This window comes from Bos taurus, chromosome 18 (genome assembly GCF_002263795.3).
Source record: "Bos taurus isolate L1 Dominette 01449 registration number 42190680 breed Hereford chromosome 18, ARS-UCD2.0, whole genome shotgun sequence".
Classification (NCBI taxonomy): domain Eukaryota; kingdom Metazoa; phylum Chordata; class Mammalia; order Artiodactyla; family Bovidae; genus Bos; species Bos taurus.
Genome location: NC_037345.1, coordinates 54,721,926 through 54,990,234, shown reverse-complemented (window position 1 = coordinate 54,990,234; position 268,309 = coordinate 54,721,926). Strand labels below are relative to the sequence as shown.

General features: G+C 45.9%; 12 protein-coding genes, 2 long non-coding RNA genes and 3 pseudogenes across 38 annotated transcripts; 9 read left to right on the top strand and 8 right to left on the bottom strand.

Annotated features, from left to right (window-relative positions):
* The first annotated feature begins 7,541 nt into the window (after nt 1–7,541).
* On the top strand, nt 7,542–8,164 carry LOC112442347 (large ribosomal subunit protein uL5-like; annotated as a pseudogene). Its single transcript, XR_009491446.1, has one exon. The product of XR_009491446.1 is annotated as a large ribosomal subunit protein uL5-like (transcript).
* Nucleotides 8,165–23,433: 15,269 nt separating this feature from the next.
* On the top strand, nt 23,434–24,405 carry BOSTAUV1R404 (vomeronasal 1 receptor bosTauV1R404). The gene has a single exon (XM_002695192.3). It carries the CDS (start codon nt 23,455–23,457, stop codon nt 24,403–24,405), a length of 951 nt encoding a protein of 316 aa, XP_002695238.3. The 5' UTR covers nt 23,434–23,454.
* Nucleotides 24,406–33,176: 8,771 nt separating this feature from the next.
* Nucleotides 33,177–35,166, bottom strand: LOC100847353 (vomeronasal type-1 receptor 2-like; annotated as a pseudogene).
* Nucleotides 35,167–42,775: 7,609 nt separating this feature from the next.
* On the bottom strand, nt 42,776–43,778 carry BOSTAUV1R403 (vomeronasal 1 receptor bosTauV1R403). The gene has a single exon (XM_002695191.3). It carries the CDS (start codon nt 43,724–43,726, stop codon nt 42,776–42,778), a length of 951 nt encoding a protein of 316 aa, XP_002695237.2. The 5' UTR covers nt 43,727–43,778.
* A 14,273-nt stretch (nt 43,779–58,051) lies between these two features.
* Nucleotides 58,052–58,979, top strand: BOSTAUV1R-PS405 (vomeronasal 1 receptor bosTauV1R-ps405 pseudogene; annotated as a pseudogene).
* Nucleotides 58,980–60,529: 1,550 nt separating this feature from the next.
* On the bottom strand, nt 60,530–69,568 carry LOC510613 (zinc finger protein 664). 7 transcript variants are annotated; one of them, XM_005219475.4, is made up of 4 exons: nt 69,489–69,568; nt 65,010–65,224; nt 63,539–63,937; nt 60,530–62,576 (listed from the first exon to the last, which is right to left on the bottom strand). In XM_005219475.4, the coding sequence occupies exons 2-4, from the start codon at nt 65,118–65,120 to the stop codon at nt 61,875–61,877; spliced, it is 1,212 nt and encodes a 403-aa protein (XP_005219532.1). In that variant the 5' UTR covers nt 65,121–65,224; nt 69,489–69,568; the 3' UTR covers nt 60,530–61,874. The 7 variants fall into 7 exon arrangements, with proteins under 7 accessions (XP_005219532.1, XP_005219533.1, XP_024834976.1 ...); XM_005219476.5 differs by having other exon boundaries at nt 65,010–65,200; nt 69,489–69,562; XM_024979208.2 differs by lacking the exon at nt 69,489–69,568 and adding an exon at nt 66,396–66,562.
* A 3,719-nt stretch (nt 69,569–73,287) lies between these two features.
* On the bottom strand, nt 73,288–96,978 carry ZSWIM9 (zinc finger SWIM-type containing 9). 2 transcript variants are annotated; one of them, XM_010815196.3, is made up of 4 exons: nt 96,932–96,978; nt 95,543–95,818; nt 87,391–87,703; nt 73,288–76,268 (listed from the first exon to the last, which is right to left on the bottom strand). In XM_010815196.3, the coding sequence occupies exons 2-4, from the start codon at nt 95,806–95,808 to the stop codon at nt 74,085–74,087; spliced, it is 2,763 nt and encodes a 920-aa protein (XP_010813498.1). In that variant the 5' UTR covers nt 95,809–95,818; nt 96,932–96,978; the 3' UTR covers nt 73,288–74,084. The 2 variants fall into 2 exon arrangements, with proteins under 2 accessions (XP_010813498.1, XP_010813497.1); XM_010815195.4 differs by having other exon boundaries at nt 96,936–96,978.
* Nucleotides 96,979–97,272: 294 nt separating this feature from the next.
* LIG1 (DNA ligase 1) lies at nt 97,273–124,554 on the top strand. Of its 5 annotated transcripts, none has more exons than XM_005219131.5 (28): nt 97,273–97,369; nt 100,754–100,821; nt 101,890–101,979; nt 103,180–103,318; nt 104,682–104,808; nt 106,053–106,148; nt 107,574–107,678; nt 108,110–108,223; nt 108,438–108,513; nt 111,113–111,193; nt 111,513–111,569; nt 112,362–112,534; nt 113,175–113,341; nt 113,734–113,810; nt 114,479–114,570; nt 114,763–114,862; nt 115,386–115,471; nt 116,012–116,127; nt 117,129–117,224; nt 119,404–119,514; nt 120,051–120,122; nt 120,496–120,640; nt 120,799–120,881; nt 121,589–121,741; nt 121,847–121,900; nt 122,469–122,612; nt 124,063–124,155; nt 124,315–124,554. In XM_005219131.5, exons 2-28 carry the CDS (start codon nt 100,805–100,807, stop codon nt 124,396–124,398), a joined length of 2,748 nt encoding a protein of 915 aa, XP_005219188.2. In that variant the 5' UTR covers nt 97,273–97,369; nt 100,754–100,804; the 3' UTR covers nt 124,399–124,554.
* A 3,796-nt stretch (nt 124,555–128,350) lies between these two features.
* CABP5 (calcium binding protein 5) lies at nt 128,351–137,602 on the top strand (the record flags this gene model as incomplete). Its single annotated transcript, NM_174728.2, is given in 6 exon segments — nt 128,351–128,519; nt 130,533–130,563; nt 131,067–131,210; nt 132,144–132,253; nt 134,684–134,831; nt 136,988–137,602. Coding segments are annotated over 6 exon segments (522 nt in total). The 5' UTR covers nt 128,351–128,456.
* Nucleotides 137,603–141,439: 3,837 nt separating this feature from the next.
* Nucleotides 141,440–165,136, bottom strand: ELSPBP1 (epididymal sperm binding protein 1). 4 transcript variants are annotated; one of them, XM_015458167.3, is made up of 7 exons: nt 164,939–165,136; nt 152,570–152,658; nt 147,447–147,584; nt 145,408–145,554; nt 144,888–145,046; nt 143,600–143,764; nt 141,440–141,856 (listed from the first exon to the last, which is right to left on the bottom strand). In XM_015458167.3, the coding sequence occupies exons 2-6, from the start codon at nt 152,637–152,639 to the stop codon at nt 143,607–143,609; spliced, it is 672 nt and encodes a 223-aa protein (XP_015313653.1). In that variant the 5' UTR covers nt 152,640–152,658; nt 164,939–165,136; the 3' UTR covers nt 141,440–141,856; nt 143,600–143,606. The 4 variants fall into 4 exon arrangements, with proteins under 4 accessions (XP_015313653.1, XP_024834057.1, XP_024834058.1 ...); XM_024978289.2 differs by lacking the exon at nt 164,939–165,136 and adding an exon at nt 164,335–164,595; XM_024978290.2 differs by lacking the exon at nt 164,939–165,136 and adding an exon at nt 155,076–155,162.
* Nucleotides 165,137–165,712: 576 nt separating this feature from the next.
* LOC100847317 (binder of sperm protein homolog 1) lies at nt 165,713–175,446 on the top strand. 8 transcript variants are annotated; one of them, XM_024979192.2, is made up of 7 exons: nt 165,713–165,924; nt 166,083–166,161; nt 168,140–168,250; nt 171,542–171,608; nt 172,600–172,629; nt 173,534–173,665; nt 174,056–174,634. In XM_024979192.2, the coding sequence occupies exons 3-7, from the start codon at nt 168,248–168,250 to the stop codon at nt 174,196–174,198; spliced, it is 375 nt and encodes a 124-aa protein (XP_024834960.1). In that variant the 5' UTR covers nt 165,713–165,924; nt 166,083–166,161; nt 168,140–168,247; the 3' UTR covers nt 174,199–174,634. The 8 variants fall into 8 exon arrangements, with proteins under 8 accessions (XP_024834960.1, XP_024834963.1, XP_024834958.1 ...); XM_024979190.2 differs by lacking the exons at nt 165,713–165,924; nt 166,083–166,161; nt 168,140–168,250 and adding exons at nt 166,199–166,487; nt 174,662–175,201 and having other exon boundaries at nt 171,588–171,608; nt 174,056–174,200; XM_024979189.2 differs by lacking the exons at nt 165,713–165,924; nt 166,083–166,161; nt 168,140–168,250 and adding exons at nt 166,202–166,487; nt 175,219–175,446 and having other exon boundaries at nt 171,588–171,608; nt 174,056–174,200.
* A 7,094-nt stretch (nt 175,447–182,540) lies between these two features.
* LOC132342872 (uncharacterized) lies at nt 182,541–186,306 on the bottom strand. Its single transcript, XR_009491445.1, has 3 exons — nt 186,221–186,306; nt 184,348–185,565; nt 182,541–183,800 (listed from the first exon to the last, which is right to left on the bottom strand). It is a non-coding gene; the product is annotated as an uncharacterized lncRNA (long non-coding RNA).
* Nucleotides 186,307–188,235: 1,929 nt separating this feature from the next.
* On the top strand, nt 188,236–198,701 carry LOC112442345 (binder of sperm protein homolog 2-like). The gene is made up of 5 exons (XM_024979187.2): nt 188,236–188,341; nt 194,166–194,198; nt 195,750–195,890; nt 196,350–196,497; nt 198,593–198,701. Exons 1-5 carry the CDS (start codon nt 188,284–188,286, stop codon nt 198,597–198,599), a joined length of 387 nt encoding a protein of 128 aa, XP_024834955.1. The 5' UTR covers nt 188,236–188,283; the 3' UTR covers nt 198,600–198,701.
* A 9,512-nt stretch (nt 198,702–208,213) lies between these two features.
* On the top strand, nt 208,214–237,094 carry LOC514658 (sulfotransferase 2A1). Of its 2 annotated transcripts, none has more exons than XM_005219462.5 (6): nt 208,214–208,395; nt 222,340–222,548; nt 223,071–223,197; nt 225,737–225,831; nt 234,955–235,132; nt 236,335–237,090. In XM_005219462.5, exons 1-6 carry the CDS (start codon nt 208,305–208,307, stop codon nt 236,448–236,450), a joined length of 816 nt encoding a protein of 271 aa, XP_005219519.1. In that variant the 5' UTR covers nt 208,214–208,304; the 3' UTR covers nt 236,451–237,090. The 2 variants fall into 2 exon arrangements, with proteins under 2 accessions (XP_005219519.1, XP_002695235.1); XM_002695189.6 differs by lacking the exon at nt 208,214–208,395 and adding an exon at nt 219,065–219,328 and having other exon boundaries at nt 236,335–237,094.
* LOC112442344 (uncharacterized) lies at nt 235,127–243,800 on the bottom strand. The gene is made up of 3 exons (XR_009491444.1): nt 243,609–243,800; nt 236,260–236,435; nt 235,127–235,752 (listed from the first exon to the last, which is right to left on the bottom strand). It is a non-coding gene; the product is annotated as an uncharacterized lncRNA (long non-coding RNA).
* Nucleotides 239,997–258,404, top strand: SULT2A1 (sulfotransferase family 2A member 1). 2 transcript variants are annotated; one of them, XM_015458172.3, is made up of 7 exons: nt 240,053–240,233; nt 241,416–241,493; nt 249,445–249,653; nt 250,706–250,832; nt 253,976–254,070; nt 256,214–256,391; nt 257,974–258,404. In XM_015458172.3, the coding sequence occupies exons 1-7, from the start codon at nt 240,098–240,100 to the stop codon at nt 258,084–258,086; spliced, it is 936 nt and encodes a 311-aa protein (XP_015313658.1). In that variant the 5' UTR covers nt 240,053–240,097; the 3' UTR covers nt 258,087–258,404.
* Nucleotides 258,405–262,703: 4,299 nt separating this feature from the next.
* On the bottom strand, nt 262,704–264,386 carry LOC132342752 (tetrapeptide repeat homeobox protein 2-like). The gene is made up of 3 exons (XM_059877328.1): nt 263,743–264,386; nt 262,915–263,256; nt 262,704–262,850 (listed from the first exon to the last, which is right to left on the bottom strand). The coding sequence occupies exons 1-3, from the start codon at nt 264,046–264,048 to the stop codon at nt 262,704–262,706; spliced, it is 795 nt and encodes a 264-aa protein (XP_059733311.1). The 5' UTR covers nt 264,049–264,386.
* Between the last annotated feature and the right edge of the window lie 3,923 nt (nt 264,387–268,309).

Genomic DNA, 268,309 nt, shown 5'->3' with positions numbered 1-268,309 from the left:
TTTGTGTTGTCCAGGAGGCCCTGTTTCATGAAGTTAGTTAGAGCTTCTACTTCAGTCATAGTATCTGTTGTTCCTATAGATGGTATGAACAAGGCAGCTATGTAATCATACCATTGAAACACGGACCTTGCCCGCCGTGCATGTAAATAAGGCAAATTTACTGGAGCTTGTTGTAAGGATGGCTTAATACTTCCCTGAGCAAAGGCAAATCCTAAAGTGCAGCGGCTGACCCAACAGACTGGAAGCCAAGGACACAAATTCAATCCACGCTGCCATTGGGTACCGTTAGGTACCACTGATCGGATCCCAGGGTTGTTCTTCCAGTCTGAACCTGGCCAGCGATAGGTGACCTTTAATATTTGTGCACATTGCTCAGAGGAAAAGTATCCCACATATTTTAATTCTTTTGGATCTACAGGATGGTCACCAAATCCAATATTCTGTTCCCTTTGCTCCCAACAGATAGGGGCAGGGACAATAGGCTGGCTTTGATCTGGAGTCCTTCAAAAATATTCGTCTCATATCTGGTCAAATTGTTCAAAGTACCTGATGGACTGGCCCTTTTTACTGGCCCTAGAGTTCTCATCCTTTTTTATTTTTAAGTAAAAAGTATAGGCTTTTGTTACTTCTGTAAAGCTTGCATTTACTTCAAATCTCACCCCATGGCCTTGATCAGTCTGATTAGAGTCCACTTTACACCAAGAAAGAAGCGACAGGTTGTGAATAACCAAAGAAAGAAATGTTTCTCGTTGTTGTCTCAAAAAGGAACAAAGGGGGCTAAAATCTCCCTTATGGAGAGGAGACACCCACCAAGGAAGTCCGTCCATCACTGACAAAGGCATGGCTCCACAAACCCAACAGTTAGACATGTTATCAAAGTCTGCATAAGAATGTGCCCACGAGATGAAAATGTTCTCTTGTGCTGAAACTGTGGCGAGTCTCAGGATGATGCCGGCAAGCCCATGTAGCAGAAGTTGATTGCAGAGCTTCATTTCTGCTTCCTCTTTTTTAAGATGATCTGGGTTTCACAGGGATCAGCAGGGTCCCTTTGTGTAGTCCACTCGGCATCCTCAGGGTCTGCTTGGTATGTCTTCTTCACCCTTCTGTGATGCCTCCAGGGAGGGACACCTGCAACTTTAACTGCTGTAGGCGTAGTTAGAACAGCAGTGTATGGGCCTCTCCACTGTGGGGCCAAGGAGTCACATTTCCAGTCCTTGACCCACACCTGATCCCCTCATGAAACTCATGAATCTGTTTCTCAAGGGGGAATGGCACCCTTTCTTGGACAAACTTAGTTCCCTGGTTTATTACCTTACCTAATTGTTCCATTTGCTGTGAAATCCCATCTCCTCTTACCTGTGGCAAATTTGCCAACACCTGTCTTACTATGGGAGGGGGTCTCCCATAGACAATTTCATAAGGAGAATAACCGTGGGAATGCAGGGTCACTCTTAATTTGAGCAAGGCCACTGGAAGTAAGTCCATCCATAAACAGTCAGTCTCTATGATACATTTTGAAAGTGTTTCTTTAAGGGTTTGGTTAGTTCTCGGCACCATTCCGGAACTCTGGGGCCAATATGGTGTATGTAATTTCCTTTTGACATTTAGAGCTTTACATACCTGTTGAATTAAATCGTCTATGAAAGCAGGGCCGTTGTCTGATCCTATACTGGTCAGGAACCCAAATCTGGGGATTATTTCTCGAATCAGACAGCGAGCCACTTCATTTGCTTTTTCAGTTCGGGTGGGGAAGGCCTCTACCTATCCTGAGAAGGTACATACCATGACCAGTAAATAACGATAGTGTCTGTAGGGTTTCATCTCAGTAAAGTCCACTTCTGAATGTTCAAAGGGAAGGGTGCTCTTTAACTGTATTCCTGGAGTTTTCTGTTTATGTCCGGGAGCAGCACTGACCTGTGAGCAAGCAGAACAGTTCTGGGATTCCATTTTACACAGGGAAGAAAGCTGTGGTATTAAGAAATATTTCCAAATTAACTTTTCCATTTTGTCACATCCCAAGTGGGTAGTCTGCTTTACCCTAGACACTGATGAAGGGGCCAATGCCTTGGGAACTAGCAGCCTGCCATATGGCAGCTCCCACCAACCCTTTTCATTCTTGGTGGCCCTTTCTGTTTCAGACAGCTGGTCTTGGGCCGGGGTACACTGTGGGAGAGTTGTTAAGCACAAAAGTCTTAACAATCCCACCCCCAGCACCTCCAAACTCCTCAATCGCTCGTTTTGCGGCTCTATCTGCCAGCTGGTTTCCCCAGCTGCGGGCTGTCCTCTTTTTGGTGACCCCGGCAATGTATCACTGCTATTTTTTCAGGTTCCCATACAGCATCTAGTAGGGTCAAGATTTCTTCCTTGTTTTTAATGTCTTGTATAGGGCCCCATGCACATGCAGAGTAGCGGTAGCATACCTGGAGTCAGAGTAAATGTTTGCCTTACCTTTTGACAACTGGAGGGCCTGCATTAGAGCCCATAATTCGGCCCGTTGAGCAGACGAGTGGGATGGCTGAGAGCCAGCCTCGACGCCGGTCTTCTCTGTGACTACCGCGTGCCCCGACAGCCGCTGTCCTTGTTTCACCAGTCCGGTGCCATCGGCGTACGGGGCCCAGTCTGCATCCGGGATTGGCTGGTCCCTCAGGTCAGGTGTGCTAGCATAAACTTCTTCCAGGATTGCTTCACGATTATGTGAAGGTCCACCTTTCCCCACAGGAAGGAGTGTAGCCGGATTTAAGGCCTGACAGAGCTCAATAGTAACATGGGGGTTCTCTCATAAAAGTCCCTGGTATTGGGTAATCCAGGACGTTGACAACCATTTGTGGGGACCCCCTCGTAGTGAAGGAGGAAACAGAACAGGCTCTATCTTGAAAGCAGGACTCCATCTTGGGCAGGACTGTGGACTTTGAGCTATATGCCCAGTATCTATGGAAACGACATACCCCCAGAAGGAAGAGCCCCAGGGCTCTCCATTGCCTAAAAGAATATCCTAGTTATCTGTGTAACTGAATAGAATCAAACATTCTATTATGCTTATTGGGGTATGACCACAGGCCTATTGATAACTGCCCACTGTTAACTACGTAGGCTTAAGGCATATGATCACAGGTTAACTTTGATTGTATCTTTTTCCTTTGTTCAGACTAGTTTCAGGGAACCTTATACACTTAGGGTATATAAGGTTTTCACAAAAACTGGTGGGGTCCTTGGCTAAGAGGAGACTGCCTTGGGCCCGCCAGTGTAATAAACTGCACTCCACTATCTGCAATGTCCTTCTGAGTTTGTTTCCCAGAATGTGTGGCTACAATAGTGGGAGAGCGTTGACCTCATGGGGGACTTTTACGGTTAAGTTTTGGCCCAAAGTCAGCTTGGTCGCTTCTCGGACCAGTAAGGCAACCGCGGCAATTGCCCATAAGCACCCAGGCCACCCGGTAGTAACGTTGTCCAGCCGTTTTGAGAGATAGGCCACCGGTCGGTCCCATGTCCCCACAGTCTGGATTAACACCCCCATAGCCACGTTGTCCTTTTCAGTTACATAAACAGCAGCAAATGGCTTAGTAAGTTCTGGCAGACCCTACGTGGGTGTCGATGTAATAGCCAATTTTTACTTTTCAAAGGCTTGTTATTGCCTCTCTGTCCAATTTAGTGAATCCCCTTCTGGCCCTGCCAGTTCATATAAGGGCTGGGCCATCTGAGAGTATCCTGGGATCCAAATTCTACAGAACCCAGTGGCTTCCCAAAAGTCTCGGACCTGTCGTAGGGTTTTTGGTCGTGGGATTCTCAAGACTACTTCTTTCCTAGACTGGTCCAACAGTCTTGTGCCCCTTCTCAGGACAACCCCAAAATATCTTACCTCCTCCTTGCAGATCTGTGCCCTTTCCCTCGAGACTTGGTAGCCTGCTTCCATCAACATCTCTAGCAAAGCCTTAGTTCCTTCCCAGCAGTCCTCTTTATTCTCAGCAGCCAACAGCAAGTCATCCCCATACTGTAGCAGCCAGCATCAAAACTGTTCTGGCTGGAATGAGTTCAGGTCGGAAGCCAAGGCTTCCCAGAAAATGGTCAGGGAATTCTTAAATCCTTGTGGGAGGTGAGTCCAAGTGAGCTGTTGTTTAGTGCCCCCTGCTGGATCTTCCCATTCAAAAGCAAAAATGGGTTGAGATACTGGAGCAATAGTCATGTATTTTTCCAGTAGTCATGTTATGGATGTGAGAGTTGGACTATAAAGAAAGCTGAGTGCAGAAGAATTGATGCTTTTGAACTGTGGTGTTGGAGAAGACTCTGGAGAGTCCCTTGGACTGCAAGGAGATCCAACCAGTCCATCCTAAAGGAGATCAGTCCTGGGTATTCATTGGAAGGACTGATGTTGAAGCTGAAACTCCAATCCTTTGGCCACCTGATGCGAAGAGCTGACTCACTGGAAAAGACTCTGATGCTGGGAAAGATTGGGGGCAGGAGGAGAAGGGAACGACAGAGGGTGAGATGGTTGGATGGCACCACCGACTCAATGGACATGAGTTTGAGTGAACTCCGGAGTTGGTGATGGACAGGGAGGCCTGGCGTGCTGCGGTTCATAGGGTCACAAAGAGTCGGATACGACTGAGCAACTGAACTGAACTGAACCAAAGCAATGTGGATACAAAACAAAATGCGTCCTTCAAATCTAGGAAAGTATAGATCTTAGCACTCGGTGGGAGGAGGCTGGCAAGGTGTAGGGGTTAGGAACTGTGGGGGTGGAGTTACGGCTGCTTGGTTGACTAATCTGAGGTCCTGCACAGGCCTGTAGTCCTGTCCCCCTTCCTTCTTAACTGGCTGATCGGTGTGTTCCAGGCTGACTGGACTTCAATCCGGATGCCCGCCTGCCGTAGCCTATTTCTATGTCACAAGATGCCAACTCAGGCCTCCAGTAGTAGCGGGTACTGATGTTTTCTGACTGGTATAGCACCGGGTTTGAGTTCTATTATCACTGGAGCTTGCTGCTTGGTGAGTCCAGGGGTTGGGGGAAGGTTATCTTCTGCCCAAACCTCAGGGAATTGTTGGATCGGCTCTCTCTCTTGATCATTTAACCCATCTGGCTTCCCTTCTGGAGGGTCATGCCACCTCCATTCATCTTGAGGGGTTACCGAGAAGGAGAGTAAATAAGTGGTCGAGCCCTAGGTGGGTCTTTCTTGGGGGTAAAGGGTCACTTGTGCCCCCAATTTAGACAAATCTCTTCTCAACAGGCATTCAGGAATATACAGGAATTCATGAGTCACTTCCAGGCCAGTCCCCCATCTGGCATTTCCGGGGTAGATGGAATGGTCTGATCAGCTTTTCCCCAGTTATTCCTCCTATAGCAGTGGCCTTCTCTGAGAGGAGTGCCACCAGTTTGGTCACCGCTGACATTTCTGCTCCTGTACCCACCACAAAGTCAATCATTTGGTCCCCAACTTTTAGTTTTACCATGGGCTCTCGGGGACCTTTTGTCTTTGAGCCCCGGTACCCCTTTTCAGTCTCTAGTCTGGCCAGCCCTATAACAGCTGATGCCAGTTCTTCCCCCTACTGCCCCCGCCCCACTATTCTGGGGGCATTCATTTTTCCAATGGCCAAAGCCCCATCATCCGGTGCCTTGATTTGGTTGCAGGGTGGTCCTGGGCTTCCTTGTAGGAGGCTTGCTGGGAGACTGACCCCGATTTAGAGGGGGTGGAGGTTTTGGGGAAGGCCCAGGGAGGGGCCTTCCCTCGATCCTCTGATCTGTTGTCTTGTTATCTTCCTTCCGTTATTTTTTCTCAGCCTCCTTTTTCTGCCTCCACGTCTCTGTTTCAGAACACCTTACCAGCAATCTCAATTATTTGTGAGCTGGTCTTGGCTAATACTCCGTCTACCTTTTGGAGCTTGCATCTGATATCAGGGTAGGCTTGAGATACAAAGCCTGTATTTATCACAATTTGAGGCCCAGCTGCCTCCGGATCTACTGGTGTATAAAGTCTACAGGTCTCGCAATATTTTGTAAAGCTCAGTAGGTGTTTCAGTTTCCTTTTGGACTACTTCGGTAGGTTTTGCCATGTTCATAGGCTTGCGGGGCCCCCCTCTTGAGACCTTGTAAAATAGACGCCCGATATTTCTCAAGGTGGGCCCTTTCTTCCTCTGTGTTATAGTCCCAGTCGGGCCTTCCATCAGGGGTGGCTAACTCTGCCCACCGCTGTGAGTTCAAGGTACCCTCGGGGGCCATTTCTTGGAGCCATTTTCTAGCCTCAGTGTGGACCCTGTGTTTTTCTTCAGTGCTGAAGAGGGAGACTAGCAGCTGGATTATGTTATCCCACCTAGAACGGTAGGTTCGAAAAATAATCTCCATCAGCCTGATCATGCCCTGTGGCTCTTCCAAGTACGGTGGACTGTGTTTTTGCCAATTTAGTATGTCCATAGAGGAAAACGGTTGGTAATAGTAGGCTACGTGAGGCCTGAACCGGGGGCTGTTGTAGCTGAGGGACATTGGTAGTGGGGCCCTTTTCCCCAGCTCACTGGCGGAGCGCAGCCTGTCTAATTCCTGGGTGTCCTTTCCTCTTTCTGTCAGTACTCACTGGGAGAGGCAGGTACAATTTAGGAAGTTCGGCTGGGGCTGAATCCTGTGGACTTTGACCAGAGGTTCCTACCGCTGGGATCTGAGCCTGATGAGGTGGCGTCTCTACGACCTCCCGGGGGGCAGGTAGGAGAGCAGCGGCTGCTGGATCGGGCATTCAGATGGCCCCCGGTCCCGGTGGAGCATTGGGTGGCAGGCGTGTCATCCAGCATGGGGGGAAAGGGGGCAGATCGTCCCTGTCGGAATCCTGTAGAATTTCCTTTTTGTCATCAGTCAATTATTGTGCCTTGAATATTTTTCCTTTCCATTTCTGAATATAGAATCTTGCCCAAGGGGGAGGATCTTGAGCCAGCCATAACCATGAATCAATATAGAGATATTGATCTGAGTGTCCTGGCTCTCCTGGGACCACTGCATAGACTGCTTTTACTCTATTTAAGTCCATGGGGCCCTCTGGTGGCCATCCAACTCCCAGAGAGCGCCATTCAACCTCACAGAGTACACGGAGCAGGTTAGGCGTCATCTTCACCCCGTAATCTCCTCCAAATCACTTCTTAAAATTCTTAATCATGCACTCCACTACAGTTGCCTCAGATTCACTTCCTCCCATTTTGCTTACCTCCTGGGATATTCTTCTCTCTTCCCTTTTCGTTCTATTTCCACTCAATGAAACATTTAAATTGCCATTCTGCCTCCTTCTTAATTGGGGTGAGAAGAGCCTTACCTGCCAGATCCCAGAGGGAGAAGGGGGATAGGCGTATCTTCACCTGCCGGCCGGCACGGCCGAACCAGAACACCACGTGGTCCAAGACTGTTTCTCCTCTGATTTTGGAAGTCGGTTCTGCCTTGGTGGGCTTGATCGGGTGCGGATGAAAACACAGATGGGTTAAGTATCCCATGTCCCAGGCCATCTCTGGAAAGGCCAATTCGTATTCACTTGTGTCCTTCTAGCCTGATAACCCTGAGGGGATCAAGAATTCCACAGCAGCTCTTCCTGTTTCCCGTCATGGCGCAGGATCAAGGTGAGAAGGAGAACCCCATGCGGGAACTTCGCATCCGCAAGCTCTGCCTCAACATCTGCGTTGGGGAGAGCGGAGACAGGCTGACCCGGGCAGCCAAGGTGCTGGAGCAGCTCACGGGCCAGACCCCAGTGTTCTCCAAAGCTAGATACACTGTCAGGTCCTTCGGCATCAGGAGAAACGAAAAGATCGCCGTCCACTGCACCGTCCGTGGGGCCAAGGCGGAAGAAATCCTGGAGAAAGGTCTAAAGGTGCGAGAGTACGAGTTAAGAAAAAATAACTTCTCAGATACTGGAAACTTTGACTTTGGGATCCAAGAACATCGACCTGGGGATCAAGTATGACCCGAGCATCGGTATCTACGGCCTGGACTTCTACGTGGTGCTGGGTAGGCCAGGTTTCAGCATCGCAGACAAGAAGCGCAGGACAGGCTGCATTGGGGCCAAACACAGAATCAGCAAAGAGGAGGCCATGCGCTGGTTCCAGCAGAAGTATGATGGGATCATCCTTCCTGGCAAATAAATTCCCGTTTCTATCCAAAAGGTCAATAAAACATTTTCAATGAAATGAAAAAAAAAAAAAAGAATTCCACAGCAGATGGGACACCTCCTCGGGGAGGGCAGAATACGAGCACACAAAGACCAAGTTTCTTCTCCCAAAGCCCTCTCTCAATCGCCTGGTAATAATTTACCCCAAGACGGCGCAGACACCACCTCTTTTGTGACATTCACCGTCAGTGTGTGTCCCCTATTCCCTCCCATGGGGTTGATCAGGACGGTGGGAACCTCCTTCCCTGAGTGCTCAACACCCCTGCTGCCGTCCACTACCCACTAATGTTAAAAATCCGGGCATCAAGAAATGGAATCTTTCCAGAAGGGTGAGGCGCCTTCCCCCCTCTAGAAGATGCGAGTCGTGAAGCCTCGGAGTAGCCCCAAACGGGACTTGTCTCCTTACAGTGAGGAGCTTCCCGGCCAAGGCACCAAATGTCATAGCCAAACGCCCCCAGAAGCAAAACTCACTCAGAACGACAGCGTGGATAGTGGAGTGCAGTTTATTACACCGGCGGGTCCCAGACAGAGTTTCCTCCTTAGCCAAGGACCCCGACTGATCTTTGTGACAACAGCCTTTTATACCTGAAGTGTACATGCCCAAGCCCACATCCCCAGATTTCTCAAGTCTGCTCTGGAAAATGTTAGAAAGAGATACAAACAGGTTGTAGTCATGATTCATCTTCTAAAGGTCATCTAGTCATGCAGTGTAGCCCACATCAATGGGCATTATTAGAACTACAGAAAGTGATTGATTACGAGGATTATGGTGTTCTTTTGGCTCTGGGGAGTCTAGGTATGAGGTCAGCCTTGTCTGGTGCTTATCCGTTGGGGAGGCTTGCTAGGTGTTGGTATGTTATCTCCATGGTTACCAGATATGTAGTTCAAAGTTCACGGAGAGTGCAAGATGGAGTTTCCTTCCCTTTAAAACAGAGTCAGTTTAGTCAGGGCAACCCGCTCCTTTCCTCCTTCAGTATGGGGAAGTCATTTTGGCTTATTGATAGGGTCTCTGTGGGGACTCCTGGTTGAAATGGTCAAGATGTTGACCTCGGAAACAGAATAAAATCCCAGTGACCCTTGACTGACCACATTGTCCAAATGACATTCTGTTTTCTCGCTGGCGCCTACCTGCTCAAGGCTACGAGACCATCAGATTCCAGACCTCCTGCTATGTGACCACAGGACTCAGCTACGGGCTAAAAATTAACCATCCCTTCAAATAATATTTCATTGGCGGGGTATAAGAAGGACCCCGTCAGAAAGGGAGGACGCAGGTTCTCCTTAAGGGCCAGTCACCCTCTCATTTCCCTTTAATAAATGTCCCTTTTCTTGCCTGACTGCCCGGCTCGCTCTCTTTTTCTCTGCACTTGCCTTGCATTCGGGTGTCAGCCCGGGAGGAAAGATCCACCTCAACTGGGTGGGCTCCCAGCCCACCTGAGGTGATCCCCTCCTTTGGACCTTGCGGAGAAACTGAGAGGAGCCCTGGACCGGGACTCTCCACGTGCCTTGCTGGACTGACGTCCACACACCCACACCGGCCCACGTTTCATCCATGAGTTACAAGGATGAGTGAAATCCCATCCTCTAGGCGGGAGGATCTCCACAGCCCTCGGCCTCTCCGCCTTGTGCCGTCTGACTTTGAAATAGGGGATGCCCATTTTCAAGCCAACTATTATATTACTCTTTGAGAAAGTCCTGAGAACAGGGAACGCCTTTTCTCTCGACCTTTCTCCTGGCTTTCCCGCGCCCTTGTACCCTTTCTGTTCGGCTGCAACGGGAAATTCTCAATCCCAGACTGCAAAATCTACTCCTCTAGGATGGCTTCTCCGAAACCTAAAAGCCTTGGGCTCCAAGGGGAGATAAGACCAAAAAGACTTACTCTTCTAGCGCTGTCTGGCCGCAATGCAGACTTGATAACAGGTCCCAATGACCAGAAAATGGAACTCCCGATTATAATATTCTACCGGACTTCCATAACTTCTGCCGCCGCAAGGGCAAGTGGTTAGAAATCCCTCCAGTCCAGGCTTCTTCGCTCTTCGCTCTCGACCCTCCCGCTGTGAATCCTGTTCTGCTTCTCAAATACTCTTAGCCCACTCTGGGCCACATCCTCCTAATACAAGGTCTGCCGATCCCTGTTCAGACTTTTCTTCTTCCTTTGACCCTTCTGACCACAGCCCGCTCCCTAGCGCTCCCAATCCCCTTGCAGCCGCTCCAGATCGTTTCACAACCTCCAACCTAACGCCCCCTGCTCCCTCCCTCCTTCTCAAGCGCAGGCCACCGCCGCGGCTCCCAGCCCCCCTCCCCAGTCGGTGCGAGGCAAGCTCTCTCAGCCCCACCCTCTACCCCTACGGACCCAGGGCTTTACCCCGATCTCTCTAGATCCTCCCCATACCGGGTCCCGAACAACTTTGAAACGGGAGACTTCGCAGAGGACCCCGCTCCTTCCCCCGCTCCACTCCTCCCTTCACGGGAAGCAGCTGGAGCAGAAGGCATTGTTCGGGTTCGCGTCCCATTCTCCCTCGACGATCTATTTCAAATCGAAAAGCTGCTTGGCTCCTTCTCTTCAGACCCGGGTAATTATTTTAAAAGAATTCAAGTATCCTACTCAGTCTTACAACTTAACCTGGCATGATATTTACATCATCCTTTCCTCCACTCTTCTCCCGGAAGAGAAGGAACCAGGATGGGCAGCCTCTCCCGCTCACGCTGATGAGGTACACAGGACAGATGACAGTAAGCCCGTAGGGGCCGTGGCTGTCCCCTGAGATGATCCCAACTGGGATCATCAGGAAGGGGGACCTGGATGAGCAGCCTGTAATCATATGGTTACTTGTTTCATTGTGGGCCTTCAAAAGGCAGGGCATAAAGCCGTCAACTTTGATAAGCCCCAGCTGATAACTGGCACCCCACTCCAGTACTCTTGCCTGGAAAATCCCATGGATGGAGGAGCTTGATGGGCTGCAGTCCATGGGGTCGCAAAGAGTCGGACACGACTGAGTGGCTTCACTTTCACTTTCCACTTTCATGCATTGGAGAAGGAAATGGCAACCCACTCCAGTGTTCTTGCCTAGAGAATCCCAGGGACGGGAGAGCCCGGTGGGCTGCTGTCTATGGGGTCACACAGAGTCAGACACGACTGAAGTGACTTAGCAGCTGATAACTCAAGGACTTAGACGAAAACTGGGGAACAATTTCTAGCTAGGTTAACAGAAGCCCTACAAAAATATACAAGATAGACCCCGCTTCAACAGAACACCATTGTCCTTAACACCCATTTTATCTCCCAGTCGTCCCCAGACATCCGAAAGAAATGAAACAAGGCAGAAGCCATTCAGACCCCTCAGTGAGACCTTTTAAATTTAGCCTTTAAGATTTTCAATAACCAGGAAAAACAGGCAAAGCTAGAGAAGACGCAATGAGATCAGGCCAAATGCCACCTTTTAGCCACTGCCCTACCTGGCCCAAACCTCCATCAACCAACAAAGACAGGAAGCCACCCGGCCTTGCTTCAAATGTGGCAAAAGAAGGCCACTGGGCCCACTTGTGCCTAAAGCCAAGGCGCCTTCCAGGTCTGTGTCCCAGCTGTGGGAAAAAGGGACATTGGAAGGTCGACTGCCCAAATCCCCCTTTCGGGATCCAGACATCCCCTCCTGGTCCCTGGCAGGAGTCCTCCAACCTAGCTCTGCCCAGCCTCTTCCTCCTTCAGTCGCTGAAGACTGAAGGTGCCCAGGGCTCCAGGCTCTGACCCTCATCTCCTCTAAGGAGCCCAGTGGCAGGTAAGCCGATCTCTTTTCTCTTTGACTCAGGGGCCACTTATTCTGCTATGCCTGCCGACTCTGGAAAAACCAAGATGTCCCAGGTTTCTGTTATGGGTTTGATGGTTTAATATCTATGCCATGAATAACTGAGCCCCTACCTTGCACACTTCAAGATACCCCATTTTCCCATTCTTTTCTCATACTCCCAAAATGCCCCACGCCTATTCCTGGGAAAGACCTTCTCTCAAAATTCAAAGCCTCTATTACTATCCAAGCCCATCTTCTGATCTAACCTGGTTATTGCTCCTTAACACCCACCACCTCTGACATTTGTCTACAACAAGCTCCTTTCTGTTTTCAGACAAAACTCTATAAACAATTCTTACCCCCCAACTAAGAACTGTACCATCGCACCTCTGTAATCACACTTTGCATCTCTTCTTCCCTTCAGGCAGATCTATCATGTCTCAGGAACTGCAGGACATTCTCTTACTTTCTCAGGGAGGCTCCCTTCTGCCTATGGTGTAAATACTCCTCTTGTAGGGCCTATGCTATGCTATGCTAAGTTACTTCAGTCGTGTCCGACTGTGTGTGACCCCATAGACGGCAGCCACCAGGCTCCCCCATCCCTGGGATTCTCTAGGGAAGAACACTGGAGTGGGTTGCCATTTCCTTCTCCAATGCATGAAAGTGAAAAGTGATAGCGAAGTCGATCAGTCGTGTCCGACTCTCAGCGACCCCATGGACTGCAGCCTACCAGGCTCCTCCATCCATGGGATTTTCCAGGCAAGAGTACTAGAGTGGGGTGCCATTGCCTTCTCCGCTTGTAGGGCCTACACTGGCCAAATTCACTGCCTGTCTCAGAGACTCCTAAGGAGTTCCCAGAAAGACTCCTATTTGCTATCGATTTCAGCTGTTGTCTTCTTACTCCTGGAATATTTTTCTTATGTGGAACCAGCACCTATTTATGTCTTCCCACTAATGGACAGGAACATGCACCCTGCTATATCTGCCCCAGATATTTCTATTGCTCCTAACAATCAGACCCTCCCTATCCCACTAACTCATAAGCGACCCAGATGGGCAATTCAATTTATTCCTCTATTGATCAGTTTAGGAATAGCCGCTGGAAACAGAAAGGATTGGGACAGGGACTGCAGGACTCACAACCTGTTTAAATTACTACCAAAGCCTTTCTAAAGACCTCACTGACAGCCTAGAAGAAATAGCTACTAGCCTTATCACTACCCCAAACCAGTTAGATCCCCTGGTATACAGGGTCCTCCAAACAGAAGAGGGTTAGACCTCCTCACAGCAGAAACAGGAGGCCTATGTCTGTTTTTGGAGGAAGTCTGCCGCTTCTACACCAACAAATTGGGTGTTGAAAGGAAGCAGCAAGAACCATGACAAACAAGGCCTTGAGAACACGTCCACGTCTCAGTAAGTCATGGGAAAACTGACGGAGGAGTTGGAATTGGATGCCCTGGATCCCACCTTTCCTAGGTCTTCTCATTCTACTTACCCCCATTCTAACTTTTGGCCCATTTTTAATGCGTCTTTTGCAAAATTTCTTCCGGACCACTTACAAGCCTTCACCAACCGAACTATCCATGAGCTACTTCTATCTCGCTCAAATTATCAAAAACTTCGACCCCACACAAATCCCCTTGATCCACATTCCAGGCTTTTCTCATTTCTTCCTGCCCCCCACAATGCCTCTGTCCTGCAGGAAGCAGTTAGGGAAGACTGACCTTCGGCCCTTATCCTAAATCAAAAAGGCTGGAATGATAAGGCCTCCGTGGGAGCTCATGGTAGAAATGGCTCATGATGCTGACCTCGCAAACAAAGAATAAAATCACAGTGACCCTTGAGACTGACCAAATTGACCTGCTGACACCTACCTGCTCAAGGCTTTGGGACCACCAGATTGCAGACCTCTGGCAATGTGACCGCAGGACTCAGCTACAGGCTAAAAATTAACCATCCCTGCAGAGAATTTTTCATTTGCAGGGTATAAGAAAGACCCCATCAGAAAGGGAGGAGGCTGGTTCTCCTCAAGGGCCAGTCACCCTCTCTTTTCCCTCTAATAAATTTCCCTTTTCTTTGGCTAACTGCCCAGCTCACTTTCATTTTCTTCACATTTGCCTTGCACTTAGAGGTGATTTAGTTTGAATTGCACACTAATCCTGTTTATGGTCTATTAGATCTATAGATCATCCTGTTTATGGCCTATTAGACATACAGTGTATATCTGCTTTAATCATTCAAGAAAAGGGTGAATTGGCCATAAGTAATGGAGAAGGGCATGGCAACCCACTACAGTATTGCTGGGAGAAATCCATGAACAGAGGAGCCTGTCAGGCTACCATCCATAGGACTGCAGAGTTGGGACACAACTGGAGCAACTTAGCATGCCTGACCATAAGTATACAACATCCTTTTCAAAGATAAAGATGCGTGAATATTCAATCTGAGCCTGTTTTTCACGGCCCATGACCCAAAAGTGAGAAAGCAGCTTTTTAAACAGAGATTTTCATGCCATAAATCTGCAGGCATTTGGAGGCCCCAAGCGTTTTGCTGTAATTGCAGTGGAACAAAAATAATTTACAAGTTGTGTGTGTGTATTCAATGTATGGACAGAATTTTAATATGAGAAAGGCTCTTGCCTGCAGGAGCCCATGTGGCCATTTATCCATAGAGACCTGGCAGTGGAAAGGAATTAAACTCTTGTTAGTCCTTGATCAAGGGGGGATGCAAGCCAGTGAGTGTAAGTCCCAAAGTCTTGTTCTTGGTTGGTACTGTTCTGGGTACATCCTACGTGATTTCTCAAAAGATTCCTTCTCCCCCCTCCCCTCAATTAGTATTGCACCATTGTTTTGTGGTGCTGGAGAAGACTCTTGAGAGTCCCTTGGACTGCAAGGAGATCCAACCAGTCCATCCTAAAGGAAATCAACTCTGAATGTTCATTGGAAGGACTGATGCTGAAGCTGAAGCTCCAATACTTTGGCCAATACTGCTGCAAAAAGCCGACTCATTGGAAAAGATCCTGATGCTGGGAAAGACTGAAGACAGGATGCGAAGAGGGAGACAGAGGAAGAGATGGTTGAGTGACTTCACTGAGTCGATGGACGTGAGTTTGAGCAAGCTCTGGGAGATGGTGAAGGACAGGGAAGCCTGGTGTGCTGCAGTCCATGGGGTCATAAAGAGTCGTACATGACTTAGCAACTAAATGACAACAACATTGGGCCAACAAGAATCAGGAAATCAAGCATCATCCTTCACTTCATCGTGTGTACGAAGACGGATTGTGGGTTAATGGCTTAGCGTTGAAACGCACTCTGTCACCACTTACTGTGATGAGCTGTCATAAGTCTTGTGCTTTGATTTTTGCCATAGAAGCAAGTCAAGATAAAACTCTGAATTCTATACCCAGCACCACACACACACACACACACACACACACACACATGCACGCGTGCATACCCATGGCAGACAGGACCACATATTTAAGCAGTTACCCCTCCAATCGCCAACATTTTCTCTTCCATCTCCATCTCTTCTTCCGCATCTTGGGCAGCACAAATCATGCCTAATTCAGGAGTCAAAAGTTGAACATTCTTCGCAATGTAAGTTACTCCTCACTTTTCTTCAGCATCTGTGAATTTGTTGTTGGTTGGCAGGAAGCCTAACTGCTTGACTTGTGTGTTGATGTGGCATATTATGACTGGCTTGTACATACCTGCTCATAAGTCATCTTACAAATAAACAAATAACCCAATTAAAAAATGGGCAGAGGACCTCAACAGACATCTTTCCAAAGAAGACACACACATGCCACAGGAATAGGAAAAGGTGCCCAACATCACCAACCATCAGGAGAATGCCAATCAAAGCCACAATGAGCTATCATCTCACACCTCTGAGGATGGTTATTATCAAAAGGTCAAGTGATAAGAAGGATGGGTGAGGAGGTGGAGAGAAACAGGACCTTTGCACACAGTCTGTGGGTTGGCAGCTGTGAGTCTGAAAGTAGCATTTTAGAAATGGGTCCTGTTTTGTTATTGAATCCTTAAGTGAACCATGCATACCAATTAGCAAGGGAGATGTTAAGAGCAGTGATATTTTCAGTTCTCCTCCTCAACTTTCAGTGTTTGGAAAATCAACATAAAGAATGTAGCTAGCCATTCCTGGGTCCTTTCTTTAGTTTGGTCAAGTGATCTATGCTTCCTTTTAAATGATTTGGTTTTCAGTCGTCTGCCTTAATTGCTACAAGTGTGTGTCCATTGAAGCATAACTTTTGGTAGTCCATTCTGAAAGAGATCAGCCCTGGGATTTCTTTGGAAGGAATGATGCTAAAGCTGAAACTCCAGTACTTTGGCCACCTCATTCGAAGAGTTGACTCATTGGAAAAGACTCTGATGCTGGGAGGGATTGGGGGCAGGAGGAGAAGGGGACAATAGAGGATGAGATGGCTGGATGGCATCACTGACTCGATGGACATGAGAAGAGTGAACTCCAGGAGCTGGTGATGGACAGGGAGGCCTGGTGTGCTGTGATTCATGGGGTTGCAAAGAGTCGGACACAACTGAGCGAGTGAACTGAACTGAACACAAATCAGGTTACCTTGACATCATGTTACCTCATCCAAGCCTGTCCTACGCACTGTACAAGTCAATAAATCGAGAGGTGAGATGTTAGGGCAAGAAACAGTGACTTTATTCAGAAATCCAGCAGACCAAGAAGATGGTAGACTAGTGTTCCAAAGAACCATCTTCTCTGAGTTAGAATTCAGGTTTCTCTTATACTAGAAGTGAAGGGGTTGAAATCCTGGATCTTGGATGTGTTAATTTCTTCCTTCCTGCAGCCTGTTTCACGGGCTTGGTCAGGAGGTTTCCTGTGAGCTAAAGAAAGGTATTTTAGCTTAATGTTCATTACATGGGAGGCAGGGTTCGCAGAACTGGACTATTATGTATGTTGTTTAGTTGCTAAGTGGTGTCTAACTCTTTGTGACCCCACGGACTGTAGCTCACCTGGCTCCTTTGTCCATGGGATTTCCCAGGCAAGAATACTGGAGTGGGTTGTCATTTCCTTCTCCAGGGGGCTCTTCCTGACCTGAGGAGTTCATAATTAAATAATAATAGCAGCCAAAAATCTGACCAGTGCTCTTAAAGACACATATTTTCATGGTACCAAAGAAACATCAATTATTTCTAAGAGGGGAAAGAGTGTTTCTCAAAGTAGTGGGGACAAAATTGGTTTTAAAAAATGAACAAAAGGTATCCTTGTTGAAATAATACAGAAAGAAAATCTTCACGGTTCTGGATGTGAAAAGGGGTGCCATTCAAGATATGAGGTCACATATTACTGGGCAACTGATCCCATTAAGATGTTTCTTATTTTAAGTGCAAGTGGCTCTAAGTTACAGAGAAATATGTCTAATGTTTATGTTTTGGAAATGATCTTCTAGGGTCATTTTGTCAATTTTCTATTGATGTATAGTTGATTTACAATGCTGTGTTAATTTCTGTTGTACAGCAAAGTGATTCAGTTACACATGTATATTTTCTTTTAAAAATATTCGCCATTTTGGTTTATCATAGGATATTGAATATAGTTCTCGTGCTATCCAGTAGCACTTTGTTGCTATCCATTTTATATATAAAAGCTTACATCTGCTTACTTCATTTTGTATTATGGTTTGCAATCAAAGCCTAGTAGCTAGTAGCTCAGTCGTGTCCGACTCTTTGTGACCCCATGGACTGTAGCCTATCAGGCTCCTCTGTCCATGGGATTTTCCAGGCAAGAGTGCTGAAGTGGATTGCCATTTCCTTCTCCAGGGGATCTTCCCAACCCAGGAATCAAACCCAGGTCTCCCGCATTGCAGGCAGACGCTTTACCTTCTGAGCCACCAGGGAAGCCCCTAAAACTCTGGATCAACAGAAAAATGTCCACGAGACTCTGAACAAGAGCTGTGAGGTTGGGGGTGGAGGGCTCTGATGTGATGGTGGATGATGCACTTGAGATGCATAAATCAGAAATAAGATTCTAAAAGAAAAAAGAACAAAGAGAAGGAAAAAAAGAAAAAAAAGCAAGCTGTACCTTAGAAAACTCCAGTCATCCTGTGGTCAAGCAGAAGCCATGATGTAATCAGCTTTAAGCTTGGCAAAGCAATGACAAACGATAAGTATAAGACTTTGAAATACTGAAATGACCTCACCAGAAACCATTGACTTTCCCACTCTGGGCCATGAACTCATACTTCCACAGTTATATCACTTACATCCATTCACTGATGATCTTTTTGAGTTGCGTTTCCAATACCTTGTTCCCACCTTGGGTGTCTTTGCAAGAAAGAAATGATTATCAATATTTTTGCTGCTAAATCCCATCTGGAGACGTTGGCACATGATTTTATGAGTCATTTTTGTTGCCCATGGCACCTCACATTATTACACAGAAGCACTCACAATGTCTATGTATAACTGGATCTTCAATAACCTCCAGAAAACCAAGACTCTCCCTGTTGGCTATTTATTCAACATCCATTTTCTCCTTTTGCCTTACTGTTTGACTTCTGAGATTTTGGAGGCAGTCCATTGTTTTTAGCAACATCCCAGGCTGAGAAAACTGACTTTTCCCAGCCTTCCCCGTGGTGGGATGGTAGTGTAATTAGATCATGGCAAATGACAGATACTGCATAAACAAATACTATTACATTCTTTCAAAGAAGTGCTGACTTGGCTGGCGTATGCTTTCAAGTCTTGGCCTTTCTTTTTCAGTAACTGAAACGTAGACACTTTAGTTAGAACTCTATCACTGAATATGGAGATAACAAGGGCACCCCCAGTGAATCTCCTGGTTCCAAGACAGCATAGCATTCTGTGCTCCCAGTGGTAATGGCTAGTTAAGTAAGTAAGTAAGTGTTAGCCGCTCAGTCGTGCCTGACTCTGCAACCCCATGGACTGCAGCCCAGCAGGTTCCTCTGTCCATGAGATTTTCCAGGCAAGGATACTGGAGTGGGTTGCCATTTCCTTCTCCAGAGGATCTTCCCAACCCAGGGATCGAACCCGGGTCTCCTGCACTGCAGGCAGATTCTTCACTGACTGAGCTACAAGGGAAGCCCATCTCACATTTTAATAAATTATAAAAAACAAACAAAAGTACCTCTGTCCCAGGACAGAGTAAGAGACCTATTGTGTGTTTTGGCCCATAGAAATTGTGGCACTCTGGGCCACAGAAAGAAGTCAAAAGAGCCAATATCTATCAACTTGAGAATGAATGAAAAATGATGCTATAGTAATAAATTGGAATATGGAGCAACGGGAAAAATACATTAACTTCAGCTACCAATCTAAACTTCTATAATTCCACAAATATATCTTTGAGGTTAAAAAAGAATCCAAGTTCAATAACAATGTGTGTGTTAGTCAATCAATTGTGTCTGACTCTTTGTGACCCCATGGACTGTAGCCTGCCGGGCTCCTCTGTCCATGAAATTCTCCAGGCAAGAATACTGGAGTGGGTTGCCATTTCCTCCTCCAGGGGATCTTCCCGACCCAGGGATCAAACCCTGGTCTTCTGCATTGCAGGCAGATTCTTTACCGTCTGAGCTACCAGAATAAGACCACTGACAGAAAGTGAAACCGAATAGTATTTTCACAAAACACATGCAGGTTTTAAATTTGTAAGGAAAAGCAAAGGGATGATAAACAAAACATAAAATTATGAAACCTAGAGCTGAGGATCTATAGTAAGGAATGGTGACTGTAGTTGATAATTTTGTATTGTGTACTTGAATCTGCTGAAAGAGTAGATCTTGTGTTCTCACCAAAAATAAAGGAAAAAAAAAGAAATATGCTATGTGCGGTGATCAATGTGTTAATTAACTTGATTGTGGGAATCAGGTCACAATGTATATGATTATCAAACCATCACACTGTACACTTTAAATACATTACAATTTTATTTTTCAATTATACCTCAATTAAGCTGGGGGGAAAAATACCCACAATGGTTAACCCTGAGGGGAAGAGAAGACTATGATGATTTATAGAAGCATACTCAAATGTTCAGAGTTATTGCTAATTTTCTATCTGTTAAGCTGTGTTGTATGTGTGTATGCATTCTTTTCCCATTTTTATATTTTACATACAAAGAAAGGGAAAAGACTCCGATGCTGGGAAAGATTGAACGCAGGAGGAGAAGGGGATGACAGAGGATGAGATGGTTGGATGGCATCACCATCTCACGGTGATGGACGTGAGTTTGAGCAAACTCCAGGAGACGGTGAAGGACAGGGAAGCCTGGCCCTGCTGCAGCCCATGGGGTCGCAGAGTCTGACACGACTCAGCGACTGAACAACAACATCTTACATGTGTTATGAATGAAATATTGAGCAGTACAACTTTTTATTTAAGATGTAAATAAAAAAACATTTAAATCTTATTCTGCGGCTTTAAAATGAGCACTAGAGAGACCTCCTTGGCAGTCCTATGGTTAAGACTCTGCCCTTCTGCAGGGGGCGTGGGTTTAATCCCTGATTGGGAACTAAGATGCTGCATCCCCTGAGAGGTGGCCAAGGAAAAAGGAAAGAAAAAAGGGAGTCCACAGCACACTCTGTATGTTATACTCTTGAGTGATGCCTGTGTTAGTTGGATTACGATAAAACTCACTGCGCTGCATTATGCTCGCCCTTTATAGAATGTAAAGGAGCTGAAACACGCACAATGGACTCAGGAAGAAAAGTGAACGTGTCCTCTGAGGAGCTGCTCTGGAGGTCACCTTTTATCAGGTCCTAGGGGAATTTCCATCAGCGGAGTGGAAACTAACTTTGATCACTTGTCTAGATTCTGAAGTTTACTTTTTTGTTTACTTAATGATGTAGATCAACCTGGGAAAAGTACGTCCCCAGATCGTGCCTTTGCCCCCTTGTCAGTAAACCTAATAAGTTTACCAGGAGAATCATTTTGCATGTGGGAGAGCAATTTGCTGCCCCTCTGGGCGCATCAGGATGACCCCAACAGACAAGGTGCTAGAGACAGCAGGCGACAAGGGGGCCCGCTGGGAGGACACGCTCTGCCATCTGGTCCCTGATATACAGTCTTTGCGGGTCAGACCCGGCCTTTCCAAGGTGCTTCCACCTTCTTGGGGAATCTGACTGCTTTCCTTAAGGATCTAAAACACAGCCTCAAGAAAGAGACCGCGGTATGCAGACCTTTCCAGTATTCCCATCCCCCATCGGAAGCTTCCTTACTTTTTGTTTCAGATTTAATTTCCTGTTAATTTTCTGTTTGACAGAAATTATACTTCACCTTCTTCCTTACTTTATTGTCCCGCTTTCTCTTTTCTTCCATATATGCTGTTTTTACTTTCCTTTATTCTCTTGTTTCTGGGTATCTCATCGCTTTCCACTCTTATTTCATTGTCTCAGTTATGCTTCATTTAAAAACTGTATCAGATTTCTTCACTGTATTTTGACTTTGCAGTTTATTATTCACAATGATTTAAAAACTCCATACATTCCATGTATTGGCTATACCTCACCTTACTTATGTTTTCATTCTTTTTATTCTCTACACTTTATTTGCTTTTCATATACACTTGATATAATTTGATTCAGTGTCACTTTACTTCTTTTCTGTTTTTTGTAATTAAAAATTTTAATTGAAGTGTAGTTGATTTACCATGCTTCAGCTATATGGAAGAGTGACTCAGCTATACATATGTATATATATATATTCACATATATATATTTATTCTTTATCAAGTTCTTTTTCATTACAACTTATTATAAGATGTTGAATGAAGGTCCCTGTACTATGAAGTAGAACCTTGTTGTTTAGCTATTTAATATATAGTACGCATTTTATTTCTTTTTTAATCACCCGTTAATCTCACTTTTTACTGTATTGTCATAGATAATATACTTAATCTCAAATTATCATACCTTGTTTTCAAAATGCTTTATTCACAGACTAATTATAGCATTGTTTTTTAAGAGGTTTTACATGTTGTTATTGTATTCCTAGATTGAACAAATTTTTATATTTAAATGGTATCATTTTTTCAGATGTATTTTAAATTTCTTTTTACATTGGCATATAGAAATCCAAATGATCCTTACCCTCCCTTCCTTTCAGTAACCTTGAAAATCACTCTTTAAGAGTCTAATAAATAGGCCAATGATTTTATTGTTTTCCTAAAGTTTATATAATCTGTCAAAGATTAGATAGTGTCACTTTCTTTCCTACTATTATACATTTTACTTTCTTTAGTATAAAGTCCAGGAAAGAGTCATAAAATCACCATGAAATATAGAAATGGTGATAGCAGATAATTTTACTTACAGCCAATCTCAGTGGAAAAGCTTTCAATATTGAACACTTACTATGACACTGTAGACATTGTAGCTATTATCATCAAGGTAAAAATATACCTTTTTCTTTCTATGTAATTAAATATCTTTATCATCACTATAGGTTGCATTTTATTACATGATCTGATGCATATATTAAAGCCATCCTACATGTCTTGTGCCTTTAGTAGTCTGGATAATCATGCAGATAAGGTTTCCGATGTTAAACTTAATATCCGTGTTTGAGAGAATTATTTGGTCAAATGCTTGATTCTTTTTACACGTGGTGGACACAATTTTCCAGTTATTTTGTGTAGCTCTGTATTTCCTTTGGTTCTTGAAACAGTTCTGTAACTGTGGTTTTCACATTATCTTTGTTCAGTGTTGCTACCAAGCTTATGCCAACCTCATAATGTGACTAACGGCATGTTCTCCCTTCTGCCCTTAGCAGTGGTTCACCAGTACGATTTGTATCTGATGTGTTTGGCATGCTTCAACACTGAGATGTTTGAGAATTCGTCTGGAACAATTTTTGCTACTGTTCAATTTTATAATGACAAGGATTGCATATTTATGCTTTTCTATTATTCCAGTATCTTTGTTTGGTAAGTTAGGTCTTCTAGAAAGTTGCCCACAAATTTCTTAAATTTCCAATAATCACAGTATCGTGTTATTTTCTAATATTGACAACTTCTCCAGCACTCTCTTTAGAAAAATTTAATCTTGACATCATTTGTGCTTTCCCTAAGGGAAATGTTACAGTACCCCATAGATTTGTTGATTTTATGATTGTTCTGAAGGATCTAACTTTTCTATATGTTTTTACTTTCCATATGAAGTTTGTGATCAATTAACTTCTGCTTTTGCTTGTGTTGATTCCATTTATTTCTTTGTAGGATTAATTTGCTACTTCTTTGCTAGTGTCATTCTTTCTTCCTTCCTCCCTCCCCACATTTGAAATAGTCATTTGAATCCTATTCTCTTTACAAACCTAATTCTGTACTCTCAGACTTTTAAGAAACCCTGGAATTTAATCCCTGGAAATGACACATCTTGGCCTGAAACATGGAAGAGTTGAAACTACGAACTCCCTCTCCTTATGCTGAACCATCAGATACCATATTCTTTAAGAGGCTCTATTATTTATAATTTCAAAATATAATTGATTTTGCTTTCTTTGAAACCTGGCGAATCGAAGGAAAACATATAAAACAATATGAAGATAATGTTTTCAAGTGATGCAATCTTGGGGTTTTTCTTCATATCTCTGATTTGTATTGGGCTCATGGGGAACTTGGTGCTCTTCATACTATATATAGACACTTTCTTAACTCAGTCTTGCCTGAAAAAGCCCATTGATGTCATATTCATACACCTGACCTTGGTCAATGTTTTGACTATCTTGTTCAAGTTGATACCAGACGTCATGCCATCCTTTGGAGAAAGATATTTTCTGGACGATGTTGGTTGTAAGACAACTTTGTACATATATAGAGTTACCCGGGGTCTTTCCATCTGTACTACTGCTTTCCTGAGTGTGTTCCAAGCTATCACCATCAATCCTCTTAACTCTAAGTGGGCGTGGCTTAGATCTAAACTCTCGATGTGCATTTACCCCTCTTTCCTTTTCTTCTGGGTCATCAACTTGCTCATCTATATCCACATCATTGAAACTGTAAGGGCAAGGAACAATTTCACAACTGCTGGTCTTGGGTATTATACCATATACTGTCAAAGCAACCAGTTGCAACACCACTATTCAATGGCATTTTTGAATGCCATGGTGCTTCGAGATCTCCTCTTTGTGATCCTCATGATGTGGTCCAGCGTCTACATGGTGACCCTCCTCTACAAACACCGCCAGAGAGTCCAGCATATTCACAGCCTCAGCCTCTCTCTCCAGTCATCTCCTGAAATCAAAGCCACCCACACTATTCTTTTGCTGGTAGGTTGCTTTGTTTTCTTTTATTGCTTAAACAACTTTATGGCCTTCTACTTGCTTTATTTACCCACGAAAAAACCGGAAATGGAGAGAATTACTGGGATAATTTCCTCCTGCTACCCATCCCTGTGCCCTTTTGTGCTGATGAAAAATAAAATTTCCAAAATGACTTCCTTCCTTTCACGGGGGACAATTACCTTTTCTCAAAGAACATTTAGTAGATGATCTGATGCTTGTATCTTTCCACAACAGAGCACTCTCCAGCATGGACTGTTGAGCACTTAATTTGGGGTTAGTATAATTCCCATTGAGGTGGAAACTTAGAAATACCCTCGCATTTGAAATCTTCCAATGAAGAAGAGTACATAAATGTGAAATTAATAATTTTCATATAGATTCCTTAGTTAAATATACTATTATGTATAAATTAAAAGTATTGTAAATATGTCATTGAAACTAACTTTATCTGCTTGGTTTTGCTGTTTTCTGAAATGTGGCTGCTTAGAAATTTAAAATTACATGGTGATTGAGTTAATTTCTATTCAACACTGTTGCTCTGGGAAAAGTCATTTATGTATTCATTAAACATATAATTGCATGGTTTACTTTTTCCCAGCACTATTTTAGAGGTTGGGCATATGTTGATGAGTAACATAGGCCATATAGAGAATATTTATAGTATAGGAAAAGTATAAGGGTGTATGACAGAGCTTTAGAAAGACAGCAGGTTAGGAGAGCTGAGAAGGATAGGAATTTTACTCTTTTGCGTAGTTAAATGCCAGTGTTTGCTTTTCAACGTCTGCATATATTTATACATAATAATAGCTCCACTTATGTTATTGTGCGTGTATCATACTTCAATCCAATCTCTTATGAGAATTTTAATGAAATGTGTTCCTTCATTTTCAATAACTTTTCTTCAGGAAACAAGGCCCTTTGCGGAGTACTACACTATATTTGTTTTAAATAAATATAATTTGGCGAACTATTTCCTCAGCATCTGTTTATCATTTTCAGATTCTGCAATTTTGAGGTCTTTTATTTAATTCACTGTTCCATTTAAGTACCCAGAGATATGTAAGTGAAACGGTAACTTAAAATTTTGCATAATGACTTTTCATCATGGCTGATGGATTCTACATCGTCCAGACATCAGATTCTTCAGCTGAACCCTTTTCATTCAGTGGGTCACTTATATTTTATTTCCAGCTTCCCATGGTGCAGACAAGATATCAAACACCACGTTGATGGGTGCTTTTCCTCTGAAGAGATTTCGTTTTCTCCATGAGCTTTAAAATTAGTGCTTCATCCTTAAAGTCTCATAGGGTTTAAACTCTCTATGTAGTTTAAAATAGGTGTGTTTTTCATTGCTGCTTCTGATAGCCAGGAAGTTAGCTGAGAGTAACCGAGAAGCGGCCTGCTGCTGCTAAGTCGCTTCGGTCGTGTCCGACTCTGTGCGACCCCATAGACGGCAGCCCACCAGGCTCCTCCGTCCTTGGGATTCTCCAGGCAAGAACACTGGAGTGGGTTGCCATTTCCTTCTCCAATGCAGGAAAGTGAAAAGTGAAATTGAAGTCGCTCAGTCGTGTCCGACTATTCGCGACCCCATGGACTGCAGCCTACCAGGCTCCTCCGTCATGGGATTTTCCAGGCAAGAGCACTGGAGTGGGTTGCCATTGCCGTCTCCCGAAAAGCGGCCTAATAGCCGCCGAATCCCACCAAGCAATTTACCAGCCCTGCCCCTAATATTGGAGAAGGAAATGGCAACCCACTCCAGTATTCTTGCCTGGGGAGTCCCAGGGACAAAGGAGCCTGGTGGGCTGCCGTCTATGGGGTCGCACAGAGTCGGACAAGACTGAAGAGACTTAGCAGCAGCCGCAGCAGCCCCTAATATGTTCCCACCAGTTATCAAAAAAGTCAGGGGCAAGTAAAACAAAACAAAACAAAACAAAACAAAAACCCACCTGGAGAATGGTGGACCTTCCCTCCTCAGCACATGCACACACTTCACACCATTCTGTACTAAAGCAAGCTTGGTGGCCATTGGACTCACTACTTATAAATATTCTATGAATACTGAATACATGCATCTAATTGTAACAGACTGAATCATGAGAAGGACATGCACGGTAGAGCATCTTGGTATATAACCTGCAACTGTCAATCAAGGCTGTCAATCAGCGACACTCCCCCCCTCCCCCCCTCCCCCCCAGATTATTCAAATGATCCTGCCTTAAAACCTCGGTGACCCAGGGCCGTTTGCCTCCCTTTGCCTGGCCTACCTCTCTCTTGAGGTGTCCTCTCTTTCTTTGTTTGTGTGGGCTCAGTCGCTCAGTCCTGTCTGACTCTTTGCCGCCCGTTCTTTTTTTCCTTATAGTTAGTAAACTTTCTTGCTAGGGTAAGACCTTAGATTCTTCCTTGCGTCCTTACCAAGAACTGAGGCCCACAGGAGGGAGGGTCTCCAGACCCTCCTTCCACTAACACTTCTAACCAAGATGTGGTTTGGACATGCGTGTCAGATGAACTTCAAGTTAGGAAGTTGTCTTCCATTTTTAAATGATGGTCTCTTCTCCACCAGCTGTGTTATATCTCTGTGGAATTGTTACCCTCATTTAGCACAAGTGTTATTCCTCCTTAAAGGTCTCCACACCCTTTCTGTGACTTGTCTCCATTATAGTGCTTACCTCTTTGGTCATCACAATGTGATATTTTTTTCTTTGGCTTTGATCTACCAAACTCAACTGAGCATCTGGCATCTTCTTCATGTATCTACTAATTTTTTCCTTAATTTTTGTAATGAAATTAACATGCCAACGATTATGCCCTGCTATGAATTTTCAAAATAGACACAGCCAATGTAACCAGCACGCAGATCAAGAAACAGAACACTCATGCTCCCAGAAACCTTGGCATGCCCCTTCCCAGTCATTACCCGATAAGGGTAGCTACTAACTATCTGGAACTAATAACACCATCTACTGTAACATTTTTAGGTTAAATTCTCCTCATTTATTCTATAAACTTTTTTTTTTAAGCTGTATTTGAGTCTTTTCAAATACTACCTTAGATGGAATTCCATTCGGTGTCTTGGTTCCACCATGTGCATCAGCAAATCTCACCCCACATGCAACCCCAGAACTTTGGTTCCCATTATATTGTGTCTGGTTCTGCTTCCCTGGAGGTAACACCTAAGGTCAATAAATTCTAAATGTAACTCTGAAGGTTTCAAAGTATTCTGTACTATCAAAACAAATAGTTTTTTGGACTTCCATGGTGGTTCAGTGGATAGGAATCTGCCTGACTGCCAATGCAGGAGACATAGGTTTGATCCCTGGTTCCGGAAGAATCCACAGGCCTCTGGACAACTAAGCCTGTGTGCCACCTCTATTGAACCTGCGCTCTAGAGCTGGAGAGCTGCAGCTGCTGAGCCCATGTGTCCTAGAGTGCACTCCCCACAGCTAGAGAAGCAACTGCAGTGAGAAGCCCTCATTGGGCAACTAGAGAAAGTCCACACACAGCAACAAAGACCCAGCACAGCCAAAATAAATAAATATTAGAAACAGATTGCTGTCTTCCTAAAAAAGCAAGCAAAAACCCAAATGGTTTCTTGGCAAAGGGCAGTATTTTTACTTATTAATCCCCAACAACACCATTGAAAAATATTTAACTTGGCTTTATTTTTGTTGCAAAATATGATAAATCCTCCAAAAGTAGAATTCCAATCATCAGAACTGAAAATTTTACTGAGCAGTCTCTTGAAACTGGTTTACTTTTCAATCCATGACACAAAACTTTCTCAACAGTGGCTAAGTTAAATTGTATGCATCAAAAAAATAAATAAATAAATTGTATGCATCAGGCAACAGGCAGCTTTGCCATAAAAGCAGCAAAGTTGCTTACAACTAAAACAATTTTTTGTTTATATTTTCTTGGCTCATTTAAATTATATCTACTAAGTGAGTAAAGTGAAACAAAGATAAATAGCATATGATAATGTGGATGTAGAATCTAAAAAAAGTGATACAAATGAATTCATTTACAAAAGAGAAACAGACTCACAGACATAGAAAGCAAACTTGCCGTTACCAAAGGGGAAAGGTAGGGGGAGGGATAAATCAGGGTGTTGAGATTAGCATATATACACCACTCTACATAAAATGATAATCAACAAGGACCTATTGTATGGAACATTAACTCTACTATACATACATACATATATAAAAAATATATATATAACTGAATCACTTTGCTGTTAACAGCTTAAACATAGCATTGTAAATCAGCTATCTCCAAAGCAAAACAAAAATTAAATAAAAAATCATATTACACCTTAAAGCTGGAAGGTATTAATTATGTATGCTTTAAAAATACAGATAACATAAACAGTACAGAAAACTTTGGTGGAATATACATTTTTGTCTCAATACACTATCTAAATAAATCTATTTTCTTAAAATGAGACTATTAATCTCAAAATTATTTAAAATCAGCAACGCAAAAAATAGTATTAAACATATCTTTCTAAGAGACAAATAGCACAAGTAAAGTAAACATTTTGGCATTAAGTGTTTTCATTTGGTGGGGCATAAGATGTTGCATAGAGAAAACTTTAAATCTATTGTAAGCAGCCCACTATTACCCAGCAATTATTCACTTCTGATTTCTTATTAGTGGTGCCCTGAAAGTAAATATTTTCGTGGATGGACTTTTATATTTTACCTGTTGGTGCAGACTACTTTTTTTTTTTTTTGGTGTAGACTACTCTTGACATGACAAATAGACTAGGAGGCATTTGTTTCTCCAGCAAATATGGATTAATTTGGGACCATGCAACCATGGCGAGTCATGATAAGTTCTCGAATGGCAGGGAAAGTAGAGTACTTTCTAGAGAGGAAAAAGAAGTTGGTGTGGGGAGCGGGGGGTGGGCTACAGTCAACAAAGACTCTGCTGCTTTCATTGGCTGAGTCTTTACCTTTTTTTCTCATTGGGCTCTGCTATCTTTTTAGGGTGTGAGAGAGTCCCCTTCAGGTCCCCCGACTCTATTTAGTTGAGGTTGCTGTTTATTCTTTGTAACATTTCCCATTTTGATCAAGATCTTTCTTGGCTCTTGATGGATGGATGGATGAGAGGTAGAAACGTCTAGCTATGAAGTAAATATATATCCTAGGGATGTCATGTACAGCCTGGCAACTCTTATCAATAAGATTATACTGTACATTTGAATATTGCTGTGCTGTGCTTAGTCGCTCAGTCGTGTCCAACTCTTTGCAACACTATGAACTGCAGCCCACTAGGCTCCTTTGTCTATGGGATTTTCCAGGCAAGAATACTGGAGTGGGTTGCCATGCCCTTCCTTCTCCAGGGGATCTTTGTGACCTAGGGATTGAAGCCACATCTCCTACATTGCAGGTGGATTCTTCACCTGTTGAGCCATCAGGGAAGCCCACTGGCAGATATCTAGAAACCAAATAATTTAAAAGGAAATATAAATAGATCATTTGACCAAACTAAAGAAAGAACACAGAGATGGTTAGCTACATTCTTTATGTTGACTTTCCAAATACTAAATGTTGAGGAGAACTGAAAATATCATTGTTCTTAACATCTCATTTGTTAATTGGTATACATGGTTCACTTTAGAATCCAGCGACAAAATTGGACCCATTTCTAGATGTTACTTTTAGATTCACAGCTGCCAACCCACAGACTGTGTGCAAAGGTCTCCATTCTTCCACCCCCTCAACAATCCTTCTTATCTCTCACCATTTGATAATGGCTATCCTCAGAGGTGTGAGCTGATAGCTCATTGTGGTTTTGATTGGCATTTTTCTGATGGTTAGTGATGTTGAGTACCTTTTCTTGTTCCTGTTGGCATGTGTATGTCTTCTTTGGAAAGATGTCTATTGAGGCCCTCTGCCCATTTTTTAATTGGGTTATTTGTTTATTTGTAAGAAGCCTTTGACTGTGTGTATCACAATAAACTGTGGAAAATTCTGAAAGAGATGGGAATACCAGACCACCTGACCTGCCTCTTGAGAAACCTATATGCAGGTCAGAAAGCAACAGTTAGAACTGGACATGGAACAACAGACTGGTTCCAAATAGGAAAAGGAGTACGTCAAGGCTGTATATTGTCACCCTGCTTATTTAATTTATATGCAGAGTACATCATGAGAAACGCTGGGCTGGAAGAAGCACAAGCTGGAATCAAGATTGCCGGGAGAAATATCAATAATCTCAGATATGCAGATGACACTACTTTCATGGCAGAATGTGAGGAGGAACTAAAAAGCCTCTTGATAAAAGTGAAAGAGGAGAGTGAAAAAGTTGGCTTAAAGCTCAACATTCAGAAAACTAAGATCATGGCATCTGGTCCCATCACTTCATGGGCAATAGATGGGGAAACAGTGGAAACAGTGTCAGACTTTTTCTGGGCTCCAAAATCACTGCAGATGGTGATTGCAGCCATGAAATTAAAAGACACTTTACTCCTTGGAAGGAAGTTATGACCAACCTAGATAGCATGTTGAAAAGCAGAGACATTACTTTGCCAACAAAGGTCTGTCTAGTCAAGGCTCTGGTTTTTCCAGTGGTCATGTTGGATGTGAGAGTTGGACTGTGAAGAAAGCTGAGTGCTGAAGAATTGATGCTTTTGAACTGTGGTGTTGGAGTAGACTCTTGAGAGTCCCTTGGCCTGCAAGGAGATCCAACCGGTCCATTCTGAAGATCAGCCCTGGGTGTTCTTTGGAAGGACTGATGCTAAAGCTGAAACTCATGCGAAGAGTTGACTCATTGGAAAAGACTCTGATGCTGGGAGGGATTGGGGGCAGGAGGAGAAGGGGACCACAGAGGATGAGATGGCTGGATGGCATGACTGACTCGACGGACGTGAGTCTGAGTGAACTCCGGGAGTTGGTGATGGACAGGGAGGCCTGGCGTGCTGCAATTCATGGGGTCGCAAAGAATCAGACATGACTGAGCCACTGAACTGACTGACTGACTGAAGATGACTTATAAGCAGGTACATACAAGCCAGTCATAATATGCCACATCAACACACAATTCTTATAAAAACAAGTCAGGGAGTCAGGTTTTCTACCAACTAACAACAAATTCACAGATGCTGAAGATAAGTGAGGAATAATTTACATCAGGATGGATGTTCTACTTTTGACTCTTGCATTAGGCATGATCTGTGCTGCCCAAGATGAAGGAGACATACCTGGAAAGGAATATGTGGGCACTTGGAGAGGTAACTGTTTAAATATATGTGGCATTGTCTGCTGTGGACATGCAGGTGTATGTGTGTGTAGTGTTGGGTATAAAATTCAGAGTTTTATCTTGACTTGCCTCTATGGCAAAAATCAAAGCACTAGATTTGTGATTGAGCTCATCATGGCTTCCCTAGTAGCTCAGTTGGTAAGACCCAGGTTTGATTCCTGGGTCAGGAAGATCCCCTGGAGAAGGGATAGGCTACCCACTCCAGTATTCTTGGGCTTTCCTGGTGGCTCAGCTGGTGAAGAATCCTTCTGCAAGGCGGGAGACCTGGCTTTGATCCCTGGGTTGGGAAGATCCCCTGGAGAAGGGAAAAGCTACCCACTCCAGTATTCTGGCCTGGAGAATTCCATGGAGTGTATAGTCCATGGGGTCACAAAGAGTCGGACAGGACTGAGTGACTTTCGCTTTCACTTTCATCATAGTAAGTGGTGATGGAGTTTCAACTCTAAGCCACTAACTCACAATCCTTCATCCTATAGGAGCTTCCCTGGTGGCTCAGTGGTAAAGAATCTGCCTGCCAATGCAGGAGACATAGGTTTAATCCCTGGATCAGAAAGATTCCATGGAGAAGGAAATGGCAACCCACTCCAGTATTCTTGCTTGGAAAATCCCATAGACAAAGGAGCCTAGTGGGTTGCCGGTTCGTAGTGTTGCAAAGAGTTGGACACGACTGAGCATGCGTGCATGCAAATTCCATTCTACATGTAAGTGTAGAATCTTGCTTAATTTCCTGATCCTTGTTGTATTTTTAGCTTTGCTCCTGAGTAATGCAATGAAACAAAGTCTTTTCTTATTCCATGGTTGGGGTTGAGGAGTTTCCTGCAAAGAAGTGTGCACAGAGCAAAGGGTTTCCTAATATGAGTCAATATAAATGTTCTTTTTAGTGGGCTGGAAACTGGAGTACCATTTACTTGGCTGCCAACAATAAAAACATGGTAAGTGAAAATGGATTACTTAAGAATGGACTTCCGTTATATTATGGTGTCATCCAATGGTGATCTCAGAATCACCTTTTATCGAAGGTGGGTAGTTCATTGCAGAGATCAAAATGCAAAATAGTTTCAAGAGGCAAGAAGAGATAGAAACACACAGCTATGAAGGTCTGGAAACAAGGAAGATAGCTTTTGGGTTGAGATTTTCATTTTTCAGACTGAGAATCAGTGTGTGTGAGGACAAATGTGCAAAGATGCCAAAATGGGAAATCACATAGTCTGTTTTTGTCAACACTGAGTTCTTCCTTATGACTGGCCAGAGAGTATGGAGACAGAAATTGAAGCATGAGTTATGCTGTGACAGGGACATAGGATATTATGAGAATAACCATGGAGAGCTTCATTCATGTGAAGAAAACTCTTGTGGGTTTGAACAGAGGATTGAGACAATGTGGAAATCAAAAGAGAAACCCGGAAGGAGAACAAGGAAAGGCTATTGTTCAGAGCTGGCTCTAGCAAGGGAGTCAGCCACCATCACCAGCATTTAGCAGAGACTCAAAGGCAGGCAGAGTGGGAGAGCTCCTTAAAAGAAAAATAGGGAAGGCTTCAGGTAAGCCATGATGGGAGGCTGTTGGCCTGGGGCACTAAAATGGGTCAGCAGGTGAACTAGAAGGGGAGGGGGGTGAATATCTGGCTTTCTCCAGTTGATACTAAGTGGGAAGTCAAGGAAAAAATGATCAAATTATTAATCAAATCCTGGCAGTTTGGGGCCAATTATTCCAGACTTTATTGTTGGCTTCCTGCACTGGTTACTAGAGATGGTGGTAGAGACATGTAGAGACTGGACCATATCACGAGGAACACGAAGAGGAGATCTCAAATCACCATGACGCTCAAAAATTCCATTGAATTGTGTGGTGTGGCTTGCATAGGTTGACAGCAAATTTGGAAAACTCAGCAGTGGCCACAGGACTGGAAAAGGTCAGTTTTCATTCCAATCCCAAAGAAAGGCAATGCCAAAGAATGCTCAAACTACCACACAATTGCACTCATCTCACATGCTAGTAAAGTAATGCTCAAAATTCCCCAAGCCAGGCCTCAGCAATACATGAACCGTGAACTTAGATGTTCAAGCTGGTTTTAGAAAAGGCAGAGGAACCAGAGATCAAATTGCCAACATCCACTGGATCATGGAAAAAGCAAGAGAGTTCCAGAAAAACATCTATTTCTGCTTTATTGACTATGCCAAAGCCTTTGACTGCATGGATCACAATAAACTGTGGAAAATTCTGAAAGAGATGGGAATACCAGACCACCTGATCTGCCTCTTGAGAAACCTATATGCAGGTCAGGAAGCAACAGTTAGAACTGGACATGGACCAACAGACTGGTTCCAAATAGGAAAAGGAGGACGTCAAGGCTGTATATTGTCACCCTGCTTATTTAACTTCTATGCAGAAACGCTAGGCTGGAAGAAGCACAAGCTGGAATCAAGATTTCTGGGAGAAATACCAATAACCTCAGGTATGCAGATGACACTACCCTTATGGCAGAAAGTGAAGAGGAACTCAAAATCCTCTTGATGAAGGTGAGAGTGGAGAGTGAAAAAGTTGGCTTAAAGCTCAACATTCAGAAAACAAAGATCATGGCATCTGGTCCCATCATTTCATGGGAAATAGATGGGGAAACAGTGGAAACAGTGTCAGACTTTATTTTTTGGGCTCCAAAATCACTGCAGATGGTGACTGCAGCCATGAAGTGGCTTTCTCCTTGGAAGAAAAGTTATGATCAATTTAGATAACACATTGAAAAGCAGAGACATTACTTTGCCAACAAAGGTCCGTCTAATCTAGACTATGGTTTTTCTGTCGTCATGTATGGATGTGAGAGTTGGACTGTGAAGAAGGCTGAGTGCTGAAGAATTGATGCTTTTGAACTGTGGTGTTGGAGAACACTCTTGAGAGTCCCTTGGACGGCAAGGAGATCCAACCAGTCCATTCTGAAGGAGATCAGCCCTGGGATTTCTTTGGAAGGAATGATGCCAAAGCTGAAACTTCAGTACTTTGGCCACCTCATGCGAAGAGTTGATTCATTGGAAAAGACCCTGATGCTGGGAGGGATTGGGGGCAGGAGGAGAAGGGGACGACAGAGGATGAGATGGCTGGATGGCATCACCGACTCGATGGACATGAGTTTGAGTGAACTCCGGGAGTTGGTGATGGACAGGGAGGCCTGGCGTGCTGCGATTCATGGGGTCGCAAAGAGTTGGACACGACTGAGCGACTGAACTGAACTGAACTATTGCGAAATTGCGTCTGGCTTCTACAGTTTTAATGATGTGGATATAGATGAGCATGTTGATGACCCAGAAGAAAAGGAAAGAAGGGTAAACACACGTAGAGAGTTTTGATTTAAGCCATGCCCAATTAGACTGAATAGGACTGATGGTGATGGCTTGGTAGGCACTCAGGAGAGTGGTGGTACAGATGGAAAGACCCTGGGTAACTCTGTATGTATACAAAGTTGCCTTACAACCTATATCATCCAGAAAATATCTGTCTCCAAAGGATGACATGAAATGTTGTATCAAGTTAAACATGATATTCAAAATGTTGACCAAGGTCAAGTGTATGAATATTAAATCTATTGGATTTTTCATGTGATAATGAGTTAAGAAGGTGTACATATAGAACATGAAAAGCAATGAATTTCCCATGAACCTGACACAAATTTGAAACATATGGAAAAAACCCCAAATTTCATCACTTGTAAACATATCTTATTGATTTTAAATATATTAATTAGGTTTACCTGGTTTGTACTGAAACAAAATAGAGTATATTGGGAAATTATAATGGAGCTTGTTAAAGAAATTAATGACTGACAGTTCAGGAGGAGGACAGGGTGCGAAATGTTCCACTCTTCTGTATTTCAGGCCCCAATACGGAACTTTCAGAGACTGGATTCTTGAGAATTCTTGAGAACCTTAGAGAATTAGGTTTTATGAAGCAGGTGGAATTCAAATACTAACACCCTATTTCTAGTATATTGGGACTTCCTTGGTGGTGCAGTGGTTAAGATTCCATGCTGCCAATGCAGGGGGCGTGGGTTCAATCCCTCGTCAGAGACCAAAAGTTTAAAATAATAATAATAATATAATAATAATAACTTATATAGTATGTTACCTAGAACATATTGGGCCTATATGAAATTTGCATGTTAGAGGGCATTTTTTCTTAAAAGTATTAGATCCCAGCTTGTTTATCCCCCCAAATGGCCACAAGCCAACAACCATGCACTTGGCTTCAGCTTCCTCAGGTTTGGTAGACTCCATAGACATCCCCTGGAGAAGGAAATGGCAACCCACTTCAGTATCCTTGCCTAGAGAATTCCATAGACAGAGCTGGAGCTTGGCAGGCTACAGTCTATGGGGTCACAAAGAGCTGGATGGGACTGACTAACACACACATGCATAGATATCTACACAGGTTACCGCTTCACAAACTGACCTGGTTGACCAGATGTCCATAGATTCCTTTTTAATATCTGGATCAATATGTTTTAATATTCTAAATTTTCTGTAGAACACTGTATTCAACAGTTCTGGTGCATAAAAAGAATTGTGTGTGCATACAGTACATGTGTGCATGCTAACTCATTTCAGTTGTGTCTGACTCTATGCAACCCCATGGACTGTAGCCCACCAGGCTCCTCTGTCCAATGGGATTCTCCACGCAAGAATCCTGGAATGGGTTATCATGCCCTTCTCCAGGGGATCTTTCCGATCCAGGGACTGAATCTGCATCCCTTATGCCTCCTGCATTGGCGGGTCGGTTCTTTACCACTAGCGCCATCTGGGAAGCCCCATATAGTACATACATAAATGTAAAAATATAAGCACAAGGCCATATGGGCTTCCCTGGTGGCTCAGATGGTAAAGAATTTGCCTGCAATGCAGAAGACCTGGGTTCGATCCCTGGGGCAGGAAGATTCCTTGGGGCAGGAAGATCCTCTGGAGAAGGAAATGGCAACCCACTCCAGTATTCTTGCCTGGAGAATTCCTTGGACAGAGGAGCCTGACCGGCTATAGTCCATGGGGTTACAAAGAGTCAGACATGACTGAGTGACTAACACTTTTCACTTTTCAGTGAGACTGTTCCACTTTCCTCAGTTCAGTTCAGTCGCTCAGTCGTGTCCAACTCTTCGAAACCCCATGAATCGCAGCACGCCAGGCCTCCCTGTCCATCACCAACTCCCGGAGTTCACTCAAACTCATGTCCATCGAGTCGGTGATGCCATCCAGCCATCTCATCCTCTGTCGTCCCCTTCTCCTCCTGCCCCCAATCCCTCCCAGCATCAGAGTCTTTTCCAGTGAGGCAACTCTTCGCATGAGGTGGCCAAAGTATTGGAGTTTCAGCTTTAGCATCATTCCTTCCAAAGAAATCCCAGGGCTGATCTCCTTCAGAATGGACTGGTTGGATCTCCTTGCAGGCCAAGGGACTCTCAAGAGTGTTCTCCAACACCACAGTTCAAAAGCATCAATTCTTCGGCGCTCAGCCTTCTTCACAGTCCAACTCTCACATCCATACATGACCACAGGAAAAACCATAGCCTGGACTAGACGGACCTTTGTTGGCAGAGTAATGTCTCTACTTTAGAATATGCTATCTAGGTTGGTCATAACTTTCCTTCAAGGTAAGCACAAATACTATCAGGATTTAAAACGTTAAATGGATAGCAACACAGAAGCTGCAAATACTAGAAAATAATATGAAAGTATGATTAACTCTGTCAATAAATTTGGAAGTTTGGGAGATATGGACGAATACCTAGGAGTTAACTTACCAAAAGAAAGACATTTGTGTCATAGAAGGTCATACGTAGACAATGCTCCTCATGATCAAATTGAAGAGTGGGTAAAAATCATTCCATAAGAAATTCTAAAGAATGCTTGATGGTGAAGTATGGCAAACACTTCAGAAACAAATAATATATACAAACAACTGCTGAGGATAAAAAAATGGAGAACCTTCCATTAATCACATTATGAGATTAGCATGACCCTGGTAGCAAAACATAACTTATAATGAAAAGGACAATAATATGAGATTATTTCAGAAACCAAATTAAAAGCAATCCATCAAAATGATTGTAAAAATTGAGTCCACAATATGCAAAAAGAATCAAGCACTTTGCCATAGAATTATCCCTAACTGGAAGGTAATTTTAACATTTGAAACTTCATCTGTATGATTGCTCACAAGGAACAAAAATATATTGTCACTTCAGTGTATGTAAAAAAATCATGTGACAAAATTCAGTATGTACTTAGGATAAAAATGTTTAGTTATGTAGCACTAGGAAGGAATGATCTTGTACCCAGACAAAAATATTTACAATGGCAGTTGTTGCTCAGTTGTTAAGTCATGTCACACTCTCTGTGACCCCATGGACTGCAGCACAGCAGGCTCCTCTGTCCTTCACTATCTCCTGGAGTTTGCTCAAATTCATGTCCATTGAGTTGGTGATGCTATCTAACAGCAGCAGTAGTATTACATTAAAGGCTGTGTACTGAAAGCTTTTCCTTTGAGATCGGCTGTGAGTAAAAATATCTGCTTCATCACTTCTATTTTTCATGTTTCCAGGTTCCCTGAACTTTTTTTTTTTTTTTTGCCCAGCAGCATGGCTTTTGAGATCTTAGTTCTCTGACCAAGGATCAAACCCATGTCCCCAGCCATGGAAGCACAGAGTCCTAACCACTGGACCACGAGGGAAATCCCTCCCTGGGCTTTTTGGTAAAGAAAGAAGCAAAAAATTAGAAAGAATTATTTACCACTATCTTTTATCATTAAAATATTCTGTAAATTTTAAGAAGGGAACTGATATAATCATTGGTTAAATGATTAGAATTTTTAAGAACAATTTTCAAGAGTCCTGAAGAGTCAGAACAAAAATCATTTGGATTTCTATATGCCAGCATGAAAATTTTTAAATGCAATTTAAAAAATAGCATCGTTCACAAACCATGAAAATTTGTTGAACCTAGGAATTAGTACATAATAAGAAATGTATTGGAGAAGGAAATGGTAACCCACTTCAGTATTCTTGCCTGGGAAATTCCATGGACAGAGGAGTCTGGCAGGCTATTGCCCATGAGGTCGTAAAAGAATTGGACATGACTTAGCGACTAAATAACAAGAAATGTACAAAACCTCTAAGAAGAAACGATGTTATCAATTAATGTAAATGTGACTCAAGTACTCTAAAAATAAAATTAGCATATTATAATTTGAAATAAAGGGTATTATAAAAATAGAGTGATGCGGGGGAAAACAAAAGCAGGTATAACAGAAGATTGTAAAAATGAGAAATTAAATGAACCTGAGAGGCATGACATGATATCAAATATAGATAAATATCAACTAAGGTGTAGAGTATAAAGGTGAAAAGTGAAAGTAAAGCATAAAATAAGGAGCAGTATTAGCCAATACATGGAATGGTTTGGAAATTTCAAATGTCAAAATACAATGTAGGAAGTGTGATAGATATAGTTTTAAAGTAAAATATATTGTGAATAATAAAATAATACAGGGCAGGTATAGGAAATACTAAAGAAAAAGAATGAAGAAATGAAAAGTAATATCTATGGAGGAAAGGAGAGATAGTGACAATATCATGAGAAAAAAGATAAAATACAATCATATCAAACAGAAAATTGATGGAGGATTAAATTTGAAATTTAAAAGAAAGGCAGTCTCTGTAAGGAAGCTTAGGATGGGGAATGGGAATCTTGAAAAGATTTTCGTGCCTCTCTCTTGTCAAAACTGAGTATCTCAGATCCTTATTAAAAGCAGCCAGCCTCTGCAAAAAACAAGAGGCTTCTTGGAAAGGCTGGGTCTGACCTGCAAAGCCTCTCAGGGGTTCCCCTTGTCACCTGCTGTCTCCAGCATCTTGTTGGGGTCATCCTGATGTGCCCAGAGGGGCAGCAAATTGCTCTCCCAGATGCAAAATGATTCTCATGGTAAACTTAATAGGATTATTGATGAGGAGACAAAGTCATCATCTGAGGATGTAATTTTCCCCCCAGTTGAACTGCATTAAAAAGTAAACTTTAGAAAATTAGAAATCAAAGTTAGTTGCCACTCCACTGATAGAAACTCCCCGAGGACTTGATAAAACCTGACCTCAGAGCAGCTCTTCAGAGCAGAAGTTCACTTTTCCAATTCCCTTGTTGTGCTTCCTCTTTTAAGGCTTTCTCCCCGCCAAGAGCTGCTAGCTCTTGTGAAGTGTAATTGGCACTGTGTAAGTTTAACTCTGTAAAGTCTGCGATCCACGGGGTCGAGAAGAGTCGGACACAACTTGGCGACTAAATCCCAACAACAAAAATTTAAGGTCTACAGTGTGTTGTTTTGATGCAAGTGTTCATTGCAAAATGATTCCCATAATAAAGTTAGCTAGCATCTCAATACCTCACAGAATTAGCATACTGTTAATAATGAGAACATTGGAGACCCACTCTCTTAGCCACTTTCACATATACAGTACAGTATTGTTAACTATAGTAAACTCCAATACTTTGGCCACCTGATGTGAAGAGCCGACTCATTGGAAAAGACCCTGATGCTGTGAAAGACTGAGTCCAGAAGAAGGGGGCGATAGAGATGAGCTAGTTGGATGGCATCATCGACTCAATGGACCTGAGTTTGAACAAACTCCAGGAGATAGTGAAGGACAGGGAAGCCTGGTGTGCTGCAGTCCCTGAGGTTGCAAAGAGTGGGACATGACTTAGCAACTGAACAACATGTACTATAGTAACCATGCTGCCCTTTAAGCTCCCCAGAATCTATTCATCTAAGAAATGGAAGCTCATACTCTTCAACTCAGATATCCCCATTTCCCCCACACCCCAGCCCCAAACAACCACCAGTCTGATCTCTGCTTTTATGAGTTTGGCATATTTAAATTCCACATATAAGTGAGATCATACAGTATTTGTTTTTCTCTGCCTAGTTTGTTTCACATAGTATAATGCCCTCAAGGTCCATCCACACTGTGGCAAGATTTTCTTCATTTAAAAAAAAATTTTTTTTATTGAAGTATAGTTGATTTACACTGTTGCATTAATTTCTGGTGTATAGCTAAGCGATTCAGTTATATACATACATACTTTCTTTTTTATATTGTTTTCCATTACGGTTTATCCCAGGATATTGAACCCAGTTCCCTGTGCTCTACAAAAAACCTCGTTTACCCATGATATATGTGATAATTTGCATCTACAAACCCCAACTGTCAGTTCATCCCTCCCCTTCTTCAGTTTTTAATAACTGATAATATTTCAATATAGAGACAGGAAAAATATATATATACGTATACCACATTTTATCCACACATTCATCCACTGATTAACACAGAGCTTGTTTTGATATCTTGTTGTTCAGTTGCTAAGTCATGTCCGACTCTTTTCGACCCAATGGACTGCAGCACACCAGGCTTCCCTGTCCTTCACTATCTCCCAGAGTTTGCTCAAACTCATGTCCATTAAATCAGGGATGCCATCCAATCATCTCATCCTCTATTGTTCCCTTCTCTTCCTGCCTTCGATCTTTTCCAGCATCAGGGTCTTTTCCAGTGAATTGACTCTTTGCACCAGGTGGCCAAAATATTGGAGCTTCAGCTTCAGTATCAGTCCTTCCAAAGAATATTCAGGATTGATTTCCTTTAGGATGGACTGGTTTGATCTCCTTGCTTTTCAAGAGTCTCTTGGGTATATGAATAATGCTACAAAAATGGGGTACATACATCTCTTAAAGATGGTAATTTCATTGCCCTCAAAATAAACCCCAAAGTGGGGTTAGTGTATTCTGTGGTGCGTGTTTGCTCAGTCTGACTCTTTGAGACCCTATGGACTGTAGCCCTCCAGGCTCCTCTGCCCATGGAATTTCCCAGGCAAAATTACTGCAGTGGGTTGCCATTTCCTACTCCAGGGAATCTTTCTGACCGAGGGATTGAGCCCACATCTCTAGGGATTGAGCCCACATCTCTCGCATCTCCTGCATTGGCAGGTGGATTCTTTTCTACTAGTGCTGCCCTGGGAAGCCCTCTGTCTTATACATAGTAGTGTGCATATGTTAATCTTATTCTCCTAATTTATCCACTCTCTCCCTCCCCTTTGGTAATCATAAGTTTTATTTCTATGTTAAAGTTCAATTTTAAAAGCTCATAGAGAACATGAAATTTCTTCAAAGGAAAAGAATCACTCATTTCATTTGCACCAGGGAAAATTGGAAGTCGGGGGAAAGTGAACTATTATGGGTTAAGCCCATAATCCTATGCCTGGGCAAAGCAGAATACATCAAACATTCTGAACAAAGATTCAAAGTCTATGTCACTTTCATCATAACCCTGAGGACTTAAAGCAAACAAGGAATTGACTGAACAAAGGCTTCAAAACCACACAAGCTGAAGATGAAGAAAAATGCTGCAGAACAAAGAAATGTGCAAACTCCATCTATTTAAAGCAAATGTTGCAGCAGAGTAGATAGGAAAGTGTCAGGCTGTGTTTAATAAAGAATTATTGAAAAGGGAGGGACACATTTCATTGACGTTATCATCACATAGCGTATTGAAAACTGCAAATACATGAGCACAGCATTCGCGGGATTATTTTCGTGGATAGATTCCCACAGACACTGAAAGACACATCCTGCAGGGCGCTGTGCGTTAGGGTGACAGCCCCAGCACTCCCGATTCATTTATCCTGCTCAAATTATTGCTTTCCTTTTAAGAAAGATTTATTTTAGTGAAATATTGTTAACTTACAATGTTGTGTTAGCTGCTTGAATAATTTATAGCTCTATCACGTGGATTTACATTTTTTAGAGAGCATTGCATATAATCTCCCCAGTAATTATATTTTGCCTGTGTTAATCACCCATGCATGCCCCACTCTTTTGAGAGCTTAGAACATGTCTAATGCCTAAACATGCTATATCTATTTGTTAAATAGACAAATGACTTTCCCTAGAGCAGTGCACATTAATAGAAATATAAGGTGGGTCCCAAATGTAATTTTAAACCTTCTAGTAGCTGCAGTTTAAAAAAAAGTAAAACAAAGCAGATTATTTAATGATATGACTATACTACATTTTGCTTAACCCAATTATTATAATAGAAACAAGTAATCCATATGAAATAGGAAAATTATTAACGGGATGTTTATGTCCTCTTCTTCCTTGTGAGATTCAAATCTGTGTGTATTTTTAATTTACATTTCATCTCATTTTAGCCGACTAGCCCCATTTTAAGGGTTCAAGAGCCATGTGGCATTTTCTTCTTTATATAAATTATTCCAGAGACCCCCTACATTGCCTGCGGGTATCAGGTCATCTCTTCACTGTTCTTCGAGAAAAGGTCATTCTCATCTTTGAAATGGAAGAAATACATTTGGAAACAATTTTATTATTTTTCATCAGCACAAAAGGGCAGATCACTGGATAGCAGGAAGAAATTATTCCATTCATTCTCTTCAGTCTCCAATTTTTCTCATGTCTATAAAACAGATAAAGGGTAATAAAATTGTCTGAGAAATAAAAGAAGACAAAGCAGCTGACTAGGAGAAGAATGATGTGGGTGGCTTGGATTTCAGGAGAGGGCCGGGGAGAGAGGGTGGGGCTGTGAATATGCAGGGCTCTCCGGCGGTGTTTGTAGAGAAGGGTCACCATGTAGAGACTGGACCACGCCATGAGGCTCACAAAGAGGAGATCTCGAATCAAGATGACACTCAAAAATGCCATTGAATAGTAGTGGTGTTCCAACTGGTTAGTTTGGCAATATAGTGTGGAATACCCAGAACCAACAATTGTGAAGTTGAGATTGGCTACTACTGTTTTGATGATGTGGATATAGATAAGCATGTTGATGACCCAGAAGAAAAGGAAAGAGGGGTAAATACACGTAGAGAGTTTCAATTTAAGCCACGCCCATTTAGAATGAACAGGACTGATGGTGATGGCTTGGTAGGCACTCAGGAGAGCGGTGGTACAGATGGAAAGACCCCGTGTAACTCTGTGTGTGAACAAAGTCGCTTTACAACCAACGTCGTCTAGAAAGTGTCGTACTCCAAAGGATGACATGACATCTGGTATCAACTTGAACATGATGGTCAAGACATTGACCAAAGTCAGGTGTATGAATATGACATCAATGGGCTTTTTCAGGTGAGACCGAGTTATGAAAGTGCACATTTTTAACTTGAAGAGGACCGAGTTCCCCATGAGCCCAATACAGATCTGAGATATGAAGAAAAATTCCAAAATTGCATCACTCGCAAGCATTATCTTAATCCCGTTTTATGGCTGTCATTAGGTCAACCAGACTTCAAACAAAGCAAAATAGATTATATTCTGAAATTATAAATTATAGGGTCTGTTCAACTTTTCTGTATTTCAGACCCACATATGGTGCTTTCAGAACTGGACTACAAGGATTCTTGAGAATCTTTGAGTACAGAATTCAGTTTCATGAAGAGGGTGTAATTCAAATACTAACATTAATTCTAGTATATTACCTATGGCATGTTGGGCATATTAAAAAAAAAGACAAATTTTAATTTGCATCTTAGAAGGCATTTTAAAGAACATTGATTTACTTGGCTGCACTGGATCTTAGCTGCGGCACGTGGGATCTAGTTTCCTGACCAGGGATTGAACCCAGGCCCACTGCATTGGGAGCATGGAGTCTTAGCCACCGGAGCACTAGAGAAGTCTCTAGAAGGCATTTTTGGCACATATATACAATAGAATTCTTTTTGTGTGCATGCTAAGTAGCTTCAGTCGAGTCTGACTCTTTGCCACCCATGAACTGTAGCCCACCAGGTTTCTCTATCCTTGGGATTCTCCAGGCAGAATACTGGAATGGCTTGCCCATGCCCTACTCCAGGGGATCTTCCCTACCCGGGGATCAAACCAGTGTCTCTTTGTCTTTTGCATTGCAGGTGGGTTCTTTACCACTAATGCCACCTGGGAAGCCCCAGTAGAATACTACTCGGTCATGAAAAAGAACTGCAGCAACATAGATGGATCTAGAGAAGTAAGTGAAGTAAGTGAGAAAGAGAAAGACAAATAACCACCTGACCTCACTTACCTGTGGAATGTAGAACATGCAAAATCCAATCTGTCTATGAAACATACACCGACTCAGAGACATAGGGAACAGCTTGTAGTTGCCAAGGGCTGGGGGACAGGAATGGATTGGGGGTTTGAGATTAGCAGATGGAAACGGTTAAATATGGATGGATAAACAAGGTCCTACTGGATAGCACAGGCAACTGTATTCAATATTCCAGGCTAAACCATAATGGAAAAGAATGCAAAAAAGAATGTTTAAAAGATGATATGGGGAATGCAAATGAGAGACAATCGTAAGGCAGGAAAGCTGTGTACAGACTGGTTCCAATTTGGGAGGAATCACTCATAGAAAGAGCAAAAAACAGAGGTGTAGTGAGTGTTTCTCTGCTAACAAGATTCCCACCAGGAAGTGGGATTCAAGAATTATTTTTAACTCTCCAAGTTTTTTCTGTTTTTAATTGACCAAATACAATGAATGTGCTAGCCACAGGGACTTCCCTGGTGGTCCAGTGGTTAAAGAACTTCACCTTCCAGTTCAGGAGGTCGGGGTTCAATCCCTGATCAGGGAGCTAAAAGCCCACATGCCTAATGGCCAAAAAAACCCAAAGTATAAAACAGAAGCAATGTCATAACAAATTCAATGAAGACTTTAAAAATGGTCCACACACACACACAAATCTTAAAAAAAGAAAATGTATGCACAAATCTATATAATATTTCTTGAAAAAAGAAAACATTTTTCCTAAGAGTATCAAATTGCATTTTGTATCTGAACCCATATGTTTCAATAGTCTGACATTTCTAGAGAATGTTACACTTCTAAAACCTAAAGAGAATCATATGTATTTGAAGTTCGTGTTTAGAATTTTAACTACATTATACAATACCCCAAAGCAATTACCACTTAAGAATTCAACTCAGAGTCTTCCCTGGCATTCCAGTGGTTAACACTCTATGCTTTCAATGTAGGGGATGCAGGTTCAATCCTTGGTCCCAGAACTAAGATCCTACATGCAGCGCTGCATGGCTTCCCACTCCCAACACAAATCATCTCATATAGAACTTTCCAAGTGGACAATTTACCTCATGCTGCCTTTGTCCCACTGGTCAATTGCATTTTTCAGTGACATTTTCTGTTCTTAATAGTAAGCACTACAGAGTTTTGGCATCTAATGGCTAATGGTCATGGATGCTGCTAAACATTTTACAATATAAGGGTCTGTTCCCACAACATGGAATGTTTTTTTTAGCCATAAATAGCAGTCATACTGTGGCTGATAAAACCCAAACTAATCAATATTCCATGTGTATTGCTGACTGCAAAATATCTCCAACCCATATCTTCTTGTAAACAATTTTATGTGCTTGTTACAAAACCAGAATTAGTCAGCTTACAGATAGAGTGTAAGAATGGTATGACCTCCATTAAGGCTGACATTGAAATTCACAAGGTTATTACCTCATCCATGTTTCTTGGAATTTGGAGTTTTCATGATTTCCGATTTCCTAGGCTTTGTAATAAAGTAAGAAGAAAATTAGAAAGAATTTTTTATCACTATCTTTAATCATTAACAGAATCTATACATGTTAAAAAGGAAACTGGTAGAATCATCAGCTTCATTTTTAGAATTTTAAAAACTGACATACAAGTTTACTGGAAGCAAAGTCAGTATAAAAATCATCTGAATTTCTGTATTCCAGTAGGATATTTGTTTTAAAATAAAATTTAAGGAATTATACATCTCAACAGCATAAAAATTTCTTGAACCCAGGAATTAATATATATTTAATAGAAAATATGTAAAGCCTCTAAGATAAATGATGTTATCGAGCATTTTTTAATGAAAATGAGTGTACTGTAATTCAATTTGAGATAAGAACTTATATACATAAAAATAGAAAGATGCTGGGAAAAACAAAAGTAAAGACAAAATTATAAAATAGTAATTAAATGAAACTGAGAGGCATTGCATTATATCAAATGTAAATAAATATCAGTTAGGGTGTAGACTATAAAGAGACCCAAAAAAACGTTAAAAAAGAGGAGGCATTTGTCAAGTGAAATTCTTTGGAATTTTAAATAGCTTTTAAGAAACAAAAAAGTCAAAAGTACAATGTAGAAAATACGATAGAGTTTTAAAAGGAAAATGAATTGAAGACAGTGAAAGAGTAATAAACACCTGTTCATTATTTAAGTAATTTAAGAAATTTAAGAAACATTATTTAAGAAATACTAAAAAAGGAAAAGAATAAAGTATAAAAAGCAACATACCTGAAGGAAAAGAAATCATGACAATATTGTGAGAAAGAAGATAAATATATTCATATCAAAAAATTAGCAGATTATATCTGAGCAAATAATGAAGTCTCTGTAAGGAAGCTTGGGATTGGGAGTGAAAATATTGAAAAGATTTTTAGGGACTTCCCTGGTAGTCCAGTGGTTAAGACTCTGCGCTTCCCATTGCAGAGGGCATGGGTTTGATTTCTGGCGGTGGAACTAGGCTTCCGCCTCCTCCTCAATGAAAGTTAAAAAAGGATTTTATACCTCTTTCTGGCTCTCAAACCGCAGTGTCTCAGATCCTTACAGAAAGCAATTGGCTTCCCCAGGAAGGTGGGGCATCTTGGAAAGGCCGGGTCTGACCCGCAAAGACTGTATATGAGGGATGGGATGGCAGAGCGTCTCCTCCCAGCGGGTCCCCTTTGTCACCTGCGGTCTCCAGCACCTTGTTTGTTGAAGTCATCCTGATGCACCCAGAAGGACAGCAAGTTGCTCTCCCAGAAGCAGAATGATTCTCCTGGTAAACTTATTAGGTTTATTGACAAGAAAGCAAAGGCAGGATCTGGGGATGTACTTTTCCCAGGTTGATCTACATCATTAAGTAAACGTCAGAATCTAGACAAGTGATCAAAGTTAGTTTCCACTCCCTGATGGAAATTCCCCCAGGACCTGATAAAAGCCTACCTCAGAGCAGCATCTCAGAGGATATGTTCACTTTTCCAGCTCAGCCTCCTCTTCTGAAGCTTATTTTTTAAAACATCTTTTCTGACACAAAGCAATATATAACATGGGCTTCTCCAGGGGTGGTAGTGGTAAAGAACCTGCCTGCCAATGCAGGAGACATAAGAGAGCCGGGTTCGATCCCTGGGTCGGGAAGAGCCCCTCCAGGAGGGCATGGCAACCCACTCCAGTATTCTTGCCTGGAGAATCCCATGGACAGTGAAGTCTGGCAGGCAACCGTCCATGGGGTCGCAAAGAGTCAGACATGACTGAGCTGACTTAGCACAGCAGCACAATATATAACATTGAGTAAATTTAAGGTGTGATGATTTGAAGCAGGTATATATTGCAAAGCGATTATCATAATAAAAGTTGGTTAACCTCTCAATACTTCACATAATTACCATCGTTTTTTTGTGTGATAAGAATATATTTAAGTCAGCTCTCTTAGCAACTTTCAAGTGAACAATACAGTATTGTTAAGTATACTTTACTGTATACTGTATACTGTATACTAAGCTGTCCCTTAGATTCCTCCAAACCATTTATCTTAGAACCAGAGATGTATGGCCTTTGACTAAGATCTCTCCATTTCCCCCACACCCCAGTCCCTGACAGCTGCCCTTCTGCTGTTTCTATGAGTTTGGATGTTTTGGATATCACTTGTAAGTGAGATCATACAGCATTTGTCCTTCACTGTCTAACTTACACCGTTTAATGCTCTCAAGGTCCAGCCAAGGTCTTATAAGTTTCTTTTTAAATTTTTAATATTTATTTATTTTTGGCCATGTTGCATGTTGGATCTTAGTTCCTCAATTAGGGATGGCCTGAGCCCCCTGCAGTGGAAGCTCGGAGTGTTAACCAGTGGTGGTATTGTTCAGTCATTCAGTCGTCTCTGACTCTCTTCGACCCCATGGACTGCAGCCCGCTAGGCTCCTCTGTCCATGGGATTCTTCAGGCAAGAATACTGGAGTTGGTTACCATTTCCTTCTCCAGGGGATCTTCCTGGCCCAGGGATCAAACCTGAGTCTCCTGCATTGCAGGCAGACTACCTTCTGAGCCACCAGGGAAGCCCCCAATATCTAAAGTAAATTGATGCAAAACTGGAATTTGGTTTTCTATCTATTGAGAGGACAATTTTAAAAAAAATTGATCTGCACTTGATTGCTGTTGCTGTTGTTCAGTCCCTAAGTCCCATCTAACTTTTTTCGATCCCATGGACTGTCACCTGCCAGGCTCCCCTGTCCATGGGATTTCCCAGGCAAAGATACTGGAGTAGGTTGCCATTTTCTTCTCCAGGGGATCTTCCCTGACCCAGGGGTCGAACCTGCGTCTCCTGCACTGGCAGTTGAATTCTGAGCCACCAGGATTTCTAATAAACTTTTTCCTTACCTTTAAGTCATTTGCCTAAATAAATAAATGAAGATCTTGTGCCGGGTCAAATTAGTTATGCTCTATGTTATCTTCATCATGTCTTTGTTTTTTAAGTAGATCTGGTCTTGATAGCATTAAAAGATCTACATTTTCCCTTAGCTTCTGTATTTGCCTACGAAATCTTTGTAATTTTGGTTAAATGGATAACTAAGCATTGTTTCCAACTGACCTATTTGACTAAGTGTTTTAAAACCCTTTAATCTTTTTTACAAACTTCTAGAACATTAAGTTAAATTCTAAACAAGGTCTTCTTGACTTTGGACTAACTTTAAGATATTCAGAGGCCCCTGAAATATCTCAAAGATTTGTTTTCTCTCCTTATTGAGAAAAAAGAGATTAAACTAACTAGGTATATTTGATATATTAAATTACATGGGAAGCATTGTCAAATAAATAACATTAACAGTTTATTAACAATGTGTCTATAGAGGCTCAGACACATTGTTATAAGTGTCCCAGAAATTGTAGGAAATTCCTAGAAGCCGTATAGGTCCTGCCATGAAATTTTATCTGTCATCAAAATTAAGGCTCATACAAAAAGACTGAATTAGAATATCAAGAAAATACCCTGGGCTTCCCTGGTGGCACAGTGGATAAAAATCTGCCTGGCAGTGCAGGAGACATGGGTTTGATCCCTGGTCTGGGAAGATCCCACATACCATGGAGCAACTAAGCCCTTGAGCCACAACTGCTGAAGCCTGTGCACCTAGAAACCCATGCTCTGCAACAGGAGAAGTCTCCGCAATGAGAAGCCCAAGTACTGCAATTAAAGAGTAGCCCCTGTTTGCCACAACTAGAGAAAAGCCCTAGGAGCAATGAAGACTCAGCACAGTCAAAAGGAAATGAATAAACAGTTTAAATACCCTAAATGACTTTTATGAAAACATATATACACAGTCACCCTTCTTAATTTGGGGTGTCATATCCTTCAGACAACCTGATGAATATTCTTATAAAATGTTTTATCTATTTACATAAACTCAACATCATAAACATGATTTCATCAAGATGAGATATACCCCCTGATATAGGTCAGAAGATCTATAGGTTATCAAATCCCTGGATGCTGGATATAAAAAAAAATCTGCAATACAACATCTTTTGTAAAGGACTTTCTCTATTTGATACTTACAAAGACTCAGAAAGGAATGTCTTCAAGAGTAGAAATTCATCACCTCGGGCAATATTATGCAAAGAACCATTTATATAAGACTTTATAAGATGAAACTAGTAGAGGAGCTATGAACTGCCTTAAACTTTTTGAATAGTGTGGAAACATAAGTTAAAATTTTGAATTGTCACTTGACCCCAAAAGCCACCTTTAGAAATCAGTTCTATAACATAAGAGCACCTATACGCAGAGAAAGAATATGGAAAGATATTCCCTGAACTGTTATATGTAGTGGGGAAAAATAAAACCAACTGAATTCCTGGGAATAGTGGAATAGTTGAAACCAATGTGGGAGAATCCATATCATGAAACAATCTCTGACTCTTTCATTGAGTTTTGTCTGTATGTGCCAATGTGTTTTGTTAGGATGGGGTGACTTTGTCACACTGTTGGTGGAGCTGACCCTGTCATTTTGGGGTCCTCAGCTACTGGTCATCCTTCTTCTACTGAATCTTCACCGTGTCATCTCATCTCCTGCCCCACGATACTGTCCAGAGATTCAAGGTCACCTGCATGATGAATCTCCTCTTGCCCAGGCAGGTTACCATCTTGCTTGGGTCCTGTCTATGTGTTTGGGACTTCAAGCCTGCAGTCACATTCCAGGGCAGCCGGACACTTGCATCTCCAGGTCTTGGCATACCTGGTCCTGCTTCCAGGTAAATGTCTGATCATTCAGATAATAAGAGTCTTTGGGTTTCTTGGTGTGATTTTTTTGTCCAGTATAGGAAGGGGCAATGCATATGTCTCCTTCGTCATTGCCAGCATCCTAGATGGCTGGACTCATGTCTAGCCCATATAGACACCCAAGGAATATTGTGATAAAGGAATGTTGCCACGCTCTCCATTACTCTTAAAGATCAAACTATTTTCTCTTGTGTAGTTGTCTTTCATTTGAAAAAGATTTTTTTTGCCTAGCCAATAGCATCCTAAAACCTTAACAGGCATAATGTCTGGCAACAATATTTCAGTTAAAAAAAAAAAAAACTTTTAATAGGCAAAGCCTGGATAAAATACGGCAATTATGAATGGCTGGGTTTTTGGATTGGTGAATATCAATAGGATGCAATTAAAAAAAAAAACAAAAACAGGTGGGACTTGCCTGGTGGCCCAGTGGCTAAGACTGTGCTCCCAATGCCAGGGGCCTGGGTTTGATCCCTGGTCAGGGACCGACATCCCACATGCACCAACTAAAGATCCCAAGAGCCACAACTGAGACACAGTGTAACCAAAATAAATAAAAAGAAATATTTTTTTTTAAAAGGAAAACCTGCCATTTGGAACAATTTGGGAAACTGGGGATTATTATGCTTTTCGAGATAAGTCAGACAGAGAAAGGCAAGCCAAATGATCTCATTTATATGTGGAATCTAAAAAAGCCTAATTCAGGATAAATATCCAATGGTGTTGCTTATATGTGGTGTCGAAGAAAGTCATACAAATGAACTTGTTTACAAAACAGAAAGAGAATCACAGGTGTAGAAAACAGCCTTATGATTAAAAGCAGGGGTGGGGAGGAGGGTAAAGTGGGAGATTGGGATTGACATATACCCAATGCTGTATATAAAAGAGACAACTAATAAGGACCTACTTATAGCACAGGGAACTCTACTCAATACTCTGTAACGGCCTATATGGGAAAAGAATCTAAAAAAGAGTATATTTATGTATATGTATAACTGAATCTCTAGTCTTTCCCATTCTGTTGTTTTCCTCTATTTCTTTGCATTGATCACTAAGGAAGGCTTTCTTGTCTCTTCTTGCTGTTCTTTGGAACTCTGCATTCAGATGCTTATATCTTTCCTTTTCTCCTTTGCTTTTCAATTCTCTTCTTTTCACAGCTATTTGTAAGGCCTCCCCAGACAGCCATTTTGCTTTTTTGCATTTCTTTTCCATGGGGATGGTCTTGATCCCTGTCTCCTGTACAATGTCACAAACCTCATTCCATAGTTCATCAGGCACTCTATCAGATCTATCAGATCTAGGCCTTTAAATCTATTTCTCACTTCCACTGTATAATCATAAGGGATTTGATTTAGGTCATACCTGAATGGTCTAGTGGTTTTCCCTACTTTCTTCAATTTCAGTCTGAATTTGGCAATAAGGAGTTCATGATCTGAGCCACAGTCAGCTCCTGGTCTTGTTTTTGTTGACTGTATAGAGCTTCTCCATCTTTGGCTGCAAAGAATATAATCAATCTGATTTTGGTGTTGACCATCTGGTGATGTCCATGTGTAGAGTCTTCTCTTGTGTTGTTGGAAGAGGGTGTTTGTTATGACCAGTGTATTTTCTAACATTTCTTCTAACAGAAGCAGAAGATATTAAGAAGAGATGGAAAGAATACACAGAAGAACTGTACAAAAAAGATCTTCATGACCCAGATAATCATGATGGTATGATCACTCATCTAGAGCCAGACATTCTGGAATGTGAAGTCAAGTGGGCCTTAGAAAGCATCACTACAAACAAAGCTAGTGGAGGTGATGGAATTCCAGTGGAGCTATTTCAAATCCTGAAAGATGATGCTGTGAAGGTGCTGCACTCAATGTGCCAGCAAATTTGGAAAACTCAGCAGTGGCCACAGGACTGGAAAAGGTCAGTTTTCATTCCAATCCCAAAGAAAGGCAATGCCAAAGAATGCTCAAACTACCGCACAATTGCACTCATCTCACACGCTAGTAAAGTAACGCTCAAAGTTCTCCAAGCCAGGCTTCAGCAATATGTGAACTGTGAACTTCCTGATGTTCAAGCTGGTTTTAGAAAAGGCAGAGGAACCAAAGATCAAATTGCCAACATCCGCTGGATCATGGAAAAAGCAAGAGAGTTCCAGAAAAGCATCTATTTCTGCTTTATTGACTATGCCAAAGCCTTTGACTGCATGGATCACAATAAACTGTGGAAAATTCTGAAAGAGATGGGAATACCAGAGCACCTGACCTGCCTCTTGAGAAACCTATATGCAGGTCAGGAAGCAACAGTTAGAACTGGACATGAAACAACAGACTTGTTCCAAATAGGAAAAGGAGTACGTCAAGGCTGTATATTGTCACCCTGTTTATTTAACTTCTATGCAGAGTACATCATGAGAAACGCTGGGCTGGAAGAAACACAAGCTGGAATCAAGATTGCCGGGAGAAATATCAATAACCTCAGGTATGCAGATGACACCACCCTTATGGCAGAAAGTGAAGAGGAACTCAAAAGCCTCTTGATGAAAGTGAAAGTGGAGAGTGAAAAAGTTGGCTTAAAGCTCAACATTCAGAAAACTAAGATCATGGCATCTGGTCCCATCACTTCATGGGAAATAGATGGGGAAACAGTGGAAACAGTGTCAGACTTTATTTTGGGGGGCTCCAAAATCACTGCAGATGGTGACTGCAGCCATGAAATTAAAAGACACTTACTCCTTGGAAGCAAAGTTATGACCAACCTAGATAGCATATTCAAAAGCAGAGACATTACTCTGCCAACAAAGGTTCGTCTAGTCAGGGCTATGGTTTTTCCTGTGGTCATGTATGGATGTGAGAGTTGGACTGTGAAGAAGGCTGAGTGCTGAAGAATTGATGCTTTTGAACTATGGTGCTGGAGAAGACTCTTGAGAGTCCCTTGGACTGCAAGGAGATCCAACCAGTCCATTCTGAAGGAGATCAGCCCTGGGATTTCTTTGGAAGGAATGATGCTAAAGCTGGAACTCCAGTACTTTGGGCACCTCATGCGAAGAGTTGACCCATTGGAAAAGACTCTGATGCTGGGAGGGATTGGGGGCAGGAGGAGAAGGGGACGACAGAGGATGAGATGGCTGGATGGCATCACTGACTCGATGGACGTGAGTCTGGGTGAACTCCGGGAGTTGGTGATGGACAGGGAGGCCTGGCGTGCTGCGATTCATGGGGTCGCAAATAGTTGGACACAACTGAGTGACTGAATTGAACTGAACTGATAACTGAATCACCTTGCTGTACACCTGAAACAAACACAACGTAATTTCAATAAAAATTTTAAAAATAATAAAAGATACCATAATTTAAAATTTTTAAATGAAAATTAAGAAAGGCTGACTCCTAGAAACAGACAGCAGAATGTGATTGTCAGGGGCTGGACAATGGGGGAAATTGAGAGATCTTGGTCAAAGGACACAAACTGCCATTTCTAAAACGAATAATTTCTGGGACTCTAGTCAATAGCCTGGTTACTCTAGTTAACACTAATTAACAAGACTGCACTGTATACTTGAGAGTTACCGGGAGTGTCGATCTTGAATGTCCTACACACGCAGAGAGACACAGGCACACAGGTAATCATGTGAGATGGCTGAGACATTGCCTGTATTATGGTAGTCATTTTGCAATATCAGTTGACTAACAACACGAAGGTTAGGGGCTCTGATGCCCGCACAATTGAAAATCCAGTGAGCCCTCTGTATTTGTGGTCTTGGATCAGTGAATTCAGTCAACCGTGGATCGTGTAGAACTGCAGTACATAATTAGTGGGAAAAATGATCCATGTATAAGTGGATCCGCTCATTTGCAAACCCATGCAGTTCAGTGTATCAAATCACCACATTATACTCCTTAAACTTACACAGTGTTACATGTCAACTCTATTTCAACAAAACTGCATGAAAAGTAAACAATAAAAGCAGGAGGCATATGTGGAATTTAGAAAGATGGTAACGATGACCCTACATACGAGACAGCAAAAGAGACACAGATGTAAAGAACAGACTTTTGGATTCTGTGGGAGAAGGCGAGGGTGGGATGATTTGAGAGAATAGCATTGAAACATGTATATTATCATATGTGAAACAGATTGCCAGTCCAGGTTTGATGCTTGAGGCAGGGTGCTCAGGGCTGGTGCACTGGGATGACCCAGAAGGATGGGACGGGGAGGGAGGTGGGAACGGGGTTTCAGGATGGGGAACACATGTACACCCATGGCTGATTCATGTCAATGTATGGCAAAACCACTACAATATTGTAAAGTAATTAGCCTCCAATTAAAATTAATTAATTAATTAAAAAAAAAAAGCAGGAGGCATAAAAGGCTAAAGAGGGAAAGTGAACCGTGATTTCTGAGGAGCTGCTCTGAAGTCAGAGTTTAACAAGTCTTGGGGGAATTTCCATCAGCGAAGTGAAAACTGACTTTGATCACGTCTCTCAATTCTGAAGTTCATGATGTAGATCTATTGGGAAAATGTACCTCCCCAGATGGTGCCTTTGCCTCCTCGTCAATAAATCTAATAAGTTTACCAGGAGAATCACTTTGCATCTGGGAGAGCAATTTGCTCCCCTCTGGGTGCATCAGGATGACCCCAGCAAACAAGGTGCTGGAGACAGCAGGTGATAAGGGGGTCCCCTGGGAGGAGAAGCCCTGCTATCTGGTCTCCCATATACACTCTTTGTGGGTCAGACCCAGCCTGTCCAAGATGCTTCCGCCTTCTTGGGAAATCTGACTGCTTTCCTTAAGGATCTGAGACTCTCAGCCTCAAGAAAGGGACAGTGGTATGGAGACCTTTCCAGTATTCCCTTTCCCCATTCAAAACTTCCTTATGGAGTCTGCCATTTTTTTCAGACTTAACCTTCAGTTAATTTTCTGTTCAATAGAAGCGTATTTTATCTTCTTTCTTCTAATATTGCCCCCATTCTCTTTTCTATTGCTCTGCTTTCTTCTTTCTTTCATTTCTTTTACTCATTAGTATCACTTATCGCTCTCCAATACTGTTTCACTGTCCCTCTTTTTGTTTACATTTAAAACCATATCACATTTTCTTTAGTGTATTTTGACTTTCAGTGTATTATTAGCAGCTATTTGAAAATTCCATATGGTCCATGTGTCAGCTAATATCACCCTTTATTTACGTTTTCTTTGGTCTCTGTTCTCTACATTTGGGTTGTGCTTCATCACTCAGTCGTGTCCAACTCTGTGAGACCCCATGGACTGTAGCCCGCCAGACTCCTCTGTCCCTGGAATTCTCCAGGCAAGAATACTGGAGTGGGTTGCCATTTCCTTCCTCCAGGAGATCTTCCCAAACCCAGGGATCGAACACACATCTCCCGTGTCTCCTGCATTTGCAGACAGGTTCTTTACTGAACCAGGGGGGAAGCCCTTTCTCTACATTTAGTTGCTATAAATTTACATGTGATAAAATTTGCCTCTTAGTTTCACTTCATTCCTTTTCCAGCCATCAGTATGTCTCACCTTTGTTTTTCTATTTTAAGATTTTATTTTTAATAGATAATACCTTTTGTTATTGTATTTTTATGGATAATGTCATTTATCTCAAATTATTTTACATCATTTTCCATTAAAATGCTTTAATCACATGTAGACAAATATACACCATTGTTTCCTCTTAGAAGTTTTACATATTTCTAATCACACATTAACTCCTAGATTTAACAGATTTTATGCTATATTAATAACACTTTAAATTGCACTTAAAAACTATTTTTATGTTGGCACATAGAAATCCAAAAAAAATTTTTTTACTGACTTTGCTTTCAGTAATCCTGAAAATCACTCTTGAATAGTCCAATAATTCAATAATAACCAATAATATTGGTTTCCTTCTTTAAATTTATATATTGTCAATGACAAAAAGTCTTCCTTCTTCACTTTCTTTCTTTACAGTAAAGGCCATGAAATCTGAAAAAATGAGGAATAGAAGGAGTGAGAGAAAATATTTTTACTTAGTGCCGATCTCAAATGTAAAGCTTTTCTTATGTAGCCTGAATTAGGAGTCTTGTCATTGTTGATGCTTTTGTCAGGGTAAGATTATTCCTTTCCATTGTTAATACCTAAATATTTCTATCATAAATATATGTTGAATATCTTAAATTTTATCATATGATCTTCTGCATATATTAAAGTGATCATCTACTTTTGTTCTTTTAGCCTACTAGTTTGGGTAATCATGCAGATGAAGTTTCAACTGTTCAGCTTATCTTTATGTTCAGATAAACCTTTGATTAAGTGCTTGCTGTTTTAATGCACTGTAAACATAATTTTACAGTTATTCTGTAACTTTTTTTGAAGTTTTTGCTTATGTAATAGAGTTGGCATTGTCTTTTTCATACTTTGTTATTTTTTTGCTTCCAAAGTTATGTTAAGCCCATAATATGATTGATGGAATATTCTGTTATTCTCCCCTTAGCAGTGGTTCATAGATGTTATTTATATCTGCTGTGTTTGGCACACGTCAACATCGAAACATTCTTCGGTATATCTTCTGGATGAATTTTTCCTACTGATCAGTGTTATCATGAGGAACTTTATACACTTATGTCTTTCTATTATGTCAATATATTTGGGGGGTAAGTTAAAGTCTTCTGGAATTTTGTCCCCCAGTCTCCTAAATTTCCAAATTTACTGGCATAGATAATGGTGTCGTTGTTGTTCCGTTGCTAAGTCACGTTGGACTCTTTGAGACCTCCTGGACTGCAGCACGCCAGGCTCCCCTGTCCTTCACCATCTCCCAGAGCTTGCTCAAACTCCTGTCCACTCAGTCCGTGATGCCTTCCAACCACCTCTTCCTCTGTCACCCTCTTCTCCTTTGGCTTTCAATCTTTCTCAGCATCAGGGTCTTTTCCAGTGAGTTGGCTCGATGATTGTAATATCATGTTATTTTTCTAGTATTTGTCAACTTCTCCGTCCTAGCAACATTTTTTAATTCTAATATTATTTGTGAATTCTCCATTTTTTAGACCTAATTCTATATCAGAGATTCTCAAGAATTCCTGGAATTGAGGGTCTGGAAGTGACACATCTTGGCCTGAAATACAGAAGAGTTAAACATTCCTACCCCTTACCTTGACACTGAACTGTCAATCCTTATATCCTTTCACAGCCTCCATTATGTATAACTTCACAATATAATTGATTTTATTTTAAACCTGGTTGACCCCACTATAGTGTATAAAACATCCATCTCATAATGTTTCCAAGTGAAGTGATCTGGGGACTTTTCTTCATATTTCAAATTAGTATTGGGTTCATGGGGAACTCATTGCTTTTCATGCTTTGTGTGTGTATCTTCTTAGATAAAAATCACCTGAAAAAACCCATAGATTTGATCTGTATACATCTGACCTCGGTCAATGCTTTGACCATCTTGTTCAAGTTGATACCAGACATTGTGTCATCCTTCGGAGTAAAACATTTTCTGGATGACGTTGGCTGTAAGGCCACTTTGTACATATATAGAGTTACCCGGGGTCTTTCCATCTGTGCCACTGCTCTCCTGAGTGGGTACCAAGCCATCACTATCAGTCCTATTCATTCGAGGTGGGCGTGGCTTAGATCTAAACTCTACGTGCGTTTACTCCTCTTTCCTTTTCTTCTGGATCACCAACATGCTCATCTATAGCTACATCATTGAAACTGTAGAAGCCAATCACAATGTCACGATTGTTGGTTTGGAGTATTCGACACTACACTGCCAAACGAGTCAGTTGAGACAGAATCATTCGGTTGCATTTGGAAGTGTCGTAATAATTCGAGATCTCCTCTTTGTGATCCTCATGCTGTGGTCCAGTCTCTACACCGTGAATCTCCTCTACAAACACCGCCAGAGGGCCCAGCACATTCACAGCCCCAGCCTCTCTCCCCAGTCATCTCCTGAAATCAAAGCCACCCACACTATTCTTTTGCTGGTAAGTTGCTTCGTTTTCTTCCATTGCTCAAACAACTTCATTGTCTTCTATGTGTTTCATAAACCTGAGAAAGATTCAAGACTGAAGAGAATTACTGGGATATTTTCATCCTGCTACCCAACCGTCTGCCCTTTTGTGCTGCTGAAAAACAGTAAGATTACTTCCAAATTGACTTCTTCCCTCTCCAAGCTGAGAATCATCTTTTCTTGAAAGATATCCAATAGATGGTCTCATATCCACAACTTCCTGTGACAACCAAAGAGTCTCTATAATTTACAGAAGGAAAAAAAATGCTGTGTGGCTCTTGAACTCTGAAATGCGGCTGAGTATGAATTCAGACAAGTTCTCCATTAAAAAATACATACAGACTGGAAGTCTTATAATGAAAAAGAGCACATCAATATGAAATTAATAATTTCCATACTGACTACTTGTTTACAATGCTGCTGCTAAGTCACTTCAGTCGTGTCCGACTTTGTGTGACTCCAGAGCCGGCAGCCCACCCCCCCCCCCGCCACGTCCCTGGGATTCTCCAGGCAAGAACACTGGAGTGGGTTGCCATTTCCTTCTCCAATGCATGAAAGTGAAAACTGAAAGTGAAGTCGCTCAGTCGTGTCCGACTCTAGCGACCCCATGGACTGCAACCTACCAGGCTCCTCCGTCCATGGGATTTTCCAGGCAAGAGTACTGGAGTGGGGTGCCATCGCCTTCTCCGCTTGTTTACAATATTTTGAGTTAAAATGCATATTACAATGTGATTAAAACTAACTTTATCTGCTTAATTTTGCTCTATTGAAAATGTGGCTGCTACCTTGCTCAACCAACTCTGGGAATACAGTAAGTCGCCTACATACGAAACCTGCATGTTGTGAACTCTCAAAGATGTGGGTGTTGTTTGTAATCATGTCCAATCACATAAGTTAGTTCACATAGCTAGAGTACATTGTCTCTTGCACACATTCTCTGTAAGTGGTTGTGTTTTGCGTCCTTTACTGGACAGTACTACGTAGAGTTCTGTGGTACAGTACCTTTAATTCAAGCCAGATCTACAAGAGGCTGACTTCACTGAACTCCCTGGTGTGCCACGAGGAGCTTACTAATGAAACTGATGAAGACCTGATGGAATCAGAAGCCCGGAGAAAGGACAACGAGAGACAAGAGGAAGAAGAACTCACTGAAGAACCAAAGAGATTCACGATGCAGGAAAGGGGAAGGGGATTTTCTTCATTCCAGGAGGCACTGTTTGTGTTTTGAAGCACGGGACCTGAACGGAGAATGGTACAGGGAGGTTGCGTCAGCCGTTCAGAATGCAATCCAGTACTGCCGTGTCATCTATGAGGAGAAAAAAAAGAGAGAGAGCTGCGAACCAGACACCACCAGATCGTTTCTTCATGGGAGTAGATAAAATTGAATCCAGCAAGGAACCAGAATCTGTGCCATCAACGTCAGGAGTGGGTGAATTTGTGGCTTGCCCTCTGTCTCCTATTGCTGATGACCCTTCAGCTCTGCCATCCCCCACCACGTCTCTCTCCTCCTGTTAGTGATTCTTCTGTCCTGTTCACTCGGTGCCAGCCCCTGTATGCCGGCTGCTGTACTGCACTACTGTACTTTTTGAGGTTCTCTAAGATTAAAAATGTTTTCTGTATTTTTAGTGTCTGGTTTTTTATGTATTATTTGTGTGAAAAGTATTATAGATCTATTATGGCACAGTACTACACAGACAATTGCATCGTCGACTTAAAAAAAAAACAGTCACCAACTAAAAGTTGACAGTTATGTTTTATTCGGTGGGAATTCTTAGGACTTCAAGCCTGGGAGGCAGCATCTCAAATGACACTGAGAGAACTGCTCTGAGGAGGCAAGGGGACGACCCAGGTCATACAGAGGTTTTGCAACAAAGGGCAGGTAGTCAGAACATCAAATGATTATTGTTATTTAAGGAAAACCAGATATTCCAAGTGAAGGAATTCAGCGCTTTTTTATGCATGGGAAGACACAAGATGACCACATGACCTCATTACCACACTGATGTTTTAGTTATAAGGAAAGCCGAAACAGCCAAAGGGCCACCTAAGAGGCTACACCTGGGAGCAGCTGTGATTTGGTCAAAGTTATTACCATGTAAATTTACACCACATAATACCAGTGTGTTGGGTTTCAATGTGGGCACTTTCTGCCCTGGAATGAGATTTATAAACTTTCCTCTTGGCTTTGAAAGGGAAAAAAAAAAAAAAAAGGCTCTGTTAAAGGTCCTCTGAAAAGTCCTTCTCAAGAATATTAAGTGGCTCACATGGGCATGTACAACAATTCTTCAAATGTCACAGCCACTGCCCAGCACCCCTCATGCCTTCAGGCCTTAGACTTGCACTGTACAGGATGGCAGCAAGTAGACACCGGTGGCTATTTAAATGGAAATTGACTTAAATTCAGTGAGCTTAAATAGTCACTCATGTTTTGGTGATCTCTGAGTAAGATCTGTACCTGAGTTAACAGAATCTTATGAGAATCAATTTCCTGGTTATTGGGAGTATGCTGAGCCTTCCCAGGTGGCTCAGTGGTAAAAACAAAAACAAAAACCCTGCCTGCCAGTGCAGGAGACACAGGTTCAATCTCTGGGTCGGGGAGATCCCCTGGAGAAGAAAATGGAAACCCACTCAGTATTCTTGCCTGGGAAACCCTATGGACAAAGGAGCCTGGCAGGCTACAGTCCAGGGGGTCGCAAAGAATCGGACAGGACTGAGCATGCACGCAGGTACATGGTGCCAGGAAGGCTAAGATGGTATCCATGGCAGGGAGCTGGGTGAAGGGTACATGGGAAAGTTCTGTGCTAATCTTTGCAACTTCTTGTGAGTCTAAAGGACTGCAAACTAAAAAGTTACACCCCTCCAAAAAAAATCATGTCCACAGGGGCACTAACCAGGTTTCAAACACTCAAAGGAACCACAGGGGCCTGGTGCTAAGATACTGGACCACCTAGATGCACAGTGTTTCTGCAGAGATGCTATTGGACGGCGCTGTCCGAAACCCGGCGTCCACTGGACCGGGTTCCCTCCCATTCCAGCTCTGGAGCCCTCGTTGGCCTCCTCGCGGCCCCACACCCCACCCTCACCCATCCGGGTGCACGCTCTGATGCTGCAGCAGGTTGCTGGGATGCGCGAAGCCCTTGCCACAGAGACCACACTTGTAGGGCGTGTCTCCCGTGTGCAGCCTCTCGTGGACTGCGCGGTAGTTCAGGTCCTTGAAGTGCCTGGGGCAGAAGCGACAGGCGTGGGGGCGCACGGGGCTGTGCACCCGGCGATGCTGCAGGAGCAGCGAGGGCCTGGAGAAGGCTTTGCCGCAGGCGTCGCAGGGGTAGGGCCGCTCGCCTGTGTGCGTGCGCCGGTGGATGGCAAGGTAGGACGATTGCTTGAAAGCCTTGCCGCACGTGGCGCACCGGTAGGGCCGCTCCCCCGAATGCACGCGGCGGTGAGAGGCCAGCGCGTTGGACTGCTTGAAGGCCTTGGCGCACAGCGGGCACACGAAGGGCCGATCGCCCGTGTGCACACGCTCGTGCACCCGCAGGCTGTGACTGTGGGTGAAGCGCTTGCCGCACACCCCGCACGCGTGCGGCTTGTCTACGCAGTGCTGCCGCCGGTGGAGAAGCAGGGCCGGCCCTGCCGCGAAGGCCTTGCCGCAGTCCGGGCAGGGGAAGGGCCTCGAGGGAGCGTGCAGCGGCTCGTGGCGATGCAGCTCATAGGGGGTCTTGAAGCGCTTTGGGCAGGACTGGCAGGGGAAGGGACGCTCGCCCGTGTGGATGCGGCGGTGCTCCTAGGGACGGGGAGAGCATAGGGAGTGAGGACACGCATCTCTGCACGACACTCCTCTCCAGACAGATTCACCCCTAGTCCTCGTAGGTCTCTGGGAAAGAGACTAGGTTAAAGTATACATTTGTTGTGGTTTAGTTGCTGATTCACGCCCGACTCTTTGGCGACCCCATGGACTGTAGCCCGCACGCTCCTCTGTCCATGGGATTTCCCAGGCAAGCATACTGGAGCGGGTTGCCATTCCCTTCTCCAGGGGCTCTTTCTTCCCAACCCAACTGAACTCCCGCCTCCTGTTTGGCAGGTGAATTCTTTCCCACTGAGCCATCAGGGAAGCCCATGAAGGTACACATACCAATTGTTTAAGCATTTTTAAAAACTACAAATCAAACTATCAAATAAAATAGGTTCTTCCTTCTCCTTAACAAATAGACCTTCACCATGATCTAGAAGCCTAGGTTCGAATTCACAATTTTTGGAATCCTCAGAATTGCACACTAGAACTTGGTGGCCCAGGTCAGCTGGCAGGGGCTTCTCAGGCCTCAGGGGATATTGCACCCACAGATGGACAGCCCTGCCCAGATGCCCAAGCCTCCCTGCCTCCCTTCCAGGCTAGAGGGTTATTCCTGCTAGAGGGGGGCAAAGTGCACCTGGGGATGGTGGATCTGGAGAGAGCCCTGGAAGCAGCCTTAGGGCTCCTTGGGCAAAGAATTTCAGGGTCCCTGGACTCAATGGACGTCAGTTTGAGCAAACTCCGGAAGATAGTGAAGGACGGGGAAGCCTGGCGTGCTGCACTCCATGGAGTCGCAGAGTCAGACGCGACGAGCAGCTGAACAACATCTGGTTCAACACCCTGCCCCGCCCCTTTCTACAGGCCCCGCCCATCTCTGGACACCTCACCCATCCCCGTTCAGCCCTACCCCTTTTCTGCAGGCCCCGCCTCCTTTGGCCCCGCCCCGCGGACCGCACCTGTAGGTTGCTGGCTCGCTTGAAGCGCTTGCCGCAGGCGTCGCAGCCGTGCGGCCGCTCGTCGCTGTGCACCAGCCGGTGACTCTTGCAGTCCGAGTGGCGTTTGAAGGCGGCCGCGCACAGACCACAGCGGAAGGGCCGCGCGACCGTGTGCACCACCTCGTGGCTCAGCAGCTCCCACGCGCGCTTGAAGGCCTTCCCGCAGGCGGCGCAGCTGAATCGCCTGGGCCGTGCCAGCCCCTCCCAGCCCTCAGAGCCGGCGCCGAGCAAGCCTGGCCCCCTCTTCTCGGAGCGCTCCTCCACGGAACCGTCGGGCACCAGGCGCGCGGTCGAGTACGCCCCGTGCTCGTCGATGAGCTGCACCAGGGTCCCCGACTCCGCCTCGGCTCCTCCGGGCGCCTGGGAGAGGTGGAGAGAGGGCACAGTCCTAGGGTCATCCGCCCCCTCTCCCCCGATTCCACAGCTGCCTAGGCATGGCCATGGCTTGAAACTGCAACTGTCTGATCTGCAAAATGGGCAGATAACGGGACCTCCCTCCTGGAGCGGCGGCGATGCGGATCAAACGGGTTATGATTGAAGTCCTGTCCCCTCACTCCACGCCTGGCCCTTCTGATACCTTCATCTGAGGAAAAGACAGCTTCTTCCCTTCCAAGTGCTCGGGGCAAAAACCTGCCACCTCTTTCTCACACACCTTCATCTAATCCCTTATTAAGCCTGTTGGCGCCAACTTGAAAATACATCCAGAATCGGACCACATCTCATCACCTCCACAGACAGCACCCTCTTATGAGCCCAATCACCTCTTGCCCGTGCGGCGTGCTCAGTCGTGTCCGACTCTTTGTGACCCTATGGACCGTAGCCCGCCAGGCTTCTCTGTCCATGGGATTCTCCTGGCAAGAATACTGGAGTGGGTTGCCGTGCCCTCCTCCAAGGGATCTTCCCGACCCAGGGATCGAACTCGCGTCTCTTATGTCTTCTGCACTCGCAGGCGGGCTCTTTACCGCTGGTGCCACCTGGGAAGCCCCATCTCTTGCCCGGGTTACTGCAATTGTCTGCTCTCTCGAATCCCTGCCTCAAACCCCAATCCCCAGGTCTGTTCCCCACGCGGCCGCCAGAGGGCGCCTGTTAACACCTACGTGAGCTCACGTCGGTTCTCCGCTCAGTGCCCTGAAGAGTCCTCACCAAGACCCAGGAGGCCCTGCACGACCCGCCTGCGTTCCCCCTTTGACCTCATCTCTCCTGTCTCCCCTAGGCCCACCAGGCTCTGGCCACACCCAAAGCCTCCTCAAGGGAGTTGGTGCCTGGGACCCTTTTCCCCTCCCTCACCTTGATCGAGTCTTTGGTCTAATGTCACTTCCCCCCGAGACCTTTCCTTCTCATCAAGCCAGGAGGTGATAGACCTGGGGATCAAACTCATAGCTGCTTGAACCTCTATGCAGACTGAGACCCAGCCCCTGCGGTGGGGTCTCACCTCTTCTTCTGGGTCCTCAGCATCCTCAGGGTGTGTCCTCAGGTGAGATGGATCAAACCCCAGACAGTCTGGGGGTTCTCCGGGATCCACTTCTCCATCTCCCGGCTTCATGAGGTGGAGTCTATCCCTGATCAGCTCTTGGGCTCTGGGTGCTGAAGGGAGGGTGAGGCAGGCCTGCTACAGGTCAACTCCTAGTGGTGAGGAGGCAAAGGGGGCTGAGGAAGAAAGAAGGGAGGTGACAGGGAGGGTTTTCTCCACGCCGCTGGTGTTGAAAGGGAGAACTCAGAGTTCTCATGTGCTTTTGGCGGGGGGGGGGGGGGGGGGTGGAGGCGCGTGGCAAGGAAGGCCTTTTCTCTCCAAGACCCTCCTCGGAACAACGGCAGACATTCCCATGGCCTCCTCCACCAGCTACACACTGTACTCTCCCTCGCCACAGCCCTGAAACCGGTGTCTTCGCCCAGCCTAGCTCCCGGGCCTCCCTGCTTCCAGTCTCTCCTCTCCAGTCCATTTCGCACACGGCCCCAGGCAGGTCTTTCTACACCCAGAGCTGATCTTGCCTGTCTCCGGCTCACAACCCGCCCATGGCTCCGCAGTACCGTGGGACGGCGTCAGGCCCCTCAGCCTGACCGTCCAGGCCCCTCTGATATGTCCCCCGCATCCTCTCCAGCATCACTCTCCATATGTTTGCCCGCGGACCTTACATTCCATAACTGGCAGACCCTCCTTCTGCAAGTAGGTCCTTGACTCTTCCGTCAATAGGGCGTTTGCACCTGTTGTTCACCCACATCTCAGAGCCTCTGTTCTCTGTCAGAATTCAACTCCTGCCTCGAAGCACAATTCAAACCTGTTACCTGCACATCCATTCACCCTGACCCTCCCCATTCATACACGCAGAGGTCACTCCCAAACATTGCCCAAATTTCTCCAAACAATGGTCTCTCCCAACCATTCATTCCCCTCATTCGGACACACAATGAACTCGCCCACCCCAACTCCCACCTTCGCACCCAATAAACTCGCCCATCCAGAGGCCCCGCCTGCTTTTTTTGACAAAGGTCTTCCGGGCCCCGCCCCCTTGACACAGTCTCCTGAAGGCCTCCCCGCTCCTCCTCCGTATGGTCCCCCTTTTCCCCCTCCCCCCATTTTTTCTTGACCTGGGAAACAAGGGTCTCGTCTGCTGAATGGTCCCTACTACCCCACCCCTCTGCTGGAAACTTGGTATGTCCTGGAGTGGTGGAAGAGAACGAGAATCGGGCGAGACCATTACCCGAGCGGGGAGGGGTGCGAAATATAAAGGGAGTCCCTTCAACTAGGACTGAGCGGACCTCGGGCTCCCCCAGTGCCTTTCAGATTCGACCCGTATCTTCCCAAACTTCGTCGGCTCACCTTTCGGTTCAGGTATATTGCGGATTCACAGGAGTCTGCATCCACAATAGGAATGGAGGCAGCGGCCCATCCCCCACCCGAATGCGCATGCGCAGTGCATTTCTGGCACAGTGGCTAGTTTTTATCTGGAGATTAACAAGGGGTTTTTCTCTCCCTCAGTAACTTCACTGCTGCTAAGTCACTTCAGTCGTGTCCGACTCTGTGCGACACCATAGACGACAGCCCACCCGGCTCTGCCGTCCCTGGGATTCTTCAGGCAAGAACACTGGAGTGGGTTGCCATTTCCTTCTCCATTGCGTGAAAGTGAAGTCGCTCAGTCGCGTCCGACTCGTAGCGACCCCATGGACTGCAGCCTACCAGGCTCCTCCATCCATGGGATTTTCTAGGCAAGAGTACTGGAGTGGCTTGCCATTGCCTTCTCCGAGTAACTTCACTAATCTCCACTTAACATCAAACCACTGCTTCAGTCTCTCAAAAAGAAACGGGGAGGGCAGATATATAGTAATAACCAATTACTGATGTGCTTAACATCCGCTAAATAAAAGCACAGCATTCTCATTTTTCAAAACAGCCGTGGTGCATTACTATTAGCCCCATTTTCCACATGAAGAAACTGAGGCTCACATAGAAGGAGCCTCAACAAATGCGTGACAGCCGTATTGGTGGCCTGCTGTGTATGACTCCATTCAGACATTCTTTGCTAAAATGAGAGCCATTGAAAGTGCAGGGGTGGAGGTTGAGCAGGGAACTACCCTCCTCTCTGCTGTGTGTCCTTAGGAAAGTCACTGAACCTCTATGATTTAATTTCCCCAGCTGGAAAGCCATCACGATAGCCACCTCCTTGAGTGTTTGGGGTGATCTTGTAGGTAAACCACCTGGCACAATGAGGGCTGATTAAATATCGGCATGGGGGCAGGCACAGGATTTTGATGAGGGAAGAAGGCCAACTGTGAAGAGAGGTCTGTACTATCTACACAGAGAAGAGTTACTGCTACCCTTTCTTTACTACAAAGAACACAGGCCCACAGTCTCAAATGGCCTTCTTCAGCAGACTGGGTTTCAAACCATATTTTTGGAACCCTAGGGTTCTTCCCGGGTTCATGAGACCAAGCTTGGGGGTGGAGCAAGGGGGCAGGACCCTGTGTATACCAACTCCTGCTTTAACTTCAGTGATAATTTTGATGATGACAGGCAGTCTTCCAAACATATTGCATGTATTATTCCTTAGTTATTCTTCAAACTTATCAGATGGATACTACTATTATTTCCATTTACAGATGAGGAGACTGAGGCACTGGGCATTTAATAATCCTGCAAATAGCAATGAGTTCCAGGGAACATCCCAAGTCCTCCTCTACCACCCCCATATTTGTGTGTCTTTTTGTTTGTTTGCTTTGTTCATACATTTTCTTTTAAAAGTTTTTTATTTTTACTTTTCAGTTGGAGCACACATTCATTTTCTAATGTAACACTCATGTCCCAATTCCTTAACACTTGAATTCCTGGTATCAGTTCCTCTTCTATGTCCCCCAACTCTACCATGACTCTAACACTCCTAATCATCCCTGTAATACCACAGCTCTCAAATTCTGAATCGCCTCCATTCGTTTAATCAACAAAATTTATGGAGTGTCCCCTTTGTGCCAGGCACTCTTCTGGGCACTGGAATTTTTCATGGTAAATAGCACAAGACCTCCCCCTAGTGGGGAAGATGAGCAATTAAAAGATAAATGCTGCTGCTGCTGCTGCTAAGTCGCTTCAGTCGTGTCCGACTCTGTGCGACCCCAGAGACGGCAACAATATACTTTTTTAGATTCTGATAAAGCTTCTGTAAGAAATAATACAGGGAGATAGGATAGTTGCTGGTGGTAGGAAGAGGGTGGTGGGCTACTTTAAATAGGGCTGTCCAGGGCATCCTCTCCTGGGAGGCCTGAAAGGCAAAGAGTTGGATGAGCAATACAGGAAAGGGACTGGAAGGGGCAAACAATGAATTAAGCTGGTTCTGTTTTTGCAAAGGGATGGAGCCCGCTGTAGGTGAGGCAGGATGGCAAGTGATAAGAGATATGTCCGGACAGTCAGGAGTCAGGAAACTCCAGTTCCCTTTAACATCCCAGTTCACCCTGTATATCCGCGCCGGCCAACAGAACTTTCTTTGATAATGGAAATGTTCTACATCATCAGTGTCCAAAACAGTATTTGCAATGGAGTGAGTGTGGCTGAAGAACTGAATTTTTAATTATATTTCACTGTAAGTTAGCCACATGCGGGTACCTGCTACAATATTGGACAACCTAGCTGTACAGTGTGAGCCGCTCAGTCATGTCGAACTCTTGTGATCCCATGGACTGTCGCCTGCCAGGTTCCTCTGTCCATGGAATTCTCCAGGCAAGAATCCTGGAGTGGGTAGCCATTCTCTTCTCCAGGGGATCTTCCCGACCCGAGAAGGGGATCCAACCCGGGTCTCCTGCACTGCAGGCAGATTCTTCACCGTTTGAGCCACCAGTGAAGCCCATACAACTTCTGATTACACCTCAACATCAAACTCTTCCTGTAACTCCCCCCCCCCAATCCCAAACATTCCAGTGCTCCCTACAAGCCTCCACTCGTCTCTATAAGAATCCTGTAACAACCGCACAAACAACCCTATTCTCGTTCCGATCTTTTTACATAAGAATTCGTTAAAACAGTCCCACTCCCCTAGTATCTCATAACGCCCCCAATTTCACACCCGATTCCCCATCACACCCTCCGTTCCTCCGAGCATCTCAGTTAGTTCCTCGGGCTGTTATTCTATTTTCTCCCATGACAACCCTTAAATCCCTTCATCTCACCCCCATCTTCGTCTGCCCCAGGGTTGCCATGGCAACGCCAGTCTCTGATCTCTCTCTACCCGCAGTCCCCCGTAGCAACCCTCCGCGCACCTAGCCAGGCTCATTACTATGGAAACCGGAGCAGTCTCCTCCACCCACCTCACGGTGAGATGTTCTGAGACCCAGACCCTTTAGACCCGAGAGAGCCAGAAGAAACTAGGGGGCCCCACAATGCTCAGCGAGCAAAGGGTTCCCCCCCTCCCCCGCCCGCCCCCAACCTCACCCATTCTTCTGCTTCCATCCGACCCTGCGCCCGGAACCGCTCTAGTAAAACTCCGGGCGGCAGATTCTACTGCGCAGGCGCCCACGCTTAGCGGTCGGAGCTGGAGGCGCTCAGCTTGCCGGGAGTTGTAGTTTTCTGGCTGCTACAGCGGAGACACCGGTGGCCAATGGGTGAGCCGGATAAAAACAGTTACTGAAGCTGAGAATCTTCTGGCAGTCTCCAATGTCACCATAGCAACAATGAGGCATGATGAAGCACTAGCCCTGCAAGCCAGGCTGCCATTTTTATTCTTTCATCTTTCTTGTTCAGTGCTCACTTTGCGCTGGACACTGTTCTAAGCACTGGAGATACAGTGGGAAACAAAATAGAGCTTATACTTTGACGGGGAAAGATGGACTATTAATAACAAGGAGGAACACATTGTTAGAGCAAATCGATAGAGCAAACGGTATATTAATAGGTAATTGAAATGCTTTGGGAGAAGAGGGAATGCAGATTATGTGAGAACATCCGTACACACCCTAATTCATCTATTTCACAAAGCCCTGTGAGAGAGGTACCGCTGTCCCCAATCAGTAACAAACAGAGATTAAGCTACAGAAACAGAGATTAAGCAACAGAAGGGCACATGGCAAGGAGTGGAGCAGGGATGTTAACCAAGACCAGTGCTGACCTGGTAGAGATGTATGGCACAATTTCAGGCAGTGATAGCGCCTGTGAAAAATAGAGCAGAGAAAGGGGGTGGAATGGCTCTTTAAATGGACAGTTTAGGGATGGCTTTTAGAAGAAGGTGACATTTGAGCAGAGGCCTGAAGGGATTGTGCTGGGCATGTAGAGCGTGTAGAGGTCCAAGGGTCACTGAACTTTAGAGTTTTCTCTTGCCTTCCCCAAGGGAAAACTGTTACACACCCTGTTCCCTCTGCAGAGAATGCACTTCCCCATTTTTACCCTGTCAAATGCATCCTTCAAGATCTAGTTCTCTGAAGAAACTTTTGCTCTGTCCCGTTTTGCTGACCATAAACCTCTTCTTCCTCTGCACTCACATCCAATCCATTTGTCACAAGAAAGCTGCCAGGGGTAATTTTATTTCTGTACATCCAGTCGAGCCATTGGGTGTGTGTGTGTCATTCACTCAATCGTGTCAGATTCTTTTCGACCCCATGGACTGTAGCCCGCCAGGCTCCTCTGTCCATGGAATTCTCCAGGCAAGAATACTGGAGTGGATTGCCATTTCCTTCTCCAAGGGGATCTTCCCAACCCAGGGATCGAACCTGGATCTTCTGCATTGCAAGCAGATTCTTTACTGTCTGAACCACCAGGGGCGCCCCATCAAGCCATGCCCTTGTGTGAAAAAAAATTTTTTGTGAGATTTTACCCCATCTCTTTTTAAAAAATTAATTTATTTTGCTGCATCGCGGGGCACCGACTCTTTAGTTGTGCTGTCTGGGCTTTAGTGGTTGTGGCGTGTGGGCTTAGCTTCTCCTCAGCATGTGGGATCTTAGTTCCCCCAAACAGGGATGGAACCCACATCCCTGCATTGCAAAGCAGATTCTTAATAACTGGACCACCAGGGAGCACCCCCCCCCACCCCACATGAAAAACTGAATGGCTTCCCACTGCTCCCAGAATGAAGACTCATCTCCTGTTCCTCCTGTATGTTTAAGGTCCTGATGTCACTATCCACATCTCTGCCTTTCTCATACCCTGACCCTCTTCTACTGGCCCTTCTTCAATTTACAGTACAGCTGAGCTCTTTCCCTCCTAGGACTCTCCCTAACCCACGTCCAAGAATCTAAGTATAAAACAGTTAAGTGGGGAGGTTTGGGACATTGATGTGCACTGGACTGCGGTGGGGTTTGCCTGCTCAGAATTCTTACTGCCTCCTTTCTTGAACAACCCTCCCTCTTTGGAACTTCCCTGGTGGTCCAGTGGCTAAGACTCCATGCTCCCAATGCAGGGGCCTGGGTCCAATCCCTGGTCAGGGAACTAGATCCCGCATGCTGCAATGAAGACCCAGTGGAGCCAAATAAATAATAAATATAAAAATCCCCCAAACTCCTCAATCTTTGTGATCCTGTACATTCTGTCTGCCCCGTCGTCCTATTATAGGAATAAGCAGGTGTCCAGGCTGACTGATCAGAACAGTGATTCTCCGAGCATGGTCTTTAAACCAGGTGCGTCAGCATCATTAGACATGTAAATTCTCAGGCCCTTCCTCAGACCTACTCAATCAGAAATTCAGGGCGATGTCTATGTCTTAACAAGGTCTCTGGGTAATCAATTTCCTGAGGCTTGCTCAAGTTTTTGAGTAACACATAAACAAGAGACAATGAAAGACAAAAACAATCAATGCTTATCATTAAATAGCTTTGAAGTGTCATGGTTGTTACACAGTATTAATGCAACCATAGATAACTGATACTGATACTCTTGGTACATCTGAACAGTTTCTTCTTTGAGACTTGATACAGGGATGCTGATGGAAAGGGGACCAAAATCTGAGGATATGAGATTAGGGCTCCAAGTCACTATCTTTCTCAGCCAAAGGAGATTGCCTTCTTTTGAAAGAACCCACACACAAAAGGCAGAAGCACAGAGGAGAAACCTGACATTATCTGAGCTCCTGGATTCAGCTGCACTTGAAGCCTCTGATTTCCCAGTGATGTGACTGGCTGGACCCCCTTTTATATCAAGCTCCTTTGTTGCTACTCAAAGTGTGCTCCACAGTCCAGCAGCAACCGCATCATTGGAGAACCTTATACAATCTTGGGGGCTTCCCTGGTGGCTCAGTGGTAAAGATTCTGCCTGCCAATGCAGGAAATGCCAGTTCCCTCCCTGGGTTGGGAAGATCCCCTGGAGAAGGAAATGGCAACCCACTCCAGTATTCTTGCCTGGGAAATCCAACAGACAGAGGAGCCTGGCTGGCTACAGTCCATGGGGTGTTGAAAGAGTCAGACATGACTTAGCGACTAAACGACAACAATGATAAAATATCGGGCCCCATTTAGACTGACTGGTGATTCATCCATTCGTAAAATTTGAGAAGTGCTGTGCTATTTCTGCCTGGATTTCTATCACCTGCAGGAGAATTCAGTCCCCCACATCACCTACAATAACAGAAACCCCAACTCCAGCTGCCATTAAGTATTAACTTATCTTTATCCTATTTGGAAGCTCCCCAGTAGGCAGACTCCAGATACAGGTTTTTTCTTTCTTTCTTTCCTTTTGGCCACACAGTTTACAGGATTTTAGATCCCTGACCAGGGATTGAACCCTTGCCCTCGGTAGTGAGAATGCAGAGTTCTAACCACTGGACTACCAGGGAATTCCCCAGATTTTCTTCCTCTCTTAGCTCTGTCATCGTCAATGATATCCTTCATTCTCACATTTTATTAAGAGGCTTGTAAGCAGCTCTAGGCCTAACCATTGCATTCCGGGCTTCTCCTTAGGACTGAGAGAACTTTTAGAAGTCTCCTACCCTAAGCAGACCCACTGGCCTGGATCAGGGCACACGCCCCATCTTAAACCAATCACTGGCATGGACTAGTCATTGGTGGAAAGCATCCACAGGTGTTGGCAAGCTGTCCCCATGGCCCACTGGCCCAGGCAAGGGAAGATGGGGCCTGAGCTGCCATGGAGATGGATTCATTTTGGGTCCCCACATTTCATCAAGCCCCTGTAGGGCCTGTTGATAGGAGAAAAAAAAAAAAAAATGAGGAGGAACACTGGACCTTTTCAACTGTCCTCTGGGTCTCGGCCTCCCACCCACCCCCAACAAGCCAAGAACTCAGCACAAAAACCAAAATAGTACTGTTTTATTCCAATCTTGAAGCGCCAGAGTCCAGACGGTTACCCTCCCCTGCTGGAGAGCCCCCCAGCCCATCCCATCCCATCAGACCCCCGGGGCCCCCCTCTAATTTTGTCTCTTCTGGGAATGACCAACAAGTAGGCAAAGGCGATCCAAGACTCCAGGCCTCAGAGAAATCCCAAATCAAACCCCTCCCATTTCTTTTCTCCCCTTCCTTTCTTTTGCCGGTTCCTTTTCCCCTTCCCTCTGCTTCATCCTCATCTCCTCATCTCCTCATCTCCTCCTCCCCTCCCCCACCCTCTCCAACCTCCTCTTGCTTGTCTCCATTTCTTCGTCATTTCTGCCTCTTCCCTTGTCCTCTCTCCTCCACGTCTCCTTTGTCCTGTCTCCCCTCCCCTCTCCTTCATCCCCCTTTGCTTTTCTCCCTCCTCCTGCCAGGCTCTCCCCACATCCTGGTGTCCTCCCCTCCCCCAGCTCTATCCCCTTCCTTCTCCTGTCCCGACCTGACCCTGTCTACACTCTCTTACCCCAACTTTCCTCTCCGAAGGAGAATCCCTTGGCTACCACCATCTGCCACGGAACCTCAGAGACCACACTGTCGGCTCCCCCCTCGGATCCAGAGAGGCCAGCTGCCAAGATCGGGCCCCTGGGTACCCCAGGAGGTGGCCGGGGACAGAATGGGGTGGCCCTCTTGGCCTCAGCCCTGTTATCTTTGGGATCGAAGCGTGCCCTCCCGCCCCCACCCTCCCGCTCCCACCGTGGAGGGTCACGGGCAGGGGCCGGCAGGCTCAGGGCTCGGGGGCCCTCCCCCAGCAATCCCTGAGCAGGTCCATGTGGAATAAGGCTGCCCCGGTGAGGAGGCGTGCGGCGAACACGTGGCGGCAGGGCAGGCGGCGCGCCGCGTGGATGGAGCAGGAGCAGCGCGTCAGCGCTCCGTCCAGGAAGAAGTCCGAGGCGCCGTCCTGCAGGGCGAAGCCAGCCCCCGTCCAGTGGAAACCGCGGGTCCCGTGCTGCCGGGCGAAGGCCAGCTCTTCGGCCACCAGCTCTGCCAGTTCTGGCCCGCAGGCTGCTCGGAACTTGGCCAGCGGCTCCCAGTCCACCTCCTCGTCCCCTGAAGGGCAGCACGGCCTCTTTGGTTCCCTTGGGCCTTCTCCGCCACTTCCTTCCTGCGAGCTCTCCCCTGGCGCCGGGTACCTCCTCCTTCTGGCTGCCCGCTCTGGGTCACCCTCTGACACGGTCCCCACTGGGGCGCTGCACGTGACTCCATCCCCCAGCCCTAGACAGCCCCCTCCTGGGTCCCCACACTCCCTGCCCTGCCCGCCTCTGCTCTTGGGGCTGCCAGCCTGGGCACCCCCTCCGTCTCCATTCTCCAGGCCTGCCCCCCTAGGGTCCCCCAGCTGGATCAGAACTACATCCTCCAGGCCCCTTCTTCTTTTGACACCCAACCTCGCTCCTCCTTCTCTAGTCTCTGGCCCTCTCTGCCTCCCATCTCCCCACTGGGGCCCCCTGGGGTCTCCATTCTCGGGGACCAGTTCCAGGGCCTTCTCCACAGGGACCCCCCTCCAGTTTCTGACCTCCAGCCCCCTCTCCTTCTCGGCTTCCAAGTGCAGCCCCTTCCAGTCCCTGGTTTTCAGGCCACTTACCCGCTCATCGTGCAACTTGGGCCCCCTCCAGGAGCTCCCATCATGACTCCTGACTCTCTCGCAATCAAACTGGGTCCCCCTCCCGTCTGCGGTCTCCAGCACCCTAACCTTTCGATCCTCCAGCTGCGCCAGCCTCCAGGTATACCCTTCCAGTCCTCTCAACCTCTGGTCCTCCACCTGGGCCCCCCTCCAGATATAACCTTCCAGCCCCCAATCTTTCTCACCCTCCAACGGGCCCCCCCTCCAGTCTCGGATCTCGGGAGCTCTCAAGCGCTCCTTCTCCAACTGGGACCCTCTCCAGACACTCCCCTCTAGCTCTCTCACCTGGTTTTCCAACTGGACCCCTCTCCAGTCACGGATTTGCAACCCTCTCCCCTTCTCACTTTCCACCTGAGCCCCTCCCCGGTCTCTGGTCTCCAGCCCTCGGGCCCACTCCTTCTCCACCTGAGCTTCTCTCCAAAAACTTCCCTCCTTCCACGCCCCTCCCCAGTCTCTGGTTTCTAGGCCCTTCAACCTCTGGTTTTCCACCTGTGCTCCCCTCCCTGGCTCCCCCTCCGGCCAAGGGCCCGCGTCGTCGGAGATGTCGGGCGCCGCCTCCCCAGCCGCGTCGGCCCACTGCATGGCCACCAGATCGCGTAGGCACTGCGCCACGCTGCGCGAGGGGCTCAGGCGACGCAGCAAACGCCGGCGGTGGCCGCGCACCAAGGCGCACGCGTCCAGGTCGCGGGCGGCTTCGAAGGCGCGGAAGCGCACCCACATGTCCCGGCGTGGCGCCCAGTTGCGCTCAAAGTAATCGACGAAGGCGGCCGGGCCGTGGGCCCGCAGCTCGGCCAGGGCCTCGGCATAGGCGGCGGGGGACGACGCGCCCGCCAGGCGACACAGGCGGGGCCACAGGCCCGGGTCCTCGCGGCCCGCGCCGCCAAGCTCCTGCGCCTTGCTGAAGAGTGTCTCCAGGCCCTGCGCCCTGCAGATCTGGACGCGAGCGCCGGGCAGGAGCTGGCGCACGGCTGGCAGCTGCGCCGCCACCTCGGGCCCGGCAGTCAGGCAGCGCACGCGGCCCTTGACATCCGGCGCGCTCTGCAGCAACGAGGCCAGCGCGAAGCGCAGCAGGCTCGGCGTGCCCGGGCGCGCCACGCAGCACGCGGCCTGACGCGCGCGGCCCGCGCCGTCCACGCACAGGACCGCCAGCAGATCCAGCGCGCCTTGCAGCCCCGGCAGCCGGTCCACCAGAAGCATGCGTGGGAAGCGCCGCAGCAGCGCCCGGGTGCGTGACGTCAGGAAGAACACGGTCTCCACCACCGCCTGGTCCTCCACGAACACCAGCTTCACCTGCGGGCGTGGGAGGAGAGGCAGGGAGAGCTGTCAAGAGGCTCAGGGGTCGTCGCCCTGCCCACGATTCCCCCCCTCGGCGGGAATTGGGACTCCATCCATTCATTCATTGCTGCTGTTCTTGTTCAGTGCCCAAGTCGTGTCCCTGTCTTTGAGACCCCATGGACTGTAGCACTCCAGGCTTCCCTGTCCTTCACTATTTCCCGGAGTTTGCTCAAATTCGTGTCCATTGAGTCTGTGATGCTCTCCAACCATTCATTCATTCATCCGTTTGACCAGCAGGAGGCAGTGCAGGGGAATGGTTTAAAACCCGACTCCAGATTGTCTGGGGGCTTCCCAGGTGGAGCCACGGTAAAGAATCCACCTGCCAGTGCAGGAAACACAGGAGATGTGGGTTCGATCCCTGGATGGGGAAGAGCCCCTGGAGTAGGAAATGGCAAACCACTCCAGTATTCTTGCCTGGCAAATTCCATGGACAGAGGATCCTGGCGGGCTACAGTCCATGGGGTCACACAGAACGGGACACGATTGAGACATTGAGCACACAGGCCAGATTGCCTGGATTTGCGATTCTGGCATTACCATCTAAGAGCTGTGTGGTTTTTGCCCACTAGACAGCGTCTCTGAACCTCAGTTCCCCCTAATAGAAACTGGGTATTCATTCCTTCCTACACTCAAAGGCAGCTAGGGTAGTGGTTCTCAAAGTGTAAGTCCTGGATCAGCAGCATCAGCATCACCTATTGATTCTTTGACAGAAATGCATATTCCCAGGCCCTCTGCAGCCCCGTTGAGTCAGAAGTTCAGGGGGAGGGGCCCAGCAATCTGTCTTGACAAGCTCTCCCAGGGTTTCCAGGGCTTCCCTGGTGGCTCAGTGGTATAAGAATATGCCTGCAATGCAGGACACACGGGTTTGATCCCTGGGTTGGCAAGATCCCCTGGAGGAGGGCATGGCAACCCACTCTAGTATTCTTGCCTGGAGAATCCCATGGACAGAAGAGCCTGATGGGCTATAGTCCATGGGGTCACAAAGAGTCGGACACAACTGAAGCGACTGAGCACGCATGCATACACCCGGGGTTCCCATGCATGCTCAAGTCTGAGAGCCACTGGTCTAGAATTCAAGGGCATAGACTGTGGGGCCAATTTGCCTGGCTTTGAGTCCCTGCACCACCACTTCCTAACCTTGTGACTCAGGCTCTCTGTGCCCAGCTTCCTCCTTAACCCCCTCGTTTCCCAGTTCCCCCTTCTGGGAAATGAAGAGTCATTCCTTCATGCATGGATGGTCAGGTTTAGCATAGCGTCTGGAGCCAGATGGCCTGAGCTGAGACCCTGGAGCCCCCACTTCCTGGCTGTGTGTAGCTTCTGGCCACTTCCCTGACCTCTATCATTTGCAAAATGATGATGATGAGAGTGTGACTAGGCAGATGAAATGAATGGAAGTATTTAGAACATCTCAGGGCACAAGTGGGTTTCCTTGGTGGCTCAGTGGTAAAGAATCCGCCGGCCAGTGCAGAAGATCCAGGTTCAATCTCTGAGTCAGGAAGATCCACTGGAGAAGGAAATGGCAACTCACTCCAGTATTCTTTCCTGGGAAATCCCATGGACAGAGGAGGCTGGCCAGTAGTCCATGGGGTCGCAAAGAGTCGGACATGACTTAGCGACTGAGCATGCATGCATGCAGCACTGACAAATAATATCACTATTATTCAACAATACTCACTCAATAACCAGTAAGTGCTCTTGAAGTGTTTCTTATTATCATAACTATCATCCATGCTTAAAGACCAGGTGCTCACAAAGGTCTTCTCTGAACACCCCATTTAAGCCAACACCCATCTCTCTCCAGCCACTTCTCTCCACACTTACCCCCTGAAGCGTGTTACATTTTTATTTGCTGTTTCACTTGCTGCCTGTTTGCCCTCCCTAGGATGTCAGCATCACAAGGATACTGTTTCATTTCACTTTTGCAGCCGTTGGTGCTCTGAATGGCACCTGGCCTGAGCCACAGCTCAATACATCCCTAGTGAGTGAGTGAATGAATGCTAGTGTGTAGCAATTGCCACTATCTCTGGAGTGGAAGTTCAGGGAATGCTGGTTTTGAATCCTGGTTTCGAATCCACCATCCACTTTATAGCTCAGTCCCCAGCACTCAAGGCTGACTCTTAGCTCCTCTGTTTCTTCACCCTCCACATGCAGTTCACCCCCTAGGGACTTCCCTGGGGGCCCAGTGGCTAAGACTCCTTGCTCCCAATGCAAGGGGCATGGGTTCGATCTGTGGTCAGGGAACTAGATCCCACGTGCTACAACTAAGAGTTCACATGCCGCAACTAAAGATTCTTCTGTGTGCTGCAACGAAGACCTGGTGCAAGCAAATAAATGTATTTTTAAAAATTTGACCCATCCCCAAATCTAGCAGCAACCTTCAAAATAAGTCCAGGATCTGACCCCATCTCCCCACCCCTATGGCCACTGGTCAGAACCATCACCATCTCCCACCTGGATTACTGTAGCCACTTCCACTAGGCTCCCTGTCTCTCCCAGTCCCCCACAGAGCTGCCAGGGGGCATTTTCAAGATCAGATCACCCCCTCCTCTGCTTGAAAACCTTTCCCAGAAATTCCAATCACACTTCAAGTCAAATCCAGAGTTCACCCCACAGCTATCCAGCTGGATGCTCAGGCCCTTGGACCTCATCTCCTGTCCCTTTTGTCTGCCTTGGCCTCAGCCACTCTGGCCTCATTATTTTTGCACGAAAGTCACTTAATGGGGTAGGGAGATTAGTGGCAATGAGCTTAGGTCCCCTCTACCAGGCAGGCAGCTAGGCTGTTTCAGCCAGGCCCTGCAGAGCTGACCCACAGCTGAAGAATCAGGGTTGGAATATAAGTTAAGCATAGATCTCTCCACAAACTATTCTGCCATAATCTGACCTCATCCCTCAAAACGGGTTAAAAAGCAATGCACAGTTCTCCACTTTCAAAGTAAAAGAAAAAAACAAAAACAAACACCAAAACAGTAACAACAACAAAAAATTCTATTAAAAATAAAGCCTGCTGCTGCTGCTAAGTCGCTTCAGTCGTGTCCGACTCTGTGTGACCCCATAGATGGCAGCCCACCAGTCTGCCCTGTCCCTGGGATTCTCCAGGCAAGAACACTGGAGTGGGTTGCCATTTCCTTCTCCAATGCATGAAAGTGAAAACTGAAAGTGAAGTCGCTCAGTCGTGTCCAACCCTCATCGACCCCATGGACTGCAGCCTACCAGGCTCCTCCGTCCATGGGATTTCCAGGCAAGAGTACTGGAGTGGGGTGCCATTGCCTTCTCTGAAAAGCCTGCTGCTGCTGCTAGGTCGCCTCAGTCGTGTCTGACTCTGTGCAACCCCACAGATGGCAGCCCACCAGGCTCCCCAATCCCTGGGATTCTCCAGGCAAGAACACTGGAGTGGGTTGCCATTTCCTTCTCCAATGCATGAAAGTGAAAACTGAAAGTGAAGTCGCTCAGTCGTGTCTGACTCTTCGTGACCCCATGGACTGCAGCCTACCAGGGTCCTCTGTCCATGGGATTTTCCAGGCAAGAGTACTGGAGGGGGGTGCCATTGCCTTCTCCACTGAAAAGCCTAGCAGAGTCCAAAAAGAACACGGAAATTGCCTCCCCCACCCTAAAATTGTACATTCAGCATCTTAAGGAGTAGAGGCATTTGATACATTTTATGGAAAAGCCTAGTCGGCTTACCACTGAGCCAGTTACAGCACCACAATCAGTTTTTTCAACCGTCATTAATTTTTATACCTACCATTACTTTATGATTTAATTTATCCTAGCAGATGTTTCGATCTAGGACAGCTCTGTTCAATACAGTAGCAATTTACATTTAAATGAAGACTTAAAAAGATGTACAAATTCACTTGCTCGGTCACACCGGTCATATTTCACTGCTCAGCAGCCGGGCGAGGTTCATGTCTGCTCTGTGGGTTGGGGCCGACAGGACATTGCATCAACACAAAAAGTCTTATTCGATGGAGCTGGTGTAGAAACCAACGTAAAGATACAAGTTGTCAGATGCTAACTAGACTTACTGAGGTGATCATTTCACAATATATACAAATATCAAAACCCTTATGGGGACTTCCCTGGTGGTCCAGGGGTTAAGAACCCACCTTGCAATGCAGGGGATGTGGGTTAGAACCCTGATTGGGGAACTAAGATCCCACATGTTTTGGAGCAACTAAGCCCAGCGCTGTAACTTCTGAGCCCGACACGCTCTGGAGTCTGGGCGCCACAACTAGAGAGTCATTGTTCCCAAGGAAGATCTTGCATGCCATAGCTAAGACCAGACACAGCCAAGTAAATAAATAAAAATAAGTAAATATTAAAAAAAACCCTTATGTTGTATACCTGAAACTAACAGAATGTTATATGTCAATTACATCTCAAAAAAAGAAAAAAAAAAAGGATAAATGACAAGGTCCTACTGTATAGCACGGGCTTCCTGGGTGGCTCAGACGGTAAAGAATCCTCTTGCAATGCAGGAGACCTGGGTTAGAGCCCTGGGTTGGGAAGATCCCCTGGAGGAGGGCATGGCAACCCACTCCAGTATTCTTGCCTGGAGAATCCGCATGGACAGAGGAGCCTGGTGGGCTACAGTCCATGGGATCGCAAAGAGTCAGACACGCTGAGTGACTAAGCACAGCACTGAATAGCACAGGAAACTATTCAGTATCCTGTGACAAACCATAATGGAAATAATGGGAAAAAGAACGTATATGCATGTACAACTGAATCACTTTGCTGTACAGCAGAAAGTAACACAGCATTGCAAATCAACTATACTTCTGTTACAAAACAGAAACGAAAAGAAAATATTAATAGATATAACGGGTTAAAAAAAACCTCCAGAACAACTTTACACGTGTCCACTGTATTAAGTAAGCTTCTTATCTTTTTCTCCTTGTGAAAAGGAATAAGAGAAAAGCAAACAGAGCAAAGGGCTTCCCAGGTGGCACTAGAGGTAAAGAACCCGCCTGCCAATGCCGGAGACGTAAGAGACGTCAGTTTGATACCTGGGTTGAGAGGATCCCCTGGAGGGGGGCACGGCAACCCACTCCAGTATTCTTGCCTGGAGAATCCCATGGATAGTGAAGCCTGGCGGGCTACCAGTCCATGGGGTGGCAAAGAGTCAGATATGACTGAAGAGAAGCGACTTAATACACATATGCAAACTGCTGGGAAAAACTATCTCCACAGTTCTGCGGCATTAACTCTTTCAACTCCCACAACAATCCTGAACATCAGGGCCTGTTACTACCATCCCATTTTTCACATGGGGAAACTGAGGCACAGAGCAGTTCAGTTGCTTGTCTGGGGTCACACAGGTAGTAAGCAGCAGAGCTGGGATTTGAACTCAGGCATTTTGGGCCCAGGGTCCATGCTTCTGACCATTAGACCCTTCACAGAAGTGATCGGGCCTGCCTCCCAGGCTTCCAGGGTGAGGTGCATGGTGGATGGTAGGGCACAAGGGTGGATGGAGTGGCCGGGGGAGGAGCAGCTGGGAGGATGCGAATGAGCGTGGGTACCATCTCAGACCCACAGATCGGTGGCCCTGGGATGCAACATCCGTAGACCAGATTCCACATCAGAATGTGATGTGAATATTGGAAACCATACCACTTAACACTCCTCACCACACATCTTCCTATATTCAGGCACACAGCCTCCTTTTTCACATGCACAGAATAACATGTGGACAGTGTCCAGACTGTCCCCACCTCCCCAAAAATAGGAAGGGATAAAAATAATAGCTAAATAGCCAAATCATATAGGGCTTCCAACTTTCTGGGCACTGTTCCTTACACACACACACACACACACACACACCCCTACAAAAACAACAACCCTAAACCCTATGAAAGTGTTAGTTGCTCACTCATGTTTGACTCTTTGCGGCCTCATGGACTGCAGCCTGCCAGGCTCCTTGGTCCATGGGATTCTCCAGGCAAGAATACTGGAGTGGGCAGCCATTCCCTTCTCCAGGGGAATCTTCCTGATCCAGAGATCAAACCCAGGTCTCCCACATTGCAGGCAGATTCTTTACGGTCTGAGCCACCAGACCCTAAACCAAGCCCCCAAACCCTATGAAGTAGTATCTTTGATTATCTCCATTCTACAGATGAACAAACCAAGGTCCAAAGAGGTTGTGTATTAATAACTTGTGTTCACAACTTACTGGATGTTCCCCAGCCAGGAAATGGTTCAGCTAGAATGTATATCACGTTTTTAGTGTATGTCCACATAAAAGCAAATTTCTAGCTGTTACCATATCACTCCCCGAATGACTAGCCTGATGTAAAAAACAGGACACAGAGAAGATTCGCTTTGGGAGCCAACAAGAGGTAGAAAGGCTGAGACTGAGCCGTGAGAGACCAGGGGGTGCACCAGCTCCAGGTTCAGATAGGGCTCTGGGATACCCTCGGTGAAACGGCTCTGTAAGCCTATGGTTGTCTTTTTTTACCCTCCAGCCAGCCAAGTGGTTGGAGTTTTCTCAGGGGGATTTGAGCGGCCCCAGGGGAAGAACAAAAGATGCTAACGTCTGGCAGGTCCCAGCATACAAAGCAAGATGCAGAAAAGTGGGTGTGATGCGCTGCCTTGCTGGGGGAGGGGGGAGGGCAAAGAAGATTAAAAAGAAACACATGCAAATGTTATCTGTGCAGAGAGCTGTGCCGTTCCGTTCAGAAGCCACTAGCGACATGGGGCTACTGAAATTTCCGTTCGTGTAATTCAGTGAAGAATTCAAGGGACTTCCCTGGCAGCGCAGTGGTTAAGACTCCACACTTCCACTCCAGCGGGGCATGTATTGGTTCCTTGGTGGGGGAACTAAGGTCCTGCAAGTCACAACTTAAAAATCCGGCACAGCACAGCCAAATAAAATAATTCAGTTCCTCAGTCAGACTGGCCATATTTCAAGCACTCAATAGCCACATGAGCTAGCCTACTGGACAGCAAGACACAAATCATTTCTAGCATCACAGAAAGTTCTGTGGGACAGCGCTGGGCTATAAAACAGAAAGATAGAAATGATGGATAAGCCACTGAATACTCCAGAAGCCTCTGAGGAGGAGCCCCGAGGGACAGGATATGTCAAGGGGACTTGTCACTACATACCCTTCGTACCTCTTGAATTTAGGACATGTGACCGTCTTACATATTCAAAACACCAGTATTTAAATTTTTTTTTTTAAAGGAAGAGCCCTTTCACTAGTCTGTGTCTTGGTTTTCTAGAACTTCTTCATTTCTTTCAAAAGTATTAAGGCAAGTCGACATATAATCCTGCAATCCCACTCCTGGGCATATATCCAAAGAAAACTCTTAATTTGAAGAGACACATGCAGCCCAAGTTCACAGCCGCACTATTCACAAGAGCCAAGACATGGAAGCAACCTAAGTGTCCATGGACAGAAGATGAATGGACAAAGATGTGGGGTGTGTGTGTGTGTGTGTGTGTGTGTGTATGTAATGGGGTTCCCAGGTGGCACCAGTGGTAAAGAACCTGCCTGCCAATGCAGGTAGACATAATATACCCAGGTTCAGTCCCTGGGTTGGGAAGACCCCCTGGAGGAGACCACAGCAACCCACTCCAGTGTTCTTGCCTGGAGAATCCCATGGACAGAGGAGCCTGGAAGGCTACAGTCCATAGGGTGGGAAAGAGTCGGACACGACAAAGCGACTTAGCGTACACACACACACACACACACACACACACACACACACACACACACACCGGAACACTACTCAGCCATGAAAAAGAAGGAAGTAACGCCATTTGTAGCGTCACAGATGGACCTAGAGATTATCATCCTAAGTGAAGTAAGCCAGACAGAGAAAGACAAATATCATATGATAATGCTTATATGTGGAATCTGAAAAAAGTATACAAACGAACTTATTCACACAACAGACATAAACTCAAAGACTTAGAAACGAAAAGATTTATGGTTATCAAAGGGAAAAGGCAGGGGCAGGGATAAACTAAGAACTTGGGATGAACATATACACGCCGTGCTGTGCTGTGCTTAGTCGCTCAGTCGTGTCTGACTGCGACACCATGGACTGTAGCCCACCAGGCTCCTCTGTCCATGGGGATTCTCCAGGTAAGAATACTGGAGTGGGTTGCCATGCTCTCCTCCAGGAACATATACACATTACTATATATAATAGATAAGCACCAACGTTGAGTATAGCACAGGGAACTAAACTCAACATTTTGTGATAACCGATAAGGAAAAAGAATAGATGTATGTATATGCATAACAGAATCACTTTGCTGTATACTTGAAACTAACACAACACTGTAAATCAACTATACTTCAATTGAAAAAAATTAAGGCAGGGCAAGTCACAGACCCAGGACCAACTTCAGTTGAGGGTGGATTTCATGACAGCCTCCAGACTGGGAGCTAGAAGGATGATCCACTGACTTTGGAGTCTTTCCAATATGAACATGCTGCTTCTTGCAGGGGTGAGCCTACTCAGGGTGTTTCCAGGAAAGAGCTGGAACTGACAAGGAAGCGCAGGAACCTCATTTTCAAACTGAGGAATATACAGAGTGGTAAAGAGCATGTCCTTGGATCCAGACTGTGTGGGTCTGAAGTCCAGCTCTGTCGCTAAGTAGCGGTGTGACCTCCAGCCAGTTACTTGCCCTCTCTGTGCTTCAGTTTCCTTATTTGCCAAATGAAAATGAGAATGGTGGACTCCTTCCTTGTAGTGTGCTGGTGAGATTTGAAACAAATCACCATTTATAAAGCACTTAGGGCAGTGCCCGCAACATAGTAAGTGCCCGATAAACGTTAGTGAAATTGTCAATATTATGTGTGGATAGGGGGCTGGGTGTGAAAGAGGGCTTGTTACTGGGCATGAGGTGGAGATGGGAAGAGTGCTTGGACTTGATTCTAGAGAGTGGGTTTGTTACTGGGAAGGGTTAATTTTGACTCCTTGCTGTTTCTATGGCTTTAACCCTCGTGGTTTTTGTGTGTGTGTGTGTGCTGTTTTTGTTGTTATAATCATACATAATGGCCTGCCTCAGAGAACCCTGCCCCCTCTGCCTGACCCTTAAGCTAAAGTGCCTTTGTTTAGCTCACAGGGAGATAATCTGACCCTACCCACCTACGAATGATTGTAAAGAAAAACTAACACATTCCCCTGCCTGAGACTTGCCATTCTAGGAGGTATTTTCAAAAATTAAATGGTCTTTTTAACTTGTTTTCTCACCTCCCTCCATCTCCTATCCATAAAAGAACCTGGCATCCAGGCCCTGAGAATGTTACTGAGTCCAAGCTCGTTCTCCTCGCTGCACAATAGGCCAATGAATCTGAGAGACGAGGTGAGGTCTCTCGGAAGGCAAGGAAGACACTTTAATCGGGGAGCTGGCAGACCGAGAAGATGGCAGGCTAGCACCTCAAAATAACCATCTTATTGGGGTCTGGACGCCAGGTTGTTTTATAGATCAGAGAGAAAGAGGCAATGAGGAACTAAAGTCAAAAGGCAGAACAGAGAGGGAGATGCAGTGGGGAAGTAAAGTGAAAGGGTCTTCAGTCTTGCAAAACATCTCCAAGGGAATGTCCAACCTTCAGAAGGGGTGTGTTACTCTCTTCTATTCACAGGGGGGCAAGCACAAACTATCTCTCCAGGAGATGAACAAAGGAACTTTAGTTTACAGTCAAGCAGAGGGGCAGGGTCCTCCCAGGTAAGCCCTTGAGTATGATTATAATAATAAAAGCAAGTCAAAGAAACAGTTTCCAACATGGAGTCAGAACTGGCTTCCTCCCGGCAACAAGAAGATAGTTATTTTGAGACGTTAGTCTGCCATCTTCTGGGTCAGCTGGCTTTCTGCATAAAGTCATATTCCTTCCTTCAACACCTCGGCCCTTGGATTTATTGGCCTCTCATGCAGCAAGTAGAGTGAGCTTGGAGTTGGTAACAGGTTCACACCTCATCTTTATCCTGAGTCGGGACCTCTTCCATGCATGAAAGCACAGCCAGAAGGAGAAAGGAGAAACCAGTTTTCTCTCCTCCCTCCTTCTCTTCTTCCCTCCCTCCCTTCCTTCTTTCCCTTTAAATCCTCCCTGGCTCTGAAGTCAGATCAAACCAGCAGAAAGATTCCTCACAGAGAGGCAGTATTCTCGCCATTCTTCCAGCACCTCGATCTCCCCCCAGCCTCAGAGCCTCTACAATGACTCTTCCCTCTGCCTGGAATCCATTTCCTTTCAAAGACAAAATGATTGGGGGGGGGGGGGGGTGTCCCTTCCCTCCAGTCTGTCTCCTCAGCTTCACCATCATGTCCTCATAGAGGCCTTCCCTGACCACTCACATTAAAATAGCACCCTTACAACGGGCCCTGTCCACACTCTTGCCCTATTCTCCTTTAGGATTCTTCCCCTACCCCTCCAACCCCCATTCATCTCATTATATCATGGCGTACCCTCCCTACTAAGATGTGATCTGGTTGACCGGGGTGTTTTTACTTTGCGAATACTCATCAAATTCCATACTTATCATTTGTGCATTTTCTATTTGTGTAGTTCAGTTAAAAAAATTTTTTAATAGCACCGTCCATCACTCCGGATACTTTTCTACCTAGCCCCAACTCTATTGACCTGATACCACATTTGGACATGCCTGTCTGTGGTTTCTCCCGCGACCACTGCACGGTAGCAGTAGCCAATCACCACAGGTGGCTATTTAAATTTCAATTCGTGAAAACGAAGTAATATTTAAAAATTGGGTTCCTCAGTCCGACTGGCCACATGACAAGCACGCAACAACCACATGTGGTTGCGGGGCTAACATAGTGGGCGGCGTGGGATCATAAGGCATTCCCATCCCGGCAGAAAGTTCTACTGCAGGGCGCGGCCCTAGAGGATGAGTTCTCTGAGGGACTGTGCGTGTCTTGCTGGCGGCCGCCTCTCACCCCCATCCCATGCCTCCATAAGTGCTGAATGAATGTGGAAAGGAATGAATGAAAGGCGAGAATGATGAATGGGAGGATGGATTGATGGACGAAATGAAAGACCCGCGAGACTTGGGCGTGGCTCTCCCCCATACCCCCGCTCCCCGCCTGCCTCTCGCGAGACCCCACCTTGGCCTCGGGGTCGGTGCGGAAGAGCCCTTCGAGCACGTGCAGGGCGTCCAGAACGCCGTGGTCGCGGCCCTTGCAGTAGGAGAGCAGGCGGCGCACGTCGGCCGGGGCCACGAACTGCTTGGAGATCTTGTTGGTGGTGCGCACAGGTAGGCAGGCGTTGGCCAGCAGGTGGCCCGGGCGGAAGTAGTAGGCGAACTCGAGCGGGCAGGCCGGGTGCGAGTGAGTCAGCTGGCACTCCGTCACCACAAGGCGGTCCCGCAGCGGACTCAGCTTGACGATGATGAAGGCCGGGCAGCCAGGCTGGGGGGGCCTGCGGAAGGAAGGATCACGGCTGCCAGTCACATCACCCCACTGCCCGCCCTCTTCTGCCTTCTCTCTCTCTCCTTTATTCTTAGGTTTTAACATTAAGAATTGTTTCAAGGTGGGGGAGGGATCCATTCATTATGAGTTCCGGATTAAAACATACACACTACTAAAATAAAATAAACACACTACTATATAGAAACTAGATAACCAACAAGAACCTACTGTATGTGCAGGGACCTATACTCAATACCCTGTCATAACCCACAATGGAAAAGAATCTAAAAAGAATATATGTCTTAACTGAATCGCTTTGCTGCACACCCGAAACTGACATAACATTGTTAATCAACTCTCAGTAAAATTGTTTTAAAAAGAATTGTTTTGAGCACAGAGAAGAGTAGAGGGCCTTAAGAATATGCTGGCTGTGTGACCTTGGGCAGGTTGCTTCAGGTCTCCGGGCCTCAGTTTCCTCTTAAAAGGGAGGTGACAATCATCATACGTTTCTCATAGGGTTGTTGTGAGGATTAAAAGAGTTGCTACCTGGAAAGTACTGGAAAACAGTGTCTGGAACATGGGGGAGGGCTGTATGTGTGCTAGAATTCTGTATCCACCACCCCCAGCTCTATTAAAAGTGAATGCATGGTTTATCATACTTACCTTAATCAATTTGAAGAAATAAAATGTTTCATATACTCCTGTATCTGCTTCTGACTTAGCAATAACAACACTGCAAGCCGAGGCCTTCTGTGAACTCTGTCCCAACTAAATCCCCTCCCTCCTTCTGCCCCCAGAGGTAGCCACTCCCAAAAGGGGGTACTGAGCATTCCCACATGTGTTTTTATGTATTCATAAGCAATGAAAATGATTTTACAAGGTTTCAAAACTTTGTATACATGAAAAGGTGCTCAAACTGATGAGGTATCAAAGGAACACAAAGCCTTATGGTGAGATATCTGTATTATATACAGATGTAGACACAGATATGGTAGAATATTACTCAACCATAAAAATAAAATAATGCCATTTGCAGCAATACAAATGTACTTAGAGACTACCATACCAAGTGATTTTAAGTCAAAGACAAATATACGATACTGCTTATACATGGAACTGAAAAAAATGACACAAATAAACTTACAAAACAGACTCAAAGACATATAAAACAAACTTATGGCTACCATAAGGGGAAGGGGTGGGATTAGAAGTTTGGGATTAAAATATACACACTTCTATATATAAAATGGGCTTCCCTGTTGGCTCAGTGGTAAATGTCCTGCAATGCAGGACACATGGGTTTGATCCCTGGGTCGGGAAGATCCCCTGGAGAAGGAAATGGCAACCCACTCCAGTATTCTTGCCTGGGAAATCCCATGGACAGAGGAGCCTGGGGGGGCTATGGTCCATAGCGTCACAAAGAGTCAGACACGACTGAAGCAACTTTGCACGCACGCATACACACAAAGATAGTCACACCTTAGTTGAAGGAGCCATGCAAATGTTATTGTACAGGGCAAACAGACTTTTGCAAATATGATTAAATTCAGATTTGAGGTGAGGAGATGATACTAGGTTATCCAGACGGGCCCAGTGGAATCACAAGGGTCCTTAAATAAGGGGAAAAAGGAAAGAGGAGCATCAAAGTCAGAGACAGATTGAAAGATGCTATGCTGTTGGCTTTGAAAATGGAGGAAGAGGCTGCAAACCAAGGAATGGGGGTGGGCTCTAGAAGCTGGAAAAGGCAACGAAACAGATTCTCCCCTGCAGCCTCCTGAAGCACAACCCTGCAGACAACTTGATTTAGCCCACTGAGACCCGTGTTGGACTTCTGACCTTCAGCAGCGTAAGATCACACATCTGTATGATGTGTGTGGTAAGCCACAATGTTTGTGGTAATTTGTTGCAGCAGCAACTAGAAACTAATACAAACATCACACTCTATATAACATTTTGTAGCTTGCTTTTTCACTCGTTAGCTCTCCAAGACTTTCTGTTTCATTGTTTGCTGCCTAATATTCCACTCCACAACTATGCCAACTGTTAGGTTGTCTCCAGTTCTCCCTTACAGACAACACGTGAGCTAACATGCCCTTATACATCTCTATGTGTGTGAGCAAAAGCCTGTCTCAGACAGTGGTTTTCAAACTGCAGGGCATGGCCCATCACCTGGCATCAACTTAGGGAATGACATCCAGCACGGTGAAAAAGAGAATGCTGCTGCTAAGTCACTTCAGTCGTGTCCAACTCTGCGTGACCCCATAGACGGCAGCCCACCAGGCTCCCCCGTCCCTGGGACTCTCCAGGCAAGAACAATGGAGTGGGTTGCCATTTCCTTCTCCAATGCATGAAAGTGAAAAGTGAAAGTGAAGTCGCTCAGTCATGCCTGACTCTTAGCGACCCCATGGACTGCAGCCCACCAGGCTCCTCCATCCATGGGATTTTCCAGGCAAGAGTACTGGAGTGGGGTGCGGGAAAAGAAAACCAGAGTACAAAAAGAAAAACATCAGAGTATATATTTCTCTGATAATGTTTAAATTGACATCTGTTGTCCGAAAAGGGGACTGTGTTTCTCCATGGGGAGGTGAGATTGGCATTTTTTGGTAGATTTCACATTTATAGAGCAGGGGTCAGCAAACTTACAGGTCCTGTTGCTATACCATAGACACAGCCATGGATGATATGTAACTGAATGGGTGTATCTGTGTGTCAATAAAACTTTATTTACAATGATGAGCTGCAGGTTGCACTTGGCCCCAGGGCTCCTAGTCTGCCAACCCTTCTAACATAGACCATCTGGGGTCTGGTAGAGTTAAGAAGGCTTCCGGGTGGTAAATGCCAATAGCACACCCCAGCCCCTAAAGGCTCCCACATTCTTTCTAAACAGTCCTTGAGGAGGGTGATCCTTCTCAGGATCCACCCGAGAAACCTTCAGTCTAAATACTTGGAATTGTCTCTGTTAAATCAGAGACAATTCTTTTTTTCCCTCTATGCACAAAGTAAAACCCAAGAGTTTAACAGATTTTAAAAATCCACAAAAAGCATTTGAGACTTTTTGCTTAAAGTAACAGAAAGAATGCAAATTTAGAAAAATCTTCAGTGTACAAATCATTCTAAATAGAAGAAAAATGTGAAGCCGCTCTGAGGGGCTTCCCTGGTGGCTCAGATGGTGAAGAATCTATCTGCAATGTGGGAGACCTGGGTTTGATCCCTGGGTTGCGAAGATCCTCTGGAGGAGGGCATCGCAACCCATTCCAGTATTCTTGCCTGGAGAATCCCCATGGACAGAGGAGTCTGGTGGGCTACAGTCCATGGGGTCACAAAGAGTCAGACATGACTGAGTGACTAAGCACAGCACAGTGGAGCTGCCACGATGGTATCAGATGAAGCTCAAGAGAATTTCCAACATGCAGCCATTTCTGATCTAACCAAATGACAAGTTCATGGGGTTCTACCCCATACATTTATCTAGAAAAATTCATGGGCTTTCTCTCTGGTCTGACCTCTTTGGGCCTGGGTGTTTCAGCCTCTAGAACAAGCCCCAACTCCAGGGGAAGCCATGCATCCAGAAGAATGGACGTACCAGAGGATGGCACGTGCCCTCTCTGGGGTCACATTATGTCACACAATGGTCTATGGCAGCCTCCACATGCCACTTCTCTCCATCTAACTGGGATAACAATACCACAAGCCCCTCTCACTGTCAGCTCCACATGGGCAGGAATTTTAGTCTGTTTTGTCTACTGCTGGATCTTCAACACCTAGAACAGCTCCAGCCTCTGGGAGGTGCTCAGTAAATATATGAGTGAATGACTATATGCCACTGTCTGAACCCCAGGTACACCACTTATTACTCATCCCACCGAAATCACCCACCACCAAGTCCTGCCTATCACACCTTCTAAACTCTCGAAACCATTCATTTCCCCCCCTATTTCAATTGCAACCAACCTACCATAAGTTCTTTCCCTCTTCATGTAACATCCTTCTCCCTTCTTTTCATCTAGATAACTCCTACTCATCCTTCACAACTCAGAGCCAGCACCACCTCCTCCAGGAAGCCCTCCCTGACCATCCCTGGGCAGATTCCATCACAATACTGGCATGATGATTTGATTGATGCACATCTGCAATGAATGCTCCCCGCTGAAATCACAGCACCTAAGACACATACATCCTGCATATAGTAGATGCTCAATACAAACCTCTTGATGAAACGAACAAATGCATGATACCTAGGACCAAAATATCCTTAGGGTGTTAGCACATTGAACTCTCACATTAAAATGATCCATGATTGAAATAAAGGTGAGGGAGATAGGATGGTAATTAAAAGCCTGGGTTTTATGGTCAAATTGTGTGGGTCTAAATTCTGGTTTTCCCTCTTAGCAGCTGTGTTATTTTGGGAAAGTCTTTTAACCTCTCTGTGCCTCAGTTTTCTCATCTGGAAATAGGGGCTAATAATAATACTGACCTTGCAGGGTCGTTGAGAGGATTCAGTGAGATGATTAAAATGCATGGTGAGAAAGGGGGCTGATATCTAATAAACAATTAAAAAGTAGCTGCTGTTTTCAAACATCTTTTTTTCTTCTAAAAGTACCTTCCTAGGACTTCCCTGGTGGTCCAGTGGTGAGGACTCTGCACTTTTTCTGTCCAGGGTGCAGGTTCCACCCCTGGTTGGGGAACTAAGATCCTGCAAGTCTTGCCGTCAAAAAAAAGTACCGCCGCTGTGTTCTGCACTCCACTCACAGGATTCTTCTGGATCTTTCAGGTTCTCAAGATGTTTGTGCTTTCAAAGGCTGGTGTGTGTTGGGAAAGGTTGGGAGTTCTCTTCTAAAGAGGTGAGTGCTGTGACAGCTGGGAAAAGTGGGAGAGGTACATACACCAGTGGTGATTTGGGGGTTACTGTGCAACCTCCAGGAAAGGATGGGCTAGAAAGATGGCCCATTTGTGTGCTCCCTGAACCCTCAGCCCCAGCCGCCTCTCTGGCCTCTGATTTCCCGCCTCTAGTCCATTCCCTGTCAGGCCCCAGAGGATCTTCCTACCCCCAGAGCTGACCCTGCTCACAGCCCCGGGGAGCACCAGGATGAAGTCCCAGCTCTTGGACTCAGCCCTGCGGGTCTAGGCCTGACACCGTTCCAGCCATGTCTCCTGGCCTTTCTCATGAACTCATTTCCGACTCTGTCCTTGGTCCCTGGACTGTGACACTGGAGAGGCCCTGCCTGAGCAGCTGGAGGGAATACAGGGGCTCAGAAGTGATGGGCCCCCACATCCTCAGCCACCAGTTCATCAATCACCTCCAGTCCCAGGCTCTGCATCCCGGGACCATCCCACTGTCCACCCAGTCACCAGGCCCAGCCCAAGTCATGGTCCTCACCCCCTTGCTGGCCTGTCACTCCCTCCCATCCCTCCTGCCCCCTGGGTCCCTCTGAAATGTGTAGAGGGACAGTGCCTGCATGTAGTATGTGCCATGTGTTTGTTAAGTCACATACATACATAACACAAACATACAGAGATAATACCACCTACGGTCACCTCTTCCAGGCAGCCTTCCAGATCTACCCTGGGAACTTGGTACAGCTGATCATTCCTCTTTTATCCTCCTCCATCTTTCTCTTTTTTTTTTTTTTGTTGTTGTGGCATTTTGTTTGGTCGCTAAGTCGTGTCCAACTCTTTTGCGATCCCATGGACTGTAGCCCGCCAGGCTCCTCTGTCCATGGGATTCTCAGGCAAGAATACTAGAGTGGGTTTCCATTTCCTTCCCCAGGGGATCTTCCTGACCCAGGGATGGAACCTGTGTCTCGGCATTGGCAGGCGGATTTTTCACCATTGAGCCACTAGGGAAGCCCGTCTTTTTCATTACTTTGGGCCATCTTTGAGGGGTGGTGGCCTTTGTCTCCTCCATTAGATGCCTGAGCTGCTCAAGGGCAGACATCAGCTCTTTGGGTTCCACACACCCTATGAACAGCATGAATACGGTAGGGGCTCAGTAAGTGTCTGTTGTTTTGAATTGGGTTCTGTTAACAAGGAGAAAAAGCAAAAACAAGGAGAGATTCCAGATTGGGCCTGAGCTCCCCACAAGCTCTCATGTTCTAGGTACCTGGGTGATAATGAGTGTTTGATACTGTTCTACTTCTAGCTCTCCAAGTCTGTTTCTAGAATAAGCAGTGGGTAAGCTACTGAGAATTGTAATCCTCACAATAAATGCTTAATGAGCTCTGAATGAGAACTGTAGTTACTAAGCAATCACCTAGGCCCCCTTTTGAATGATCTCAATCTATCCACTCATTGAATCCTCACAAAACCTACTGATCAATACTATCGTGTGTGTATGCGTGCCAAGTTGCTCCACTCATCTTCGATTCTTTGTGACCCTATGGACTCTAGCCCTCCAGGGTCCTCTGCCCATGGGATTCTCCAGGCAAGAATACTGGAGTGGGTTGCCCTGCTCTCCTCCAGGGGATCTTCCTGACCCAGGGATTGAACCAGCGTCTCCTGTATCTCTTGCATTGCAGGTGGATTCTTTACCACTGAGCCAACTGGGAAGCCCATTAATATATTACTTCTCCCATCTTCCCAGGGAGGTAACTGAGGCCCAGAAAGGGGATGTCACGAGCTCAGCGTCATGGGCTGATGAGCAGTAGAGCTGTGGTGGGCCCCAGGCTGCCAGCTTCCTTCTCTGTGCATGTGACTCCTGTAACAGTTCTTATGTATTGAGCTGCCCCGTGTTCCAGGCACTGGAAAGCCGCCTTCCTGCTCACAGTAACCTTACAACAGCCCTTTCCATAGATGAGAAAACTGAGGCTTGGAGGTGTGAAGTTCGCCGCCCAAAGAGACCCACCCAGGAAGTGGTGGAGCCGGTCTCAAGCAGCATAGGCAGAGCCTGTGTTCTTCAGCGAACCCCTCTGTCCCTGACTCCCCAACCAAGGGTCTCCAACTCATACACGGACAAGGGCCAGACAGACAAAGGAAGTGGCAGAGGAGGAGGTGGCAGAGAGTGGTGGGGTCTGTGGCAAACCTGAGTGCCAAAGCCCCGTCTGATTGGGGTGGCTGCCTGCCACACGGGAACAATGTCTCAGCCTCCTCCCGAGTTGCAAGGGAGGCTGGAAACCCAACATTGTAAGGAGAATGTGCAGGGTTTAAAACTAGGGTAAGTTAAAATACCCCTGGCCACTTGGTTGTGTCTCCTAGCCCTCCTGGATTCCTCAAGCCCTCTGAAGCATTACAGTTAGAGGGAACTGTTATCTGTGAGCTTGTTCATATCATGTTACTCTTCTGTCCCTTCTGAAAGCAGAAGGGCTGGGAATTTGTCTGTCTTGCTAACCCCCACCCCAACTCCCCCCAAGTGAAATATCCCTAGCTTCTGGCAGGGGACCTGGCCTTGGATTTACTGAATGCAATGATTTTTTTTTTTTTTTTTGGCAGGGGGTAGCTATTTTTGTCCTATGGCTTTCTCTGCAGCTAGCCTCTTCATATAGGTGTCCTAAACCTGGGCTCTCACCTGTTTTTCTGGCTGGCTGGTGTTTTTGGCGCCATGTCTCCATGTTTTTGGAATTTTCTTTTTTAATGTCTCTTGGGTGTGTGTGTGTCTGTCTCGCTCTGTGCCTCTCCACGGGTCTCTTAGAAAATCTCTAAGTGGAGGCCGCACTTTGCAAGTGGCTCTCCATCCCTCCAGCAAACTGCCTCTGTCTCAGTTTTAGTCTGAGCCTTGACCCTTTAGTCTCTCTTCAAGGTTTAGCGGTTTCAGTTGACATCTCTGCCCTCCCGGTCTCCCGGGTGCGGGCTCGCTGCTTTCCCCTCCCCCGGGACGCACACCACCCCCCGCCAGCCCCCAGCCCGGCTCACGCACCCCACGGCGGGCCGGCTGGGCGCGCGCACGTCCTTGCACACCAGCCGCACGTAGCTGTACTTGAGCACGTCGATGAGCGTGTAGAGCGGGGGCGCGCTGGCCCAGCGGCAGCGCGCCAGGTGCATGGAGCTCTTGACGAAGAAGAGTGCCAGTCGCTGCTGGCACCACGCGTCGAAGAAGCGACTGAACTCGGCCCACGAGAAGAAGGCCCTCTCCCGCAGCTCCTGCTCCTCCTGCCCCGCCGCTGTGCCTGGTGGAGGCTCCATCCTGGGGCGCCTGGGTGGGAGGGGTGGGGAGGACACCTGGATATCAGATCCGTCCTCTCCCGAGGAGGTCTCCCGCTTGCTCCAGTCTCCGCCTGCCTCTTCAGAGCTGACGCCTCTCTCCAGGTGGGGCAGGGGGCGGGGGCGGGGAGCGGGGTGTACCCGTTAGCCTCCAGCCCATCTTTGGCCTCCTCCCACGCCCAGCTATATTCCTGGGACAGTTGGAACCTGCCAGGCTGATCTTTTAACTCCAGTTCTGGTCTCCTCCATAGACACACGTGATCCCTAGTACAGTTACGGTCCCTCTCCCAAAATATGACTCTTAAAACTCAGTCGTGGACCCCTTCCCGAATGTGTTCCCAGCTTCCAGGTAGGATTCCCTCCCCTTCCGGATGTGCCTTCTGCACTTGGCGGTAACCTCTAGAGCCTCCGGTCATCTAGAACGCCCTTTTTCATGCGCCTATACGAGGGCTGTAACCCACATCCAGCTGCGACCTCCCCCCCTCGCGGCCCTTCTAAAGAAGCTCGATCTCCGGATGTGCTCCGCACCTCCAGTAATGGATCGCTCATCCCCAGTCTTATTCTTCATGCACCTGTGGCTTTCTCCTCCCCAGATGTGTTTCAGATACTAGGCGGCTGTTGCCTCTCTCCCAGATGGGGCCCCCAGGGGTTGCCACATGCAGCTGTGCCCCTACTTCCGAGATGCTCTCGTATCCAGACGTCCTCCCCACATCGAGTACGGCCCCTTCACGTACAGGTGTGTGCCCCATTCACTTATGGCCAATTCTCTAAAGTGTCACCAGTATTCATCTGCGGTCCCCATCTGCCCAGATGCACCGCGCGGCCCAGCTGTGGCCCCCTCCTCCCACGTCCAGCTATCATCCTCCCCCAGATTGGCGTCCTCGCCCTAGACGTGGCCCGTCGTCGTCAGACGGGCTGCATCGCCCCAGATGCTCCCCCACGTCCAGCTGCGCCTCCCCCACTCTTGGAGCCACTCCCAGCCGGCTCCAGGCTCCACAACCCCTCCCAGCCCTGCCAGCCGCGGCACCTCCCATCCCGGCTGTCCCACCCAGCTGTGCCTCTCCCCTCCCCCAGATGTGCACCCTTCCCGCCCCTCCCCACTCACCTACCCGCCCCGGAGCGGCGTCCACCTCCCACAATGCCCCGCGCCGCGGCCCGGCCCGGCCCTTGCTCCCGGGATGCCCCGCGCGGCCTCCCGCCTCTCTTCCCGCCGTGCCTCGCGCGGTGGCTCCCACCAGATCTCCGTTTTCCCGCTGGTCACTCCTCAATCCAGAGCAACAGTGGCTCGGGGCTGTTTCCCAGCGTGCTCTGCGGGAGGGCTCGCCCCACTTCATCCCCTTTCCAGGGAGTCTCGCGACCGGGAGACTACAACTCCCAGCGTCCTCCTCGCGACGGCGGCTCGGACGTCGCCCGGCCCCGCCCCTCGACTCGGCCCCGCCCCCGCCCGCCGAAGTCTGCGCGCGAAGTCGGTGGCGCGAAATTGGGACTGCGGGGTCGCTCCAGGAGAGACGCTCAGGACAGCGGCGCGCGGGCCTGGCGCGAGGCAAGTGGCACCAGCCTTGCGGGGCTTCAGGGCTGTTCAACAGAGCGCATGTCGGCAACTCGGGGCTCCAGCTTTCGCCGAATAGGTCGGCTGCAAAGGAGAGGACATGGGGGCAGGCTGATACGGCCGGGAGCGCGCCGCGGAGGGGAGTGCGCGGGCTACGGGCCGCTGGAGGGGGCGGGACGGCGTCCGTCAGAGGTTCAGGATCAGGTAGAAGGTAGACGAAGACCGAAAACTGCACAAGACAGGATCTGCAGAGACGCCTGGAGGGACGGGACTACCTGAAAGGGGCGTGGTTATATAGGGATGAGGGGGCGGGGAACGGCTCTAGGTGGGCGGGGTCATCCGGAAGTTGGAAGGGCCGGAGAGGCAGGCCCACCTGGAAGGGGGTGGGTCTAGGGGGAAGTTTAATAGTGGGCGGGGCCGGGGAAAGGTTGAAGGAAAAGGGTCTACTAAGGGGAGAGCCCGGGGAGCTGGAGGTGGGGCGGGGCAAGTCAGTGGTAAGATCTAGGCCTAAAGCAAAGGCCTTTTGAAAGGTCGAGAACCTTCTGAACAGGGAGCGGTCTGGCCTTGTGTATGCCTGATGAGGGGGCGGAGTCAAGGGAAGAGACGTGAAGGTGTGGGGTCCAGGGGAGGGGAGCTGAAAGGTCTGGGCTTATTGTGGGCTTCTCAGGTGGCGCTAGTGGTAAAGAACCTGCCTGCCAATACAGGGGACTTGAAAGACACAACTTCGATCCCTGGGTCTGGAAGATTGATGCCCTGTTGGAGAGCATAGCAACCCACTCCAGTATTCTTGCCAGGAAAATCCCTACGGCCCATAGGGTCGCAAAAACTCTGAAACGATTTAGCACACAAAGCACTGCGCTTATTATTGCCCAGGATGGTGGAGGGAGGCCTAGAAGAGCTTGGGGAGGGAAGAGACAAGGATCTTGAGCTGGTCTGATTGGGTCTGAGATGTTGGTTAAATATCCAGATAGAGATATCAGCATAGAAAACTAGCTATATGAGTCCTTGAATTTTTTTTTTCTTTAATATTTATGGACACCAAGGTGAGGGTGTGTGTGGTATGAAGAAAGAATTAAAAAAAAAAATTCAATGGAGCAAGGAGTCAGATGTTTCTAATCCTGCTGATGGGCCAAGATGAGGAACAGGAGGTGATTTCCGGAATTAGCAACCCAGAGTTCTTCTATCACCTTGATGAGAAGGGCCAGCTGAGGGATCTGGAGAAACTTGAAGGTTCAAGCAGGGATGGGAGGAGAGAGAGACGGGAGATGATGCCATGGGACAGTTCTTTGTATGCTGCTGCTAAGTCACTTCAGTCGTGTCCGACTCTGTGCGACCCCATAGATGGCAGCCCACTAGGCTCCGCCGTCCCTGGGATTCTCCAGGCAAGAACAGTGGAGTGGGTTGCCATTTCCTTCTCCAATGCATGAAAGTGAAAAGTGAAAGTGAAGTCGCTCAGTCGTGTCCCACCCTCAGCGACCCCATGGACTGCAGCCTTCCAGGCTCCTCCGTTCATGGGATTTTCCAGACAAGAGTACTGGAGTCGGGTGCCATTGCCTTCTCCAGTTCTTTGTATGACGTCTCTGAAAAGGGGAGGAGAGATGGAGCGATAGCTGCTGGAACATGTAGGCTCAAGAGAAGGGATTTTGTTTGATTTTTAAGATGGGACAAATCACAGCTGATTTGTAAATCGATAGGCATGGTCTAGTAGAGAAAAGTTGATCTAGAGGAAAGAAAGGAGGGGCTTACTGGAGCATAGGGTTTGAGGAGGTCAGAGGGCATGAGATCTGGTGCGCAGGTCAAGGGTCTGATCTCAGATGAGAGTACAGCTGGGTGGTCGAAGTACCTACAGCTGGGATTCGGAGCGGTGCGCAGGTGCAGCAGGAGGTAGATAAGGCGGTGGGAAATTGCCTTTCTCGCATTTGCTTGCGTTTTCTCGGCGGCGGAGGGTGGAGTCGGTTTGCCTGAGAGAGCTGGAGAATTGAACAGTCTGGGGAAATGGAGAGGCTTGGACCGCAACCCGAAGGACTCCTGGTGACCAGTCCCGCTCTACTCTGCGGTTGCAGGAACAGGGTGGGTGGAAAGTTGGTTTCAATCAACAGCTTTGGGGTTTTGCCCGGTGAGAGAGAGGGCAGGAGGCAGGGCCCAGAGAGGGATGAAAAGTGTACTGGAGTTTGCCAGAGTTAAGGAAGGAAGGGAGGACATGATGGGGAAGGACATTGAAAAGAGGGAGCACTGACTGGTTTGGAGACTTAGGGAAGGACTGGGTAACATTTGCAGAGAAGGCAATGGCACCCCACTCCAGTACTCTTGCCTGGAAAATCTCATGGACGGAGGAGCCTGGTAGGCTGCAGTCCATGGGGTCGCTAGGAGTCGGACACGACTGAGCGACTTCACTTTAACTTTTCACTTTCATGCATTGGAGAAGGAAATGGCAACTCACTCCAGTGTTCTTGCCTGGAGAATCCAAGGGACAGGGTAGCTTGGTGGGCTGCCGTCTATGGGGTCGCACAGAGTCGGACACGACTGAAGCGACTTAGCAGCAGCAGGGGAACATTTGAAGTTGGAATAGAAATAATATTATAGGAAGGGAAGAAGAGTTTTATTTGAGCCAAATGGAGGATTCTAGCCCAGGAGAAAGCCTTTCAGTTCTGAGGAACTGCTCCAGTGAAGCATGGTTTTCAGCAGATTTATATCTTGTTAGAACAAAGAGTGGGCCTCCCTGGTGGCTCCATGTTAAAGAAACTACCCGCAGTGCAGGAGACGCTGGTTGATCCCTGAGCTAGGAAGATCCCCTGGAGAAGGAAATGGCAACCCACTCCAGTATTCTTGCCTGGGAAATCCCATGGACAGAGGAACCTGGCGGGCTGCAGTCCATGGGGTTGCAAAAGAGTCAGACACATCTTAGTGACCAAACAACAGAGTAAAGAATGTATATCAAATGCGACCAGGGACACATTTTTTCAAGGTTTCAAAAAGAAGAAAAAGATTAGCATGTACACAGAGTCATTATGGCCTGGGCACCTGGGAAAGGAACCTTGTCTTTGAAGAGCTCCTAGTCTGGGCTCGTAGGAAGGAAGGCTTTTAGCCGTGTCTTCAGAGTAGACTTTTTTTATTTCTGGTAAATGCATTCCCTTCTTTAGTTGGTTAAAGCAGCTGCATATTATGTTTGACAGCCCATATGTCAGGTCTGTCAGCGTGAAGTTCAAGCCAAATGATGTAGATTTCAGGGTGATTTCCCCAAATCTCAATTTGTGAAAGTTTCCCCTCTCTTATCAGAGGTGTATGTGTTCCGATCTCCACATAATCAGTGTGTTTTGTGTTTTGATCTCTGCACAAAAATGAGTATCCTCATCAAGTATTTTTGGATGTTCTTTTCAGAAACTGGTGACCAGCGGAGAGGAGGAGTGGGGAGAGAATTCTGATACCATCATGCAGCGAAGTATCATGTAAGGACCCCCGCCCCACCCACCAGCAGCTTGCGTTCTCCAAATTCTCTGCTCCTATCTCTACCTCTGCCCTTATCTTAGAAGAACTCGGGTTAGTCTTTACATAGGAATTTCCAGGAGTTGAGCAGTATGGAGAGTGGGGAGGGGCACTGGAAAACCAGGTGGTGTAGTAACTGAGAATTTTAGTGGCTGCAAGGTTCAGAGACCCTAGCCCCGTGGTTCTCAATCTGGGGCAGTTTCCAACTTCCCCCGACCCCCTCCAGCAGGGAACATCAGACATTCTTGGTTGTCACCACTTGGAGGGAGAGGGGGCTTCCCTTAGAATCTGGTGGGTAAAGGTGGGGCAGGCTGTTAACATCCTACAGTGCCCCAGATAGCCCCCACAACAAAGTGTGATCCAGCCTAAAGGGCCGGTAATGCCTGGGTGGAAGGGAGAGCCCATTACTTGACCTTTTCTAGAGCAGATAACGCTTCCAAACATTTCATATTAGCTATTGGCTTCCCTGGTGGCTCAAACAGTAAAGAATCTGCCTGCAATGCAAGAGACCCAGACCCTGGGTTGGGAAGATCCCCTGGAGGAGGGCATGACAACCCACTCCAGTATTCTTGCCTGGAGAATCCCATGGACAAAGGAGCCTGGTGGGCCGCAGTCCATGGGGTTGCAAAGAGCCAGACACAACTAAGCAGTGAACACATTGCTTAATGTCTGCCTGCTCCTGGAGCGTCAGCCCCTTGAGGGCAGGGACTTGATGTGTCGGGGCCGCTCCTGTGCCCCTGGGTTCCCAGGACAGGGCCTGCCACACAGTAAGTGCGCAGTTAATACTTGCAGGAGGGAAACTGGGATGCATCCTGGCTCTCACATGAGAGGTGAGCTGAGGCAGAAAAGCACATAGTGCTGCCTCCTCTGTCCAAGCCTGTTTCCTCATCCATCCAAGGGGATTGTTCAAAGTCTTTTGCTGTGTGCCAGAAATGGGGACGGGCATCGGAAGCTGAGGGATGTGGCATGTGTTAGAGGGGTTATGGGTACTGTTATCATTCACTTCTTTTCCCCTTCTTCTGCTCCTCCAGGTCATTTTTCCAGCCCAAGAAAGAGGGCAAAGCGAAGAAGCCAGAGAAGGAGACAGCCAAGAGCATCAGAGAAACAGAGTCCCCTCCGAAGTATGTTCTGGGGCTGGGAGGTGGTGAATCTGTTCATCAGTCAGGACTCTGTTGGCTGCAAGTGTTAACAAACTCGGCTCAGAATGTCGCAGGCCTCCATGGGGAAATTTTTGATCCTGGTAAACTGAAAGGCTAAAGGTAGTGTCAGCTTCTGGTATAGCTGGATCCAGGACCTCAGAGTTGTCTTCAGGACTCTGGCCCAGTGTCTTGACTTCATTCTGGAGCAGACTTCCTCCACAAGGCAGGGACCCTGCCACTGGCTGCATCTGAGGAGAACAGTGTTCTCTCCCCACCATCCTTGTCATAAGTTCTTGGGAAGACCTTGTCCCCGGACCATTCAAGGTAGATTTAGCTCACCTTCCCAGTTTGGGACCCTGGGATCCTGTGCCTAGTTTCCTTATGGGTAACAGGGTATCATGATCTGTATCAGGCTTTCAGTGTGGACTTGATGTGTCAACACCCTAACAACTTACAGAACAGGGCCTGATTCATAAAAGATGCTCAGTCAGTGATAAAGATCAGGTCATGATTTATCAACACTTCTGACTTGAGAGCCACCCCTTTTGTTTTATGTTGCTGGGAAGTGTAGTCCCTCCCTAGGGGATCAGGGTCTTACATGACTGACTGAAAGAAAGTCTCCAAAGAAATGTTGAAGGCCATTGTCTATCCTTCGTAGGGACTGCGTTTGTTCCTCCAGCATCGCCCACCACCAGGTGGGCACACAGGAGCCCTCCAGAGAAGTGGGACGAGGGGGATGGGTGTTTCAGAGCATATGTTGAAGGCTTCCCTGGCGGCTCAGTAGTAAAGAATCTGCCTGCCAATGCAGGAGACATGGGTTCGATCCCTGGTTCAGAGAGATCCCACATGCTGCAGAGCAACTGAGCCCCTGTGCCATAATTACTGAGCCTGAGCACTGTAAAGGCTGGAAGCTATAACTACTGAGTTTGAGTACCCTAGGTCCTATGCTCTGTGACAAGAGAAGCCACTGCAATGAGAAGCCCATGCACCACAAGTAGAGAAAAGTAACAAAGACCCAACATAGCTTAAAAAATATATACATGCCAAGGAGGCTTCTGGAAGATGTTTGTTGCATGCTTGAAAGGCAAGGAAGGGAATGAAACATAATGAAATTGCTGGAGAGTCTGGGGGCAGCGTCCCCACTCTGCCTGCTGGAAAAACCTCCATTTTTTCACTTTCCAGGGTGGCGCTGAAGGAGCGGAATCGAGTGGTGTCTGAGGGTGACTCTCCAGTGAAGAGGCCAGGGAGGAAGGCGACCCAGGTCCTGGGCAGCGAGGGCGAGGAGGAGGAAGAGGAAGCCCCCACCACCCCCAGAAGCCAGGTGGGGCCCCAGTAGCCTGCCCCCGTTTACCAGAAGCGTCATTCCCATTGGCCTTGGAGCTGCGTGCAGCAGCTACTCAGGAGAATTCTGGAGCTGATGCCCCAGGGGGCAGAGGAGTTCAGTGGTTGGGCCTGGTTTCTGTGCGCCTCACTCCGCCTCTGCCCTGGGGCCTGGGCGTGGTTCCTTGCCCTCGTGATGTCTTGGCAGGCAGCCTCAGGTGGCTCGGGCAGCTCTGGGTAGCCTCCCCTGTCAGGGGTGGCCGTGAAGGTGCCGTAAGTTGATTTACACAGTGATGGGAGAGAACGCCTGCTGTAGGAAAGGCTCAGAACCCGTGGAATCGAAGGCTTTCCATCTTCCCCAAGTGCAGCGGCTCACTTGCTCCCCTCATTTAAGTCATTTCTTGCCTGTTGGCTGCTCTGAAGATCACATCCGAAGTGCAGCACTTCTCAGTCTGTCGATGGTGAAGCGACATCCTGTCTCCCCCACTGCACACCCCTCTTCCATCTCCAACCCTTCCCCCACCCCCACCCCCGCCCTAGGGTTGCCAGCTCAGGACAAAGACAGTCCTGATGGAGCCTCCAAGGCCCCCCGTGAGCCGCCTCTTGTCATCTCTGTCTTTTCCTCGGCTCGTTCTGCCCCAGGGTGCTTCTGTATTGTTGCTCACCATCCCTAGATGAAGTTGTCCAAGTGAATGCCGACATTCAGCCAGTGGGAAGAGCAGGGCACTCCCCTTGCATTTAGGTGAATGTCATTTGAACCAGTTGCCCTTACATTGCATCGTGTAGACCTGGGGCTTCTGACCTAGCTGCAAGGGAGTCTGGGAAGTGTAGTCCTTAGGCTCCTGACTACACCTAGCTGCAAGGGCATCTGGGAAGTTTTTGGTTGGGCCATATTATGTGCTGTGCTGTGCTTAGTCGCTCAGTCGTGTCTGGCTCTTTGTGACCCTATGGACAGTAGCTCACCAGGCTCCTCTGTCCGTGGGGATTCTCCAGACAAGAATACTGGAGTGGGTTGCCATGCCCTCCTCCAGGGGATCTTCCCAACCCAGGGAAGGTCTCCTGTATCGCAGGCAAATTCTTTACCATCTGAGCCACCACTTTTTGGTTGGGCCATATTATGCTTAGCTAAAAATCAAAGATCTTGTCACTTTAGGGAAAAAAAAAAAAAAAGAATTGTTACCGTGGTCCATAATAGGGCCAGTCTGGGACCATGAAACTACACAGGAGAGTGGGGTGATGGCCCAGGGAAGAGGCCAGAGCTGGGGCTGAGTTGCTGTGTTCTCTCAAGTGTTTGGAAACTGAAGCAGCTGGGTGCTCCCTCCTTCTCCCCCAACTCAGGAGTTGCTCTTTCTCTTCCTTTCCAGAAGCCTGCTTCAGACTCTCCACAGGCCTCGCCTCCCAGTCCTGTCACACTGCCTGAGAGCAGCCCTTCCCACTCCAAACCCTCCCCAGCAGTTGCATCCCCATCAGGGATCCCGAAGCGTCGCACGGGTAAGGACCCCTGGGCCACGCTGTTTCAGCTACCTGTCTTTGTCCATGTGTGGATCTCTCCACCGTTGAGCCACCCTCCTGCCAGCGCTGGTCTTAGCATTGTGGTTAAGAGCACGGCTCCACCAGCCCCTGGCTGTGTGACCTCGGGCAAATGGTTTCCTTCTCTGGGCTTTCTCACTGGTAGATTGTATGAAATCTAAACACATCAAGTATTTCTGATGAAAATTCAGTGCCCAGTTGAGATGTGCTTGTAAGTGCATCAGATTTTGAAGACCTAGCATAGGAAAGGCAATGGCACCCCACTCCAGTACTCTTGCCTGGAAAATCCCATGGACGGAGGAGCCTGCTGGCTGCAGTCCATGGGGTCGCTAAGAGTCGGACACGACTGAGTGACTTCACTTTCACTCTTCACTTTCATGCATTGGAGAAGGAAATGGCAAGCCACTCCAGTGTTCTTGCCTGGAGAATCCCAGGGACAGGGGAGCCTGGTGGGCTGCTGTCTATGGGGTCGCACAGAGTTGGACACGACTGAAGCGACGCAGCAGCAGCAGCAGCATAGGAAAAAGAATGATACTGATTTTAAATATTCAAAACATGTTGGAATCATCATATTTTGGTTATGTTGGGTCAAGTAAACAAGATTATCCGAACTTAGATTCACCTGGTTCTTTTTGCTTTCCTCAGTGTAGCCACTAGAAAGTTTCAGAAGACACACGTGGCTCACTGTACATTTCCACTGACGGTGCTGCTATAAGGAATGACATGCAGGCACAGGGGTGGCTGCGGATTGAGGCAGGGCCCAGAGGAGCGGCTGTCTGGCCTGAGTCTTGGATCAGGGTCCTGGTCGGGGTCGGCCCTGTTGAGAAAGGGGGACAGGGAAGTGTTGCTGCCAAGCAGAGCGCGTGTGAAGGCCTCGGGGTGGGAACAGCACAGCAGGTGCGGGAACCCCACACCCCTCGGAGTCTCTGAGGATAAGGTGTGATGTGGGGGGCAGCGAGGGCTTGAGGATAGCGTGTGGTGAGAGGTGAAGCAGAGAGGGGGGCGGGTGCTGGCTCCCAAGATGAAGGGACCTGCCTGCCGCGGCCACACAGCCAGGAAGCAGAAGCCTGAAGGATGGGCCCCGCACCCGGGCAGTGGCAGGGCCCCAGAGCCATCCCAGGGGCCATCACCACGGGGGTCTGAGCCCACTGTGGTGGGTCCGGTGGGCCAGCAAGGAGGCCACCCTGAGCCCTTTGTCTTTCCAGCCCGGAAGCAGCTTCCCAAACGGACATTTCAAGATGTTCTGAAAGAGCAGGGCGAGGACAAGGATCCAGAAACTAAGAAGAAGAAGGAGGAAGAAGGTGAGACCCTGGTCGGGAGGGAGGAAGCAGGGGAGAGGCTCACTCTGTGTTTGTGTGGGGGGGGTCTGGAAAGGTGGGGGCCTGCCTAGGAGGACAGGGTGTGGGGACCCCACTTGATTTGACACTGTGACCAGGAATCCACACGTTTCCATCAGAATCCCACCCCGCTGCCCAGGGAATTTTGTCATGAACGCATTCTGGAGTACCTTAGTTTGGCCATCTTAATTCAAATACAGTTTATTCTCTCTGTTTATTTCTCGTATGGAAGATATGTTCCTCTAAATGATTTGTTTTTATTGTAAGTTTTGCCAAAAAGCAAAGAAGTAGAAACTTCAGGACCCGTAGTGTCTTAGTAACTAACTGCGCATTGCCCAAGGCCTTTGCTCTTCAGCTTGTCGAGTTATGTCCAAACAACTATTTATGTTCTAGCTTGGGCGTTTGAGAAAGTAATATACATAGCATTGAAAGGAAAAAAAATTAATTCTTAAATAATCACAGTTAGTTTCTAATAGGATGTCTCCTGGGCACTGCACAATTGCTCGGACCTCGGAGTCCAGTTGAAAACTGCTGCCCTCGTTTCCTGTTCATGCTGATTTTCATGTAATACTTGGTTTTCATCACACCACCCATGAGTACCCAGCTTTGCAGAAAGCTGACGTCATGAATTACCAAGTATGTGATCTAATAATGACAAGCAAAATGCCGTGAGCTAGTAGGTCACACAGCATCCAGCCTGTGAAAATGTAAAATATCTTACCTGGGAAATACAGCTACAAACATCTGATCCACAGATCATTTGGGGCCTTTACATGATTATAATAATCAGGCTTTGTCACCGTCATTTGTTTCAATAAGAGGTCTTTATTGGGTTTGTCCTTCCCAGGGAAGGTCTGAATTTGGTGGAGATCTGATTTCTGGTTGGCAATTTTTAGTAACAAATTTTACTGTAAATCATGAAGTTTTAGCCCTTATCTGTGTCCAGGGGTTTTGGGGGCCAGGGCAGGGGATGACTTCTCCCTACAAAGGCAGATTATTCCCAAGTCAATTGATGCAGTTGTTATTATTACCCTGGAGGTGGGTTTTTTTTTTTATTTTTCAGTCAGCTTAAAAAAACTTTAACAAGTTATCATTGGCATTTTGAAACCTTTCCAGTTCTATTTCATTGTGAGTAATTCAAAAATAATGGTTTATAAGAAAAGTCTGGCCCTCCCTGCTTTTCAGCTACACAAGCAAGCGTTGGGGTTGGTGTCCCTCAAGGTCCCTGCGTGGCCAGGGCTGACCCACCCTCACCCTCCCGTCACTTCACACGTGTGCGGTCAGAGCAGCAAAGATGAAACGGGGCGGAGTGTCTTGGGAATGCAAATGCCCTTGGGGAGGGGTTCCCAGTGCCACTTCTTGCCATCTGCCTTTTTATGTCATTGGAAGCGGAGACACCAATAGAAAGCCTCCCAGAGCCTGAAGGGGACGACAAGGAGGAAGTGGAAGGTGGGGACCAGCCCACGACGCCCCCTGAGCCCCGGAAGACCTCCAGTGAGTGTCTGACCCTCTTTCTCCCTGGGGCCCCTCTCTCTGGTTTTGTCGGGGCGGGGGGGTCCCATGTCTTTGGAGGACGGTTAATGTAAATAAGGCTTGGATAAGACTTCAATAAGATTCTCCAATGTCTTGTCTAAAAGCAAATTCTAGGGGAAACTTTAGGTTTTGTTACTACTGTTATTTTTATTGTTATTTTTCCTCCACACATGTGAGGAAAAGAGAGCCAGTCATCCTCCAACGAGTTATCTTTCAGAAATCATAGGCACTGGGGACTTCCCTGGGGGTCCAGTGGCTGGGACTCTGTGTTCCCAGTGCAGGGGGCCCGGGTCCCATCCTTGGTCAGGGAACTAGGTCACACATGCCTCGTGGCCAAGAAATACATTTGTTTAAAGTTTGCATCACCATCTGAGCTCTCTCACTTTCAGCAGAGTCCCTGACAGAAAGCGTCTCAGAGCCCGGGGTGACGGTGAAGCAGGAACCACAGGAGGATGGCCAGGCTCAACCGCCCCCCAAAACTCCAAAGACCCTCAGCAGTTTCTTCTGTGAGTGGGGACTTCACCTTGCGGGGCTGCGCAGGGAAGAGGCAGGTGGGTCTTTCTCCAAGGAGCTCAGCCTTCCCATGGGTGAGAAGGCCTAACTTGCCCTTCCTGCCGTGTTCCTGCCCCAAGCACGGAGCGATGCCACCTGGAGAGTACTTGGGAGGTGGGGGCTGTGGGAAGGAGAAAGGGTCCACTGTTTCCCTGCTTCATTCCCCAGCCCCCCGGAAGCCAGCTGTCAAAAAAGAAGCGAAAGAAGAAGGACCTGGTGCTCTGAGAAAGGACGAGATCAAGGGGTGAGTCAGGATCCATCAAGAGAATAGCAGACGAAACAAAGTAAGCCAGTGAGTCCCAGGCCTCACTGATCTGATTGGAGGTGGGCCTCCAAAAAGGAGACCGGTAATCACCAAACAGCCTTTCAGCGTTAGAATTTTGTGATTCAGGTTTAATTAGTCTAATAAAAAATTTGGGATTCTTAATGACAAGTTTGTACCCCAGTCGCAACCTTATTAGTGAGATTAAATGGCCCCATTTCAGCACGTGACTGCGCTGTAGGAAAGGTCAGCTCCTTTTCTTGCGCCTCCTCTGTGTCAAGTCACGTCCTAAAGGTTTCTTTTGTGCCTTTTTACTTCCTCTCTGCAGTGGGCCTGTGCAGTAGGCAGCTGGTGTTTAGCCATTTCCCAGGCATTGAAACCAGTAGCCCAGCAGCTAGGCCATCTTCCCTGGGACACGCAGGGAGGGTGGGGGTAAAGCCAGGCCTGGAGGCCGAGTTGCCCTGGCTTCTACGCTGGGCCTCTTCTCTGCACCCCTGCCCTGCGCCCTGGGCTCGTGCCCATGCTTATATTACTTGTAAGTTTCTCTCGCCAACTTGGTGTCTGACATGAAGTTCTGTGTCCTGATTTTTACTTCTTGGGATACTGCGATCGTTTTTTTTTTTACACTCTTCCCAACCTGATCACTGATGGCCGCCTCCAGGAGACAGACAAACTGTCAGTACCTCCAATTTCCTCACCTTTAATATGAGGACTTGTTAATGGTAGAAAGCACACCCTTTTATCCACTGTAAACGGTGTGCTCGGCACCAGACGCTGTGCCCTCCATATCCTGATGCATTGAAGCCTCACAGCAACCCTGTGCATCGACTCTGTTGGGACTCCCATTCCACAGGTGGGAAAAGTGAGGCATGGAGGCAGGACAGTGCTCTGGAGTGCTTGGAAATCCCAGCTCCACCTTTGTCAGCTGGTGTGACCTTGGCCAAGCGACTTAGCCTTTCTGGGCCAGTTTCCTCCTGAGGTTTGCAGACTAGCGTCTGGCCATGCCCACACTCGGCAAGTAGTAGCTGCTATTATTATTATTAATTTTGATTGCCTTGATTAGACCACAGATGAGGAGTGTGGCAGAGTTGGGATTTGAGCCAGGCAGCGTGGCTGCAGAATTTCTTACCCCTCAGCTCTGCCGTTTCTCCTTATAGTAGGAAGTACCAGGCAGCGATCCCTTATCAAATACTGAGACCATACAACTCACTGCTCGTGCTCTGTCCGGCTCAGCCATCCTCATCCCTGTCTGTGCACAGGATCAGCTGAAGAGCTGTAAACAGTCGGCAGTCTCCTCCCTCACCCCATGTTTGGCAGAGACATAGGTCTGAGGCTGGGGAGTCAGTGTTGTAAAAATGCTCCCCACAAAGCGCACCAAGGAGTGGGAACTCTTCCCCTAATTTCTCCCTTAACCTCAGGGCGTGTCAGGGCACGGACTCCGGGTAGCTCCATCATATGGTTGGTTCAGAGGGAAATTGCTTCCTCACCAGGACACAGCTGGTCACTGATGGAGCAGCGATTTTAACCCAAAGGAGTGTGACTGCAGAATCTGGATTGTGGTGGCTCTAACGGGATGGGTGTGAGGCATTTCCCGAGGAACGTATGATGTAGAGGGTTAGAACACAGTCCGAGAACTGCACCGCTTACTAGCTGTGTGGCCTCGGGTGAGCTACGTAACCACTCTGCCCAGTTTCCTTATGTGACACGGGAGGCAGGTGAGTCCCTGCCTGCAGGACTGATTTGCTAGCAGATGGAGTGCCCTTCGCACAGTGCCTGGCTCCTTGGGGCACCCAGGGACTGCACCTTCCTCCTGCTGTTCCAGCCAGAGTGAGGGCAGGTCTGACCCACAGGGGTCCTTGCCTCTCGGAGTGGACTCTGAACAACATGGCTTCCCAGGTGGCTCAGTGGTAAAGAATTCATCTGCCAGTACAGGAGAGGTGGGTTCAATCCCTGGGTCGGGAAGATCCCCTGGAGGAGGAAACGGCAACCCACTCCAGTATTCATGCCTGGGAAACCCCATGGACAGAGGAGCCTGGCGGGCTACAGTCCATGAGATCGCAGAGTCAGGCACAACTGAGCGACTAAACTGAACGATATTCAGATCACACTGCTCCACTTCAGCCACACTGACCCCTTTTCTGTTCCTCCAACGTGCCAGGCGTGTCTCTGCCTCAGGGCCTTTGCACCTGCAGCTCCCCTCTGGGATGCTCTTTTCCCTGGCCCCCACTCTGCTAACCCCTCATATCATTCTGACCGGATGTCTCCTCTGGCCTTCCCCAACCGTCCTCTGAAGCAGCATCTGCCTTTCTGATTTCTTCCTCTATCTGGTTTTTGTCTTAAAAATGTTTTAATACTGAAAATGACTTATTCTCTTCTGCTTTTTGGTCTCATTTGTTTTTCACCCCCGACTCTCACACTGGAACATGTGTTCCAGGTTAGCAAACTCACTTTCATTCATTTCCATGCCCTTGTGCCTGGAATAGTACCTGGCACTTAGGACATGCTCAGTAGATGCCAGCTGGTGGAATGGCTTCTCCTCGACCCAGGCATCTACCCTGCAGCCTCTCCTTTCCCTCCACAGACACGTGGACCCAGCGAGCTATAATCCTGCCAAGAACAACTATCACCCCATCGAAGATGCCTGCTGGAAGGCGGGCCAGAGGTGAGGCGTGGCCCTCCCTAGAACCCCTCCTCTGCTCCCTGGCACTGCGGGAGGCCTTGTCTCCGGAGGCTTCAATGAGAGATTTGCCAGTCCTCCCCCAGCCCCCACAACCCTCAGTGTTTTGGGGAGACCATTGGGCGCTCTGAAGGGGATGGAGAGAGAGAACCCCAGGCAGGGGTCAGGCAGGATTGCCTGCGAGCACCTGGGGATCAGCAGATCTTTCACTGGGAAGCGTGTAGGGGCAGGGAGCTGGCGGGGAGGCAGCGTGGGTGTACACGCTGGGTGTACAGTGTGGGTGTTTGTCCTTTTCCTCCCCCAGGGTTCCTTATCTGGCTGTGGCCCGGGCGTTCGAGAAGATCGAGGAGGTCTCTGCTCGGTAATTAACCAGGCTGCCTGCCCGGGGCCAGTGGGGGCTCTCCCGGTTCTGTCCCACTGGCGCTGGCTGTGCCTCCAGCTGTTTAATCCTCTTAACCCCCTCCTGGCTCAGCTGCACCCTCACGCATGAGATCACAGACAACAGGCCTGGCCACAAGAGCGGCCACAGGCCTCTGAGGGCCCACACCATCGTTTGTGCCTGGTTTGTTGGTCAGAGCAGGACAGGAGGGTGACCGTGATCCCCGGCGTGGGAAGAGAGGCTCCACTGCCTGGTGGCAGGAACTGGATACTAAGCTCAAGTAACCAAGAGTACCTGCAGTAACCAAGGCTGATGCTCCCGATCCTCAGTGTTAGAGAAAGCCCACGTCTTGTTTGTAGTGAGAACCCTGTCTCAGCCCAATACTCACTAGCTCTTTGACCTTGGCATGTTACATAGTCTTTTGTGCCTCAGTTTCTTCACCTGTAAAATGAAATAGTATCTAGCTCAGGGCAGCTGTGAGAATTCAGGGAGTCAGAGAACGTTTTGAAGGCTTAATACCAACGCCTGGCACCCGGAAAGCAGTCCGTACACATCAGCTGTTTCCCTGTAGCTGATCATGCCTTTTGTCGTCGTCAGATGGAGTTCCTGTCCCACCAGCAGCCTGTGGTGGTCCCTGTGGCTCGGGTCACACACCGGGCACTGGTCGTGAGCCCTCTCCTCGTCTCTTTTCCTGCATTTCTTTTATCACCATGCTCTCCTACCCCATCTTGACCCCGAAATGTCAGGTGGTCTCACCCCCATCCCCTCCTCCAGGCTCCGGATGGTGGAGACGCTGAGCAACCTGCTGCGCTCCGTGGTGGCCCTGTCACCTGCTGACCTCCTGCCCGTCCTCTACCTGAGCCTCAACCGCCTGGGGCCGCCCCAGCAGGGCCTGGAGCTCGGCATCGGAGAGGGCATCCTCCTCAAGGCAGTGGCCCAGGCCACGGGTGAGGCGGGGGTGGTGGTGGACGCCCCCAGGCCGGGTGGATGGGGGGCTTCCAGGGAGGACGTGGGGAGGCTGGGAGATGATGGGGAGGGACTGGAAAGGTGCAAGGTGGGGAGGGCGGCCACTGACAGGCTGAGAGCGGGGGGGAATCAGGACGAGGTCTGCACTCAGATCAGGTGGGAGAGGGGGATGCCGCAGGTGCAGAGCAAGGCTGATGGTCGGGGCTCGTGGAGGTTGCAGAGGTCCTTAGGGGCTTTTGCCAGCAGAGCCACGAGCGGAGCTGGGGACAGAGTGTGGTTGTGCCCAGGAGAGGTTGGCCGAGTGGGCGGGACCTGCCCACCTGCCCAGGGCCTGGGGTGCTCTGTGTTTACTCTGAAGGTGTTGGGGAGCCGTGGAAAGGTCCCAGGCAGGCAAGGGGCAGGGTCAGTTCTGGACCCACGTGGAGGACGGACAGGAAACCAGGAGGCCAGGGAGGAAGTCGGGGCCGAAATCCAGGGCTTTAAATCCCACCTCCATACTGATGATGCCGCCCCAGACGACCCCTCTGGTGTAGACGGGCTCATCATCCTGGCTTCTGGAGAGGGGAGCCTGGTGGCCACACCCCTCCTGGCGCTCAGCCGCTGCTCCCTCTACCCTACAAGGTCGGCAGCTGGAGTCCGTCCGGGCCGAGGTGGCCGAGAAGGGTGATGTGGGGCTGGTGGCCGAGAGCAGCCGCAGCACCCAGAGGCTCGTGCTGCCCCCGCCTGCGCTCACTGCCGCCGGCGTCTTCGCCAAGTTCCGGGACATCGCGCAGCTGGCAGGCAGCGCTGTGAGTGGGCGGGCGGCTGGCTCTCCCCAGACCTTCTCCTCTTGGGGACCTGGAAGGCTCTGGTTCGACTGCTCAGGGCGGTGTCACCTGGGTCCTGCTTTTGGGATCAGAGCTTCTCTTCTCCTGCTGCTCTCAAGACTGCAGGACTCTCCTCCTGAGACCCTAGCCCCGATGTAGTGCGGGCCGTGGGGCTCCGTGAACACCTGCTGAGCAGAGCCGGGGTGGGAGGCCGGAAGGACAAGCTTCTTACTGTTCTCTGCGCTCCAGGCCGTGGAACCGGGGAGCAGGGGTGGGAGGCGGGCAGGTCTCCAAGGGTGGCAGCTCCCCAGGCAGCGAGGATGGCCTCCCTCCCTTCACCCCTGGCACTGACCGCCCTGCCCCCTTCTCTCCAGTCCACAACCAAGAAGATTGACGTCATCAAAGGCCTCTTTGTGGCCTGCCGTCACTCAGAGGCACGTTTCATTGCCAGGTGAGGGTGTGGGCCTGTGACGGGGGGAGGAGGGCCAGCAGGCACATCACTGCTGGTGCCCTGACCGCCCTCGGATGGGAGCATCGTGAGCGGGGCACGGAGCTCCTCTTCTCAGCAGTGCTGCCTGGAGAAGCCTGGGCTCGTGGGTGAAGCATGCCGCAGTGGATTAGTGATGTCTGCCCTGGCCTGTGCCTCGCGCTTTCTCCCATGAGCTCCTCCCTGCAGCTCTGGGAGGCTGTGAACCTCACTCCCGTTTAGAGAAGGGGAGATGGAGACAGCCTCCTGCCCGAGGTCACTGGCTCAAGCAGGGCCCTTACGGGCACAGGTTCTTGGCCATCACACCCTGGCACCCCTGGGCAGGCTGTTCCAGATCTGGCCGTGCCCCGGCCCCACCCCCACCATCACTGCTTTGTCAGAGGGCAGCTGAGGAGAGACACGGACACCTTGCCAGGCCCCTAGTTCTGCCTGTAGGCGCTGCCTGTGGTCGTGATGATTTGTGGCTGGCCTCAGTTTCCTCCTCTGTCAAGTGGGGCTGTGTGATCGCAGGTCCCTTCCGGCTCTGGAGGCTGCTCTGGTTTAGAGGAGAGGGTCGTGGTAGGGAGACTGGAGGAGGGAGGAGCAAGGGGCTGAACAGGTGCACCCATCCCCGTTACCCTCTGTCCCCCCAGAGCCCTGAGTGGACGGCTGCGCCTCGGGTTGGCTGAGCAGTCGGTGCTGGCGGCCCTCGCCCAGGCCGTGAGCCTCACGCCCCCCAGTCAAGGTGAGCCCCGGTGGCCAGCCCCACGCTGTCACTCAAGCTAACCCGGCCACCCTTCCCCCGATCCCCACCCCCACCTGGTTCCCTCTGCCTCCTCTCCCTGAGGAATCTCGCACCAGCACCCACTGTGGACCCGGGGCTAGCTGAGGGGGGTCGGGCCCATTCCAAAGCCCCTTCCTCTGGGGTTCATCCTAGAATGCCCCCCCGCCGTGGTGGACGCCGGGAAGGGCAAGACGGCAGAAGCCAGAAAGACGTGGCTGGAGGAGCAAGGCATGATCCTGAAGCAGACTTTCTGGTGAGACCTAGGTGACAGAGCCCTGGGTGGGGATCCAGACAAGACAGGCGCTGGGCACGGGGAGGTGACAAAGATCAGGGAGGCGTCTGACAGCGAGGGGTCAGGGACACAGGGACGGGAGAGGCGGTGATCCTGACAGCCAAGGAGAGGGGCAGGCAGAGGCTTCTGAGTTCCAGGCAGGACTGTGCCTGTGGAAAGGCCATGAGAAACCCAGACGGGGCCTGGTGATGGGCACACTGTGAGGGTCGTGACGGTCATGGAGAGAACTCTGCCCCTGCTTGGAGACCTGTAGACTGTTGCTTTCAGGCTGGCCCCAGACCATTGTTAAGCCGGAATATTGGGAGGGGGAGGCCGGCCTGGAAGAAACATGAAGGATGACGACAGTTGGGGTGATGAGGGGAGTCGAGGGAGGCAGAAGCCGACCCTGGGAAGGGGTGACAGGCAGGCAGTGGGGATCTTGCAGCCAGCGAGCAGGGTTCTAGAAGAACACCCCCGCCCGCCTTGTTCTTGCTCCCTGCCCCAGTGAGGTACCTGACCTGGAGCGGATCGTCCCCGTGCTTCTGGAACACGGCCTGGAGCGGCTCCCGGAGCACTGCAGACTGAGCCCAGGTACTCGCCTCCATGAAATACCCCCTGCCCGCCTCCACCCATCCACAGCCTCGCCCCGGGCTGGCTGCCACCAGGCTCCCCTCCCTCCATCCCTGGGGTGGCCAGCACAGGGCCCCCTGCTCAGAGAGCACCCTCCTCTCCCCTGAGCCGCACCTCATCCCCATGGAGTTCGCGCTTCCGTGTTAGAGCTGCTGTCCCCGAGATACCCCAGAGGCGGTGCGGCAGGCAGGCAGCATCTCATCCTTCTGCCATGGAAGGGCCTAGAGGGAGGCGGGCGGCAGGGGAGGGGCCGCGCTGCACCCTGGGGCTCGCCCCGAGTTCCTTCTCTTATCACGTTGTCATTCCAGGGCTGTCGCTTTAATTTCTAGACCGCTCGCATTTCTGTTTTAGTTTTCGAGAAGGGGGCGGCCAGGCTCTGTGATGACAAGACCCAGGTGTTGCACGCGTCGCTTCTGAGTGCGATTAGCAGTCTCCACCCTGCCTCCATGAATTCACCACCCAGTAAATTCTATCTGAATTCACTCTGTCCTCCCCTCCCAGGGGTTCCCCTGAAACCAATGTTGGCCCACCCCACCCGGGGTGTCAGTGAGGTCCTGAAGCGCTTTGAGGAGGCAGCTTTCACCTGCGAGTACAAATACGACGGGCAGAGGGCACAGGTAAGGGGTGGACGCGCCGCTGAGCGGGGCATGGGGTGCCTCAGACCCGAGCTCGGGGCCGGCCGGCCACGCATGGCTACTCGTCTGGTCTCGCACGGCCCTCGGGGCTTTAGTTCCCACCTCCAGTGGTACAGTCGTAGCCACCTGACTGGCTCCTCTGAAAACAGATCCTACTAGGTAACATCGTCAAGTCCTGACCCAGGGCAGTGGGAGCTCAGAAAGCGTGGGCTGCACTTGTGCTGTCCTGCTGGTGGGTGTGTTGATGTAGCCGGTGCCCTGCGTCCCCCTCAGTGCGGTTACCTGGACGTGTGTCCTGGCTTCCAGGGCCGGAGACGGCCTTGGTCTGGGCTGTGAAGATTCTTGTGGCTCTTCTGTCCTGGGGGGAGTGGGGGCCACTCCCTGCTCTCACCTGAGGACAGGTAAGCGAGCTCCGTGGGCGCCTCCCTGTGGTGCCTTGAGGCAGCTACACGCAGTAGATTGGATAGGCTCAGCATAGATGGACCTTTGAAATACAGTGCTGAGCAGAAAATAACTATGACTTAAGATAGCAATCGTGATTTAAAGATATATATTTTTAAAGTCATGTTGTATACACATACACTACTATTTCTTAGGGTAATGTGCATATTAGGTGGCATATATATGGTTCTGCTCAAGGACTGTGACCCAGACGTATTAAAATGAATACATTTAAATCATAAAAACCAGAATGTTACAGCACCACAACATCCAGACAAATTGGCGCGTGCAGACACAGAGCAAAGCACCTGTGCTAGCCGGGGGAGGAGGGGCTGGACTGGAGATGAAGACGAGGCGGCAGGGGCTCCACAGATGGGCCTGGGAGCGCCCTCTGAACCCAGGAAGGATTTGCTGAGGTCTCTGCACCAGTTCCTCCTGCAGAGCTTCTGGAACCTCCTGCCCATGGAAGTGGGGTCGAGAAAGTCGGGGCTCCCGGGAGTGGGCCCGGCTCTGAGTCCCTCTCCCCTCCCCCACGATGGCAGATCCACGTTCTGGAAGGCGGGGAGGTAAAGATCTTCAGCAGGAATCAGGAGGACAATACTGGAAGGTACCCCGACATTATCAGCCGCATCCCTAAGGTGAGTGCCAGCTGCCGGCTCCACCTCGGGGGCCGGGGAGGGGTGCTGGTAGGGGAGCGGGGAACGGAGGGCCAGCCAGGCCGGCCCGGTGTAGCGGGAGAGAGTGCAATTAGATTGAAGTGTGTTGGGTTATAAATAATAGAACGCCTGCAGATTTTTTTTTTCCCCTTTTAAATCTGAAGGCGGGTGGCCGTGGGCTGGCTCAGCTGAGGACCAAGGTCTTCCCAAACCCAGCTGGGTCTGCTGTCCTTGGCTCGTTGCCTTTTCATCCCAGTGCCTGGCCCCTTGGTCTCCAGGGAGCCACCACACTTCCAGACAGAAAGACGGGTAGGAAAGGGATTCCAGCTGCTGTCCCCCCGCCATGAGGAAGGTTAGCGCTTTTCCGGGCACCTCCCATCACCCCCGGCTGACCCCACCTTGGGGTCCCCTGTGCAGCACGGGGTCACAGGCACTCTGGTGCAGCGGAGGCTGGGAAAGGCAGACTCACACTCTGACGAGGAGAAGGTTTGGGATGAAGGTGGAGGAGAAGCCTGCACGCTGGCCCCACAGCCTGTAAATAGGGCTGGATCTCTAGGGCTCTGGAGCCAGGCTGTCTGTGCTCCCAGGGGCCGTGTGGACCTACTTTAGGAGCTCTCGGTCAAAGAGGACTTTGTTGTTGTTCAGTTCCTAAGTCGTGTCTGACTCTTTGTGACCCCATAGACTGTAGCCTGCCAGGCCCTTCCGTCCGTGGGATTTCCCAGACAAAAAGACTGGAGTGGGTTGCCATTTCCTTCTCCAGGAGATCTGAGTCAGGGCTCAAACCCAAGTCCAGGCGGATTCTTTGCCACTGAGCCACCAGGGAAGCCCACAGAGAGGACTAGTCTTCTGTAATAAATGAGGACATTTGCTCTTTCCTAGAGCAGCAAGGACAGAGAAACAGTGCAACGCAGGCATTAATTGAGCTCCTGTGATGTGCTGAGTGCTGTTTATTTTTAAAACCAACTTAAGGCGTAGTTTCCATAAAAGGTTCTGACTTGAGAGTTTGCAGAGTTTTGACAAGGTCACCCAGACACATAATCAACATATAAAACATTTCTGTGCGTTTATCACTCCAGAGTGTTTGCTCATGCCCCGTGCCAGGCAGGCCCCTCTCCCCACCGCCACCTGCCACCTCCTGCAGCAACAACCACTGATCTGCTTTTCTCATTGGTATAAGTTCATCTTGCCTGTGCTAGAGCTTCATGTAGGCAGTCACAGTCCAGGGTCAGTGGGATCTGGCTTCTTTCCCCCGTTCATTCAAGTGTTTACTGGGTGTCTGCTCTCTGCCGAGCCCTGTGCTGGAGGCTGCGACTAACCCAGACGGCAGAGCAGGCAGGTCTTCATCAGAGCCCTGCTGTTACCTCTGAGTGTACTCAGATTGGGCTCTGAAGAACAGGTCCAGGATCCTGTGAGCCTTTAACAGAATAAGACTTAGCCCTGGTGTCAGGAAGACAGGGCCGTCACCAAGCACAGCCCAGGATACAGTGTGGATGGCCCTGGGAGCCATGCAGATTCTCAAGTCCAGAGCATGTGCAAAGGCCCTGTGGTTGGAAAGGCACAGTCCGTTCAAGAACCAGAAAGGCTTGTGTGTGGGGGTGCAGAGAGTGAGTCTGAGGGGCTAGGTGAGGTGAAGGGGTGCGGGGGCTGGCCAAGGAAAGATTCCAGGGGTTTGGGGAGCCGTGTGTTTTCAGCAGGGATGAGCACCGAGAAGATGTGGGGTTTACTGAGAGCAGCCTGGCTGCTGTGAGGAGAGTGTATTGGGCAGAGTCAGTGCAGGAGCAGGGAGACTGGTAGGATGCTGTGGCTGAGGCTGGACTGGGCTCTGCGAGGTGGTGGCAAGTGGATGCCTTAGAGATTTCACAGAGAGAATGGGCAAGTTCATGGCTGAATTGAATGTGAAGTGAGCAAAAGAGGAAGATGACAAAGGCTCCTGGGTTTCCAGCTTGTGGGACCACATAGTAAGTCCTCAGAAAACTTAGTTTTTTCCCCTCTCAGTGGGGACCAGAAGGCATCTGTTTTCACGCGTGTCTCTAAGGCTGGCATCAGTTTGTCATTGGATCTTCTCCATGTAGAAGGGGAATAAACTGGTTTCTCTCCATCTGTCTTTTGGCCTCATCCACCACCTCTCATGAGCTTTGCATTTCCCCCTTTCACCTTTCAGATTAAACTCCCATCGGTCACATCCTTCATCCTAGACACAGAAGCTGTAGCTTGGGACCGGGAAAAGAAGCAGATCCAGCCATTCCAAGTCCTCACCACCCGCAAACGCAAGGTAGCCTCTGCCCCACTCCAGCACCTGCCATCATCTTCCACCCAATCCTGCCCTGTCCCAGAGAGACAGAGTTGTCAATTGGAATGTAGTTCTCTCAGCCTTTTACAATATGGCTGCCACAGCTCCGGCCATCACATTCTTATCCCAGCATGCCAAATAGGAAGGAGGGAAGGGGTCTTTACTTATTATGAAAGATCTGTTCCAGGAGCCCCCTCATCCTGCACCCTAGAAAACTTCTTCACTCTCATTGGCCAAAATTGTCATGTCACCCTCACTAGTTGCGAGGGAGGCTGGGCAAGCGAATACTTAGCAGAGAGAATGAGATGATTGCTCTCATAATCCAGTGCCAGCGGCCGGCATCATTGCTGTGCTTATAGGCGTACAACCTTGTGGCTGGGGAGAAGGGGAGAGTGGCAGGTGACTGGGTGTCTGCCTCCGGTGTGATGGCAGGGGCCCCACCCAGCCCCACCCAGCCCCACCCAGCCCCATCTCACCTTCCCCACCCCCACTCCGGGTCTCCATCCCTCCCGACCCAGGAGGTGGACGCGGCGGAGATCCAGGTGCAGGTGTGTCTGTATGCCTTCGATCTCATCTACCTCAACGGAGAGGTGAGTTCCGGCATTGTGTTCTGGGTGTTCGGGGGATGAAGGGGTGTGTAGACCTGGGAACCAGCGGGCTGAGCTGGGAGGCCACGCTTGGGCAGCGGCTCTCAAGTGTGGCCCCTGAGGCCTCCCTTTGCAACTCCCCATCTGTATGCCTGTCCTGCAACCAAAACAACCTGCTGCGGCCTGAGGGCGGGAACAGACGTGAGAATCCAGCCTCTGTTAAGTTGCCTCAAATGTAAACTGACGCCCCTCTTCACACTCACCTCCATCAGCCACAGGGTGACCTGTGACCCACCCGCTTCCTGTTTTGCCCGACCACGTCGGGCTTTTCCTCCTTATTTCCATGGTGACGTCTGTCTGCCATCCCGCCCTGCAGTCCCTGGTACGTGAGCCCCTCTCCCGACGCCGGCAGCTGCTCCGGGAGAACTTCGTGGAGACGGAGGGCGAGTTCGTCTTTGCCACCTCCCTAGACACCAAGGACACGGAGCAGATCGCAGAGTTCTTGGAGCAGTCGGTGAAAGGTGAGGGCGTCCCACACGGTCTGTGCCCCCCGACACTCCCTCCCCGCCCCGTGATCTGCACCCACCCTGGCCCCACCTTACGACTGGACCAGAGTCCCGCCCACGGCTTTTGCGAGGCTGTGCGCCGGGGCTTCACGTGGCTCTCCTGTGTTCCCTAGACTCCTGCGAGGGGCTGATGGTGAAGACCCTGGATGTGGACGCCACCTACGAGATCGCCAAGAGGTCACACAACTGGCTCAAGGTGCCGCCCACCCTCTCATCCTGCCAGCTCTCTGAGCTCAGGGACCAGAAGCCTGTCCCTGCTGGGTGGTCCACACCCCATCGCCACCTCACCCCATTCGAGCTCTGGGGCCCTTTGCTCCTTCCCTCCCGCCTCCCATAGCAGCCGCCTCGGCCCTGCTGCCCGCGCTGCTCCCTGTGAGCAAATTCACCAAGGCTGGTGGAGAACCGCCTGTCTGTGTGCCCCAGGTGGCAGGATGAGGGAGCCTGGGGAGCACTCTGTTCTTGCCTTCCACCAGGAGGTCAGCCAGGACGCAGATGGGGAGTAACGAGCAGGGTAAAGTCAGGGGCAGGGCCACAGCAAGCGCAGAGACCCTGGGGTAGGAACAAGCTCCTGCCTGGCACACAGTTGGCACTTAATTTAGTTTCTGAAATGAGTGGATAGATGTTCTCCCTGTGATGGAGTGGAATGTCCCTCCATACTAAAGGAAGGGGGATCTGAGGTGACCCCCCAAAGTCTGCCCACCTGACCCGTCCCCTCCATCCCGCCTTCTCCATCAGAGTGGCCCCTTTCTCATCAGCCTTTTTCAGCCGAGAAACCTGTCCCTCATCCGCTCTCCTCCCAGCGTCTGTCCTGGGTCTTCTCACCCAGCCCCCACCCTCCCCACACCAGCAGTGGGGTTCACACCTGAGCTCCCCACCCTCATCTCCGGCCTTCCCTCCCCCCAGCTGAAGAAGGACTACCTCGAGGGTGTGGGCGACACCCTGGACCTCGTAGTGATTGGTGCCTACCTGGGCAAGGGGAAACGGGCCGGCCGGTACGGGGGCTTCCTGCTGGCCTCCTATGACGAGGAGAGCGAGGAGTTCCAGGCCATCTGCAAGGTGCCAGGTGGACCCCGGAGGCGGGTGGCGGGGAGGGGCAGACCGGCTCATCCTGGGCCTGTGGGAGCTGGGGGGAAGCAGAGCCACTGACCCCTGTCCTCGCAGCTCGGAACTGGCTTCAGTGACGAGGAGCTGGAAGAGCACCACCAGAGGCTCCAGGTGAGCCCTCCCTGCCCGCTGGGGGCTCTCGCCCTGTGGGAGGCTTGGCGGCGGGGAGCCCAGCACGTCCAAGTTCAAGTCCCAGCCCTGCCGGCTACCGGCCAGAGATGCTGTCAGGGAGCCCTGTTTGCCACGCTCAGGGCCAGGCTCAGGGCAGGGCGTGTTGCTGGCTCCCCGAGTTCGCCCTCAGGATGCCAGGGGAGCCCCAGTCTCCGGGGTGTCTGCTGGCCTGGTGCCGGGCGTCTGGGGTGCGCTGCGGTTTCCTGCGTGTTCGTGTCTCTGGTCTGTGTGTCCCTGTCTGGGTTCTGTCTCTCTTGGTCTCTGACTCCTGTCTCTGGGTTTCTGCTCCTCTCTTTCTGCCTTTAATTTCTTGTCTCGGCTCCCAGGGTCTCCATTTCTTCCTTCTCCCATTTCTTTCATCATCCTTGCCCCTGCCAGTGTTCTACTTTGAGGGGTGTCTGTGTCTCCCCTTCCCCATCTTCCTCCCTCTTTCCTCGCTGCCCTCCCTCCCCCAGCCCTCGGCCTTGACTTCGATCCAAGACCCTCTCCCCTTCTCGCACGGCTGCAGGCCTTAGTGCTGCCCACCCCGCGCTCCTACGTTCGGGCTGACGGTGCGGTGGCCCCCGACCACTGGCTGGACCCCAGCGACGTGTGGGAGGTGAAGTGCGCGGACCTCTCCCTGTCCCCCATCTACCCTGCGGCCCGAGGCCTGGTGAGTAACGGGGGTACCCTGAGGAGATCCTCCGAAAGAATCCCAGCTGAGTGGCTGGAGAGCAGCGGGGAGGGGATTCTGGGGCCCATGTCTGTGCTTCCGGGGTGATGCTTCAGAAGACCGAAGCTGGCGTTTTATTTGGGTTTCAGACAGTGAAATCAAAGTCTCCTTTAAAAAAATAGGAAAAATTCCCCAGGAGTAGAAAACGATGAAATTGATTTCTTTGTCAAATTTTAAATTCTTATGTCTTTAATTTTATGTTCTTATTGAAGTATAGTTGACTTAGAAAGTTATGTCAGTTTCAGGTGTGCAGCAAAGTGCTTCAGTTAATTTTGTTTAGTCACTAATCGTACCCGACTCTGCAGCCCATGGACTGCCGCGTGCCAGTTTCCTCTGCCCATGGGATGGGACCTGTGTCTCCTGCACTGCAGGCGGATTCTTCACCTGAGGCATCAGGGAACCCCACATTTCTATCTTTTTTTTTAAATCACTTTCTTAAATATCAGTCTCACACTCAGGTCTTAAGTAATTTTTGAGAGCAGTTCCTTTCAGTAAAAACTTAGGATACTTCCTGCTGACCATTTACGAGAAAAAGAAACTACTGCGTTGCTTTATCAACTGTAGTTCATTTTCCAAGTTTTAATGTTCCTTGCTTAATTTCTCTCACTAGTGGTTCTGTTCTCCACACCTGCCAAAGGATCCGTGTCCCAGGGGACCCCCACCCCCTGCCACCCACTGGCACTAGGGCAGCTCTTAGCATCCTCCTTCCAAAGAACAGGAAATATAACTTTTTTAAATTGAAGTGTAGTTATCTGAAGAACAGGAAACCTTAAAAACATACTCCCTTTGGGATTTCTTCTGAGCCTTCAAAATCTGGCATGCGCATTTCTGCTTAGCAGCAGACTTCCACGTAAAGGCAAAGCTCATACTTTTTATCTCGTCTCCTTCTTGAAATTTCTCACGCCTGCTCCACCTAGGGCAGTCAGGGTTCCCTGGCAACAAGCAGTGGGAGCAGCATTTATCACGCACTTAGGTGAAGCAGGCACGGCACTTGTTCACACTCATCCTCACAAAAACACTGACCTTCCCATTTCACAGATGGGAAAATAGAGGCCCAAGGTGCATAATGGGCCCAGGTTCACTTGGCTTCTGAGTCGGGAGCTGGGCTTTGAACCCCAAAGTCTGGTTTTAGAGTCTACCTCTGGCTCTGTGCCCTCCTGCCTTTCAGCCCCAATAACAATAGCAACAGAAGCCCCGGCAGCCCCCTGTTCTTATGCCACTGAGTACAGACCCAAACACTTGCGTACCTGATGTGATTTTTACAATGACCCATCACTTAGTCCCATTGTATGGATCAAGAGACTGAGGCCAGAGGCACCGGAGCAGGGAGGAGACCTTGGGTGGGGAATGCTGCCTGCTCTCCTTACCACTTCCCCTGTGCCTCCCCCAGGTGGACAGCGAGAAGGGGATCTCCCTCCGCTTCCCTCGGTTTATTCGCGTCCGTGAGGATAAGAAGCCGGAGCAGGCCACTACCAGTGCCCAGGTGAGGCCTGTGGTGGAGGGGTGGGTGGTTGGCCCAGGGGTGGGCTCACCTTGCCAGGCCAGCCTCCTGGAGAGCGTGGGCTCTGGCCCGATTTGGCTGGGAAGAAGGTGGGGCTGCCCGGGGCTTCTGACTCGCCCACCACCCACCCTCTCACCTCAGGTGGCCGGTCTGTACAAGAAGCAGAGTCAGATTCAGAACCAGCAGGGTGCGGAGCCGGACTCCGAGCAGGAAGAGTTCTACTAGAGTTCCTGCTCGCCCTGGAGGCTGGGGCGCCGGGGGCGGGGTTGTGGCTACTAGTGCTCCCCACGGCTGGTGTTGCCCTGTGTGTGTGTGAGGGGATGGTTTCAGCGGGGGTCTGGGGTTCGGTCATTTTTTTCAATAAATAATTATTGAACACCTGCTCTGTGTCCTTGCTGGGCTCTGGGGGTATGGCCTTAACAGGTCACATTTTGGTAGTGTAGCAGTGTGGCTCCCCTGTTGGCTTAACAGTAAAGAATCCACCTGCCAGTGCTGGAGAACTTGGGTTTGATCCCTGAGTTGGGAAGGTCACCTGGAGAAGAAAATGGCAACCCACTCCAGTAGTCTTGCCTGGAGAATCCCCTGGACAGAGGTGCCTGGTGGGCTACAGTCCACAGGGTTGCAAAGTGTCGGACACGACGCAGCAAACTGAGCCCACATGCACGTGCAACCGTGGGTGTGATGGCTGGAGCTGGGGCTGCCACTTTGTGATCATGAGGAACAAGCCAGGAGCGTCACAGAGAAAGTCGCCCTGACAACCCTTAACCAGTGAACCGAGGGCGGCAGCTGCCTAACTGGACTTCTTGTCATGGGGGTGGGGTGGGGATAGAAGAAAAAAAATAAATTCCATTGTGATCACACCACTGTACAAATGGGGTTTGTTTCTCGTAGTTAAGAGTTCTACCTTAAAGCATTGGCAAATTAATGTACCTCTATATTTATCATGTTTAAGTAAAATACTAAGTGTTAAATATTGTATGTCTGGGGATCCCAGTGACCATCCCTACGTGGAGTCCTGAGGTTCCCTTAGGCACGGAATAGGGTCTTTCTGAGGAAACTGGGACCAAGCACACTTCCCCCCCGCCCCACACCCCTGCAGGGCCCCCGTAAACACACTCCTCAAGCACCCATGACTGCCCATGTCCCTCTGCCAGGGCTGGGCAGGGATCTTCTCACTCACTAGTGACCCTCATGAAACCCCTGCTAGGGAGATGCTTTCATTATCCCCATTAAGCAGATGAGAACACTGAGGCACAGGATGTGAGTTATTTGCCCCAGGTCTACCATCGAGGGAGTGGAGGGCCAGGGTTTGGCCTGGGCAGTCTGCACTCAGCCCCCAACTGTAGTGCCTGGCGGCGAGCCCCGTGTGCTGCTACAGGGTGGGGAACCTTATCTCACGGGCAGAGAAGGGACCTGGTAAGGTCTAGGGGTGAAAAGATCACGTTGGAGTACCCGGACCCTGAAGAGATGACCCTGGAGCTGAGGGGAGTGGTGGAGACCATGTTCTGATGACATCCAATTCCTCCTAAAAATCATTGGAACCCATTGGGAGAAGATGCTTAGAGCTGGGCTCTGGGGAGAGTCGGCGGGCGGGCAGTCAGGGAGGTTTGAAGGAAGAAAAACTCATCATAATCGCATATGGGTTGGAATGCATCATTTTGATTTGCTACATTACTGATGACCTTCATTTTAACTATTTAAGAAAGTATCCCCCATTATAAAGTGACTCTTTTGAAATTAGTACTTTGTACGTGTATGTGTGGTAAGTCGCTTCAGTCACATCTGACTCTTTTCTACCTTAACGGACTGTAGTCCGCCAGACTTCTCTGTCCATGGGGATTCTCCAGGCAAGAATACTGGAGTGGGTTGCCATGCCCTCCAGGGGATCTTCCCAACCCAGAGATCAAACCCATGTCCCTTTGTCTCCTGCATTGGCAGGAGGCTTCTTCACCACTAGTGCCACCTGGGAAGCCCAGTATTTTGAGTGGAGGTGCTTTAAGCTATCCATGTGTTATCAAACTTTTGATATTTGTACAGACTCCGGGGTTCCCTATTTATCTGATATAGTTTGTTATTATTTTGATTTTCAAATTGCCCATCAAATGGCCAGTGGCGCTTCTTCAAGCTTCTGTTGTTGTTTAGTCACCAAGTCGTGTCCAACTCTTTTGAGACCCCATGGACTGTAGTCCACCAAGCTTGTCTGTCCATGGGATTCTCCAGGCAAGAATCTTAGAGTAGGTTGCCATTTCCGTCTCCAGTCGGGATCGAACCTGAGTCTCCTGCAGTGGCAGGCAGTTTCTTCACCACTGAGCCACCAGGGAAGCCCTTGTGTTCTTTTGGCATGCCCCTATAACTCTTTGAGCACATTCCTGCTTTACGGCGCAAGAAGACATAAATTTTAGGCTCATCTTATAATACTTGTCTTGCCCCAGACCTGAAATCAGCCATTGCTTCCAGGAGTCTTGGTTGCTATTTGGTGGAGAATGGTCAAGGTCTGGAAGCTAGAGGTGTTCATTAATACTAGGGTGCGTCCTCTTAGCTAGAGAATATATGTTCCCGAGTCCCTACACACACAGTCATGTCTGTGTTTATTTGTATGTGTGTGTGTGTGCGTGCTGAGTTGCTTCAGTCGTACGCGACTCTGTTCGACCCCATAGACTGTAGCCCACCAGGCTCCTTTGTCTGTGGGGATTCTCCAGGCAAGATTAGTGGAGTGAGTTGTGGTGCCTTCCTCCAGGGGGATCTTCCCGACCCAGGGGTCGTAACTGAGTCTCTTACATTCTTCTGCTTTGGAACGCAGGCATGTTTTACGACTAGCGTGCCACCTGGGAAAGCTGTTTATTTGTGTATCCCTTCCTATATATTGAAGTCCATGAGTGTATAACAGTGCCTCCAGTTCCAATCCAACACCATAGAGCTTGTTCTACCTTTTTCCTTTCTGTATTAAAAACTCCCTTTTCCAGCAGCGACAAACCCGATTCCTATTATCCTTAGTATAATCCCGTGTGTAACCAATCTCCCTTCTCCTTTGCTATCTGCTCCTGTGGGGACGCCTTTCTCGCCATGATCTGGCTTCAACACCCTGCACACGCCACCTCCATGAGTGGATATCTTCACTCTGCTCACAGTGCAAACCCTTACCCTAGGTGATGTGATACCCGTGTGTAGATAAACCTTGTCACCCAGTTCATGCTCCAGTATCCCGTACCAGGCTGCTCTTCCATGGGTTCATCCTCACCTTCTCAGGCCCCAACACTCTGGGCCATGCAATCCTTATCGCCTGCAAACCCACCCACTTTTATTTATTTATTTTTGTCTACACCACGTGGCACTTGGGATCTCAGTTCCCCAACAAAGGATCGAAACTGTGCCCCCTGCAGTGGAAACCCAGGGTCTTAAATTCCCCCACCAGGGAAGTCTTGGCCTCTGACTACCCACGTCAGCGTGGATGCCTACCTTGCCCCTCCTGCCCTGAAATGTTCAGGAAGAAAGGAAGGGAAGAGATGAGCAGAGGAAGGGTAAACACCACCCTCCTGGCTCACTGGAAAAGACCCTGGTGCTGGGAAAGGTTGGGGGCAGAAGGTGAAGAGGGCAACAGAGGACGAGATGATTGGATGGCATCACCGATTCAACGGACATGAACTTGGGCAAACTCTGGGAGACGGTGAGGGACAGGGAAGCCTGGCGTGCTGCAGTCCATGGGAGTCTCGAAGAGTTGGACACGACTTGGCAACTGAACCGGCCGCTATACGTGCCTATTCCCAAAGTCAGGCTGTCACGTGATGTTCACATTCTGCTCATTTACTCACGCTCCTGGCTTACTCCAGAGCTCCTGGAAGCCAGGGGCCGTGTGCTCTCCATCCTCACTTGCCTAGAGGCCAGCAGAGGCCAGGCTTAGGCCGATCACGCCACGTGCCTGCTGGAACGTTGTATGAATGGATGCCCTCTGCCCTAATCCTCATTTTTGAAACCATCCTTCCAATTCTATTCTGGGGATAAAAGGTCAGAGCCTGACACTGGCTCCCCCGCCCCAACCTCCAGTCTCCCTCAAGCCAGATGGGGAGGCAGGAACAGCTGTGATCCCTCCCCAACTTGAGAAGAGATTTGCCACCCAGCTGTCACAGCCCCTAGGGAGCCAGGGTGACCGGGGGAGAGGCAGGCAGAGTTGGCCGAGGACTGGCGGAGAAGCAAAGGAGGCTGAGCCACCAAAGGGGGACCCGAGGTTGGGGGTGGGGGCGGCGTCTTGAGATTGGAGCCTGATGAGTTCCACCTTGACACCGTCCATGCAGTTTCCCATGGGCCCTGCCTGCATCTTCCTAAGAAAAGGCATCGCGGAGAAACAGCGGGTGAGGCTGGGGGCAGTGGGGAAGGACGGTGGGAAGGGCAGAGGGAGCTGGGATGCCGGGGAGAGAAGGGCTGTGACCGGTACAGTGGAAGAAGGGAAGGGGGGTAGAGCATGAACTGAGAAGGTTAAAGAATCCCAGGCAGCATGGTGGGGACATGTGGGTCAGGGAAGGGAGGGTGAAATCAGAAGTCAGGACCGAAAGGTGGAAGATGAAAGAGGAGACAAAAGGGGAACTGGGGTGACGTCACTGTTGACCAATGTCATTCTTTTCTACGGACACCATAGTGATGCCAGTGACGATGGTGGTGGTGGGGATAACAGTAGCTGCCGTTTATCATTTTTTAATTTGTGCTGGGTCTTAGTTGTAGCATGTGGGATCTAGTTCCCTGACCAGGGATCAAATCTGGCCCCCATGCATTGACAGCACGGAGTCTTAGCCACTGGATCACCAGGGAAGTCTGTAGTTGCCACCTAAGTCATTGCTGTGTGCCCAAACTTGTGCAGAGTGTTTTGTATTCTTGATATTATTTAATCCTCACAATCAATGACTCATGAGGTCTGTAATACCTTCATTCCCATTTTATAGATGTGGAAGGTAAGGCTGTGAGTCATGAAGTAGGTTGCTTTAAGCTTTGACAATTAGTAAATGGCAGGGCCAGAACTGTTTGATTCCAATGGGCATGTTTTTCACTGTTAGTCTTTAAGACTTAAGTGTGGTGTTGGAGAAGATTCTTGAGAGTTCCTTGGACTGCAAGGAGATCCACCCAGTCCATCCTAAAGGAGACCAGTCCTGGGTGTTCATTGGAAGGACTGATGCTGAGGCTGAAACTCCAATACTTTGGCCACCTCATGCAAAGAGTTGACTCATTGGAAAAGACCATGATGCTGGGATGGATTGGGGGCAGGAGGAGAAGGGGATGACAGAGGATGACATGGCTGGATGGCATCACCGACTCAATGCACATGAGTTTGGGTGAACTCTGGGAGTTGGTGATGGACAGGGAGGCCTGGCATGCTGTGATTCATGGGGTCGCAAAGAGTCAGACACGACTGAGCGACTGAACTGAACCGAACTGGGGGGAAAGTGAAAGTGTTAGTCGCTCTGTCATGTCTGACTCTTTGCGACCCATGAACTGTAGCCCGGCAGGCTCCTCTGTCCATGGAATTCTCCAGACAGGAATACTGGAGTGGGTTGCCATTCTCTTCTCCAGGGGATCTTCCCGACCCAGGGATTGAATCTGGGTCTCCTGCATTGTGGACAGATTACCTTCTGAGCTGCTAGGGAAGCCCCAACTGGAGGGGGGAAGGGGATACTAAAAAAGAGAAGGTGGGAAAAAGTCTCCAAGGGTAAAGGGAGGTATGGGGGGTGAAAGAGGCCAGGGGTTGATGGAATTTCCCTGGGGAGGTGATTCAGGTATGTCCTGGTGTGGCTAGTGGCAATATGAAAGGGTTTCAGAAATTTGTCATGCTGGCTGTGCTCATCCTGCCTGGGAGCCACTGAACACAAGCTCTTACACCAAGGGATTCTCACCCAGCCACTTATGAGCTGTGTGAACTCAGACAGGTTCCTTAACCTCTCTGTTCCTCAGCTTGCTCTTAAGATGGGAATGGTATTTGGCTCAACCTCACAGGGTGGTTCTGAAGTTTAAATGAAATGCTTTTGGAAGCCTGGCACAGTTAGCACTCTGAATATGTTAACTGATTCTAAGTCTGACTTCTTCTCATCTGGAGGAGGAGATTGGATTCCATGGCCTCCAGGATCTGTTTTGGCACAATGGGATGGATGTCCATTGGGGAAAGGCAGGAGAAGAAAGACCAAGGTTCAAGGATGGAAGAGAGGAAATAGCCAGGGAAGGGGAGTCAGGAGGTGGGAGAAGGAAGGTAAGAAGGGTGGAGGGGAGGGAGAAGGGGGAAGAACCAGGAAAGGATGAGGATGAGACGTGTTTGGAGAAGTGAATATGGATCTCTGATTCTCTTTCCAAATCCTGCCCCCACCCCCTGCATTCCTTTCTAGGAAAGACCACTGGGACCAGATGAGATTGAAGGTAACACTTTCTCCCCCAGACATCCTCATATCACCATCCACCCATTCACCTGCCCTCTGTTCCTTTGTACATTTCGGTATAAATCCCTCGATGCAAAAGTTGTACATCACTCTCACGTCCCACTCAACTGTGATTTTGGGGCAGTTTAAGTACTTCCCAAAGTGTTCAGAAGCCATCCTGACCCCCAAGTGTCTCAGAGACCCATGAATGATGCCTGAGTTTTAAGGATGAGTCCAAAATTGTTCTTTTTTTTTTTTTTTGGTGGTTTTGATTTCTCATTACTTCACCCAACAATGTGAAGGACTTCAGTGCTATCATTTAGTGGTCTCGGGAATTAGTCCTCTTGCTAACACACTTCCTATATCTCTCCTTTTGGACATTTTTACGATGTATTCTTTTTTGAGGAGTCTTGAGTTGGTGCCTCATTGACAGTTTCAAGGGATGCTCCTTTTCCCCATTGACTGTTTCAAGTTGCCCCTAAGTTCTTGTCTCTTAACTTTCAGAGCTCCGGGAAGCATTTCTTGAGTTTGACAAGGACCGAGATGGGTTCATCTCTTGTAAGGATTTGGGGAATCTTATGAGGACAATGGGTTACATGCCCACGGAGATGGAACTGATTGAACTGGGCCAGCAGATCCGGATGAACTGTGAGGCTTGGGGGTGGGAGGAATGACCGGGCTTTGGGGGAGGGTTAAGAGTGAAGTTAGGAAGGGTATGGAGGTTGAGGGTAGAGTTGGAGATGGGGAGGAGGGAAGCAGGGCTAGATGTCTGGAAGAAAACAGCTCCGACTGTACCTAGAGAGGCAGCATTTGAAGTGGCTAAAAGGGTGATTTTTAAGATAGATTTGGGTTCAAGTCTCAGTTGTGTTGTTTACTAGTTGCAGTCATTATGAGAAGCGGAGTTAGCCCCCAATCTTGAATCTCAGTTTCCCCATCCACGCAGTGAAGATGTCATCACTCCTTACCTAGTGAGACTGTAGAAAGGAAGGGATAAATATGTTAATACAGGTAAAGGCTTAGCCTCCAGTAAATGCTTATTAAATATAGGTCATTGCTATCACCACTAAGATTCATCAGTGGAGTGCAAGATTGGACCTGTATTTGATCCTGAAAACACACTTGGAGTTGGAGCCTAATGTTGCTGAGAAATGTAACAAAAAGATGGGTCTTTAGGTGGAGACCAGAGTTGATTTTGTGATTGACAAGATTGCTCCTGGGCTTGCATCTGAGCATGTTGCTGTAAACAAGACCGAATTCAAGGAGATTCGCCTCTGGAAGGGATTTGGTGCTCATTTAATTCATACTCTCTCTTCTCCAGATCTGCAGATGAGGGAGCCTAGATCTGAACCAATCAAGAGATTTTTCCTAAGGTCACATCAATAGGTAGTTACTTCCACTGTACGGCCCGCTCCTGTTCAGATGAGAAGATCAAGAGGGCTTGAGTTGGCTGAAAGAGGGAGCTCTTAGAAGGCAGAGAGATTGGAGCAGATCTGTTTCCTGAACAGAGTTGAAGGGCAAAGTGAGGGAATGGAAGGTTCGGGGCATACAGAGTCTCACTAGACCTGCCTCTTCTGTCCCCAGTGGGTGGCCGTGTAGATTTTGACGACTTTGTGGAGCTGATGACCCCCAAATTGCTTGCAGAAACTGCTGGGATGATTGGTGTCCAGGAGATGCGAGACGCTTTCAAGGAAGTGAGTTTCCTAATGTTGGAGGTGGTGGAAGGAGACCCCAGGGGTCTATGATTAGTCATTAATGGGGGACAAAAGCCTAGTGGCTCAGCGGTAAAGAACCCACCTGCCAATGAGTGAGACTTGAGATATGTCCATATGCATATATATAATTGTATTTAATTTTGGTTAATTTCTATTAAGTTCATTTCTATTTGTAGTCAATGGAATATAATTTCAGTTCATTTAAATCTGAAAATGAATACTCAAAGCTGGGTGTGCCAATCTACTTTCTCAACTATGAATTTCACCAAACTTAAACACAAATCAGGTATTTCTTGCAACATTTGGTGTCTGAATTGAGGTGTGCGCTGAGTGTGAAATACACGCTGGGTTAAGGTTTAGTGTTTTAGATTAAGCGTCCTCGGGAGCTGGGTATGTTAACTAGCCATGCTAAGGACATAGAATTCAGTATGGTATTATACTAAGTCTTATGAAATACAGCACTGAAAGAATATAACAGCTTTTCAGCAACTATGAAGCTGGGGAGATTCCAAATGGGAGAAAAACATCTGATTTCATTGTCCTCCCAGCCTTCTCTGAAGCCCATCAATAAAATGGTTTAATCCCAGAAAAAAAAACCAAGAATGTAAAATAGCTCATTAATAAATTTAAAAAGATGTTTTATTTATTTACTTGGCCATTCTGTGGGGCAAGTGGGATCTTAGTTCCCAGCCAGGGCTCAAACCCAGGCCCCCTGCGGTAGGAGCTCAGTGTCTTAACCACTGGACCACCAGGGAAGGCCCTGTTAATACTTTTTAAATTGATTACATGCTGAAATGATATTTTAAAGTAAAATCAATTATAAAAAATTCCACTTGTTCCCTTAAAATGTGTGTGGTGGCGGGATGGCTGCTGGAAGAATTTGAAATTACCCACGAGGTTCCCGTATTTCTTCCGGACAGTGCACTGCTCTAGGGGAAATCAGATCTCAGGATTAGGAAGCAGCAGGTAGGGATGCTGAAAGGCAGGAGGGCGTGTCTAAGGAAGAGCAAGAAGCCTGTCCTATTTGGAGAGGCAGGAGCTGGAGAGAGAGGAGGATGAGATAAACAAAGTCTCAGAGGTGCTGAAGGCAGGTCCCCATCCCATAGGAGGTGCCTGTTGTGCAGCGGTGGCAGGATTTTCTTCTGGGTGGGATAGGAAGCCACTGGAGGACTTTAAGCTAGGGAGGGACTAGACCAGTTGGTATTTCTTGTTTTTAATAATTTTTATTATTTTTTTGCCACACCACGTGGCACCTGGGCTCTTAGTGCCTGACCGGGAATCAAACCCACGCCCCCTGCAGTGGAAGAGTGGAGTCCTAACCACAGGATCACCAGGGAAGTCCCTGACTGGTGTTTTAAATGAACTCGAATGTTCTGATAGGAAGAGAACAGATTATGTAGGACCACAGCGGCAGCTGGAACCAGAGAGGAGGCTGTCGGCCATGGTCCCGGCAGGAGAGCGTTGTGGTTTGAACCCTGTTGGCATCGGTGTAGCCGGAGGACAGTTGGCTCCCAGACATGTTTGGACATAGGACTGACATTCTAAGACTTTCTAGTAGGTTAAAGGTGTGCAGGGACTTCGCTGGTGGTCCGGTGGTCATTACTCTGCGCTTCCACCACAGACGGCGCAGGTTCGATCTCTGGTCGGGGAACCCAAGTCCTGCAGGCAGTGCGATGTAGCCAAAATTTTTTTTAAAAAAGGTGTGCAGCGTCCCAAGGGGTAAGCATGGAGCAGAGAACAAGAGTCCTTGAACCTGCCTTTAAGGAGCTGACATTTAGCAGATGATGTACCAAACCTCTTAACTGAGTGTTATTTTGGGCCACAAGTTGAGGGATCTTAGTTTTTCCAGCAGGGATTGAGCCCCAAACACCAAGTCCTAACCCCTGGAACCACCAGGAAATGCCTCTCTCTCTCTCTTTTTAAAAATTTTTATTGCAGTATCATTGATTTACAATGTTGTGTTAGTTTCTGTAAACAGTCAGGTCATTCAATTAGAGTGTGTTTGTTGCTCAGTGAGTCTGACTCTGCGACCCCATGGACTGTAGCCCGCCAGGCTCCTCTGTCCATGGGATTTCCCAGACAAGAATACTGGAGTGGGTAGCCATGCCCTCCTCCAGGGGATCTTCCTGCCCCAGGGATTGAACCCAGGTGTCCTGAACCTCAGGTGGATTCTTTACCATCTGAGCCACCTTATACAAATATATATATGTATATATATATATATGTTCTTTTTAAAAACATTCTCTTCCATTATAGGTTATTACAAGATATTGAGTTAGTTCCTTGTGCTGTACAGCGGGTCCTTGCTGTTTATCTTTAGCTGAGTTCTTGACTCACAGGAAGTGATCAATAAACACTATTATTATTGTAGTTGTTGTGGTTAATACTGTTCCCTGTGCTCCGCTTCAGTTTGATGCCAACGGAGACGGGGAGATCACGCTGGGGGAGCTGCAGCAAGCCATGCAGAGGCTCTTGGGAGACAAGCTCACGTCCCAGGAGATCTCCGAGGTGGTCCAGGAAGCCGACATTAATGGAGATGGCACCGTCGACTTTGAAGGTGACGCTGTGTGGGAACAGACACCCCTAGGGGAGATACCCCTATCTCCCCGGGGTGATTTTTTTCCCAAGTTAGCCATTCCTTCTCATTCTCCCTCAGTTTGAAGTTGGAGGAGGCAGGGTTAGATTTTGGAACTGTTTGTTGCCTCACTTTCTCCCCATGTCATTTCCAAAAGCTCATGCCTCTCACCTCTCCTTGATTAATATCTGCACTTGGCCACTCCTTGGAACAGCCTGTCCAGAAGCCGATTCTGACTCCACCTTTCCCATCCCTTCCTTGTTTCCTGGGCACCTTTGTCATAGGAACAGAAACTCCCATCCAAAGGAGGGTGGACTGGTTTGTTGCTGGGACGCTGGGGTCAGATTCATGGGGTTCAAGCTGAGGATCATCTTTTACTAATGATGTGGTCTTATCCCAGTCACTTTCTCTCCTTCAGTGTCAGATTTCACATCTGCAAAATGGGGGTAAGGATGACACCTTTCTCCCAAAGTTTTAGCGAAAAGCTAAAAGAAATTGTGCACTGCAGACTCCTCTGCTTGTGTGCTGTCTGGAGCAGCCTTCATCTTTTCACTGGTTAAGCCTCAGTTATGCCCCTGGATGGTGCCCCCTCCCTATCTTTCTTGCCAGGCTTGGCATCCCTGAGCTCCCATAACACCCACGGCCGCCTCTGCGGTGATGCTGACACATGACATCATGATAGCTTCCAATCGTTGATTACCTGTTTCCTTCTGAGGCCACAGACGAAATGGTTCATCATTATACCACAGTTCCTGGCACAGAGTTCAACACGTGTATTGAGTGATTGGGCTTTCCGGGTGGTCCTAGTGGTAAAGAACCTGCCTGCCAATGCAGGAGACGTGGGAGACGCAGGTTCTATCCCTGCATCAGGAAGACTCCTGGAGGAGGAAATGGCAACCCGCTCCAGTATTCTGGACTGGAAAATTCTTGCCAGAGGAGCCTGCTGGGTACAGTCCATGGGGTCACGAAAGAGCCAGACACGACTGAGTGACTGAGGACACACACATTGAGTGATTGAATAAATAAGAAAGATTGGAGGTTTAAGAGGAAGGGATGGGGGTCATTTCTGTGGGAGATGCAAGTAGGGCATGCCAGGGTCTCACTGTGACATTCTCTGGTGCAAAAATTTCAGCATCTGACTGCTGCCTATAAGGCAAAAGTCTAAAATTCTTAGTTTGCTATTCAAATGCACCCATGATGCCCCATAGTAGACATCAATGAAAAATCTGGAAGAGGTAGAATTTTTGAGGAACTAGACCCTCGGGTCAACGACAGGCAAGAGAAGGACAGATGAGCCTTGAGACCTGGGTGGGACCAATAAGCTCCCCTGACATTGAGTCGCAGCAAAGTCAGGTACAACCTGGGTCCCTTCCAGGGTTCTCCACTCACCATCTACACGGTCCCAGGCACACTGGCCAACCTCACCAGCCTCAGCTTGCTTATCTGTTAAATGGTATTTAACTCTCCCGGATTGGTTGAAAAGATGAAATCAGGGACTCACAATGACTAATTATTGAACTCTGACTGTGTCTTCTAAGCATTATAGTGTTAAACCATCTGAAAGATCTTATAAGGTAAATAGCAGAAATCGAGGTATAGAGGGATCAAGTCGTTCATTTCCCAAAGATCTTGTGGTTTCTGACATGTAGTAAGGGCTGAAAAAATTAATGACAGCTGCTCTTACAAACAGGTGCCTCACTTGGTGGGGGAGGGAAAAATTAGGAGCTTGGGATTAATCACACACTAATATATATAATATATATGAAAGAGATAAATACTAAGGACCTACTGTAGAGCACAGCGAACTCTACTCAGTATTCTGGAATAACCTGTATGGGTAAAGAATCTGAAAAAGAATGAATATATCTATGTGTATAGTTGAATCACTTTACTGTACACCTGAAATTAACATTGTAAATCGGCTGTGTGTGTGCTTGCTAAGTCGCTTCACTCGTGTCTGACTCTTTGTGACCCCATGGACTGGAGCCCGCCAGGCTCCCCTGCCCATGGGGATTCTCCAGGCACAAATACTGGAGAGGGTTGCCACGACCTTCTCCATAAATCAACTGTTCTTCAACAATTAAAAAAAAAACCACACAAATGCCTATTCTGCCTCACCATAAATTTTGTTTCTGCAGAGTTTGTGAAGATGATGTCTCGTTGAGGAGGTCCTGGGATCCCCAGCCTCTCTCCACCCGCTCAACGTGGATCAAGTCGTGGTGGAGGGGAGGACCACGTGCCCCACGGGCCCTCCAGAGAGAGAGGGTGGGCGGGTGGGTGGAGACTGGTATTGCAGCGGTGTGGATTGAGGGTAGCCTAGAAACAATAGCTTTGGCCAGATGGGGTGGTGTTACATCCCTGGAACTAGATTAAGGAGGAAGAGGTCTGTGTGAACAGTACTGGGGTCTCCTTGCCACTCCCCCAAATCCCAAAGAAAGACTAATGACATCTTTCAGCTCATAATCCTAAATCCTTCCAACCTGGCAGGGTCTCTTCCCCTACTTCCTCTGGGTGAAAATAGTCTTTTCTCCTGTTTGATTCAGAAAGTTCAACACAGCGTCTACCTTTCCCCCTTCTTACTTCAGCTGCCTTGAATCCCCTCAGTTTCTTCCTCTCGGTCGAAGAAGGCACATCCATCATGAGGCTAGAAACAGGGTTCTTGATGAGACTGGGTTTGGAAAGGGTTAATTAAAGAGGCATCCACTTGAACCTACCCCCTCCCCACCCCACCCCCGCCCAACTTGATTTCCTGGAAGCACAGTATCTTTTCATCTCTCTAGCCCCCGACTTCCTTCTCCTTGTGTCAGATACTCTGGTCACTGAATTAAATCACAAATCTGGATCATCAAGGTTTAGAGCAAGCTGATCCCCCAGGGGATTAGCTCCCCTCGAAACGACATCATGCAAAGAGAGAGAGGATGGACACCTCCAAATCCTTGGCTCAGCCGGGTCACCACAAAGCCATTCCTGGAAGCCCCCTGCCTCCGCATCGGTCTGCCCTGGGCCATACAGAGATAGTCCCTCTGTTAGACTGGAAGTCAGTTCTCTCCCTCATCCCCTGACCCTGATCTGCATTAGAAATTGGAAAGATATATTCCTTCTTACCTCTGCCTTTGGTAATCCCAAGGACCTCCAAATAAAGAGCTCATTTGAAACCTCCTTCAATTATTTATTCTTAATTAATTGGCGAGCCAGGTCTTAGTTGAGGCATGAAAGATCTTTAGTTGCAGTGTGTGGGATCTGGTTTCCTGACTGGGGATCGAACCTGGGTCCCCTGCACTGGGAGCATGGAGTCCTATCCTCTGGGTGTGTGCTCAGTCACTTCAGTCGTCTCCAGTTCTTTGCGACCCAATGGACTGTAGCCCACCAGGCTCCTCTGTCCATGGGATTTTCCAGGTGAGAATACTGGAGTGGGTTGCCATTTCCTTCTCCAGGGGATCTTCCCAACTGAGGGTTCAAACAGGAGTCTCCTGAGTCTCCTGCATTGGGAGACAGATTTCTTTTACCACTGAGCCACCTGGGACGCCCCCTTATCCACCCGGGAAGTCCCTCTTTTTCACCTTTAAAGTCCTAAGTATAGACCTGGAGAATGGCTTGCCTAGTTCAATAATAGCCTCCTTTTAGAAAATTTTAATTTAAATTTTAAAAAGTGAAATCAGAATAATGTTCCCTAACTTTGCTGCAGCCATGCTGTTTTGCCATTCTTCACTATCCCAAGACTATTTTATGTTTTTTCTTTTCTTTTCTTCATTCCTTCCTTTCCTTTTCTTCCTTTCCTTCTTTCCCCCTTCCACCTTTAATTTATTCAGCAGCAACGTCTGATGTGCCTGCTATGTGCCAGACATTTTTCCAAGCATGAGGAAAAATGAGGCTATAGCAGTGAATAAAATAGCCCGAAGCTCTAGAAGCTTCCATTATAATGTGAGGAGATAGACATAGAACAAAATAAATGAGTAAATATAATCGTATCTAGAATGTTAGAAGGTGAAGAGATGTGGAGCAAAAGGAGCAGAAATGGGTTGAAGGATGAGAAGGTTCTGGAGGTGGGGAAGGGTTGCATTCTGTGTAGGCACATCAGGGAGTTTATGGAGCCCTGGGGGCATGTCTGGGAAAGGGCAATTCAGACACGACAGAGTGCAAATGCAAAGGCCCTGAGGCAGGAATTGCACCTGGAGTTCTGGAGGAATTGCAAGGAGACCAAGGGTGGCTGGAGAGGGGTAGACAGTTTGGGGTCTGAGTGGATCAGGAGTCAACTCCTGCGAGTATGCATTCTTAGAGGCTGTTTTGAGGACCTTGGAGGGTATGGAGCAGAGAAGTTACATTGTCCATATCCCATTTAACAGGTGACTTCAACCTCCTGTCTTACCCATCACAGCCCATCTCTACCCTCATCAATTCACCCATCCAATCATTCCTGCACCTGCTCAAACATAATACTTGCTGAGTCCCTGATATGGGCCTGGCACTGTTCCAAGTGATGGGAACAGAGCAAGGATAAGTTACTTGACCTCAAGAAGCTTGTAGTCTAGAGCCCCACAAGCCAATAGGATCTCCCGGTGATAATGGAAATATTCTGGAGTTGCTGCACCATCCAATACGGTAGCCACCAGCTATGTGTCGCTATTGAGTATTAGATGTGGTGAGGCCGAGAATCTGGGCGTCATTTTACTTTTATTTCAGTAAGTTAATAACATTTTCTTGATACATTATTGATTTTATGAATTACTTGTTAAATTTAAATAGCCCCATGTGGCTGGCTAAGTTGCTTCAGTCAAGTCTGACTCTTCACAACCCTATGGATGGTAGCCTGCCAGGCTCCTCCATCCATGGGATTCTCCAGGCAAGAATACTGGAGTGGGTAGCCTATCCCTTCTCCAGGGGATCTTGCCGACCCAGGAATCGAACCGGGGTCTCCTGCATTGCAGGTGGATTTTTTACCAACTGAGCTTCCAGGGAAGCCCCAATGGACAGTCCATGTTCGCGCTATGAGCCTGGGATTATTCTCGGTCCTGGAGATAGTTTAAAGTCTTTACTTTCTTGGAGCTTACAGTCTGATGTGAGGGAAGAAGACAAAAATGATCATTTAAGAGAAGTTCAGACTGGGATGAGTACTTTGAGGAAGTGGCGTGGGTATACCAAGAGAATTGGAGGGAAGGCACAAGGGTGGCTTAATTTACTGAAAAGGTCAGAAAGAGCACTTAGAGATGAGCTGTCTCCAGTTGGGTTCCCAGGGTTTCTCCCTTGTCTGAGAGTGGAGGAGAGCATGAAGGAGGTTTATCAAGCTGTATCCTTGGGATGGATACTTGGGAAGGAACTAGGATTGAGCAGAGAGAGAAGCTGAACAATGGTGCAAGCTCAACAATCTCAGTGGAGTCCACAGGCGCTCTTGACCCAGCTCTTCCGAGTTGTCTCACTTGGGTTGAAACAGCTGGGTCTTTAAATCTGCCCGTGGTCAATTCTTGCATATGGACTGTCCTGGGGGGTGGGGGGGCGTGAGCTCGGACAAGGGAGGTCTCTCTGAAGCTGGGGACATCCCTGATTCTGGTTTGACCGCTGAAGGCTGCCTGCAGACAGCACTCCCCAGAGGTGTGCGGCAAGTCTTCTGTAGATCTGGTGACACACATCCCTCTCCATCACGGGACATTTCAGCAGAGACTGAACAAGGTGAGGAGCAGAGCGACAGAAGCTCAAGAGAGGAAGAGAACTGCAGCACCAGCAAGACAGAGGCTGGAGCGAGCTTGATGAGTTCAAGGAACAGAGTAGCAGTTTGAGTGTAGTGAGTGAGGAGGTGTCGGGGCAGAGGTAGAAAATGAGACGGGGAAAGCGCTAAACAAGGGACAGAGATGTGGGATCTGGGAACAGGCCGGTTACGCTTACTAGGGTGTTTTTATATGATTGACTGAAGATGTGTGCTCTGGCTGTTAAACTAAAGTGAAAAAGATCGTCTCTCACATCAATGCGATGTCATGTGAATGTAACGATCAGACTGGCAGTGAATGAGGCTGAATGGCTGAAATCTATTCCTAGTGTCTGGCTGTGGTGAGGGACAATGGTCGTAGTTGCTCAGAGGGTTTTTCTGTTTTGCTTTTAAATATTTATTTTTGATGGCGACAGGTCTTCGTTGCTGTGTGTGGCCTTTCTCTAGTTGTGGTAAGCGGGGGCTACTCTTCATTGCAGTGCACGGGCTTCTCACCGCGGTGGCTTCTCTTGTTGCAGAGCACGGGCTCTGGAGCTCGGGCTTCAGTAGTTATGGCAAAGGGGTTTAATTGTTCTGGGGCATCTGGGGTCTTCCCGGACCAGGGATCCAACCGAGTCCCCTGCATTGGCAGGCAGATTCTTATCCACTGCACCACTGGTGAAGTCCACTGAGAGGGATTTTATGAAGGAGGAGGAGGACAGGGAGGGAGAAGAGGAGGAGGAGAGGGAAGAGGAGAAGGAAGGAGAGAATGGACAGGAAGAGAAGAACACCAACAACTTGAGGTTGCATCTGGGCTCACAGGAAACAGATTCTGCAATTGATTATTGATGTCTGTCATGGGCACCATAAGGGAAAAGTTGAGGCCATCTTGCAATGAATTTTCTACCCTCCATTGATGTACTAATTTATTTATTAATGATTTAATAAGTACCTACAAATGCTCCACCCAAGTCTGTAACTTCCCAGAAAGAGATAGCAGGCTGCAATTATCTCCTAGAATCCCTGGGCTGAGAATCTGATCTCTGCACCATACGACTCACCAGCGTTTCCTTCCCCACACTTTCAGATCCCTCACCATATCTGTCATTCTAGGAAGCGGAAAAGGCAGCCCCAGAGTTAATGTGGGGCTCCCTTTTGGTGGTTAGACCACATTTTCCCTCTGTTCTTCACAAAGGACCGAGTGATGAAGCAAGATGGTGAACAGGTTCTTCCTAAAGGCGGTTATCTAAGCTTGAAAGATTTGATGAAAAAGATGAAGGAGGTTCCAGACTTAATATGTCAGCCTTCCACTGGAGACGTGTCTCCTTCCCTTGAAAAGAAAATCAAAAGCCAGTGTTCAGGTAACAGGTACACACTGACTCAAATGTAACATGAGTTAAAAAGTGACTTCATGTTGATTTTTAAGATTCAGTTGGGAATAAAATGACGCAGCTGAGCCAAGAGCAGTTAGATACCTGCTGCCCCTCACCTGGCTCATGGGATCAAGTCAGTGAATAATAAGCACCTCAACCTCACCTATGCTGTAATATGTTCGGTAGGAGCAGGACTTGCAAGGAGATGGTTCTGTTCTTTTTGTTTGTTTATTTTGTTTGCTTGTTTTTGGTTGTTTGGGGCACGGCATGTAGGGATCTTAGTTCCCCAAGCAGGGATCTAACCTGTGCCCCCTGCAGTGGAAGCATGGAGTTCTAACCACTGGACCGCCAGGGGAGTCCCGAGATAGTTCTTCTCTGATGGTTACAAATTTGAGGCTGGAGACTAAAAATGTTCTTAGACTTAGCCACGGATTGGGGACCACTGTGGGTTTTTTTTTTTTTTTTTTAGTATTCACCCTGTTAAGATGGGGGCTTCTCAGGCGGTGTAGTGGCAAAGAATCCACCTGCCAATGCAGGAGACACGGGAGACATAGGTTCCATCCCTGGGTTGGGAAGATCCCCTGGAGAAGGAAATGGCAGCCCACTTCAGTATTCTTGCTGGGAAATCCCATGGACAGAGGAGCCTGGCAGGCTACAGTTCACGGGGTCTCAAAGAGTCAGACACGACTTAGTGACTAAACAACAATATCAACAACTGTTAAGATGGTAGAGTCCCAAACCGACTTCTTCGCCTTTCCTCTGTACGTGGAAGATAATTTTCACCATCAAACTAAATTTCAGAAAGAGTCACGGATTTTGGTTCTATAACCCACATGCAATTGCAAGGATAAATACTGCTGGAATCACCAGGATGGTCCCATATCTGACGAGAGGGCTTCTGTTTACTTTCAGATTCCAGAATTACAATGTGACAAAGTCAGTGCAGGAGGTCCAGAGAGAATTTTTATAGGCTTTAGAATATGGAAGCTGGAAGGGAAAGAATAGAAAAAAGGAAGGATGAAGTGGGTCCCATGGAGACAGTTGATGATGTATGGGCCAAGGTTGGGAAGAGGGTGAGAGGTGAACCTAAGCTTTTCCCTGGTTAGCTACTCAGTGAAGCAGGTACGGGATCAACAACAAGGTTTCTGGGGACGTGTGTGTGTGTGTGTGTGTGTGTCCTCAGTCACAAAGTCATGTCTGACTCTTTGCAACCCCAGGGAGCATAGTCCACCAGGCTCCTCTGTCCATGAGATTTCTCAGGCAAGCATACTGGAGTGGGTTGCCATTTCCTTCTCCAGGGGATCTTCCCAACCCAGGGATTGAACCTGTGTCTCCTGCATTGGCAGGGGGATTCCTTACTGCTGAGTCATCAGGGGGACCAGAGAGGTCTTGGTTATCTCTTTTCAAGTTTGTCCTTTCATTTAAAGTCTCAACTCAAGAAATTCCACTTTCTGAATTTTTCACACCCAAATCCTCCCAGACCTAAATTTTGGAATGACACCTTTCTGGTTCTGAAATCATTCGCTCACCTCCTCACCCTGCTCCTCTGCTTTTCAGAGACATCCTGATTTCTTCTTGTCTTCTACTTTGGGAGGTTGTCCCAGCCTCCCCCACCCCCGCTAACTTCACCTTTTCTCTGAGAAATAGAACTCGTCTTACTGGAAAACTCAGCAAATCATGCTGGAAGGAAAAGAGCTCACCTTTGCATCAGCAGTACACCCAAGTGTGGTCCCGGTCATAGTTGTAAGAGGTTGCACACCATAAAAGGTTCTCCTTTGATCCTTTATTGGTGCAGTTAAAATAATTCTTGTTTTTGTAGTTGAACGGGAAGTGGCAAGGGAAGCCAGGAACCAATGAGGAAATTCCTAGGGAGGAAGTGGAGATAAGACGGGGGTTACTCCTGTGTCTTTACATCACAGTGAGGCTTCATCCTCACTTAAGCTTGTGTTGTCTGAGCTCCTGCCGAAGGGGTGATGTGTTGTTGTTTAGTCGTTAAGTTGTGTCAGACTCTTTTGCAACCCCGTGGACTGTAGCCCACCAGGCTGTTCTGTCCAATGGATTGTCCAGGCAAGAATACTGGAGTGGGTTGCCATTTCCTCTTCCAGAGGACTTTCCTGTCTCAGGGCTGGAATCTGAGTCTCCTGGGACCCCTGCATTGGCAGGCGGATTCTTTACCACTGCGCCACCTGGGAATTTGTTCAAGAGAGAGTCCAGTCATCTCTATCTGGTAGACAAGATAAACCCAAAGGTTTGGTTGTTTTTAGATGTTAATGGATTTTGTATCTAATTTAGCAATCTTGCTTCAGCTTGGCATTCTTTTCTTCATTGACTATGTACAATCGACCCTCAGTAGTCACAGGTTCTCTGAGGATTCAATATTCCACTCGAGGAATGCATTATCTAGTTGGTGAATCTGTGGCTCCAGAACCCACAAATACTGAGGTTGGGAAGATGAGCTGGAGAAAGGATAGGCTACCCACTCCAGTATCTTGCCTGGAGGATTCTATGGACAGAGGAGCCTGGCAGGCTACAGTCCATGGGGTCGCAAAGAGTCGGACACGACTGAGAGGCTTTCACTTTCAACTCTTCTACACCATTTTATATAAAGGACTTGAGCATCCATGGATGCTTCTTACAAGTCCTTTGAATTGGCTTCACTGTCTTTCCAGTTCCATTAGTAACAGATTTTTCAAAACCTTATCATATAGCATACTTGTTATTTGAGTGTTGGATATTTAATATTTTGCAAATTTTATACTGGCCCGTTTCTCTTGGATCTTAAGGAGACCACATTTTTGCCTGTGGCATTATGGCATTCTTTATGCTATTTGTTCATCAGATCTCTGAGGGCGGGAATCTGCATATTCATCATTATAGCCCCAGTGCTCAGCTCAGGGTCCGGCACACAGTAGGGCTGGGATAGACATTTGTTGAGTGAATGAATGAAGGACTCCACCCGTGCCCACCCAATCCCCTTCCCCATAGTACTGGTGTCGGCACAAAGACTCCACTTCCCGTCCTTATCCATGTTCTCCGTGGTTGGACACCAGAGCTTGTTGTTTTCGTCCTCAAGGCATTCAGAGACCACATGATTTCTGTACGTGGCAGGGAAGATGCAGGGCTTGCTGAAAGAGTTTCCCCCGTACTCTGAAAATAATGATGGAAACGAACATAATTAGAGCCTTATGTTCCCAGGTGGCGCTAGTGGTTAAAAAGAAAAGAAAAAAAAAAAAAAGAAAACAACCTGCCTGCCAATGCAGGGGACATAAGAGATTTGAATTCAATCCCTGGGTCGGGAAGATCCCCTGGAGGAGGGCATGGCAACCCACTCCAGTATTCTTGCCTGGAGAATCCCATGGACAGAGGAGCCAGGCGGGCCATAGCTCACGAGGTGACAAGGAGTCTGAGCGCGCGTGCTCACCGCCCGGTCCCCACGCCCTCGCGAGAGTCATTGCTGGCCGCCATCCCCACCCCTAGTGAACACACCCTCCTTGTTGCAGCGCCTCACCGTTGGTTTCACAGTATTTCCACTGCTGCTTCTCATCAAAGCTGGAAGTGACTGAGCACCACTGCCTTCCAAATAAACTGCCATCCGTGATGCAGCCATTGTGGGGCTTTCCCCGGTAGATGAAGGGGAAGACACACCGTGGATAGTCTGTGTAGAAAGACGTCCATGAGTGCTGTGACATTTCTCTGGTCATTCATTTTTTGGCTGCAAGACTCACAAGACCTTAGTTTCCCAACCAGGGATTGAACCTGTGCCCCTTGCATTGGAAGAGCGGAGTCCTAATCATTGGACCACCGGGGAAGTCCCTGGGGACCTCTTTTCCAGAACTAAAAAATACATATATCTACTTGTAATTTCCTAATTCAGTTTCAACCGGTTGATCCTGATTTGCTTGAACTGCAGAGGACTTTGCAACAGAGGCAGTGCAGGCTCAACGTGTCTTTAGTCACTTGGCTTTATTGTGCTCTGCAGAGATTGCGGTTTTCACAGGTTGAAGGTGTGTGGCAACCCTGCCTTGAACCAGTCTGTCGGTGCCATTTCCCCAATAGCATTGGCTCACTGTGTGTCCCTGTGCTACATTTCGGTAATTCTCCCAATATTCCACACTTTGAAATTATTATTGTATTTGTTATGGTGGGTCAGTGATTTCTTTTTTTCTTTTTATTACATAGGCTTAGTTGCTCTGAGGCATGTGGGATCTTCCAGGACCAGGGATCAAACCCATGTCTCCTGCATTAGCAGGCGGATTCTTTACCACTGAGCCACCAGGGATTGGGTTAATCAATGATCTTTGATGTGGTGAATGCAATTGTTTTGAGGCACCATTAAATACATAACCTATGGATAAGAAATTGCTTCTAATGGACAAGAAAAGAAAGTGTTTTCCTGAGATGAAAACTACTCCTGGTGAAGATGCTGTGAAGAGTGTTGGCATCACAACAAAAGATACAGGATACTATATGCAGTTAGTTGATAAAGCATCAGCAGGGTTTGAGAGGGCTGACTCCACTTTTGAAAGACGTTCTACTGTAGGTAACATGCTGTCAAACAGCACTGCAGGATGCAGAGAAATTGTTCACGAAAGGGTGAGTCAATAGATACTGCAAACCTCTTTGTTGTCTTGTTTTAAGAAATTGTGTCACCCCAACCTTAAGCACCCACTACCCTGATCAGCCAGCAACCATCAACATCAAGGTAAGACCCTCCACCAGCAAAAAGATTGCATCTCACCGAAGATTCAGAGGATGGTTAGCATTTTTGAGCAATGAGATAGTTTTTAAATTAAGAGTATGTAATTTTCTTAAAGACATATAATGCCATTGCACATTTAGACTGCAGTACAGTGTGACATATCTTTTATATGTCCTGGGAAAGCAAAACATTCATATGACTCACCTTATTGCAATATTTGCAATGTTTCCCTGCTGGTAACTGTATGTTTGTTTTCTGTGTCTGTGAGTCTGTTCCTATTTTATAAATAAGTCCATTCGTATCATTTTCTAGATGCCACTTATAAATGCCACCATGAGATATTTGTCTTTCTCTGGTTTACTTAGTGCGATAATCTCTAGGTCCATCCACGTTGCTGCAAACGGCATTATTTCATTCCTTTTAATGACGGAGTAATATTCCATTGTGTGCGTGTGCGTGTGCGTGTGTGTGTGTGCGTGTGTGTGTGTGTGTATCTCACATCATCTTTAACCATTCATTTGTTGATGGACATTTAGTCTGCTTTCATGTCTTGGAAAGCACTATTTTTAACACCATTATCTTTTTCTTTTTTGGCCATGTCACGTGGCTTGTGGAATCTTAGTTTCCTGACCAAGGATTGAACCTGGGCCCCAGGCAGTGAAAGTGCCGAGTCCTAACCACTAGACCGCTGGGAAACTCCTCACTCTATGATCCTTAGCGTTATTACCCATTATTAACACTCAGTGTTTGGTCTGCCAAAAAAAGATCATATTACCCACGCCTCCGCATTCTCTTTGGTAGCCCATCCTCTGAAGGCGCCTGCTGACGGATCACGTGGTATCACTCACCTTCTGTCAGGCAGTGCTTCCACCGTCCGTCGTAGATGGCTCTGGTCGAACACCAGGGGGATAAGCTGTTGGCTCTGGTGCAAGAGAAGTAAGTAGAACCCTTGTAGGTGAAGGGAAAGATGCATGAATCTTTCTTATCTGAAGGACAGAGGGACAAGTAGGGGATTAGTCCCAAGGAAGGAGCCAAGGATGAGACTCGGTCTGCTTTATATGATGGCCTGAAGTCTGCAGTATAGTCTTTGCATCTAATTTCCTAACGACATACAAGAACATTTCCAGCTTATGTTTGGACCCAGAGTAGTAGGGATGAGTTTCATAAACAATAAAGGCAACCAAGATATATTATGTCTCCAAACCAGCATGGCTATCGCAAATGGCATACAAGACACTTTTGGTGACAGGATTCCCTGGGGGTCCAGTAGGTAAGACTTCATGTTCCCATGCAGGGGATGTGGGTTCACTGGGGTGGGGCTTCGATCCTTGGTTGGGGAGCTAAGATCTCACATGCCTGGCAGCCAAAAAAAAAAAATATATATATATATATATAAAACAGAGTCAATATTGTAATATATTCAATAAAGACTTTTAAAAAAAAATGGTCCACGTCAAAAAATCTTTGAAAAAAAATCTGGTAAATTGCAAGATTCCATCAGGTTATGAAAAGACACACATGAAATAATTTTGAATCACAGACTAAAAAACCATTTCGTTTTCCAATGCTTTTTCAATCCTCCTGATGACATAAAAGAAAAAGCTTCAATTTAATGCTAGTATTTCCTACAATATCTCTAATACTTAATAATCTCCCTTTTTAACAAAAAAAAAAAAGAGAGAGAGAGAGAGCAGGACTCGGGCTCAAAACCCTTTTAGGACAATAGTATCTAGTAGAATTTAATAATGGGCTTTTGCTCTCATAGTGTTTATTTTTATTGGTACTTCCTATTTATGGCAAGTAGCAGTGCTTTTATAGATTACAGGGCTGATGCTAACAATTCATTTAAAATAAATGTATTCAGGAAGAGGAAGCACATTGAAAGAAAAATGGTGAGTGCAGAATATTCTTGATGGCATGCAGGTGGTGGCAGGTATGGAGGGGGTGACCTTGAATGAGTAAAGTTTTGGAAACACAACTCTTGACCTTTCTATCCTTCTGTACCAAGATGGGGACTTTATCTTTTACACCAGGTATCCTCAGAACCTAGAAGAGGGACTGGATTATAGCAGATGCTCAAAAAATAACTGACAGAATAAAATAAATTTGGGAAACACCATGTGAAGTAGTGTTAAACAGGTTTCTTCAGTGGGATTCATCACAGAAGTCCATATGCAAATGAGGATTGAATTAACAAGAGTGAAATAGAGTATACTGAGTTGTCCTTTTTATTTTTTTCCCCATGAGTCAATAGTGCTGGCGATGAGTGGTCCCTGAAACACCTCTTAAGAAATGCTGTTCTGGGACTTCCCTGGCGGTCCAGTAGTTAAGACTCCGCCATCTAACATGGGGGGTGCGGGCTCGATCCCTGGTAGGGAAGTTAAGAGCCCACATGCCTCGAGGCCAAAAAAAAGAAAAAGAAACATAAAGCAGAAACAATATTGTAACAAATTCAATAAAGATTTTAAAATGATCCACATCAAAAAAAAAAAAAACAAAAACCCACGCCTTAGAAAAAGGAAATGCTGTGCGAACCCAATTCTTCATTTCATGGAGAAGGAAAAGAGGGCCCATACAAGGAGTGATTTAAAGTTAATACCTTTTTTTTTTTTTTTTTTTTGATAGTAGAGTGACAATGGGCTTCCCTCATGGCTCAGTGGTAAGGAATCCACCTGCTAATGCAGGAGACATGGGTTTGATCCCTGCTCTGGTAAGATTCCCTGGAGAAGGAAATGGAAACCCGCTCTAGTATTCTTGTTTGGGAAATCCCATGGACAGAGGCCCCTGGCAGGCTATAGTCCATGAGGTCACAAAGAGTCGGACCCAACTTAGCGACTGAACAACAACAATTAGAGTGAGGACTTGGATTTTTTTCAGCAGGATCAGAACGGCCCTTGCTTTCACTTTGCCGTCTCCTCCACATTCCTCTTTCCTCCCTCAAAGACATAATGATGGGTTACTATGAGTAAGGTGCTCTGATAGGTTATGTGTGTGCACACACATAAATGCATGCATGTGTGTGCATATATGTACATGCCTGTCTTCCTCCGTGTGTGTGCATGTGTGTTAGCTCATGTTACAAAGATGGTGAGGCAAAACTTCCATATATTTGCCAAACCCAGCTTCCTTCTCTTTCTGAGCTCATAGCTAGAATCCATTTTGCTGTCTCTCTCTCTTTAAAGATTTTTTGATATGGACCATGTTTTTTAAAGTCTTTATTGAATTTGTTATTGTATTGCTTCTGTTTTATGTTTTGTTTTTTTGGCTGAAAAGCATGTGGGATCTTAGCACCCCGATTAGGGATCAAACCCATACCCCCAGCACTGGAAGGCGAAGTCTTAACCACCAGACTGCTGGAGAAGGGTCTGCAGTTTCTCTTTTAGTTAGGTGGGGCCATGGACTAAGTTATGACTCATAAAATGTGGATTAAAATGATGTTATCATTTCCTGGCTCAACAAAAAAAATTTCCAACCAACCTTCCACACTTCTTTGTTTCTCTGTCTGCCAGCTGGGCATAGAATGGTGGATCTCAATGTAGAAGGGGCAATTATGACCTCCCCCCCTCCAGGGGACATCAGACAATGTTTGGAGACATTTCTGGTTGTTACAAGAGGAAGAGGGAGGAACTGGTAGCTGTGCTACTGATATCTACTGGGTAGAAGCCAAGGATATTGCTAACCATCTTTTTAAAATGTGTCATTGTCTGTGCTGTGTGTTTATTGCTATGCACAGGGGAGCCTGGTGGGCTGCCGTCTATGGGGTCGCACAGAGTCGGACACAACTGAAGTGACTTAGCAGCAGCATGGGCTTTCTCTAGTTGTGGTGAGTGGGGACCACCTTCTAGGTGTGGTGCATGGGCTTCTCATCATGGTGGCTTCTCTTGTTGCAGAACATGGGCTCTAGGGTGCAAGCGCTTCAGTAGTTGTGGTGTAAACGGGCTTAGTTGTTCCCTGGCATGTGGAATCTTCCTGGACTAGGAAGTGAACCTGTGTCCCCTGCACCGGTAGGCGGATTCTTAACCACTGGACCACGGTAAGGATATTGTTGTTTAGTTGCTAAGTCTTGTCCGACTCTTTGCGACCCCATGGACTGTAGCCCGGCAGGCTCCTCTGTCCATGGGATTCTCCAGGCAAGAATACTGGAGTGGATTGTCATTCCCTTCTCCAGGGGATCTTCCCCACCCAGGGATTGAACCCGCATCTCCTCCATGGCAGGCAGATACTACTTAACAAAAGTTAACTGTTGTCATCATTAATGACTGTCCTCACCCAGGAACACCCCTGAGTATACAGGATGCTGCTGGTGGTGGGGAGGGCAGGCTGGTACCCCGTGTACATAGAATTAAGTTTATCCTTGGGAGCTGTTAGCAAAAATCAACACTAATAGATACTATTAGCCATCTGTAAAGTAGTCCAGCAGATGGTCTAATCTTCTTAACTGGGTTAAAACCCTCCATAATCCGAGACTTGCTGACCTCTCTGTTCTCACTCTGCGATTAACATTCCCTTGACCTTCCTCCATGTTCTTTGTCTTTGGAGTTTTGCTCATGTCCTTCATCCTGCCCAGAACGACTCTGCTCACTGCTACTCATTCATCAAGACCTGGTTCAGCCTGGATTAATATGCTTGCTTGCTCTTATAATACACTGGGCCAATCTTTGTACATGTACTTACCATTTTTAAAAAACTTTTAATTTTATATGGAGTATATCCAACTAACAATGTTGTGGTAGATTCAGGTGGACAGCAAAGAAACTCAGACATACATATACATGTATCCATTCTCCCCCAAACTCCCCTGCCATCCAGGCCACCCACATACCATTGGGCCGAGTTCCCTGTGCTCTGCAGTAGGGTCCTTGTGGGTGGTGCATCTTAAATACAGCAGTGTCATACTCACCAGTTTTTAAGATAATATTATCAGTTTATGTCTCTCCCACTTCCGTTCATCGTAAACACTCTGAGTGTAGGGTGTGGGTTTTGTTTACTGTTATGTTTCTGGATCAAAGCACAAATCCAGGCACTTCGGAGTCACTCAACCTATATGTATTGAAAGGACTTCCCTGGTGGTCCAGTGGCTAAGATTCCATGCTCCCAGTGCAAGGGGTCCAGGGTTCGATCCCTGCTGAGAAACTAGAGCCCACAGGCTGCAATTAAGAGTTCACTTGCTATAATTAAAAGATCCCGAGTGCTGTGACTAAGATCTGTTACAGCCAAATAAATATAAAAATGTGTATTGAATAAATTAATCTATAGACATGTGCATGTGGGGTCTTCCTGGACCAGGAGTTGAACCTGTGTCTCCTGCATTGGCAGGCAGATTCTTTACCACTGAGCCAAAAAGGAAGCCCCACAATTTTTTTTGTAATGAGTATAAAGGGAATTTCCAAGTAAGGGATTCTGAGCTTTCAGTGTACTGGAATTATAGAGCCCCCTCTTTATATTAAAATATTTATATCCGCCTTACCATGTGCTGATTCCCCTGGTGGTTCAGATGGTAAAGATCTGCCTGCAATGCAGGAGGCCGGGTTTGATCCCTGGATCAGGAAGATCCCCTGAAGAAGGAAATGGCAACCCACTCCAGCATTCTTGCCTGGGAAATCCCATGGATGGAGGAGCCTGGTGGGCTACAGTCCATGGGGTCACAAAGAGTCGGACATGACTGAGCAACTTCACTAACCTGTGCTGAATCTGTGAAAGATGCTTGCATCTGTTCTTTTCTTTAGGCTTCAACATCGTCCCATGAGGTAAATGCCATTATTCCTCTTTCAAGGCTGAGGACTGACTTCAGAGAGGTTACAGGGCATGACCAAGGTCACACAGAGAAAAAGCGGCAGATCCAGGGGCCACACCCCACGTCGGTCTGAGATTTCTACTAGGGTATCTTGTCCCTACTTGGATCCAGTCATCTTTACTTCATTTCATTCTTTCCAGGTCCCAAACCCTCCCCATTGCTTCCCAGTATACTCACTTCCAGTTGTTCCATAGGAGTAGAGGAGGAAGGCCATCCACCCCAGCAGGTAACTGGGCCATCCATTCATCTCGGCTGGCTTCTTCTTTCTGGATTGAAGGAAGACAAAAATTTGGCTCTCATGGGTTTCCTTCCACTTCCACTCACTCCCAGGTTTGACGTCACGCAGGCTATTTTCTTTCTATCCCCAGGGGGTAAGAAAAAAATAGCTTATTCTTACAAAGTGAAAAGTGAAAGTGTTAGTCATTCAGTCGTATCCAACTCTTTGTGATCCCATAAACTGTAGCCCACCAGGCTCCTCCATCCATGGGATTCTCCAGGCAAGAATACTGGAGTGGGTAGCCATTCCCTTCTCCAGGGGATCTTCCCAACCCAGGGATTGGACCCAGGTCTCCCGCATTGCAGGCAGACATATACATATATATATATTCTGTCGTTATAGAGGGGAGCATGTGATGGAAAGATGAAGCATTTGTTGAGCACTTACTGTGTTCCAGGCTAGACGCTCAACATTCTTGCTGTCACTAGGTTCTCACGCACCACACCCATCTCCTCGGCTGGCTATTAAAAGTACCTGAACAATAAGCATTACTATCCTCGTCAATCATAATTTCTCCTGGCTCTGGTTGCCTCTATGGCATTTCCTCAATGACATATAAATAGGCCATTCTCAGCAGAAACGACAATGCCAGTCTTAGCCTTGGCGGTCTGGGTTTCCTTTGCGGCTCGGCTACTATTGCCTTGTCTACTACTGGCTCCCAGTTACTGAGTGCCTCTTGTATGCTGATGTTCTAGGTTTTGTATCCACTTTACTCCTCCTAGCAAGCAGAAGAGCTGGCATGGTGATCATCTCCATTTTGCAGAAGGAAACTGGAATTTGGGAGGTTGCATAACTTATCCAAAGACCACAGATGGTAAGTGACAGATAGCAGGTTCAACTGCTGTCAGTATTCCTCCCAGTCTCTTGAGTTATTCCCCTAAGAGTAAAGTTTTGCTCTTCCCATCTCCTCCCTGCATCCTATCAGTCATCAAACCCAGGTGATTGTACTTTTTGAATAGCTCCTGTATCCACCCCTATCTCTCTGTCCCTACCGTTACTGATCAAAGTCCGGGCTTTACCGTCTCTCCCCTAAACACTTCTTGTGTTCCCCTTGATGATACATTGGCCTCCAGTCTCTCCTGGTCTGGTATACAGGGCTGCTGAATCGAATTCCCCTGATGACTTTATGATTAACTCCTCTATTCAAACTTTATTCCATTTTCCCCCCATTTTCCACCTCTGTACCCTCCTCAGATTTGAGGAGTGACAAAGAAAAGGGGAGACTGAAAGCGAGCGATCCCCAGACAGGCTCTTCTCTGTAGCAGACCCCTTCACATTCCCGAAGAACTTCTCAGTCTCCTGAACATCTCTTGAGTTTCAGAAAGTCTGGCTTGATGGTTCAGATCAGAGGATGAGAACATGCGGTAACAAAGAACAGCAGTTGGGTGGGAGGACAGAGGCTGTGATAAAGATGAACCTGGCAAAGCTAGTTCTGACTGTGAGGTCGGGAAGTCTCTTCAGATAAAATGACATGAAAACTGAGACCCGGAGGAAGAGAACAATGAGTAGCCATGAGCGGAGCTGGGCTGCGTGTCTGCAGCTCATCTAGGCAGAGACAGCAGGATGTGACAAAAGGCTTAAGATGGAAAAGAGCTGGATGCGTTCAAAGAACAAGACGAGCCGGAACTATATCACTCCAGGGGGATATAGTGGTGTCACTAGATACTACTCATATCTTTGGCTATGAATGCTTGGTGAGGTGAATAGAGTGGACCCTGCAAAGCCTTCCTTGTTTTCTAAATGCAAGTTTGGGACTTCTCTGGTGGCGCAGTGGCTAAGACTCTACGCTCCCAATGCAGAGGAGGATCCAGGTTCAATCCCTGGTCAGGGAAGTAGATCCCATATGCCTCAATTAAGTGTCCACTGGCAGCAACTAAAGATGCCGTGGAGCAACTAAGACCTAATACAGCCAAGTAAATAAATAAATACATATTTTTAAAAGATGCAACTGGAGTGCTTCCCTGTTGACTCAGTGGTAAAAAGAATCTGCCTGCCAACGAAAGAGAAACAAGTTGGATTCCTGGTCCGGGAAGATCTCACAGGCCTCGGAGCAACTAAGCCCCTGCCCCACAACTATTGAGCCTGTGCTCGAGAGCTGGGGAGTTGCAGCTACTGAGGCCATGTGCCCTGGAGCCTGTGCTTCGCAAGAAGAGAAGCCACTGCAATGAGAAACCTGTGCACCGCAACCAGAGAGTAGATCCTGCTCTCTGCAACCAGAGAAAGCCCACACAGCAACAAAGACCCAGCCAAAATAAAATAAATCAAATTATTTTAAAAATGCAACTGAAAGCCACTGGAGGGATTAAAGTGGGGAGAAGCAGCAGTCATTAATTCAGAGTTCTTCACCACGTTTATCGTAACATTCACAGTCCATACCAAGCCCTCCCCTCAAAGCTCATTCCTTACCTCTTCTCCTTTGATCTATTCAGACTACACTAGTCTTTTTTGCTGTTTCTTGCATAAACTAGCTAAGCTTGCTTATGCTTCAGGGTCTTGTTCTTCTCTTCCCCTGGGTGCTCCACCCCCAGCCCCCACTCAGACCAGAGATTTGCATGGGACACCAGACGTGTGTGTCATAAAGGGTTTTCATGCAGACTCGAGTTGATATGGACTGCCATTCTGGAAGGTTAATGAACCTACTTGGATCAAGTCGTGGATCTTAATAGAAAATAGGTTGGGGGTGGTTCAAGGCAAGGAATGGGCTATAAAGTGAGTCTTAATAGCTGAACGTCTGGAACATTCAGGTTAGGGCCAAGCGATTCCTCAAGCGCCCGCACGTTCAAACGTGCTGGAGGTCACTTTGTCCCGGGCCATGGGGTGGTTGGGGCTGGCATCCTGCCTCTGTCACCACACTGTTGGCTGGTAGGAACTCGAGCTGCTGGGGTCTTGCAGTCAACCTGCAGTCCGGCTTGGGTGCAGTTTTCCCAGTCATCAAGTGAGGGAGAAAAAAACCCACCACAAGACCTTATGATAAGAGCCATAGATGTTGGAAAGTACTTTGCAAATGATGGAGGGTGTACAAGCTAGATAATAACTAGATAGTCCCCTTTGTGCTAGGCAATCCCCTTTGTGAATAAGGGGGAGAGACAGATTCGAACCTCTTCTTCTAAACTCTTCACCACCTACAATTTCATGCTTATATCTCTGCTTCACCATACTCTCCGATATCTATACTTTCATTAATTCATTCACCTCAAGTTTTCCTTTCAAACCCCCTTCCCAATATTCAAATTTAATCATTTTTGACCTATATACTAAGATATCCCCAAAGGCAGAATGTGGAATGCTGTTAAAGGCCTGAACTTGGTTTGAAAGCTTTGCCTCTTAGAACCTTTACGATGTTAAGAAAGTTATTCATCGTGTTTATGCACCAGATCTTCTTCATCCATTCATCTGTGAGTGGACATTTAGGTTGCTTCTATTTCCTGGTTATTGTAAATACACATGGCTGATTCACTTCATTGTGTAGCAGAGCTAACACAGCACTGTGAAGCAACCGTACCCCAATAAAGTAAAAGAGAAAGCTATTCAGGGCTCTGGGTCTCAGTTCTTCATCTGTAAAATGGAGACAATGATGGTAATTGCTGCTGCCTCCGAAAGTCAGGGTGAGGTAGTTAGTAGATGCTAATACCCAGATACTCATCATCGCCAAAGATATCCACGCCCTAATCCCCAGAACCCGTGAATATGTCGCAGTGGGGATTTCGATTACGTTAAGGATCGTCAGATGGGGAGATTACCCTGGATGATCTGGGTGGGCTCAGAGTAAGCATAAGAGTCCTTATAAGACAGAGGCAGGGACCTCTCTGGTGGTGCAGGGGATAAGAATCTGCCTGCCAAGGCAGGGGACATGGGTTCGATCCCTGGTCCGGGAAGATTCCACGGCACGTGGAGCAACTAAGGCTGTGCACCACAACTGCTGAGCCCACACTCTAGAGTCAAGAGTACTGGCATGGAGAGCTGCAACTACCGAAGCCCATATGTCTAGATCCCGTCCTCCGAAACAAGAGAAGCCACCGCAGTGAGAAGCCGGCGTACTGCAGCTAGAGAGTAGCCCCTGCTGACTGCAAGTAGAGAAAGCCCTCATAGAGCAATGAAAACCCAGTGCAGCCAACCATAAAGACATTTTTTTGTAAGGCAGGTGAGAGAGGCAGGAAATCAGATGGAACAATGGAAGCAGAGGTTTGAGTGACATCAGGAAGGGGCCATGAACCAAGGAAAGCAGATCATCTTTATAGAGTTTGTTACAACATTGCTTCTGTTTTATGTTTTGGTTTTTTGGCCCCCAGGCATGTGCAATCTTGTTTTCCCAGCCAGAGATCAAACCTGAACCCCCTGCATTGGAAGGCAAGATCTTAACCACTAGACCACCAGGGAAGTCCCACAGAGGGGCAAGTCTTTAGAAGCTGGAAAAGCTGGGAAACAGCTTCTCCCTTAGAACTTCCAGAAGGCACACAGCCCTGCCAACACCTTGATTACAGCCCAGCAAGTCTTCTGACCTACAGAGTGTAAGAGACTAGATCTGCGTTGTTTTCAGCTGGATAATTTTTTTTTTTTTTTTTTTACAGCAGCCCCAGAGAACTAATACAGACCCAAAAGGCTTTGAACAGCACCTGGCCCATAAAATATGCTTAGTAAATATGAGTCGTTATCATTTTCATCATCACTGTCCCCATCTGAGTCAGTCATCCTGGAAGATGTCCAGAAAAGATAATTTCCAATCCTAGTCCTTCTCGTAAGCTGGCTTTGTGACTCTGAGCATTTCACCTCTCATAATATCTGTTTTAACAACTGCTAAATATATTTATCATTGTGGCTTTGACAAAGGATGATTCAGACGTGAATTCCAGCTTATCCAGGGGATCTTGGGTGTGATATGGGTAGTGATTGATATTCAGGGTCTTGGTCTATATATGGGACTACTGAAATCTACCCCATTGGGTTGTTTTCAGAAGGAGATGAGACCACCTAAGCAGAATTCTTATTACATGATGGGAGCTCAATAAATAACAGAGGTCAACATGTGCTGAGCACTTGTGTGCAAAGCGTAACTTTGGGTGCTTTGTTTAATTAGCATTTAATTATCACAAAACCCTATGAGGTGGGACTTCCCTGGTGGTCCAGTGGTTAAGAATCCGCCTGCCAATGTAGGGGACGCAGGTTTGACCCCTGGTCCAGGAAGATCCCACATCCCTTGGGTAACTAAGCCAGTGTACTACAGCTACTGAGCCCGAGCTCTAGGGCCCATGCTCCACAACAAGAGAAGCCGTGCAATGAGAAGCCCACGAACCACAATGAAGAATAGCCCCCCGCTCGCCGCAGTTAGAGAAAGCCCGAGTGCAGCAACAGCGACCTAGTGCAGCCAAAAATAAATAAATAAAAATTAATTGTAAAAAACCCCAGGAGGCAGGAACTATTATTACTTTGTGTGATAGAAAAATAGGCAAGAAATATACGGTGACGGCCTATAAAGGTAGACGCAAAGCTCAAACCAGGCAGCGCAAACAGGCTGTGATCCTCTTCATCGTTAAACCAACTGGGGATGAGTTTCTACAGAGCCAAGTTTCTCCTTGTCTTTTTTCTCTTTGGAAAATAGTTTATTAATTCATTATAGAGACAGATACATGATCAATGCCTTGGCTTAATACCAAAGAATATTATAATCGTAAGGAGGGGACAAATGCTGGGAAAATAATTAAATAGTGCAGCAAAACTGCTGCTGCTGCTGCTGCTGCTGCTAAGTCACCTCAGTCGTGTCCGACTCTGTGACCCCATAGATGGCAGCCCACCAGGCTGCCCCGTCCCTGGGATTCTCCAGGCAAGAACACTGGAGTGGGTTTCCATTTCCTAAATACAAACAAATAAATGAGCGGGTACCGATGACATTTGTCATGCATTCAGTTCAGTTCAGTTCAGTTCAGTCGCTCAGTTGTGTCCAACTCTTTGCAACCCCATGAATTGCAGCACGCCAGGCCTCCCTGTCCATCACCAACTCCCAGAGTTCACCCAGACTCACGTCCATCGAGTCAGTGATGCCATCCAGCCATCTCATCCTCTGTCGTCCCCTTCTCCTCCTGCCCCCAATCCCTCCCAGCATCAGAGACTTTTCCAATGAGTCAACCCTTCACATGAGGTCATGCATTAGTAAAAGGTTTTTAAATGAGACCCCAAAACACATAAGGCATCGATGGCAGATGACAAAGGGATTAATACTCTGTAAAAGGCCAATGGACTCTTTTCTAATAAAAATACTGCCACAAACCCACAAACCTAACCCTTTCAAATTGCCCAGAGCTCAAATCATATATAATTCCAGTGAGTGGTAACTTTCTTATCAACTGTGAGATAAGCTTATTACCAGTTTTATCACTTATCTCAGAGCCAAGTTTCTTGAAAGGATTCAGTGGAACTTCGGACTTATTCGCTTAACTTCAAGGTACCATACTTGTGACTGTCACTAACCACTCTGCCTGGAGCCCAGAAAGACTGCCCAGCTTTGAACAGAAGGGAAACAAGTCTGAGAATGGAGTACCACCTAAGTTGGGTGAAGAAATGAGGATGCAAAGAGGAGCTTGCTCTAACCATCATGACTCTCTCCGTGCAGCTCAAAGCCTGACTTCAAAGCTGCTACTTCAATCACACATTGAACTGTTTGTTCTTAATCTACACTTAGCTTCCTCTAACACCCTCTTATTTTTGACCTTATCAGCTGCCAAACCAACACACCTCAGACCTTTCAAATATTGTCAGCTTCTCCAACCCTACCATCCCTCCAAATTCTCTTGTGAATCTGGCTCTCGTTCCTCAAATAAGGGTCACATTTCATTAGGTTTGCTGGAGAAGCGTCAACTACAGGAGACCATAATGTTCAAAAACCTCTGGACTTTGTCTAATAGCAACGACTGGAAACAAGATGAGTAGTGAAGGCGGGAGAACTGGTACAGTGAGTTCTGATTTGCCCACAATCAAATCAGACTAACCCCGCAATACTTTTAAATAGAATGAGTTGCATGTGTATGTAGTCCATGGGGTCGCTAAGACTCAGACACAACTGAGCGACTTCCCTTTCACTTTTCACTTTCCTGCATTGGAGAAGGAAATGGCAACCCACTCCAGTGTTCTTGCCTGGAGAATCCCAGGGACGGGGGAGCCTGGTGGGCTTCCGTCTCTGGGGTCGCACAGAGTCAGACACGACTGAAGCGACTTAGCAGCAGCAGCAGCATTCTGCTATAAAAACACAGTATTAAGTGAAGAGTCCAAGTTCTAGATAAGAATGGACAGTGTATGTATGTAAAAACATCTGTATCCACTTTTTGATTCATTCAGATGTTCATTTACTCATTTGTTACACATTTGTTATGCATCCTCTATACGGTGTCATCAGCGACGTGGACAAGTGAAGTTCCGGCTCATATAAGGCTAATATTTTAGACTTCCCTGGTGGCACAGTGGATAAGAACCCACCTGCCAATGCAGTGGACACAGGTTCGATCCCTGGTCCAGGAAGATCCCACATACTGCAGAGCAATGAAGCCCAAGTGCCGCTACTACTGAGCCTGTGTGCTAGAAGCTCGGGTACTGAAGCCTGTGTGCCCTAGAGCCTGTTGCTCTGCAACAAGAGAAACCACCAAAAAGAGTAGTCCCCTCTCACTGGAACTAGAGAAATCCATGCAAAGCAGTACAGACCCAGAAAAGCCCATAATGTAAATACATATTTAATTTTTTTTAAGGCTAGTATTTTATTGGGATAGGGGAGAGAGGAGAAAGGAATAGAGGTTCCATCTGGGGTGATAAACAAGTCCTAGAACAAGATGGGATTCATGGTTGCACAATATTGGGAATGTACTTAATGCCACTGACTGCTGCTGCTGCTAAGTCGCTTCAGTTGTGTCCGACTCTGTGCAACCCCATGGACTGCAGCCTACCAGGCTTCTCCGTCCATGGGATTCTCCAGGCAAGAACACTGGAGTGGGTTGCCATTTCCTTCTCCAATGCATGAAAGTGGAAAGTGAAAGTGAAGTCGCTCAGTTGTGTCTGACTCTTCACGACCCCATGGACTGCAGCCTACCAGGCTCCTCCATCCATGGGATTTTCTGGGCAACACTTTAAATGGTCCATTTTAGGGAATTCACCAGATGTCCACACGGAGTGGTTAGGACTCCACCCTTTCACTCACAGGGCTGGGTTTGATCCCTGGTGGGGGAACTGAGATTCTCTCAAGCCATATGGCGCATCCAAAAAAAAAAAAAAAGTCCATTACAGGTTATGCGCAGTTTTACCACAATAAAAAAAAATCATCAACATCATTTCAGAATAAGTGCAGTGAAGACAATAAACAGGGGGCTGTGGTAGATGGTGCCTGACAGGTGTCTGCTTTAGGCGATCAGGGAGGTCCCCTCGGAGCACAGCCAAGGTCAGGTTGGAGTCAGCTACACAGTCGTGGGGAAGAGCATTCCAGGAGAGGGGACAGTAAGAGCAAAGACAGCAGGAGGGCTCTCCTGGGGAGCAGAAGGAGGTCCACACGGCCAGGCCACGCTGAGTGCCAAGGGAGGGAAAGGGCATCAGCCACTGAGGGCCTTGTTCTCCACGAGACACTGCAATTGTGTTTTGCATGGGCTTGGACTGCAAGGAGATCCAACCAGTCCATTCTGAAGGAGATCATCCCTGGGATTTCTTTGGAAGGAATGATGCTAAAGCTGAAACTCCACTACTTTGGCCACCTCATGCGAAGAGTTGATTCATTGGAAAAGACCCTGATGCTGGGAGGGATTGGGGGCAAGAGGAGAAGGGGACGACAGAGGATGAGATGGCTGGATGGCATCACTGATTTGATGGATGTGAGTCTCAGTGAACTCTGGGAGTTGGTGATGGACAGGGAGGCCTGGAGCGCTGCGATTCATGGGGTCGCAAGGAGTCGGACACAACTGAGCGACTGATCTGATCTCTGCACAGAAAATTCTCCTGAGTGGACACGTGAGAAAGCAGTTAATACTGGTCACCTCTGAGAAGTCGAAATGAACAACCCAGGGCACACATGGGACTTTTCCCAGGTAAACTGTTACCTTAGATGTGCATGGTACATCTACCACATACATGGTTTTCTTAATTTAAAACAAAAATTGTACATGTTGTATCTGTATGCATATACAATATGGTTATATACGTGCACGCACACACATGTACACATAATCTATGCTGTCAGTGCTTGTGCTCAGTCTTGTCTGACTCTGCGGCCCCATGACCTGCAACCTACCAGGCTCCTGTGTCCATAGGACTTCCCAGGCAAGAATACTGGAGTCGGTTGCCATGCCCTCCTCCAGGGGATCTTCCTGACCCAGGGATCAAACTCGCATCTCCTGTGTCTCCTACATTGCAGGCAGACACATGATAGATATTTAAATACATTTACACAAACACATACATGTTGGATGTACATATATACTGCTGCTGCTAAGTCGCTTCAGTCGTGTCTGACCCTGTGTGACCCCGCAGATGGCAGCCCACCAGGCTCTCCCGTCCCTGGGATTCTCCAGGCAAGAACACTGGAGTGGGTTGTCATTTCCTTCTCCAATGCATGAAAGTGAAAAGTGAAAGTGAAGTCGCTCAGTCGTGTTCGACTCTTTGCGACCCCATGGACTGCAGCCTACCAGGCTCCTCCATCCATGGGATTTTTCCAGGCAAGAACACTGGAGTGGGGTGCCATCGCCTTCTCCATACATATATACACAGACACACAAATAATTAAGACTGGGAAAGAAAACATAGAAGAGCCTTTGCAGAAAAGCAAAACTACAAAATTACAAATTTAAAATGGCAAAATTTCAAATCTACATAGATAGCTGGCTTAAGGGTGGATTAACTTTATAAAGTGGCTCTTAGGGACCAAATTTATGGAACATCTATAGGGCAAAGCACAATGCCTGAGTCTTCCTCAGAGCCAGCATTTCATAGCGATTAGGAGACCGTGTGGACGCTTCACTGATCACTGGCAGAGTGACTCCAAGCAAGACCTGCTACAATTAGTTAATTAAGCAAACTTACTTTGGGAATATTTTATGATTTTCCTCTCTCTTTTCCTTTTTGTTATTTATTGTCTCCCAAACTTTTCAGAGAATGTTCAGTTCAGTTCAGTTGCTCAGTCGTGTCTGATTCTTTGCGACCCCATGAATCACAGCACACCAGGCTTCCCTGTCCATCACCAACTGGAATTCACCAAAACTCATGTGCATCGAGTTGGTGATGCCATCCAGCCACCTTATCCTCTGTCGTCCCCTTCTCCTCCTGCCCCCAATCCCTCCCAGCATCAGGGTCTTTTCCAATGAGTCAACGCTTCACATGAGGTGGCCAAAGTATTGGAGTTTCAGCCTCAGCATCAGTCCTTCCAATGAACACCCAGGACTGGTCTCCTTTAGGATGGACTGGGTGGATCTCCTTGCAGTCCAAGGGACTCTCAAGGGTCTTCTCCAACACCACAGTTCAAAAGCATCAATTCTTCGGCGCTCAGCTCTCTTCACAGTCCAACTCTCACATCCATACATGACCACAGGAAAAACCATAGCCTTGACTAGATGGACCTTTGTTGGCAAAGTAATGTCTCTGCTTTTGAATATGCTATCTAGGTTGGTCATAACTTTCCTTCCAAGGAGTAAGCATCTTTTAATTTCATGGCTGCAATCACCATCAGAGAATGTTACTGTCTAGAAAATGCTTCCCCTACTTATTGATAGTCTGTATTCTTAATCTCTGTTCACCTGGTTCCATTCATCTATTTATCCATTTGTTCTTCCTTCAGTCCTTCTTCTGTCCATCTATCCATCATCCATCCTTCCACCTATCTACTCATCCTTCCTCCCATCCATCCATACATCTGTCCTTCAATCCTTCCACCCATCTATCCATTATCCATCCTTCCATTCATCTCCCCATCCTTCCTTCCATCCATGCATCCTTCAGTTCTTCTGTCCATTATCCATCCTTCCATCTCCTCATCTTTTCTTCATCCATCCTTTGATCTATTCATTTAATAAGTATCCCACAACCCTACCATTTGTATTGTTTATTTGGCAACTACCAAAAGGAACTGTACACCATTTTTGACTTCAGCAGTCAGATCTGAGACATCTGTATCTGTCACCCAAGGCAGAACACAAGAATAGCCACACCAGGTGTACTAAGGTGCTGAGTGGGAGGCCAGCGAACAGTCTAGCCTGCAGCCTCTGCTCTCTGGTTTTCTTAAGCCAAAAATATCACAGTGGAGCAACGAGAAAAGAATGGCCCCCAACCAATCAGGGTTCAGAGCCCACCTCTTCCATTTGTCTACTGGGTAGCCTTGGAAAGGTCATTTCACCTCTCTGACTTCCAGTTTTCAACGTTCTCGTCTGTCAAGTGGAGATAGCTATGACAGCTATTGTGAGGATTAAGGGAGCTCGTGAGCATAAAGCCACTGGAGTACAGAGTACCTCCAAAATACTGAGTCCTTCAGCTCCTCAGCAGCAAATAACTCCGTGTCCGAAGCAAAACCTCTACGTAAGACTCCCTCACAAACACACACACCCCTCTTCTGTTATGGATTCAAGCTGCCTTTGGAGAGTGGAGAACAGGACCTCGGGAAGATCTCTCTGTGTCTCAGCTTCCTCCCTCATCAAACAGAAAGAGTGAACCTTACCTTAGAGGCGTGAATGCAAAGCTTCACAGAACCATGAAGCTATGCGTCCACCAGCAGGAACTCAGCAGGAAATCTGTCCGGGCTAGTTTCCTTTTCTTCCGTCTCTTTCCCCCAAAGTCAGGAGAAAGGCAGCCTTCCTCAGCACGACATTGTTCACACTCTGTGATTTCACCCACTCCTGACCTGCCCTCAAGGCTCCCGCCCCCACTTTCTCTGGATTTTCATTTCCAGAGCTCTAGAACCGCGTAGTCCAGTATGGTGGCCACGTGTGGCCCGTTAGCATTTGAAACGCGGCGAGTTTGAATCATCACAGGTTGTAAGCATAAAATACTGGACTCTGAAGATGCAGGGTGAAAAAAAATGTAAAGTATCTCATCAATATTATGTTGAGGACATGTTAAGGTAATATTTTAAATATATTATTTTTAAAATGGCTGTTTCTTCTTCTTATTTTTCTTACTATCAGTATGACCACCATGATACAAGTAGCTCACATCATATTTCTCCCAGTGGACAGCATTGCTCCAGACCCCTCCCTTCCTTGCTGTGGGGGCCCCCAGGTCCCAATCCCCACACCATCCCGGGTTTCTAGGTTGAGGTGTACCTTTAAGAGAGTTGTTTTCCGCCCTAGCTGTCTTCACGAGCCTTCTTTAAGGTTTTGCTTCCAAAATCGCTGGATTATCTGGGGACTGGCCCGATTGTTTTGGCTCCAACCAGTCTGTAGGATGAGACTGCAGTTCCCCCAAGGAGAGTTCTCTGTAAGTGCTTACAATCAGGGGCGGTTTGGGTGGGATAACCCCATGGTTAATGATGTCCCAAGGGGATCTCATGCGTATCTATGAGGCTCATAAAATTCAGTCATGGATATAGTAATGGGGTCTTGCGGGGGCTGGGATCATAGACAAGAATATTAATGAACAGAGGAGGAAGAGTTCCTGGATATTGAGCTACAAGGAAGTGGACAGGTTTCAGCTGGATAATGAAGCTCCTAGAGCCTGAGAATTTTCTAGAATGAAGGGGTGTGTGTGTGTGTGTGTGTGTGTGTGTGTGCGTCCACGTGCCCTCAGTTGTGTCCGACGCTTTGCAACCCCATGGACTGTAGCCGCCAGGCTCCTCTGTCCATGGAATTTTCCAGGCAAGAATTCTGGAGTGGGTTGCCATTTCCTAGTCATGGGGATCTTTCCGACCCAGGGATCAAACCCAAGTGTTTTATCTCCTGCATTGGCAGGCAGATTCTTTACCACTAGCGCTGCCAGTAGTTTGGTTTTTTAACGAACAAGAAGAGAAAGCAACAATTACTATAACCGAGCTCAAGTTTGTACTGCTCGCTGCATAACTGACCAATTAACCTTACTTCTCAGAATTGTGGGATGTAAGTGACCATAAATGGTGCATTGCTCGTTCCCAGAACTGCGAGGTCACCTGTAACTCATTAGCTAGATTATTAAGGGCCACGAGAAAACAGTGGCTCACACTGAAGGTTCACGGAGCATACACCGAGATGTTTGTATTCATGAAGCAAACCTGATTCCCCAGGCAGCCTCTCTGGCATCCTGCAGGGGATTCTTCAGCCCTGGCTTTCAAAGACTGGTAAGGTCCAAGACTTGGATGAATCTCTGACTGCTCCCGTGATCTTTGTTGTCATGGAAACAACTGGAAATTCCTTGTGATGACTTCTAATCCTTGTCTTATTGAATGCCAGCTTATTATTTTCTGTGTGTCTGTGTGTGTATCTTCCTATGAAAAAGGAGGAGGTCTGGCTTTGGGGCCAAGAGAGAGAGAAGAGGAAGGTGAAGAAAGAGGAGGAGGTGAAGGCAGAGAAGGCAGGTGAGAAGAAGAGGAAGGGGGAAGGAGGGGACTGGGGTTGATGGAAAAACAGAAGAAGGAGAAAGAGAGGAGGGACGAAGGGGAGGGGACGGGGAGGAGACAGGCATTGTGGCTATAAACTCCGGAGGGTCCACTCCTGGTGGATCACTGCTCCTTGGAGGGAGGAGCATGGCCCTGCCCGTGGGGCTTCTGTCGGTCTCGGTCTACTGGCTCCACAGCGTGGCTGGTCTCCAACATGGAGGTGAGGAGCGATGTGACAGTACCTGGGGTTGGACGTTTGAAAACCTCTCCTGCCATGTGTAATCAAATCAGAGACGCCAGGAAGGGTAAGGGCCATCTTTATCTCATGTTCTCTCAGAAAGAAAAAGATACTCTGTATTTTTTTTTTTTTGAAAATAAAATAGACACAATCCACTGATGAACTTTTTTTTTTTAATTAAAAAAAAAAATTCTTTTGGCATGTGGAGTCTTAGTTCCCTGACCAGGGATTGAACCCATGACCTCTGCATTGGCAGCATGGAGTCTTAACCACTGGACCACCAGGGAAGCCCTGGGTTTTTATTATTTTTTAAATAAGATGATTCAACAAAGAGCAGGAATGTGAATTAGAAAATTTTGTTGGCAGAAGTCATGTTCCTTGATGACCATGTGTCTTCTTTCTTGCTAACATATTTTGTTTGTGTACTTTTGTCTTGTATTTTGGGGGATTGGGGGGGCTTTGGCTACACAGTGAGGCTTGTGAAATCTTAGTTCCCGGGGCCCTTGGCAGTGAAAACACGGAGTTCTAATCACTGGTCCACCAGGAAATTCCCATGCTAATATATTTTAAATGCCTTACGGAGAGGTTTTTGAAAATGGAACTAATTTTTGGAAAAACTATTTAATTCTTTTTACCAAAATCATGTTGCCTTCAACTGCTATAAATTGACAATAGAAGAAGGGATTTCATTATGGGTGCATTTCTCACATGTCTGAAGAGACTTACACAGAGTTGTCAAAACAACTTTTTTATGGAATGGCAAAAAAACGATGATCTTGCACAAACTATTTTCAACTCTTCAGGTCATCTTTGCATGGAAAGACAAATCAAACATAGTATTCATTTACATTTTTTTTAAAAAGGAAAAGATGCTCTTGGTATAACTATGACTACTACTACCTTATCAGTTAGATTTTTTTACACTTGTTGAAAAACAACACTGTTGCTTATACATAGGTTTTTTACAAGATGTCAGTTTTGTACATTCATAAGAAGGAAATTATACATGAGAGAAGCTAGTTAAGATGTTCCTAAAATTTCTCCACTTGTGTCTGGCCTTCTGAATTATTAAAGTCATATTTTTCCATATAACACTCTTTTGGCTGCGCAAAATCTCAGTGATGGCAGCATTTCTTGAAACAACACATAAAGCAATTAAAACTCACTGGTCCTGGGCAGTGAGCCAGTCTTAACAAGTAGGTAGTGGTGATCTACTTTGAGTCTTTGAAACTGTTGCTTATTCACTGCCTCTCTCTCCTCTTGTAACCCAGAGGTTAAGAAAGCCTGTTCTTGCCTCCAGGGATTTCTCTTTTGAGCCACAGACATCCATACTACTCGTTTTGATGCTGACTTCTTGAATACCATCATCTTCAGTGAAGGCACATCTCCATAGCAACCTGATCTGCAGATAATAAGGATGCCAGCAGGTGTAAGGGGGCATTCTGATATTGGAAATGTTCAAACATGAAAAGCCAAGTATTTTAGCATCTTAGGAGCGATGAGATAGTAGGTTTTGGATCCTGTATCATAAAGAATCTGCCTGCAAAGCAGGAGACCCAGGTTCAATCCCTGGGTTGGGAAGATCCCCTGGAGAAGAGAATGGCTGCCCACTCCAGTATTCTTGCCTGGAAAATTGCATGGACAGAGGAGCCTGGTGAGCTACAGTCCACAGGGTCGCAAAGACTTGGAACTGACTAACTAACACTTTCAGTTTTTCAGGAGCACAGGAAGCAGAGATTAAATGATACGAGTACCTCCACTCCAGGAGTTCACGGGCTAGAAGGAAGACTGTAAACGCTATAATCACCTGGGCTTCCCTGGTGGCTCATGGTAAAGAATTCTTCTGCCAATGCAGGAAACATGGGTTCAACCCCTGGGTTGGGAAAATTCCCCTAAAGAAGGAAATGGCACCCCACTCCAGTATTCTTGCCTGGAAAATTCCATGGACAGAGGAGCTTGGTGGGCTATTGTCCGTGGGATTACAAAGAGCTGGACATGACTGACCAACAACACCAACAATCTAAATCACCTGTCTGCCTGTCCTGAAGTTGGACATGTGACTGACCTGGCCAGACTTCACAGAAGGCTCATCCTATTGATCTTGTTCCAGGGTGAGAAATTTGCCATGCACAAAACATAATTTCTCCACTAGAACAAGCTTTGAGGAGTACTCAGGGATCCCATGACAGTGGGGTCACTTGCAGGAAGGACTGTCCAGGCGGGCAGACCCTGACGTGCCATGTGAACCCAGAGTTCTGGGATTGTCGTCCATTGCCTGTTAGCATTTCTGTCTCCTGTGGGGTTGGACCACCCAGGGGCTAACACTAATAGTTAAACTTCAACAGAGTGATAGTCGCTCAGGCGTGTCTGACTCTTTGCAATCCCACGGACAATAGCCCACCAAGCTCCTCTGTCCATGGAATTTTCCAGGCAAGAATACTGGAGTGGGGTGCCATTTCCTTCTCCAGGGTGGGTGGCTACAGTCCACGGGGTCACAAAAGAGTCGAACATAAATTCGCGAGTAAACATTAGTGACAACATTCACGAATGAGTTTGACTGGTTTAGATGCTTCATATAAAGTGGAATCATGCTGTGTTTTTCCTCCTAGGTCTGGTTTATTTCTCTTGGCATAATATGCCCTCCAGGTTCATCCATGTCTTTGCCTGTGGCTGGATTTCCTTCCTTTTAAGACTGAAAAATATTGTTGTGTATATAAACTGCATCTTTGTCCATTCATCATCGATGGACACTTAGGTTGCCTCCACATCTTGGCTGCGATGATATGATATGGTAGTGCAGATCTCTTCAAGATCCTGGCTTCAGTTCTTTCAGATAAATACCCAGATGTGGGGTTACTGGATCCTATGGCAATTCTACTTTGAATCTTTTGAGAAACTTCTTAGGGGCTGTACTATTTTACATTCCTACCACGAATGCTGCGTAACTCTTTGCTGTTGTGATTAGGTCAGGTTTCCGTTTAAAAATATTTAAAATCTTTGTGTCGGGCAAGCATTTCCACATATTCCAAAGAATTGTCTAGTGCCCTCCCTTCTGTGTGAGTGGAAGAAAACATTTCTAGCGTTAAGCAGTGAGGCTCACATTATACTTTTATATAGCACAGGTGGTATGTGAAACAAGTATTGGGTTGGCCACAAAAGTCTGCTCGGGTTTTCCCATAAGATGTTATGCAAAATCCTGAAATGAAATCTTTTGGCCAACCCAATATCTTGTACACTGGCTTGAATCTTATTAATGATGACAGCTGTGATGACATGATGGTGATGATGATGATGGTGATAATATTTCAGTAGTTATAACATTCTTGGTAACAATAGCAGTTACAAGCTATAAAGTTCTTTGTTTCAGGCACTATTCTAAGTACTTCATACTCGTAATAATCTGTTCCTCCTAACAGTCTCTTGTTGTTCAGTTGCTCCGTCATGTCCCATTCTTTGCGACCCCATGGACTGACGCCCACCAGGCTCCCCTGTCCTTCACTCTCTCCGGGAGTTTGCTCAGACTCATGTCCAGGGAGTCAATGATGCCATCCAACCATCTCACCTTCTGCTGCCCCCTTAACAGTCCCCTGGGGTAGGTAAAGTTTTGGTCCTCATTTTATAGAAGAAAATCTGAGGCACTGTGGTTGGAAAGAGTAACAGACTTTATTTTCTTGGGCTCCAAAATCACTGCAGATGGTGATTGCAGCCATGAAATGAAAAGACACTTGCTCCTTGGAAGAAAAGCTATGACCAACCTAGACAGTGTATTAAAAAGCAGAGACATCACTTTGCCAACAAAGTCCATCTAGTCAAAACTATGTTTTTTCCAATAGTCATGTATGGATGTGAGAGTTGGACTATAAAGAAAGCTGAGTGCCAGAGAATTGATGCTTTTGAACTGTGGTGTTGGAGAAGACTCTTGAGAATCCCTTGGACTGCAAGGAGATCAAACCAGTTAGTCCGAAAGGAAATCAACCCTGAATATTCATTGGAGGGACTGATGTTATCTGAAGCTCCAATACTTGGGCCACCTGATGTGAAGAACTGACTCATTGGAAAAGACCCTGGTGCTGGGAAGGACTGAAGACAGGAAGAGAAGGGGACGACAGAGGATGAGATGGTTGGATGGCATCACCGAATGGATGGACATGAAAGCCTGGCCTGCTGCAGTCCATGGGGTCGCAAAGAGTCAGAAACGAATGACACGACTAAGTGCATCACATCGCAAGCCTGAATAAGTCTTCCACTTGATAGTAGAAAATAATCAGGATTGTTGTAATAAGAGAAAGCCTTATCATTGCAGTACAATTACTACCATATCCAAAGTGCTTGCTAACTGCTCTCTACTGGGCAGAGCCCAAAACATATGTTTTTGATTTAATCCTTACAACAAACCTGTGAAATTGATGAAAAGATCCTTTTTTAATAGACGCTAAAACTAATTGGACCTCATTTTAAGACAGTTAAGTAAATGGTTGCTTCAAATTGTACTTTGCAGACAGTACTGAAAAGAAATAGAATAAAACAAAACAAGAAATAATGGTGAGATGATAAAATACATTTTTTCCTATTATTGCGTGATTTATCTTGTAGGGAAGGTGGAAAAAGTAAATCATTTACTTTTGCCTGTTGAGTTTCTTTGTTTTAAAAATAACTTTGCTGCTGCTGCTGCTGCTCCTAGGTCGCTTCAGTCATGTCTGACTCTATGCGACCCCATAGACGGCAGCCCACCAGGCTCTCCCGTCCCTGGGATTCTCCAGGCAAGAACACTGGAGTGGGTTGCCATTTCCTTCTCCAATGCATGAAAGTGAAAAGTGAAAGCGAAGTCGCTCAGTCGTGCCTGACTCTTAGCGACCCCATGGACTGCAGCCTACCAGGCTTCTCCGTCCGTGGGATTTTCCAGGCAAGAGTACTGGAGTGGGGTGCCATTGCCTTCTCTGAAAATAACTTTAATTGTGCCTTATTCACTCACAATATTTGGAAAGTACAGTTAAAGCAAAAGGAAAAATTAGAAGTCACCCACAATAACACCACTGGAAATAAACATTGAATTTTTACCTTTAAAATATTATTTTTACTAGAATAATTTGGTGAAGTATTTATTTTTATTTTATTTAAAAGGCTAAATCTAGTGAAATGAAAATTTGTTTAAAATTGTGTCTTTCAGATAAATATTCACCAACTATGGGTGAGTTGAAAAGTCTTTTAAAATTTTGCAATAAAATGTGAAGCAGTTGAATACTGTACTTCTTTTCCTGGTAAGAAATCATATTTTTCATGAAACTGCTATATTATGTGTTTGTGTATAAGATAAAGGACATTCCATGTTAAAAATAGTTAAGGAAAAAGAAGAAGAGAGAAATCATAATTTTACTGTATGCTTTACTGATAATATTTTTAGGTCATCAAATATCTTCATTACATATAATTTTATTTTTGCAAAAATAGCATCTTATAGAATGAAATGAAACAGAAAATGCCTTTTGTCATCTGGAAACAAAGTATAAATGTTTCCATATCTATTTATATCCTCATCTTTTCTGATGCCCATATGATATTATAAAGCTGTCCTGTGTTTTAAAATTCCCTTGGTGATTGATATTTTTGGATTCTTTTCTCTTTTCCTTTACTGTTATTAACCATGCTGAAATGAACATCCTTAATCCTAATGTCATTCCAACTAAAACCAGGAAACTGCTGAGATGTCTTTTATAAATAGAACTGATGAAAATCATTGGAAGGAGGTGGTTCTAATGTATGTGCTATTTTCAAAAGGAACTAATCTGTAAGGCTACAGAACATAACAGGCAAAATTCTTGTATGGTTGTATACTTAAGGTCCTTAGGAAGACTAGTAGATGACTAGTTTTAGAAAGAGAATCAGGCTATACGACTGAATTGAAGATAGACATTTTAATGCATTAATCAGCAGTTTTTCTCTATACTGGTAAGAACCAACTGGACATTGATAGAAAATGAAGCATTCTGTTTTATATCAATGTCACAAAATGTTTTGGGGTTACATCAGCAAGAAATATGCAGGACTTATATAAAGTAAATTATATAATCATATTGAAGAACAGAAACCAAATTCCTAAAAAAGTAGAAGATCATGCCATGTTGTTGGGTGGAAGACATGAGAATAATGAAATAAATGTCAACTTCAAATTTACTTTTCAGAGACTGTAACTCATCTTCCAGAAGTCAAAGGTAAGTTGATCAGAAAACTTCTGCTAAAAAGCATGTTTTAAAGAAAAACTGTAAAAATGGGGAAATCAGTGGGATATTTTCCTGGTTAAAAAAAATAATCTTTTTTCTCCTTTCATAAAATGTAATATAGGGACTTCCCTGGTGGTCCATAGATTAAGAATATGCCTTGCAATGCAGGTGACTAGGGTTTGATCCCTGGCCGGGGAGCTTGATCCCACACGGTGCAGCCAAGAACCAAAACAAACAAAAACAAGATGGAGAAACCACTCTGAAATTTCACTGGCACTACCTGTTTCTATTCTTTAATTTCTGCCAATCCAATAGAAAAATACCTGATTTTAAAGTTCATATAGAAAAAAAATGTCCAATAGTAATCAGGAATATTATGAACAAAAATGGTGCTGGGGGTGAGAAATACCTCGTATTAACATTATCAAGTACGGAAATAAACCACAAATGTAATAGTATAAATAGCTGTGTGTGTACGCGCCTGTGTGTGTGTGTGAGGACGAGGGTGTATGATGGTGGAAGAGGATGAAGAAAAGAGATATGGTGGGAGGTGGTGGTAATCATTTAATAGATAGATGCCCACATTTACATTTTTAAGCTTAAGGTATATTGCTGGCACTGGGGTCAAATGCTGAGCAAAATTTCAAGACTGTTGATGCCATAGAAAATAGTGGGATGGATGTAGGGGTATGAAACAAACAAACAAACAAAAAACCTTTACTAGTAGAGTTCCCACAGCTCTGCTATATTGTATGACTCGATATTGTTCAATAAAATTGGGTCCCGATTCTGACTTCTGAGTACAAACCCCCCTTCCAGCCCGCAGCAGGAAAGTAACGTAACATCTCAATGAACAGTCCCAGAGAGGGATGACCTGAATCTTCGTTTTCTCTAGAGGGCAAGTGTTTCTTTCCATTCCGCTATAGAGACGGGATCTTCCATGACTGTGTCCAGTTCAGGGTAAAACACAAGTGGTGTTCCCTGAATGAAACTTACCAAGGATACTGGAAGTACTGTTCTGAAGAAGGTGAGGTCTTGGCTTGGAAGTCAAGGTGGTGACATTGGTCTTGGGGGAGTGGGCTGGGGGTGCGTGAGATCACACGAGGGTTCTGCAAAGGGAATTCACAGTCAATTAAATTGTGAAATAAGGGATGCATGGTTCTCTGACGGTCAGAGAAATCACATTGCACCAAGCATCTGAGTGCTTCAACCGTGTTACTGTGAAAAGAAACCTTTCCGCAGAACCTCAATCCCTCACCCATACTGTTTTGCATGTGCTTATGGTGGAACAGAGTAGAGCAGATGGGAGTGGGAACGTGTGTGCATGCACACACGCATGTGTGTGTGTGTGTGATGGCAGAGACAAGGTACAAAATAAAAAGGGTTCTTATTTTGATTGCTTCTCTCTTCTCTGTAGACTTTGCAAAATGTGTGTTTCCCTTCTGGTACAGACACCTCATTTACTGGGGATGTACCGAGGACGGGGATTCGTTTGGGAAAGCATGGTGTTCACTGACCCGGAATTATAACAAGGACAGGGTTTGGAAATACTGTGACTGATGGTGAGATTTATTTAGGGGAGGGCATGAAGACGTTTAATTGTTATCATGGGAAAGATTGTACAATTTTGTTGGGAAAGGAGCATGTAAGACTCTCATGAAAAGAATTTATTCTGAGATACGAATCGAAGGTGATTGGCTGTAAGTAAATTGGGATTTTGATTATGGACTATAAGGTTTTGATATATATATTCTAGCCTCAGCACTTTAACTTGCTGATTGTGTAAAATTGGGTCCTTTTAAAAAAGTGTATGGACTGTGGGTGGTAATGATATGTCAATGTGGGTTCATAGATCAGAACCGATGTTGGGGAATTTTGATTATGGGGAGGCTGTTCATGTAAGGGGGTACAGGTTACATGAAAAATATCTGTATCTTCTGCTCAATTTTTCTGTGCACCTAAAACGGCTCTAAAAAATAAAATGTATTAAAATTCATTACTTTAAAATATTTTTTTTAAACAGAAAAAATAAGTGATAATTGAGACGGGACCGAAGGTAGAAACATGGGTGTTGACTAGATGAAGTGTTGGAATGAGGCTCAGACTTCCCTGGCAGTCCAGTGGCTAACACTCCACACTCCCAGTGCAGGGGGCCCGAGTTCCATCCCTGGTCAGAGAACTAGATCCCACATGTTGCAACTAAAGATTCTGCACGCTACAACGAAGACCCAACATGGCCAAATAAATAAATATTACAATTAAAAAAAAGAATGAGGCTTGGACTTCCCTAGTGGCACAGTGGGTAAGAATCTGCCTGCCAATGCAGGGGACACTGGTTCGACCCCTGGTCCTGGAGGATTCCACATGCCACAGAGCAACCAAGCCCCTGTGCCACAACTACCGAGCCTGTGCTCCAGAATCTGTGGAGCCACGACTAGAGAAAGCCTGCGTGCAGCAACAAAGACCCAGCCCATCCAAAAATAAATAAACAAAATGATTTAAAAAAAATAAAAATGGCGTGACTATGGCTCAAGCATTTAAATAGAGCCTGGTGGCCACTGTGGATGGATGTCGTTTCAGATACATTCCTCCGTCACAGAGAACTTGAATTTTCAGACTCAAGAGAAACCGGATGTAGAGGAAAGAATGCTGCTGCTGCTGCTAAGCCACTTCGGTCGTGTCCGACTCTGTGCGACCCCATAGACGGCAGCCCACCGGCTCCCCTGTCCCTGGGACTCTCCAGGCAAGAACACTGGAGTGGGTTGCCCTTTCCTTCTCCAATGAATAAAAGTGAAAAGTGAAAGTGAAGTTGCTCAGTCGTGTTTGACTCTTCGCCACCCCATGGACTGCAGCCCATCAGGCTCCTCCGTCTGTGGAATTTTCCAGGCAAGAGTACTGGAGTGGGGTGCCATTGCCTTCTCCGAGAGGAAAGAACAGAGGGCCCTAAAGTTGAGAGAGAGAAAGCTGACCACATACAAGGACCTGGTGGGTTTCACGTCACCTTCACCTTCACTTGTCAAGAACCAAACTTTCATTTCTTTCAGCTCTGAAGTTTTCATCTACTTTGCAGTGCTCATGAGCCTCTCCTAATATAATTTGCAAGAAGTTGCTTCTCTGTCTAAATTGCGTCCCTGGTGGCTCAGATGGTAAAGGATCCTCCTGCAATGCGGGAGACCTGGGTTTGATCCCTGGGTTGGGAAGATCCCCCTGGAGGAGGGCATGGCAACCCACTCCAGTATTCTTGCCTGGAGAATCCCCATGGACAGAGGAGCCTGGAGGGTGCAGTCCACGGGGGTCACAAAGAGTCAGACACGACTGAGCGACTAAGCACAGCACTGTCTAAATTAACCAACGCCAACTTTTGTGGTTTGTAAGCAAGATCCCTGCCTCATAGAACATGCCATCTGATTGAGTTTTAATTCTATATTCATGCTGAATCATTTAGAGATGCAGTAAAGCATAGAAAGGGGTTGACAGCACTTACCCTGCAGAGAGCTAAAACTGGATTGCTAAAATCCAGTGTCCACCAATTAGTATGGAAAACTCACTGTTTACTGACTGTCTCTAATTCTCTGGGTTAGAGTTCTACCCTATAGCATTGCCATGAGCAATATTATAGAGAAAGAGATGAACAAAGATGCATGAGAGAAAATTTTTTTTCTTCTTTGAAGCCAGAGAGAGACAAGTACCGTATTATTTCATTTACATGTGGAATCTGAAAAAGCTAAACTCTTAGAAACAGAGAGTAGATTGGTGGTTACCACAGGCTGAGAGAGTGGGGGAAATGGGCAGTGCTGATCAAAGGGTACACATTTTCAGTTCTGGATAAACAAATTCTGGAGATCTAACATTGTGTAGTTGAAAATTGATAAGAAAGTCAGTCTTAAATACTTAACAGTAACTTTGCAAGGTGATCAAGGTGTTAACTAACCTTATTATGGTAATCATTTCACATAATATATGTATGTATTGAATCATCACATTGTATACCTTATCTTGCATAGTTATAGATCATATATATCTCAGGAAAGCTGGAAAAAAACGAAGTGGAACATACGTAAAAACACCAAATAGATTAATCACATACATAAAAATAAATCTCACCCCCTCAAAAAAAATTCCCTTTAACTTCCAAGATAAGGTTTGACCAAATATCTGAGCACCGTGGCCCAGCCAAGCTGACCCATAAAGTTAACCAACAAATAAGGCAATCAAAATTCAGACTGCAGGGACTTCCCTGCAGTCCAGTGGTTAAGACTTCACCTTACAAAGCAGAGGGTGTGAGTTCAAATCCTGGGTGAGGAGCTAAGATCCCCTATCCCTTGGGTCCAAGAAAAAGTTTTTGGGATACTGACTAGGAGGTAGAGTTTCAGGAGGAAGGGAGAATATCATCCCCTGTGGTTTTGCAGACATTCACGATTCTATTTACAAGAAGAGCAACGCAAACAATCATTTGTTGAACACTTGTAAGGAACAGTACCCAGTGCCAATTGACTTACACCCTTTTTAAGGTCCTCGGGTCATGTCTATGTATATTCAGGTTTGAGCCTCTCTGACCCACTCTGTTCATGATTTCCCTGCACTGAGTCTTCCCACCCCGTTCACATTTTTTTTCCTCTTTCAGTTTGGCTCAGTCGCTCAGTCATGTCCAGCTCTTAGCGACCCCATGCACTGCATGCAGCACACCAGGCTTCCCTGCCCTGCATGCCTCCCAGAGTTTGCTCAAACTCATGTCCATTGAGTGGGTGATGTCATTCAACCTCTCATCCTCGGTCACCCCCTTCTCCTCCTGCCCTCAATCTTTCCCAGCCCAGTTCACAAAAAGGGGAAAAAAATCCCATTGGCAGAGGACATCTATTTCCTAAACACCTGTGATCTTCCTTAAGAAGTCATTGATGGTCAAAGCAGATATTTGCAGCAAGCATGTCATCAAAGGGATATATTTACTAATCCAGACTGTGCCACTTATGACAGGCAATTTCCTTGACCTCTCTAAGCCTCAGTTTCCTCATCTATAAAATAAGGACAGGGACTTCCCTGGTGGTTCCGTGGCTAAGATTCTGCCCTCCCAAACGCAGGGGGTCCAGGTTCAATCCCTGGTCTGGGAACTAATTCCCACACGTTGCAACTAAGAGTTGACATGCCACAACTAAGCCCTGGCAAAGCCAGATAAATCAATATTTAATAAAATAAAATGAGAATATTACTAAAAATAAAATAAGCATGGTAGACGTCTCATGGCTCACCGTACACATAAAACAATACACTCCGTTCCCATTATTTGCCACAGTTATGCCTGATAAAGTTGCCATGAATGCTGAGTTAGTGACTACTGACTCATGGTTCCAGAGTGAAATACGGGGTGACACGTTCACAACATGGGCACCAACTGATCAATACATAGCTTGGATTTATGTGTTTCTGTTTAAAGACACCTTATTCCATACATATTGTTGGTTCATTCACACTGAACTCACAGCCAACAGCAATATAATTGAAGCCCGAAGGAATCTCATCTCACACGTGTATTTTCTCCAAGTAATGCATCACAGCCTTCGTGGGCTTAAGACACCAGGGTGTGTCAGCACTATGCTCGGAAGCATTTTAAACAGAAAAAGCACCAAAAAGAAAACACAACGTATGCACTGCGAAAGGAACCGTTTATAGTATGAAGGCTGAAACAGGAAGGTGGAGTTCCATTGTCTTCTCTCTCAACTGGGAACACAGAGACACTGAGATCCCCAAAGGTATCATTGCTCTGCTCTGCTGTGAAGGACTCTGAAAAGGCAGTGCATGCCTATTGACTTGGTGGTTCTTAATACATTCCAGCAAGCAAGTACATCTACAAATACAGGATCCATGAATAATGAGACCCACAGAGTATGCAACTGCATCATGCATGCTTCCTAACACTAGAAAGTAATCAACAAATATTAGCTATTTTTGATACTATTGAAAGAATTAGGACCTAGATAGATAGGCACTTCCCTCTCCACAGTATTGATGTCTGCAGCCTTCCACATATACACATATATGTCAGTCAGTCAGTTCAGTCGCTCAGTCGTGTCTGACTCTTTGTGACCCCATGGACCACAGGACACCAGGCTTCACTGTCCATCACCTACTCCCAGAGCTTACTCAAACTCATGTCCATCGAGTCGGTGATGCCATCCAACCGTCTCATCCTCTGTTGTCCCCTTCACCTCCTGCCTTCAATCTTTCCCGGCATCAGGGTTTTTTCCGATGAGTCAGTTCTTCGCATCAGGTAGCCAAAGTATTGGAGCTTCAACTTCAGCATCAGTCCTTCCACTGAATGTTCAGGACTGCTTTCCTTTAGGATGGACTAGTTGGATCTCCTTGCTGTCCAAGGGGTTCTCAAGAGTCTTCTCCAACACCACAGTTCAAAAGCATCAGTTCTTTGGCACTCAGCTTTCTTTATAGTCCAAGTCTCATATCCATACATGACTACTGGAAAAACCACAGCTTTGACTAGATGGACCTTTGTTGGCAAAGTAATGTCTCTGCTTTTCAATATGCTATCTAGGTTGGTCAAAGCTTTTCTTCCAAGAAGCAAGCGTCTTTTAATTTCAAGGCTACAATCACCATATGTACCAGATCATATTTTAAAATGTATTCTTACTGTCAGAAAGACAAATATCATATGATGTCACTTACAGGTGGAATATATACATATATAAAAAATAAGCTTATTTACAGAACAGAAACAGACCCACAGACATAGAGGTTGGGATGAACAGAAACACAGTACTACATATAAAATGGACAAAGCAAGGACCTACTGTATAACACAGCGAACTATACTCAATATTCTGTTACAACCTATAAGGGAAAAGAATCCAATCCAGATATATATATCTGAAATGGAATATGCATGTATTTATATAAACCACCGTGCTACTCACCTGAAACTTACACAATATTGTAAATCAACTATACTGTAATTGAATACAAACACAACAAGCTAGTTAATTAATTAAATACTGTAGATCATGGTTTCTTTAAAAAAGAAAGTCTGGAAACAGACTTTCTTCTTTGTGGACCCAGAAGGCTCTAGTTTTTCATGAGGGATAGGTGATCCTCTAAGAGGAATGCTTCTGATTTGTCTTTCTAGTCTGGAATTGTTGGTAGAAAGAATAGTCTTTGAAATGGGTTTAACTCTCTCAATGGAGATGGGCAGAACTTGCAGGGAGTGAACCCAGGTGTTAGTGATTATTCTTAAGGTGCAAAGAGAGCGTGGTGATTACGCCAGGCGACAGGGATCTCTTAACTAATTAGAGCTTAGGGAATGGTGGACCCTTAGAGACCTCTGGTGGTGATAATCTACACAAAGGTTTTTCAGAAATAAAAACAACAGACAGCGCACTAAAAGACCTATGACATGGAAGATCCACAGGGCCAAACTTGAGCCCCCATGCTAGGCTCAAAGCCATTTACCTAATTTCTCAGCGTGAGTCAGTTCATAGACTCAAAGCCTCTTGAATGAAGGGGAGGCTCCATCATCATGAAGACACACACTGATTGCAACTCCATAGGCGTTCACGGTAATCCTCCTTGGAAGACTTCCCCAAAGGGGCACCAGTGTTTAGTGCACAGGGAAAGTTGCTGTTGATCAGTCACTAAGTCGTGTTTGACTCTTTGCGACCCCATGGACTACAGCACGCCAGGCTCCTCTGTCCTTCATTGTCTCCCGAAGTTGGCTCAAATTCACGTCCATTGAGTCGGGGTGATGGCATCCAGCCATCATATCCTCTGCCGCCCCCTTCTTTTGCCCTCAGTCTTTCCCAGCATCTGGGTCTTTTCCAGTGAGTCCGCTCTTCACCATCAGGTGGCCAAAGTGTTAGATAATGGGAAATACCTAAACTTTTCAGCAGCTACCGAATATTGGCTTGAGCAAGGGTTCATTTTCAATTGAATACAAAAACAACAAACTAGTTAATTAAATACTGTAGATCATGGTGTAAAAAAAAAAGTCTGGAAACAGCATCTTTGTGGACCCAGAAGGCTCGTTGTAGTTTCTCATGAGGAATAGGCGATCCTCTAAAAAGAATCTTCCATTAAAAATGGTCCAGTAATTAGAATGGATGATTCTAGGAACACTAGATTGAATCCTGACTTAGGTTCCCCGTGCTCTTGGCTCAATGTTATGCCAAATATCCCCTGTAATGATTTTTCCAGGTACTGGGAGTAATAAGGGCTTTCCTGGTGGCTCAGTTGGTAAAGAGTCGCCTGCAATACAGGAGACCCAGGTTCAATCCTTGGGTTGGGAAGATCCCCTGCAGAAGGGAATGGCAACCCACTCCAGTATACTTGCCTGGAGAATTCCATGGCCAGAGGAGCCTGGAGGGCTGCAGCTCATGGAATCGCAAACAGCAGAACTTGACTGAGCCACTAACACACTATTTTTCATGTGACTTATTTCACTTAGCATGATGCCTCTGGGTTCATCCATGTTGTCACAAAGGCATGATTTCCTTCTTTTTGAAGGCTGAATATTATTGCATTATATACAACTGAGCACAGCACACAGTTACAGTTATATGTATATAATGATATATATCATTTTCTTTATCCATTTATTATCGATGGAGACAGATTGTTTCTGAATCTTGGCTGTTGCGAATAATGCTGCAATGAACTTGGGGTGAGGAACCGACATCTCTTCAGGGTACTGACTTTATCACCTTTGGCTATATACCCAGAAGCAAGATTGCTGGAGCAAATGGCAGTTCTGTTTTTAGTTTTTAAAGAAACCTCCAAACTCTTCTCCACAATGTCTGGAATAGACATTTTTTCAAAGACTTACAAATGGCCAACAAATATGTGAGAAGGTATTCAACATCACTCATCATCAGGGAAATTCAGATCAATACCACAATTAGGTTTCACCTCTCACAGGTGGGAAGGTTATCATCAAAATGTCAAAGGTAAGTATTGCCACCTCATGCGAAGAGTTGACTCATTGGAAAAGACTGATGCTGGGAGGGACTGGGGGCAGGAGGAGAAGGGGACGACAGAGGATGAGATGGCTGGATGGCATCACTGACTCGATGGACGTGAGTCTGAGTGAACTCCGAGAGTTGGTGATGGACAGGGAGGCCTGGCGTGCTGCGATTCATGGGGTCACAAAGAGTCGGACACGACTGAGTGACTGAACTGCACTGAAGTATTGGCCAGAGGGGGGAGGAAAGGGAACCCTCCCATGTTCTCCTCAAGAAATCCACTAGGGGTCAGGCTTGAGCCCATCACCGTTCAAGCTCCACGAAAAAGAGAAAAATTCTACTTCACTGTTGGAGTAAAGCATGATTTTGTGAACTTGGGAGGCCCTTTCCAAGAAGGTCATGTAGTATGGAATCAGACAACACGAGACTGGAATTCCCAACCCACATTTAACCAGTGGTTACGCTTCAGACAAATTGTGTGTTTTCAAACTTGATTTCTCCATCCACAAATTGGGTTCATACTATTGCTTACGAGACTTTGATTGGATTATATAATATGGTGATAATTTTTACATAATGATTTTTATTAGTATTAGCTGTCGTAATACTTTTTCTAACAGTGTGCATGTGTTAGTCACTCAGTCATGTCCAACTCTTTGCAACCCCATGGACTGTAACCCACCAGGCTCCGCTGTCCATGGAATTCTCCAGGCAAGAATACTGGAGTGGGTTCCCTTCTGCAGGGGATCTTCCAGTCTCAGCTGTGCAGCAAAGTGACTCAGTTTGACACATATATACATTATTTTTCAAAACTTTTTTTTTTTCCATTATGGTTTATCCCAAGAGGTTGGATATAGTTCCCTGTGCTCTACAGTACAGATCTTGTTTATCCATTTCTTTTCTTTGTTTAAAAAAATTTTTTTTAATTGGAGTATAGTTGATTTACCCTGTTGTGCTCATTTCAGGTGTACAGCATAGTGATACAACTTTATATATATGTGTATATGTATTCTTTTATATACATGTAATATATAAGATAATATATTTTTTCTTCAGATTCTTTTCCATCACAGGTCATTACAAGACACTGAGTATAATTCCCCGTGCTATACAGTTGGACCATGTTTGTGAACTTATATATAGTATTGTATTCCTGCTAGGCCCAAACTCTGAACATATCCCTCCCTCCCCTTTCCCTTTTGGTAACCATAAGTTTGTTTTCTGGGTCTGTGGGTCTATTTCTGTTTCAGAAATAAGAAGGCTTTTCTGAGCAGCTGGCCTGAAATCATGGAGATCTGAAGAAAGGGAGTGAAGTCTTGCCCGAAGCACTGGAGAAATGGAGTCTCTGAAAGACCGACTGGCAGATATAAAAGATGGTGTGTTTAGGATGTTTGAGGAGTAGCAGGGGGGAGCGTGTTTTGAGCGAGGGTTTGGGAGGTCAGATCAAGCAGGGGCTTTAGTGTTCTCTCTGAAGTCGTGGAAGGTTATCATCCTAGGAGGAATAGGATCTCGGGACTTCCCTGGTGATCCAGTGGATAAGATGCCATGTTCCCAATGGAGGGGGCCTGGGTTCGATCCTTGGTCGGGGAACTAGATCCCATATGCTGCAACTAAGAGTTTTAATGCAGTAACTAAGACCTGGCAGTGAAATAAATACTAAACAAAATTATGGGAGACAGAGGTAAAAATCAGGGAAACTGGTTAGGTGGCTGTCGTGATTCAGAGGGATAATGATTGTGGCTGGATTCGAGACACAGCATTGGCAGAAGTGGGAGGAGGCTGGACTTGGGGTAGATTTCAGGGGTAGCATCTGCAGGACTGGCTGGCAGATTGGCTATACAGAGTGGAAGAGAGGACACTAGGGTGGCTCCAGCGGGACCCATGTGTCTCGGGCAACGGTTGTGTCATGTACAGAGATGCGAAGGTAGGATGAGCAGGTTTGGTGGGAACAATGAAAAATACTTTCATGACCCCAATTTTTAAAAAGGATTTATTTATTTGTTTGGCTATGTGAGATCTTTAAGTTGAGGCATCCAGGATCTAGTTCCCTGACCAGGGATAGAACCCAGGCCGCCCCCCTCCCCTGCATTGGGAGCCCAGAGTCTTCGCCACTGGGCCACTAGGGAAGCCCCTGATGACCCCAGGTTTATAGATGAGAAAAACCAGATTAGAACAGGTGAATCCAATTTGCTCACAGTGTCCCTGTGAGAAAGAGGCAGATATTACATTCAAGCCCAGACATTTCTGGCCCCGAACCAAATGCTCACCCACTATCTCTTCCATCAGTGAATTCTCACATCTCTAGTTCTTTCTCTCTCTTTTTGTTTTGCTTGGTTCTGGGCTCATGGCTCGTGGGATCTCAGTTCCCTGACCAGGGACTGAACCACTGGCCCACCAGGGAATTTCCCCTAGTTCCTTCTTGAAATTATCAACTGCATGAGAGCTGCAGATTAACATTAAGTTCTAGTTGTCTACATGAGGGTATGGGTCAACTTTTCCAAGAATCAAGACATCTTTGCTCTTTTACGCTGACTCACAATTCATGCCCATAGCCTCAGATTCTCCCATGGTATAAGTGAGGCTGAGACCAACAATCTCCCTTTGCAGAGATAAATCAGGGTATTAAGGACTGAATGGTGTCTCCCCTCAAATGCACATGTGTCCCCAAAGAGACACCAGAGATCTCTTTTCTTTGCCATCTCTCTCTACCCGCCCACCCTGCCCCATCATATGAGCACAGGGCAAAGACCTTAAATCCAGCAAGAAGGTAGCCTCCACAAGCCAGGAAGAGCCTTCTCCACGAATAGAATTCACCAGCATCTTGGTCATGGACTTCTAGTCTTCAGCACCATGAGCAAATAAAGGCATGATGTTTAAGCCACCAAGTCCATGGTGTTTGGTTACAGCTGCCCCAGCAGAAGTATACGCAAGGTTTCAGGATTCACATATCTTATTTACAATGACTCAACTCTTAAAAAACAACAGACACCAGTGAAGGCTGAACACCGGTCCTCGTGCGCTGTGCATCTATGGAATACAGATCTTAAACAACCCTTATGAAAGATAGTCGTTACTTAGCTAACGTCCCCAACAAATCAGGGGGGAATTCAGGATTCGAAAGTTAGTGTCCCTCTGACATGAATGCTCATATATTTTCTGCAAGTTCTAGAGTTGGTATTGCAAGAATCTAAACCCAGTTCCATGTATCTTTCCATTTTGGCAGAAGATAAAGCTGAACCTCACATCACCGCCTTGCTGTTAGAATCATCGGTAATTTCTGTTTCCCTGTGGTTAGAGGTATTCATGTAGAGTCTCTAGGATTTCAAGTCCAACGCTGCCTCTTTAATTTTTTTAAGAGTTACTTATTTCTTTCTGGTGGTGCTGAGTCTTCGTTGCTGCCCCAACTTTCCTCTAGTTGCAGTGCGCGGGCTTCTCACGGAGGCGGCTTCTCTTGTTGCAGAGCACCAGCTTTAGGCATAAGGGCTTCGGTAGCTGTGGCTCACGGGCCTAGTTGCTATGCTGCATGTGGAATCTTCCCAGAACGGGGATCAAACCTGTGGCCCCCAAACTGGCAGATGGATCCTCAACCACTGGACCACCAGGAAGTTCCCCCAGTGCGGCCGTTCATGACTTTGGTCAAGTTTTCCTTTCATCCTCACCCCACCCCTCCCAGTACAGCTGGCTAGACACCCACTTTGGTTTTGAAAAATAGTTTATCACAGTTGGGTGAGCGCCTCAGGGCATAATGACTCTTCGGTTGAGCAGGAAAGGAATAATGAGTTCTCTTTAATGTCCACTTCAGCCTGTCCAGAGTGTAGGATGTTCTCGACCCTGCTCATAGCGTCCCATCCATGACTTTAGGGTGTGGGGTGGGATGGATCCCTAGAACATGCCTCACCAACTGAGCACATGTTCATTGCCGCCTCCGAAGCCTCATAAATATTCAGGAGTATAACCTCCTGTTATCCTGGGGAGAAGTTAGAATTAAGAGCGTTTTTAAAAATTCACCCAAAAAAGAGAGAGACAAAGTCAAAGATGCACAAGCTATCTTCCCTAATCAATGTCAGGAAGTCAAATATCTACCAGAAGTATGAACCTATTAAATAATAGGTATAGAAAATAATAATTATAATAGGTATAGAAAATAATTGCTGAAGAATTGATGCTTCCGAACTGTGGTGTTGGAGAATCAAATTAGTCCATCCTAAAGGAAATCAGTCCTGAATATTCATTGGAAGAACTGATGCTGAAGTTGAAGCTCCAATACTTTGGCCACCTGATGTGAAGAGCTAACTCATTTGAAAAGACCCTGATGCTGGGAAAGATTGAAGGTGGGAGGAGAAGGGGACAACAGAGGATGAGATGGTGGGATGGCATCACTGGCTCGATGGCCTTGAGTTTGAGTAAGCTCTGGGAGTTGGTGATGGACAGGGAGGCCTGGCATGCTGCAGTCCATGGGGTGGCAAAAAGTTGGATACAACTTAGTGACTGATCAACAATAACAATAGAAAATAATAGTTATAATAGGTATAAAAAACTGACCTCACATTCCACTGATTTTCTTGGTAGGTATCCTAAACAGTAAGGGTAATAGACTATATATTGTGATGGAAAATAATTACCTGGAATTACTCAAAGGAAGAAAACATTCACTGGGCTCTCAAATCAGATGCAGGCACCCTAGATGTTTTAGAGATCTGGCGTGCAAGCTCAGAAAGCAAAAGTAATTTTGCAGAGTCCCTCAACTAGCAAGTGTCTGAGATGAAGTAAGTCCATGGGTAGAGAGTGACCCTCTACCTGTGACTCTGGAGAGACCGGGCTTCCTATGAAGGGACCTGAAAGATCACTGTGAACAATGGGATGTGAAAGAGCAAGAAGGATTGGCATCAAGGTGAGTGCGTGCGTGCGTGCTCAGTCGCTCCGGTCGCAGTCGACTCTTCGCAACCTCATGGACTGCAGTCTGCCAGGCTCCTCTGTTCTTGGGATTCTCCAAGCAAGAATACTGGAGTGGGTTGCCATGCCCCCCTCCAGGTGCCTGTGTTGAATCTGTGCCCTTCCACACCTGCACCAGCCACGTAACTCTGACAAATGATGTTGCCTCTTGGAGCCTCCATTTCCTCAGATGTCAAACCACGGATCCAATTCCCTTGCCACACAGGGAAGTGAGACTTCTCTCAGCTCTTTCGGGTGAAGCGTTGATACCAGCCATGTTGCTTACTCTTGATTGACAGGTGACCTCATTAACTGCAGAGAGGCCAGGCATCTTTCAGTTCAGCAAAACAGAGAAATAGAAAAAGCAAAAACCTATGCATCAGACAGGGCTTCCCTGGTGGCTCAGTGATAAAGAATCTGCCTGCTAATGCAGGAGACATGGGTTTGATCCCTAGGTGGGGAAGATCCCTTGGAGAAGGAAATGGCAACCCACTCCAGTATTCTTGCCTGGGAAATCCCATGGACAGAGGAGCCTGGCAGGCTACAGTCCATGGGGCTGCAAAAGAGTTGGACCCAACTTACACAACAACATCAGTGCATCAGACAAGAGAGACTCAGGCTTCTCCATGCCTTTATCAGTTCCCCCACTTCTCTTGTATTCTGTTTTCTCATCTCTTTTTAGAAAGGGCACACCTATGTCTAAGCAGTCCCCCATCTCCGTATGTTTTGCAAATGGGGCAGAAGGGAAATAACATCTGAAAAGGTCTCGGCACAGACAAAATCTGCAGGATGAGCGTTAAGTGCCTCCCTTCCTGACGTCATGATACTTGGCCTCCAGGACAGTTTCTTCCTCATCTTGGATTGCCTCAGGGAGTCCAGCAAGACACCCGCCTCCTTTGGGGAAGTCACTCTTCCAGTCTCTTCTCTCTCTTATAAAGCACTCTTCCCAGATCCCTCCAGAGATGGCAGGTGGGAGAGGAATTCTAAAGTGAATCAAGATCCATCCTTTCCACATACTGGCTGACCACAAGGCACAATGCCTAGGCTTTCTGAGCCTTACTTATTCAGGAAGCTAAAGATGACTTTGCCTTTCTTACTGGACTTTGTCTCTCTCTGTGTCTCTATTTATTTCTCCCCAAAGTCCAGGCTGAGAAGCTTTGGTTAAATTATTGCAAGAGTTTCTATTAAATCAGGGATAGAAAACAAATACATTTTTCTTTTGGAGATTCTTAACGATATTTCTTATTGGGGTATCGTTGCTTGACAATGTTGTGTTAGTCTTTTTTGTTTTTAATAATCAAGGGAGTAGATGATATGCAATGGATAAGGAAGTGTGAAGCAAGCTTTAAAGCAGTGGTTCTCAAACTTTTTCGAACACTGGACTCACCAGGAGGTGAGTTGTTACAACACAGACTGGTCTCAGCCTCGGTGTTTCGGCAGGTCACTGGTCTCAGCCTCGGTGTTTCAGCAGGTCTGCTGTGGGGGCCAAAGGACCTGCATTGCTAATGAGTTTGCAGGTGAAGATGGTGGAGCTGGTCCAGGGACCACACTTCCAGAATGCTGCTAGAGAGCTTTCTGAGATGGTTGTTCCTGGTCTTTCTAGGCAGTCTGGGATTCGGGGCATGGGAGAAAAGGTTGTGGAGTGAATCTGTGAATAGTCGGAAGAGCGGGAGTGGGAGGAGCAGAAGCTGGAGGGCATAAAGCCAGAAGCGACGCGCGCTACTGGGCAGGCCACCTGCGGTCACTGGGAGTGATGAGAAGCCCGGTGGGATGGCTGTCCCTGGCCCTCTGCCTACATGGGCTGAAATCAGGTGAGAGCGCCATAAGCGTCAGGGAGGGGAGGGTAGATGAAGAAGGTGAGACCTTGGAGGGGGTGGTTTGGAGTGAGATGGGCAGGAAAGACTCTAGCCAATGTTCATAGCATCTTTTAAATAGAGTCTAATGGTTAGTGCTGAATCCAAGATTTCGAGTGTCCTGGGTTCAAATCCTAGCTCTTCCTCTTGCTGGTTGGGTGATCATCAGTAGGTCACTTTGCCTCTCTTTAAGCCTCAAGCTTCTCATCTGTATAATGGTTATAATACTTTAGGAAGGAGGAAGCCTGGACATCCTGTTGAATGGAACAGCACAATGAACCTGGGGGACGTAATGCCAAGTGGAATAAGCTAGTCACAAAAGGACAAATACAGGTGTTTCTACTTAGATGAAGTATCTAAAATAGTCACATTAGTAGAACTGGTGGGAGCCAAGGACTGAGGAGAAGGGCCAATGGGGAGTTTGCATAATGGGTGAGAGATTTCCATAACGCAAGATGAATAAGTTCCAGAGGTCTGCTGGAAAACATGATGTCTATAGCCAGCAGTTATTGGTTTGTGCACTCAAAAGTTTGTAAAGAAGGTAGATCTCATGTGAAGGGTTCTTACTACAATGAAAGGGAGAGAAGGAAGGAAAGAAAAAGGAGAGAAAGAAGGAAGAAAGGGGAGAGAAAGAAGGAAGGAAGAAAGAATGAATGAAGCTTATTATGTATTGCTTTAGAAAGTTTACCAAGATCTTTTGTTAAGAGAGTAAGCTTCAAATAAACAGTATGTAAGCCAAGTCCTCCTTTGTCTAAAAAGGGAGTAAAATGTTATTAATAAATATGTTGAATATTTATGAACTATCTCTGTAGGTTTCACAGGAATTACAACATGGTTATCTGTGGGGAGGCTGGAGTTGGGGGTGGCTGAAAAGACTTACATGATTTCCCTTTCATAACCCATCGGAAGTTTGAACTCAGTGTATTCCCTCTCCAGAAAACAAATTCATTAGAGGGCAAATGATTTTTATCTCTTATCACTGTTGTAAGGATTATATAGAAAAGGTAGGTAAAACTGTTGGAACAGTCAATGACCTGCATGTAACCCAAGCCCACCAGGAACACAGGGGTGCTGAACAAACTGGTTTCTCACTCACTGGAACCAGGAAGACCACACAGCCTAGGGTATACCATGGGCAGTCTCAGGAAGAGGGTGTTAGGATCTATTCTAGGGTTTGGGCTCTGGGTGGGAGACTGTAGCGGGAGAGGCTTAGGTTAAGGAAGCCGGATCTCACCCGAGATTGGATGTGATCAGAAAGTGGAGGCAATGCTATGCTTGGGTATCTCGGTTAATCTTCTCTGGAGTGAAGACAGAACAGCGTGAGAAAGGTGTAATTGACAAAGAGGCAGCGGTCACTGTTTTTGGACAGAAGGAGGAGGTGTCTGGTAGTCTGTGACACGTGAGCGTGCATGTCTGTGCTTCCACACAATGCTGAACAGCTCTTGCTTTATTTCATTTTCTCATGATCTCAGAGTACACCTGAGTGATTGAGGCCTGACTGGAGAAGGACAGGGCTAGCGAGCCCCGAGTGCCCAGTCAGCCTTCAGATGTCAGGGGGCCGGGGTTGGGGGAGAGGGCTGCCTTTAGCTTCCTCTTTCTCAGAACACACTGGGCATACTGGAATTCCTCAGTCGATTGGTGGTGGCATTTATTCTCATCAACAGCTGGAGCAAGAGAAGGAGGAAGAGAGGAGAGGGAAGGGGAGAGATGAAGGAAAGGGGAGGAGGAGGGGATCTGATGATGAAAATGGTAATGTCTGCCCAGGCATACAATGTGATAAGGGCATAAAGCACAACCACAGAAGATCCGTAAGGATTTAGTCTTGTTCATCAGTACTAGCAGATGAAACAGTGAAGGATCATCTCCAGGTTCGTAAAACAAATAACTTAATTCCTGAAATCAGACAGAGCTGGGCAAGAGTTCAGGCTGCATGCATTTTTTTTTTTTTTGACTGTGTGGGAAAGGTTTAAGTGAAAGTCTCTTTCTGCTCATTCATCTGTAAAATGAGGAGAAGGCTATGAAGATTAAAAACTGTAGAGATAAGAGGGTGTAAAGGTTAACTGCCGTGGCTGAGCAAAGCAGAAAACTCACCCAGCTACTGTTAACGTTTATAAAGAAATTTAAGTACCCATAGAAAGAAAAGAAAGTGTAGTCACTCAGTCATGTCTGACTCTTTGCAACCCCATGGACTGTAGCCAGGCTCCTCTGTCCATGGAATTCTCCAGGCAAGAATACTGGAGTGGGTTGCCCTGCCCTCCTCCGGGGAACCCAGGGATGGAAACTGGGTCTCCCGCATTGTAGGTAAATTCTTTACCATCTGAGCCACAGGGAAAGTACCCATGGTTTTATCCTAAAATGTCCCTCATCTGCCCAGAGTAGAGCTTCAGCTTTGGGGCGGCACTGCCTGGAAAAGGTTCAGAATTGGAAACAGCAACCCCCCAGAGGCAGGAGTATTTCAGAGGCTCATTTTCTGCAGCCAGAGTACCTGAACTGCTTCTTAGTTCTCTGGCTCTTTTTTTTTTTTTTAATTGGAGGCTAATTACTTTACAATATTGTGGTGGTTTTTGCCATACATTTACATGAATCAGCCATGGGTGTACATGTGTTCCCCATCCTGGCCCTTCCTCCCACCTCCCTCCCCATCCCATCCCTCAGGATCATCCCAGTGCACCAGCCCTGAGCACCCTGCTTCATGCATCGAACCTGGACTAGCGATCTATTTCACAAGTTCTCTGGCTTTTGAACAATGATTTCCCCACCCCCCACCTCTCTAAGCCTCCATTGCAGTATCTACAAAACAGAGATCCTCATTAATACTCTGCAATCTGTAAATATTACTATCGTGGTATGTGCGAGGGGTGGAAAAGAATTTCCAGACACGAGGCACAATGAGAGGAGAATGGAGTTTATTATAGTGGGAGACGCTGGTAGGCTAGTGGCCAATTTTTAGAGCCTCAAGACAGAAAATTCCAACAGTGGCAGATTCATTTCGATATTTGGCAAAACCAATACGATATTGTAAAGTTTAAAAAAAAAAAAAAAAAAAAGACCAGTCTGGCCAATTCCAGATTTCAAACTAAAAAAAAAAGAAAAAAAGAAAAGAAGATTCCAACAGGAGGGGTGGCATTGAGTGAGTGGTTAGGATGCTACAAGGTGGGTATTTTACATAATATGAGGTCAAGGAGCTGGTCCGTTTAGGTAAGCAGGCTCATGGCAACAGTTGCTATGGGGCTTGGTTAATTCTGGAAATTTTTGTCCTGTGACCTTGGTATAAGGCTCCACACCTGTGACCCTAGTACAGGGCTCCACAATTACACGTAGTAATACCAATCTTACAGTAGTGTGGTAAGCATGATTTCTGTGAGATAATTAGCAGAAGGTGTTCAGTGCAGGAAACCACCCAAAACAATCATTTATTTAATCGCAACTTCAAAAACGTTGACAACTGCTCAGCTACTTTCTGAAAAGCAGGGATGCTACTGGCTAACACAGATGACATACTCACCATGCCGTAGCTCCTGAGGTATAGAGTCTCACGTAGACCTATGAGTTAGCATCACCATATCAAAGATCAGGAGAGTGAAGTATATCAGTTAAGTCACTTGCACAGGTATGTGACAATTCCAAGATAATATCAATATTGTGTCCAGAACACAGTCTCCATAGCAGGACTTCCTGGGTTGGAACCTTGTTCCCACCAGTCAGTGGTCATATAACTTCCAATAGTTTCCCGTTGCCTATGTTATCTCCTCTGTAAAACTTTGCTGGGGTGGGGAGGAGAAGAGTGTTCTAAATTATAATCTCTCCTTCATAGAGTTGTTGTGAAGAGCAACTGAGGACAATGGCTGGAACATAGGAATGGCCAATTAAATATAAGCTAATGTTGTTGGTTAACAGGTCTGTGTATCTCCTTTCTAGTCTTTAATTTCGTCCAATCTGACTTTAGGGCTTCCCTGATAGCTCAGCTGGTAAAGAATCCATCTGCAATGCGGGAGACCCCGGTTTGACTCCTGGTTTGGGAAGATCCCCTGGAGAAGGGATAGGCTACTCACTCCAGTATTCTTGGGCTTCCCTGGTGGTTCAGCTGGTAAAGAATCCACCTGCAATGCAGGAAGCCTGGGCTCGATCCCTGGGTTGGGAAGATCCCCTGGAGAAGGGAACAGCTACCCACTCCAGTATTCTGGCCTGGAGAATTCCATGGACTGTATGGTCCATGGGGTTGCAAAGAGTCGAGCATGACTGAGTGACTTTCACTTTCAACCTGACTTCTATGACAGTGGAAGTGCCGCTGAGACACTTCCTGAAACAGGTTCAGGGATGATAAAAAGCAAAATGACGTGAGAAACGAAACAAAATGAAATCAAACAAAATCACCAAGGCTGCACGACTGAAGCGGCTTAGCAGCAGCAGCAGCTATAAATATTCAGCCTCTAGCATTGAACAAACAAACAGGTTGTTTTCCTGAAATATTGGCATGTGGGAAAAAGCTAGATGTTCCATCCAACTTTCAGACCTGTGGAATTTCAACCAATGGGTCAAAGTTGAGTGACCTTGGATAGGGTGGATTTCGCTGGGCTGGAAGTAGCACAAGCTGGAATCAAGATTGCCAGGATAAATATCAATAACTTCAGATGTGCAGATGACACCACCCTTATGGCAGAAAGTGAAGAGGAACTAAAAAGCCTCTTGATGAAGGTGAGAGTGGAGAATGAAAAAGTTGGCTTAAAGCTCAACATTCATAAAATGAAGATCATGGCATCTGGTCCCATCACTTCATGGGAAGTAGATGGGGAAACAGTGGAAACAGTGTCAGACTTTATTTTTTTGGGCTCCAAAATCACTGCAGATGGTAATTGCAGCCATGAAATTAAAAGATGCTTACTCCTTGGAAGGGAAGTTATGACCAACCTAGATAGCATATTCAAAAGCAGAGACATTACTTTGCCAACAAAGGTCCATCTAGTCAAGGCTATGGTTTTTCCAGTGGTCGTGTGTATGGATGTAAGAGTTGGACTGTGAAGAAAGCTGAGTGCCAAAGAATTGATGCTTTTGAACTATGGTGTTGGAGAAGACTCTTGAGAGTCCCTTGGACTGCAAGGAGATCCAACCAGTCCATTCTTAAGGAGATCAGCCCTGGGATTTCTTTGGAAGGAATGATGCTAAAGCTGAAACTCCAGTACTTTGGCCACCTCATGCAAAGAGTTGACTCACTGGAAAAGACTCTGATGCTGGGAGGGATTGGGGGCAGGAGGAGAAGGGGACGACAGAGGATGAGATGGCTGGATGGCATCACTGACTCGATGGACGTGAGTCTGAGTGAACTCTCGGAGTTGGTGATGGACAGGGAGGTCTGCCGTGCTGCGATTCATTGGGTTGCAAAGAGTTGGACATGACTGAGTGACTGAATTGAACTGAACACAAAGAAAGACCTGAGGGATAGTGAGTGCTTATACCTGAATTAATGGACTGTCTTGGGTGAACATAAACCCCCTGTCCAAATTCGAAGTAACCATAAAGTGAAAGTGAAAGTGAAGTTGTGTCCGACTCTTTGCGACCCCATGGACTGTAGCCCACCAGGCTCCTCAGTCCATGGAATTTTCCAGGCAAGAGTGCTGGAGTGGATTGCCATTTCCTTCAAGTCATCCAAAATGTGACAGCTTTTCTGTAATAGGAGAGCAGTCGGCTGCATCAACTTCAAGGTACCTGTAATTGCCATTTGTCTGGGAATAGAGTATTTTAGGAGGTGGTCTAAATTTTGCCTTTTTTTTTTTTTCTCTTTCAGACTTGATTTTCCGTATCCCTCGCCCATTCTCAGGTAAGGAGATATCTTTTTTTCATTTGTTAGCGTCTCAAATGCGAGGCCCTATCTCACCCCACCTGTGAAACAATGTTACGTTCTGAAAGTTCCTTGCACTTACTTCCCTGTTGTTCTATTCTTTCATTCACTATTCTTTTTTCATTCTTTCTTTCTTTAGGTAGTTAATTATTTTGGGCTACACTGCCCATGGCATGTGGGATCTTAGTTCCCTGTAGGGGGATTGAACCCATGCCCCCCTGCCATGGAAACACTGAGTCTTAACCACTGGAAACCCAGGGAAATTCCTCATTCACTGTTCTTCTGGCATAAAAGACCCTCCCTGATCATGGTAGCCAAACCATATATTTCAAGACCCAGTTAAGTCAGCCCTCCAAGATCCTCTCCCATGCTCCTCTGGAAAAGTACTCTCGTCTCCACTGAAATTAACATCAGCATTTGTAGGTTAAGTTTCTTCTCTGGACCAGTCCTGACCTGTCAGTTGATAGCATGGGTCTATCGTTGAACAATATATATGTGGTCACATCTGACAAACGAGAGAGACACTGAACGAGTCACTCCATGTTAAATAAATACGAGAACTTTAAAGAAGTATAAGGGCGCTTGTAAGGAAGTTCTGTACAAGTGGATCCAGCATAGACTGGATGTTCAAGGGAGTTCCTTGGAGATTTACATTTAGGATGAACGTCAGGAGAGGGTAAATAGGAAGAGGGTGTGTGATGTTCTTGCTAATCAGAGATCACACCTATAAATCCCCAAGACAAGAAAGATGGCGGTACACTTGGGAGACCTTACAAAGCTTGAGCAGAAAGAGCCCAAGGAAGGGTGGTCCAAAGTGGCTGGAAGTGCAGTTAGGAACCAGGTCAAGTAGGATATCATAAGCCACTTCAATGCTATTTCTTATCCTAAGAGTAATGGAGCGACTTCATGGCTAAGACTCCATGCTCCCAATGCAGGGGGCCCAGGTTCGATCCCTAGTCGGGGAACTAGTTCCCACATGCTGTGACTAAGAGCTCACATGCTGCAATGAAGACCCAGCGAAGCCAAATAAATAAACATTTTTTTTTAAAAGAGTAATGGAATATGAAGAGAGGTGTGGCAGAGTCAGGTTAGTATTCAAGAATGAAGATATTTGCTGCAATGTGAAGAAGAGATGGGCCAAATCAGCTAGAAGCATCTAGAAATAAGTCACTGAGTAGTCAAAACAAGTGGTCAGCTTTGAGAGATACCTAGGGACAAACTGTGACAGGCTAAGAGGCTTCTTTTACTAGGAGAGAGAGAGAAAAAGGATGCTAAGAAGGACTCTAGAATTGCATCTTGGGTCTGGTGCACAGTGGGTAGAGGACTTCCATGAAAAGGAGTCTGCTTCCAGGTCCGGGATGAAATAGGCTTCCTTTGATACTCACTTGGCTGTTTTTGTGCCAGACCCAAAGAAGGCAGGGAGGGAGACGAGCCACATGTGAATGTGGGGGAGGTAGGTGCCATTGAGTGTGACAGACGAAGTCAGAAAGTCACTTCCCTTTGTCAGTTTGCTTGTTTTCTCTTTTCCAGTGTTTAGTAACTATTCCTGTATCTTTCCATTTGTGTATGACGACATCGTCTACTACAGCTGCGTCTCCGTCCGCAGTGACTATGCCTGGTGCTCTATTGACGAGATGTTCCAAGGTAGATGGCGGTACTGCACCGCGAAAGGTGAGTGTCCCCAGGATGCGTTTAGATGACTAGGATCCAAGAAGCAGCTGGCTACATGGTTTTTGCTGTCAGATAAATCTGCATCCAAATCCTGACTCTTTACAGGGTTGCTGTTGTTGTTGTCTCTAAGTCATGTCTGATTCTTTGTGACCCCATGGAGTGTAGCCCACCAGGTTCCTCTGTCCGTGGGATTTCCCAGGCAAGAAGACTACGGTGGGTTGCCATTTCTGTCTCCAGGGGATCTTCCCAGCCTAGGGACTGAACCTGTGTCTCCTGCATCTTCTGCATTGACAGGCGGACTCTTTATCACTGAGCCGGCCCAGAAGCCCTTGATGTGGTTTAACCACCTCGAAAACAGTTCTGTGTGGTAGAGAAAGCACGTGTCGTGAGCGCAACGATGGTTAATGCTAAGACTTTTTACATTCAAGTTTTTCCTTCTGCTCCACCCTTTCTTTGCAGATCCCCCAAGCTGCACCTTCCCTTTCTTGTACAGAAATAAATACTTTTTTAAATGCACCAAGGAAGGCTATGTTTTGAGTCGGAGTTGGTGTTCATTGACAAGAGATTATAACAAAGACGGAAAATGGAAACAGTGCTCCCCTTACCAGTAAGTTGGTTGCAGAAGGATGGAGTGGGGGATCTTATAGATATCTTAAAGGGGATCCTCTGGGTTAACGGAAAGGGAAGCTTGAGGTCGAGATTTTCTTGTGATGGCTTAGATCAGGGGTCAGCACACATTCCCTGTCAAGAACCTACTAGTCAGTAATTTAAGCTGTACAAGCCATACTCAGTTCTGCCGTGGAGCACAAAAACGGCCACAGGTAATAAAAATAATAATAAATATGGGTGTGTTTCCATAAGATTTTATTTATAGGCTTTAAATTTGAGTCTCAAAAAATTAAAAATAAACTATAAACAAGAAGGGACTTTGCTGACAGTCCAGCAGTTAAGACTCTGAGATTCCACTACAGGGCGTGTGGGTTCGATCCCTGGTCAGGGAAATAAGATCCCGCGTGCCCCAAGGCATGGCCAGAAAATAAATGCATAAATGAATCTCATATAATTTTCAGGAGTCACAAAATAGCAGTTACCTTGTGATTTTTGTTTTTCTTTCAACCTTTTAAAAAAACACATATTCTCTCTGCTTCTCTATTATATTGCCATTTCCTTCATTGGAAGCACAGCCATTGTTGTCAACCATTCAAAAATGAGAAAACTGTTAGGCCACAAACCATCCAGAAACAGATGGTGGGTTGGCTTTGCTGCTGGCTCTAGTTTGCTGCCCCTGGCTTGGATGATTTGTCTGTGGTCTCATTCAAACGAAGAATTGAAACTGAAACTTTTCAAGTTTGCATTGAAAAGAAGATAGGAGAAGGAGAAGTGTGGTCAACAGACAGGAGAGCTTACCCATTTCTGGGCTTTCCAGGTGGCTCCACGGTAAAGAATCTGCCTGCAGTGCTGGAGACGCAGGAGACACGGGTTCGAACCCTGGGTCGGGAAGATCCACTGAAAGGGGGAATGTCAACCCACTCCAGTATTCTTGCCTGGACACCCCCATGGACAGAGGGCTACAGTCCATGGGGTCACAAAGAGTCCGACACGACTGAGCACACACACACCACACCAAACAGCCTTTAATTTGGAAATGCCTTTGGGGTCATTGTCAACAATACCAGTACCAGGAAGACAGAGCCCGGGCATTCCCTATCCAGATTGAAATTCTAGTAAAGGATGGGGCTGAACTTTCTTGTCCGGCTTCCAGAAAAGTCGAAGCCCCATTGGAACCCAGGCATAGTAACTATACTGTTTTACATGTGCAAGGGGTCCCACTTCCTCCCCCAGCTGATTTGGATTGATTCTTGAACCTTCCCTGGAGCTCGGTCAATAGTTGTTAATTCCTGGGTTGATCTGCAGGCTTGCTTCTTGGTCAGATGCCAGGAAGTTTCCGTGATTTCTAAACTTGGCCTTCAATCGGATGTTACCTCATCTGCGAGCTCTTCATTACCTTATAAAAGGGTATCAGTGGTGCTTGGCTATAGCTCTCCAATTCCATCATTTTAACAACTTCCTTAACGTTGAAAATTATCGATTTAGGAAATTTGTTCAAATAATGGATTAAATGCATGTGTGCCTAGTCACTTCAGTTGTGTCCAACGCTTTGCCACCCTATGGACCATAACCCGCCAGGCTTCTCTGTCCATGGGATTTTCAAGGCAAGAATACTGGAGTGGGTGGTCATTCCCTTCTCTAGGGGATCTTCCTGACCTAGGGATCGAACCTGGGTCTCCTGCATTGCAGGCGGGTGCTTTACTGCTGAACCACCAGGAAACATAATTTATGCAAAGGAGCAACTTAGGATGATCAATAATGGCATATTGAATTTGAGAGTGAGAATGAAATACACCTTCCCTTTGTTGTTTAGTTGCTAAGTCGTTTCTCTTTTTCGACTCCAAGGACTGTAGCCCGCCAGGCTCCTCTGTCATGGGATTTTCCAGACAGGGGATCTTCCTGACCCAGGGATTGAACCCACATCACCTGCATTGGTAGGGGGATTCTTTACCGCTGAGCTGTCCTGTTCTACTTATTCATGCTATTTAGATCTTAGAGATAGACCAGATCTCCCATCAGGGAGAAGCAAGAATTATCCTATCTTGAAGGTGACAGACTGAGATACTGATGGTAATCTCTTTTTTCCTCCACAGTCTATAAGTCTTGGTGTTCTCAAAGAGGCAGAAGTTACAGGATTCTTCAGCTGCCTCTCAAAATACATCCTTTCCCTGGTCATTCTGACCAATAAAGATTTCCTCTGTCTTCTGTGTGAATGACTCCTTTTCTCCAAAAAAGATACAACCCAAGCTCAGTGGTGGTCAGTGCAATGCTGGCTGGGGTGGGGGTGGGAGACCAGTAGTATATTTATGGAGAAGAACTTGCATTCAAATAAAAATCCTGATGGATTGCTAACAGCATAATCTTTGGCAAGTTAACTAAATTCTTAGAGAAACTCACTTCCCCTTACACAATTTTAAAATTATGGTATACACTTTTAGCTTTTTGAGATAAAATTTATGATATACAATTAACCATTTTAAAGTGAACAATTCGGTGGCATTTAGTACAGTTACAATGCTATGCAATCATCATCTCTGTCTAGTTCCAAAACATTTTCACCATCCCGAGAGGAAACCTTGTACCCATGAGGAGTCATTCTCCAATCTCTCATCCCTCCAGCCCCTGGGAACCATTAACCCTAACCCTCTCCTGGATATGTCATATAATATGTGACCATCAGGGTCTGGCTTCTTTCACTTAGCATAATGTTGTTGAGGCTCACCCCACATTGTCACATGTGTCAATATTTCATTTCTTTCCATGGTTGAGAGATATTTCACTGTCTGGATATACCGTGTTTTATTATCCATGGTTGTTGCTGTTCAGTCCACTAAGTCGTGTCTGACTCTCTGTGACCCCGTGAACTGCAGCACACTGGGCTTCCCTGTCCTTCACTGTCTCCCAGAGTTTGCCCAAACTCATGTCTATTGAGTCAGTGATGCTTCTAACTATCTCATGTAGATTTTATAAAGCACATATGTCATATGTATAGAGCTAGGTGAATTTCCACTAAACGCTCCATGTAACTGACAACTATATTTTAAAAAAAAAACATCATTTCTAGCCCTGCTTCATTCCCTTTTCCAGGTGCTACCCACCCAAATGGCACCAATAGACTTGCCAGTTGAAGCAGGGTTTCCATAAACCTTCAATTTGTTGAAAAAAAAAAAGAGGGAACTTCCCTCTTGATTCAGTGGTTGCGACTCTGCACTTCCACTGCTGGGGACTGGGTTTCCTTCCCTGGTCTGGGAACTAGATCCCACATGTGGCAACTAAGACCCAGCACAATCAAATAAAATATTTTTAAATGGGGAAGAAACAATGGAAAATAACTGCAATAAACAAAGAAACAAGACAGGACTAAGGAAACAGGAAACTGTTGAAAGGCTGCAAGATCAAATGTGTTAGTGATAACAGTCAAGGAAAATAAGTTAAATACCCAATTTTTTTTTAAGAGAATTATTTGAAAAGAACAAAATCGCATTATATGGTGCTTCCAGGAAGCACTTCGAAAAGGGGCAGGGATGGGATGGGGACACAGGATATGGTTGTGCAGGCAGCAGAGAGGGTTGTAGGAAAATCTTGTGAGAAAGCAGGGGTCCTTGATCACTAGACGATTCACGGAGTTCATGTGGCTGCTACCCAGCACTGCTGACCATCTCTGCAAATCTAGTAAAATAGTAACACGATGGCCTTTTGGTCCTCAGAAATCAATACCCCTCTGTGTCTGATGAGGGCTGTATGAATGTCATTAAGGTTAATGAAGTGGAGAGGAGAGGAGCTTAATACTTTGTTCTCTCAGATGCCCCCCAGAACATTCTGTTCAAAGCAGAGATGGACTCCTTCTGAAAGTACCATTAAATGGCCATCACAGGTGCCCCGGGGGCAGAGGATGGCCTACGGCCATTTCTCCCTTCCACCCACTTACAGCCCAGAAGTTTGCTCACCTAGAATTCTCTGGTAGGGCTATCTGCATATTCTGCAAATTTCCAGGCAAAGCGACTGCCGCACAAAGCTATACCAAAATCTCCGGATTTCTTTCACATGCAGTGTATCACGTGTTCCTTTTTGTACAGAATATGTGTAGCCAAAGGATTGTTTGGAAGACAATAGGCAGTGCTCAGTTGCTCAGTCATGTCTGGCTCTTTGCAACCCCACTGACTATAACCCGCCAGGCTCCTCGTCCGTGGGATTTCCCAGGCAAGAATGCTGGAGTGGGTTGCCATTTCCTCCTCCAGGGGATCTTCCAGACCCAGGGATTGAACCCACAGCTCCTGCATTTCCTGCATTGCAGGTGGATTCGTTATTGCTGATTCACCTGGGAAGCCTGTACAGAATAGGAGAGGAGTTCTAAATTCTGTTTTGAGAACTTCCTGTTTCTAGGAGTCTATCTTCCCTTCCTGGAATCCTAGACCTCATCCAAGATGGGTAAGATTCTGAGACAGGAAGAGCAGTGTAGCATGGAATCAAAGACCTAAATGTAAGGCCAGATACTATAAAACTTAGAAAAATAGGCAGAACACTCTCTGGCATAAATCGCAGCAAGAACTTTTCTGATCCACATCCTCGAAGAATGAAAATAAAAACACAAATAAACAAATGGGACCTAATAAAACTTAAATCTTTTGCACAGCAAAGGAAACCAGAAACAAAACGAAAAGATAGCCCTCAGAATGGGAGATGATATTTTCAAAGGAAGCAACCATCAAGGGATTAATCTCAAAAATATACAAACAGCTCAATATCAAAAAACAACCCAATCAAAAAACTGGGTGGAAGATCTAAATGTTTCTCCAAAGACACTCAGATGGTGAAAAACCATGTGAAAAGATGCTCAATATCACTATTACAGAAGCGCAAACCAAAACTACAATGAGGTATCATCTCACACTGGTCAGAATGCCCATTATCAAAAAAATCTACAAACAATAAATGCCGGAATGCATGCCAAGTCACTTCAGTCATGTCTAACTCTTTGCGACCCAGTGGATTGCAGCCCACCAAGCTCCTCTGTCCATGGGATTCTCCGTGCAAGAGTACTGGAGTGGGTTGCCATTTCCAAATGCTGGAGAGGGTGTGGAGAAAAGGGAATCCTCCTACACTGTTGGTGGGAATGCAAACTGGTACTGCCACTATGGTGAAGAGTATGGAAGTTGCTTAAAAAAATGAGAATGGAGCTACCATATGATCCAGCAATTCCACTCCTTGGCTTCCATCTGGACAAAATCATAATTCAAGATATAGGCAACCCCTATTTTCAGGGCCGAATGTGAAAGGTGGAAATAGTGTCCTTTTGGAAGATGGCATCTATTATAAACATACTTCCAAACGATAGTCTCGTCCTTTCTCTCTGCCTCCATCACACTGGCGCTTACCCTCTTAGTCTGCATAACTTGTCCTCATTCTTGAGAACATCAGCTTTCACATCCCTTCCTCTAAGAAACTGAAGGCTTCCCTGGTGGCTCAGCGGTAAAGAATCCCCTGCCAATGCAGGAGACCAGGGTTCGATCCCTGGGTCCGGAATATTCCCCTGGAGAAGGAAATGGCAGGCAACCTGCTCCAGTATTCTTGCCTGGGAAATCCCGTGAACAGAGGAGCCGGACAGGCTGTAGTCCATGGGGTGGTAAAAGAATCATGACTTAGTGAACAGCAAAGAAACTTGATTTTCAACCAGAACAGTTTGGTTGTCAAAACTGAAGCAAGAGGCGCTACCGCCATCTAGTGGGCAGAGGCCAGGGATGCTGCTAAGCACAGGACAACAAATGATCGGGGCCCAGTTCAGTTCAGTCGCTCAGTCGTGTCCGGCTCTTTGCGACCCCATGGACCACAGCACATCAAGCTTCCCTGTCCGTCACCAACTCCTGGAGCCTGCTCAAACTCCTGTCCATTGAGTCGGTGATGCCATCCAACCATCTCATCCTCTGTCATCCCCTTCTCCTCCTGCCTTCAATCTTTCCCAGCATCAGGGTCTTTTCCAATAAGTCAGTTCTGAATCAGGTGGCCAAAGTATTGGAGCTTCAGCTTCAGCCCTTCCAATGAATATTCAGGGTTGATTTCCTTTAGGATGGACTGGTTTGATCTCCTTGCAATCCAGGGGATGTCCACTATGCCCAGACTGAGGTCTAAGGCTTGGTCCAGCTCTAGCATCTCTCTCACAGGGCTTGGGTGATGGAGCCCCCTGGGGACTTCCTCAGGCCCTTCGATGTTCTGATCTGCTACTTTGAAACTGCCTACATTCTCACTTTTGCCCCTAGGAGTTGAGGGAGAACAGGAACATATCTATTTCATATCCCTGAAGCACATGTGTGGCATTGACTTGCACAATTTCCTTTATAGAATAAAAGAAAAAATTGGCTTTTACTTGCATGTCACATACTTTCAGCACTATCCATGGAAACTCTCGACTGAAGAAAAACGCCTGCAAGGTTGTGTGTTGATTTGTTTGGGGAGCTTACTGAGGACTATAGCCTGGGAGACAGCATTTCAGATGGCTTTGAGGAACCGCTCTCAAGAGGTAAGGGAGGAACCAGGATATACAGCAGGGTGTTTTTATTTTGTTTGTATACTTGCTTTTGTAAAAAAAAAATGTAGTTGAACATCAAGAGAGTACTGTGAATTACAAAGAGCAGATTTCACAAGTTATTAATTTTAGGTCTTTTTCATGTATGAGAAGATGCAAGAATCTGGATTCATTGAAATTATTCCTCAGATGTGCAGTCTTAACTACTGAGGGTCAGTGTCCAAAGCAGAGAATTTTTCCTGCTTTTCTCCACCCTGAATTCCCCTGGAGGCGCACTGTCGGTGCACAGTCCTCGTGGCTGAAGACTTGATCCTTGTAGAACTGGGATCAGTTCAGTTCAGTTCAGTCACTCAGTTGTGTCCGACTCTTTGTGACCCCATGAATCACAGCACACCAGGCCTCCCTGTCCATCACCAACTCCCAGAGTTCACTCAGACTCACATCCATTGAGTCAGTGATACCATCCAGCCATCTCATCCTCTGTCATCCCCTTCTCCTCCTGCCCCCAATCCCTCCCAGCATCAGAGTCTTTTCCAATGAGTCAACTCTTCGCATGAGGTGGCCAAAGTACTGGAGTTTCAGCTTTAGCATCATTCCTTCCAACGAAATCCCAGGGCTCATCTCCTTTAGAATGGACTGGTTGTATCTCCCTGCAGTCCAAGGGACTCTCAAGAGTCTTCTCCAACACCACAGTTCAAAAGCATCAATTCTTCGGCGCTCAGCTTTCTTCACAGTCCAACTCTCACATCCATACATGACCACTGGAAGAACTATAGCCTTGACTAGACGGACCTTTGTTGGTGAAGTAATGTCTCTGCTTTTCAATATGCTATCTAGGTTGGTCATAACTTTCCTTCCAAGGAGTAAGCGTCTTTTAATTTCATGGCTGCAATCACCATCTGCAGTGATTTTGGAGCCAAAAAAAAAAAAGTCTGACACAATTTCCACTGTTTCCCCATCTATTTCCCATGAAGTGATGGGACCGGATGCCATGATCTTCATTTTCTGAATGTTGAGCTTTAAGCCAACTTTTTAACTCTCCTCTTTCACTTTCATCAAGAGGCTTTTTAGTTCCTCTTCACTTTCTGCCATAAGGGTGGTGTCATCTGCATATCTGAGGTTATTGATATTTCTCCCAGCAATCTTGATTCCAGCTTGTGCTTCTTCCAGCCCAGCATTTCTCATGATGTACTCTGCATATACATTAAATAAGCAGGGTGACAATATACAGCCTTGACGTACTCCTTTTCCTATTTGGAACCAGTCTGTTGCTCCATGTCCAGTTCCAACTGTTGCTTCCTGACCTGTATATAGGTTTCTCAAGAGGCAGGTCAGGTGGTCTGGTATTCCCATCTCTTTCAGAATTTTCCACAGTTTATTGTGATCCACACAGACAAAGGCTTTGGCATAGTCTCCTAGCTCTTCCCAAATTCCAAAGAGAAACAGCTACTAGTTAGGGAAGTAAGGGAATGCAGAAACAGAGGAAAAGCAAATAGTTCAGCCATTTCATTTCCTTTTATGGCTCAGTAATACTCCAGTATGTATGCACACACCACATCTTCTTTACACGTTCCTCTGCTGATGGACATTTAGGTTGCTTCCGTGTCCTGGCTATTATGAACAGTGCTGCAATGAACATTTGGATGCATGTATCTTTTTGATTGAGTTTTTTGTAAGTGAGTTTCAGCTCTCCATATCTTTGGGTGTCCCTCAGTGATAACCGTCAGTTCAGTGTGTGGGCTCAGGTGTCACCTAGGAATAATTGTAACCCAGTACAGATCATAGTCTGGAGACTAAGTGGCTGCATATGCCTCACCCAATAATTGATTGAAAGTGAAAGTCGTGTCCGACTCTTTGTGACCCCACAGACTATACAGCCCATGGAATTCTCCAGGCCAGAATACTGGAGAGCATAGCCGTTCCCTTCTCCAGGGGAATCTTCCCAACTCAGGGATCAAGCCTAGGTCTCCCACACTGCAGGCGGATTCTTTACCAGCTGAGCCACAGGGAAGCCCAAGAATACTGGAGTGGGTAGTCTATCTGTTCTCCAGCATATCTTCCTGACTCAGGAATTGAACCAGGGTCTCCTGCATTGCAGGCAGATTCTTTACCAACTGAGCTATCAGGGAAGTCCCCAATCATGAATTAGCTATTGTCATTCCAATAAGATTAAACATTCCAGTAAGATTAACAGTTTTATTAGTGTTCCATGACCTATGAAGTGGGAGAAGAATACAATTTCTTCATATAATCTGTATATTCAGTGTTAAAACTAAAGGGGAGTAACATGTGAAATGATCTGAGTATTGCTGACACGTGTTCACTCTCAATAATTATTGGTCACTCACAGTATCATTATGATTATTGTCACTAACTAGAATTATTTAACAATTATTTAGCAATTACAAGGAATGAAAGTATAATTTTCACTCTCCCTATTGTTGAGTATGTGAACATGTGAAGGCTTTGGTCCTCAGAGAGATAGAAGGTGGGTACAATGAAGTAACAATTGCTATTACGAATTTTCAATGTGGCAGACATGAAAATTCTCTTAGCCCAGTCCCTGAAACGTGAAATCACTTAATACATGTTCATTATGTTAATGATTGGACCTCCGGGGGGCTCAGTGGTAGAGAATCCCCCCTTTCCAAAGCAGGAGACAGGTTCGATACCTGTGTCAGGAAGATGCCCTAGAGAAGGAAATGGCAACCCACTCCAGTATTCTTACCTGGAGAATCCCACAAACAGAGGAGCCTAGCAGGCTACATGCCACGGGGTCACAGTTGATGGGGTCACAAAAAGAGTCAGACACAACTTACTGACTAAGCAACAACAGCAAAATGTTTATGATTAAATGGCAAACAAGAACTGCCTCCTGTAGTCCATGTAGGTATAATATAAATTCAACCCCACAACCTGTGCGTCTAAAGCAAGTTCTTGACTCCTATGTTCAAAGAGAGAGATTTCAGGGACTGCCCTGGTGGTCCCGTGGTTAAAACTCTGAGCTTCTGAAGCAGGAGATGTAGGTTCAATCCCTGCTCAGAGAATTAATATCCCATGGGCTACACAGTGCAGCCAGAGATTTTCTAAAAATGTTTAATTAGATTGCTATAAAAAAGAGAGAGAGAGAGATCGCTGTTCACCCGAAACTAGCACATCGTTTCTTAACCAGCTATTGTGTGGTGTTAGTCACTCAGTCATGTCTGTCTGACTCTTTGCAACCCTGTGGACTGTAGCCTGCCAGGCTCCTCTGTCCATGTCTCCAGGCAAGACTACTGGAGTGGGTTGCCATTCCTTTCTCCAGGGGATCTTCCCGACCCCAATGCAAAATAAAAAATTTAGGGGAAAAAGAAAAGAGAGAGATCTCAGTCCATGGTTTCTCAATTTCCCTCCAGCTTCTTGTCACTATGCCTTTTTATCTAGTTTTCAATTTTATTTTTAATTATCTTCAAACTAAGAGAAATCTTACCAGAAATACACAAAACAATTCTTGTACATGATTCACACAGATTCACCAGTGGTAACGTTTTCCAACATTTGCTAGACTATGTTCTCATTTCTTTCACTCTCATGGATAATATTAACTTTTTTAACCACTTGAGAAAAAGTTACTGATATCATTTCCTTTTATCCCTCTACACTTCAGAGAATATTTTCTAAGGCCACAGATATTTCCTTTATAATCTTAGAAAAATGATAGAAATCGAGGAATTTAGTATTGATGCAATGTTACTATCTAATCGACATTGTGCCTTCAAATGTGGCCAGCTGTCTCAATAATAAAATGACAGCATCTTCTGTGGCCCAGGATTCAATATAGGATTTAGTTTACACCCTCCCTTTTCCTTTCTGTGGACCATATCCTCAGCTTTTCTTTTCTTAGGGTTGTTTTTTTTAAATAACAATTTGATAATTTGAATGGTACCAGATAATTATTTTGTACAGCTTCCTCAATTAGAGTTTACACAATATGTTCTAATTAATACCTTCAGGTCTAGACTTCACGTTTTAAATATGCCCCCCAAAAAAGGAAGGAAGCAAGCAAGAGACTTCTCTGAAAGTCCAGTGGTTAAGACGCCAACCTTCCAAATCAAGGTGCACAGAATTCAATCCCTAATCAGGGAACTAAGATGCCACATACCTCCTGGCATGGCCAAAAACAAACAAAAAAGAAAAAAGGAGAGAGAGTAAATTTACTGTGGGGAAATCTAACAAACATTAGCTCGGCCAAGTGATCAAGGTCAATGGTGAGTTTTCAGGTTGATAGTGAAAGCCCTTGAAATGTTGGGACTATAATAGTATTTCATCTCCATGATCATCGTCTCGAAAACCCAGAAACCCAGTCAAATTATCAGACAAACATGGAGTACACCCCAAGAGAGGGACCTTCTCCAAAATATCTGACCAGTCATCCTCGAAATTGTCAAAGTCATCAAAGACAAGGAAAGTCTGAGAAATTGTCACAGCCAAGAGAGACCTAAGGAGACATGAAGACCCAATGTAATGTCGTGTCTGGGATGGGATCTTGGACCAGAGAAAGGATATTAGGTAAAAACTAATGAAATCTGAATAAAATATGGACTATCAGAATTCTTTATATTATCTTTACAATTTTCCTATACACGTAAAAATGTTGCAAATAAATAATAATAAAGCTTATTTAAAATACTTTTTCAGGCTATGCTTGTGGTCCAGTTATTAGGATCCTGCCTGCCAATGCAGGGACACAGGAAGTTTCCACATGCCATGGGCCAACTGAGCCCCTGTGCCACATATTCAGCCCAGCTGCCTAGAGCCAGTGCTCCGCAACAAGAGCGTAACCCCTGCTGGCTGCGACTAGAGAAAGCCCGCACACGGCAATGAAGACTCACAGCAGCCAAAAAAATAAATACATAAAATTTTAAAAACAACACTTATCAAAGTGATTCATTAAAAAAAATAATAAACTAAAATATATTTTCTTAATTCACCATATGTCTGCACCCTCCATCTTGTTACTAAACTCCTGGTTTCCTCCCATGATGTCAAACTCAGGTTAATCCAGAATGTTCCCTGAATGACTTCACGATTGCCCAATATTGTCAGTCTTGTGACCCTTTCTTTTCATCAGTAGGCACAGTCCTCAGTGAACTGGGAAAGATTAATGATTGTTTGATGTTGATTATAAAATGGATCTCCCAGTCCAACAGTGACTACGCTGAGGCTGAAACACCCACAAGAGATACAAAGATCTCATTGTCGTGACAGGAGAGTGTGTGTGGTTTGAAAGGATACCCTTCCCGAGCATGGAATTCCCATCTGAACACCTGAGAGAGGTGCAGGAGGATTTTATTATTAAAGATGAGGATGTCTTACTGCTGACTTACCCCCAATCAGGTAAGGAAGCAGGACCAGATGCTGAGAAAGGCTTCCTCATTCATTCAGCAGACAGGCGGAACTTCTGTATGCCGACAATGCGTTGGGGGAATAGAAATGCGCACTGATACCGCTGAAGAGCTGACTCATTGGAAATGACCCTGATGTTGGGAAAGATTGAGGGCAGGAGGAGAAGGGGGCAACAGAGGATGAGATGGTTGGATGGTTTCACTGACCCAATGGACATGAGTTTGAGCAAACTCTGGGGTATAGTTGAGGACAGGGAAGCCTGGCGTGCTGCAGTACATAGGGTCACAAAGAGTCAGACATGATGGAACAACTGAACAGCAACAGCCACTGGCTTTCAGAGAAAAGGATCTAGACAGGCAGTTACACAATAAGCTGAGAGCTCAGAGGGATAACCTAAGGCATCAGGGGAACCCACGGGAGTGAATCACAAGGCAAATTCAGGTGTTTGCAGAGAGGAGTGGAAGGAGATGGCTGGCCAGGGAAGTCTATAGAAGAAATGGGGGAGGGAGGTAATTATTTGAGGTGATGTCTATGTTAATTAGTTTGATTGTGGTGGTCATTTCACAATGTGGTGTTATTGTTTAGTCGATAAGTCATATCCAATTCTTTTGGGACCCCATGGACTGCAGCTCACCAGGCTCCTCTGTCTTTGGGATTCCCCAGGCAAGAATACTGGAATGGGTTGTCATTTCCTTCTCCAGCGGATCTTCCCCACCCAGGGATCGAACCTCCTACATTGGCAGGTGGATTCTTCACCACTGAGCCACCGTGAATCCCTCACAATGTGTACATACATCAAATTAACATGTAAAAAAAAAATTAACGTGTATACCTTAAAGATATACATTTTTTCCCAAGAAATTTGATTTTTACCTTTTGATTATTATCACTTATTTTCGGCCATGCTGGATCTCCATGGCTGAGTGGGCTGCTCTCTAGCTGCGGCGGGCAGCTTCTCCTGTTGTGGTGCACAGACTGCAGAGCTGCAGTGGGTGGAGCGTGCAGCTCAGTCACTGTGGTGCACGTGCTTAGTTGCCCTTAGCAGGTGGAATCCTCCTGGACCAAGGATGGGACCCGTGTCCCCTGCATTGGCAGGCAGATTCTTAGCCACCAGGGCAGGCCTACATTCTTTTTCTTTTCTCTTTAAACCATATTTATTTTCCTTGATATTTATATATATCATACTTTAAAAATACATCATATGCATCTGTGTAAAGTATATCTTTATTCTTTTTCTCTTAATATTTCTGCTCTGTATTAAAGAAACCATAAGCTCCCTGCTAGCAAGAACAAGGCTTATCAAGTTACTTGTATAATATAATGGGGCAATGGAGAGTTTAGTATTGCCAGGTTGACCCTACTGCTTTTGAACTGACAATGTTAAATATATACATTTTCATTTGTTAGTTATAATCAATGGGGGAGGGCAGGGAGTAAAACACAATTATCTCAGCGAAAAACAAAAAAGTGGAAGAAATGACATCTATATTGAGATGAAAGAAATGAATGTGAAATTGTTTTGTGAAAAGGGATAGTTTCTGATAAAGGTATCAGCGTGGATTGTGGTCGGGAATTGGAAAAAGCCTGACAAATCCAAGGGACAACAAGGATGTGAATCATATGTCTGTGAGGGGTGGGGTCGTTGAGGGACTGTGATTAGGCAAGAAGGAAGGCTGATGACCTTAGAAGTGGTGTGGTAGGGAAAAATCAAGGGCAATGGGAACATAACGTATCACAGGATTTAATAAATAACCAAACGGTGGAAGTAACCCAAATGTGCGCTGACAGATGAAACAAAATGTAGTAGCTACATATAATAGAACACTATTCAACTTAAAAAGGAATGAGTTCTGACTCAGGCGACAACATGGATAAACTATGAAGACATTACCCTGAGTGAAATAGGTGAGATTCCACACTTATTTCCACATAAATGAGATTCCACACTGTATGATTCCACATAAATGAGGTTATCAGAAACCAAGAGTAGAATAGTTGGTAGAGACTGGCAGGGACTGGAAAGAGGAGCAAATGGAAAGTTGTTACAAATGGGTCCAAAGTTTCGGTTTTGCCAGATGAGAAAGTTCTGGAGGTTGGTTACACAACAGTGTAAATACACTTAGCCCAGCTGAAATGTACTCCTGAAAATGGTTAAGATGGTGCCTTGGATGATCTGTATACTTTATGAGAATTTTTAAGAGTCAGATTGAAATGGCTGACCAGAGAAGGAAATGGCAACCCACTCCAGTCTTCTTGCCTGGAGAATCTCCATGGACAGAGGTGTCTGGTGGGTACAGTCCATGAGGTGGCAAAGAGTTGGACATGACTGAGCGACTAAGCACAGAATGACTGACCATGATTTTCCTTTCTTTATCTAGGAACGAACTGGTTGATGGAAACTGTCTGCCTGATTCATTCTAAGGGGGATCCCAAGTGAATCCAATCTGTGCCCATTTGGGAGCGCTCCCCTTGGGTAGAGCTTGCAGTGGGTATAATCTACTAAAAGATAAGGAAGGCCCACGTTTCATCACTTCTCACCTCTTTGTCCAACTCTTCCCCAGGTCTTTCTTCAAGTCCAAGGCCAAGGTCAGTGCACGTAGTCAAGATAGCCTTGATCAATACTCATTAAACTTTAACTTACCAATGGCACCCCACTCCAGTACTCTTGCCTGGAAAATCCCATGGACGGAGGAGCCTGGTGGGCTGCAGTCCATGGGGTCGTGAAGAGTTGGACACGACTGAGCGACTTCACTTTCACTTTTCACTTTCCTGCATTGGAGAAGGAAATGGCAACCCACTCCAGTGTTCTTGCCTGGAGAATCCCAGGGATGGGGGAGCCTGGTGGCTGCCGTCTATGGGGTCACACAGAGTCAGACATGACTGAAGTGACTTAGCAGCAGCAGCAGCAACCAGTTGAAGATCTGATTGAAATGCAATTGTATTCAGTAGGTATGTGCTAGTCCTGAGATTCTGCTTGTACACACCATAGCCATACTAAGTACAAAGCTACAGATCATTCCAGGGGTTCTATTAACCAAATGTAAACCAGAGACAAAGAGAAACCATAATGCCCAAACCTTAGAAAACCACGTTAAAGCCTAACTAGAATTCATAACTGTATTATACCCTACATAACACTCCTTTGAGAAAGACTGTTCAATCGACCGCACAATTGCACTCATTTCACATGCTAGTAAAGTAATGCTCAAAGTTCTCCAAGCCAGGGGTCAACAGTATGTGAACCGAGGACTTCCCAATGTTCGAGCTGGATTTAGAAAAGGCAGATAAACCAGAGATCAAAGTACCAACATCGATTGGATCATAGGAAAACCAAGAGAATTCCAGGAACACATCTACTTCTGCCTCATGGACTACACTAAAGCCTTTGACTGTGTGGATACAACAAACTGTGAAGTTCTAAAGAGCCTCTTGATGAAAGTGAAAGAGGAGAGTGAAACAGTTGGCTTAAAGCTCAACATTCAGAAAACTAAGATCATGGCATTTGATCCCATCACGTACTGGCAAATAGATGGGGAAACAGTAGAAACAGTGGCTGACTTTCTTTTAGGGGGCTCCAAAATCACTGCAGATGGTGACTGCAGCCATGAAATTAAAAGACGCTTACTCCTTGGAAGGAAAGTTATGACCAATCTAGACAGCATATTAAAAACCAGAGACATTACTTTGCCAACAGAGTTCTGCCTAGTCAAGGCTCTGATTTTTCCAGTAGTCATGTACAGATGTGAGAGTTGGACTATAAAGAAAGCTGAGTGCCAAAGAATTGATGCTTTTGAAATGTGTTGTTGGAGAAGACTCTTGAGAGTCCCTTGGACTGCAAAGAAATTCAAACAGTCCGTCCTAAAGGAGATCAGTCCTGGGTGTTCATCGGAAGGACTGATGCTGAAGCTGAAACTCCAATACTTTGGCCACCTGAGGAGAACTGACTCATTGGAAAAGACCCTGATGCTGGGAAAGATTTAGGGTAGGAGGAGAAGGGGATGACAGAGGATGAGATAGTTGGATGGCATCACCGACTCAATGGACATGAGTTTGGGTGGACTCCGGGAATTGTTGATGGACAGGGAGGCCTGGCGTGCTGCGGTCCATGGGGTCACAAAGAGTTGGACATGACTGAGCAAGTGAATGACTGAAATGAAGTGATGCTTGGAGCTGTTGCAGTATTAGTATTAGTAATAGTAATCTTATCAGTATTAGGACCAGAGTCATACACCAAGGATGGAAAAGCATAAACAGAGAAGGATTCTGGGTCACAGATGATCTCTCAGTATGCTGAACTAGTCTGGGCTGCCCACCTCTAGGTTTCCTCTCACATGAGATAACTAAGTCTCTACTTTTTAAAGTCATTACTACTTGCAGTCAAATGCAATTTCTAAGAGACACACCCTCTTCCCAGTCAAGTAGAAAACCTCAGTTTCTTCATCACTTCCCATAGTTACTCCTCATCACTAATCAATCACCAAGCACTATTGAGTTTACTTCTCTGGGGAAAAAACAAAAAGCCATGATAAACCAGATTTTAGGTTTTACTGGAAACAGGAAAACCACCCAGGTATGTCAGCTATGCACAGTGATACTTTATGGTATTAGTAAATCACATGTGGACTTGGTAGGAAGTTGTAAAAAAAATAGACTCAAGCTGTAAAAGAGTAAATAGCTACAGTTTTTTTTTTTTGCTAGAAAGTGTTAAGGTCCTTTCCAGGACTGATGCTGAAGCTGAAACTCCAATACTGTGGCCACCTGAGGAGAACTGACTCATCTGAAAAGACCCTGATGCTGGGAAAGATTGAAGGGGGAATGAGAAGGGGATGACAGAGGATGAGATGGTCGGATGGTATCATCGAATCAATGGACATGAGTTTGGGTAAACTCCAGGAATTGGTGAGGGACAGGGAGGCCTGGCATGCTACAGTCCATGGGGTCACAAAGAGTCACACATGACTGAGCGACTCAACTGACTGAACTGAACCCTTAAAATACAATTGCTATTATACATTTTCAATGTGGCCAATATGAGAATTCTCTCAGCCCAGTCCTTAAAACCTGGAAGCATTTCATAAATTCTCAGTATGTTAATGATGAAATGGCAAATAAGGACTGGATCTTCCCGAGCAGTTAGGTATTTAAATTCACCCCCATACCTGTGAGTCTAAAGCAAGTTCTTGACCCTTATGCTTAGAAAGAGAGATTTCAGTGACTTCCCTGGTGGTCCAGTGGTTACAACTCTGTGCTTCCAATGCAGGAGTTGTGGGTTAGATCCTTGAGCAGGGAACTAAGATCCCACAGGCTACACAAAGTGGCCACAAAAAAAAAAAAAAAAAAGATTTCTTTAAAAATTAGGTCGGTATAAAAAAAAAGTGTGAGAGATTTCAGTCCATGGTATCTCAATTTCCCTCCAGCTTATTATCACTACATCTATTTATGTAGTTTTTATTTTCATTTTTAATTATCTTCAAACTTAGGGAAATTTTGCAAGAAATACACACAAAATTCTTATACAAACTTCACACAGATTTACCATCATTAATGCTTTTGAACTGTGGTGCTGGAGAAGACTCTTGAGAGCCCCTTGGACTGCAAGGAGATCCAACCAGTCCATCCTAAAGGAGATCAGTCCTGGGTGTTCACTGGAGGGACTGATGTTGAAGCTGAAACTCCAGTACTTTGGCCACCTCGTGCGAAGAGTTGACTCATTGGAAAAGACCCTGATGCTGGGAGGGATCAGGGGCAGGAGGAGAAGGGGACAACAGAGGATGAGATGGCTGGACGGCATCACCGACTTGATGGACATGAGTTTGGGTAAACTCTGGGAGTTGATGATGGACAGCGAGGCCTGGCGTGCTGCGATTCATGGGGTTGCAAAGACTCTGACACTGAATGTTTTGCAACATTTGCTAGATTACGCTTTCATTTCTTTCACTCTAATATACAATATAAACTTTTTCAGCCATTTGACAGTAAGTTACAGAAATCCTTTGCTTTTATCCCTCAAAACTTCAGTGTATGAGATTTGTCTGGTGGCTCAGTGGTTAAGAATCCACCTGTCAATGCAGGAGACAGGGTTCCTCCCTGGTCTGGGAAGATCCCATATGTCCCAGAGCAACTAAGCCCATGCGCCACGACTTTTGAGCCAGCGCTCCAGAGCCCGAGAGCCACAACTACTGAAGCCCTCGGGCCCTAGAGCCCGTGCTCCGCAACAAGAGAAGCCACAGCAAGGAGAAACCTGCTCACCACAACTAGAGAAAAAGCCTGGGCAGCAACTAAGACCCAGCAGAGTTAAAAATAAACAAATACAACTATTTTTAAAAATTTTTATATTTTCTAAGATCAAGAATATTTCCTTTATAAACACAAAAATGACAGAAATCAGGGAAATTAGTACTGATGCAATGTTATTATCTAATCCACAGTGTGCATTCAAATGTGGTCAACTGTCCCAATAATAAAATAATAGCATTTTCTGTGTTTAGGAATCAATCCAGGATTTAGTTTACATTCTCCCTTCTAATTTCTTTGGACCATATTTTAGTTTTTCTTTTATTATGGTTGTTTTAAAATAACAATTTGATAATTTGAATGGTTCAGTTCAGTTCAGTCACTCAGTCGTGTCCAACTCTTTGCGACCCCATGAATCGCAGCACGCCAGGCCTCCCTGTCCATCACCAACTCCTGGAGTTCACTCAGACTCACATCCATCGAGTCAGTGATGCCATCCAGCCATCCCATCCTCTGACGTCCCCTTCTCCTCCACCCCCAATTTGAATGGTACCAGACAATCATTCGGAGAAGGCAATAGCACCCCACTCCAGTACTCTTGCCTGGAAAATCCCATGGGTGGAGGAGCCTGGTAGGCTGCAGTCCATGAGGTCGCTAAGAGTGGGACACCACTGAGAGACTTCACTTTGGCTTTTTACTTAAATGCATTGGAGAAGGAAATGGCAACCCAATCCAGTATTCTTGCCTGGAGAATCCCGGGGACGAGGGAGCCTGGTGGGCTGCCGTCTATGGGGTCGCAGAGTTGGACACGACTGAAGCGATTTAGCAGCAGCAGACAATTATTTTTTAAAGATTCCTCAATTAGAGTTTACAGGAGATGTTCTCATTAATATCTTCAGGTCTAGACTTCATCTTTTAAATATGCCCACATAAAAGGAAGGAAGGTAAGGACTTCCTTGGCAGTCCAGTGGTTAAGACTCTGAGCTTCCAAAGCAAGGGGTATGGGTTCAATCTCTGATCAGAGAACTAAGCTCCCACATGCCATTAGGCCTGGCCAGAAAAAAATTAAAAAAAAAAAAAAAAAGGAAGAAGGTGAGAGTAAATTTACCATGGGGAAATCTCAGTTCAGTTCAGTTCATTTCAGTCGCTCAGTCATGTCGGACACTTTGTGACCCCATGAATTGCAGCATGCCAGGCCTCCCTGTCCATCACCAACTCCCAGAATTCACTCAAACTCACATCCATCGAGTCGGTGATGCCATCCAGCCATCTCATCCTCTATCATCTCCTTCTCCTCCTGCCCCTTATCCCTCCCAGCATCAGAGTCTTTTCCAATGAGTCAACTCTTCGCATGAGGTGGCCAAAGTACTGGAGTTTCAGCTTTAGCATCATTCCTTCCAAAGAATACCCAGGACTGATCTCCTTTAGAATGGACTGGTTGGATCTCCTTTAGAATGGACTGGTTGGATCTCCTTGCAGTCCAAGGGACTCTCAAGAGTCTTCTCTAACACTACAGTTCAAAGGCATCAATTCTTTGGCACTCAGCTTTCTTCACAGTTCAACTCTCACATCCATACATGACCACTGGAAAAACCATAGCCTTGACTAGATGGACCTTTGTTGGCAAAGTAATGTCTCTGCTTTTCAATATGCTATCTACATTGGTCATAACTTTCCTTCCAAGGAGTAAGCGTCTTTTAATTTCATGGCTGCAATCACCATCTGCAGTGATTTGGGAGCCCAGAAAAATAAAGTCTGACACTGTTTCCACTGTTTCCCCATCTATTTCCCATGAAGTGATGGGACCAGATGCCATGATCTTCGTTTTCTGAATGTTGAGCTTTAAGCCAACTTTTTCACTCTCCTCTTTCACTTTCATCAAGAGGCGGTTTAGTTCCTCTTCACTTTCTGCCATAGGGTGGTGTCATCTGCATATCTGAGGTTATTGATATTTCTTCTGGCAATCTTAATTCCAGCTTGTGCTTCTTCCAGCCCAGCGTTTCTCATGATGTACTCTGCATAGAAGTTAAATAAGCAGGGTGACAATATACAGCCTTGACATACTCCTTTTCCTATTTGGAACCAGTCTGTTGCTCCATGTCCAGTTCTAATTGTTGCTTCTGACCTGCATATAGGTTTCTCAAGAGGCAGGTCAGGTGGTCTGGTATTCCCCTCTCTTTCAGAATTTTCCACAGTTTATCGTGATCCACACAGTCGAAGGTTTTGGCATAGTCAATAAAGCAGAAATAGATGTTTTTCTGGAACTCTCTTGCTTTTTCGATGATCCAGCGGATGTTGGCAATTTGATCTCTGGTTCCTCTGCCTTTTCTAAAACCAGCTTGAACATCTGGAAGTTCACGGTTCACGTACTGCTGAAGCCTGGCTTGGAGAATTTTGGACATTACTTTACTAGCGTGTGAGAGGAGTGCAATTGTGTGGTAATTTGAGCATTCTTTGGCATTGCCTTTCTTTGGGATTGGAATGAAAACTGACCTTTTCCAGTTCTGTGGCCACTGCTGAGTTTTCCAAATTTGCTGGCATATTGAGTGCAGCACTTTCACAGCATCGTCTTTCAGGATTTGAAATAGCTCAACTGGAATTCTATCACCTCCACTAGCTTTGTTCGTAGTGATGCTTTCTAAGGCCCACTTGACTTCATATTCCAGGATGTCTGGCTCTAGGTGAGTGATCACACCATTGTGATTATCTTGGTCGTGAAGATCTTTTTTGTACAGTTCTTCTGTGTATTCTTGCCACCTCTTCTTAATATCTTCTGCTTCTGTTAGGTCCATACCATTTCTGTCCTTTATCGAGCATATCTTTGCATGAAATCTTCCCTTGGTATCTTTAATTTCCTTGAAGAGATCTCTAGTCCTTCCCATTCTGTTGTTTTCCTCTATTTCTTTGCATTGATCGCTGAGGAAGGCTTTCTTATCTCTCCTTGCTATTCTTTGGAACTCTGCATTCAGATGCTTATATCTTTTCTTTTCTCCTTTGCTTTTGCCTTCTCTTCTTTTCACAGCTACTTGTAAGGCCTCCTCAGACAGCCATTTTTCTTTTTTGCATTTCTTTTCCATGGGGATGGTCTTGATCCCTGTCTCCTGTACAATGTCACGAACCTCCGTCCATAGTTCATCAGGCACTCTATCTATCAGATCTAGCCCATTAAATCTATTTCTCACTTCCACTGTATAATCATAAAGCTAACAAACATTACTTCTGCCAGGTCATCAAAATCAACATCTAAAATGAGATGTCAGTGAAAGTGAAAGTCACTCAGCCCTGGCTGACTCTTTTGACCCCATGGAGTATAGAGTCCATGGAATTCTCCAGGCCAGAATACTGGAGTGGGTAGCCATTCACTTTTTCAGCGGATCTTCCCAACCCAGGGATCAAACCAAGGTCTCCTGCATTGCAGGTGGATTCTTTATCAACTGAGCTATGAGGGAAAGCCCCATGTGGCTCAGCTGGTAAAGCTCAACCTGCAACGTGGGGACCTGGGTTTGGTCCCTGGGTTGGGAAGATCCCCTGGAGAAGGGGAAAGCTACCCACTCCAGTATTCTGGTCTAGAGAATTCTATGGGATCCCAAAGAGTCGAATATGACTGAGATGTCAGGTTGATAGTAAATACCCTCTAAATGTTGTGACTGTACTAGTATTTTACCTCCATGATCTTCTCTCCAAAACCCAGAAACCCAGTCTATTTGGAGAAAAACATCGGGCACACCCAAAGAGAGCAACCTTCCCCAAAATCCCTGACCAGTAATCCTCAAAACTGTCAAAGTCATCAAAGACAAGGAAAGTCTGAGAAACTGTCGCAGCCAAGAGAGACCTAAGGAGACATGAAGACCCAATGTAATGTAGCATCTGGGATGGGATCTTGGACCAGAGAAAGGATATTATGTAAAAACTAAGGAAGTCCTAATAATGTATGGACTATGAGAAGTCTTTACACTATCTTTACAATTTTCCTATACATCTAAAAGTGTTGAAAAAATATAACAAACCTTATTTAAAATATTTTTTTAGGATTCCCCTGGTGGTCCAGTGGTTAGGATTCTGCCTGCCAATGCAAGGGACTCAGGTTCGATACCCAGTCCGGAAAGTTTCCACGTGCCAATGCACAACTCAGCCCCTGTGCTATATATTCAGTCCAGCTGCCTAGATCCCCACCTTGGCAAAAAGAGAGTAACCTCTGCTTGCTGCAGCTAGGAAAAGCCCACACACACCAATGAAGACCTGGTGCAGCTAATAAATAATAAACTTAAAGATATACATTTTTAATCCACCACATGTCTACATCCTCCATCTTGTTACTAAACTCCCGGTTCCCTCCCATGAAGTCAAACTCAGGTCACACCAGAATGTTCTCTGAATGACTTCACGATTGCCCAATATTATCAATCTTGTGACCCTCTCTTTTTATGGACAGGAACACTCATCAACGACCTGGGAGAGATTAATGATTGTTCGATGTTGACTATAAAATGGATCTCCCAATCCAACAGTGACTATGGCTAAAAGGCTCACAAGAGGTAGAAAGAGCTCATCATTATGACAGGAAAGTGTGTGTGGTTTGAAGGGATACCCTTCCCAAGCCTGGATTACTCACCTGAACTCCTGAGAGAGGTGCAGGAGAGTTTCCTTGTTAAAGACAAAGATGTCTTACTGCTGACTTTCCCCAAATCAGGTAAGGAAGCAGGATCAGATACTGACAGGCTGTGGCTGTGGCCCTCATTCATTCAGTAGACAGGTGGAATGCTTTCTGTATGCCGACAATGCATTAGGGGAATAGAAATGTGCACTGATACAGCTGATGTCCAGAGAAAAGGGTTGAGCCAGGCAGTCACACAGTCAGCTGAGTGCTCAGAGAGGGTAATCAAAGGCATCGGAGGAAACCATGGGAATGAAGCCCAAGGCAGATTCAGCTGTTTGTAGAGAGGAATGGAAGAAGATGGAGAGTGAAGTCTGTAGAGGAAACGGGCTGCTGTTGTTTAGTCACTCAGTCCTGTCCGACTTTTGTGAAACCTCATGAACCATAGCCCACCAGGCTCCTCTGTCCATGGGATTCTCCAGGTAAGAATACTGGAGAGGCTGCCATCTCCTTCTCCAGGGGATCTTCCTGACCCAGGGATTGAATCCTAATCTCTTCTCTCTCCTGCATTGGCAGGTGGATTCTTTACCACTGAGCCACCGGGGAAGCCCTAAAAGTAGTGGAAGGAGGTAATTCTGTGAGATGTATATGTTAATTAGCTTGACAGGGGTAGTCTTTTCACAATGTGACATGTAACAAATGAACATGTACACCTTAAATACACACATTCTTTTTTTAATAGAATTTTGCTTTTTGCTTTTATCATTATGATTTATTTTGGACTGTGTTAGGTCTTCACTGCGTGCGTGGGCCTTCTCCAGTTGCAGTGTAAGGGCTTCTCTAGAGGTAACTTCTCTTGTTGTGGAGCCGGGGTTCTAGGGCTTCAGTAGTTCAGTGACTCATGGCTCAGTAGTTATGGTACATGGGTTTAGTTGCCCCACTGCCTGTGGGATCTTCCCGGGTCAGAGATTGAACCCATGTCTCCTGCATTGGCGGGCAGATTCTTTACCACTGAGACCCCAGAGATGCCCTATTTCTGCTTTATATGAAAGAGACAATAAGCTCCCTGCTAGCAGAAACAAGTCTTATCCAGTTACTTGTATAATATAATGGAGCAATGGAGAGTTTAGTCTTGCCATGTTGACCCCACTGTTTTTGAACTGAGGGTGTTAAACATATACATCCTTAACTTGTTAGTTAAGTCAATAAAACAAGGTGGGAGGGCTGGGGTGGGGAATAAAACATAACTACCACAGCCAAACAGCAAGGTAGAAGAAATGACACTAAATTGAGATCAGAAAGAGTGAACGCAGGGCTTCGCTGTTTGATCCCTGGTCAGGGAAGATTCCACATCCTGTGGTGCAACTCAGCCTGTACACCGCAGCTACTGAGCCGTGCTCTAGGACCCACAAGCCACAACTGCTGAAGCCCATGTGCCCAGAGCCTGTGCTTCACAAGAAAAGAAGCCACTGCAATGAGAAGGCTTCTCAGTAGCCCCTGCTCACTGCAACTAGAGGAAGTCCGAGTGCAACAATGAAAACAGCACAGGTGTTAATGATAAAATAAATGAATCTTTTTTTAGAAAAAGGAAAGAATTAGCAGCAGGAAAATAAAATCTTTTTTTTTTACAGAGTGAATGTGAAATTATTTCATGAAAAGAGATATTTTCCAGGACTTCCCTGATGGTCCAGTGGGTAACAATCTGCCTGCCAATGCAGGGGACATGGATTCAACCCCTGGTCCAGGAAGATCCTCCATGCTGTGGAGCAATTATGCCCATGTGTGACAACCACCGTAGCCTGCTGGTCTAGAGCCCGTGCTCTGCAACAGGAGAAGTCACTGCAATGAGAAGCCTGAGCATCACAACTAGAGAGTTGCCCCCTGCTCACTCCAGCTGGAGAAAGCCCAAGTACAGCAAGACCCAGCCAAAAATAAATGCATAAATAAATATAACTTTTCAGAAAGGAGAGATTTTCCAGTAAAGGTATCAGCATATCAGCATGGATAGTAATCAGGAATTGGAAAAGAACTTGACAAATCCACTGAACTGAAAGGATGTGGATCATATATCTAAGAGTGGCAGGGTCATAGATGAACTGTGATTGGGCAAGAAGCAAGGCTGAAGTCATTGGAAGTGCTGTGGTCATGATGAGCCAAGGGCACTAGGAAGCTGTTCAAAGACCAAGAGCAACAGGAACAAGTTCAAGGGGTTTAAGCAAATAGCCAAAGCATAGAAGCAACCCAAAGGTCCATTGACAGATGAATGGGTAAACAAAATTTATTATCCACATATTGAGAATATTATTCAGCCTTAGAAAGGAATGGAGCTTTGACACTTGCTACAACATGGATAAACTATGAAGACATAGTATGTATGGAGTGAAGTGAAAGAGTTAGTTGTTCAGTTGTGTCTGACTCTTCATGATCCCAGAAACTGTAGCCCTCCAGGCTTCCCTGTCCATGGGTTTCTCCAAGCAAGAACACTGGAGTCTGTAGCCATTTCCTTCTCCAGGGGATCTTCTGACCCAGGGATCAAACCCGGGTCTTCCGCATTGCAGGCAGATTTTTTATCATCTGAGCCACCAAGCTCTGCATGGTATGTATGACTCTACTTAAATGAGGTATCAGAAAGAGAAAGTAGAATGGTTGCCAGGGACTGGGAGGAGAAGAAAATGAGAAGTTGTTACTTCATGGGCAAGAGGTTCAGCTGTGCAAGATGGAAAAGTTCTGCAGATTGTTTGCATAACCATGTAAATATACTTAACCCTACAGAGCTGTACAGGCGTGCCTGGTGGCTCAGTGGTAAAGAGTCCGCCTGCCTATGCAGGAGACGTGCGTACCATCCCTGGGTCGGGAAGATCCCCTGGAGAGGGAAATGGCAACCCACTCCGGTATTCTTGCCTGGGAAATCCCATGGACAGAGGAGCCTGGAGGGCTACAGTCCATGGGGTTGCAAAAAGAGTTGGACATGACTGAGTGACTAAACAACAACTCAACTGTACATTTAAAGATGGTTAAGATGGCACCTTTTATGATCTGTATACATTATAAAAATCTTTATAAGTCAGATTAAAATGATTGATCATAGTTTTCCTTTCTTTATCTAGGAACGAACTGGTTGATTGAAACTGTCTGCCTAATTTACTCCAAGGGGGATCCCAAGTGGGTCCAATCTGAGCCCATTTGGGACCGCTCCCCCTGGGTAGAGACTAAGCATGGGTATGAATTACTAAAGGAGAAGGAAGGCCCACGTCTCATCAGTTCTCACCTTCCCATCCAACTCTTCCCCAAGTCTTTCTTCAAATCCAAGGCCAAGGTCAGTGTACAGCGGTCAAGACAGTCTTCATCAGGGCTTCCCTGATGGGCCAGTGGTGGTGCTCTGTTGCTTAAGTCATGTTCTTAAGTCATGTTCATGACTCTTTTTGACCCCATGGACTGTAACCCACCAGGCTCTGCTTTCCATGAGATTTTCTAGGCAAGAATACTGGAGTGGGTTGCCATGCCCTACTCCAGGGGATCTTCCCAACCCAGGGATTAAACCCACATCTCTGGCTTCTCTTGCACTGACAGGCAGATTCTTTAGTCTATAGTATCCCAAAGGGAAAGAACAATGCTTTCCTCTTCCTTAGTTAGGGCCTTACTATTGGTCCAGTGACTAGTTCACAGGAACTTTAAAATACATATTTGATTAATGAATATAATAACTAGTTTATTAAAACAATCCATGATATTTAAAGGGCACTTTCTAGGAACTGTTTTTTTTTCCCCCATTTTTATGATGATTAAGAAGGTTAGAAAATGACTATTGATTTTTTATGATCCAATTTTTCTCTTTAAGATGATCTACCTCATCAGAAATCCCAGAGATGTTTTAGTGTCTGGTTATTTTTTCTGGAGGAGTGCAAAATTTGTTAAGAGACCACAGTCACTGGAACAATACTTTGAATGGTTCGTCGAAGGAAATGGTGAGTGAATGTAAAATATGAAAGCTTGGAGTTGTCAGAGTCCTTCATCAGACCTCTTTTTATTTTTTTACCCAACTTGATGTCTCTACATCTAACCAATGCATGAGTATAGGGTTCCATCACCACTGGAACCCAAATTTTCTAAATCCATATACTATCTTGTAAAGCAGAAGAACTTCAACCAGCCCTTTTGTTTGCCCCATCAGAAACTATCCTAGCTATCTTCTAAATCTCCATGACCTAATACTAACAGAAAGCATTCACATTCTTCTCCTGTACTCTCCTAAATTTGTGAAAGTCAGGAGACTTTCTGAAAGACAGCTTTCATTGGCTTCCCGGACAATACAATCCTGACTTTCCACCATTTATGGGTGCATCTCTCGAAAAGTCCCTTCATTCTCTTGTCCTCTGTGTCTAAAAACTGTATGCATTACGCCAGGACCTTTATGGGCTTCCCAGGGTGCTCAGTGGGTAAAGAATCTGGCTGTAGTACAGGAGATGCAGGAGATACAGGTTCTGTCCCTGGGTCGGGAAGATCTCCCGGAGGAGGGCATGACAACCCACTCCAGTATTCTTGCCAGGAAAATCCCATAGAGAGGAGCCTGGAACGCTCCAGTCACTGGGATCGCAGAGAGTCAGACACAACTGTAGTGACTTAGCACGCATTCACTCAGGACCTCTATTTTTTTTAATTATTCATTTATCTGGCTGCATCAGGTCTTAGATGTGGAAGGTGAATTCTTCCATCTTAGTTGTGGCTTGGGGGTTCTTTCATTGCAGCATGTGGGATCTAGTTCCCTGACCAGGGGTAGAACCCTGGCCCCCTGAACTGGAGCACAGAGTCTTAACCACTGGACCACCAGGGAAACCTCTCTATACTTTTAATTATGCAAAACATCTAAGCATTCTCAGATACTTGAAATGTTGCAGTTTTTCTCAAAACTATGTGATGAATCTAGTATCTCACCTATGATACATCTCCCGGTTTCAGAACTGTTTCTTTAGTAGCCCATGGACATCTTCACTGGAGAGGGCCATTGTTGTTTAGTCGTTCAGTTGTGTCTGATCCTTTTCATAAACTATACAAAATAGCGTCTCTCCCATCTCTATAGTTTCATCTTTCCCCCACCTTTGCGTCATCACCAGTGAATATGTATTCTATTTGTTTGTTTCTGCCACATGTATCTCCACTAAAATGCAATATCTTTGAGTTTTTCCTTGTTGACTCCAGGCCCTAGGGTGGTGCTTGCCACTTGTGTGTGAGTGCTCAGTCAATCAATCATCTCTGACTCATTGCAACTCCCTGGACTGTAGCCCACCAGACTCCTCTGTCCATGGAATTGTCCAAGAATATCGGAGTGGGTTACTATTCCCTCCTCCAGGGGGTTTTCCTGACCCAGGGATGGAACGCACATCTCTAGCCCTCTTGCATTGGCAGGCAGATTCTTTACCACTACTGCCACCTGGGAAGCCCCATTATCATCAGTGTGAGATGACAAATAAACAATCAAATACAACATGAAATAAAGCAAAGAGATCGTAGTAATGTCATTCAGAGATCTATTAATGTCACTCTTTGATGCTCACAGAGGGCATCCTGCCATCAGTGGACATGCACTCTGCTCCCTGTCTGCCAACATTCTGCCATAACTCAACATCTTTTCTGCTTCTTGGGCAGCTGGGGACACACTGGTCACCAAGACAGTTGATGGTGCTGCTGTCGACACAGGAGAATCCAGTGATGTCCTTGGTCTATGGGAGTAATGCCACAGACTCTTTATTGTCCTCATCTGCATGCTCTTCAGCCCTTCCAGGCTATGACACAATCATCACTTCTATATTGAATAGTTCAGGTTCCCTCACTTTTTTTTTTTGCCCTCAACACTAAAGTCCAATCTTCAAACACTGGAAGTCATAGTTTTTATTGAGCTGATCCTGAGTGAACTCCTGAAGCAAATCTCCTGATTTGCTTCAGGCTACTCTTTCAGTAAAAGAGCAACAAGACTTCCCTGGTGGTCCAGTGGTTCAGAATCTGCCTGCCAAGGCGGGTGACATGGGTTTGATCCATGGTCTGGGAAAATCCCACATGCCATGGGCCAACTAGGTGGGTGCACTGGAACTACTGAAGCCAGTATTCCCTTCCTGATTTGGTCTCCCAGGGAATCATAATTCCAACAGCAACAATGAAGGGAAGATGACAGGGAGAGGGAGGAAAAACAAGTGTTGTGAGAATGTACCTAACAAGCAAAAATATCTAAATGCTGAACAGATAAGAGGGAAAAAAAATGCCTTGTCTCAGACCACATGGTTCACTGGACACGATCTCCTTACAGACCCTTGAAAACTGTATACAAAACCTGCTGCAAAGGCATTAGGCTTGTTAAAGGGCAAATGCGTGGTGTTGGATACCAGTTATAGCAAATGTAGATGTGCCTGGCACTGTGCTAGTCACTGTGCCCACAGAGTGAACATAGTGTATGGATCCCTGCTTTCATTCCGTGCGTCATCCACTCACTCTTTCTGCCTCCCCTCCATGCAGTGGTATTTGGATCGTGGTTTGACCACGCTCGGGGCTGGATGTCCATGAGAGACAAGGAGAACTTCCTGATACTGAGCTATGAAGAGATGAAATGGGTAACTATTGCTCTTAGAGTCAACACACTCTCTCTCACCACCATCTGCACTCCCCCCACCTTCCCTCCATTCCCATGTCTCCCTTTCACCTTCTCAAAGTTTAGCCTGTAGTCAATAGGAGTGAGAATAGCAACCCGGTCTTCATTGCCTTATTTCTGGTTGACACTTCAAAGCTCCGAGCTCTATTTCTTCACGTGTTTTTCTTTGTTTCACCATAAGCGGAAGGGCTTTTTTACAAAAGGATTTTATTTATGTATTGGCTGTGCTGGGTCTTCACGGCTGTCCTCAGGCTTTCTCTAGCTGTGATGAGCCAAGGATACTCTTGTTGCAGTGCCCGGATTCTAGAGCACAGGCTCAAAAGTGATGCCACACGGGCTGAGTTGCTCCAAGGCAGGTGGGATCTTCCCAGACCAGGGATCGAACCCATGTTTCCTAAACTGACAGGCAGAATCTTTAACACTGAGCCACCAGGGGAGCCCCTTTGTTTTCTTTTTGTTAGGATTTTTGTTCTGTTCTGTCCGTGTTGTTCTTGTTGTTGTTGTTGTTATTTTTACAGGTGTGTGGCTTCTTTTATTTAATTTGTTTATTTTAATTGGAAGCTAATTATCTTACAATAGTGTAGTGGTTTTTGCCATACATTAACATGAATCAGCCATGGGTGTACACGTGTTCCCCATCCTGAACCCCCCTCCCACCTCCCTCCCCATCCCATCCCTCAGGGTCATCCCAGTGCACCTGCCCTGAGCACCCTGTTTCATGCATTGAACCTGGACTGGTGACCTATTTCACAAATGTAATATATGTTTCAATGCTATTCTCTCAAATCATCCCACCCTGGTCTTCTCCCACAGAGTCCAAAAGTCTGTTCTTTACATCTGTGTCTCTTTTGCTGTCTCGCATATAGGGTCATCGTTACCATCTTTCTAAATTCCATATATATGCATTAATATACTGTATTGGTGTTTTTCCTTCTGACTTATTTCACTCTGTATAATAGACTCCAGTTTAATCCACCTCATTAGAACTGATTCAAATGCATTCTTTTTAATAGCTGAGTAATATTCCATTGTGTATATGTACCACAGCTTTCATATCCATTCACCTGCCGATCGACGTCTAGGTTGCTTAACATTAGGGTACATGTGTCTCTTTCAATTCTGGTTTCCTCGGTGTGTACGCCCAGCAGTGGGATTGCTGGGTCATGTGCAAGTTCTATTTCCAGTTTTTTAAAGAATCGCCATAGTGGCTATACTAGTTTGCATTCCCACCAACAGTGTAAGACTGTTCCCTTTTCTCCACACCCTCTCCAGCATTTATTGTTTGTAGACTTTTTTATATCAGCCTTCTGACCAGCGTGAGATGGTACTTAATGTAGCTTTAATTTGCATTTCTCTGATAATGAGTGGTATTGAGCATCTTTTTAGGTGTTTGTTAGCCATCTGTATGTCTTCTTTGGAGAAATGTCTGTTTAGTTCTTTGGCCCGTTTTTTGATTGGGTCATTTATTTTTCTGGAATTGAGCTGCATGAGCTGCTTGTATATTTTTGAGATTAATTCTTTGTCAGTTGCTTCATTTGGTATTATTTTCTCTCATTCTGAAGGCTGTCTTTTCACCTTGCTTATAGTTTCCTTCATTGTGCAAAAGCTTTTAAGTTTAATTAGGTCCCATTTGTTTATTTTTGCTTTTATTTCCATTACTCTGGGAGGTGGGTCATAGAGGATCCTGCTGTGATTTATGTCAGAGAGTGCTTTGCCTATGTTTTCCTCTAGCAGTTTTATAGTTTCTGGCCTTCCATTTAGATCTTTGATCCATTCTTAGTTTATTTTTGTGTATGGTATTAAAAAGAGTTCTAGTTTCATTCTTTTACAAGTGGTTGACCAGTTGTCCCAGCATCAGTTGTTAAAGAGATTGTCTTTTCTCTATTGTATATTCTTGACTCCTTTGTCAAAGATAAGGTGTCCATAGGTATGTGGATTTATCTTTGGGCTTTCTATTTTGTTCCATCGATCTATATTTCTGTCTTTGTGCCAGTACCATACTGTCTTGATGATGGTAGCTTTGTAAGTATAGTCTGAAGTCAGGCAGGTTGATTCCTCCAGTTCCATTCTTCTTTCTCAAGATTGCTTTGGCTATTCGAGGTTTTTTGTATTTCCATACAAATCGTGAAATTATTTGTTCTAGTTCTCTGAAAAATACCATTGGTAGCTTCATAGGGATTGCATTGAATCTATAGATTGCTTTGGGTAGTATACTCATTTTCACTGTATTGATTCTTCCAATCCATGGACATGGTATATTTCTCCATCTATTTGTGTCATCTTTGATTTCTTTCATCAGTGTCTTATAGTTTTCTATATATAGGTCTTTTGTTTCTTTAGGTAGCTTTATTCCTAAGTATTTTATTCTTTTCATCACAATGGTGAATGGAATTGTTTCCTTAATTTCTCTTTCTGTTTTCTCATTGTTAGTGTATAGGAATGCAAGGGATTTCTGTGTGTGAATTTTATATCCTGCAACTTTACTATACTCATTGATTAGCTCTAGTAATTTTCTCTTGCCTGGAAAATCCCATGGACGGAGGAGCCTGGTAGGCTGCAGTCCATGGGGGCGCTAAGAGTCGGACATGACTGAGCGACTTCACTTTCACTTTTCACCTTCATGCATTGGAGAAGGAAATGGCAACCCACTCCAGTGTTCTTGCCTGGAGAATCCCAGGGACGGGGGAGCCTGGTGAGCTGCCATCTATGGGGTCACACAGAGTCAGATACGACTGAAGAGACTTAGCAGCAGCAGCAGCAGTAAGTTTCTGGTGGTATCTTTGGGGTTTTCTATGTAGAGGATCATGTCATCTGCAAACAGTGAGAGTTTTACTTCTTCTTTTCCAATCTGGATTCCTTTTATTTATTTTTCTTTTCTGATTGCTGTGGCTAAAACTTCCAAAACTATGTTGAATAGTAGTGGTGAGAGTGGGCACCCTTATCTTGTTCCTGACTTAGGGGAAATGCTTTCAATTTTTCACCATTGAGGATAATGTTTGCTGTGGGTTTATCATATATGGCTTTTATTATGTTGAAGTATGTTCCCTCTATGCCTGCTTCCTGGAGGGTTTTATCATAAATGGATATTGAATTTTGTCAAAGGCTTTCTCTGCATCTATTGAGATAATCACATAGTTTTTATCTTTCAACTTGTTAATGTGGTGTATCACATTGATTGATTTGTGAATATTGAGGAATCCTTGCATCCCTGGGGTAAAGCCCACTTGGTCATGATGTATGATCTTTTTAACATGTTGTTGGATTCTGTTTGCTACAATTTTGTTAAGGATTTTTGCATCTATGTTCATCGGTGGTATTGGCCTGTAGTTTTCTTTTTTTGTGGCGTCTTTGTCTGGTTTTGGTACTAGGGTGATGGTGCCCTCATAGAAAGAGTTTGGCAGTTTACCTTCCTTTGCAATTTTCTGGAAGAGATTGACTACGATAGGTGTTAGCTCTTCTCTAAATTTTTGGTAGAATTCACCTGTGGAGCCATCTGGCCCTAGGCTTTGTTTATTGAAAGATTTTTGATTACAGTTTCAATTTCCATGCTTGTAATGGGTCTGTTAAGATTTTCTATTTTTTCCTGGTTCAGTTTCGGAAGGAATTTGTCCATTTCTTCCAAGTTGTCCATTTTATTGACATATAGTTGCTAACAGTAGTCTCTTATGATCCTTTGTATTTCTTTGTTGTCTGTTGTGATTTCTCCATTTTCATTTCTAATTTTGTTGATTTTATTCTTCTCCCTTTTTTTTCTTGATGAGTCTGGCTAATAGTTTGTCTACTATATTTATCTTCTCAAAGAACCAGCTTTTAGTTTTGTTGATTTTTGCTATAGTCCCCTTTGTTTCTTTTTCACTTATTTCTGCTCTCATTTTTAGGATTTTTCTCCTTCTACTAACCCTGGGCTTCTTTATTTCTTCTTTATCTAGTTGCTTTAGGTGTAAAGTTAGGTTATTTATTTGATTTTTCTCTTGTTTCTTGAGGTAAGCTTGTATTGCTATGAACCTTCACCTTAGCACTATTTTTACAGTGTACCATAGGTTTTGGGTTGTCATGTTTTCAGTTTCATTCATTTATATGCATATTTTGATTTCTTTTTTGATTTCTTCTGTGATTTGTTGGTTATTCAGAAGCATGTTGTTTAGCCTCCATATGTTTGTATTTTCAGTAGTTTCTTTCCTGTAATTGATGTCTAATCTTACAGCATCGGGATCAGAAAAGATGCTTGAAATGATTTCAATTTTTTTGACTTTACCAAGGCTATATTTATGGCCAGGATGTGATCTATCCTCAAGAATGTTCCATGTGCACTTGAGGTAAAGGTAAAAATTCATTATTTTGGGGTGAGACGTCCTAGATTTCAATTAGGTCTAACTGGTCTATTGTATCATTTAAAGTTTGTGTTTATAAACCTTTTCTGTGTTTGCTGTCTAGAGAAGATCCTTTAGTATTTATTGAAGAGCTGGTTTGGTGGTGCTGAATTCTCTCAGCTTTTGCTTGTCTGTAAAGCTTTTGATTTCTCCTTCATATTTGAATGAGATCCTTGCTAGGTATAGTAATCTGGGTTGTAGGTTTTTCTCTTTCATCACTTTAAGCATGTCCTGCCAGTCCCTTCTGGCCTGAAGGGTTTCTATTGAAAGATGAGCTATTATCCTTATGGAAATCCCCTTGGGTGCTATTTGTTGCTTTACCCTTGCTGCTTTTAATATTTGCTCTTTGTGTTTGATATTTGTTAATTTGATTAATATGTGTCTTGGGGTGTTTCGCCTTGATTTTATCCTGTTTGGGACCCTCTGGGTTTCTTGGACTTGGGTGGCTATTTCCTTCCCCATTTTAGAGAAGTTTTCAACTATTATCTCCTCAAGTATTTTCTCATGGCCTTTCTTTTTGTCTTCTTCTTCTGGGACTCCTATGATTTGAATGTTGGGGTGTTTAACATTGTCCCAGAGGTCTCTGAGGTTGTCCTCATTTCTTTTAATTCTTTGTTCTTTTTTCCTCTCTGCTTCATTTATTTCCACCATTCTATCTTCCACCTCACTTATCCTATCTTCTGCTTCAGTTACTCTACTGTTGGTTCCCTCCAGAGTGCTTTTGATCTCAGTTATTGCATTATTCATTATTGACTGACTCTTTTTTATTTCTTCTAGGTCCTTGTTAAACATTTCTTGCATCTTCTCAATCCTTGTCTCTATTCTATTTATCTGTAACTGCATTTTGTTTTCAAGATTTTGGATCATCTTTACTATCATTATTCTGAATTCTTTTTCAGGTAGACTCCCTATCTCCTCCTCTTTTGTTTGGTTTAGTGGGCATTTATCATGTTCTTTACCTGCTGAATATTTCTCTGCCTTTTCATTTTGTTTAGATTGTTCTGTTTGGGGTGGACCTTCTGTATTCTGGAAGTTTGTGGTTCCTCTTTATTGTGGAGGTTGCTCCCTGTGGGTGGGGTTAGACTAGTGGCTTGTCAAGGTTTCCTGGTTAGGGAAGCTTGCATCACTGTTCTGGTGGGTAGAGCTGGATGTCTTCTCTCTGGAGTGCAATGAAGCATCCAGTAGTGAGTTTTGAGGTGTCTATGATAGGTTTGATGTGACTTTGGGCAGTCTGTACTTTAATGCTCAAGGCTATGTTCCTGAGTTGCTGGAGAATTAGCGTGGTATGTCTTGCTCTGGAACTTGTTGGCTGTTGGGTGGAGCTTGGTTTCAGTGTAAGTATGGAGGCTTTTGGATGAGCTCTTGTCGATTAATATTCCCTGGAGTTAGGAGTTCTCTGGTGTTCTCAAGTTTGGGATTTAAGCCTCCTGCCTCTGGTTTTCAGTCTCATTCTTTGAGTAGCCTCAAGATTTCTCCATCCATATAGCACTGATGATAAAGCATATAGGTTAATGGTGAAAAGATTCTCTACAGTGAGGGACAGCCAGAGAAAGTCACAGAGTTAACATAAAGAAGAGAAGAGGGAGGAGGGAGATAGAGGTAACCAAGAGGAGAAGAGGGACAGTCAAAAGGGGGGAGACCAATCTAGCCAGTAATCAGTTCCCTAAGTGTTCTCTACAGCCTGGAACACCCAGAGAGATTCACAGAGTTAAGTAGAGAAGAGAAGGGGGAGGGAGGAGATATAGGTGACCTGGGGGAGAAAAGGGAGAGTCTAAAGGGGAGAGAGCAATCAAGCTAGTAATCACATCCCTAAGTAAAAATAAGTACTGAATATTAGATTCTTAATGGTACAAAATTGATAACAAATACCAATAAGCAAAGATGAAAAATCTAGAGTAAAGGTTAAACTCTCAAAAATACAAAACAATATTAATCACAAAAATTATTTTAAAAATATATGTGTGAAATTTGCTTTAAAAATAGGGTCTTTTTTGCAAGGTAATGGTATGTTATAAAAATGAAAATTAAAGAAGTAATAAAGAAATTAAAAATAAAAAAACTAAATAACGATAATAGTAAAAATATATCTAGGAATTTCTCTGGAGCTGTTGAGGACAGTGTGGGGTCAGTTCAGTTTCAGATAGTTCCTTGTTCAAGCTTATACTTCTTCTCAAGGTCTATAGGCCCCTTCCAATGCTTAGTCAATGCTAACTACAGGGTTTTAATCTGCACCTGTCACTTCCAGAGCAGTTCCCTCTTTGCTTATTTTTGCTTCCTCTGTTTGCAAGTTTCTTCAGTGTCTAATTTCCACCCTGACACAAGGGGGCAAAGGTGGTCACTTATTTAGGCTCACTTGTTCAGTTGTGCTGTAGAGTAGGAGGAATACTGCAAGCAATTTTCACTGTCAAGTGTGGGGAGTGCTCGCAGTGTATGGACCACACTGGGTTTGCCTCAGCTCAGTCCCTTGTTGCTCCTGCATCCCTTGTGGCTCAGCTGGTAAAGAATCTGCCTGCAATGTGGGAGACCTGGGTTCAATCCCTGGTTTGGGAAGATCCCCTAGAGAAGGGAAAGACTACCCAATCCAGTATTCTGGCCTGGAGAATTACATGAACTGTAAAATCCATCGGGTCACAAAGAGTCGGACACAACTGAGCTATTTTCACTTTCACTTTTATGGCCCCTATGCTTTTCCACTCTACACTGCTCAGGCTCCGGGTTGCTCTGAAGGGGAACTGTCCAAAGCAGGCCCTGGGTTGTGTGCACTTCCCATGTCTAAGCTGCTCAGGTTCAGGTTCTCGGATACTCCACAAAGGCAGAGACTCGGTTGGGCCTGCGTTTTGTGACCTTCCCAGGTCCAAGGAGCTCAGACGACCAGGTGCTTTTTGAGCCCACTATCCCAGGTTTGCAGTGTGTCTTATCACCTCCCCGGTCCCAGCCGCTCAGTTTCCTGGGTGTGTCGCAAAAGCACCATCTCAGGTGTGCCCTGTGTCTCCTCTGGGGGGCTGATCTCAGGCTGCGACCCTCCTGGCAGATGTCAACCATCCAGGATCCCAGGAAGACTTAGTTAGCAACTGGGAGCCTGCTCACAGTTTGGTATAGGATGCTGTCTCTGGGGCCAAGATTGCTCCCTGCCTTCCAGCTCTGGCTGTTGCCTACCTGTCTCTCTGCCTCTGGCACGGAGATGGGCCAGTCTGCAGCTAGCTAGCTCTCCTATTGTATTCACTCAATCCTTTGTTCTGGGAGCCGGCCGGGCTGAGCCTTAGGTTAGAGCTTTTTGCCGGAAAAGTTCTCTCTCTCTTTTTTTTTCCTCTCTCTCTGGCTATCCCACAGTTTGCATTGCTATCTCATGTTAGCTCCTTCAGATTGTCCCCTGGGCATTCAGGCCCGGTCCTTACCCTAAGCATGCAACCTGCGCCTCCCCCACTTGCTGGTGGCAGACACGAGCATCTAGGCTATTTCTCTGCTGGGAGTTGTGCTTAAGGCACATATTCTGTGGGCTTTTTTTTTTCCCCCTCCCGGTTATGTTGCCCTCTGAGATTCCAGAACTACCCACAGACCCGCTGGTGAGAGGGTTTCCTGGTGTTTGGAAACTTCTCCTCCTTCACGACTCCCAACCTGGGACAGGTCTCCATCCCTAACAATTTTGTCTCTCTTTTTGTCTTTTATATTTTGTCCTACCTCCTTTTGAAGAGAATGGGCTGCCTTTCTGGGTGCCTGGAGTCCTCTGCCAGAGTTCAGAAGTTGTTTTGTAGAAGTTGCTCAGCATTCAAATGATTTTTTGATGAATTTATGGGGGAGAAAGTGGTCTCCCCATCCTACTCCTCTACCATCTTAGGACCGCCCCAGGTGTGTGATTACTTGTTAGACCATACTGAAGGCTCATGGAATAAAGAAAACCTTTAAAGCATTATACCTCTAAGAGGAAAGTCTGATTTAAAGCAAAGCCGTTCTGGTTATAAAATCTTTTTTCTTATCATAATCTCCCAAGATCATATGCCAAGTATTGAGATAATAAATAAGAAGATATGGTAAATCTCTCTTGTTTTATTCAAATGTTAGTTGTGAAAAACAGCATTATTTGGGCACATAGCCAAGGCCTGAAATCAACTCCTTACATTTTTGTCAGTTTCTCCCTGAAAATCTCTTCCCTAACCCTGATTATAACTCTAGGAGCCCTTCTTAAGTCTCTTTAACAAACCCAGCACTTTAGTGTTTCAATGTGTCCTGAATTCAACTATACTGGGAAATCCATCATGGTCTTTCGATCTATTTTTTTTTCAACCTTTCTCTAAGTCATTTTTAAATTTTTCAAAAGTTTTATTGACATATAGTTGCTTTACAGTGTGCATAGCTTCTAGTGTAAAGTGAATCAGCTATACCTATGCATAGATCCCCTCTTTTTTTTTTTTTTTTTTTTTTGTATTTACTTCCCATTTAAGTCACCACAGAGCATTGACTAGAGTTCTCTGTGCATACAGTAGGTTCTCATAGGTTACCTATTCTTTGCTTAGTAATGAAAGTGTCTATGTGTCAATGTCAATCTCCCAGATCATCCACTCTGGACTCCTCCAACTCTATCCCTACTCACATCTCTACATTTCTTTCCTCTTTTCCTCTCCCCTTGCCCCCTCCTCTTTCTGCTGTCTCCTCCCCCTCATCTTCTTTTCTATGTTCTTGTTCTTTCACATAATCTCTCAGATTTTCTCTTCTTCTAGGACATGAGGAGCACTGTGGAGAAGATCTGCCAATTCCTGGGCAAGAAGCTAGAACCAGAAGAACTGAACTCAGTCCTCAAGAACAGTTCTTTCCAGGCCATGAAAGAAAACAGTATGTCCAATTATTCCCTCCTGAAGGGTCAGTATTTTGAGGAGAATGGACAACTTTTGAGAAAAGGTAAAGAAAACATTCTGCCTTCAAAATGGATCAGACTATGTAGAGATTATTCTTGGCTTATAATAGGGCACTAACCATTGGGAGTAGAGAATGTTTGAATTTATCAATTTAAATTGCTCATCAGTTGAGATTATCTCTTGTGAGCCCTCATCAGGGCATCTCTTTTTAGCGTACTGATGTGGGCTGCAGGTGCTTGAGAAAGTTATTTATTTTAAGATTAATTTGTTTTGGTGTGGACCATTTTGAAGTGTTTATTGAACTTGTTACAATATTGTTTCTGTTTTATGTCTTGGTTATTTGGCTCCAAAATAAATAATGGCATGACCAAATAAATAATAAACAATTTAAAAAAAACAGAAAAGAGTAATTAGACATCTAATACAATAATGCAGGTGAGAAATGATGTTGGCTTGGATGGAGGTGGTAGAAATAGAAGTTGTGAAAAGTAACTAGACACTGGTTATTACAGACCCCATGGACATCTGTCCAGGAGATTCTCCAGGCAAGAATACTGGAGTGGGTTGCCGTGCCTCCTCCAGGGGATCTTCCCAACCCAGGGACTGAACCTGGGTCTCCTGCATTGCAGGCAGATTCTTGACTGTTTGAGCCACAGGGAAGATCTGTTATAGAAAATATAGCAGTGTTATTGGTGATGAATTTCATTCAGGATGAGAGAAGAGAAGGCAGGAAATTGTTCCAAGCAGGCCAATGTGTAAATGAGTATGACCATTAGGCATATGAGAACAACAAACCATTAGTCATTCTGCTATATTAACTGGAATTTCTATGTCAAGCAGACAGAAGGAAATAAATTGAGGGCTTCCCTGATGGTTTAGTGGTTAAGAATCTGCCTGCCAAAGCAGGGGACACAGGTTCAATTAGTTGCCCATGCACCACAGCTGCTGAGGCCAAGCTCTAGAGCACATGCCTGGCAATAAGAGGAGCCCGTGTGCTGAGACTAGAGAGTAGCGCGTGCTCACTGCAACTGGAGAAAGCCGATGCACAGCAACAAAGACTCAGCACAGCCACAAATAAATAAATTGTTTAAAATATATAAAATAAAACAGATAAGAATGTGTTGTGTACTACTTAATAGCAATAAATTAAAAGAAATAGATCTAGAATACCTGTAGTCTTCTAGAGTCTTGAGACTTGAGACTAAGTCCTAGATCTGGCGTGAGTCTCTATTTTATGTTTCTCAGGCGTGACTGGGGACTGGAGAAATTACTTCACGGTGGCCCAAGCTGAAACCTTTGATAAACTATTCCAGGAGAAGATGGCAGACCTTCCTCAAGATCTGTTCCTGTGGAAACAATGATGTAAAACTTCTGGATCTTATATGGACAATGATAATTGCTGTCCTGTCCTCATATATGTGAATGGGAGTAATTGCATAAAACCTGTTATTTCATCCTGGTGCTTCAATTGATCCAATTTCTGCATCTTTGAGGACCTGACTATTAAAATTATCAGGGTACCCCTATTTTGCTTCTTGGTATCCCAGCTTTCAAAAAATGTTTCTAGTGTTTCATTTCATTCACACAGAGTGGTCAAGAAATAACATAAGAATCATTGTTATTGTTGTTCAGTCACTGAACTGTGTCCGACACTTTGTGACCCCATGAACTACAGCATGCCAGGGTCCTCTGTTAACGACTTTCTGCGAGTTGGCTCAAATGCATGTCCATTGAGTCTGTGATGCAATCTAACCATCTCATCCTCTGATGCCCCTTTCTCCTTTTGCCCTCAATCTTTCCCAGCAGCAGAGTGTTTTCCAACAATCGGCTCTTCACATCAGGTGGTCAAAGTATTGGAGCTTCAACTTCAGTCCTTCCAATGAGTATTCAGGGCTGATTTCCTTAGGATTGACTGGATTGATCTCCTTCTGTTCAAGGGACTCTCAAGAGTCTTCTGCAGCACAGAAGCACCACAATTTGAAAATATCAATTCTTTGGGGCTCAGCCTTCTTTATGGTCCAACTCTGACATCCATAGAGTCAAAACTATAGTGTTTCTAGTAGTCCTATATGGATATGGTAGAGAAGCCCTGGATGGTCTTAATTTTACTGACTGAAGCCCACCAGGAAATGACAGAAACCTAGATGTTTCTTTAATTACTTCTGGAGTCAGTATTTCAGAAGCGGGCATTCTTCCTTTTGCTTGTTGTGTGACTGTGGGAAGCCTTGAATCCTAGAGTCCTCCACTGGGTAATAGAAGGTGGGACCCATAAAATAACAATTGCTATTATAGATTTTCAATGTGGCCAAAAAGAGAAGTCTCTCAGACCAACCACGAAAACCTGGAAGCGTTTCATAAATTCTCAGTATGTTAATGATGAAATGTCAAATAAGAACTGGATCCTGCTGTGTAGTTAAGTATTTAAATTCACCCCCATACCTGTGAGTCTAAAGCAAGTTCTTGACTCTTATGCTTAGAAAGAGAGATTTCAGGGACTTCCCTAGTGGTCCAGTGGTTAAAACTCTGTGCTTCCAATGCAGGGTGTGTGGGTTTGATCCCTACACAGGGAACTAAGATCCCACAGGCTACACAGAGTGGCCAAAAAAAAAAAAAAATAGATTTCTTAAAAAAGTAGGTTGCTATTAAAAAAAAAGTGTGAGAGATTTAAATCCATGGTATCCCAATTTCCCTCTAGCTTATTGTCACTACACCTATGTACTTAGTTTTTATTTTGATTTTTTAAGGGCTTCCCTGAAATCTCAGTTGGTAAAGAACTGCCCTGTAATGCAGGAGAACCCTGTTCAATTCCTGGGTCAGGAAGATCCCCTGGAAAAGGAACAGGCCACCCACTCCTATTCTGGCCTAGAGAATTCCAAGGACTTTGTAGCCCATGGGGTTGCAAAGAGCTGGACACGACTGAGCAACTTTTTTATTTTTAATTATCTTCAAACTTAGGGGAATCTTGCAAGCAATACACACAAAATTCTTGTGTATAATTCACACAGATTTACCAACACTAACCTTTTATAACATTTACTAGGTTATGCTCTCATTTCTTTCACTCTAATATACAATGTAAACTTTTTTAGCCATTTGAGAGTAAGTTACAGAAATCCTTTCCTTTTATCCTTCAAAACTTCAGTGTATGGGGCTTCTCTGGTTGCTCAGTGGTTAAGAATCCAGCTGTCAATGCAGGAGACATGGGTTCCTCTCTGGTCTGGGAAGATCCCACATGTCACAGAGCAGCTAAGCCCGTGCATCACGACTATTGAGCCTGTGCTCCAGAGCCCGGGAGCCACAACAACTGAAGCCCTCGGGCCCTAGAGCCCGTGCTCCGCAACAAGAGAAGCCACAGCAAGGAGAAACCTGCTCACTGCAACTAGAGAAAAAGCCTGGGCAGCAACTAAGACCCAGCAGAGTTAAAAATAAATAAATACAATTATTTTTTAAAAGCTTTATATTTTCTAAGATCAAAAATATTTCACTTATAATCACACAAAAATGATAGAAATCAGAGAGGTTTGTATTGATGCAATGCTATTATCTAATCCACAGTGTGTATTCAAATGTGGTCAACTGTCCCAATAATAAAATAATAGCATTTTCTGTGGTCTAGAAGTCAATCCAGGATTTAGTTTACATTCTCCTCTATCTGGAACATATCCTCAGCTTTTTTTTTTTTTTAATAACATTTTGATAATTTAAATGGTGCCAGACAATAGTTTTAGAGAAGATCCTCAATAAGAGTTTACACAATATGTTCTCATTAATACCTTCACATCTAGACTTCATGTTTTAAATATGCTGACATAAAAAGGAAGGAAGGTAAGGACTTCCCTGGCAGTCCAGTGGTTAAGACTCTGAGTTTCCAAAGCAAGGGATATGGGTTCAATCTCTGATCAGAGAACTAAGATCCCACATGCCATGCTGCTGCTGCTGAATCGCTTCAGTCGCGCATGGCCAAAAAAATTAGAAAAAAAAAAAAAAAAAGACGGGGTGAGTACATTTACCATGGGGAAATCTAACAAACATTACTTCTGCCAGGTGATCAAAGTCAACATCAACAATGAGATGTCATGTTGACAGTAAATACCCTTCAAATGTTGTGACTGTACTAGTATTTTACCTCCATGATCTTCTCTCCAAAACCCAGAAACGCAGTCTAATTAGGAGAAAAACACTGGGCGCACCCCAAGAGAGGGACCTTCTCCAAAATACCTGACCAGTAATCCTCAAAACTGTCAAAGTCATCAAAGACAAGGAAAGTCTGAGAAACCGTCACAGCTAAGAGAGACCTAAGGAGACATGAAGACCCAACATAATGTAGCATCTGGGGTGGGATCTTGGGCCAGAGAAAGGATATTAGGTAAACACTAAAGAAGTCTGAATAAAGTATGGACTGTGAGAATTCTTTAAAATTTTCCTATGTATCTAAAAGTGTTGAAAAAATAACAAAGCTTATTTAATATATATATTTTTAGGACTTCCCTGGTGGTCCAGTGGTTAGGATTCTGCCTGCCAATGCAAGGGACACAGGTTCAATACCTGGTCCGGGAAGTTTCCACATGCCATGGCACAACTTAACCCCTGTGCCACATATTCAGCCCAGCTGCCTAGACCCCCAGCTTGGCAAAAAGAGAGTAACCCCTGTTTGCTGCAGCTAGAAAAAGCCCACACACAGCAATGAAGACCTAATCCAGCCAATATATAAATAATTCTTAAAAATATTCATCTTTAATCCACCACATGTCTACACCCTCCATCTTGTTACCAAACTCCTGGTTCCCTCCCATGAAGTCAAACTCAGGTCACACCAGAATGTTCTCTGAATGACTTCACGGTTGCCCAATATTATCAATCTTGTGACCCTCTCTTTTTATGGACAGGAACACTCATCAACGACCTGGGAGAGATTAATGATTGTTCCATGCTGACTATACAACGGATCTCCCAGTCCAATAGTGACTACGGCTAAAAGGCTCACGAGAGGTAGAAAGAGCTCATCGTCATGACAGGAAAGTTTCTGTGGTTTGAAGGGATACCCTTCCCAAGTGTGGATTACTCACCTGAACTCCTGAGAGAGGTACAGGAGAGTTTTCTTATTAAAGATGAAGATGTCTTACTGCTGACTTTCCCCAAATCAGGTAAGGAAGCAGGATCAGATACTGACAGGCTGTGACTGTGGCCCTCATTCATTCAGTAGACAGGTGGAATGCTTTCTGTATGCTGACAATGCATTAGGGGAATAGAAATGTGCACTGATACCACTGATGCCCAGAGAAAAGGGTCGAGCCAGGCAGTTACACAGTCAGCTGAGTGCTCAGAGCGGGTAATCAAAGGCATTGGAGGAAACCATGGGAATGAAGCATAAGGCAGATTCAGCTGTTTGTAGAGAGGAGTGGAAGAAGATGGACAGTGAAGTCTGTGGAGGAAATGGGCTGCTGTTGTTTAGTCGCCCAGTCCTGTCCGCCTCATTGTGGAACCTCATGAACTGTAGCCCACCAGGCTCCTCTGTCCATGGGATTCTTCAAGTAAAAATACTGGAGAGGGCTGCCATCTCCTTCTCCAGGGGATCTTCCTGACCCAGGGACTGAATCCTAATCTCTTCTGTCTCCTGCGTTGGCAGGTGGATTCTTTACCACTGAGCCATCAGGGAAGCCCTAGAAGAAGTAGGAGGCTGCTGCTGCTAAGTCGCTTCAGTCATTTCCAACTCTGTGCGACCCCATAGACAGCAGCCCACCAGGCTCCCCCATCCCTGGGATTCTCCAGGCAAGAACACTGAAATGGCTTGCCATTTTCTTCTCCAATGCGTGAAAGTGAAAAGTGAAAGTGAAGTCGCTCAGTTGCGTCCGACCAACTCTTCACAACCCCATGGACTGCAGCCTACCAGGCTCCTCCGTCCATGGGATTTTCCAAGCAAGAGTACTGAAGTGGGGTGCCATTGCCTTCTCCAGAATAAGTAGGGGAGGGAGGTAATTCTGTGAGATGATGTAATAGTTAATTAGCTCGATAGTGGTAGTCTTTTCACAATGTGACATGTAACAAATGAACACGAACACCTTAAATATTCACATTCTTTTTAAAATAGAATTTAGCTTCTTGCTTTTATTATTACTATATGTTGGGGTCCAGCCCCAGCAGGATCCTAGGGTACCCTCAGGAAAGACGGTGTCAGCAAGAGAGAAATGACACGGGTCTTATAATGGATTGAAACCTGATAGTCTGGGGTCGAATGATAAGAGAATAAAGGAGAAAGAATAAAGAGAAGAGAAAGAGGCTTGATCTTTGATTAACACAGAAAGCCAATAAAGCTCCTGTGTTCCAAGGAGTCATCCTGAAAGAAGAACAGAGAGAGAAAAGGAGGGAAGAGGAAAAAAAGAATGACACCGGGAGACCAAGCTTCGGTGAGCGAGGCCCATAACTTTATTTTTAAAAGGAACTTTTATGTCTTGACTTGTACATAGAGGGAAATGAAAGATGCAAAGTCATACCGAGTCAACCCAAACATTACCTCTGTTTTGTCTTTGTCAAAACCAGGATTTTTTTTTTGTATATCTTTTTTATAAACAGTGTTATGTACAATATCTTTTGGCCTTGGAGGCCTGTGGACATTTTATGACCCTTTTTTGATAAAGCCTGTTCAACCAGAAAACTTATTTTTTTTGAAGTGGTTTTTTTTGTATTTGTAACCTATGTCAGCCTCAGAAAGTGTTAAACAGAGTTACATTTTCACAGAGCAAAGGTCATAACAAAGAAAGAACCAATTAGCTCAAAGGTCTGATGTGGTTAATTCTAAGGCTGTTGTTTGTTTTTTTTACGTTTCAACTATGTTAACTAATGTACTCCCAGGTGTACAATGGATAAGGGATATGGGAACTTGGCAGCAAGCATTGGCTCAACAATGAAACCCTTTACCAGTACTATCTATTTTAATAATTTTTTATCTCTTAAAGGACTCTATGTTTATTGGGACTTTTAGAATGTTTTGGCTTCTCATGTCTTTTAAGGTTGGGGAGTTGTGAACAATCATGTGTGTTAATTGCAAGAGTATGGATAAACCTGTCAGGCAAGCTAGAATGTCAACAGAGGGGTTTGAATTGAAATATTTTTATCATGTCTATTAACTAAAGTCCTAAGTTGATTTTTTTCAGAGGAAGGTGGTCGGGGATAGCCCCCTGTTAATGTCAGAAGAGGTGGTGAAAAGCATAATATAATAAACAGTAGATAGATTTTGGTTTGGGGGTAGATGTTCGAGCAGATTTAGGGGGTCCCTTGAGGCCTGATCCGCCTTTGCCTGTCAGGTCTCTTCTGCATGACCTTTGTCATGGGTGGGATCTCCCGTGGTGGCTCTCAGCATGTCCCCCTTTTTTATTTTTTAAGGCAGCCAGATGTAATTTAGTCGTGAGTTTTTGAGTGTTTTGTTTAAGAGTTTTGACAATATAAGGAAGAATAATTATGAGAAGCAGAATTAGAATGGCCACAGCAGCATAGCTAAAAATAGTAGACAGAATTTTTTTTTTTTTAATAAAGTTAGAAAATGTATGGAAAAAGCCATTTGTTGTTTTTGTGGCAGTAAAGTCTAATCGGGAGTGTTTCATGGTCTTTATCTGATTGTGAAGTTTTTTTAAATCTAAACTAATATTGGAACTATTTTATATTTCTGAAATGTGGTTTTTAATTTTTTTTTTAGTTATAATCTGTCTCGTTTATTTTTAGGGGTGTTATACAAATCTACCGGTAGTCAGCATGACAGGACAGTGTCTATCTCACCTTTAAAGCCTGTAATTTAATATTAATATGTATTATTGTTTTTTTAAGGCATCTACCTCTATTTTTAATTTTTTATTTATAATTTTTTGTGTTGTCAGTGTTAAAGAGACATTTTTAGACACAGTATTAACATATTGAGCAGTATGTACTTGTTGAGTCAATGATATTGTCGCCACAGTAACAGAAGTAATTGTAGTTATTAAAGCTGATATTTTTAAGATAAGTAAGCCCACAAACCTTGGTTATCGTATTAAATCTTGTAGTTGTTGTAACACAGCAAGACCATAGTTATACCAATAAATCACAGTCACAGGCACCATGAGACAGGGTGGACATTGTGATATTATAAAGGAGCAAACATTATGTTGAGAGGTCAAACAAGATGAGAGCATACATTGTTTGCTGCTGCTGCTGCTAAGTCGCTTCAGTCGTGTCCGACTCTGTGCGACCCCATAGACGGCAGCCCAACAGGCTCCCCGGTCCCTGGGATTCTCCAGGCAAGAACAGTGGAGTGGGTTGCCATGTCCTTCTCCAATGCATGAAAGTGGAAAAATAAAGTGAAGTCAGTCAGTCGTGTCCGACTCCTAGCGACCCCATGGACTGCAGCCCACCAGGCCCCTCCGTCCATGGGATTTTCCAGGCAAGAGTACTGGAGTGGGTTGCCATCGCCTTCTCCGATACATTGTTTACAAGATATTATGTTAGGTCTACCTCTTTTTTATTGACCGCTTTGGCCCTGATCACTGTACCTGTATTGTAAAACGCCTGTTGTGGGTGTACCGGGGAGCAGCCGCAGGCATCGACCCGGGGGAGCAGTGTCCCCAGCAGCCGGAGGCAGAACGCGAGCGGCAGGCTGTGGGCCGTGGCGTCTATGGCGGGCGGAGGAGCAGGGGTCGGGGACTCGGGCTAGCCGCCACCTGGGCTCGGGGCGCTCTCCTCTCGCCGGACGGAGCCGCGTTGGTCTGGACTGCACTCTGTGGGCGTGGTTTTTTTTTTTTTGGTCTTCACTCGCGGCACAAACTTTTTTGGCTCCAGGTCGCTGGGTGTAGCGAGGAGGGTGTGGGGCGCGGCTGGCGGCGCTCCGGGATCTAAATTGGCGAATCTGTGTCTTGAGGAAAAATACAAACATATCTTCTCTCACAAGTTAGCAACAAACACATCTGGCCGGGGTATGAAATTTATACCTTAAACCAGCTGTATTTTGATGGAGAATTTTGTGAGAATTTTTGGCCTTTATTAATTTGTACAGTTTTGGTAGGCGGTGAGATCAAAACTTTAATTTTTTCAATAGAATTAGAACTTATTATACCAGGCACCACCGAAATTTTTTGAAAAGAAAGCGAGCTACGCTTCAGCACAAATTTTACAATGTCCTCAGGTAGGGGGCCAGCCACTCCCGTTGGAATTGGAGTAACTGGCACGTCAGGGGTTAATATTGGTGTCAAGTCTCGTTACCGTTTTGCTTTTTTTTTAGTCTGGGTGAGGCACCCCTGAGGGTTTTTTTTTTAAGGAGCACATTTTATATATTGTGTACGCATCTGTTTTAAAAGTTTTTTTGTTTAAAAAACTTTTTATCTTTTTTTATCTTGTCTCTTTTTTTCCAGTCTCACCTGTTGTCTCTGTGTCTCTGGCGTTTGAATCTCTTGTCTTTTTCAGTCTCTCTCTCACTTTTTTTTTTTTTTTTGCAGCACCCCCACCCCGCATATCACTTTTTTTTTCAGTCTTTTCTGTTTTTCTCTAGTTTTTTTCTGGGACTCACAGAGTTTTTTTTTTTTAAGTCTCTATCTCTCTCTCTCTTTTTTTTTTCCTGCTGTCTCACCCCATCTCTCTCTCCCCCTTATAATCTCTTTTTCGTTTTTCTTTTTTTTTCTTTTTCTTTCTTTCTTTTCTTTCTTTCTTTCTTTTGTGTGTGTGTGTGTGTGGCCCTCTACGACTGTTGTTTTTTTCTTTTTTGGGTTTTGTGTTTTTTTTTGTAAACTTGTTGGCCACTCACAGGTACAATCTTAACCGTCCTGCATTATAATCTCAAATTATTTACCCTTTAGATTTATGAGCAGGATTTAAAGCGTCTCTAATCATGTTTTATAAAGAAAACGTATCAGTGGGGACTTTTTTTGGGGGCCATGTAAAGTGTAATAAATTTTTAAAGGTTTGGGTAGAGGCAGAGGGAGCTCGCCAGGGTGCTCAGGCGCAGCGGACACTGTTTTTGTTTAAATGTAAAAAAGGATTGAACATTAGTTTTCTTAACCTTAATTCCTCTTTTGTCTAACAGTTTTAAGATTACTTGTATAAAGAGTTTTTGTTTTTTAGTTTTAGAGTTACCTATGTCAGAAAATTTATTATCTTGTTTACTTCTGTTAGTGCGAAAAGATTCCACTACCCACTCCTTCTCACCCTACCTATTTTATGTAGAGGGGTCTGCAGCACCCTGAGTGGGGTCCTAGCCGTCCCAAAAAACTGAACAATGGGGAGACTTATCTTCGGGGCCCCTCGTTGGGCACCACTTGTCGGGGTCCAGCCCCGGCAGGATCCTAGGGTACCCTCAGGAAAGATGGTGTCGGTGAGAGAGAGATGACACGGGCCTTATAATGGATTGAAACCTGATAGTCCGGGGTCAAACGATAAGAGAATAAAGGAGAAAGAATAAAGAGAAGAGAAAGACACTTGATCTTCTTTGATTAACACAGAAAGCCAATAAAGCTTCTGTGTTCCAAGGAGTCATCCTGAAAGAAGAACAGAGAGAGAAAAGGAGGCAAAAGGAAAAAAAGAATGACACCAGGAGACCAAGCTTCGGTGAGCGAGGCCCATAACTTTATTTTTAAAAGGAACTTTTATATCTTGACTTGTACATAGAGGGAAATGAAAGATGCAAAGTCATACCGAGTCAGCCCAAACATTACATCTGTTTTGTCTTTGTCAAAACCAGGATTTTTTTGTATATCTTTTTTATAAACAGTGTTGTGTACAATATCTTTTGGCCTTGGAGGCCTGTGGACATTTTATGACCTTTTTTTGATAAAGCCTGTTCAACCAGAAAACTTATTTTTTTTGAAGTGGTTTTTTTTTTAATATTTGTAATCTATGTCAGCCTCAGAAAGTGTTAAACAGAGTTACATTTTCACAGAGCAAAGGTCCAATGGGTCATAACAAAGAAAGAACCAATTAGCTCAAAGGTCTGATGTGGTTAATTCTAAGGTTACATTTCAACTATGTTAACTAATGTACTCCCAGGTGTACAATGGATAAGGGATATGGGAACTTGGCAGCAAGCATTGGCTCAACAATGAAACCCTTTACCAGTACTATCTATTTTAATAATTTTTTATCTCTTAAAGGACTCTATGTTTATTAGGACTATTAGAATGTTTTGGCTTCTCATGTCTTTTAAGGTTGGGGAGTTGTGAACAATCATGTGTGTTAATTGCAAGAATATGGATAAACCTGTCAGGCAAGCTAGAATGTCAACAGAGGGGTTTGAATTGAAATATTTTTATCATGTCTATTAACTAAAGTCCTAAGTTGATTTTTTTCGGAGAAAGGTGGTCAGGGATAGCCCCCTGTTAATGTCAGAAGAGTTGGTGAAAAACATAATATAATAAACAGTAGACAGATTTTGGTTTTGGGGTAGATGTTCGAGCAGATTTAGGGGGTCCCTTGAGGCCTGATCCGCCTTTGCCTGTCAGGTCTCTTCTGCATGACCTTTGTCATGGGTGGGATCTCCCATGGTGGCTCTCAGCAACTATTGGTTTATTTTGGACTGTGTTACGTTTTCATTGCTCTGTGGGCCTTCTCTAGTTGCAGTGTGAGGGCTTCTCTAGAGGTAACTTCTCTTGTTGTGGAGCCTGGGTTCTAGGGTTTCAGTAGTTGTGACTCATAGCTCAGTAGTTACAGCGCACGGGCAGTTGCCCCACTGCCTGTGGGATCTTCCCGGGTCAGGGATCGAACCCATTTCTCCTGCATTGGCAGGCGGATTCTTTACCACTGAGCCCCAGGGATGCCCTATTTCTGCTTTATATGAAAGAGACAATAAGCTCCCTGCTAGCAGAAACAAGCATTATTTGTACAATATAATGGAGCAATGGAGAGTTTAGTCTTGCCAGGTTGCCCCTACTATTTTTGAACTGAGGGTGTTAAATATATACGTCTTTAATTTGTTAGCAATAAGTCAATAAAATAAAGTGGGAGGCCTTGGGTGGGGAATAAAATATAACTACCTCAGCCAAAAAGCAAAGTAGAAGAAATGACATCTAAATTGAGATCAAAAAGAGTGAACGCAGGGCTTCGCTGTTTGATCCCTGGTCAGGGAAGATTCCACATCCTGTGGTGCAACTCAGCCTGTACACCGCAGCTACTGAGCCGTGCTCTAGGACCCACAAGCCACAACTGCTGAAGCCCATGTGCCCAGAGCCTGTGCTTCACAAGAAAAGAAGCCACTGCAATGAGAAGGCTTCTCAGTAGCCCCTGCTCACTGCAAGAAAGCCCATGTGCAGCAATAAAGACTCAGCACAGCCTTAAATAATACAATAAATAAATCACTTTTTTTTAGAAAAAGGAACGAATTAGCAGGAGGAAAATAAAATGTTTTTCTTTCTTCAAAAAAGAGTGAATGTGAAATTATTTCATGAAAAGAGATATTTTCCAGGACTTCCCTGATGGTCCAGTGGTTAACAATCTGCCTGCCAATGCAGGGGACATGGGTTCAAACCCTGGTCCAGGAAGATCCTCCATGCTGTGGAGCAATTATGCCCGTGTGCCACAACCACCATAGCCTGCTGGTCTAGAGCCCATGCTCTGCAACAGGAGAAGTCACTGCAATGAGAAGCCCGAGCATCACAACTAGAGAGTCGCCCCCTGCTCACCCCAGCTGGAGAAAGCCCAAGTACAGCAAGACCCAGCCAAAAATAAATGCATAAATAAATATAACTTTTCAAAAAGGAGAGATTTTCCAGTAAAGGTATCAGCATGGATAGTGATCAGGAACTGGAAAAGAACTTGATAAATTTACTGAACTGAAAGGATGTGGATCATATATCTATGAGGGGTGGGGTCATAGAGGGACTGTGATTGGGCAAGAAGCAAGGCTGAAGTCATCAGAAGTGCTGTGGTAATGATGAGCCAAGGGCAATGGGAATCTGTTCAAAGGCCAAGAGCAATGGGAACATGTTCAAAGGATTTAAGCAAATAGCCAAAGCATAGAAGCAACCCAAAGGTCCATTGACAGATGAATGGGTAAACATAAATTACTATCCACATATTGAGAATATTATTCAGCCTTAGAAAGGAATGGAGCTCTGACACTTGCTACAACACGGATAAACTATGAAGACATAGTATGTATGGAGTGAAGTGAAAGTTTTAGTCACCCAGTTGTGTCTGATTCTTCGTGATCCCATAGACTCTAGCCCTTCAGGCTCCTCTGTCCATGGAATTCTCCAGGCAAGAATGCTGTAGTTTGTAGCCATTCCCTTCTCCAGCGGATCTTCCCGACCCAGGGATCAAACCCGGGTCTTCTGCATTGCAGGCAGATATTTTATCATCTGAGCCACCAAGCTCTGCATGGTATGTATGACTCCACTTAAATGAGGTATCAGAAACAAAAAGTGGAATGGTTGCCAGGAAGGAGAAGAAAATAGGAAGTTGTTGCTTAATGGGCAAGAGGTTCAGCTGTGCAAGATGGAAAAGTTCTGCAGATTGTTTGCATAACCATGTAAATATATCTAACCCTACAGAGCTGTACAGGGGTGCCTGGTGGCTCAGTGGTAAAGAGTCCGCCTGCCTATGCAGGAGACGTGGGTATGATCCCTGGGTCGAGAAGATCCCCTGGAGAAGGAAATGGCAACCCACTCCAGTATTCTTTTTTTTCTTTATTGTTTAAAATTAATTTATTTAGTTTAATTGGAGGCTGATTATTTTACAATATTGTGGTGGTTTTGCCATGCATTCATATGAATCAGCCATGGGTGTACATGTGTTCCCCATCCTGAGCACCCCCCTTTCCACCTCCCTCCCAGTCCCATCCCTCTAGGTCATCCCAGTGCACCAGCCCTGAGCACCCTGTCTCATGCATCAACCCTGGACTGTCAATCTATTTCACATATGTTAATATACATGTTTCAATGCTATTCTCTCAAATCATTCCACCCTTGCCTTCTCCCACAGAGTCCAAAAGTCTGTTCTTTACATCTGTGTCTCTTTTGCTATCTGGTATATAGGGTCATCGTTATCATCTTTCTAAATTCCATATATATGCGTTAATATACTGTATTGGTGTTTTTCTTTCTAACTTACTTCACTCTGTATAATAGACTCCAGTTTCATCCACCTCACTAGAACTGATTCAAATGCATTCTATTTAATAGCTGCCACTCCAGTATTCTTGCCTGGAAAATCCCATGGACAGAGGAGCCTGGAGTGCTACAGTCCATGGGGTTGCAAAAGGAGTTGGATATAACTGAGTGGCTAAACAACAACTGAACTGTAATTTAAAGATGGTTAAGATGGCACCTTTTATGATCTGTATACATTATAAAAATCTTTATAAGTCAGATTAAAATGATTGATCATATTTTTCCTTTCTTTATCTAGGAACGAACTGGTTGATTGAAACTGTCTGCCTGATTTACTCCAAGGGGGATCCCAAGTGGGTCCAATCTGAGCCCATTTGGGACCGCTCCCCCTGGGTAGAGACTAAGCATGGGTATGAATTACTAAAGGAGAAGGAAGGCCCACGTCTCATCAGTTCTCACCTCCCCATCCAACTCTTCCCCAAGTCTTTCTTCAAATCCAAGGCCAAGGTCAGTGTACAGCGGTCAAGACAGTCTTCATCAGGGCTTCCCCGGTGGGCCAGTGGTGCTCTGTTGTTTAAGTCATGTCCAACTCTTTTCAACCCCATGGACTGTAACCCACCAGGCTCCTCGTCCCTGAGATTCTCCAGGCAAGAATACTGGAGTGGGTTGCCATGCCCTCCTCCGGGGGATCTTCCAAAGCCAGGGATCGAAGCTGCATCTCCTGTGTCTCCTACATTGCAAATGGATTATTTACTGTTGAGCCAGCAGGAAAGCCCCAATGCAGGGGACACAAGTTCAGTCCCTGGTCGGGGAAGCTCTGCATGCCATGGGGTGCAGCCAAAAAACAAAAATATAAAATAAAGATAGGCTTGAGCAATGCTTGTTAAACTTTAATTTGCCTAGGAATCTCTTGGAGATCTGATTGAAATGCAGTTGTATTCAGTAGGTATGGGGTAGGACCTGGGAGTCTATATTTGATGGTAACACAACCATACTGGAATACAAATGTGTAGACCATTCTGTAGGTATGCTAGCCAGGTGTAAGCCAGAGACCAGGGGAAACAGTAATGCCAAAATCTTAGAAAACCACATTTAAAGTCGAACTAGGATTTATAACTGTATCATACCCTGAATAATCCTCCTTTGTTGCTCTAAAAAATAATAATAATAATTAGCCAGTCTTAATTAAATAAATACCTCCTGCCATTTATGTAGAAGCACCAGAAAGTTGCTCATTTGAGAAGCAGCATGCTTACATCAATGCCTAAATTCAGGGTGGTTACTCTGCCTTCATGAGTGGTTTTTCTCACCCCTCTGTGTTCCTATATCCAGCTGGTACTTTGGTTTGTTTGTTTGGCTGTATCACACAGCAGGTGGGATCCTATTTCACTGACTAGGGATCAAACCCACACCCCCTGCAGTGGAAGCACAGAATCTTAACCACTGGACCACCAGGGAATTCTTTGGCTTTTTCTCCATTTTTATGAAAATCAAGAAGGTTGGGGGAAAAAAGGTTAGAAAATGACTTGATTTTTCATTATCCTATTTTTCTCTTTCAGGTGATCTACCTTGTCCGAAATCCCAGAGATGTGTTTGTGTCTGGTTATTTTTTCTGGAAGAGTGCAAAATTTGTTAAGAGACCACAGTCACTGGAACAATACTTTGAATGGTTCATCCAAGGAAACAGTGAGTGAATGTAAAATATGAAAGCTAGGGGTTGCCAGAGTCTTTCATCAGACCTCTTTTAAACACAACCTGACATCTCTACATCTTCCCAAGCCATGAGTATGTCCATCACCACTGGAAGCCAGATTTTCTAAATCCACATACTGACTTGTAGAGCAGCAGAACCTCAACCAGCCTTTTTGCCCCATCAGAAACTATCCTAGCTATTTTCTGAGTCTTCAGGATCTAATATTAGCACCGAGCACTCATATTCTTTCCTCTACTCTCCTAATCTATGACTTTCTGAAAGTCAGCTTTCATTGGCTTTCTGGACAATATAATCCTGACTTTTCACCATTTTTCAGATTCATCTTCTTTATTCCTTTATGTATTTTTGGCCACATTGGGCCTTCATTGCTGCACGGGCTTTTCTCTGGTTGCTGAGAGTAAGGGCTACTCTTCATTGCAGCACACGGGCTTCTCATTGCAGTGGCTTCTCCCGTTGTGGAGCTGGGGCTCTAGGGTGCTCGAACTTCAGTAGTTGTGGCACGTGGGCTGAGTAATTGCAACTCCCGAGATGAAGATCAAACATCCCAGACCCAGCCCAGACAAGCAAATAAATATTTTTTTAAAAAAGAAAGAAAGGCTCAGACATGGTAGTGTTAGTCGCTCAGCCGTGTCCAACTCTTTGCGACCCCATGGACTGTAGCCTGCTGGGCTCCTCTGGCCATAGAATTCTCCAGGCAAGAAAACTGGAGTGGGTTGCCAAGCAGCTAACAGCAACTCCACCCATTAGCTGACGATTGGATTAAAGCTTTACTGAGAGAGGCTCTGTCCACCAGAGCAAGACACAAACAGAGAGGAACAATACACTGGAAGGAATCAGTAGCAGAATAACTGAGGCAGAAGAATGAATAAGTGACCTGGAGGACAGAATGGTGGAAATCACTGCCACGGAACAGACTATAGAAAAAAGAATGAAAAAAAGAAAATGAAGACAGCCGAAGAAGCCTCTGGGACAACATTAAAGGCACCAACATTTGCATTATAGGGGTCCCAGAAGAAAAAGAGAGAAAGGACCCAAGAAAATAGTTAAAGAGATAATAGCTGAAAACTTCATAAATAGTCAACCAAGTCCAGGAAGCTCAGAGAGTTCCAGCAGGATAAACCCAAAGAGGAACCCACTGAGACACAGAGTAATCAAGCTGACAAAAATTAAGGACAAAGATCAAATATTAAAAGCAACAAGGGAAAATGACAAATGACATATAAGGGAGAGCCCATCAGGTTTATCAGCTGATCTCTCAACAGAAACTCTACAAGCCAGAAGGGAATGGCATGATATATTTAAAGTGATGAAAGGGAAGAACTGACTACCAAGAACACTCTACCCAACGTGACTCTCATTCAGATTTGATGGAGAAATCAAAAGCTTTCCAGACAAGCAAAAGTTAAGAGAATTCAGCACCACCAAACCAACTTTACAACAAATGCTAAAGGAACTTTTCTAGGCAGGAAACACAAGAGAAGGGAAAGACCTAAACCAAATACACCTGAAACAATTAAGAAAATGGTAATAGGATCATACATATCAATAATTAACTTACATGTAAATGGATTAAATGCACCAACCAAAAGATATAGACTGACTGATCGGAGGAAAACGTGCATATATGCACTTCCACTTACCACATCACTCTACTTAACCACCCCAATTGTACATAATTATTTTATATGGTTGAGTTAATCACATTTCCATTATGGGTTGCAATTTTAATTGTCTTTTACTTTTTGTCTGGCTATTGATTGTGAAAAACTAATAAATATCTTTTATTATTGTGATTATGTAACTATTAGTCACTTAACACCATTGCATCATGATTGATTAACAAAATAATAGAATTCTATATCACCAAAACTACCATTTAATAGAAAAACCTGTCATCACTTTTTAAAATCAAGATACATATTAGAATTATCTTGAAATTTTCTGAAAAATACAAATGCCCAAGTTTTGCCTTTTTTGTCCAAAGCTCCAGATATGTTTCTAATAAGCAACCATGTTTAAAAACAACTGGATTTTATGCTGATCTTTTATCTAGCTTGTTTCACTTTTTCTATTTCATATTCGGTGATCCCATTTCATTTAGTTTATGTTTTCCAATTTTTCCATCTCTTCCTTTTTTTTGATGTTCTTTCCCAAGCCTTTATCAAGCATAGTAGAAAAGCTTTCATATACATCAGATCAGATCAGTCACTCAGTCGTGTCCGACTCTTTGCAACCCCATGAATCGCAGCACACCAGGCCTCCCTGTCCATCACCAACTCCTAGAGTTCACTGAGACTCACGTCCATCGAGTCAGTGATACCATCCAGCCATCTCATCCTCTGTTGTCCCCTTCTCCTCCTGCCCCCAATCCTTCCCAGCATCAGAGTCTTTTCCAATGAGTCAACTCTTCGCATGAGGTGGCCAAAGTACTGGAGTTTCAGCTTTAGCATCATTCCTTCCAAAGAAATCCCAGGGCTGATCTCCTTCAGAATGGATTGGTTGGATCTCCTTGCAGTCCAAGGGACTCTCAAGAGTCTTCTCCAACACCACAGTTCAAAAGCGTCAATTCTTGGGCGCTCAGCCTACTTCACAGTCCAACTCTCACATCCATACATGACCACAGGACAAACCAAGTGAACTAGCCTTGTCTTATTTTATTTGGTTTCTAAATTTTTTGTTTATTTATTTTTTGCTATGCTTGATCTTCATTGCTTTGCTCGGGCTTTAGTTGTGGTGAGAGGGGCTGCTCTCTAGTTGCAGTGTGTGAGCTTCTCATTGCGGTGGCTTGTCTTTGTTGTGGAGCATGGTATCTAGGTGTGTGGGCTTTGGTAGTCATGGCGCGTGGCCTCAGTTGCTCCAGGTCATGGGGAATCTTCCTGGTCCAGGGATCAAACCCTCATCCCCTGCACTGGCAGGCCGATTCTTATCCACTGCGCCACCAGGGAAGTCCTAGGCTTTTTAAAGGGCTAATGCCTGATACTGGATACTAGTTACAACAAGCATAAATGTGCCCTACATTGTGCTAGCAATTATGTCCACAGAGGGAACATATATATGGATCCTGTTTTCATTCCGTGTGTCATCTACTCACTCTTCCTACCTCTTCTGTATGCAGTGCCATTTGGATCGTGGTTCGACCACATTCGGGGCTGGATGTCCATGAGAGACAAGGAGAACTTCCTGGTACTGAGTTATGAAGAGATGAAATGGGTAAAAATTGCTCTTATAATCAGCAGACTCTTTCTCATCTTCACGCCCTCTAACTTCCCTCCCTTCTTTAGCCTGTGCATGGTCATTAGACTTGAGAACTTAGCCATCTGGTCCTCATTGCCCTGCTTATGGTCAAACGCCATGCTCTCTTTCATCACGTCTTCTTCATCTCACCTTACAACATCCAAGAACTGACTCATTGGAAAAGACCCTGATGCTGGGAAAGATTGAAGGCAGGAGGAGAAGGGGATGACAGAGGATGAGATGGTTGGATGGCATCACCGACTCGATGGACATGAGTCTGAGCAAGCTCCGGGAGTTGGTGATGGACAGGGAAGCCTGGCATGCTGCAGTCCATGGGGTCGAAAAGAGTTGGACATGATTGAGTGACTGAACTGAACTGAACAATATCTAAAGGGCTTTTTCCATCTACTGAGGCAGAGTATAGTGGTTTGTGCTCACACTGGTCACTGGTTCTATCATTTCTAGAGGTATATCCCTTGGTGCTGCTGATAACCTAGTAGTGAGAGGGGTCTGAGAAAGAAGATGGGAACGCGTAGAAGCAAGCTGGGTTCCAGAGACGTGTTCAGCTGTCTGACATCCCAGATGACATCCCAGTATGTACCCCAGATGGTAGGGGAAAACTTAAGTCGTAAAATCAATCAGTATGATTACTCTAAGGCCAAGTACTGAACTGAGCAGTGATAGGCAGGAAAAGCGGGCATATGAAACTCAAAACCGATAAAGGTGATGAAATCACAGAGAGAAGAACTTTAACCCTTAGTGGTATCTTGGAGAAAAGAAAAATAACACAAACACTGGCTTTTGCTTCTATCTGAGAAACATTACTTTCCATCATCTTCCAGCTACTTCTATTCAATCCTCTATGGCGTCCACACGAATTTCCTTTTTACCAAGGAGTCTTTTGTAAATAACAATTTACCCCAGTAAATTGTTTTCTTTTCTCTCTCTCTCTCTCTTTTTTTTTTTCCTGGGGGAGGGGGTGATTTTTGTTTGCTTGTTCGGTGTTGCTTTTTTCCTTTTTCCTTCTTTTTTTGATGTTCTTTTGTTCTTTTATGTTTTGCTGCTGTGTGTTCTCTTGTTAGATCATAGTGAAGGCTCACGGAATAAAGAAAAAAAATCAAAGCATTTTAGCTCTAAGAGAAAAGTCTCTGATTCAAAGCAAAGACTTTCTGGTTATAAAACCCATTTTCTTATAACCTCCCAGCATCATGGGCCAGGAACTAATTATTGAGATAATAAATAAGAAGACATGGTAAAGCTCTCTTGTGTTATTCAAATGTTAGTTGTGAAAAACAGCATTATATGGGCACATAGCCAACGCTTGAAATCAATTCCTTAAATTTTTGTCAAATTCTCCCAGAAACTCTCCTGCCTAATCCTGCTCATAATTGTCTAGAAGCCCTTCTAAAGTCTCTTTGGAAAAGAGTCCCTTTGGAAAACCATTAAGGTGTCCTGAATTCAACTATACTGGGAAATCCATCATGGTCCTTCCATCTTTTTTTTCCCAATTGTTCTCTAAGTCATTTTTTGTTTGTTTACTTTATTTCTTAAAATTTTTAGCTCAGTGGTAAAGAATTTGCCTGCCAGTGCAGAAGCCCCAGGAGACACACATTCAATCCCTGAGTTGGGAAGATGCCCTAGAGGAGGAAATGGTAACCCACTGCAAGGCTCTTGCCTGGAAAATCCTGTGGACAGAGGAGTCTGGCGGGCTACAGTCCATGGGGTCACAGAGAATCGGACACACCTGAGCACACATGCACACTCGCTTTACAATGCTCGCTGTACAGCAAAGTGAATCAGCTAAGCGTTTACATATGTCCCCTTTGGGGATTTTCTTCCCATTTAGGTCACCACAGAGCATTGGCTGGAGTCCTCTGTACCCTACAGTAGGTTCTCATAGGTTACCTAGTCTTTACTTGGTATCGACAGTGTCTATGTGTCAATGTCAATCTCTCAGTCTCTCTGGACACCCCCAACTCTATCCCTACTCACATCTCTACATTTCTTTCCTCTTTTCCTCTCCCCTCTCCCTCTCCTCTTTCTGCTGTCTCCTCCCCCTCATCTCCTTCTCTATGTTCTTGCTCTTTCACATAATCTCTCAGATTTTCTCTTCTTCTAGGACACGAGGAGCACTGTGGAGAAGATCTGCCAATTCCTGGGCAAGAAGCTAGAACCAGAAGAACTGAACTCAGTCCTCAAAAACAATTCTTTCCAAGTCATGAAAGAAAACAATATGTCCAATTTTTCCCTCCTGAAGGGTCAGTATTTAGAGGAAAATGGACTTCTTTTGAGGAAAGGTAAAAGAAAACATGCCTTTAAAATGGATCAAAAAATGTAGAAGTTATTCTTATGCTTACAACAGGGCACTAACCGTTGGGAGTAGGGACTGTTTGAATTTATCAACTTATATTGCTCATCACTTGAAAACGTCTCTTGTGAGCCCTTATGAGGGCGTCTCTTTTTATAGTACTAAGGTGGGCTGCAGGCGCTTGGAGAAAGGTTTTCAGGTATAGCATGGTGATCAGTCCTATATGCAAGGCCGTTCAAACTCTCTCTCTCTCAGAATTTAACACGGAAGATATCTCTTCTGCAAACAGTAACCAGGTTAATCCACTATTCTTGCTAACTCGCTAGCTGTGACTGACCCAGAAAATAAGGACAGGATTGGGAAAGTTCATGTTTGTGTTACTGCTGGTGATTGAACATAGAGAAATATCCTCAACAACAACACAAACGTATGAAGAATAGCTCAATTGGAGAAAGGAAAGAGGAAAGACTTTTCACGTAGCTGAGAACCTGTCTTGTTATCAGACACTATAAAGCCTGCTGTGATGAGAAATTAATCATGTCCATATCCTTGAACTCAAGATGAATGAACAGAATATACAGCATAGAGGGGAGGAGCCTGTTTTCCCAGAATCCTAGAGTTCCAATAGATCGAGGATATGATTCATGCAAGGAAGAAATGAAATGGACTTCCATGGTGGTCCAGTGGCCAATACTCTATCTCCCAATGCAGGGTGCCAGGGTTCCTTCCCTGGTCAGGCAACTAGATCCCACATGCTGCAACCAAGACTTCAAACGCCACAGCTAAAAACCCTGCATGTGACAACAAAGATCAAAGATCTCGAGTGCCACAACTAAGACATGGCACAGTCAAATAAATAAACACAAATAAACAATTTTTTAAAAACCAGAAAGACCAGTTAGATTTCTAATACAATAATCCAGGTGAGAAATGATGTTAACTTGGATGTAGGTGGTAGAAATAGAGGTTGCGAAAAGCGGCTAAATACCGGTTATATCAGAAAATAGAATTGCATTATTGCAGACAAATTATACACTGGGAGAGAAGAGAACAAGGGAAATTGTTTCAAGCAGGCAGAAGTCTAAATGGGTATGACTGCCAGGCAGTAAAAAGCAACAAACCATTGGTCATTCTGCTTTATTAGCTATGATTTCCATGTCAAGCAGACAGAAGAAATAGATCCAGGGCTTCCTTGGTGGTTCAGGCGTTAAGAATCAGCCTCTAGCGCGGGGGACAGAGGGTACAATCCCACATGCCTTGGACAACTGAGTCCATGCACTCTGAGCTCCTGATCCACAAGAGAAGCCACTGCAGTGAGAAGTCCTAGCACACCTGGAGAGTAGCCCCCAGCTGCCGCAACTAGAGAAAGCCAGTAAGAGCCACAGTGACCCAGCGCAGCCATAAATAAATAGATAAATAATTTTTAAAATAAAAGGTGTAAGAATGTATCGTGTACTACTTAATAGCAATACACTTTTAAAAAGAAAAGCAATGGATCCAGGAAGACGGGTAGTGGCGTCTTGAGACCAAACCCTAGATCTGATCGGAGTCTCTATTTTTATGTTTATCAGGTGTGACTGGGGACTGGAAAAATTACTTCACGGTGGCCCAAGCTGAAATCTTTGATAAACTATTCCAGGAGAAGATGGCAGACCTTCCTCAAGAGCTGTTCGCGTGGGAATAATGCTCTAAATCTTCCGGATCTTATATGGATATTGATAGTTGTTCTTCTGCCCTTATACATGTGAGTGACTGAGGGTAATTGCATAAAACCTATTATTTCATCGTGGTGTTTTGAATGATCAAATCTCTGCATTTGACAACTTGACTGTTAAAATTCATCAAGGTACCCCCTAATTCCCTTTGTGGCATCCGACTTTTTAAAAATGTTTATCGTGTTTCATTTCATTCCTATAGAGTGGTAAAGAAATAATATAATGATTACCCCCCAATTATGTCAATTTTTAAATAAAACTGAGAAATAAAGTTACAAAGCAGATAAGGCGCCTTCTCTTTCCATTGCCTGTATCTCTACAATTTACTATTATGATGACCTTGAAGTATATAATTTCCAACCAGGCATTATTATCTTAGTATGTGGTGTTTGACCATAAACAATATATTGAATTTATGGAGGCTTTTTAAACCTAGAAAAATGGCGTCCTGCATAATGCATTCATCAACTTGCCTTTCAACTCAGTATTTTCTGTTTGGGGGTCACTGCGTGTTGAGTGTATAACTCATTCATTATTAGGTACTGAGATTTATAATTTAGTCACCTATCTTCCCTCAGATTAATTTGGATATCTTCCCTGCCGATTTCTCCCGATTTAAAACATGGCTTTAGCCTCACGTACAGCCTAACCTTGGAGAATGTTAGATAAATGGTTTTTTAAAATGTGATATATACAAACAGAGGGATATTATTACTGAGTCTTAAAGAAGAAAGACGGTCTGTGAAATACGGATGAACTCGAAGGGCATTCATATTAGTGAAATAAGTCAGACAGAGGAACAAATAGTGCGTGATTCCACTTACATAAGGAACATAGAAGAGTCAGACTCAGAAAAAGAAAGCAGAATGGTGGTTGCCAAGGGCTGGGGGAGGGGACATGGGCAGCTGTACTCATCAGGTACTGTCTCAGTCATACAAGACACAAGTAAGTCTAGAGACTTACTCTACAGTGTTGTGCCTATAGTTAACAATACTGGGTTGTGCATTTAACACTTTGTTAGAGGACGTCCCTGGTGGTCCAGTGGTTAAAAATCCGCCTGCCGACACAGGGGACACAGGTTCAATTCCTGGTCTGGGAACTAAGATCCCACATGCCGCAGGGCAGCTAAGCCCATGCTCCGCAACTACTGAGCCTGTGCTCCGGAGCCCGGGAGCCACAACTACTGAAGCCCTCAGGCCCTAGAGGCCATGCTCCACAGCAAGAGAAGCCACCGTAATGAGAACCCCATACACGGCAACTAGAGAAGTGCCCACGCAGCAACAAAGACCCCGCACAGCCAAAAAAAAAAATAGATAAAATTAGTTAAAAAAACTTTTTAATCAATCAGTATACTTCACCATACCCACAAACTAAAGTAAGAAAATCACATAAGTGTATCAACTGATGCAGAAAAATCATTTAATAAAATTCAATATATATCCTTTTCTTCTAATGTTTGAGAACCAGCAGTTTTTTATTTTATTTTATTAGATTTTTGGCCTTACTGTGCAGCATGCAGGATCCCCCCACTGGGATCAAACCTGCAGTGAAAGCACCAAGTCCCAACCACTAGACAGCCAGGGAAGTCCTCCAGTACAGATCTTTTTACCTCCTTGAGTAGGTTTATTCCCAAATATTTTATTCTTTTGCTACAATTGTAAATGGATTGTTGGCTTGATTTCTCTTTCTGATAGTTTGGTGTTAGTGTATAGAAATACAACAGATTTCTGTATGTTAATTTTGTATCGTTCAGCTTCACCACATTCATTCATGAGTTCTAGTGGGTTTTTGTTGGCACCTTTAAGATTTTCTTTGTACAGAATCATGTCCTCTGCTAACACTGACAGTTTTACTTCTTCCTTTCCATTTAGATTCCTTTCATTTCACTGTGGGGCTTCCCCAGTGGCTCAGATGGTAAAGAGTCTGCCTGCAATTAGGAGACCTGGGTTCAATCCCTGGGTAGGGGAGACCCCCTGGAGAAGGACATGGCAACCCGCTTCGGTATGCTTGCCTAGAGAATTCCATGGACAGAGGAGCCTGGTGGGCTACAGTCCACGGAGTGGGAAAGAGCCAGACACGACTGAGTGACTGGCACTTCCACTATTTCACTGTGGGTGAAGCCAGGTCCTGGGACTTGGGTTAGCCTACGGGCAGGCAGAGCTGGGTCCTGGGGCCTGGTGGCAGCCCAGGGGTTGCAGAGCAGGTGTAGGGCCAGTGGTGGGTGGGGCCAGTTCTGTCACAGTTAGCTGAAGGGCCTGGGGTGTCTCGATGTTGTGTTGACCTGCTAGCAGATAGGACCTGGGCCCAGCAGTCCCCGGAGAAAGATGTGGCCTGCTAGTGGGTGGGCCTGGTCTGCAGACTGCGGGCCTGCAGTCTCTTTGCTCCTGCCTGCCCCCCTGGTGGGTGGAGCTGTGCTAGAGGCTCTTGTTGTAGTTCAGTTGCTCAGTCATGTGGGAAATTTTCAAGACCTGCCAACCGGAAGTTACCACCTCCCTTCTTCCTGAGCTGAATGGGAATTCCAGATGCTTCCATCGTCGTGGATGGTGAGGACACAGCCTGAGATTGTGGAGGGAGGTGGAATAGAGCCCGGGAGAGCTTGCTAGGGGGTGGCAAAGATTCCTGGATTCAGAAGTGGGTGGGGGGATCCCTCGGAGCACCACCCTCCCTCCCCCATGCCCAGAGTGAGTCTGAATCTTATCTCCCACTTCTTCTGTCCCTGAATGCTCACAGGGACTTCCTCCACCTGGGCTCCTTCTCCTGGAATAAACAGAAGATTAGACTCCTCCCTGCCCTCCCCTACAATGTCAGGGATTGAGTGGGGTGGGGTTCCAGGGAGTTGTGTGTGTACATCCCCACCAGGGTCTGTTGGACAATCAAGAGGGTTCTCGTTACACCCTGGCATTCTGTCTTCCCCTCCCCTGTCCCCCAGCACTTCCCCCTAGAGCCTGTCACATGAGCGTCTCCCTCCCAAATCTGATCTAATTCTCTCTCTGCTCTGCTGAGGCCGGCCTGGCCTTAAGAGGATTGGAACATTTGCTAAATGGGACCAGGCCAGGGTCAGAGGACCGACTGTGGGGGGAACTCAGGAGGAGGGCTGCCGCAGGGAGGCGGTAAAGGAAGAGGTTGATGGAGACAAGACGACTAGAGAGAAGAGATGAGATATTCCTACAGCGTTTGGTAAAATCAAAGAAGGGATAACAAACACTCCCTAGCTCTGTAGGAAACAGTGCTTACAAAATGACCTTGAACTTAATGAATTTTCAAATTATCAAGCCCAAAACAACATCCAGATAAGTTGTTACGAATTTTTTTTTTTAACTGAGCTAGGTCCCTAAATACAAAATAAATCTATCCACAGAATCTTATATACAGAACACAGATTTTTTTTAATTTTTTTAGTTTTTTAATTTGAATTGGAGGCTAATTACTTTACAATATTGTGGTGGTTTTGCCATACATTCACATTAATCAGCCATGGGTGTACATGTGTTCCCCATCCTGACCCTCCCTCCCACCTCCCTCCCCATCCCATCCCTCAGGGTCATCCCAGTGCACCAGCCTTGAGCACCCTGCCTCATGCATCAAACCTGGACTGGCGATCTGTTTCACATATGATAATATACATGTTTCAATGCTATTCTCTCAAATCATCCCACCCTCGCCTTCTCCCAGAGAGTCCAACAGTCTGTTCTTTACATCTGTGTCTCTTTTGCTGTCTCGCATATAGGGTCATCATTACCATCTTTCTAAATTCCATATATATGCATTAATATGCTGTATTGGTGTTTTTGTTTCTGTTTTACTTCACTCTGTATAATAGGCTCCAGTTTCATCCACCTCATTTGAACGGATTCAAATGCATTCTTTTTAATAGCTGAGTAATATTCATTCCATTGTGTATATGTACCACAGCTTTCTTATCCATTCGTCAGCCAATGGACATCTAGGCAGAACACAGATTTTAAAATAAAAATTTTAATTCATCTAAAATATCAGGTAATCACAAGACAAAGCACTGGAAACAAACCTACACAAATAACACTTAGCGGAGAATTTTTGTAAACAACCAAGTGAATGATTAATAAGTAATATACCTAGATTGGAAGGCTCAGTATTGTAAAGATGCCAATTAGCTCCAAAACTATTTGTGGATTTAATGCTCCCTTTTTTAATTTTGCAAACATTTATTTGAAACTACAGGTAAGGATAGAGACAAGCAAAAACAAAAATCTCTAGACATCAAGGGAAGGTAAAGATTTAAGGCAATTTTAATTAAATTCCCTATGAGGCTGGTGAAAGTCCTACAAGTTCCCACAACAGTGAAACAGACACTGTGAACAATAGTCCCACCTCGGACTTGGAAATTCACAGAAATGCCCACGTGCGCCTCAAATACTAACGAGGGCAGGGACATTAAGAGCTTTGAGACCTGAGATGGCCTCATAGTGACACACGCAAAAACGCCCCCTCTCCAGGCTGGATCGAGGGAGGTGCAGTCCCTTTGCGGACAGTAAACCAGCTGTGAAGACCAAGCCATCACACCTTCCCGCGTCCCCATGGGCACCACGTGCAGACTCACAAGGCCCTCATCCCCTCTGGCCCCTCGGGGTCTGCAGGACTTTGTGGGGACAGATGACCACGACCCTACAAATTCGTGAACTGCCGGGGGCCTGTGTCATTCTCATCCTCAAAGCTATCTCTCGTTTGGTACCCAGACGTCGTGGAGGAGAGCTCTTGGGATGAAAACATCAGAGCACAGTCAGGAAGCGGAAGAGGATCTGGGCGGTCGATTGGCACGTAGGGGTCCTGAGGCCAGCCCGGGGCCGGGGCCGGGGTTGGAGCAGCCGGGCCATACACGTGGACGCCCTGTGCCGGGCCCCACGTGGCCGGGTGATGACTGGAGACGCCGGGCTCGGGAGCTGGGAGCACACCCGCGGGGCTGGGGGGAGGAGGGCGGCTGTAGAATCCCGGGCAGCCTGAGTAACTGGGGCTCCCAGCTGCTGCAGCAGATTCCGGGGCGGGGGCAGGGGTCCAGGGGACTCCAGGGTCCGTGGGCGCATCGCCGGCCCTCCAGCATCCTCCCTGGGCCTGTCGTCGCTCCAGACGGGAGCGCTGGGCCCGGCGGTTCTTGAACCACACCTGGGTGGGCAGAGGGGACCGGGAGAAGCGGGTGTGAGAGGCGAGGGGCCCCGCGCTATCGCCTCTGCTCCGGGGGTGAGGCTGTCCAGCTGAGAATCCCGCCTCCCCTCTCCCTCCGCCCCCCAGACCCAATTAGAGGCTCCTGGGGTTCAGGAGGCAGCGGGAAGGGGTGCAGAGGGCAGGGGGCAGGGCTTGGGCGCCCACGGGGCAGGAAGGGGTCTGCCCGAGAGGGTCCGCGGGGTCAGAGGCCCTGAGGGCTGGGCACCGGGACACCCCGGGGCGATGGGGGGTGTCAGGCAGGCCGCATGCGGTTGGCGGGGTGATACAGCACAGGGTTGAGGCGGAAGGGGTCCAGCCCTGGGTCCACAGCAGGGAGACCCCTTGCTTGCTGCGGCACCCGGGGCAGCCCTGGCCCCTCTGGCCTAGCGGTCCCCAGCGGTGGCTCTGGGAGGGCGGAGGGGTGGCCCCGGGGCGGCGGGCTCAGACCTGCACTCTGTGTTCGTCCAGGTGGAGCCTGGCCGCCAGGCGCAGGCGGTCCTGGTAACTCGGGTACTCGTTCTTCAGGAAGGCTTCTTTGAGCGCCTCCAACTGTTCTTTGCTGTACACCGTGCGCTCCTGCCGCTGCCTGTTTGGGGGCGCTGATCTCCCCGTGAGGCCTGACCAAGGGGGAAACAGGGTCCCATGAGCCCAGGAATAGCCCCCAGCCTGCCTGGCGCCCTCCCCCTCCCTGGACCAGACCCTGGTGAGCCGGTGGGACTCAGGCCCGAGGGCGGGAGGAGAAGCCAGCGGCATCCGGAGTGAGGTTGTTGGTTAGACCCTGGCTGTCTGCCCTCCAGCCCTAACCCCTACACCTCTCCAGGCCTCAGTGAGCACAGCTTGGAAATGGGCTTGATCTCAGCCGGTGGAGTATTTATGCAGGGCCCTGCCCTGGGAAGGCAGGCAGGACAAACTCCTTGGTGACCCTTGGTGGTCTCCCCAACCCCCTATCATCACCCCCTACCAAGTGGGGAGCCACCCTGACAGGGGACCCCCGAGGACCAGGCTCTCTGCTCCTCTCCCCTAGTAATGTGATTCCACCCCCAAACTCCACTAAGTCCCAGGAGGCCAGACTCACTCATGACGGACTTGGGTTCTTGCATCCTCCTGCTGTTCTGCTGTCGGAGTTTGATGCTCTGCTCACAGGCCTGGGACAGACATCCCAGTTTTATGCTGTGCCCACCTTAGGCACACCCTAAGGGTCCTGAAACCCACCCTCTCTTGCCCCACCCTCAGCCTCCCTGCCTGGCAAGAGAATGATTAAAAATTGGTTAATCCTTTTATTGTTGAGCAACTACTAGTGGGCACAATAATAAAAGCCAGCTTAAAACTCAACATTCATAAAACTAGGATCGTGACATCCAGTCTCATCACTTCTTGGCAAACAGATGAGGAAAAAGTGGAAACAGTGACAGACTTTATCTTCTTGGGCTTCAGAATCACTGCAGACGGTAACTACAGCCACGAAATTAAAAGACCCTTGCTCCTTGGAAAGAAAGCTATGACAAACCTAGACAGCATATTAAAAAGCAGAGACATCACCTTGCCAACAAAGGTCCATCTAGTCAAAGCCATGGTTTTTCCAGTAGTCATGTATACAGATGTGAGAGTTGGACCATAAGTAAGGCTGAGCACGGAAGAACTGATGCTTTCAAGTTGTTCTGGAGAAGACACTTGAGAGTCCCTTGGAACAGCAAAGAGATCAAACCAGTCAATCTTTAAGGAAATTAGCCCTGAATGGTCATTGGAAGGACTGATGCTGAAGCTGAAGCTCCACTACTTTGGTGGATGCAAAGAGCTGACTCATTGGAAAAGACCCTGATGCTGGGAAAGATTGAAGGCAGGAGGAAAAGAGGGCAACAGAGGATGAGATGGTTGGATGGCATCATTGAATCAATGGACGTGAGTTTGACCAAACTCCAGGAGATAGTGAAGGACCGAGAAGTGTGGTGTGCTGCAGCCCATGGAGTCACAAAGAGTCAGACACGACTTAGGGACCAAACAATTAGTGGGTCCTGTCCTGGAAGCCGTCAAGAACCCTCCGTATTAAGACACCCTGGGGGAGCTTCCCTGGTGGTTTGGTGCTAAGACTCTGTGCTTCCAGTGCAGGGGGCCTGGGTTCGATCCCTGGTCAGGGAACTAGGCCCACATGCCACAACAAAGATAGAAGATCCCCTATGCTACAACTAGGACCTGGGGCAGCCAAATAAGTAAATATATTTTTAAAAAAATACAGCTTGGCTCCTGCCCTCTGTGGATGAATGAACTGGATCTGGTTCGTCTGTTGGAGCTTGGGTCTTAGGAGCCTAGCTTTGTGCTTTTCCAGGCTGCATAGACCTGGGGTCTAAGCATCATACTGAACTTGGGGCAGGAGTCTCCTGGGCCTGGGGGCAGAGGAGAACACAGCTCACAATGCTCATCCCCTGGGACTTTTATTATCATCAGTGCAAGATGACAACTAATTAAGTGATCAAGTACGACATGAAACAAAGCAAAGAGATCTTGTTATTCGATTTACATCACTCTCTGATGCTCATGGGGCAACCTGCCATAGTAACATTTACTATGCTCCGTGTTGGGCAACCTTCTGCCATAACCGGACATCTTTTCTGCTTCTGGAGCAGCTGGGAACCCTTGGTCACCAAGACAGTTGATGGCACTGCTGTCAACAAGAGAGAACCTAGTAACGTCCTTAGTCTATATGACTCTAGGCTGCCTTCTCCCTAGTTTTTAAAAAATTTTATTGAAGTGTAGTTGATTCAAAATGCCATGTTAATTTTTTCTATACAGCGCAGTGATTCAGTTAAACATCAGTTCAGTTCAGTAGCTCAGTCATGTCCGACTCTTTGCGACCCCATGGACTGCAGCACGCAGGCCTCCCTGTCCATCACCAACTCCCGGAGTTTACTCAAAACCGTTACTCAAAACAGTTATACATATATAGACATTATTTTTCATATCATTTTCCATTCTGGCTTATCACAGGATTCTGTATATAGTTCCCTGTGCTATACAGTAAGACTTTGTTGTTTTTGCATTCTATCTATAATGGTTTGCATTTGTTAATCTCAAACTCCCAATCCTTCCCTCACCCACCCTCCCCCATCATGGGCTCTCTCCCTGTGAAAGGAAATTAAATGGAACTTTGTGATGTTTAGATGAGCAAAGACTGAGAAGAAGCTTCATGCTGGGGACAGATAGCTGAGGGGATGGGGAATCTAGCTTTCCCATGTTTGGGGAGAGTAGGTTGGTTATTGAGACAGACTTGATGATTGCTGTCAACACCCTCAGCCAAAGACCGTCAGAAAGCCCCACTGCTTGTGCAAATTGATTGTCTCATTGGGCTTCTCGGGTGGCTCAGTGGTAAAGAATCTGCCTGCCAAGCAGGAGATACAGATTCAATCCTTGGGTCGGGAAGATTCCCTGGAGGAGGGCATGGAAACCCACTCCAGCATTCCTGCCTGGAGAATCCCACGGACAGACGAGCCTAGTGGACTACAGTCCGCGGGGTCACAAAAAAGTCGGACAGGACTTAATGACTAAACAACCAAACAATTGTCTCATTGCAATGAGGGAGAACACATCATGGGAACCTTAGGGGCATCTCAGTAAGAGGCTGTTTGAAAGGACCTATCAGGGACTTCCCTGGTGGTGCAGATGGTAAAGAATCTGCCTGCATGTGGGAGACCCAGGTTCAGTCCCTGGGTCTGGAAGATCCCCTTGAGAAGGGAATGGCAACCCACTCCTGTATTCTTGCCTGGAGAATCCCACGGACAGAGGAATCTGGCAGGCTACAGTCCACTGTGTCCCACAGAGCTGGACACGACTGAAGCAGCTTAGTACGCACACACTGTAAGAGACAGCCCATCTGGCCCACCCTGGTCCCTACCCCTGGCCTCAGTCCCAGAGCTTGGTTTGTTTTAGTGGCAAGAAGGGGTCAGCAAGGCAGAAAGAGGAGGGTGGAGGGGTAAGCCAGCACCAGATTGTGCCAGCCTTGGAGAAGCCCTGAAATTGTTCCCAGAAAACAGAGAAAGGGAAAGTGAGAGTTATAGAGCTAGAAAGACAAACTGATATGAGGAGCAGAGACAAATGCAAAAATATTAATATGTATAAGAAAGAGGGAGGGACTTCTCTGATGGTTAAGAATCCACCTGCAGGGGACACGGGTTTGATCGCTGGTCTGGGAAAATTCCACATGCAGCTAAAGCCCGTGCGTCACGACTACTGAGCCCACACGACCTAGAGCCCGGGCCCTGCAACAGGAGAAGCCCCTGCAATGAGAGGCCAGCACACCATACCTAGAGAGCAGCTCCCGCTCACTCACCCCAAGTAGAGAAAGCCTGCTTGCAGCAGTGAAGATCCAGCCCAGGCCAAAAAATAATACAAATAATTTTGCTTTAAAAAGAGTAAAAGGGAAGAGAGAGAGATCAGGGAAATCCAACCACATTTTTCTTATTTGTGGCACTTACGCACTATTCTAAATGTTTTATATTTGGCTGCGCTGTGTGGCATGAGGGATCTGCATTGGGAGAGAGGAGTCATGACCACTGGATCACCAGGGAAGTCTCAATGGCTTGTAATTATTAACCGGGGTCTCAGCTCTCTTTATCCCTTCCTCTGCCATGACAAACTCTATCTTGTATCTTCTCTCCTCCCAGTTGGGTCCACAGGATACAATTACATATATGTTAACTAAATGAAATACAAAATTAACCTTCCTTAAAAGAAAAAAAAAAAAAGCCTCCTCCAGGCCCATATGCTTCACTGTTGAATTATCACATACTTGAAGAAGAAATAAGACCTTGCACGAACTCCCCTCCTGACATCTGTCTTCTTTCCCTACCTAATCTCCTCCTCCGCTCTGCTTTCTGTTCTGCATTTTCTGCTCCGTTTCCACCCTCTCTTGACCTCTTTCCCTCTCCTTCACCTCCTCCAAACTGTGGAGGGCTGAAAGGGTCACCTTTGAAGTCACCAAACAGAGAATGTGTTTGCACACTCTGCAACCCCAGGGCCGTTC

What these genes read in the sequence shown, in the direction of transcription:
- ZSWIM9 (XM_010815196.3), bottom strand. Translation starts at nt 95,808, where the DNA reads ATGGAGCCTCCACCAGGCACAGCGGCGGGGCAGGAGGAGCAGGAGCTG. An exon ending in CCCAGCCGGCCCGCCGTGGG is followed by an intron (nt 87,704 to 95,542) that starts GTGCGTGAGCCG and finishes TTCCTTCCGCAG; the next exon opens with GCCCCCCCAGCCTGGCTGCC. An exon ending in GCACCGACCCCGAGGCCAAG is followed by an intron (nt 76,269 to 87,390) that starts GTGGGGTCTCGC and finishes CCACGCCCGCAG; the next exon opens with GTGAAGCTGGTGTTCGTGGA.
- LOC514658 (XM_002695189.6), top strand. Translation starts at nt 219,193, where the DNA reads ATGACAGGAAAGTGTGTGTGGTTTGAAGGGATACCCTTCCCAAGCCTG. An exon ending in GCTGACTTTCCCCAAATCAG is followed by an intron (nt 219,329 to 222,339) that starts GTAAGGAAGCAG and finishes TTCTTTATCTAG; the next exon opens with GAACGAACTGGTTGATTGAA. An exon ending in TGGACAACTTTTGAGAAAAG is followed by an intron (nt 235,133 to 236,334) that starts GTAAAGAAAACA and finishes TATGTTTCTCAG; the next exon opens with GCGTGACTGGGGACTGGAGA.
- BOSTAUV1R404 (XM_002695192.3), top strand. Translation starts at nt 23,455, where the DNA reads ATGAAGATAATGTTTTCAAGTGATGCAATCTTGGGGTTTTTCTTCATA.
- LIG1 (XM_010814982.4), top strand. Translation starts at nt 99,371, where the DNA reads ATGGAGAGGCTTGGACCGCAACCCGAAGGACTCCTGGTGACCAGTCCC. An exon ending in GATCCCGAAGCGTCGCACGG is followed by an intron (nt 104,809 to 106,052) that starts GTAAGGACCCCT and finishes TTGTCTTTCCAG; the next exon opens with CCCGGAAGCAGCTTCCCAAA. An exon ending in AGTTCCAGGCCATCTGCAAG is followed by an intron (nt 121,742 to 121,846) that starts GTGCCAGGTGGA and finishes CTGTCCTCGCAG; the next exon opens with CTCGGAACTGGCTTCAGTGA.
- ELSPBP1 (XM_015458167.3), bottom strand. Translation starts at nt 152,639, where the DNA reads ATGAATGGATGGCCCAGTTACCTGCTGGGGTGGATGGCCTTCCTCCTC. An exon ending in CTCCTATGGAACAACTGGAA is followed by an intron (nt 147,585 to 152,569) that starts GTGAGTATACTG and finishes TCTGTCCTTCAG; the next exon opens with ATAAGAAAGATTCATGCATC. An exon ending in GAAATACTGTGAAACCAACG is followed by an intron (nt 145,047 to 145,407) that starts GTGAGGCGCTGC and finishes CATTATTTTCAG; the next exon opens with AGTACGGGGGAAACTCTTTC.
- LOC510613 (XM_005219475.4), bottom strand. Translation starts at nt 65,120, where the DNA reads ATGAAGCCGGGAGATGGAGAAGTGGATCCCGGAGAACCCCCAGACTGT. An exon ending in CTGAGGACCCAGAAGAAGAG is followed by an intron (nt 63,938 to 65,009) that starts GTGAGACCCCAC and finishes CACCTCTCCCAG; the next exon opens with GCGCCCGGAGGAGCCGAGGC. An exon ending in AGCGAGCCAGCAACCTACAG is followed by an intron (nt 62,577 to 63,538) that starts GTGCGGTCCGCG and finishes CCCCGTCCCTAG; the next exon opens with GAGCACCGCCGCATCCACAC.
- LOC132342752 (XM_059877328.1), bottom strand. Translation starts at nt 264,048, where the DNA reads ATGCCGCTGGCTTCTCCTCCCGCCCTCGGGCCTGAGTCCCACCGGCTC. An exon ending in TGGACGAACACAGAGTGCAG is followed by an intron (nt 263,257 to 263,742) that starts GTCTGAGCCCGC and finishes CTGCCCACCCAG; the next exon opens with GTGTGGTTCAAGAACCGCCG. An exon ending in GCTGGCCTCAGGACCCCTAC is followed by an intron (nt 262,851 to 262,914) that starts GTGCCAATCGAC and finishes TTTCATCCCAAG; the next exon opens with AGCTCTCCTCCACGACGTCT.
- LOC100847317 (XM_024979189.2), top strand. Translation starts at nt 166,397, where the DNA reads ATGGAGGTGAGGAGCGATGTGACAGTACCTGGGGTTGGACGTTTGAAA. An exon ending in AATCAGAGACGCCAGGAAGG is followed by an intron (nt 166,488 to 171,587) that starts GTAAGGGCCATC and finishes TGTGTCTTTCAG; the next exon opens with ATAAATATTCACCAACTATG. An exon ending in TCATCTTCCAGAAGTCAAAG is followed by an intron (nt 172,630 to 173,533) that starts GTAAGTTGATCA and finishes CGTTTTCTCTAG; the next exon opens with AGGGCAAGTGTTTCTTTCCA.
- LOC112442345 (XM_024979187.2), top strand. Translation starts at nt 188,284, where the DNA reads ATGAGAAGCCCGGTGGGATGGCTGTCCCTGGCCCTCTGCCTACATGGG. An exon ending in TATCCCTCGCCCATTCTCAG is followed by an intron (nt 194,199 to 195,749) that starts GTAAGGAGATAT and finishes TCTCTTTTCCAG; the next exon opens with TGTTTAGTAACTATTCCTGT. An exon ending in GCGGTACTGCACCGCGAAAG is followed by an intron (nt 195,891 to 196,349) that starts GTGAGTGTCCCC and finishes CTTTCTTTGCAG; the next exon opens with ATCCCCCAAGCTGCACCTTC.
- BOSTAUV1R403 (XM_002695191.3), bottom strand. Translation starts at nt 43,726, where the DNA reads ATGCTTGCGAGTGATGCAATTTTGGAATTTTTCTTCATATCTCAGATC.
- SULT2A1 (XM_015458172.3), top strand. Translation starts at nt 240,098, where the DNA reads ATGACAGGAAAGTTTCTGTGGTTTGAAGGGATACCCTTCCCAAGTGTG. An exon ending in GCTGACTTTCCCCAAATCAG is followed by an intron (nt 240,234 to 241,415) that starts GTAAGGAAGCAG and finishes CTGTGTTCCAAG; the next exon opens with GAGTCATCCTGAAAGAAGAA. An exon ending in ATGGTTCATCCAAGGAAACA is followed by an intron (nt 250,833 to 253,975) that starts GTGAGTGAATGT and finishes TTCTGTATGCAG; the next exon opens with TGCCATTTGGATCGTGGTTC.